We start from the raw sequence: 288,358 nt of genomic DNA on the forward strand, positions 1-288,358 counted from the left end.
TCCAGAGACTGAGCTGGGTGCAAAATGTGGTCATTGGTTGAAAAAATTGAGTCTTGGATTTCTGTAGTATCATTGGTAATTTTGGAAAAATAGGATAATCTTTCAGATTAGACTACAATAGCATATTTAATAATCTGTGTCTTCATTATTTCATAGAGGATTGTTAATTTCGTCTCTCTCAATTTATGCCTAGCTTTATGGCACTGTTTTATTGAATTTCCACACTGCTTGTGTTTCCAATAGTGTTATAGCTGTATTATTTATTTTCTGACAAGTTTTTCAAGGGTTGCTATGTTTACCATTTACATTCAATTATAGGCCTTACTATCTTCTTCACTGGACGTTAAAGAAAATGTAGTAATAATAACATATTCTGATATTCTGTTATTTAGTATCTAGGTCATGTACATGTTTAGCCCCTTCAAGATAACCAGGTCTAATGTGTGACCCCTTTATGTGTGTTCATCCATCCATCCATCCATTGTCCAACCCGCTATATCCTAACACAGGGTCACGGGGGTCTGTTGAAGCCAATCCCAGCCAGCAAAGGGTGCAAGGCAGGAACAAATCCCTGAGCAAGGGCCAGCCCATTGCAGGGCACACACACACCTACACACCAAGCACACACTAGGGATAATTTTAGGATCGCCAATGCACCTGTTGCATGTCTTTGGACTGAGGGAGGAAACCAGAGCACCCGGTGGAAACCCACGCAGACACAGGGAGAACATGCAAACTCCACGCAGGGAGGACCCGGGAAATGAACCCGGGTCTCCTAACTGTGAGGCAGCAGCGCTACCACTGCCTCACCGTGCTGCCCATGTGTGTTCATGCCATAGGCATATTAATATGTCAGTATCCAAACAAAATGGAAATTAAATATATTACTATGAGAACTAGCAGAATTATTAAGAGTACCACCCATTGTATCTAAACAAAGCCATCGTGTTTTGAAAACCGTACTTGATAATAGCACACATAGCTGTGTGTGCATCATTGTAAGCCGCTCATGAGGTGTTTGTGGTTGATCAGCAGAGTCATAAGGCATGGCTTTAGTAGGTAACCCCATTGACTTATAGATTAAAACAGTTTGACGGCTATATCATTAATAAATTCAATTGCTTTGACTAGCCTATAATTCTTTCTGTGAAGTTAGCTGTCTCTCACAATTCTAAATGCTAACATAACTGCTCTATAGCATTAAGTTCTGTCTTCCATTGTGCTCTGAGGACACCCTGATAAGCAATGAACACTTCTAATTACATGTTAGCTGCACATTGATAGAATAATATTTTTTTCTGTTTGTGAACAAATTAGATGGACCCTTGATGCATATGTGTGTGCAGTCTATAACACTGATCACATTGGGTGTGTAGTCAATCTCATTAAATCACTGCTTTTGTCTAACTTGCCATTGCCTTGCATAGAGGAACTGGTTTTAATCTGGCTGTGGTGTAATTGTGCAGTATTGTATGCTGCGTAACATGTGGTTCATAGAAAGCTGAGCTATTTCAGACCTGTCACCAGTCTATCACTGAAGTAGTCCCTAACTTATGTGACAAATAATGCCAAAAGACATGATAAAGGTTTGGGGCAGCCTCCCGTATATTGTATCCTGGGTGCTAAAATTGAAATGATAAATGATTGAACAGAAATGTTCACAAGACATACAAGAGTACCAAACAGAACTGATCAAAGACAAGAAAGATGGCCGCTTTAAAGGCCCAGTCAGGAAGTGACATCATCTTTAGGGCTGGAACCAGAAGTGATGTTGTTGGGACCGGAAGTGATGTCAACCCTAGAGGCCGGACCCAGAAGTGATGTAATCGAGGGTGCCAGAACCTGGTATGATTTCCCGGATACAGTTTGCAAGTAACTGAGAAAGACAGTCAGTACACTCTGCTATCCCCTGGTTGGTGGTGGTATTATAATTACTCAGACCCTTTAGCTGTATTAGCCTATTCGTACATTTGTGACACTAAAAAAAAAAACAAAGAAAAGTGCAGAGACACCACAGCTTCTGTTTTTAAGTCTTATCAGATTAGGTCTTAAACTGTTGCAATATTATAACAGATTTGGACTGGATAATCGAGAACATCCAATCGCCCATTCATCATTCTCAGCTAGCAGATCTGTAAGATTTCTGAAATGTTGCTGTGTCTGAAGTGCATGTGACACCAAGTCATGCAAAAATTGAAGACAAGCTGCTGCTATACTTGGTTAAGGCTGGAAGCCTTTTAATATAAATTTCAGTAATTAGAGAATGATTGCATGCGTTGACTGATTGATGAAATGGGTGATTAATTTTGTAGGTCACCTGTTTTCCAATAGACAACATATGGCCAGTATTTCTGCAAGTAGAAAATAAAGGCCAAAAATGTTTTTGTTATAGAACTCTTTATCTTTATTGACTAAACTACTCTTAAACTTAAAACTTAATTTGCAAATTATTTTTGAAAAAGGTGTTATATTTGTAATAATTTTATGTTTTAAAATTATGTTCCAAAAGAGTCTGCATAGTATTGTAAATATAACCAAGCACAATATAAATTAAAAGTGTAATTTATATAAATGACAAACAATATCTGGCTACATTTGTAATTTACACAAATACTTCAAACAGCTATGTGCAGCTGTAAAAGCCCATTTGTAGTTTTGAACATATCAGAACTGCATAAGTATTGATGAATATCAAAGCACATAAATTAAATAATCACATAAGTTTTCTTTTATAAACAGAAAGTTGCTCATGTTTCATGAATGAGACTTAATGTAATAACGTTTTCTCTGACAGGCAAAAGAAATTTGACTTTTTTCCCTTAACAATTTCTCCACAGCTTTGTCTTTATTTGCAAAACACAAAATAGCGAACAAGAATGATTACAAAAAGGAAATAAACATGTGTTTTGCTTAACACCATTTGCTTGATAGATAATGCCTAAAGATAATGTACAATGTTTTTCTGTCATTTTAACCTATTCCATCACTATATGACAAAACAACAGCAAATAGTTTAGATGAGCATTGTAACCTATGGATATACAATGTGTTAAAATGGTCCGGCTATTTTGTCATGCCATGTTTGCATTTCTTTAGTTATTCATTTAGATGTGCAGTTAGACTGTGGATATTGTGCAGCCTCATCTGTGCATCTGCTGGTGCTGTTAGGCAGATTTGTTGATTCGTGTGTTTTAATTTGTGAAATCTGCATCTCCTGTGGCTCTTTGTTATGAGCTGTCTTAGTCCTTTTGATGGGGTGTGATGCACCAGTTACTTCAAATGCATATTTTGCAGTTCATATTTTCATGAATATAGCTGCCAATTCTTTTAAGCTTACATCATCCCCTACTATATCATTGTAACGCTGAACAACATAAAGCACACACAGCACCTGTGACAATGTATCGTTCATGTTTACCATTTGTCCATTGATGCAGTTGAATTCCAATGTATAATCTGAAGCTACAGTAAAGAAAGTTTTTTCCCTTGTATCAGGATAAGTTTATTTTTAAAAAAGGCTATGTTTATTTTTTAAACATGCAATGTGCTCTGCACAAGTGCACCATATATATGTCTAGAAGGGTTTTTAGGAGAGTTTTCGACTGTAAACGGTTCATTGTAAACAGAAGCTTGCTCTGTGTTGGACCAGGCTAATGAGAGCACCTCCGAACTTTGAAGCTCAAAATCACCATTCCTAGTTTGAGTGCCACCTTCAGCAGGGATGGAAAAGTTTAGAAATATGACACTCAGTGAGCCTACTAATTATTCCGACCCAGTTTTAAGCAAAATTTACTCCTGGTTGTCTCCAGACATATATATTATACATCTGGTTTCAGTGAACTGTAGAATGCTATATTCATCTTATACTATGTGTTTCATATGATGGATGCTTTTATCATCTCTTTCTTAAATTCTTTCCTGTAAATTTCAGATTCACTCCAACACAAATCTCATTTTTTTATTATATTGTAATCTATATCATATTTTCAATTATTATTTTACATTTGATATTATTTGGCAAGGTTACTAAAACAGACACAACTTAAGTTACAAAATGATATATTTTTGAATTTTAATGAGTTAAAGTGGTTGAGGTTATGTATGCTGTACACTATAATGCAAAATGAATTTCTCTCTGTAGTCTTTGTTCAGCATAAAGAATTAAACATAGAATGGCTCCAAAGATCTCCAGCCATATCATATAATAATATTAATCATAGTAATAAAAAACATCTTTTTTCTTATAAGATCCACATTGTAACCCCAAAAGAGAGGTTGTACCTAATGAAAACAAGAGGTTGTTTTGATTTGAAGAATTTCTGAAAGAACACAGTTGTGTGGATTTTGTCTGCTCCATGTTCATGTGGCTTATTTCTGAGTATTTGTTTTAGTGTCATGTCAGAAAAAGGGCTAGTTTAACTGCTGACTACAGATTGACCAATTTGTAGGTGACAATGAGCATGTGAATATATCTGTTGTCTGATACATTGGTGTCCCGAGTTGTTGTACTAATTATTCAGGTCAGTTTCATATAAACTGTAAAAGTGTATTGTCTGTAGTTTGTGTTACAATGAAATGTCCTCAAGCTTGCTGTCCTGCTAAGTTTAAGCAAGTTAAAAATATGTGATAGTAATATCATTAACTTAGATGTCAAATAAACAAATTGTGAGAGACTTCTAAAAACCAAAATAAAAATATCTGAATTAGCTTAAGGCTCCCTAATTTGAGGTAATCATAAGAAATGAAATGATTTATTTCATGAGGTAGAAGTACATAATAAACAAGAATAGTTTATTTATTTATTTCAAAGGTTAAAATGTGTGCTACAGTTTAAAACGTTTAAAGTCTAAATATTCTTGATTGTAATAAAAATTTGTCATTTTCACCTCCTGATCGAGGTCCATTCAGGGCTAGATGCCTAGTAAAGGATCAAAGATCAAAATATTGCATTCTTGATCATCCATCCATCCATTATCCAAGCCGCTATATCCTATCTACAGGGTCACGGGGGTCTGCTGGAGCCAATCCCAGCCAACACAGGGCACAAGGCAGGAAACAAACCCCAGGCAGGGCGCCAGCCCACCGCAGAGCACGCACACACATACACACACACCACACACTAGGGACAATTTAGGATCGCCAGTGCACTTAACCTACATGTCTTTGGACTGTGGCAACCTTGAAATATCCTTAAACATTATTCCAAAAGCCTATATTACCACCCCCTTTATTTCCCAAAGATTGTTAAAAAGGAATAACTTTGATCGCTTGCATCCCATTAGGGGGTAAACCCCTGGCAGTGGTTGATGAGGCATACACAACTTCAAGTCCTTCTAATCCTTTTTGGCGGTCCAAAAATGGCCTAAATATTTGAGTTTTTAAGATCTAGAGGACTTTCTAATAACGGGGAGTCAAGGTTCAAGGTTAAGTTCAAATTGTTTATAAGTAATCCTTATGAAATGTATTACTGTATTTTTATTCTGAAATGTTTATCAGACAATCCACATTATTGGAAGTTAAAATTGTGCTGGTTAAATAAATAAGAGCATACTCTAAAGTTCAAAGTCTATGTGACGCTGCATCCAATATTTGTTAAATTCACTATGGAAACCAAAAGAGTATTTCATAATAATGTTAGCCTATAATTAATAATATTTAAGCTTTTTAAAAGATCAAAATGAATAACAAAGTAAAATCTTAATAGCAAGTGAGTTAAACGTCATACAGCAAACAGTAAGTTTTGCATCTTTGTATTTACGATATTCTGTGTGTTACTTGGATTAGGATGTTGTTATTGAATGTGGAAATAACATATACTATATTTTTATACTTATTTGCCAAAGTCTCTTAAAGCGGTAGTGATGCAAGCATCCTAAGAAAAATAATGTTGATACATTTTATAGGTCTTGTTAACTGTAATGACAATTTTAACAGGCCTTAATGCAGAAATCATCTAAAGTCATGCATTCATTTACAGGTTGTATGTTTCTTATGAAAGATATATTTTCTTAATGTAATAATGAGTTAAAATTGGCAAACAATCCTTAAAATAGATTTTGCATTTTTATACATTTATAATGAAAAAGAAAGATAAGAAAACTGAGAGAAACAGGGGGAAAAGGAGATGCACTGTAACATAAGAAAGCAATGGCCAGGCCACTGAGCCAGAAAATAGGCTGAAACTCCTTAACCGGTTGTACATCAAACTGTAATGTGGGTGGTGGCTCACTTACTGTATCTATTTGTGTTGGAGGGGTCAAGAAGGAGCAGCATATAGAATGAAGTTTCCTCAACATTATGAGAAAGAATTTAATATAATAAAAATATTATTATTGCTTAAAAGCAAAAACATTTGAAAAAATAAAATGAAAATGCTTTCATGTTGGCAAGCGGTATTTATTGTTTTTGGGGTAAATTTGTTTTTTGGATTTTGTCTTCTCACTTTTTTTATTTTTTGGTAATAATGCACTATGTTCAAGACATCATCAAATGTATGCCCTTTTATATATTGTAAAACTAGTTGGAGAACCCAGGGTTTTTGTCACATTGTTGCATTTGCATGTGTACGCCCTGTCTGTGTCAGTGGAGTATTTTCAAGTATGAAGAACTATCATAGAAGAACAAATAAATTAAAAAATCCAGCAATCACCAAGGGTAAAAAGAATTATTTTTTCTTGTCTTTTGCATTGTGACTTAAATGCTTAGTTTGGAAAGAATTATTTAGATTTCTGACTTTTTTGATGCAGAGTTGGTCCAGAGGATGGGGTGTTTAACATTTTCAATGTTTCACTAATTAGAGAACTAGTAGTCAAATGAAAACATTCTTTTTATTTTACATTGGTATTATAACAACCTTTTAAATAACCTTGCATGCAAGAACATGTACAGTATTTATTATTATGATTGGCTGTTCAGTAATCTTATGATCTGTGGATCGAAACTATTATGGAACTACTGGAGTGAGTGTGATTGGTCCTCTACCTTTTGCTTATGCCTTATTCAATAAAGCCTATCACTGCTTTGAGTCCAAGTCTCATGCCACTGTTAACAAAGAAATACAGAACAGCTGACCGGTTTACGGAAATTTTGCCCCTCACACTTCACCCTAGCACATTTCACCCCCAGCATATTTTACCCCCGGCACATTTCGCCCCCAACACATTTCTCCCCCGGTAATTTTCACCCCACTTCCTCCTCCCACATCAGAAAAGCACTCCTGGCTACTCGCCAGTAAATGAAGATTGTTAAGAGTGGAAAAAATAAGCATGCAACCTGGGAGCAGTTCGTCTTGAGAATCATACATCAAAAATAGTTGCACATTGCCATCGACAATAATTTCTTGATAATTTTTATGGAATTAATAAGTCTTGAACACTGTTTGGTAAAGCGGGAGCACCATTGTGGTTTCGAATATAACGAATGGTTCGTTTCAGAGTGTCTTTTCTAGGAAGCAATGGTGTGACATTGGCATGTGCCTCTGCAACAACGGATGCAACAATTTGTTGTGGTCATTCGTTTGTGTTTGTTGCATGTTGCCAGATTTGATCAACCAATCACAATGCTTCCAGTCTTGCAGCTTGAGCAACATGATTATGCTTAGTTACCACTTTTACAACTGGGCCTTCCAAACCAACTGTCCAAACACGTCCTTTGCAGATGGAACATTTTTCACAGACCCAGATTCCATGTTTTTTCATCGACTGTTTTCTTTGAAAACACGTAAATGTGGTGATCATCCACCCATCCATTATCCAACCTGCTATATTCTAACTACAGGGTCACAGGGGTCTGCTGGAGCCAATCCCAGCCAGCACAGGATGCAAGGCAGGAACAAATCCCTGAGTAAGGTGCCAGCCCAACGCAGGACAGACACACACACACACCCCAAGCACAATTTAGGATCGCCAATGCACCTAACCTGCATGTCTTTGAACTGTGGGAGGAAACCCGGGCAGACACGGGGAGAACATGCAAACTCCACGCAGGGAGGACCCGGGAAGCGAACCCAGGTCTCCTTACTGCGAGGCAACAGTGCTATCACTGCGCCACCGTGCCACCCAATGTGGTTATCATCATCTATCAATTTTCTTTTAGCTCTAATTGACGAAATTCTTTCTGCCATAGTGAAATATATAGGAATATTATATAAATATATAAAATTATAAAGTTGGTTTTTGGTTTAGTCACGATGCAAAAATAATGCTTCTAGTGAGAAAGTAATACACGATGCGGTGAGTGGTGACGCAACAGTTTTGATATTGCGCTGTCTGCGGGGTGTCGATGGTTCTTTGACACGGCCATGCACTACTGATAATCAGTCGGCGAAAACCGTAAATGCACATCTTGAAACGGCCATAGTGCTGGCAAAAAAAACATGCGAAAAAAGTACAATCGTACAATACTATATCGCATAACACTGATTCAATTTTAAGTACAATACTCACCTTTTATGGAGGCAATCATGCATACTATTTTCAGTGGAACACATTGATCTGTGAGTCGTATATATGAACATTACCTGAGTGAACTTTTTTTATTTTCAATGCTGGATAAGGTTTATTAAATTTTTCATTGCAGTTATAGATATGTACATAAATACCAGGGCAAAATATAGTGGGGGGGGTGGTAAAAATTGTTGGGGACAAAAGGTACTGGGGCGAAATGTGAGGGGCAAAATGTGGGGGGCGAAATTTATTACAAATTATTCTAAGTGACATTAGCAATGAGTTAAGTGAGCTTTACCAAGTTTTCTTACATGACAGTGGCACTGAAAAGTGCCTAGGAACATTATTCTGAAGGCTTTCACAACGTTATAAATAATAATATTACGTTACAGTTGTATTTTCAGATGACATACACTAGAAAAATGCATGCTTTTATGTTGCAGTTATAACATACATAAATGTACTTGCATATCCACACATACACACACATTCAAACATGCATGAAGAACAACCCACATGGACAATAACAAATAGTATTTAGCTTGTGTTTTAATTCTGGCTTAACATTTTGTAAAAAACTATGGTAAAGGCCCAACATAACAGGAGTCTCAGGTGCAGTTGTAATATGGAACATTTCTTATTTTTGGTGGAGCTGTTAGCACTTTAATTGTGCTCTGATGACATGTTTTGGGGAAATTGTTTAAAGGTTGACCTCCAACGAGACAGTGCTCCATACTAACTATTTCCATAGAAGACAATTAGAGAGAGTGCAAGCAGACAGGAGGGATTCCTTATGATCATCGTATTCAGATACTGTTTACAGGCATTAGACCAATAAATTATACAACTCTGTGCATACCCATCATTCTCTGTTTCTCTCTCTCTCTGATTGGAATATTCCTGCAAACTTTTGCCATATGAAAGGTTTAGTGCCTGGCCTTCTGTGCTAATCCTGTTCTGTAGTTTATCTCTAGATGCTTACATTTCAAAAGGACCCTGTTTCACAACTCTTCTATCTATGGATAAATGCTAAATATTACTATGTGCTAATATGTACAAAACATATAGCAAAAATTACAAATACGTCTGTATAAGCATTCATAGAACAAATCACAGTAATATACTAGTTATTGATTGAGGCACATGGTAGTAGGTTGCAGTTACTTTAATGCAGACATTTACAAAAGTTAATGAATTAATGAGTTTAGAGTTACTTGACATGTTTAATACCTGTGACAGCAGAAATGAGCACTGATTTCAAAATAGTGAATGAGATGCATTAAACTGCCTGTTTTGTACAATGGACAAACTGTTGTTTAGCTGGAAAAATACACACACACACACACAGAAAAGAGGTTATTTGATTTTTGAAATAATCTGATTGAGTTGTCTCTGCACTAAGCACAAACTGAATTAAAACAAGTAAATGTAACTCTGGTGGAAATAATGAATCTTACCCATATGCGAGATACACAATAATGTCACATCTGTGAGAGCTCCACTTTTAAAATGTATACATGTATTATGTTACCTTTTCACATGAAGTACTTCATTGCAAGAGTCTTGCGATCTAGTACTGAAGTGGCAGTTAGTAAAGTTCTGAAACCTATTTAAATGTAGGCCTTTGCCTTCTCTTATTTTGTATTATAATCCAAAGTGCAATATAATGATTTTTATAACACTGTCACTCACTCAAAAAAATTATTCTTTTTATAGTGCAGAGTACTGTTTCTAGACTATTCAAAAATAGCTTTTCTATGAGGACAGCTGGCTTTAAATAACTGAATACATCTACAGTATGTTTATGAATCAGGATTCCATTAGTACTGTAGGGCATGTCTCAAATTATGCTTAGCTAGACAATGCTTCACTAAGTTAGGGGAATCACTATAATGTTAGATATTCATTCCTTAATGTAACTAAATTTAAAGAGATTAATAGTTTTTTGCATGTCTTTTCTGTTTATCAGTGATGATACGCTGTGAAGATGACAATAGGCCCCCTATTGGTTTTGTGTAGCACTTAAAATCATTGATTATGTTAAATAATAACCTTGAGATGTTTGAAGTTTTGAAATATATTGCAACTTTAATATAGTTAAGAAAAACTCAGAGATGTATTTTCCATTTTCCAACAGCCTAATACTTTGTAGAGTGACTTCTTAGAAAGCATTTTAGCCTAATGAGTCTGAATGTCATATGAAACCACAAACCCCTTTTCAGCATTGTACCTAGGGACCTAGAAAATGACCAAGTGTGACCTAGATGTGTATTCCGCATCTCCCTGAGCTATCTCTGTGTATTCCTTATAACCAAACCCTGTGATGGCACTTGCCCAACTCATGTGTTTGAAAATACCTCAATGGTAAGTCATGTAAAATCAGAATACAGTGCATCCGGAAAGTATTCACAGCGCATCACTTTTTCCACATTTTCTTATGTTACAGCCTTATTCCAAAATGGATTAAATTCATTTTTTTCCTCAGAATTCTACACACAACAGCCCATAATGACAACATGAAAAAAGTTTACTTGAGCTTTTGCAATTAAAATTAAATTTTTTTTTTTTTTGCTATTTTTAATTGCTTTTAATTGATTACAATTGTATAGTTATATAATGTTAGTAATAAAAAATATTTACAAAGCATAAACAGGTATATTTTTACGGACATGATCAGTGTCTGACAATCTGTGATTCCTACAAAGACTAATTGTTAAAAAAAAAAAGATTTTTTTGTCTGGTGCATTTTGCTTGGGGAATGACTTAAACTGAACCAACTTTATTTATATAATACAGGATAGTTCCTTACTTGTTTTGACTTGGCTTAGCAGATATGGAAATAATAATGCAATAGAAGAACTGTGATGTTATGATATGCCTGTGCCTCTTGCTTTATTTTTATTTTTCCATTGTCTTTAAATTGTATCTGCATCAACATATGAAGATTTATGGGTGAAGCTTGTCAGAAGAACTAGGAATCTCAAAATATTTTTTCTGACTTACACTGTTTGTCTTTTATTCTTTTTTTGAGCATATACAGTTTGTAATTCCACTGTATTTTTGTAGATGCTGTTGGGTAAGCTCCTGTGGTACTGACTTAATACAGAAGGGATGAGGTTATAACTACAGTTTCACACAATTAGCTTCACATAAAGAGTGATGGAGGAAGTGAAGGCTAAAAGACATTGATTCCAAAGCATTTGTCTCATCCCTTTATAACTCTTCCGCTTTTGACTTTTAAATGGGGCAAGTTCTCACAGGTCTTTTCAGTGCTATTTCCTACTATTTTGTTCTAGTAGATGAATGATGCTGATTGAATTTTGTACCTGTTAAAATGATACAGATATTAAATTCATAATCTGTATGATAAAGATAACATGTACATGTTTGAGCTACATTGTAGAAAGAGAGAGACACTTAGTTTCAGGCCATGTATGCCTGACTACCATTGCTGCTGCACGAATCCAAGAGGGAACCAAAGTATTCTTCTGTTCTCTGTTCAGAGTGTTATTTTGTAATGCTTGTACATGAAGTCACAAGGGCTGCAACGTTTATGCTTTATTCTTTAAAATAATGTGTTGCTCTTTTTCATATCTTACAATATAGTATACAAGCTTTGTATTTCTGCTATAAAGCCAACAGATCTTAAATCTCTTTCAATCACACATGCATTAATAGTAATGGTAAGAGTCCTGAGCACAGACTGATCATGAATACAGTACTTTGCATTAGCACATATAAACACTCGCATAATCTCAGTTTGACCTCTGTAGCCGTTCTTGCAGATCAGCATTGAAGGCATATTAATATCAATATTGTTGTAGAAAACCGCTTCTTTTTTCAGCCTGTTTCTATCATTTTGATCTGATATTCATCACTAAGGAGAACTTTCTTTTGAAAATGAATATACTCTTTAACATGCTTGTTAGAGTGATATTCAGGTAACAGTTTCCAAAATACAGTTCCTTGATCATCCTCCTTAACTGGAAAAAGCGGATGGAACTCATTTAGCAGTTCAGGTGGTTGTTCCTTGATGACTGAGGAAACAATGTTTGTGAAGAGCAGTACAAAACTAAAATTGCTCATCGGTTTTTATGTGTAGCCTTTCTTTTGAATATGGGAATATGAGCATATTTTAATGCAGCTCAGAGCAGTCTTGCATACTAATGTAATGTAAGTACTTACAGTAACTTGAGAAGAAGGTGGTATTTTTCATGAGATCCGTTAACATGTCTGAAGCATGTCTGCTAAATTTATGATATGGTTTGTGAAATGCTATTGTGATACTTTTTTACAAAAACTCAGGTATTATTTTGTACAAGGCAAAATCTCCACAGACATACTTCTTGGCCCATCTTTCTAACATTCATATGCATCTGCAACATTTATAAGTGCAGTCTCATTATCCAAAAATAGACAGATTCTATCCTGTCAATAATATAGTCTCTCCCTATGTTAATATTGTTAACATTGTTATTACACTGCTACAGTCAATACCATTCACACAGGCAGTGTCTTTTTTTCTATGATACAGTAAAAAAGCTATGGTTAATTCCACTCTATTGTAGCACACCAACAAACCATAAATGCCCTTCCTGTATTGTATCTTATAAAAGTTCTTTTTACAATATCCAGAGGGAACTTATGATATTGTGAATTGCTCAGAAAGCCATGGGAGACAAATTGGCCTTGGTTATCAGAATTGTGACTTTGTCTATGTCTATGTCTATGTTTTTTGCTGTGCTTTTGCAATTGTCAACTAAAATTTAACTCCTCAGTTATCAATTAGCCATATCCTCATTATAATGTAAATAAACTTTGTACTGCAATCCCCTGTTTGGCTGTATGTTAAATTGTTTATGTGTTTATATTGTAACTGTTGTTTGGCATAGCAATTTGCCATTGATACATGTAGATGTATACATGGATTTGTGTCTATGTTTTGAGCCTATACTCTGTGAAGAGTGCTATATAAGTAACAATTAAAACTTAAATAATGATGGTTCTGCATTAGTTACAATAACTGAAGGTTTTTATAATTTGTAGTGGATGAATGCCGATCAAATCTACAGACCTCTGCAGCAAACCTTTTCACTACAGAAACAATGTTAACACCTTTGTCATTCCACATAGTGGGACTGGTTTCATATGTTTTTGTGCATATTAAATGTTCACTTCCTTGGATGTAGATCACTAACTTACTAGTGTCTTTTACATCCGGACTTTCATTCAAAGCTGAAGATAACATTTCACAATTATTTATTATATTGTTGAGGTTACTGTTGACAATGCTGATTTAGGTCATAAATTCTACATTTCAATGCAAGTCAAGAGAATGATGTATGATGAAAGGACTTTACTTTCTTCTTTACAGAGTAATTTCTTTAATTTTATCAGTTCAAATGTGACAAACTTAAATGATTAATACTGGACTTCTCCAAAGCTGTTCAACTTGTAAACTAAACATTTCTCTGTAGTTCTGAAAACATGTTATCTTTAGTACTGATTCAGATTATACTTAGTTATCTTTATGCTGACCATAGTGTCCTTTTTCAATTTAGGCATTACCTATAAGCAAACAAAACACTCTGGTTTACCCCTGAATTCCATAAAAAAATCTATATCCTTTACTGTTATAAATCTTTCAATTCTGTTTACTTTATTGATAAACTAGCAAAATACCCGCGCTTTGCAGCAGAGAAGTAGTGTGTTAAAGAAGTAATGAAAAAGAAAAGGAAACATTTTAATAATAACGTAACATGATTGACAATGTAATTGTGCTGTCATTGTCATGAGTGTTGCTGGCATATATACCTGTATATACACACACACATATAAACATATATATACACATATATATACATATATACATATATATATACACATATATAAAGACATATATATATACATACATATATATATACACATACATATTTACATATACATATATATACACATATACACACACACACACAGAGACATATATATACATATACATATCTACATATATACTGTATATACACATATATATATACAAATCTACATATATATATCTACATATATATATTAGGGGTGGGACTCGATTAAAAAACATTAATCTAATTAATTAGAGGCTGTGTAATAATTAATCTTGATTAATCGTATGTAATCACACATGAAAATTTGCCCCAAATTGCAAATGTTTTTTTTTAATTTAAAAGGGTTTTAGTGGGCGACAGAATCAAATAATAGACATGGACATGAATATTGTAAACTCAAGCTCTTTTAATTTCTGAAAAAAAATGCTTTTAAACTGCATTTCAATTCAAAACAGAAACAAAAATATCATCCCTGGCTAAAACTGGGCAGACTTAAAAATAAAGTGGTATTTTAAGTACTTTAAGTACATTTTCAGAATGGTATTGTCTTTAAATAATAATAACAGAACTTTCAACATAAAGTGCAGTTTTTCTTCTTAAAAAAATAAGGCAGAAACATAAAAGGTAATTTGACCAGCTTCACCTTTAAACTCTGAGTAACCTTAGCCAAAATTATTTTGTACATTAGGCTAAAACAGTATATAAACAAATGAATCGGAAAGCGCACGTACATACTCAGTGCACCCCCTCTCAGGAATCAAACCTCAGACGTCGGCGCATTGCGCCACGGTGTGTGGTTTGTGTATTTGAGAGTATGTAGATCGGGATATATATATATACATATATATATATACCCGCGCTTCGCAGCAGAGAAGTAGTGTGTTAAAGAAGTTATGAAAAAGAAAAGGGAACATTTTAAAAATAACGTAACATGATTGTCAATATACAGTAATTGTTTTGTGAGTGTTATGAGTGTTGCTGTCATGAAGGATTTGATTATCATTATTTCTTTCAATCAGGTTCGTATTTGTAGAATGTGTTGTGTTCAAGTTACATTCTGTGTTTGTCAATTGTTGTAAAGATAACAGGTTTCATTCAGCGATTCATTTCTTACTGCATCAATAAACAGCTCGTCTTCCTCTTTATCTGAGACTTGACACACTGCATGCACGGGTTTTTTTTTACACTGTCTTCCTTTAGCGGGACATTGACTTTTTCCACCGTGTGCTTTGTTTCCGCAGTAGCTGCACTTATGAATGTGCTTGTATGTATCACACGCTTCATATTTTTTTGCTGCCTTCTCAATTGTGTAATTCGGTTTTTGTTCAGCACTCTTTGAAACTGTTGCTTTTTGTCTGTGCACTGCGTCAGTTCACGTGAGCCGCTCGGTGTACATGCATCGAAGGTTCCCAGCTGTGCTGGTGCCATCTTGTGCGATGTCCACAGCTCTATTTAATGTTAGCTAAGACCCGGCACTTAAAAGTTTCTTACGCAGTTTCGCCGAGTTTGTGCCAAACACCACCCTGACCATCTCATCTTCCTCTGCATAAGCACAGTCCTTCACCCGTGAATGTATAGCGGCAGTGTTTCTATTGGATTGCCACTGACGGACGGCCTTATATGGGCAAGCACTAAATTATGTGGGAGGCGTAACTCCGCCTCCCACGGGCATCGAGCAGAAGTCTATTATAGTATATGGACAAAAAAATAGGTTCCAGTTATGACCATTACGTGTAGAATTTCAAAATGAAACCTGCCCAACTTTTGTAAGTAAGCTGTAAGCTGCCAAATTTCAGCCTTCTACCTACACGGGAAGTTGGAAAATTAGTGATGAGTGAGTGATTGAGTCAGTGAGTGAGTGAGTGAGTCAGTGAGGGCTTTGCCTTTTATTAGTATAGATTCTATACCAATGTTGGCAGACTGTCAAACACAGGTTACTGTTCTTTCAAATGGCTGCAGTGAAATATAAAAAATGCTTCTACGGATTTGATTGGAATTTGGTGACATTATATAAAAAAAAATTAGCCAACCCAAGTTTTTTATTTATTGATGATAATTCTGTAGCCAGTGGGTTATTCTTAGGTACTCTGTCATTTTTTTGCTGATTGCTGAGAAGTGGTCACACATAGAGGAGCACACACCTGTTCTTTTCTGTACAATGCTTAAAGCATTCTATTCTTTTCACGTGCAGCATGTACTGTAAATGGCAATGCTATATGTTATAAGTTGCTGTTGGACAGCATAGGCTTTGGACAATAGTAGCCAGGTATTTGTTATAAGTGATGAGGGCCATGCCGTTTATAGTTGATTTTTATCTTTTTTGCTTCTTCTTCTATAGGCATTGTCTTCATCTCACAAATAAATGGTTCACTGAAGAATGTAAACCAACTGGAATAAAAATTAGTTAATGTTCTACAGTAAGGAAATACGTGGAGCTGTTCCTTTTGAGAGGAACATTGCATTTTACACATCTGAGGAACACAATTCATAAATGATGGTAAGTAGAAGTGTGAGCTCAGTGGTTTAATGTACAATCTGTGATTTTATGCACAAAAAACTAATCTGTTGTATATTTAAGAGGGGTTTAGAGCTTTCACAAACTATCAGAGTTGGTCCAGATATATGTATATATTAAGATTGGCTGATTCACTACACTAAGCTGAGTAAATGTTCCTGAATGTGTATTCTTACTGTACGAAACAAACATAAATAGTTCATCTGTTGGAAACCCATCTCCACTGACAATAGTTTTTTTGATTATGATAAATAATTAAAAATAATTTTACAATTTATTTCATCCAGCCATCCATTTTCTAACCTGCTGAATCCGAATACAGGGTCACAGGGGTCTGCTGGAGCCAATCCCAGCCAACACAGGGCACAAGGCAGGAACCAATCCTGGGCAGGGTGCCAACCCACCGCAGACAATTTATTTAAATAATTAAAAATAATTTAGCTTCTCTCATTTATAATCTAATAACATAGCTGATATATTGAGCATTAGAAACATTGTTACTTGATGTTTAAAGCATGCACCATAATCAATTTGTTTGAACATTAGCTTAAATTAAACAATTTACAATGCTGCAATGTTTTCCATTGATACATCATTATTTCATGGAGGGTAAGTACTTCAGTTTTTATTGGTACTTGCATAACTAAATGAAATGCTTCTGCATTATCATAGGTAGTGTACCACTCTCAAACTGCATTTCTTCCACAACGCCATAGAAGGTTAAACCCTATTGTGAGTGATGCTGCAGAGCTTCTTATACACAATTCTCTTTCTGTACAGTATTTTAAATGCATATTTGGTTTTATTTTTGTTTTCAAATTGTGAAAAGAAAGAAAACATGCATTTGTAAATATTATTAGATTAAAATCTAGTACTCCAGCTCACCGCAAACTAGGACTGTCTCTCCTTTACGGATGACAGGTATATTTGATGGTTTGAATTCCTTTTCCTTTAGCCAAAAGATAACTAGCACAAAAAAATTGACATTTTGTGTACAAGAAACTTCAGCTAAAGCACCTGGTTAGTTTTAACAAAAGTTTACAAGCAAAAGGAAAAACATAATGGGGGTAGATACTGGCAATATGGGATTTTACTCATTGTTAATTAGAATAGTCCTTTTAAGTGTATTTGAGGACCAAACTGGATAAAGTATTTTTAGTTTGTTTGTAAAAATTTAAAAAATAAGTTATTGTGAAACAGCATGTTAATATAAGAACATACAGTAGCTGTGTATATCCCCAAGAGTTTTAAACACATATTCTTTAAGTATATATCTAATAATGAAACATTCATATCTCATTGTTGACTGAAAGCTATACTACAAACAACGAGGGCTCATCTTGTAAGGAATCACAATGGCCAAAGTCTGATCATGGACCAATATATTGGTTATGCACTTTAAATGAGTATTCCCATTTTTCCTACGAAGACTACTAAAATATTTGGAAACAGTATTCGTGTTAAGAAAATAAGTGGGATTGGTTGAGTAAAAATATTTCAAATTAACAGATTGGCCCATTCAGTTTTCAGGATTCCAATTCATTGCAGAACTGAATTTCAATGCTTAATATATTACAAAATATAAAATAATGACCATATTATCAAATTGTGACCAAAGTATCATGATAATATTGTATTGCTGGGTCCCTGCTGATTCATACCCCTATCTGTTTTTCTATTTCTGTACCATGAAGGTCAGAGCCAATCCTGGTAACATTAGGAGCAGAGTAGAAAAAAGCTGTGTGCAGATGTTTATGGATGTGGTGGGAAAAGTGGAGTACTCAGCAAAAAATTCCTCACAGATATATAGAGAACATATGGAGCACTTTTATTGAAAAAAAAAACTAAACTAAAATAAGATTCCAGTAAAATGATTTGGGTGTTTTTTTCATTCTAGCAGGTCAGGTACTGTTAATAATTCTTTGAAACATGAGTATATTTATGTCAGTTTAAAGTTTAAATGTAGAGGGGGATACCACCCTATATACTTGGCAATCAGGTAAATTGTTAGTAAGTCTTTATTGACACAAATTCAAAACAGAACTGAGCTGAAACAGAAAATATGACTGTTATATATCTAGTAGGCGGGTTCATAGAGACCAGAACCAGGAGTGATGTCTTAGTATGTGTGTTCATGTGGACCGGAACCGGATATTATGTTTTTAAGGGGCTGGTTCTTCTTATGGTCTTCAGAGGGAAGGAGGAGAAAGTATTAGAGTGCAATGCCATCCCCTGGTGAGGAACCACTTTACCACCTTTAGCTTTAAGAGTGAAAGGTGTGTTGTAGATACTTATGGGAACATAGTCACATTTCCTATTTTCTAAATCACACTATGTTTCAGAGCTACTGTATGTTTGTATAAATTATTTCTCTGCAATAAATATGAAGTGCCCTTTTTTGTTTGTATTTAGTGTAAAAGGAAGACAAATAAAAAAGTGAAATATATCTCATTTGCTGGCTGTGATTGTCTAGCATATGTTGTGCAGAGTTGATTAAAGGTATGAGCTTAGTTAGTATGGTGTATGAAGTTGTTAATGGCAGTTAACAAGGCAGAAATAGCATGTAAAGACTTCCCTGTGTAATAGATCGTGAGTCATGCTGTGTATGCTTTGCTCATCTTCAGCTCTTAACCATTCATTTGGAGGTATCCTGCAAGTTTCGCAATACATGGTGATGCTTATATTTTCCATTATAATGTATATTATTTTCCTGTGTCACCATCTGCACACAGTGGGCATAATTTTTAAAAGATGGGTAAAGGTTTACTAATTACTGCAATACAGACTAGTTTTATTCACATTCACAAATTAAATAGTTCATTTTACAAATTTTCTCACATATATGTTTATTTTTGTTGTAACTGTAGCTTAAATACTGATTGATAAGAAAATATTTTATTATTTGAAAAAATAATCCATTAAATTTTATCCATATCTGATTAATTATGTGTTAATTATTTTTAGTCATGACATTATATTTGCAGATTCACTAATTAATAGCAAAACTAAAAGTTTTAGGTTAGGTTGTATGTCTAATGCTCAGCTTTGGAGTCTTTGAGAGCAATATGGCAATGTGAACTAAATAAAAATTAAGAATACTAGCATTCATCTTTAGTGGATGGTTGATGTGAAGTGATGGATATCAGCTGATTTTGAACATTTTTCTTTGAAGCCATTTAAAAGTATTTCTAATTCTCTTGTCTTTTCTCTTTTATACTGAGTACTGTAATGGAAACAGTAAACCTATTCTAATAGTTTATTTTTTTCTGTTTAAGTAAATGTTGAATTAAAAAGGCAAATAATACATGCAGTGGAAAAATGGTGGTTTATATTTAAATATAAGCTATATTTAAAGAATCTGTAAAATTATATGTAAACTATGGTATATTCATTTTTGTCCATTCAGACATAAAATATACTGCTTTTACTTACTTACTTCTCCCATATAGTTATACGTGAGAAGTGTGGACTTTTCAAGTCTATTACCAATGTGTTTGAGTTGAAGCCTCACAGTACAAGCTGTATGTTTATAACAAAGTTTAGTAAAATGGGAATTGCAGACTGTTAAACAGAAAGTCTGTTGTTATTGGATGTTTTTTACATAGGATTTTCAAATTATCAAGGTCACATATGGCCTTTAAAATTGGCAAGGAATTTTTAATTATAGGCTTTAGCAGATATTTGGTCAAAAGTTTAAGCATTCTTTTGCCATGCTGAATTTGTCAAAGAATTGTGGTTTTCACTAGTGTCCACACTTTTTAAGTGACATATAGTACAGTATAAAAGTATGAGTAATATTCGCACAGGCCGTAATAAAATATTTATAAGTTACAGAACCAATGATAAGCCTCAACATGTCAAGATAGGAAATCAGTTAGGTAGTAATCCGGCATTTGATACTAGCTTTCTATTCGTCTGATCTTCATTTAAAAATTCAAACAGATCTGAATGGCCTAAGTAATGTTCTTAATTTAACTAAAAGTTAGGCTGATCCTACATTATCATGATTGAAAGCATGAAATCTACTGCAGCATAATGCTACAATATTTGAAATCCAATGGCCAAGAATGATTTTTTTCACTTTTTTCCCTAAAGAGAGTGATCTGTAATGATTTAGATCCTTTCTTGGAAGCTTTTGGACAGCAGTGTAATCCACATGAATGGCAATTGTTCATCGATTCTGCTCTGCTCCATAATGGAAATAAATACCCATTAGGACATGCTTACACAAGGTGGGATCATTGACAACATCATAGTACTACTGTGTATCCTTTTATCTAACCCTTCACCATTCTTTATTTGTTAGTAAAGTTCTTTGGTTTCTTATTTTTCATTTGTGACTGCTAAAAGAGCACTTCTTGATTCCATACAAGAGGTTCAGGGGCGTGGGATACCACAGCCTATCATGGCAGCACAAGGCTCAAGGCATAATGTCCTAACAAGCAGCTTTTAGGAGTGTTGTAGAACAGATTCTCTAACAATTCACATTCAGCCATGTATGGATGACTATGGATGATACGTCTGTTTTACTAAAGCACTGCACTGCAATACACACTGTCTTTTTCAATATATTCACAATATCTTAAATCAGTATCTTTAGTAGTTTCCAAGTTGTGGCTAATAGTTCCCAAATTGTTGCTGCAACAGGTATGCACATACACATACAGAAAGGCTCTTTTGCTTATAAGTTTTTTGAGTGGACTGCTTGTTTCACTGAATGTATGCAGTGATGGTGTTTGGGTGAATATTGACAGCCTCACTGAGATAAATGTGTTTCTTATAGCAAATATATTTGTGTAGTTAGGAAATACATACATTTACGTTAATATGTTTTTCAAAATTTTACCACAATTTTTAAAATTTTCTTTCAGATGTTACTTTTATTTTATTGTTTGAAAAGTAAAATTTTAGCTTTTATTAAGCAGTTATTTGTGCTTTACCACAGCTTCTACCAGAAACAAGCCCTGTGAAGTAACATTGTCATAAGTTTCTACATCTGTATTTGTCAGCTGTTCATAAACTGTGTTCTTAATAATTAACATTGCCATTAATTAACTTGCTTTATCTGAGCTTTTGTAACAGCATTAGACAGTTTTATTTGTTTTACTAAAGGACAATATACTTGCATAACATTAAAATTCTTTCAAAAATCTATATTTCTTGGCAAAACTTTTTGCAGTTTGTAAGAAACAAAAAAGATCTGAAAACTTCAGGTGATCTACTGCTTATATAGTAGACTTGCGTGAAATCCAATTCCATTTATTTCAGCTTTTTTTGTACAATATTGTGCTTTTCCATTTAGAAGATCTTATTTGCAGAGATATTATTTTTACAGGTATAGTATACTAAAATAACACAATAAACCCCAGAAGCACTATACTAAATATAACAGCAACATACATTGTAACATAACATTCTCAAACCACACAGTCCAGTTCAGGGTTACTGCTGGACATAAACCATCCCAACAGCACAAAGCAGGAAACATCACAGAATAGGTCACCATTTCATCACAGAGCCTACTCACAATTGTACTCACACTCACGCAAGGTTGATTTTGAAACCCCTAATAATCTGGTAAGCATGTCTTTGGGGACTTGGGCATGGGGAGAATGTTCAAACATATAGGTAATGACTTGGTACAGGATTTAAGTCAAGAATGGTATGCATATATTGTAAGTGCAAAGATAAAAGATATATAAAAAGTGGATAGTTTTGAGTAAATACAACAATAGTTTTTGTACATACTGTTATATTTACTTTTTGTTACAACCTCAAGATTTAAACAATTTCATTTTAAACTCTTTATGTAGAATTCTATCTATCTATCTATCTATCTATCTATCTATCTATCTGGGATTCATACATATACTTTTCTTAATATATTTTAGAGAACAAATGTTTTAAGGGATTACATTAACATATACTAAACATCCTCTCATTAGATTCAAGCAGTCAGATGAAATAGAGGTGTTCTGAATTGATATAACATTTCTTAACTGTGGTTTATTAAATTACTTTTGCTATAAATAACTGTCAGCCTGTGATTTTGAACTGGATAAGTGAGTTAGAAAACTGATGGATGGATATAAATATATTTACTCTCTACTTTTAGAAGATATTTCAAAAATTTAATTTTACTTAAATTTGAAAGTTGTTGCTCTGATTTGTAATGGTCATTTTAAGAAGTGCTTACAACTATCAAAAATAATTACAGGAAATAATTTCACGACTGAGTAGTAGAATGACTTTTTACTTACTGCTTAGTTCTAAATTTCCAACTGAAAATAACTCTTATCCACTGGTTAAACAGATTAAATCATTTTTTTTTCTTGGAGCATGTCTGAAAGTGTGCCTTGTCATGCATACAGTGATTGGAGACAAATTGGAACCTTAACATTGGCCCAAACTCCTTAACATCTCAGGCAATGTGAGACCCTTCCTTAGCTGTACCTCGTCTGAATGCATTTTAAAATATGTACATGTGTAGAAAAAAATGCTCAGTTTCTCTAAGGAAATTTAGATTCAGGCCAGGATGACTTTAAATAACCAAAATCACATCTAGTTCAGGGTTGTAAAGACCAACTGAATAATTACTTATGGCTTAGCTACAAAAACTGATGGACATTACACTTTGGTTTGGTTGTGTCTTTGGCAGAATAGACCTATGAGAATATTTGACTATAAGCTGAAGGTTGTAAAATTATTGCCACGGGGACAAGCAAAAACAATTACAATTTTCATTACATTCATACCTGCCATGATTTTTTTATTCATGAATTCTGAAGTGAATGTTTTCATATGGGTGGCATGGTGGCGCCATGGTAGCGGTGCTGCCTTGCAGTTAGGAGACCCGGGTTCGCTTCCTGGGTCCTCCCTGCATGGAGTTTGCATGTTCTCCCTGTTACTGCGTGGGTTTCCTCCCACAGTCCAAAGACATGTAGGTTAGGTCCATTGGCGATTCTAAATTCTCCCTAGTGTGTGATTGGTGTGTGTGTGTGTGCTCTGTTGTGAGCTGGTGCCCTGCCCGGGGTTTGTTTCCTGCCTTGTGACCCTGTAGTTAGGATATAGCGGGTTGGATAATGGATGGATGGATTCTGTTACTTATAAAATAATTCAGAACAGATGTATTTTGCCGAGTTTGATGTTGCTAATAACCATATGGGCAGAGTTTCAATACAAACGAGGCAGTTGAGGTCAGAAAATGTTAAAAGCCTTTTTCTTGTTGTGGTTAGTGAGGAGTCAGCACTGTGTCACTGTTCCAGGGAGCCAAAGTTTGATTCCTGATTTTGATTTGAGTCACATTCTCCTGGTGTCCAAGTAGGTTTTCTTCATGTATCTCATTTTCTTCTCACTTCTCAAAAATGTTAAGTGGTGATTCTAAATTGTACTGAATTGCCTGGTTTTGGTTTTGTGCCCCAGTAAGGGTTGGATTCAGCCTTCCACCCAATGATTCCATGAGAGTCCTTTTTTCTGAGTGACCTTGTAATAGAAAATATGATTTTGAAAATAGATGCATGAATGACTAGAATGCAGAAGAGCTAGAAGGTGAATGTACACATTTCTTTAGATGTAATGCTTTAATACAGGGAAAAAGAAAATCCTGGCTTCTACCAGTCTCTGTATTTTAGTGCAAAACTTCTTCTTCTTTCGCATGCACCTGTTAGGGGTCACCACAATAGATCATCTTTTTCCATATCTTCCTGTCCTGTGCATCTTGCTCTGTTACACCCACCACCTTCATGTCCTCTCTCACCTCATCCGTAAATCTTCTCTTAAGCTTTCCTCTTTTCCTCTTGCCTGGCAGCTCTATACTTAACATCCATCTCCCAGTATACCCAGCATCTCTCCTTTGCACATGCCCAAACCAATGCATTCACGCCTCTCTGACTTTGTCTCCAAACCGTCCAACCTGCGCTGACTCTCAAATGTACTCACTCAGTGCAAATCTTAACATCTTTAACTCTGTCACCTCCAGCTCTGTCTTCTGTTGTTTGTTCAGTGCCACCATCTCCAACTCATATAACATAGCTGGTGTCAGCACCATCTTGTAGACCTTCCCTTTCACTCTTGCAGTTACTGCTGACACTCCTCACCCATTCCACCCTGCTGCACTCTCTTCTTTGCCTCTCTTCCACACTTCCTGTTACTCTGTACTGTTGATCCCAAGTATTTGAACTCACTCACCTTCTTCAACTCTACTCTCTGCATCCTTACCATTCCTCTCACCTCTCTATCATTCACACACATATTCTGCCTTGTTCCTACTGACCTTCATTCTTCTCCTCTCTAGAGCGTATCTCCACCTTTCTAGGGTCTCCTCGACCTGCTCCCTACTCTCTCCACAGATCACAATGTCATCTGCACACATCATAGTCCATGGGGACTCCTGTCTAATCTCGTCTGTCAACCTGTCCTTCACCATTGCAAATAAGAAAGGGCTCAGAGCCGATCCCTGATGTAATCCCATCTCTACCTTGAATGCATACATCACTCCTACCGCAGACCTCACCATTGTCACACTCATACATATCCTGTACCACTCTTAAATACTTCTATGTCACTCCCGACTTCCACATGCAGTACTGCAACTCCTCTCTAGACACCCTGTCATATGCTTCCACTAAGTCCACAAAAACACAGTGCAACTCCTTCTGGCCTTCTCTATACTTCTCCATCATCACCCTCAGAGCAAACATCGCATCTGTAGTGCTCCTTCCCCGCATGAAACCATACTGCTGCTCATTAACCATCACCTCCCTTCTTAATCTATACTCTTTCCCCTAACTTCATGCTGTGGCTGATCAATTTTATCCCTCTGTAGTTACTACAGTTCTGCACATCTCTCTTATTCTTAAAAATCGGTACCAGTACACTTCTTCTCCACTCCTCAGGCATCCTTTCACTTTCCAAGATTGCACTAAACAATCTGGTTAAAAACTCCACTGCCGTCTCTATTAAACACCTCCATGTTTCCACAGGTATATAATTTGGACCAGCAGCCAGTTCATTCTCTTTTCTCTTCATAGCTGTCTTTCCTCCCTCTTCTTAAAATATGTATTCAGCACAGCCGTGTCAATCCCTTTGGCAAAATCCACTATCATCTGACCTTCTTCATTCCTCTCCTTGACACCATACTTACCCATCACCTCCTCATCTCCTATGTTCCCTTCACCAAGATGTCCATTGAAATCCACTCCAATCACCACTTTCTGTCCCCCACTTTCTGCACACCCAACTTGCAGGGCATATGCACTAACAACATTCATCATCACACCTCCAATTTCCAGCTTCATAATCATTACTCTTTCTGAGACTGTTTTCACCTCCAGAACACTCTTGACATACTGTTCCTTCAGAATAACTCCTACCCCATTTCTCCTCCCATCCACGCCATTATAGAACAATTTGAATCCACCTAAGATCCACCTGGCCTTACTCCCCTTCAATTTAGTCTCTTGCACGCACAATATATCAACCTTCCATCTGTCCATCATATCTGCTAACTCTCTCCCCTTACCAGCCATACTGCCAACATTCAAAGTTCTTACCCTCAGTTCTACTCTTTTTACCTTCCTCTTCTCCTTCTGCCTCCGGACACATTTCCTCCCTCTTCTTCTTCTTCTTCAGCCAACAGTAGCCTAATGTCCGCCAGTACTCTGTTGGCTAACAGTACTGGTGGCGGTTGTTGTTAACCCGGGGCTTGACTGATCTGGTATGGAAATTTGTATTGTTGTCCGCATATTGATTTGGCAAAATTTTACACCAGATGCCCTTCCCGATGTAACCCTCCCCAATTATCCAGGCTTGGGGCCGACATGAAGAAACACACTGGTTTGTGTATCCCCTGTGGCTGTTTTTTTGTTTTATTTTTTTGTTCCTACTTCGCTTGAAGTAAATACAGTTACTGAACAAGCTTCACTTTTGTTTGCATCTTTGGGTTTAACATGTTTTTATAGTTTAACAAATACGATTTTGGCTCAATTATAGTTAGACAGTGATTGAGAGTGCCTTTGTTTTAGGGAATAAATTAAAATTACATAGATTAATTTCAGTTATTGGGGAATGTACAGTAGCTGAATCCTATTGCAGGAAATGAATAAGTGTTTTCACTTACATTTTTTACAGAGATTTTAAATAAAGAAAACTGCAAGCAGTCCAAGTCTGTATCTGACACTATACATGAGCTAGCCCAATTATTGAAAATAAATGTATCTGTCCTAAATAATTTTGAAGGTACATCTTGTGAGTAGATCAAGACTGTGCCAGCTATTATTTATAGCATACTTCACATGAGTATGAATGTCCAACCACATAGTAGGACAGTGAAGAGAGATTTTGAAGAAGTGTTTATAAAGTGTTACTTTGAAGCACTTAAATTCTGCTTCCAGTTTTACTTCCACTAGCCATTTTTTCTAAAGGCTAACCACCAATTAAACGTCATAGTTTGCTTAGGACCCACACCAACAGGAATGCTTTAACCATTCACATGCAGATGATCAGACTATAGTAAAATCAGTATTGTTCTGTGTGTTGTGCTTAACATCTGCTTTAGTGTTTTTTTTTTTTGCCATACATGTGTATTGTGTGCATAACGAATCATAAGTGTAATAAAGCATAGTCTACATGTAAGCAGGACTCCAGATTGGACTGATGATAGTGTGCTTATTGCATTTTCAGCCCTTTGCTCCATAATGTGAAAATATTCAGGCAGATATTAAAAAAAACACTGAAGAACAGCATTTTATACAGCCTATTAAGGTGCTGAGAAAAAATTCTCCCTTCAGCTAAAGTATAAAAGTAGTAAAAATAACTACAAAGATTTAATTGTGAATGTGTTACACTGGTATTTGAAGATAACTTATTTTGCAACTGATGTATTTAATTAATTTATATTAGCATTCTAGATAGTATGCACGATTTATTTGCATGTCAGGTAGTAGAAATATTCCTTTGACTTAGAAGGCTAATGCAGAGGAGGTAAAAATCATTAAGATAACCAGGTATTTGTTTTTTGTTTTTTTTTTGCTAAGTGTATTAGTTCTTAACTTGAATTTTAGAAACATAGCAAATTCAGTAATGAATGTGTTGGTTTTATAAGGTATTGGTGGTCATACTACATGTGATATTCTTATACTTACTAGCTGGTAATGGTTTTAAAGCTGATGATCAAAGGACCAACCAACCAGTCCATTCTGTTTTCATCCAAACTACATTCACTTCTAAGTTAATGACTTACTGTTTATTAAATTTTCTCATCGTGTTGCTCTTAAATTCAACTTTATTCATGGTGAGCACCATTGATCTGGTAGGAATGGCTTTCTTACTGCCCCTTTGGAGTTTCTGCATTGTCAGTTCAGATTCTCAATAGTCCCTTTTTTTCTTCTTTAGAGTCAGAACAGTCTAATCAATAGCAATTACACTATGTCTCTTGCCAACATGTAGTTCTTAATGCACACATGTTTTATTGTATTTAATTACAGCATGTTCAGTTTTGTTTGATTACCTGTACAAGTTCCACTTTTTTATTTCCAGGTAGTCTGGACGTCTTAGTGAAATTTCTTTAGTAGTGCACATTATGAATGAACCATACTCTGTCTTCCCAGAACATCATTCTAGGATGCTTTCCTTGAATAGTACTCTATTTGAATACATTATACATACCCTAAAGATCATATATTTTTAAGAGTAGCATGTTGGGGAAGTGGTCAGCACTTGATTATCTCCTCTTTTCATTGTGTTAGTGGAGGTTATGTGTCTGCATTTGTTTTTCTGTAGTTTTCCTTCAACATACCAAATATGTGTTTGTAGTTAATTAGGAATTTTAAATTGGCATTGTGTGAGTGAGCAAAGGTGTGTGCTTTTGGGGCCTATGGTAGATTCATTAGCTATCTAGGATTGGTTCCTGTCTTGCACTTGATGCTTCTGATATAGGCTGTGTTCCACTGCAGCCATGATTAAGTGAGTTTGAAAAAGTTACATTGTGTTTATATTTTGTAGTGATTGTATTACAGTCTGGATAGTCTTGTTCCAAAGTTTATTTGCTGCAGCCTCAAAATTATGTACAGTATTACCATATACAGTCCCACAACGTGTAATTGTAAGTGTGCAGTTAGCATGATCTGTGTTTACTCAAGTTTCTTCTCTAATCATATACGTGCTAGGTTAATTAGCAACTTTAATTTGGCCAGAGATGGGAGAGTGTAGGTATTCTAATCAGAGTGGGTTACTGTGTTACATCCAGTGCCGCTACAATACTGTTCATCTCTCTGTGATCCTGTAATGGAAAGAACAGGTTCAATTAATGGATGAATTGACTTTTCAAAGGAAGATATTGTTGTTGTGTTATATAGTATGTTGTAAACAGTTTGATTCAAACAATTAATTCTATCAATTTTCAAAACACTAATTAGAGAAAAAAACAAGGGGCTAGAGACAATACCAGCACAAATGAGTCAGAAGCAAGAGCCAGCATTTGAGGAAACACCCATTTTTTAAAAGAGTACACACTGTCATACTCATCTATTGGCCAATTAAGAGTCATCTATTAATGTAGCAGACGTTTCTTTGTGATGTAGGAAGATAAAGGAGTAGGTAGTGAAAAAAGCAAAGCAAACACTATATAACACAAAGTTTTTGCAGGCAGTGACAAGATTTGAATGTGACCTTCTGGAGCTGCCAGGCAGTGATACTAACTACTGCGCCTACATGGTGCTTTTGTAAAAATGTGGCATACATTTGTTAGTTAATTGCTCCTTTCCTCTCTATGGAGATGATATAAGAAATGTCAAACCATTTCCCCAACCTGCTTAATCATCTCCAGGATTTGCAGAGCTTTCCTGACAGAAAATTACAACATTTCCTGACATACAAAATGGGACCAATAGTGGATGGGGTGGTAATCCAGGTCCGATCTATAGTCATCAGTCAGCCTAATGTGTTAAATACTGTATATACTTTAGCATGTACAGTAGAAAGTGACCAAAGAACCAGGAGAGAAAATTCACAGAAATGACAATAGATGGTATATGTATTTTTTGAGCAGTGACTAACAAGACAAACTCACTAATGATGGTACAGAGTCTCCTAAATCCAGCCCCCCATCTTCCTCAATTACTTTTTACATTGCAAAGCTGTATGGGCCATATCATCCTAAGATGGGCTGATTGTAAAATCTATTGTTAACAACTATAATCATTCCTGTTTACCTAAAAGACGCATTTTCAGCGACATGGAACTTTATGTTCATTTTCTTGACATATTCTACAACTGTAGATCATTGTTTAAATGAACAATTATTTAAAATACTGTAATTGCAGATGTTATATGCTCTGTTTTTTTATCTACTAAACTTTGGATAGTGATTACTAGAAAACAGTCCATGAATGCTTATGTGTATCCTTTTTCTGATTTTATTTCATAATTTATATTTGTTAAACACTAGAGAAGCTAAGACCCAGTAGAAATGGCAGATTGTCTGGCTTCCTTAGTTCCAGAGCACAGCAAAGGCTCAGTGAGTGTGGAGACAGAGCTAAGTGTACATTGTATTACTGTGGTCACAGAAAAATACTGAATAAAATCAGAATGGATGGATTAACCAGTGGGATTTAAAATTTGGAGCTAAAGCAGAAATTCATGCAGAGGAGACTATCTGAAGAAGATCAGGATTAAAAGGTTACTATACGATTGTTAATTCCTGGTTTATAATCTTTAGCTCTTCTGGTTTTGGAGTCAACACTGCACGGAGTGGGCATGAATGCTCTAGCAAATAAATTATGTGCAAGACATGTGCTGCATTATATTTAAAAATGGAATTTAACAGCACAACACTGTTTCTTGATAATACTTATTGTATTATGATAAGAAACACAGTTTAAATCAATCCTGTTACTAAATACAAATAAATTTTGCTGGACAAACGCTGGTTGCTATGGCTAAATAAAACCTGCTTGTTTTGATTATTACCATATGAGTTTAGTTTAAGGTCTTAAGAACCAAGAGCCAGAATTAATTGTCAGTGTCATACTGTATGTGCTTATGATGTTATTGCCCACCCTGATGAATATGACTAAATCGTGCAATATTAACTTCACTCTTTTTGTCACTTTCATTTTTTGTCCCCTTAGCTGAAATAGTTTATTGCCTGTAGAGCAAAACATGTAAAATACATTATCTATAGATAGATATATTGCAGTCTTATTAGAGAAGCAATTATGTATTAGTTTTTCACCTTTAAGCTTAACTCTGTCAAAGAAATATACCAATTTGCATCAACATGACTGATATCCGTAGTATTTGTCCATAAAAAATGGCCAGGATTAAAAATTAGTAATTGGGAGATAAAAACATATTGCCACTATTAATGGAAATTAGAAAGATTTTTTAAATTATGATACAAATTTAAATTCAATAGGCACCATCTAAGTTTGCTTTTATGCTTAGAAACCACTATCAGTGAAACAGCTCATCATCTGTTTATTGCTTAATTAACTATTTTAATAGGTCCTATCCTTTAGTTATGTTCAGAATATTAACAATAATTGATATATTTAGACTGGGATTTTTTTACCCCAAACAAAATCTTCACATCTGCTATTCTGAATATTTTAAAATATGCTTGTGTTAGTTACAAAATGTAAGAGTACTTGTATAAATATTTTTGTATGCATGTCAGAAAAATGAAGCCTAAGCAGCAACTCATTTTTTTATAAACTTTGCTTAACAGTTCTTTGAAAGATAAAATAAATTAAATAACTTTTGTTCACATGTTCTTAAATAGACATTTGTACTATTCTTGTTATTTTTTATTATTCTTCATGCATTTTTCCAACACATTAATTACAAGGAGTCAAGCTGCATTTTGAATTTTCAAAAATTAAAATGTATTCTTTCTCAATTTGTTTTGATTACCTGCAGATTTTTAAATTATTCGTTGCAAGATGTTTTAGTGTCACATTATAGATGTTTCACTACTTTGTAAGCAGGGTAAACAAATCCACACTTATTACAGCTGTACAGCTGAAAGATACTTTTTTTTTAATTACTCAATACATGACACTTTTGTATAAATGGTCTGTATGACATGTTAATTATCCTCACTATTTTAATGTCTGTTAATGTGCACTTATGAAATGGCAGCATGTTTGGAAATGCAAGGCCTGCATTCTTGTTCAAATGTTTTATTTTCTTCTTACAGTAAGTTTCCAGTGGGCCTATGTTTTAAGTGCCCCCTCATGTGGATGAGAAGTGCCTATAGCATGAGTTTAATACGCCTATAAAAATAGGCATCCTGATTGGCTGATTTGTAGAAGCACAGGAAGTTCAGGGTTTCTAATAACCACCCAGAGACACAGTTACCATAGAGACAAAGATAAGCCCCCCTTTCTCAAAAAACGTCTGCATGTCATCACAGATGCCTGCAGAAAGTGTTAGCTCCTGCCAGTTCTCCCATTAGCATCTGCTGAAACATTAGAACGCAGCTGTCTCATGAAGGTCAGTTTTTTCAGTGCATTTCCTACTTCTAGTTAGTTTCTTATTATTTTAACAACTTTTTGCTTGTGTGTATACATAAATACATATGTATACATATACATTCATTTCAGTATAAGTGTGCATATCTTTATATAGATTAACTATTTTTATTAAATTATTACTTTTATGGCAAAGAACAAGCTGCTTGCACTTTAAGTAAATGTGCATTTCTATAGCACGGGGGAATAGTCTGTTTTTACAAGTCTCAAAACCAAGGAGCTGGGAAGTCGGTTATCTGCTTCATATCAAACATTGTTTCATCTTACAGCATTGTTAAGAGTGATCAGAATATTTAATGAAGGAAGCATCAGAGACAATGTTTATTTCTGTATCCTTACATAAAGACTAAATCTGGCTTTTCCATTAGAGAAAACTGATACAGGCTATTCATAATTGATTTTTAGAGTATTAGCAGCCTTTTTAAATGCAGTTTATGCCCAATAACATTTGAAGGTCTCACTCAGCTGGGCTGATTATCAAAGCAGCTAAACTGTGAATTCACTAAAGATGTGTTTTAATTTGAGCTGGGGCACTCTTTTCTCTTTGATTATGATATATGTTAGAATACTTTTACTCCACATTGTACTGTTTATTATCAAGCTTGTACCAAGTACAGTGAAGTTTGAGGCAGTATTAAGTATAGCTGTGTTCTGAGTAAAGGATATCCTGTTGATGGGAGTGTTCAGTTATCTGAGGAAAGGTTCGTTGGCAGGAAATATGTCAGACTCTTGTTTTTGCTGAGCAAAAAGGAAGTATAGTGGATTAGTCTCTTTAACTATGTGGATAATTACAGACAATTGTGATCTACTTTTTGTATTTGTACACTTTATTATACTTACTGTGTTATTAAAATTTACAACAGTTCTTATTTCTGTTATCTAATGCTTCCTCTTCACACATAGGTTTGTTGTATATGCTCTATTTTAGATTCATCTGTAATACTAGAATACGTCTAAGATTTTAGAAATGGTTTATATTTTTAATTTACTATAGGATTTTATTTTCATTGTTTTTTAACACAATTTTATGTCTGGTGACTAATTTTAACAGTTCTAGGTAATCACAGCTTACACAAAAATAATAATTGCCAAATTTGGCTTGGATTGACCTGCTTGTAAGTTCTCAAGAAAACATTTTCTGCATAATGTTTGAGTAAAACATACATTTCAGACAAGCACACTATGTTTTATATAGCAACTTTCTGCAGGACTCCTTACCAGCATGCTCTGTCCTAATCATTTAAGCGATACTATATTCTGTTCTGTACTCTGAAAATTATGTTTAACTTCATTGCGCATGCTTGAATTGTTTAAACTAAGACAAATGTCAGTTACAACACTGGGAAAAGAAATGTTTCAATTTTGTCAAAACTGCTTTTTACAGTTGAGAAACTCCGGGTGGAAGAAGTAAAACAATTCTGGCTTTATTAGGTTGTTTTAAATGTAGACATATGTGTAAATATTTATTTATAATATTTCGTGCAACTAATTATATACTACATGGATTTAAAATCTGAGAATACTGTACTTAGTAGTTTTAATAAGAAAACTTCTGCATTTTCTGTTTATGTCTTAAGCAAATCTATTCATCCTTTTCTGACTGTTAGCAAGTCTTTCACTCAAATAAAGCATCAGCAGTTTAGTAAGAATGACAATATTTGAGGTAGGCCTAGGTCAATAGACTGGTGTAATTTAATTAGGTAGCTTCACAATAGGCACAAGTTTGTATATGTGTGCCTTTCTTTGAGTGCTTATGTGACACTGCCCTAAACAGCACTTGAAATATCTTTTGTAAATGCACAGCTGTGCCTGTAGGTAATTGTTTTAAACTACTTGTGAAAAGAGTGCATCACATGGTCCTGTCCTAACACATGCTATTGTGTGTAGATTTTCACATGGCAGAAACATTTAGCACCCACCATGCATTATTGCTAACATTTACAAGAAAGAGTTTTGTCTTGATTTCTCATGACGATGCTAAAATTCTTTTTGCTACCTGCTATCTGTGTGGCTGTAATATTAAATCATGCCAAAAAGCAAGTCACTGCATTTAAACAAAACATGAAATGCAGTATTGTAAAATGTAGCATTTTAATTACTTCATTTGGATTTGCAAGATTGTTATTTATTTTTGTAATTGACGACTGTAGAATGATGGACATTTACAATATACAACCCCTTTTGCTTTACAAATATCTGAGGGAAAAAAAAAACAGTAAGCATTTCTGTTTATAATGATTTCTTTAATACATTCAACTCACCTCCCCTATCTCAAAAATCATAAAAAAGTGAAAGTGTTACATCCTAAAAGTTTTATTCTGGAAATGTTGTCATAATTTATTTAATTTAAAATTTTAACCATTATAGACAATGTGTTTAGAAGGCTGATTAAGTATTTTAAACTTGAATACTTGGTAACGTGTTTGAAAATACTATTTTGGTCATTTATATGTATTTTTTATAATCTGGAATCAAGTCCTATAAATCTTCTATTTTAATTTTCTTTCAGTAGAAATGGGAAATTATATAGTTACTTTTGAAGTTTTCATTTAGAAACAGTAAAACGAAGCAACTTTCACAATGTGAGTCTTTTTTACATACTCACTAGACACAATACCAGAATTGAGCCTCTCCAGTTTGGTTTTACACACTCTTATTTAATTCTTTCTTCCCCTTTTAGTGGCACACATAATAGTTTTTTTCTTCAGTGTTCATTTAGCAGAGTGCCCTTGGTCCACTTGACCTGTATTCAGTCAATAACTGTTCATTTACCCCTGCAAAGAGACAATTTTCCAAAGCGACAGCCCGAATTTAGTTCCATGAATGAGCTAATCAGGGGCCAACAGTGGTTTTAGTGATCGAGTACTTTGCGTTCAACCAAAATGTTCATTAATCCAAGAAGGCAAAAGGTTTCATTTTCGAGAGCACCTTTAAAATGCTTTATTGTGGGAAAAAAAGAAATAGTTTTTTTTTCTTTAAACACACATATCGAGTTCCCATTGGCAATCTGAATAGAATAAAAATATTGTTTCTGTACTAAATACTGGAACTATAGTTCAAAATGTGAAAGTTAATTTTTCATAACTAATTTATAATAAATAATTAAGTAGAAGAGTAGCACAATGGTTTGTGCTTTTGCCTCAAAACTCCAAAGGACTAGGTTCAAGTGGCCTGGTCACTGTCTATGTGGAATTTGTACATTTTCCTACATGTCTGCATGGGTACTGTTGTTTGAATCACAAATATCAGAGAAGTACAAGTCAACTTGACTGGCTTGGTATTAGTGAACGTAATTGTGTGCCTGAGTGTATCCTGCAATGACCAAACTTGCTGCCCCAATTTGGGTTCTGTCTTACACCCAGTTGATTCAGATATAGTCTCTGTCTTCATATGACACTGAATCTGATGATTAAATTATAGTAATAGATAAATAAATTAATTATAAGTAATTACAATATATACAACCATCTAGGAACCTGGTTTCATTTCTTGGGTGGTCACTGTCTGTGCAGAGGTTTTGCTGTGTCTTTGTGTCATTTCTCCATATTCTCTGTTTGTCTCCCACATCCTAGAAATGTTTCTATTAGGTAAATTGTCAGCTTTAATGTGGCCAAGTGTGGTTGCTTGAATAACTTTTACCCCGCAGTCATTTTATTTCCCATTTACAACTCGTTCTTGCTCTATGCCCAGTGATGATAGGTTAGGCCATGGCCCCCTGTCACCCAGGATAGGATTGACCAGGTTTGAGAATGTTATGTTTTCTTTATAGTATTTATAATTTAGTAAAAATTTCAGTTATTAGGAATTCATAGGGCTATAATTCTAAAATATACTGTATTTTACATTATGCATTTTTAGAAGTAAATGTTTTAGAAATGTGTGATTTACTCTATAGCTGCAAAATCAAATTATGATCATTTAAGTTAGACAAGCAGTTAACTTCCTACTAGATACTCATTTTTATACCTATTGAAGGGGGATAATGAGTGCATTATAAGTTGTATAAGGAGTGGGACTTGCCCACAAAAATTGTTTAAACTTTGTTTGTATATTAGAGGAATATAAAGGTGGGAAGCATGAAGACATTGCAAACTTAGCAACTTCAATATCAGTTATTTTTATAAAAGAATGGCACCTTTTAAAAAGGTTAGAAACAATTATGCTTTTAAACTCATAATAGCTGAATTGAGGTCTTAAGTACAGCATGAAATATTTTTATAAAGCTGCAATGAAACTGAGTCTGTAAAAGACTGTATTGTAAATACAGTCATACTAAATTAAAAGAACAGTGTTTGTTAAAGAGCTGTGACATATAGTACATGGAGTAGAACTATACATTTTATTATAGCAAACCTCAATAAATCAGACACAGATTATTGGTGAGCTTAATTAAAATACAATGAAGTATATTAAAGTATAATTAAAGTTACATTAGCAATAAGTAAAAATGAGAAGGGATGGTCCACCTTTGTGTTTCTGAAAAGGTCAGTTATTACGTTTCCTATAGCACTTGGTTGTAGAACTGTCATTGATGAGTTTCCAAAACAAATGTAACATACAAGCATTTCATTATGTGGGCTTACAGTACTTAGTTTTCACATTTTGGATTTTTTTAGAATGAAACTAAAATAATAAATGTAAATAAAATGTAGAGAACATCTCCAAAAAATGTACATACTGCTGATTTTGTCTTTGTAAGTGGAATTATTGCAATTGCAACATGTTCACAGGTCACTGCTTATAAAAAGAAGTTTATGTTGTTAGCTCTGTTGCTATGGTATTATCAACAAGAGCAAACTTTGGGTTTTTGAGTCTACGCCACATTACTATTTGCAGAAGATAACTTTTAAGAGGAATACAGCTATAGGTAATCAGGAGTATAGGCTTTAATGGCACTTAGTCAGCATTTCTGAAGTAGATAAGCAGGAACAGAGAAACAGGATACATGAATTAGTATTTTCCCTTGCCTTTTTTAACAAATGATCAAACCATACATTTGTTAGAATAAAGCTGAATGTCATGTCATGGTAGATTTGTTTGTTAAATTGGACCTTGCTGCAAATCCCACTGATTGCGAATACAGTTCATTATCTGTGTGTTTATGTTCTTGGCAAGGAAGCATATTCAACTAAAATGAAATAAAGTGACTTCTAGGTCTGACTGAATATTTACTGTTCAATTAAAGTCTACATGTTTCTGTTTACCTTGTATTCCTTATATTTTAGTTGTCTTAATGTATCATCAACAACCTATGTTAGTTATGCCATACTAGAATAATTGCAATTTTTCTGAAAAAGGAGCACACTTGATACATTTAACTTGCATTTCTTATGCAGTAGCTATGTTCAATGTTGCATTACTCTTATATTTCCTATACTTAAATCAGTTTTCAGCTTTGTATATAGTATTTTGAAACATTGTCAGTAGGATAGCAAATTGTGTACAAGTTTTAAGTCTTGCAACCAGAAGTCAAATATTAATTACTATCATTTTTCTTTTAGTAATTTACATGTTTTATCATCTTCTCTCATTGGCCTCACAGATGTTTAAAGTTTAATGGAAATCAAGATGTGGACTGCAGGCCTCCAGAAGTATATTTGACACATCTGAGTGGTGCATGCCTTCCCATAACAGGGACATGTAAAATAATGTCAATTATGTATGTTTTGCTGAACTCTAAAATTATATTACAAATAATTATTGCCACATGTCTGATTGAATATGATTTCTCATGCTGTCTGGTATTAACTATTGAAAGATCGCATTGGGGGAGAGGACTGATGACTGGTTGTATGAACATGACAAATGGCAAGTGCTCATCAATACAAGACGTGAATCCCAACATTTAAACAGCAGTACTGTAATTTATTTTGTTGTGAAATTAAGTCAACATTAAAATACGTTTACCTACCACCCTCACTATTGGGTAGAAAAAGACTGGCATACCATCCTCAGAAGGGCTGTCAGCTGACATGAGTACAAACTGTGGGTAGGCTTCTCTAAAAACAGATTGCAACCATACAACTTCATTAGGCACCACTCACAGAGAGCCATTAATTTGCATGGTCTGTGAAAGACACTCCCATGCAAAAGCTCTTAACTCATGAGATTTCTTGTTGTTGTCTACTTTATATTGTTATTTATTGATTGGTATTTGAGATTTTAAATTTAGAGTATTCAGTTGTTCCTAAGATTTAAAATTCTTAACTAGAGATGTATCACAATTTTATTAGATAATTTCTGTAGCGTGACATTTTTTGTAATATAATTATTTACTAGGAGTTTTCTTATTTTTGTTAGGCGCATGGTTAGTCTTGGTCTTTATAATTGATATCTGTAATATATATAAGCTAACTAAGTGATAACTAAGTGCAAGGATCTTGGTTTAATAGATTATTGGTTTGTTAAAATCAGGTTTTTGTTGCCTTTCATTGTGATCTGTAATTTGGTTTGGTTTGTTTGTAATTACTAAATATATACTCAATGTAGGCAAGATATTTTTGGCTAGAGAATTCTCTCTTGATATGATCTTTAATACATATCAAAGGACTTTGTTTTTTGGTTGCATTCTGATTTACCACACTAAACCAACCTATTGTATTTGCAGTTCAGAGGGAGACCAAGCAAGACTGAAGATTTAAATGGGTCTTTAAATGTGATCTACTAGTGAGTGCCAGATGTGAAAGCATAAATATATTAGAAGCAGTGTCCCTGTTGGAGTTCCTACACATGAAAGTGTGTAAGTAATGTGCCACCTCCAAAATAACATCCAGCAAAGATTGTTCAGTGGCCAGAAGCACACTATGCCTTAAAGGGACAAAGTAAAAGATGTGTTAATGAAGGAGACTGTTTCAGTTTGCCATGTTACTCTGGTGAGATACCTATTGATGAGCTAGAGTATGCTGTTCTACTGTAGCTTTATTATTATTGAAAGCTGTTGTCTTTACTTTTTATTTTGAAATATATTCTTGTTGGCTTGATGGTAAGCTCCATGAATCGCACTAGATAAAATAAAGATTGATTGACTGATCCTTTCTCTCAAAAACAAAAAGATGAATTGTGTTGAGTTAAAGAAAAGCAAAAATAGACACCAGAGGACTGAAAAAAACTGGCTCAATTGATGTGTTCTGATTCCTCCTAATTGTGTGACCAGGATTTGACCCAATTGATCCATTCTTCTGGATGGCAACAATGCAGGCTTGTAGTTGCAGTGAAATGGTGTAATTGAGTATATTCATAGCACATATTGAGTCCATTGATACAAGATGAGCAGCCTTTGAATGTTGCAGTATGTCTGAACATCATTGCCAGTCATATGCATCTCAAGACTTCAGTGTACACCTCCATGAATGCCACAAGGATAACAGAATTCTGGAATGGTCCCAAAAATATGAAGTAAATTTACCTGAATATAGTGGCCATGTCAGTCTAGAGATCTCAATTCAATCAAGTACCTGTGGGATGAGGTTGAATAGGTAATTAAAAGTAGAGGTTGACTACCAGTTTATTTTTTATTAAGTATATTAAGTATGGGACACTTTAGAGTCAATATAAGCCATAGTTCTTGTGATGTGTAATCATCTCTAAATAACAGTGCTGCAATGAAACATGAAAGTATCTATCTATCTATCTATCTATCTATCTATCTATCTATCTATCTATCTATCTATCTATCTATCTATCTATCTATCTATCTATCTATCTATCTACAGTAATATATTTACTTTGGTCTTTTTATCTGTCTTTGCCCATCCTTGTTGAAATTAACAAGAAAACTATATTGTTCAGAAACAGGTGAGAAGTATGCAACAATGATTTGGGTTCTTCTAGCTTGGGCTTGATCTATCCACTTTCTCATTTCTGACAGATTTATTTTACTGGTCTATGGCCTGGGCTTCAGATTAAAAGTAAAAATAAAGTACACTACTTTTAAAGTGATGCAAGCCTATCGGACATAGCACTGTACCCATGAAATGCAAGCAGCAGAAAATTAAGATATAAGAACTGGCAAAAACATAAAGGATGGCAACAAATTACTGTGTACAATTTGAATTAGAGGTCCTCTTCCAGCTGATTTTTCAAATATTTAAGGAGGATTTTTGAGTCAGTATTTGCTAGCATTTCTGTGCTGTTTATTTATCTCAAAATTATAGGGTTGAAATGAAACACTAACCTCACAATAAAAAAGTACCTTGTTTTTGTGTACAAGATATGATATATCTTTGTTCATTGGTTTTGTGATTAACTGGGAAACCATTATTAATAAATGTACAGGAAAAATACACAACATAATTTTTCCCCCTAATTTAGAATCAGTTCTGCCTGTGATTTGCTAAAACAAAAAAACGAAAATATCCATCCTTTATCCAACCTGCTATATCCGAAATACAAGGTCACGGGGGTCTGCTGGAGCCAATCCTAGCCAACACAGGGCACAAGGCAAGAAACAAACTCCGGGTAGGGTGCCAGCCCATCGCAGGACACACACACACACACACCCCAAGCACACACTAGGGACAATTTTAGGATCGTCAATGCATCTAACTTGCATGTATTTGGACTGTCAAAGGAAACCCACACAGACACAGGGAGAACATGCAAACTCCATGCAGGGAGGACCAGGAAGTGAACCCAGGTCTCCTTACTGCGAGGCAGAAGTGCTACCCACCGTGCCACTGTGCTGCCCAAAAGAAAACAACTAAATTTAATATGAAGTAACTTAATCAACTGGTAGAAAAAAAGTTAAAAGAGAACAAAGACAGATTTATTTTTTGCTCCTTATCTCTGTCTGCTAGATTGGTTCAGTAGAAAGGTCCCAAATGTGGATTGTTTGATAAGAACATTAAACAACTTATTTGAATATTAATTACAAAAATTAGCGCAGTAAACAATGCAGCTGTCCGTAATGCCTTCTCTATTCTTTCTGTAAGCAGAACAATCTGACAATATATATAAAAAAATCTTCTAACTGACCTTCGGCAGCATTTTGTTTTGTAGTTTGTCTTTGAAAGTTTTAAGGAAACATTCACACAGCCTTATATATAAAAAAAATGCAATCAACATATGTGTAAATATGTAATTGTAGCAACAATAGAGCATACTGCATGTGTATAAATCCATATAAAGCCTATGTCATGGTGACTTCCTTATTATTGATTATACTTATTATAAAACAGTATGGACTCTGTATAAAAAATTACAAGTACATATACCCATATCATACCACTTCTAAGTAGTAGTAGCAGTAGTAGTCATATTAACTAACTGGCAGCCTTAATGGTCGGAATTTCCAAAATGAATATGGCTATCCTAGTAATGTTTAGCTATTATGAGGAGACAAAAGGAATCTTCACTATATATATATATATATATATATATATATATATATATATATATATATATATATATATATATATATATATATATATATATATATGTTTGTACAATATTTGTCCAAAATTGATTTTGCTTTATACTCTTTCCTGTTGCTGGTGTCAAAATGGACACTTAACTGGTTATTTTTTGTTGCATGTTAATCTGTCTAGATCAAATAAAAGTCCTAAGTAGTGATAAATCCAGCCTTTGCAGTTTGAAGGCATCAGCTACAGACTAGAAGCTTGTATGTTGCTAAGCAACTGTGTCAGAGGAGGATTGTCGGATTTTCTGCCACCAGTTACTCATAAAGCTGCAGAAGAAGGAATAAGCACTGGTAACATATAAACAACCCCAGAGGTGCCATCCAGACTTGGAAGATTATGGTTTCTTTCATAAGTATATCTCAGCCAAGATAAAGTGGTACTCGTTTCTTTGTATTGTGATCATAGGGTTACTGCAGAAAATACACACCTACAAAAAGATACATGTCATGTTTATATTTACTTGTTTTTAAAAATATACCTTCTTTCATTGCTTAATTCAGTAAAACTTGTTTTACAAAGTGATTGATTAAAACAATATTTTTTATCTTTTTCTTTTGGGTGGGCTGCATAATTTTTGATTTTTAAAAGCTGATTGACATTGTTCGAAGTTGATCAGTATAATCAAGAGTTAATTGGTCTTACAATTTAAAATGTTTGTCTTACTTTCTGTGTCATTATCTAGCTTGTTCAATTTAATGAAGAAGTAGCATATTATATGTATCAAAGAGGCTTTATAATTAACAGACATTTTGGCAGAGTTCTAGGTTTTTATTTGTAATTGTGACATAAATACCTTCCAATGTTAAACTTCATTAGCTAGTAATGAGTTTATTTATAGTTGTCCAGGCATTAATAATGAGATAAATCACTTTTCTCCATATTATATATAAAACTGGAATTGTTGATATATATATTATTTGCGCGCTCTTGTGCTTTATAAAAGAGGTAAAGGACACCAGGGTCCAACGTGAAAACAAAAGTATTTAAAGCTTACAAAATGTACTTGTTTTTCAAGTCAAGAGTGTTAATTCCTTGATCTACATCTTAAAAGTGAACACATATTTCAAAACAGTGTATCCATGTCATTTTAGGAAGAATAAAAAGCATAATGTTTTTGCAAGATTCATGTGCACCTCACTCCTCCACACCACCCTTTAGGGGTCTTGGTCTCATCTTGAAGAGTTGTCTCCAAGTACTGTTGTTGACATTATTGAACATTGATGCCCAGATGTGAACTTCTGTCTCTGTTCTATACAGACAGTAATCACTGGAAAATAGTTAAGTTTATACTCACTCACAGTCATCCACTTTATGGAAGCTAGTACTCACCACTTCTGAAAAAAATAATTGTGTTATTTTCAGGGCTGTGGAGTCGGTAGCTAAATTCTTTGACTCCGACTTCTTAGTTACCGGCACTTCTGACTCTGACTCCAATACCGACTCCCCGACTCCTGTGTATTTATTATCCATCCATCCATCCATCCATCCATTATCCAACCCGCTATATCCTAATTACAGGGTCGCGGGGGTCTGCTGGAGCCAATCCCAGCCAACACAGGGCACCAGGCAGGAACAAACCCTGGGCAGGGCGCCAGCCCACCACAGTGTATTTAATATGCTAATGTATTTTCCAGGTTAATTGAAGGAAGCAACATACACTTCATTTAACCACATAACTACTGGCCAGGAAGCTGACTCTCTACTGTATTGGCCAGTTAAGCAAAAAACAAAAAAGTAAAAACAATAAAGTTTTATTTTTTTTTTTTATCAAATGGCTATAAAGTAGTAGCATGCATAAAAATCAGGAAGAGGAACTTTACTAGTTCAAAAAATATAAACCACATTCTTCGTTAGTTTTAAAACAAAAACAAACCTTAACTAAATGAACACAAAACAGTTTATATATTAAACTTGGAATACAGTTGTAGAGTAGAATAACTGTTAAATACAATCCAAAATTACCTCAATTCAATGTTCTAATAAACAGAATTTCTTTTGCCAAATCCTCTTTCATAGAAGCTCTTAAATCTGACTTGATTATTTTTTAGAGCTGAAAATAGTCTTTCAACACTGACTTGGGTTGGTGGCATTGCTGTTACAGTTCCAGCCACATCACCAATAATAATCTCTGGATTAGCAATCATACTTTTCAACTTCTTTTAATTCTTTAAAAAACTCCTGCTGGAATCTCTTTATTTTAACATTTACTGGTCGTTTATCTTTCACACATAGGTGACGTCGGTTTGCTTTTGAAACTTCTATTTTGACCAACTAGGAATCAAAGTCTAATTCATCATTTGAAGAGGATGATCCTGAGTTACCAGTGCTTGTAGCTGAATCCGTGGTGGTGTTTCAGGTAGTAGTAATCCCTTCATGTGAACTGCTACACCATAGAATGCCTTTTTTCCATTAGCAATCTGGTCACTGCTCAACAAAATTTGGCTCATTGGATCAACATAAATAGCAGCTAACAAGATTTGATTATCCAGTAAGAAACTCTCTCTTTTCTTCATTGAAGATACAATGCCATCAGCTATTAACCCTCCACTTTTGTTCAGGCAATAAATACTGTATATCAAGCTCTTCCATTCTAAGAAAAATGTACAGGGTGTTAAATCTTCATATTGCAACCTCTTGGTGACAGTAAAGGGGTAAGAAAGTAGATTTTCCAGTTCTTTTACTTGTGCCTACTGGCTTTCAGTTAATAAAACATTCTCATTGTCCAGTTCTTCAGTAAAGTCTTTTAGTTCAAGCAAACGCTTTACCATCGAATAAGTGCTTCCGCAGCGTGTGGTTTGATCCAAAATGGCTCCTTTTTCTGCACATCTTTTCAAAATGGCATCTGTTTTAGGAGCCCTGGCTGCAACAGTTACTTGCCTCAATTTGCCGATTAGAGTAGCTGCATGACAATCTTTCAATCCCTCTCTTATTGCAAGTTGAAGAGTATGAACAGCACAGTGCATATGTTGAATAGTAGTAAGCTTAGATGCTTCTTCAGCAATGTTAACCAAAATTTCTCTATACTCTTCGGTTTCACTTTCTCCAATACTTGCAGAACTGTCTTCCTGTAATATCTGTTTGTCACTTTCTTCATCTACTTTATTCATTTTCTCAATTGTGTTTAACATATTGGAAACATTATCTGTCACAATACATAGAATCTGTTCCTTTTTAATTTCAAAATCCTCTAGAACAGGTGGTGTGCAAAGTTATGCTAAAGTTCAGCCCTGGGTGGGAGCATATATGGAGAGTGCAGACAGAATCCCTGAACACACATCAGGCCATAGCACACACCTACACCTACATCTACATCATTACACTTGTTTACACTCAAATGAACTTGTTAAACACATTGTATCTGAAATAAAATGAAAACACTTTTTATAATGTACCATAATCCAGATTACAATATGTGAATGTCTGGTTGTATAATAGCTCAGCAGAACTTCACACTAGTAGTAACAGAACTATGCACTGGGCTTTGTTCTTACATCAGAGAAGTGCTTAATTATAACTATTGTTTGTGAAATGGGACATTTGAACTTGCTGTATTTTTTTTTCATTACAATTTCAATTTATTAGGAGTTGGTACATTTTTGCCAACTCTGCCCCGGCTCCAGATACCCAAAATTGTCTCTGACTCCACGGCCCTGGTTATTTTTCAAACATATTGCCTACTGTTGCTGCATGTCATGCATGTGTGTGCTTTGGTGGTCTAGTGAGAGATAGATTAAGCATGTGCATAGTGTGCAATCAACTGATAAGCATACATTTAGTTTTAAACTCCTTTCACGGCAGTCACTGTCAGCAGACACGAGAGAAAGAGATGTATCCTTACCTCAAAAACTGAAATCTTCTTGTTCAAAATGGGTGTATTCAGTAAGTTTTAAAGGCTTTTGTTTCCATGCTGGATCCCAGTGTTTTTACTTCCATTATAAAGCTCAAGAGCAGGCTAAGTACTTTTTAAAAATTACAAAAAGCTTCACTTTAGGACACTGTTTCATGTGGTAAATTAATATATACTATGATAGTGTAGAAATAATTTTAACTTGGAAAAAGTACAGAGAGTTGCATGGCCCACTATTCATGTGATTTGTGAATTTTTACCTCTGAGATGAACTTATTGGTAGCTTATTGCACATAATTTTGCTGTACTCCATGTCTGATAAATCTGTCAGTCTAACTGGAATTTTACCACACAATAATAACAAAAACATGCTCATGTAATAAGAACTTAAAATTCAAATAAATACATTTTTCTTTACTTTGTACAGTTAAGCACACAGTGCATGGTTTTCTGGCATACTTCTTTGGGACTTTAATAATAATAACCTTTGTTTATATTCTTTGATAAAAATATACAAAAGCATACATCATATTATATAAAAGCCACCAGAAATGCACACACATATTTTTGTTACAAAAACAGTTGGTATACTTAGATACTTGATAAATATCCTTTTACGTTTACAGCATATTTTAAAAATTACTACATTTTGGTAGTCTTTTTTTTCATTAGACATAAAGTTATACAAGTGTTGTCCAAAACATGCAGATATATTGAGAATAGATGCTCAGGGGTTCTTTCTAAAATTTTGAGCAGGTCAGTTATAAGGTAAAGAAATGAAATGGGTCCCCTATTCTGCCAAGAGAACATTTAATACTAAAGATTATATGTTAACTATTTTACTGATACTAATTATATGTTAAACTTGTATTGCATGCCATAAAGAATATAACAAAAACTCTGTACATTTAAATATTTAAGGCTGCAGAGTGGCATAGAAGAGAATTTCAAACGGTGCATGTGCTGCATATGCATTTTCACCCCATGTGCTTAGAAACTACTTAAATTAAAATAGACAGTTTTTGCTGGAAATTATGTCCTTTCATTGGAGATATCACTAAGATTCAGCATTTACATGGGTGTTCATCTATTTATACAGCATCGGGGAGAACTAGCAAAAGGTGTAAAGCATTTCATGGCACAAGCAATATGAGGTTGTAATAATACATTTCACATTCATTAAACTTTTTAAAGATGTTGTACATTTGATGATGTGTAAGTTAATAAAACTGTACTGGCAGCTATATTTAACCAGTATTTGTTTCTGAATAGTGTCATCTAATGTGCTGTCTATCTTATGAACCAGCCTACACAACTTGGCATCATGGTGAATTGGTTTTAAATTTTTTTCTACATTAAATATAAATAAAGAATTAGCATTTCACGTAAAGTGTCCAATTTTTAGGCTTAAAGACCTTTTTTATTAACAGCACTATTTTTTTCATAAAATGGAACAATGCGGCAATCCTTGAAAAACAGAATCCTAATTATTTTTGTTATTTGAATTAACCCTTTAATGATGTCATTATCCATAAATGTAAGGTAGTTATCACAAAGAATATAGACAATTTTTTTTTTGCCAGACACATATCCTTTTGCCTGTATTACCTCAGAGTTGACTGAATTAGTAGATAAAGTAGCATAGTGATGGACTGTCTGCTGCATCTTACCATCCCTGCATTCCAGAGGTACAGGATTGCATTATCATTGGTGCGTGAATGAGCGCTTCTGATCCGGCTGCACTGATTAAAGATTAAGACTTTACAACCTCATCTAGAAGGATTTCTCCCTTTCAACAGTATTGGGAATTGAGTTACATATAGTGTGCTAGTTCAGTAATTCCTTCTGTGCTTCGAATTTTTTATATGTCCTTTAGTTGTGTTTTTTCAAGGTGTGCTTATCAGATATTTTCAGAGTTGGTTGGTTGCCACTGATTATAGATATCAGCTAGAGATATATGCGTAAAAATTTATGTTAGACTGATAGTAATCATAATTTAAAAGAACGCAGGCATGAGATTTTGGGAAAATCAGGATTTTTTTTTAACCGTTTTTATAGAATAGATAGTCAGCAACAAAAAAACTCACTTCTGTGCCGAATTTAAACCAAACTGATTAATTTACTAATTGTTAACTTAAAATTCAGTTATTATAACTTATAAAATTAATGTTTTCTTTTTATTCTTTTTCACATTTTCAGAGATACAGTTTTATCTTCTTTCCCTTCATAAAAGTGTGTATTGGGTTATATTTGTTATTGTAATCCAGCAGCAATTCACATACTGGCTCAAATAATGAAAAAACCTGTTCAAGAGAGCCATTGGCAATCAGCCTGTAACAATTAGAATCCTTTAAATGCTCTTGAGATAGCTATAATACTGTGATGTAACAGCCTTAATTGCATTATTTGCTGGTTTTATGTTGCAGAATCTCAGCATAATTTACCCAGGATATTGATTACAATGTACTGTAGTCAACTAGGATTAACTTAAAATTTTCTTATAAATCAAAAGATGAATTTTTAAACATGTTCTTTTAAATCTAAAACTATTAAATATACATCGACAGTGTAACCAGCCTTTTTCAAGAGATTTATATGTTGTCTGTCCATTGTACAAATGCATGGATGCTTTTTTATGACCACTTTAGTTTCTTTCCTCAGTGCAATACAAATTACTTAGGTAGCTAAAACTACATCTAAAGTTTCTTTTGATAGATGATATCCCATCCTGTGAGCCTTTAGATTAAATTACCAGGATGCCCATTTATTCCTGATTGGTGCTCACTTTTTTTGTTTGCAAAAAGTTGTCCACTTTGAGTTTTGAGCTCAGCACCTACAGCTTATGAGTGGGGAGTCCTAGCCCCTAGACTACCCGAGCTGCATGACAAAAGGTGTAGGTTTCTACTTTTACACTAATACAGTATTTATGTCTTAAATTAATAAAACCATAAGTAAATAAACAAATAAAATAAGCAAATAAGTAAAATAAACTAATTACAAACATTTGCATAGTCACAGATGAATTTATTAATGAAATAAATTAAATTTAGGTAAAAAATTCAACCTCATGTATGGTATATTATAGATACATAAAAAATTTTATTAATTTAAAAACAGATTTATCTTAAAAGTAGAGTAAATAATGAAAACAAACTTCATTGGTATAGTATCTTTAATATATTTTGGTAAATTCATAATATGTACTGTACTTATTTTATAAATAGAGAGTAATGTTTGTGCTACCCACATCAGATATTTCCCTTTGGAAACACTTCTGGGTCCATATGTATATTTATTTTAAAAAGTGCTATTCTTCTACAGTATTAAAAGATGATTTAGGCACAAAATGCCTAAAAATTTGGTCAATGTTGTAATGTCAAGATGAGTAATAATGAAAAGATGCATATGCTATAAATGAGTTCCAGACAATGTTTCTTTCAGAATGTCTCAGCGATGGTGTATGAGCTCCACAGTGACACTGAGTTTCTGTAGGAAATGCTTATCCTTTTTTCAATAAATTGTATATATACAGTATTTTAAAAAATGTACAGTACCACTGCATGAAAAAGATTTTAAACATATATTTCTACTTCCTTAGCCATGTGTCAAAAGTTTTATGAGTTCAATTTAAAGGGTAACTTTGGTATTGCTAAAATTATCTGTTGTTTTTAAAATTGTGGCATGCTTTCATTTTTCCTCAGACAATTGTTTTATTAAAATAAATTGTATTTAGTTATTTTAGAAAGAAAAGTACTTCTGCCTAATGAGCTGTCATCTATAGCCAATACAGCAGGACTCCAAACATGAAACCAAAGTGGATACATTCAGTGTTTTAAGACTTTAAAATGGCAAGGTTCCTGGTTTTATGAGACATGGGTGATGATGAATGTGAATTCATCACTCACACAAATCGTGATCTTACAGATGTAAGCATAAGTAAGCACATCACTATTGTAAAAATAATAATAATAATAATAACTCCAAAAATACCAAATATCTGAATTTAAACAAATTAAGACCACGTGCCTTAATCTTATTAGTATCTATTACTATATGATGAACAAAGTAACTTGAAAGAAAAAAAAAATCTCTATTTTAGCATTCATGGAAGGCAGTTACTTAGCCCTTGGACAGTGACTTCCACACCAAATGAAATCACACAAACGAGCAAGGCACAGGATACAAAAAAAAGAAAAAAAAGAAAACTGTACTTCTTTAAAGTAATGGTAATTGTAATCCAAATTAATGTGTTTGCTGCGATATAGTAACAAGCACACAAAATAATCACAATTTTTCCGGCTTCTTATGGCTTCCTTTTTAAATCCAGTGCATTATCTTCTTTCTCCCAGTAGCCCCAGAGTGAAACACCATGTTCTACTTGTGTATGGATAGAATCTGATTTCTTCCCATATTGTAAAGATATGCATATTAGTTTCACTGGTGACTACAAACTGGCCTAGTGGAAGTGTTATGCCTATCAATGGACTGGTGCTACATCTGGACTTGTTTCTCATCCTGACCCTAAAGCTTCTGTAATTAATTCCATCACCTCTTTTTGATATATGCGTGAGTCAATTTTTTCAAATTATTTATTTTTCTAAAATATTTAGACTGAAAACAAATATTCTGAAATGTCCAACACAGAAGCAAAATTAAGTTGTATTAACACATCACAAACATAGCTCTCTATGCTTACATTTCTTAGAAAAGCAATTACTTAGTAGGAATTTCATTGAACTGGGTATAGTTGCCAGTAAGCCTACACTGAGCTGAAACTGCTGGGGCCTTTTCAGCTACTCAGAATTGCACTTAGTAGCAAACAGGCTGTGTTTTAGGCCAGAAGTTGCATAAGATCAACTTTTGATTAAGATACAGAATACAATGTAACTCTGCAGACATTATTAACTCTCCATTATTTTAATGGGATATTCTGTGCTTCAAGCAACTAGCTAGAAAAGCAGTATGTTCAATCCACAACTTTCTTTCTATTCATCCTTTGTTTTTAAAACCTTTACAATGATATTTTCACTATGTTCATTCTGGTTGTGATTGCAACACTTTGAACCAGACTGGCCAGGCCACACTATACTTAGCAATTTCTTCTAATAATCCCTGGGGAGTTTCCAAATGCTCTCAGGCCAGTTCCCCCCAGCACATCCTGTATTTGGCCCTCAGTCTTCTTCGTTGCAAACATCTTCTTAGACCTCCCATAAGTGGCAGCAGGGGATATTTTAACAATGTGCCCCAACTGCCTCAATTGGCTTCTTTCAATGTGGAGAAGCAGAGGTTCTACTCTAAGCTCTTACTGTGGTAACAAGTTTCTCAACCCGTCACAAAGTGTGTTTACATGCACATACAAAACCAGGATAAGGTGAGTAACACAGTTAAGGCAGAACCTGGTTTCCATTTATAAACAAGTGAGTCCACTTATGAAGTTGTCATTTGGCAAAATGCTCCAATGTGATAAACATACACTAAAAGAAGATTAAAAATCTTCTACAGCCACCATTAATCCAAAACCAAACATGGAGCTTGTGTCCCCAGTGATTATGCTGCTGGGCTTAGCACTGTATGTTCAGCTCAACAACATAGATATGGTGATTTCTGAAATATTGAGACAGATTATTTCAACCAGGAGAAGGAAATTTTATATTTGCAGATGACTCCACCATTTTCTACCTGTGGCTGTTGGATGTGTTTCTTAAAAAAAGACATGTCCAGACTAACATAATGCAACTGACATGTGCAGATTATGAAATCCTTAACTGCAACCCTGTCAAGGGTTTGCATTGCCACCTAACTGCGTTACTCACTGAGAAATCTACGTGTATTAACCTGTTTTCTCAGAGACCAATCAAATTCTTGGCTTCTCTAACCAAAATAAAAGTATGTGTGGCAATTTTCGAACTGGGTTCTTGTGAATAACTGGCTTATTAAAGCACATGTACAGTAAACACATTTGCAGAGAGTGAAGCCAGCAAACTCTGAGCAGGAACTTCTTTTCCACCGGTTGCACATGTGATCTCATTCATTCCAACATTAACCACATTTTCTGTCCATAGGTGGGTAAGAATTAGCCCTAACTCTATGACAAATCCTTAGCATATTAGGAATACACTATTCTAATGAATAAAATCCTAAATAGAAGGAAATCCTTAAGATTTCATTGATTCAAATGAACAGTCAGTAGTTTTCTTCATGCATAGCACATACAGTATGTTGTCATAAGATTGCTAAATGTTACTAAACTTCAGTTAACAGCAGCTTGCTGTCAATGAAAAAGTATAATTTAATACTCTTAAAAAAACTAACAAGTGTCTGCTATAGCATAAATATTGTCTAACACAGTTTTTCTCTGATTTTTAGATATATTTTTCCGTTTGAATGGTTCATTTTCATGTTTTCCAGAGAAGTACCTTAGTGTCCTTTATGAATGAGCTGCCACTATTTCAGCCTTGTTTTAAATATTTGGTTTCAGCACCTAACTTATTTTTAGGTGTTTTGTGCTAGGATCAAAGAATTAAGTGTGTTTAAAATATTTAAAGCAATGTTTCTGTGTCCTAATCCTAGGGTACCATTTATACCTGCTAGTTTCATTTTCATGTTTAAGGTTTTATTTTAAGATTCAGTTATTTGTCTTTTAAGGAGATTGTTTCTGTATTGAGTCTGCAAAGCCAGAAATAGCAAATAGCTGTATGTGCTTTCCCTTTACTAGTCACTTCATTTTCTTTAATCCCTAGGAAGAATACAGATGAGTGCTAAATTTATTATAATTTTGAAATCTCATATTTAACATTGGGTGGCACGGTGGCGCAGTGGGCACCACTGCTGCCTCGCAGTTAGGAGACCCAGGTTTGCTTCCCGGGTCCTCCCTGCGTGGAGTTTGCATGTTCTCCCCGTGTCTCTTCGTGGGTTTCCTCCCACAGTCCAGGACATGCAGTCCAAGACATGCAGGTTAGGTGCATTGGCGATCCTAAATTGTCCCTTGTGTGCCCTGCGGTGGGCTGGGAGCCCTACCTGGGATTTGTTCCTGCCTTGCACCCTGTGTCGGCTGGGATTGGCTCCAGCAGACCCCCGTGACCCTGTACTTAGCATATAGCAGGTTGGATAATGGATGGATGGATATTTAGTATTTAAATGACATATTGACCTATAATTATTTACATTTATTATCACTCCTATCTTTTGCTGAAAACTTTCAATCATCTTGCTCTACTTATTTAGTAATAGTGATAGTTTATTTTACTTTTTAAAAAATGTACCTAAAACTGTAACAGACCTGGTTTATTATCTTACTCACTGTGTGACGTTGATCAATTAACTTCTTATACCTTGGCTCCAGGTGCATAAAAATGTTTATGATTGAAAAGATGTTCCAATCTTTATTTATTGTGATTTGGATAACAGTCATAGTGAAGGCTGTTTCAAAATGAAAATTGTCAAAGAAACTGTGTAGTAGTTAAACAGGTTAAAAAAAAAGTATAGAAAATGTTAAGTACCTTCAATGGCTGCATGCTGTAGACTAAGCCTACAGCATATAGGACTTGACACAATTATAAGAAAAATCTTATATTAGCAATACTGGCAGTAGGGCCCAGTCAGTGCCATGGAGGTGAGAGGAAGTTGAAGTACTCTATATAATGAAGTAATTAAACAGAATAACTGCTCTCCCTGAGAGTAATTGTTTAGTTACTTCAAGAGCAGGCAACTTTTTATTCCCTACTCTTCATGTAGTTCTAATTAGCCCCTATTCTTTAAATTAAAATAAAAGTAAATGAGGAAAAGTACCGGTTCTGACTTAAGTATAAAAGATGCAAGATGGTAGTTGAAGAGGGTACCTCAACAGAGGTTAAGCTATATACAGCCTGTCAGCAAAAAAGCCCCCATATTGATTGGACTTTGCTTGTTTATATGATGTTTGTTAATTAAATACTTTATGTTGAAAGAGCTGATCAGGAGCCTTTAAATACTATGTTTACTTTGAATTATTTATTTATTTATAAAGCACTTTAAAAACAACATCAAGGCTGACCAAAGTGCTGTACAAAAAAAAAAAAAGAAAACCCAACATATCAGACACACAAAACCAAAGGGTAAATGAAACAGAAACACAGAAACACCTAAGAATTAGGTTGATAATTGCTTTGTATATTAGTATACCATTTAGTATTTCTTTTAATTCTATATAGAAGGAACATAAGCCACAACAGTGGGGAAAAGTTATTCTGAATAACATTAATGAAAAAAAAATGTTGTGACTGGTTTATTTTATAGATGAATCAATCCTCTAAGCAAAAAAAAAAAAAACTCCAGATGTATGTAAAAAGGTAGCAAAGCAATTGTAGAAAAATAATCATTTTAATGCAGTGTTAGATAAAAATGGAAATGAAGATTAATGTTACTGTTCCCCTGGGGTTCATGGGTGAAGGAATTAACACAGCTTGTCACTCTACCCTAGCTGTGCTAGTTTCCAAGGTAACCAATGTGTACGTGATTCAGGCTATTCGTAGTGACATACTTGCAAAAAAAGCAGCCTGCTCTATGGAACTGTCCCATCAGTCGTTGCTATAGAATTGCATGAGTCAAAAGGTTAATCTGGCATCACCACTGCCATTACAAATGAAGTTTAAGCAGAGAAATGTTGATTGTTTTCCAGCACAGTATAACTGTTATCATTAAAAAGACAACATTGTAGAAAGTGTTTAATGATATTTATTATATTTTGCATTCAAAGAGAAATCTTATACTATGATTAGATGAGTAATTTAATCTTTAAGCTTTTTAACCTTGCTTGTTACATATTTAACTGATTGACAAATTCATATTTTTATGAATAATGTAATCCAGACTTAACAGTTTTGTCTTCTTTTTCTGGCTGCTTAAATATATAGATAATCCTTTGGGTGCCGCAGAAGGGAATAATATAACATAATGGGCTAATCAATTTTGATTTTTCAAGTTTAAAGACCAAGTTACTGAAAAACTTGCAAATGTATTTGAATGAATTCAGAATTTCCTTTTATTCTTGGGGAAGATGCTGTGTATTTTCCATTACTTACCTTTGTGTGTAAGATATTTGTCCCTTAATTCATCAAGACATTTCTTACAACTGATTGTCATCTAGAAAAAATAGGCAAATTGATATCTCTCTAGTTGTACCCAAGTGTCACTTACAAGTAGTTGAAACCACAGCAACAATATGTATTGTGATCTGCAGCTTTTTTAACTGAATTTTTCCGTTATTTATTATTAAAACAATTCCAAACATTAGTAATTCTTTGATTAAAAACTTTGAATGTGAAGATAAGTCCGATGTGTACTAGGGGACACAAAAATTCCCAGAATTGGTCAATAGCATTGAAGTAGGCTATTAACAATGCCACTAGGTATTATATGCTTACATTCTTATTAATTAGATCACCGGGTGACATTATGCTGATTTGATGGAGTATGTATTTCTGACATTTATTCTAGAATTGTTTGTATGACTTAAGGAGTTTTTTTTTTTCATCAAGCTGAAAAAAGCATGTTAGGTCATTTTGAACATCAAGACACCAATGATATTGTTTTTCAACACTAATGGACTTATTCATAAAGAATTTTTCCCTGTGAACAAACTGTTAATCAGCATCATTACATTGAACAGTTGTGGCATCTACAGGAAAGCATTAGAAGAAAATGACCAGAGCAGTGCCAAACACAAAACTGCATTTTCCACCATGACAGTATACCTGCACACATCACATTGTCCGTCAAAGAGTTTTTGACTAAAAGCAATGTGGTTGTAGCTTTACACCTACTGTATTTGCCAGATCTCTTTCCTTGTTACTTTTTTTTGTTCCATAAATTAAAATTGAGACAATTCACTACTGTGGAAGAAATCCAGGAAAAAATATCACGGGAGGCTCTAGAAATGATAACAAAAGATGAGCACAGCAAATGTTTTCAGTAATGGAAGAAGCAGTGACACAAGTTTATTGCATGTCAAGGGGAGCATTTTGAATAAATATAATAATGTTTTTTTAACCATTATGGGAATTTTTGGGTGCCCTCTCTTATATTTTTATATGCATCTTATATTTATTTCATCCATCTTTTATGCATTTGAGACCATCTTGTTTATTTAACTTAATTTTGGATTTTAATTTAGAGAAGAAAATGTATAGAATGCCACACAATTCAGTCAAAAATGCACAATGATACAGCCATTTTGTTGCAAAAAAAACCAACACACACAAATTCCATTAAGCTAAAAACAAACATAGTCTTCCTTCTTCATCCACACCTGAGAGCTATATCATAAACAAGGCCCAATATGATTCCTCATATATTAAAACAGAGGCAAAATCAAGTAACGACCCAGCAGTTTTTTTTTTCTTTTTTTTAACAATAATGAATTCTTGCCAAATTCTAGAAAATTCGTAACTTTTTCTTCAGAAAGAGAATTTCAGTTTTTACAGATTTTATGATAAAAAATATCACTTTCCCATTGAGGTATGAGAGGTGGAATTGGATTTTTCCAGTTAAGCAAGATGAGTCTTAATGCAAACAATATAGTATAGATGAAATATCTCAATAGAGTTTCCTTATAAAATGTAAAAGAAAGGAAAAAGAGAAGAATAGGAATTCCAGTACAAGAAATAGCAAAATCAGAATGAAGACCAAAACTAATAAAGAACAGAAAAACAAAAAAAATACATGGGATGTAGTGTACATCCCTAGCATCTCAGTCATAGCGGTGTATGACACATCATGACAAAAATCAAAATCAAAATCATGCATATGAGTTGGCTGTTTGTTTGTGAGAGCTAACAAACAAATAAGCTCTTATCTGGAGTTATGAAGGGAGACTTGTCTGTCTGATATCTCATATTTATTGTTCAACAACATAATGTAAAAAGGAAAAAGATAGGGCAAGATTGAGACTGAACTCATTATATCTGGAAAACATTTGTATAGCCCTCTTGTTAAATGGCTGCTTATACAGTTTGTTTGAAATAAAATTTGAAATCTGCTCTTTCATTTTGAATAGCCCTGTATAATGATTCAATGGTTTTTTAAGTCCCCCTGGGGGCTAGGGAAGCATCTGCCAACAACTGTATGTTGAACTGATTATTGTGGGCAGAAATGTGACCTTCTTTTTCATTTTGGGCACTGTGCGACTTTGTGAACTTGAACTTTCGAGTTTCTCTGACACTCAATCAACTTCCTTTTTTGATTATACCACTGTTTAAACCAACAAATAGTACGTTTTTCCTTGCCTCCACTTGGTATTCGCTGAAATTCTTGCATTTCCCCCATGATTTTCCCATTGTCTTTTCACAGAAGGCTGAGCTTAAGGGCTATTTATATTGATTTGCATATTCAAAGAGGCGTAATTCTGGGAAGACAGCAGGCACGTGCACGAGTGTTACTTTTCACGCTGATCGGGATTTATGTAGCGGAAGAACGTGGAAGTTTGCGTACGCACAGACTCCTGCATCTGGATTTTTCTGTGCGTATGCACATTCCCACTTTTGTGCTTACACCATGTTATAGTGTCAGTTCTATGCACAGCGTTATACATGAGGCCCCTGGTGACCTGGGAAGCCATAGACGATGAGCAATATCTTGTCCACTTCTTCCAATCCATTATCCTGGAATGGTGTCATTCAGATAACTCTGGACCTCCAAGTGGAAATGTTAATATATTTTAAACGAGAAACAGCACTCTGTGGCATTCACTGGTACTTTTAAGAGGGCTTTTAAACTTTGAACTTTCCTCTATCCAGTGATGTACGGAATGTGTTTCTGTCTTATACAGTTTATTTGAAATACATTTTTGAAATCTGCTCTTTCATTTTGAATAGCCCTGTAATCAACTCAAAACTAGTTCAGTTTGTCCTTCCCCATTGACTTCAATGCATTTCACCAACTTTCTTCAAATTCCTAAGCCTTTCCACGTTTTCACTGAACTAGAGGCAAAGCAAAGCTCATTACTAATAATCATGTATGATAGCTCTTACTGGTCCCTTAAATGCACTGTAACAAAAGCTGAGAATTTAAATCTAGATGGATTTTTAACCTAAGGACATTGCCTTCCACGCAATGTAGTACAGTCATAAGGTTCTTTGTTTGTTACGTTAAAGCTTTAAATACAGTAAAGTATAAGATTCACCATATTAATATGTAGAAACATACTGTATATTAAACCTGCTCCATTCACGGTCTTAGTACTGTGCTAATAGCATTCTTACAGTCTCCCTCATTAACCTGATGAAATCTTGAAAAAAAAAAATGTACACCACTCTATATGCAGTATCTGTTTCAAAGACTAATAAAGTGCATATTTAAAGGTAATAACATTATACTGGAACTCAAAAGTATTATCATGCCAGTACTCAGTGGCAATGTGGCCTGCTGAAGGATGCATTGTAGTATGAACTTCAATTTTACCAGTTCAGTCCACATCACTAACTTATTGTGTGATCCTGAACAAGTCACTTAAATATAATATTCCACAAACAGGAATACATACATAGAAATACATAAGTAATTGCACTTCATAGTGGTATTGTACTAATAAATTGCCTTGGATATGGTATTCATAACAGACATGTGGTGTTAAATGAAGTGGTTTTGTTTGCAATCATATTTTCTCTGTTGCTTGACTATTTGTCACAGTATACAGTATCACTGCTGTTTGCTTCTCATTGTACCTGTCATATCGAAACCTCTTGTCTCTTATTATTGAAGTGTTATTGAACTGATAACATTGGCTGTGAAAATCTTAGAATTAAATCTCACTAATAGGGCTCTGAGAATTCATTATGTGCCCCCTCTTTATTGAAAATGCACACCTTTAAGTACCGTAGTTAAGATCTTTAATTTAACTTTTAGGATTTTCTTTAATAACTAAAAGAAACTCATCTTTCTTTCAGAGTAAACTTTTGTTGTGACAACCTCAGATTACTAAATTTCCCCCTTCAATGTAAGTTGGTTTGTCTAATTTAAAGTCCTGCCCACCAAGACATGTATGAGCTCCACTGTGCAATTTTTTTTCTATGGAAACTGTGTAAATAGATCAGTTTAACATCTAATATACATGGTACAGTGGGGTAATGTTTAGCACTACTGTTTTATAACATTTGGCCACAGGTTTGATTCCTGGTTTATTATCTGTATGGAGATCTTTGTGTGTTTATGTGGAACTCATTGCCCAATTCAATGAGATTCTCTTAGTGGCATATCTAAATTGTCCTGATATGAAAGTCAGTGTGTGTGTGTGTCTTGTGAATGCCTGTAAGTGACTGATATGCCAAAATTGGGTGTGCTCTTAACACATAACTGAGTAAATGAATGAATAAGTTCTGACTCCCAGCAACCTTGAAAGGAATATGTTCTTTAAAAAAAAAAAAGAAAAATACATTTTAAACCTTATCATCACCAAAAAACTTATTTATTTTTATTTCAAAAGTAATATTAACACATTTACACAGAGAGATGCCCACATTTTCGGCTTCAGTATCATTTCAAAGAATTATGAAAAGCACTGTTCTTTACCATTATATTTTCCTAACAGTTCATCAGTATATAAAAATAAATCTATTTAGATGTAATTATATACAGTATGTATATACCAATATATTGCAAAGTATATTGCTAATATATTTACTTAATATATTGTTACTTCAGCGTGTGTTATATTAAAAGCAACCCCAGCTCCAGAAAAAAATGGTAAGATGAGCATCTAAAATACCAGGAGGGTGATAAACTCCCCAGAATCCACCAAGGGTGGAGCATTACCGACAATGGAGGGAGCTGAAGGTGTCAGTATGATACTTGGGCGAGCTAAACCTGCTAATCAACCACTTGGAGCTGGACCTAATCACACATATTTTGGACATGCTAGTTAGTGTTTAAGTTGCTTGCAAGTTTTCAGAGACACCAAGCCAGACCGTGCACCACAAGGGTATAAAAGCATCTCTTCTGTTTAATTATGCTCCCCCTTAGTTTTGTATAAAGGAATTTCTGAGCACTTTCACTTATGTAACTTTGACCTCTTGAACTCAAAGCAACATAAGCTCTTAACCGTCCTGCTCTCACTGACTCTATCCCATATTTCAGTGCTGCAGGATCACCCCCAGCCGCTTGCCACAAAATATATATATTGTAACAAGAAGAGACACGAGGCATGGCAAGATTTGGGGCAGCCACCCGTTTAATGTGGTTTCCTGGCTGCAAAAGCAAATGATTCATGAGAATCAAGTTTACACGACAGAGTCCAAAATAGAACTGCCTCCCAGAGAAAAGACGGGAGGCTTTATAGGACGTTGGGCAGAAGTGACATTGTCCTCGGGGCCGGGACCGGAAGTGATGACGTCCTCGGAGCCGGGACCGGAAGTGATGTGTCCCGATTCGAGGTGGTGGCTCCTGGTGGGATTTCCCGGGAAAGACCTGTAGGGAACTTAGAAAGTGTGTCAGCGTACCCCGCCTAGGCAGATGTATAATCAGTCCTCTCTAAGCCCTTCAGCTGCCTCCTATGCACACGTGTGTGACAATATATATATACTAGCAAAATACCCGCGCTTCGCAGCGGTGAAGTACTGCATTCCAATTTTTATTAAGAAGAAAATTAAACCTTTTTAAACTGTGGGACAATATGCCAATAATTATTTGTTAACGATCTCTTTGTATACCATGTTGTCAGTTCGGCCCTCCGGTTGTAACATGACCAAGCTGTGCGCTGAGCTTACTCTTGAGCATGTAACTTACAGTTGGCCATGTGAACAGTAATCTTGTCTCAAATCTCACAGCTTGGATTGCTGCTGTCATAATCGGTTTGAGTTTCATGGTTTGTTTCAATTACGACAGTATTTGCAGAATTTGTTGTGTTGAAGTGACATTTGGCATCTGTCAAGCGTTGTAAGCACACAACCGGTTTCATCGATAAAATCACATCCAGCTTTTGAGAGTTTAAACATTCATAAACATCAAAGTGTCCACTACTGAAATTGTCACTTGTGAATCTAAGATGTTTAAGAGGCATTGGCGGTTGTCGAAAGGTGTAAAATATTTGGCCATTTCGGTACACTTGAAAGCGACAACCGAACAATTCAGCGGCAGCCATCAACTCACATGCAGAACCATAGGTGAAGGGCTTAAGCATTTCACTCTTCTAGTGCTCCTGTGTAGTCTAATTATCTCCTGTACCGTCATCAGTCCACACCTTGAACCTGTCCCAGTCATTCAATACATAAGACAGAATGTTCCTCCGGATTTCAAGAGTGAGCCTGATATGGCCGTGCAATATGTAACAAAGAGAATGGAAAAGGTAGGTGCCATCTCCGGGCATGGAAACCACTCAGTAAATGACAGTTCTTTGAGCGATAGAATTTCTTGAAGATGGGCCCATAAGTAACAAAGACTGTTGAAAAGTTCAATATGGCGGCCGACAGTGGCATCATACTACCGAAATAAGTACGTACATTGGTTTCAGTTAGTGGAGGAAAGCCGCCTACCAAATTTCGAGAAGATGGAGCCATAAATAAGAAAGTTCAACATGGCGGACGTTGTTGACCGTTATGACCATTACGCGTAGAATTTCGAAATGAAACCTGCTTAACTTTTGTAAGTAAGCTGTAAGGAATGAGCCTTGTAAATTTTAGCCTTCTACCTATACGGGAAGTTGGAGAATTAGTGATGTTGGAAAATTCAATATGGCGGCTGACAGTGGCGTCATACCACCGAAATAAGCACGTACATTGGTTTCGGTTAGCTAAGGGAAGCCACCTACCAAATTTCGTGAAGATGGGGCCGTAAATAAGAAAGTTCAACATGGCGGACGTTGTTGACCGTTATGACCGTTACGGACAATTTCAAATGAAACCTGCTTAATTGTTGTAAGTAAGCTGTAAGGAATGAGCCTGCCAAATTTCAGCCTTCTACCTACAAGGGAACTTGGAGAATTAGTGATAAATGAGTCAGTGAGTAAGTGAGTGAGTCAGTCAGTGAGTCAGTGAGGTCTTTGCCTTTTATTAATATATATATATATATATATATATATATATATATATATATATATATATATATATATATATATATATATATATATATATACAGTGGTGTGAAAAACTATTCGCCCCCTTCCTGATTTCTTATTCTTTTGCATGTTTGTCACACACAATGTTTCTGATCATCAAACACATTTAACCATTAGTCAAATATAACACAAGTAAACACAAAATGCAGTTTTTAAATGATGGTTTTATTATTTAGGAGAAAAAATCCAAACCTACATGGCCCTGTGTGAAAAAGTAATTGCCCCCTTGTAAAAATAACCTAACTGTGGTGTATCACACCTGAGTTCAATTTCCGTAGCCACCCCCAGGCCTGATTACTGCCACACCTGTTTCAATCACAAAATCACTTAAATAGGAGCTGCCTGACACAGAGAAGTAGACCAAAAGCACCTCAAAAGCTAGACATCATGCCAAGATCCAAAGAAATTCAGGAACAAATGAGAACAGAAGTAATTGAGATCTGTCAGTCTGGTGAAGGTTATAAAGCCATTTCTAAAGCTTTGGGACTCCAGCGAACCACAGTGAGAGCCATTATCCACAAATGGCAAAAACATGGAACAGTGGTGAACCTTCCCAGGAGTGGCTGGCCGACCAAAATTACCCCAAGAGCGCAGAGACGACTCATCCGAGAGGTCACAAAGACCCCAGGACAACGTCTAAAGAACTGCAGGCCTCACTTGCCTCAATTACGGTCAGTGTTCACGACTCCACCATAAGAAAGAGACTGGGCAAAAACGGCCTGCATGGCAGATTTCCAAGACGCAAACCACTGTTAAGCAAAAGAACATTAGGGCTCGTCTCAATTTTGCTAAGAAACATCTCGATGATTGCCAAGACTTTTGGGAAAATACCTTGTGGACTGATAAGACAAAAGTTGAACTTTTTGGAAGGCAAATGTCCCGTTACATCTGGCGTAAAAGGAACACAGCATTTCAGAAAAAGAACATAATACCAACAGTAAAATATGGTGGTGGTAGTGTGATGGTCTGGGGTTGTTTTGCTGCTTCAGGACCTGGAAGGCTTGCTGTGATAGATGGAACCATGAATTCTACTGTCTACCAAAAATCCTGAAGGAGAATGTCCGGCCATCTGTTCGTCAACTCAAGCTGAAGCGATCTTGGGTGCTGCAACAGGACAATGACCCAAAACACACCAGCAAATCCACCTCTAAATGGCTGAAGAAAAACAAAATGAAGACTTTGGAGTGGCCTAGTCAAAGTCCTGATCTGAATCCAATTGAGATGCTATGGCATGACCTTAAAAAGGTGGTTCATGCTAGAAAACCCTCAAATAAAGCTGAATTACAACAATTCTGCAAAGATGAGTGGGCCAAAATTTCTCCAGAGCGCTGTAAAAGACTCATTGCAAGTTATCGCAAACGCTTGATTGCAGTTATTGCTGCTAAGTGTGGCCCAACCAGTTGTTAGGTTCAGGGGGCAATTACTTTTTCACACAGGGCCATGTAGGTTTGGATTTTTTTTTCTCCCTAAATAATAAAACCATCATTTAAAACTGCATTTTGTGTTTACTTGTGTTATATTTGACTAATGGTTAAATGTGTTTGATGATCAGAAACATTTTGTGTGACAAACATGCAAAAGAATAAGAAATCAGGAAGGGGGCAAATAGTTTTTCACACCACTGTATGTGTATTATTATTATTACTATTATAACTATATTTATATAGCACCTTATCATACATTTCCATGCAACTCAAGGTGCTTTCCACTGATTAATCAACAAAAACAAAGATATATCACTTTTACCTGGATTATTATCTTTATTTAATACTATAATAATGTATACTAATAAAAGGCAAAGCCCTCACTGACTCACTGATCACTAATTCTCCAACTTCCTGTGTAGGTAGAAGGCTGAAATTTGGCAGGCTCTTTCCTTACAGCTTACTTACAAAAGTTAAGCTGGTTTCATTTTGAAATTGTACGCATAACGGTCATAACTGAATCCTACTTACGTACGTCCATAGCCTGCAGCTCGGTCGCCGTGTGAAGTGGCTGGCTGCCTGCCTATATTGCGTCCCCCATCCCCACACCTCCCACGTGATTGGCTGCCTGCCCATATAAGGCCATCCGTCGCTCCGGTCTCTTCATTCCCTTCCTTGCTTCGCCTCGGTAATCATGTCTCCTTGCTGATAACTGCAGCCTTTTTATTTAATCCACGGCTTCTCCACTGTTTTATTGTGCTGATAACTGCAGCCTTTTTATTTAATTCATGGCTTCTCCGCTGTTTTATTGTTTGTTTATTACGCTTATAGTTATTGTGTAGGTATTTTAGAGTTAGTTTACATTGTTCAGGTACCCGTTACTGTTCCAACCGTACCCCCATTAACATGTCTATCGAGGTGCTCACCATCGATCAAAGAACTGTCACTTACCGAGTGGTTTCCATGCAAGGAGATGCCGCCTGCCTTTTCCATTCTCTGTTACATATTGCACAGCCATATCAGGCTCACTCTTGATATCCGGAGGAACATTGTGTCTTATGTATTGAATGACTGGGACAGGTTCAAGGTGTGGACTGATGACGGTACAGGAGATAATTTTACTATACAGGAGCACTAGAAGAGTGAAATGCTTAAGCCCTTCACCTATGGTTCTGCATGTGAGTTGATGGCTGCTGCTGAATTGTTCGGTTGTCGCTTTCAAGTGTACCGAAATGGCCAAATATTTTACACCTTTGGAGAGCCGCCAATGCCTCTTAAACATCTTAGAGTCACAGGTGACGATCTGAGTAGTGGACACTTTGATGTTTATGAATGTTTCAACTCTCAAAAGCTGGATGCGAAATTATCGATGAAACCGGTTGTATGCTTACAACGCTTGACAGATGCCGAATGTCACTTCAACACAATAAGTCCTGCAAATACTAACGTAATTGAAACAAACCATGAAACTCAAACCGATTATGACAGCAGCAATCCAAGCTGTGAGAAAACTGTAAAAAGGAGGTGTGTCAGACGTTGTGGTACATTTTCTGATGCAGCTAGACGGAAACAACTTTGAGATGCTGCCGCTAAATACTCGCAGGCAAATCCACAAGTTCATAGAGGCGCTGTCGCTAAATACTCGCAGGCATTTCCACAAGTTCATAGACACGCTGCCGCTAAATATTCGCAGGCAAATCCACAACTTAATACCGGGAATGCCTGTTAAACATCTTAGATTCACAAGTACCGATTTGGGTAGTGAACACATCGATGAATGAAACTTGTTATCTTTACTACGGTTGACAAACACGGAATGTAACTTGAACACAACACGTCCTCCAAATACGAACCTGATTGAAAGAAATAATTATAATCAAATCCTTGATGACAGCAACACTCATAACAGTGACAAAACAATTACATTGACAATCATGTTACGTTATTTTTAAGATGTTTCCTTTTCTTTTTCATAACTTCTTTAACACTTCTCCGCTGCGAAGCACGGATATTTTGCTAGTTTATATATATAAAAATAAATGTAGATATATACTGTATACATTTTAACTAGGCATATGTGCATGGCAACCCGCCAAGGAGAAACAGTGTGATGTTACTGAAGTTAATGAAAAGATACAAAAGTAGGTTTCTGAAAGTAATTGCTTCACAAGCTGACACCGAGGTAAGGAAAACAAAAAATTCCTACTATGGGCTATAGGAGAAAAATAAACCTCTGAAGGGCCATAGTTGGAAGATAGAAATGAGCAAATCAAATAATTAGGTCTGATGGTAATTAGTTTTTGCATCATGAAAGTCAGAATGACACAGGCCAGCTAGTTGCCCACCTTCCACTGGGCACAGTTGACACAGTTAGAACAGTTGATAAGGTTTCCAAGTCCTCCTTGTTTCCTCCAGTACCCCAGGTGACTGCAGAATAGAGTACTCTGAACAAGTGTTGGTGGTGCATAGTGCTACCACACAGGATGGAAGACAAAAAACATAAAAAGCATATATATGTATACCTTTCCCCATCTTTCTATAGTTATTTTACGTATTGTATAATACATAGGTGTAAATGGGACACTGCTGCCCCAAACGTTTAAAGTGTATGGACTGGAAAAAATTAGGGGCAGGTTTTTAAGTAGAAACTCTGTTGACTGATTTCACTGCTGTTAACTACAAACTTCTGAGAATCATGTGTGGCCCTTTGAGACTAGTCAGTAGGAAGTCCTCCTCTCTATAGCCAAATAATTATGGTATGCATTTTCAACAAATGGATGGATTCTTAATATAAAAAATGGCACGAAAATGAATGAATGAATGAATAATGCCACTGTTATAAAATTCAAAAACATGACGCAGCCTACAAAAGTGTTTTGTTGTGATCATGACGACAGCGAAATAGGCTAATGTGAATAGGAAATGTTGAAGTAACCTTCCCTCCAAGTAAGATACGATCAGTTAATGTTCTGTATTTCCTTTATAAAGTGATCTCCACCAACACATAAAATAAATGCTTAAAGTTGATGCTATATAAATCGATTTCCCTGTGAGTAATTATAAAAACAATGTATCTGACCTGATATTTATACTTAATTGTTCAAAGTTCTTTTATGCCAATTATAATATGTATGTATGTAAACAAACTGAATGATAAATCACAATGCCATATTTCTTAGTTGGTTTAAAGTAAAATAATTGGAACTTATGAGAAGAAAAAGTTAAAATAAGTAATCAGTGTTCATGTTAGCAGTTCCAAATAATGTTAGCTGAGAATATGAAAAAGTATAAAAGCACCTTGCTGCTCAGTGTAGGCCTAACTATATTATTTCGCAATATTTCTGCCTTCTTGCCCAGCCCTCCTGTCTGCCATTATTTTCTCTGTAAATTTGGTTGACTTTTTTCTCTGCCATAAAGTTATCTTTCTGTTTTCCACAATTTAGTTAGTATTTGCTTTTTTCAGTGGAATGCTTCACTTTAGAAAAATGGAAATTATTACACAGTACAGTATTTTGCTCTGTGCTTCAGTTATTACAGTATATGCTCTAATGACAAAATAAAAACATAAAAATAAATATTGAAGGGGTAGGAGTTGATTTGTTTTTTATCCTATTTTTGTAAAAATGTATCCATTTGTATGGAATGTTGTGTGATTACAATAAAATCAATAAAATAATAAATAAATAAATAAATAAATAAATGTTGGAGCAGTAATTAAGGTAATATATTTTATAAAGAAGCCTTTACTTCTAGCAACATTTTAAGTGACTACTGTATTTGGAAAAGTGTTTTTCTTACTACAGTAATAAGTTCAATTTAGCATAGTATGCTAAAGTTTGTTAATTAGCAATATATTTAATTAGTATTTTGTGAAATATTTTCTAAATGGCACCTGCTTATTTTCAGACGAATTGTTACAAAAACAATCTTAGTATGTCATTTTTTAATAACTGCTTACACACACACACATGCATACAGAGTGCTAGAATATGTTATCTTTTTCTCTGAAGATAAGAAGTAATCGCAGACTTTTGATCTTTACTTGACTAGTAAATGAAAATGTACTTTGACCTGGAACACAAGGTTAATTTTAGTCCACTTGTTGTTTGTGAGTTTTGTAGTTTTGTGAGGCACACTTTGCAACTTGCAAGCTTTTTTACATATTTATTTCTTTTTCTCCATTCAAATTTTGATTTTGATATATTTTAATACTATAACATTTAAAGTGGAAATGTCTTTGGAATTACACTAAGAGTAATTTCCTAGCATTGTTCAAAAGTATAATTTTCAGACTTATTTAAATAGAATATTTTCAATGCATAAATACTTAATGAAAATGTTGCATGTCTTTTCTGAATAACTAATGATCTCACATTCTTCCTTCAAAACCAAAATTGATAGATAGGTAACTTTATGGAAGTGAGATATTCAAGAATAATCTTAATATAGTTATTATGAAAAAATGATTAATACATATAAAACCAAGTAATTAAAAAGACAAGCCCAAAAGACAAAAAAAGCATGTATTTGCTTGGAAAAAAAGATAAAAACATATTTCTAAAAATGAAATTCCAACAGACAGTAAAAAAAGTTTTGCTTGAAGAGAACACAATTTAAAAAGATTTTAGGGCACTGTTTTGGAATACACTAATATAAAAGATGTGTTATTTAATAAAGTTGGACTTTCTACACACTGTCAGTTGTTGCAGATTGGTATTAAATGTTAAGAATCATCAGATATAGCTCTGGCTGTTTTTACATAAATTAAGATGTGATGTATAAAAAAAAAACACTACAGGAAGCAAAGCTGATTTCTACCAATTGGGATGCAAGACCATCTTACTTGTCAGACAGGTTATAGAGGCAAGACATATGACACCTATCCTAGAAAAGATTGTTGCAACACCCTTCTCAAGCAAGAGCACTGGAATTCTGTCAGGTAAACAGAAAGATGAGTCAAGACTTGCCATGTTTTGCACATACCTTGTTTTTTTTCCTCCCTATGTATTTAGAATAGTTATTTTATTGTTGTAAAGATGTACAGAATTAAGTGACTTTTTTGAAACCTACAGTTTGGCATGTAGTAAAATAGTACTGTGAGAATACTAGTAAGTGAGATTTTTGTTGGTGGTGTGCTTATGCTGTTGCTGAACTCTTTTTACTAATGTACAAAGTGGTTTAGGAGAGAATAATAAGATTGTCACAACACCTTAAGTGCATGAAAAACTGCCGTAAACAAAAACAAAGGATTTTGCATGTGAGTTTTAACATCTTAGCATAACTCACTGGTGGAAGAATGGTCTGCAGAAAGGTGCTAACTTTAACATATAGTAATTGCTACTCATATTATAAGATCTCTGGTTTGGTAGTTAGCTCCACGGACCTGGATTCAGTTCTCAGCCCAGCTACTTGTCTGTATAATGTTTACACATATTCCTTATATATCTGTGAGGGTTTTCTCTTTAGAATAATTAGTTTCATCATATGCTCAATGTTAGGTTATTATGGACCAATGTGAGTGATTGTGAATATCTACATTTAATTGTACCCTGCATTTAGTAGACTGGCATCCAGTCCAGACTTTTCTTACTGTCACTAGATCTGTTTACATTTGAGACAAAGGGAAAAAGTGGGTTCATAAAATGGAAGGATGTTTTCTTTCTGGCATTAGTAATATGTCATTTATGCAAGTCCATGAAAAATATATTGTACAGAAGATACATAACAAGCAACGGTTTTGAATTAAACTAAACAAATGTTTTTGTTTTCAAAATTAAGCAAGACAAAAAACACACTGAATTTAAAATATAATGTAGTAATATTTTAAAAAGGGTGCCATCTGCACATATGATACGTATTTTCTATTTTGAAAGAACTGTGCACTGTCCAGAGACAGGCTGTGTTGATCTCTGTGTTTAAAGTTTACTTTGTCAAGTCTCTTGAGTGGGATCACTGCTTTACTGAATAATTTATTGCCAGCATGAATGGGCTCATTAGTCGCCTTTTGAAAGTTTAAATGAGTTTTGTGGTTGACATTACACAAGTCTCCTGTTTGGCTGAACAGCAAAATGACAGTTTGGCAGTTGGCTGGCTTGTAACAGAGGACGGCTGCTTCTTTTCAGTGTTACATTCACTGTTGTGTTTTATTGAGGCCATCTATTAACACACTGTGTGGATCCAGTAACCCTGGGATTAAACAACTTCACAAAAGAGTAGTAGGGAGGAGATTTTCGACTCTATTGGTTTTTGTCTTTTATCTGTAGTGCATGCCAATTTAACACGTTCTCTGAGAGTTGTGCTCTCTTTCCCCCCAAAAAAGTATTTTCTCTGAGATACTTCAAAAAGGAAAAAAAGAGTACTACATATTTCTCTATTTTTTTTCAGATTTGCTTGTTATTATAACTGTTATGTGTCTTTAGCTTGGTTTAAAAGATTATTTCCACTGAAGTATTTCTATAAACTGCTTGATACATCTCAGTTAATTGTTTACTTACAGTAATAATTACAGCATCCAGGTACAATAACAAAATGGCAAAAAGCAGCAAAAGTGACCAGATTATCGTAAGATCTGTTTGGAATAAACTCCCTGCAGGGACATTAAAATGTAATGTGTATTTAGTTTATTTAATGTATTTCTTTTACTTTTTCTCTTAAGTTATTGTCTTGCTTTCTATTCAATTGTTTCTACTTTTCATTGCATCTTGAACTGGCTCTTACCAAACCTGCCTGAACAGGTCTCTTTGAGTGACTTAAGAATGTTGATAAGGGATGTCACAGTTTGAGAATAAATTAACCCCCTACTGATACACCAAGACTTGGGTTTTCATGAATTCTGTATCATAACAACAAAAGCTAGAAGTCTTTGATGCTTTGACAATTGCTAATGAAAAGTGGGTTTTTGTTTCTTCGTGACTAGTATGACAGTTAAAAAGTATGATAGTTTACATCACTTTAAATTTAGTATATCAATAATTTTCTTAATTATGTACATTTAATGAGAAGTCAAGCAAAATTACACATTTTACTGGCTAACTAAAAAGATCAGAATATGCAAGCTTTCGAGGTAACTCAGGCCCCTTCTTCCCTACAGCATTAGTGTATTGAATATTTTTTCTTTGTAATTTTTTCAACTGAAGCAAGACCCTATTATTAATAACTCCAACTAGAAGTACCAAGGATATACACTTTGAGAACCTTAATTTATGCTAGAGCAATAGGCTGTGGTGTGCTTATTAAAAATTTTTTTTTCAAAAATTGTTCTGCTCAGAAAGCTAGCTGTTAATTTTTATTTTACTGTATGTCTTGTATATCTCTCCATGAAAATGTCTTATAACTACATACCATACACAGAATTTTATTGACTTACAGGAAATTATGATCGAAGCTTGACACAAACATGTTTTCTTCCCATTTGTGAACAACTGCGACTTCCTTGGCTTTTGACAGACTGCAGTAGGCACACCTTTGTCCACATCACTCAGCTTTTCAAGTTATTAACCTAACCACTCTGTCACCTAATGATCTATTCTGAACGTACTCTGCGGTGTTTAACTTTTGAATGTAAAAGTATATAAGGCCAGCTGTACCAAACAAAACAGAGTCCATGCTATTAGGAAATGCACTACAATCCAGGCAATGGCACTTAGTTTGTCTGCTTCAGCAGGCAGCATTGGAATAATGATGTTTAACTTCCAGGTACTACATATAAGAAACAATAAAAATGAAACAAAGAAAAAACTTCAATGAAATAAATGCTACATATTGCCAACAGTAAGATGAAAGAAACAGGCAATGAACTGGAATGAATGAATCTTTCTGAAGCATCTATAACCAGATAGAAGGTCAATGACAATGCTATATATGAAACAAATCACATTAGTTTGAATCTACAGGAATTACAAAACATTGCAATGGAAGGCTTACTGCAATAAATCTTCCTTTTGACAAGATTAAAACTGTAATAATGGTAATATCACAGGTATATTTTTATGGGATATTATTAGGTAACAGGTAAAAAGCTTTTTAGATTTTGATTTTCTTTTTAATAATAAACATATGTAAATAATTGAATCAGTCACTGGTAATTTAATGACTTACTTAATTTTAATGCCTCTTATCTGAGGAGTAGGTTGTCCCTGAAGAGAATAACACTTATATAGGGTCTAATTATGCAATTTTCATTACACTATAAATTATTAAGTTTTTTTACATAGAAATTCACCCGAACAATCCCGGACCATCGACAAGTGTGCAAACTGACGACATGAAGAATTGTCTTTGCGTCGAACTGGAATTGTCCCCACATAAATCAAAGTCATCCAAATGATCTGGATCTGCATAATTAGATCTGGACCACCCTGTATATCACAGTGAGTGAGCCTCTAGGGTGCCACTTTTGTGTATGTGTATATTTATGCCCATATATTTATGTACAGTACAAGCCCGTACATATGAATTTCTGCAATGGACTGGTATCTCATTCAGAATGGTTTCTACCTTTGTGCCTATATTGCTGGGTTTACACACTTGCCCCTGTTATACACAAATGGAATGAGCAGATTCAGAACATTACTGGATATTTCTTTTTTGTTTCAAAAATAAAAAATAAATGGAGAGAAAAAAAACTTCATACACCCTTTAATATTCCTATTCACTACATCCTTGTGGCTCTTTTAAAAAAACATGCCATATTTTTGAGTGAATTTTTAAACAAAATTACTGGTCATGTTTGTTACTTCTTCTATATGTCAATATTCCTGTGTCCAACTAGTGTGTCTAGTCATTGTTATCAGTAAATCTAAATAGTGTAGACCTCTGGAGGTCAGCCTTTTGTAGGCTTCAGTCTTTTGAGTCTGTTGTTTGTATTTGGCTGAGGAACACTCAGTGGTATTGTTCCTACAGGATGACATTAATGGTGCCTTGTCCTTAATGAAGTCAAGTCCTTAAAAATAATTTACTGTTTTCAAGAACCCAAACTGACCTGCACAACACACATGCACACAATTTCTTTATTTTAAATGTTAAAAGACTTTTTAAATGACCTTAGGGTAATATATTTTCAGAAATTAGTGGTATTACAGACACACACTTTACATTTCCTGGTGATCACCAGAGTGTTCTAAAAGGATGGCAAATCACGTTTTTACAGAAGGGCATATTTATAGGCAGTTTAAGCATGGTCAGTTTAAATTCTAACTCTGGAAAATGAAGTAAATGAAGAGCGGAGTCTTAACCTAGAGCCTTGGAGGATTACTGGCCACATTTCAAGCCATTATGCCAAATGAATGACATTTATTATTTATTTTAAATCTACTGTAGCTGTTCTACCCGGCTTCACCCAAAATAAAATAAATAAAAGTAGGTCTTTCACTTATGAGTTCCTCATTACAGAAGAAAGATGTGAGTTTTTTCTTTTTTAGTATTATTTTAGCATTTACTGTTTCTGAGCTTATTAAGCCCTTGAAAAATGTGATTGTGAAATTCAGTGTAAGATTTAGAGAATTAGAAATAGTTTTGGAACAGAGAACAAATCTTAGCACAGTAATAATAATTATCTCAATAGTTCAGTAATACTATTGAAACATTATAGAACGTGAAAAATAAACCAAAGATGACACTTACAACTCAATTTCTGAGAAACAAATGAGGGTCGAGCAGCGCACATGCCCTCCTCCACACTCAGCAGCGCTCCTGTCAGATCCCCATGAAGTGTTCCAGTTCAAGCATAGATCTCACAACAAGTGCGTCATTTCCTTGCTTATTGTATGCACTAGACAAAAACTGAATATGACCTTTTTTGTTAGTCATAAAATGAGCTTTCAAAAAAGAGGGAACTATTTTTTGATAAGATCAAGTGTTAAAGAGTTATTGAGTAGCAAAAGTAAAAATCTTGTTGTTCTTTTTCAACACACTTAAATATTTTAAAATTCTTAATATTTATTATGGTCAACTTAACTTGTTACGTAATTGTTTCTAATTCTTTTGAAGTAAAAATAACATTGATATCCATCTTGTGCTCTAGTGATATTAAGATTAACAGGCGCAAAGGTCCAGCGAAAATAGAAACTTTTAATTAGGCTGTCTCAGTTTTTTTTCTAGATATTTATACATAGAAATAGTAAAATATTATTAGCCTATATTCTAAGTTAGACTATACTGGAAATAACTGCAAAGTTTTGTAGAAATAGGTGCAGTGTTTTTTACATGATACTCTAATATTCAGAAATTCAGTGTTATATATTTATAGAGATTTAGATTACATTTAGATGGAGGGATGAGGACCCTAATTTGGACAGTTTTTAAACTATATTTTTGTTATCACTTTATGCAACATAGGTTCACAGCCTATCCTTCCAGTGTTGGACACAAGTAGGAGCCCACCCTGGAGTAGGAGTCGATAATCCACTTAATCAGCAGGTTTTTGGAACGTGTTAGAAAATCAAGAGTACCAGAAGAAAACACACACAGGTTTGGGGATAATGGAAAACGCCAAGTAGACAATTACAGAACCAGAATTTAAACATAGTCCCTTAGAGCTGTGAGGAGGCAGCACTATGCCACCCTAAGTCCCAGCCCTGCATACAGCCTCACTAAAATAAAATAGGTAGAAACTAATAAGCATTAATAAACACACTGTAATGTGTGGCTTCAGAGAGCTTGTAATACTGCAAGGATTGCTGCTTCATAGCTGTAGGACCCAGAGTTCAATACTGAGCCACCGTCTCCCCTGCATTCATTTTGTTTTTTCCGTGTAGTTGCGCACCTTTTATCATACAGAGATGTGAATGTTAGGTTAATTGCTCAATTTAACCCTGTATGAATGAACAAGAGTGTATATAGTACCAGATGGGATATTTCCTGGACTAGAAGTGATGCTCCTGGCATTGTCTCCAGTATAGTTATAGCTGTATATAGTTATATAGTTATATAGTTATAGTTATAGTTGTGCTTACCCCTATAATGAAAGTCTTGGCTTTAGAAAATAGATGTATAGAAGGTGCAATTCAGCAGCCAGTAGACAATTATCAATCACAAGAGCTAATATTTTAAAATATAGTAGAAATGCCTGTGAAATATATCATGTAATATATCAGCTCCTTATTTTGCCAGAGTATTTTAGCACACACAATGTCTCTTCTTTGCTTTAACACCTAAATAAGCATCCAACATTCATAAAAGCCCAATACTGTCCCAGGACTGTGCAGTGGTTTATTGCAGGATTTGTATCTTCTCTTTCTTGTACATTAGTACTGTAATAACCATAGCTCTGTATCAAGTTTATTTTTTTATTTAGTATTACAATTTTTAATGTGCTACAGTATTTACAAACTAAGAATTGCCAGTTTAGCTTAACAGGCATGTGATATGGGGATGTGGAGGAAACTCTGAGTGCTTAGAGGCAAAAACCCACGTATGTATGAGAAGTACAGAAAAAGTCCATATGAACAATGACTATTCATGGAATTCAGATCAATGATTCGAGATCCACGAGGGAGCAAAGCTAACAACTGTGAAACTGTGCTGTGTGGTGTATAAAGTCGGAATAAAAGACTTATCAGCAATTGACGCCTCGTTTGAAACTACGATTAAATGGTTGTCTTTTTTAGATGTTTAATCGTCTATTTATTTTAAGTTTTTTTTTTAAAGTTCCACAAAGCACTTTCCTTTTAATCATTATTGCATGAAGTGAACACACTACAATATTCAGAAGACTAATAAGTTAAAGATACTTTTCACAGATTTCCTTATTACAGCTTAAGGGCAGGTAATACAGTAGTAGTATTGGTAGTAACCGTAGATCAAGTGGCGTGCTGGCATCAATAAATGACTAAATAAACGCGGTATTTTTATGGAGTGTGTGAACGTATTGCAGCGTTAAGAGCTGTACTCTAAACAGTGTATTTACTTGAAATAACTAATAATTCGAACTTTAAACACACGGCTTCTAGAAGAACATCCGAATTCTGGCCAGCAGCAGAACTTTGAGTGTGTAGTTCGCTCTTCTCCTTTAGAATGGTTTACGGCGCTATAAGTAACACAAGCCATGTTTCCACAAACAGCGGCGAGTCGTTTCCTGTCTCAGACTTTCTGACTTGAAGTACGCAAAACTGGATTTTTTTTTTTTTTGTGCCTCGCCCGATTCCAGCCTCCACCGTCGTACCCCCACCCTAAGGATTTTCCCAGCCGCGTTTTCACAGACGCTGTCGAGCGCCGATGTGTTTTGTAGCGTCGATGACGCCCTGCCCACGTTATTTTCCTCTTGGTCATGTGTTCGTTTTTTTTTTTTTTCCCTCTCTCTTTCTCAGTGGAGCAATTTCTCGTCTTGATAAGACTGAATTTGCACAGGCTTTCTGCATTACAGAAACTATACAGGGGAATATAACAATGTGTTGAAGATGTTTGGAAATGGCTGTACAGCGTCCTGCGCTTTTACTTTTGCTGCTTCGTTTCGGTTCGGGATAAGCTCCGTCATGGATTTTGAAAAGTGCGATTCGATTTCGAGTACAGCGAGAATGTCCGTTTAGTAGCCTGCGCTTGTGTTCTTTTCAGGTAAGATGGCAATAATCTCGGGGGGGATCGGCTAACTTGGAGACTTGGAAAAGTATCGACGTGGACTTCTTTCGCTATGCGTGAAACGAAAAAAGAAAGCGATTACAGAATAAAAGCTTTTATCTTAGTGTAAATGTAAACGTCTGTTGCACAAGCATATTTTGTACCGCGTGTTTCGACCTCTTGCTTCTCTTTTATTAAGCAAACAGTGGCAGCGCGACGCCAGGGGAGGTGCAGACGCGAGTGGACATTAAGGGCGGCGAGCCGTTTAAAGTGCGACTTTGTAACCCAGTGGCGGAATGAACACGTGGAATTAGATAAGAAGCCAAGGAACGCCGCGTTACTCCTACTGCTGGCACGCCGCTGAGCTCAGAAAGGAACCTCGATACATTTAGGCTCGTCCCTTCATTTTGCATCGTTTTTTGGTTTTCGCAGAATTGTTCTTTTTTTAGTTAAACATTGCATATTATAGAGTCTTTTGGCAACACCATTTAAAGCAAAAGCATTACTCTTTTGAATAAGGGAGATACAGTAGGGCGTACGAGAAAGAGAGGGGGACTCCCGAAACTTATAGAGGCTACCTGAACCTTTTTATGACTCATTTGGGTAAGTGCGCCCCTTTGGGATTTGTTAGAAAAAGTTTGTTTAGAAGACAAAAGAATAGGAAAGAATGGTGTATCAGATCCCTAGGGTATGCGACTGGCAGTTAAGCAAATTAGACACAAACAGAGCAGTTGGTTGCCATAGCAACAGTGCAATTAAATTACTTTACTGTCAGCCATAATATAATTTTCCTGCTCAGAGGCTCCTGGGACTTGAACTTCCATTTGGAGCCAAAGTTGAATTGGCTGAATTGTGGGAAAAGGTGTACAGAGCACATTGGCCCCACAACCTGAAGAAGATTGAAACTTGTGTAATTCCATCTTTTTGAAATAGCTGTGTTGTATTTCAGTGAAGAATTGGAGCTACAAGCCATTTGTAATTTATTTTCTTGAACCAGGATTACAGTGACTGCTAATTCCTTGTTGTAGCAATAAAATATGGCTTTATTGTTTTGAAGGCTCAATAAAAGGTGCTGTATAAAAAAAATAAAATAAGTGTAACCGCCTGATAACAACAGCTAAATACAAAAGATCGGTAGATTTTATTGCCCATTTGATTGTTAAAAAATACTTTGCACAATAGTATTTTTTGAAAACGCAGGAAAAGTTTAACATTGCCAGTCTGTTACAAAAGTACCCATTATATCCTGAAATTTCCAGAATTGTGCTAATCCTCACCTTGAGAATTTTTTTTTCTTGTGCATTTTATTTTCTTCTCATATCTCTAGGAACAAATCGCAGATGATTTCAGGTAATGCATGCATTCATTTCAGCATATCTTTAATGTTAGTAAGCCAGTCATTATCATATATTGCAATTTTTATAGTAAACATCATTGCAGGGAGGTTCTCTAGCCACATATCTGCTTGTCTACCTATGCAGATATGGGAAAAAAAAAAAACCTAGGCACATTAAATTGCACAAAGTGGACGGTGGAGCTTGTGGATTAGAATTCACCCCCTAAACCTCCAGGCCCCAACCTCTTAGACACTTTAGTAGTGTTGTTCCTTTATGAAAATCATTTTGCTTTTAAGTGGCATATGCTTTATATCTTGAACCTTTTGTGTGTGTGTGTGTGTGTTTTAAATTCAAGTATCTCTTAGCACTTTCATGTTTTTAGGAAAAAGTTAACCAATCCATTTAGATCCTCACCTTCAAAACCAACCAACTTGATACTTTTTGGTACTGTTCCCCCATAAATTTTCAGATACTCTGTCACCTGTTTCTAAGACTGTTAGAATCTTCACCAAAGTAGCAGTGATGCATGACACCAACATATAATTATTTCACACTTTAAACTTAATGTTTAATTTTCATGCTGTGAAGTATACCTTGTGATGTTCTATAGAATACTATTTTGCTGTTTGACTTTGCTGTGGTTTTATTTTGATGCAGGAGTCTTGGTCTAAATGGGTCCAGTCATGCCTCCCAGTAAGAAGCCGGAGAACTCCGGGATCAGTGTTTCCAGTGGATTAAGACCATGTTATCCAGGTAGCTCTCTAACTAAGACTCTTGAGGAAGTAGAGGAGCTGGACCTAACACTGCCTACTGTCAAATCAGAAAAGGGGGCCATGGAGGATGAAGAGTTAACAAACTTGAACTGGCTGCATGAGAGCAAAAATTTGCTCAATAGTTTTGGGGACCCAGTCTTGCGTAGTGTTAGCCCTGTTCAGGATATTGATGATGATACTCCACCCTCCCCTGCTCATTCTGATCTGCCCTATGATGCTAAGCAAAACCCAAACTGCAAACCACCATATTCTTTCAGCTGCCTAATCTTTATGGCAATTGAGGATTCTCCTTCCAAGAGACTGCCAGTAAAGGATATATATAATTGGATCCTGGAACATTTTCCCTACTTTGCTAATGCTCCGACAGGGTGGAAAAATTCTGTGAGGCATAATTTGTCATTAAACAAATGTTTTAAAAAGGTGGACAAAGACAGAAGTCAGGTAAGCTTTGAATTTTAATTATTTTTGTTAGTTTTTGAACTTTCCAAAGTAATTACTATTATGGAAATTGTAAACTCAAAAGAAAGCAGTTGTGTTGTTTTTTTTTTCCTTTGCTAGGGACCATTTTTAATTTTCCACACATTTTAAATTCTGTGATTCTAAATGACTTTATTGCATATGTTTCACTTCTGTCCTCTTCCCTGGCAAGAGTTTCAGTTCCTGCATCCCCCAAAAATCAAGTTACTACGCTTTCTTCCCATCTTATTTAATATTTTTACATCCTAAATATTGGAACTCGTTATATTTCCAACTTTTAATGAAGACTACTAATAAACCCTTAATTCATCTGAGTGATGGTAACTTTTGTGCCTTGGGTTTGGAGACATTTTAGAGCAGAACATACGTGACACAGGTTGGTCAACTGTAAAAGCAAATAACATACCATATTGTAAAACTCTCCCAGAATTTATGGGGTGAGTTGAATTCCCAAAAATGCCTTTATATACTTAGGATATAATTAACATTTAAATATCTTTATCCCCTAAAAAAAAGCCAAGCAAAATGCCTTGCTTGAAGAAGGAGCCTGAGTTTCCTCGAAAGCTTGCATATTGTAATCTTTTTAGTTAGCCAATAAAAGGGGTCATTTTTGCTTGGCTTTTCTCCACATTCATAATGGCTAACACGATACAACAACCTACTGCCCCTAAAAAAGAAAGCAACAAATCACTCTGGCTTCTGAAATCTTTCATATATAATGGGACAGAGCACACGCTTGGCTAAAAAAAAGTTTCATGTGTTGTTGTATTTTGTTCCCCTAAAATATATGCTAGTTTTAACTAATTGTAACTAGCTAATCAGTTGTTATACAGATAACCCGTTTCCCTCCACATTTCACTCCACTTAAGTCAACTTATCAGTTTTCATTTGAGTCTCAGTAAATATGAAATTCTACAACGAAATTGTTCATAGTTTAATAGATGAATCCCATTTTTCTTTTGAGCTTATATCATTGTTTAATGTTGACAATATGAGGTTTTCTTTGTGAGGAATTGTTTAGGAATGTGTGTTAGTTGAAGGAATAGCAATTTAAACCATACTATATTTCGATAGTGTTTGCATGTGTAATGTACTTAGATAATGGTAATCTTTATTCATTAATTAATTAGTTTGTGTAGACATTTAAAAGACATTAGAGATCAATTAATATTACAAGGGAAAAAAAAACAGTTTACATAAGAAGTATCTTTCACTTTAAGAGCAATAGCTGCAAAAAGGAGAGAAGGTGCATAATATGTGCAATTGTTTCCAGAAAGCTGCCACAGGGTGTTATTCTGTGTTAGGTTTAGTGTAGAAATGCTGTCTAAGGGTCTGATTTATGGCAGTTATGTGGTGAAATGTACCCTTCCTCAGTTTTAGCTTGAGTGGTACAGTTTTTCCATGTGACTTTTAGAGTTCATTGCCATCTGGTCCTTGGCTGCATAGAAGAAATTTCTTGTATATGTGTCTCCATGGAAACATGGTTGCAGTTGACATGGAAAGTAAGCAGCTGCTGGAGCAACAAAAAATGATGTTGCAGGCTTTCTAATTTTCTGGGAACAGGGACTGCTCATTTTCCAGTTGTTAATAGGTGTAAAAGGTTTTTCATTTTGTCCAACCATTCTACAGTATTTCATATTGATTGCAGTATTTTTATTTGATGGTTACATTTTGACTTCATATTTTATTTAAATAATGCCAACGTGATTGTGCTTGATTCTAAGGCAGCAGAGTCTAGTGGCTAAGACATTAGACTATTAATTACAATTTTATTAATTCAACCCTGCTCACTTAGCACATTTAATGTTGCAGTACTCGGTTTATAGAAATCTGCATAATAAAAGTTGGATGTACGTATTTTTTTCTTCCTTTAGAATGCAGTCTGGTAGTTTTTTTTTTCTTTTTTATACTTTGTACCAAAAAACCTTTTTTTTTTTTTGGGTAATGTTTTCTGAATGGAAAAGCTGTTTGAATCTCTATCCTTGCCCTAGTTTAACTATAGTGGAATGTATAGAGTTTCCTGTGCACAAGAATCCCATGTGAATGGTCATGTGGTTCAGAGAATGTGACTTAGTAACTGAAATAGCTGAAACAATTCTGTCTTTCTACAGTTGGAAGACTTTTAGCTACTTCCCCCATTTTACCAATCAAAGAAACAGTATTTTGACAAATGGTAAATTTATCTTAGTGTTCATACTAAGTTTTCAGTTTTTCATTCTTGCACAGTTTCTAATTCAGCAGAACTGTCATTGCAATAGGCATGCTTTTCTAATTGATGTCTGTATATTTTTTTATCTCATGATTCTAAGAATAATTTTCATATATTAACAGCTTATACTATTTTTTTTTCTTCATTGATAAAATTAATATTCATCAGATTTTATAATAAGACGTTAATTGATTATGATTATTAATTGGTTGTGTGTTTTGAAAGAAGCCTTTATCAGAGGTGGACCAGAAAATATAATGTGACAAGAACTCTCTGAACTCTGCCATTATGTTTCAGAAAGCTGAATATATATTTGGTTATATTTCCATAATAATTTTTAATTATTTACTCAATACGTGTATTGCATAAGCATAATCTCTTTGGAAACTTGAATACTTCCAAACCATCACTTTACCAATATGTTGTCTTAGGTTACTTCTTTAGTATCAAGAGAACCAGTTTTTGTTTTAAAAAACAAGTAGGTTTTTGACTCCTAATTATTTCGATTACACATTGGAAGTTTATATTGCAGCGAGAGAGAGAAAGAGAGACTCCATACCAAGCACACTCAAACCATCACGCTGTTTAAAAGTGAATGTAGTTAATTAAGGCTGAAAATGTTTTGGGATCAAATTCAATCCTATGACAAATCAGTCCTTTATCAATTTTAATTAGCACCATTGTTTACGCATATTTGAACTGTTGTATGTGTGTGTGTGTGTTTTTATTTTAAATTTGAAAATGCCTTTATTTTTTTGAAATACATTTTCAGAAAGCACAGTTTGCCTTTGGAGAAAACAGTTGTACCTGAGTGTCACCATAGTTTATAACATGCTTAAATATGATACAGTGAATCTAGTACTGTACTCTTATTTATTTCGAATGGCCACAACCAACAGACCATACCACAGTGGGTAAAATCATTTTAAAAATAATATTGTGATTAATTTTGAAACCCTAATTTTGTTATCAGTCAAGCAATCATTGTGGTTCCTGTCATAGCACAATATATAATAAGATGATTAATAAACTAAATAATACATTTTTAAAGCTGAAAAAACAAATAGGTTACAGTACATTACATCTTGAATGTACATAATAAAGTTGCACTTAAACGTAGACTAGAGTAGGTGAAATGGAGGTATCGTACAAACTGTCAGTTGAGTCTTTGCAGAAGAATCAATTTAGAGAATATTTACCGATAAAGGATAAAATGCAAGTGAGAAGAGTTGTATTGTTTGGCAGGATATAAATATGCTTACTTTAAGGGATTTACAGAGATAAACATACTTTTGACTACATTAGAGCTGCAACTAATGATTATTTTGATAGTCAATTTGTTGATTATTTTATTAATTAATTAATTAGTTGGATTGTTAAAGTTAATTTCAAATTTAAACCAAGGAGCATCAAAATGGAACTTTTCACCAAATAAAAAGATGGGAATAAAAATTTCTAACATGTATTTTTAAATGAAATTTTTGAAGGTATTTTAAACAATATATAGGTTTTTGTACAAAATGTATATAATACATTGAAAATAAATAGTAAATAGAAATAAAACACTTAGTTGCACTTCTGGCTGTAGAAGTGCAATTAAAAAGCTCACACAATATTTCCTTAAAAACAACAGTTTTCGATAAATTCACCAAACTCACAATTTGGCTTATTTATTCAGAATCGCACTAAACAGACACTTAATAACTTACATGTATAATTTTGATGTTACTTTTTTTCTTTCAGCTTCTGGCAAAGCATCATGTAAATATCTGACCACAACAAAATCCCATCACATCTGTTGCACCGTCATGATTTTTTTATTATTATTAATTTTTTTATGTAATGTTTGAAATTAGTTATGTTGAGGAAATGTCCAGACTATTTTTCTTTTGCAGCCAAGCAAGTGGTTTAATTTGTTTGAAACTCTGCCATTCTTTTACTATGTAATATGCCAAGTTTATTTTAATTTAAAGGTTGGTTGGGAGCATGGGAAAGGTCATACAATATCTTTTTGGATCATTATTTGTCTTTTTTGTTTCTGGAAACATTTTACCTTTGCAGATTCTTTGGTACATTTGCCTGCCGCATGTCATTTACTGTTAGAAGTGTACCGTTAGATTTTAACATTTTAAAAGTTTGATCCTGCCACAAAATCTGTTTTACCGGGTACACTAGGCTTGCTTCAGCAGTACTTGCACATTATAGCGTCTTACTCCAGATTGTATAAAAGCCAGTTAAAGTCCAACTGCCAGCTAGTCTGGAACTTATGCTTTTTCACCCTGTTCCTGCCTTTTGACACAGAATAAACGATATGCCTTTAGGTTGCAGTTGATGTGCTATGAGATTCACCTCTGCACTGTTAGTAAGATTTTGATTTCCTTTGCATACGAGACTGAAAAAAAATCTTCTGCTCAGACAGGGACTTATCGGTTCTTTGCAACCTTTTTTTGTAAAGAAACACATGCTAATGTTAGACGTGAATGCAAGCGTGTAGTTGAGCATTATAATTTGTCATTGTGGGCATGTTCAAAAATAAATAGGTAAAAAAAAAAAGGCAAGTAAAAATCTGAATGTTTAGTGTTTTATTCGCAATGTAGGGAGCTAGACTATGATTTGAATTATTTCTCACTTCAAGCCAAAAGTCATGTCATTATGCCTAGATTATCAAACATTCCGTTCATATATCTGTAATCACATAACACTGAAGCAACATTCGACTTACATCTATGATGGCGAGTCTTACTCCTCCACACAGTGTAAATGTTTGTGCATCTCTGTTGTGTTCTTGTGCCATACGAGGTCAGACCTACACATTCTGCAACTTGCAACCTTTTTTTTCCTGTGTTCAGAGTAAAGTTCTTACAAACTCTGGAAGTCTTAGGTCGCTCTGTCTTTTCTGGTGTTTCTGTATTGTGTGTCTTTTTACAAATGTGTTCACAACTGAATGAAGTAGTGACGCAATTGTGTGGCAGAACTACTCGGCTAATGACATAATTGACTAATCAATGAAAGTGATTGTTGCCAATGTTTTTAATAATTATTATCAATAATGATGATTATTTCTTGCAGCCCTAGACTACATAGTTTGCATTCTATTGTAAAATGATAAAGTACCATAAATGCAAACAAAGAAAAACTGTTTATTGAACTAAGCAATTAAAATGTATCCTTGCATTTGGTGAAATCAGGTTGATTATTTTTTTTTTAAATTTTGAATTGGTTTTATTTTTATCAGTTAATTTCATGAATTTGCATTTACAGTGGAAATACATTGGCAACAGGCATTTTGCATAATTTACAAAATTTGATCAAAGCAGTAGAGTACTTAATTAGCGTTTTAGTTATCTGTTCTATGCAAAACAGCATGTTTGTGTGTCTGATACTTAAGCCTATCTGATAACATTCCTTTGAAGTCATTTTAGCTACCTTAAAAACTGTTCATACACATATGCTGTTAGTCCTGGCAAGATACAAATATGAATTTACAGAAAAGCATACTCTATTTAACCTTTTATTCCGTAGAACCATATGTTAGATATGATTGCATCTTGATAAAGTTTAAGCAAAAATAAATGTTATTACACAAAGTTTAACTAAAGTAATTTTTCAGATTACCTTCTTTAGATTAGTTTGTCAGTCAGTCAGTCATCATCCAACCTACTATATGATATTCTATTAATTTTTACCTTGCTGATAAAATGTCTTAATTTTTCTGTTTAAAATCTAATATTACAGAAATAGCAGAAAAATGTGCTTGCTATTGGCATTTAATTTTCTGATTCACCTTTATAAAGTAAATGTGTAATGCGAGTAATACTGTTTGTTTGCATAATTAATCATATATATTCAGTGGTGCAAAAATACACTTGTTCATTAAGAAGCACTTTTGTACTGCCGTTGAGTAGATATAAATAGATTATTTAATTTTATGGTAAAACTTCAACATTTTAAATTACAATGTCAGATTTAAAATAATATGTAAATTTAAGGTTATCCCGATTTCAGTGGCATGATGTGGCAATCAGTTTCTTGACTTTCCGTAGATAATGCTTCTCTGTGCTTATTATTGTTGATTCTAATGAGTGCATACCTGTACCCATGTTTCAGTAATTCCAGGTTTTTGATAATACAATATATCCTTTAAATGTTAGTTTCTCCATAAACAAAGTTTGCTTTTCAGCAGTTTTTAAGCATGTGCATGGTAGAGAGTAATAAAAACAGCTCTAGTTACTTAGTTATAAGCTACTACTTATTCTTGTACTGAAATCCAGAAACATTTGGCAATTTCATGTTTGTTTTTTGTTGTTTTTATATAAAGAAAAAGGCTGATTTTGGTTTTGTAAATAGAATTAATGTAATGATTTCAAATATAAGAAGTGCTTCAAAATATTGATACATTCCGATTTTTTTTTTAATTTGAACATTTAGAGCATGTATGTGGTTCTTTTAGGACATTTAGGTAATTGAGTGAGTGAAAATTTTCTTTTACTTTTTTTTTAGGTCTAGTTAAAGTTATTTTTATGCAGTGACTATATAAACTGGTGCTGCTTTGCATTGTTCTTAAGGAATGAATGTATACATCTTTAAATTATGCACTAGTAAAAGTAATAAAGAACAATGTCATATTTTGTTGTTGGTGGTTGATTTTTTTTTTTTGAAAAGCATTAAAACATTCTGTTAGCAGTTTATTCATGCGGCTTTTAAGTATTTTGTATTATGCATCACTTCTAGTACAGAAATGGTAACTTCTTACATAAATCTTGATTTTCATATATATTTACAGTCTGAATTATCAGTTTTATGTTTTAGACATTTTTATTTTTTGGCAGTCTTGTTGAGCATGCTCATGTTTACTCAATTTAAACATGAAAAAATATGTAAATTTTGCAAACATTTGGCTGAAGCTGCAGTGTTTATAGTCTGGTAGCTGGGTTAATGCACACGTAATGGTCAAATACAAATGTATAAAATAAAGTTTGCAAACAAAACTCTGCATTCTGGGCATTGGTGGCCGCTAAAATTAAATCTTCAGGTAGCAGTAATATAATTTTTTATGCAATCGTTTGGCTTACTGGCTACTTGACCTTGCATTGTATCTGTTTTATATTTCACTGGTTGTTTGATGAAAACAACCAGCACCCTCACAATCCCAAACTTGGTTTAGAAAATGCACAAACACATTCATTCACATTGTAGCAATTATCACATGGATACTGCAGTCTGAACTTGTCCAGTAAGAAGTGAGCTGTATTGTGCATATAGTTTATTTTTGCTGTTAACTAGTTCTCTGTGTGTTTAACTGAAATGAACTGAAAAGGGCATTTTTAATTCTAAAAATTCCCTAATATCTTTGTAAATGTTTGTCTGTATACATTTTCTATTTATTCTGCCCCGTCATATCAATACTAACTCTAATCACTTCATGGAAAATGTGCTGCTTAGAAGGTACTGCATATAACTGCTTATTTTCATGTATAATGCTATTTACATAAAGTTTAAAGACTGTGTAAAATGTTTTTGCATTTCCTGAATTTGAAGTGGTTGGTGCTGATATGTATGTCTTATTATGCCCCTACATCCTTTAAGGAGTAAGATTAAAAACTAATTGATGTATTTGTGTGGAAAATCTATTAAATGCATCCAATACAGTATTCTCATATGTTGCTGTAGTTTTTTTTTTTTTTAATTATTTTGACGGAAGGTAATCAACATGTTATTGTGTGATGCAATCACAAGAGCGTGCCAAGCCCTTTAGCTTGAACAGATGTGTACATTTTGCTGTTGAAATATCTCTATAAATACATCTCTTACTACTCTGATCTCTCAAATAATACAATAAAAAAATGGGCACACACAGCAATGTGTGATGGTGAAAACTTGCACAAACATAAATTTCAGAGAATCAGCCCTCCATAAACCTTTGGAACTTCTTCCGTTAGTAGTTAGGCTCAGGTAAAGGGTAATGTTAAAATCAATGCCCAGAATTCGGTATAATTATTATAGTAATTCTTTTATATAGTGCCTTTCTCACTGCTCAAAGTGATTCAGTGAGTGGGGAGTCTCTTCAACCACCACTAATGTGTAGCATCCACCTGGATGATGCAACCTCAGTCATTTTTGTGCCAGTATGACACTCACCGCACATTAGCTTTTAGGTGGTGGTGAGAGAGAGAAAAAGAACAAGTTAGAGACAGGGAATGATTTAAGGGGTGAGAATTACTGGCCCATGGTGAGCAATGTTGCTTGGGTATGATGATAAACCTTACTCTTTAAAAAGGAGGGCCAAGGGATCTTTATGACCACAGAGAATCAGGACCTCGGTTTAATGTATCATGCGAAGGATTACGCCATTTTTACATGCAGTGTCCCCATCACTGCCCTGGGGCACTGTGAACCACAACCCAGACCAAAGGGTAAGTGCCTGCTGCACGCCTCACTGACAGCTCGTTCAACAGCAACCCAAGTTTTCCTAGGTGGTCTCCCATCTGGTTGGGCCCGACCATACTTAAGTTCATGTGGATGACCTATGTAGCTTATGTGGTTTGGCTGCTGGAATAAATGTAAGCATATCACTGAACCCTGCTTTAATTCATGTTATATGTCTCCTCTAACATCATACTGTATTTCTTAAATAGTTCCACCATATGCTTGTTTTTTCTTGTCTCTTATTCACACTTCCATTTTGTTTGCTTACATATAAGTATTAAAAAGATTTGAGTGCCATTTTGTGTTGTGATTGTCACATCAGCTCAGTATGCTTCTCAGTTTTTTTGTGGGCATGATATTTTCATACAGTATTTGTTGCCTTTGAAAAGATTTATGACTTCACATCATTTAGATGGTAACAGCCTGAATCCAGGATTTCAGTATTTAACCTCTCAAACTGATTAGACTTTGTATTCTTAAAAGTATTTCTGAAGTAAAAGTTAAGTTATGAAAGATTGCAGTAATAAAGCAACTGGTATACAGTATGATGACGCTTGCTTTCACAGCATTGCAGCTTCTTTGATGTCTATTTTCTGATTCAACTAGTTGAAATTGAATTTTTTTTTTTTTTTTTTGCCCAAACTCATTTATTTGTTTGGACCTGAATTAAAGCATTTTCTAAAAGAAATATAATGACTATCATTAGTTTGGTGAATGCTACAGCTTTCAGGAGCCATACTGGCTGCACTGTTTTTTTCTTTCTGTTATGTATGTTATGAATGACACTGTTAAAATCTAAAATTGTGAAGACCTGTGCAAAACTTGACTGAACTTTTTTTTTTTTTCCATTGTAAAAACAATAATACACAGAATAAAACAGAAAAACACAACCTTTTCTGAACTGTAAGAAGCTAAGCTTATAAATAAGATGATATATTCTTAAACTATATGCCCCTTGTTTTATAAACCCATCCCAAGTACATTTGGACATATCCTTGTAATGAGTTTAAAGCAGTGATAAATTACTCTGAACTGTCATTGAGTGCTTTGTCCTTTAGTTTATATCGGGCACCATGATAGGATTATTACAGTAAATTTGTCCATATTTAAAAGAAAAAAGTGGAAATCTTTTTTATTGTAAAAGCAATGGAGACGAACAGAATAAAAGAAAAACAATCTCATAAAAATGAAAAAAAGATTTTGTGATCCTGTGCTGCCCTTATTTACCGATATGTCTGCATGCAATCTATACTCACTTCATGTAGCACTGTCCCTTACTAATATAAAAACCATATCAAGGTTTATATAACATATAATATGTGTTTCTAACATCATACCACATAACAGCAAACACCATGTAGTGACCCCAGCTGAATGGTGATTTTCAGAAACTTGATGATTTATGAATATTGCCATTTCCCATGACCTATTCATTTGCCTCTAGGCAAGTCATCGCCTTCCATTAGAACTAGATAACTATTTTATCTCATTTCCTTGTTCCTAGGATGTTGTGTCCTTGATCAGACCTTACTTGACAAACTACACCACATATAGCAATGAAACCGTGGGGGCCATTGATAAAAGCTTGTGTTGTCATGTCATCCAGGCCTTACATATGAATGATGCAAGAATAGAAATAAAGACCTTGCCTTTTATTTACTTTAATACCTTATTTGGTAAAAATGGGCCACAACTATCCATTCCCCAATACGTGAATAGCGGTAATGGATCCACTCTCTTTGGAAATAAGTTGACCATTCTTCACTCCTCTGTGGTTCTCCTGTGCTTCCTATAGGTAATGCAGTGATGAACATGATGTGCTACTATTCAGCTAATGGATGGACTCCAGAATCCTTTTGATATAATGTAATTAATTGTGAGGCCTTTACCTTAATGCTTATTCTATTTATGACACTAAGAAATAATCAAATTTGTGACATGGTAATACTTGGGCAGAAATGTGAGATGTTTCAGTAAAAAGTAGAAGATCTACACTAAATATATACACAGACACACACACAGCATGAGAACACCATCATTGGCTATATTGGCACCAAGAGAAAACCCCCCATTATGGAATAGTATTTAACTCCATTAACTTATTTCTGTAGAGTTTTGGTTATAAAATGCTTTTGCATTTTCCATTTTTTACTGTGGTAGTACTATCAAATTAGATATTTTGGGTGGTTCTAAGAATATATGCAGCAGCTTGAATGTCATAAGACCAGAAGAAAAGTTGATCAGGCAGTCTTTAAGGCTCGATGCCTATTGTGGTTAACAGTTATGATGCTCTTACCTCAGGATCTCCAGTAGACAGCTCTGGAATCAAATTTGACGAAGAACACAATTCTCTTTCCCACAGAAACTGGGTCCTATCAACCATTGTGATGAAAGTAGTTCACTAAAACAGTAAGGCCTCTAGAAGCATGTATGGCAGGGTTTTCACAATTTGGTACACATCTGAAATGTTGAGAAATTGTACTGAGCTGAATCTTCTGCATTTTGTTTGCTACAAATATGTGTAATCTGTGGCCTTACTATTAACATATCCCAAAACTACAATTTAGTCAGTTCAGAAATACTCTTAAACATCAGTATGCTCAATTTGCTCTACAGAAGATTTTTGATCTCAAATGAGATCACTGCAGTCATTCACCATTACTTGGGAATAGTTGTAAATGTTGTAGGAGAGATATGTTCATTGCACCCTGTTCCTAGCTGGTCTTGTCACAAGCACTATTTATATACACAGATGCCAGCACCTGAAAAATGACTACTCCTAGTTTGCATAATTTTTCCAAAGCTGGCAGGTTCATAACCATGGGGTAGTTTTTTTTATTATCTGGATTGATTCAATCATTTTTGCAGTGCTCACATAGTGGCCAAAGCTCATCAGACAGAGAGTCATCTTAGCTTTTGTCCTGTCTTCACATATCCTTGAAAGCGATTTTGCTGTTAAACAGGAAAGGAGCTGCAAACCTTAAAGGATCCTACAAAGAGGGAATGGTAAATAGAATTTCCTGATGACTTGCTGGCTGACCTTTGTGGTTGATACTAAATTTACAACAGTCTGATTCAATATGCCACTAAATTCCTAAGGCTTTTTCCTTTGGCATATCATCAAATGCAAGATTATGATTTTTCATATCAATTGCCATTTCTTAGGGTGGCACTCTAGGACAGTTCTAGTGTTTGTTTCAATCTTGTGCAGCCAGAAAAACAAAGTTTCTAGTCTCTTTGCCATGCTTAATGCCCTTTTATTTAATGTTTACACTTGTATTTCTGTCATCTACATAAAAATCCCTCAAGATAAACTGGAAGTCTAGACAGGACACAAGTTTTGCTAAATGTCTGAGTTTATGGTTTGCCTATCCAGGATAATTAAGAAGCAGATCCAAACAATACTTTAATTTGAAACTTTTCAGGATTTGTTTGCATGTCATTTCTTCCCCAAAAGAAGCATAAATTATACCTGTCTGATGCGCATACATGAAATTGATTAAACGTTTTCTCTGTGTTACATGTAAGAGTGACAGAGTGCTAATGAATTTGGTAGGGGCTCTAAACAAGTTGTTCATTAGATCAGACTCCATGAGGAGATGGTCACTGAGACCAGTTCTTTTATATTTGGTTGGAGAAATCTAAGACAACACACAATTTGTCTGGCTTCTTAAGGAAATAAATGCCATAATGAGGAATATACCAAGTTTCTCCTTCATTGCCCTCTTCTGTAACATCCTTTAAATTACCATTTTCTATGACTTCTTCCATGAATTTCACATAGTGTTCCTTGTACTTGTCACTCTTTTGTAATTTCCCTTTAAGGTGATCAAGCTTGAGCAATTGCAAAAACTTGTTCTCTTCTTTGAATAGTAAGTTGCATTTCAGAAGTGGTTAAGGCTGTTTTTCCTAATACCCTCTCTGTTTTCCTTGAAAATAGATGTCATTTTGGGAGACTTCCTACTGTGTTTGAAATCTGACTCCAAAATGCAAATCACATCTGCAGGTGTCACCAGTTGGAGCTCTTTGACTGTCACACAACGAAACAGACTAATATTGTTCTGTGAATCCATCTGTAGTGATGAGGACTCTACAATACTGCACCCTAACTCAGTGCACACAGCACAAGGCTCTCAATTTTCCATCCACAATTACTTTGGTGAGCGTCAGTACTCTTAAGCAGTTGTAGTCTTTTCAGAGGCCCAATTCCTCAGTCTTGCAGTGGTGAAATCTTATTTGCAATTGCTAACAGATGATTCCACGTTTGTGCTGTTTAATGTGTAGGAATGGATTAGTGTTATGCAGTCTTCAGTATATGCAGGTTGAAGCTCAGTACTGACTTGGGAGTTATAACGTCTGATCAGTTCTATGGAGTTGGTACACAAACCTTCAACTTTGACTGCAACATCCCAATTTATGTTGCCACTGGCTGACTCCTAAATTTGTAATTAGACTAGTATGTTGCTTTGTTGATTGAAAACACACAACATACAAAATACAAGGCATTTCATCACTGACAACATGAATCATCAGGCTTCTTTTTAATACCACAGCCTATTAAATGTTTAGGTTTAAAGGCTGTAGAGATGCCATTTTTTATGTAGAAGAAAAGATAGCTTAATTAAATTAACAGTAGGGCTGTCAAATTGAACATCATTATTAGAATATATTTAGAATGTATTTGAAAAAAGTCTTATTTAGAGTCAAACTTACAGCCACACCACTTCACAGTGCAGTTTGAGACAGTTTTGTCTATCTCACTGCTCTGCTTTCTGATTAACAGACCAGTCTGTGAAATCACATCTGAACCCTGAAATTCGTATTTCTTATCCTGTCCTGATTCACTCCTAAACATGACTTGTTTAATGATAAGACATTTTATTTCACACAAATGAAAATTAATGGTCATGATTCTGATTTTCCTTTTATTATTATAAAGATTTAAAATCTTCACTATAATGTCTCAATGCATGATCAATAATCCAGGTAAGGAAATTCTAGAAAGTTGATTCTATTAATCTGGAGATGATTTTTTTTGGTAAGAGATAATGATAAGAGGCCTTGGGGAAAAATAAATCTATCTCCAGATTAACAGAATCAACTTTCTACAGTAGAATCTTCACAATAATGTTCCTCCTCAATGTCACTAATGCACATTTAGCTACCTCCACCAACAGGTGGCGTTTCCATTTGACATGGCTGCTGGCTTGACGTGCAATGCCAAATCATAATTAAGCGTTCAGGTTACCTTTATTACAGTTTTACTGCATCTGTAAAAGAGAAAGAAAGACCTCATCTAGTTTTATCTTGTCTGGTATTCATTGACCACTGGCTCCTACTTTCAGCATTCGCCTGGCATTCAGCATACAAATTTATCAATCTGCACACTGAATTATGCACCAAAAGAAAAAAATATATACAGTAATCCCTGCTCGATCGCGGGGGTTGCGTTCCAGACCTCCCCGCGATAGGTGAAAATCCGCAAAGTAGAAACCATATGTTTGTATGGTTATTTTTATATATTTTAAGCCCTTATAAACTCTCCCACACTCTTATAAACATTTCCTGCACAGTTATACAGCCTTTGTATTCTCTTAGATATTAGGTAAGATTAATTGAAATTATGTATGTAAACACAGTTTATATACAGTAAGACCTAAATATTATTTTAAAGATATCGAGTGTCTCCGATATCACATACGTTACAGCCATTACGATAGACAGGCTACCAGCAATAAATAAGTACAATGCAAGAAAAATAGTATACAGTAAATGTGTGTACAGTGACACTAAATGTACGTACACGTACTAAGTACTGTAAGTAGAAAATTAATTATGGTTACTCACCAACAATGACACAACGACTTGTCCGATAACGATGAGTTTAATTTTACTGCACAACAAAGGAGAGCGTTACAGCCCTTCTAAAGGAGCCTCTTCAGGCGACTGTGTAGCACCGCCGTTGTTCTTCTAACCGGCAGTCTTCAATCCAAATCTCTAAAGCAGATTCCATCCAGACTACTGCCTTATTACATCCATTTACAACTCGTTTTGCACCCTGGTTAAAAGGACACTGCGGCCTTAGATCTTATATTCCTTTCCTACTTTTTAAATAAAAAGAATCGTAGCCTTCAACAAATCCAAAACGTTTACCTTTTCGGCAATCGTTAACATCTTCCTTTTTAGGATTATGCTGTATAACTCTGCGGGGAATATTTATAAACAGTGTGGGAGAGTTTATAAGGGCTTAAAATATATAAAATAACCATAGAAACATATGGTTTCTACTTCGCGGATTTTCACCTATCGCGGGGGGGTCTGGAACGCAACCCCCGCGATCGAGGAGGGATTACTGTATTCCTTTTTTTTTGTGTTTTTTTGGGGGCGATATGACAGGCCTACTCAGTATATGTGAAACTGGAAATTTTAACACAACATATTACAATTTACATTTAGTTGGGAGCCAGTGCAATTTTACCTCCAAATCCAGTAACCCAGTAATAATTGCTAACAATTCTGACTTCACAGCCCTGCCTGTAAGATTCTTCAGCTCTTTACAACTTTTATGTCTTCCAATCATTGCAGTCAGTTTCATTTTTGCTGGATATTTATCCGGTTCCAGTCTATCACATATGCCTTTTTATATGAATGTATTGTCACTTTGTGTCTCAATATCGGAGCGACTTCATGATGACAGCCCATAGTGGAACAACCATGGAGGTAATTACAGAATGTCTTCCTTCTGCCTTATTGAATGCCTCTGCTGTTATTGTTTCATTTCTTTAACTTTGATAGAGGTTTCTGAGGTTGATGTTCTTGCCTTTTTCACATAGTTATCATAATGTTTTGGATGCCTTTTCTTAAAGAGGACACTGAAGTGGCAATGACAGTATTTGTTTATGTTATGGCCAGGTGTCAAACATCCATAACAGTTTCTTTCCCTGTACAAATTTCCATTACTCCTCCAAAAGCTTTTACATTTTTCCCCCCCACAGTCATTCCATATCTGAAGGCCCTCAATATGAGGCATCACATCCTGGCACACATTTAGAAAATTGGAATAACTTATTAGTCTAGTAGCATGTTTTGGTTGGTTCTTTGGCCAGTTTGCCCATTTTTCTTTAAATGCCCTCTGAATGACAAATGGAAGTTCATAACTGTGGTTTAGTTTGTTCCAAGCATCCTGGAGTGCCTCATCATCACTTCTGTAAAGGATCCCATCAAAGATCTTACATGCCAGACAAGCTGTATGTTTCTTAAGATAGTAAAACTTGTGAGCTGAAGAAATATCCTTCAAGTTAATGAGCGACACAAAGGAAGCTTTCCACTCAATAAAATTAAGTGGATCTCCACAGAAAACAGATGGCTCAAGCACTGGAAGTCTTTTCAGAGGTATGCTGTTTTGTAAGGCCTGGACAAATTTATGTTCTCCCGAGGAGCTGTCAATTCATTGGAGAACAAATTTCTAGCTGAAGAAGTCTGTGTTTCGGTATGCTGCAGTGAATCAGCAGGATGCTAGCCTTCCGTGCTGCCTCTTGGTTATAAACTTCCAGCCTAGCATGTCATGTTCTCAAACTTTTCTCTGCTTGCAGTTACTCCAGTTCACACTTGCAAGTCTTTGGACCCTTCTCTGTTGTTTTTCTAATTGCCATATTCTTTCTGTCTGTCTCTTTACTTCCAGCATAACCTCAAACTCGGCTTCCTTTATTGCCAACTCTGCTGCAGTATCTGCACATTTTGGCTGCCATTCATGAGGTAATGGAATTGTTATTAGAGTAGTTGATGAACATTTTACTTACTCATGAGACTGTAGATCCATAAATGGAACAAGCATATTTGTGACATAGTAGCTGACGAAGACAACTGTTTTCTCTTTCAGCATTAAACTCGCCAATGATGTGGGCCTGCCTCTTATATGCAATTTTGGCAATGTCATCTGTCACTGCTTCACATGCATCTACTGTGTATCAAATCCGAAGATGGTGTGATGTGATCTCAAATTACTACATTAACGGGTATCATATCATCCTTCCCTTTTTAAAGGGTATCAATCAGTGTAGACAATTGGCTTTGTGTAATATTTGTCTTGTGCTCTTCTCTTACCTCTGATAACTCAGAGTTTGGATCTTCCATTGATCATTCAAAAATATTAGCATTTTTGCTTTCCTTTGAGCTTCTTCTCTTTGAAATGTAATTTTTTTTTTTACTATGAGCGTTTTTTCAGGACCAGAGTAACAAGGACCTTGATGTTCTTTAAAAGTCTTTTGGAGGTCCTGTTTAGTGCTAGTCTGCATTTGTTCTATACCTTACATCACCTAGGCGATCTCTTCATTTTGATGCATGTCATCTGGCTCTAAAATCTTTAACTGGAGAATGTTGATCTGCTCTTGCAGTAGTCCTATACTTGAAGGAATTGGAATTAGGCCTGTCTTCTTGTGCTCAGTGTGAAAAGTAAAGCAAATAAACACATATAAACCTAATACAATAAAAATATGTACAAAATATCAATATGCTTTATATATATATATATATAATATATCTGTGTTTTTAACTTTATTAATAGTACTCCTCGTGTAATATGTGGGCAAAAGAGTGATGAGAATGAAAGGCCAGGGGAGGATGTTGTGAGAGAGGCTGCAGTGGAAGTAAATGGATAAATTAAAAGATTTGAAGGAAAGGGGTTTGACTGGTGATAAGGTGCAGGACCTAGCTGTATGGAGAAGGCTGATCAAGCATATTGATCCCACATAGAAGTGGGAAATAATTGAAGGTGACACAGAAGAAGAATAATTTGTGGTAATCCCAACTCACCCACCCAATTATTTGAAATTATTTTTAACTTTAATTGTGTGTCTTTGAAGAGGACCATTCCCTCACCCTTGCATCTTTGGACTTTGAAGAGGACAATTCCTTCACCGACAATACCCCTGCATTAGTTGAAGAAGCTGATAGCACAGAGAGCAGACATTTGCTCCACTTCAAACGCTGATGACAATTATAATAAAGTAGGCCTAGAATAACAATTAATCAAAAAAAAAAAAAACACACACATGCTTAGGGCACCAAAAGGAAAACCAAGAATAAAAAAAGGAACACCTTTTAGTGTATATATACACTTGCAAGTAGGCAACATTAAGCATTATTTTTACATCTTTTGATCCATGTTGAAATACTATATTTTTTCAAAGTTAGAAAGCAATGGAAAGGGATATGTTTTTTTTCATACAAATAATGTTACTTCATACAATATCTTTTTAAAATACTGTCCACCAATATTGACATCTATAGAAAGATGATTTTGAACATCAGCACTGTGTCACATATGAAAGCTTTCTTTAGTAGGCTTTATTGTAGAGCTTGGATTGACAACCTCTGCTGTGGCAGTATTCAGTGAACAGAGTTGGACATTTATTTTTGTTTCTCTTTACGTAATTTTTCTTCATATCCATAAAGATGTTTTGAAGTGTAATATTAAAATCTACTTAAGCTTGCTTGCTTTTGTTCAGTGAAGTATCAGTGAACCTTGGGAAGAGTAGCACTTTGAGTATTTTTATTGTCAATTGTGTTTTTGAAAAAAAAAAAGTGTATAGTATATACAATATACATTTTCAAAAATTCCATCTTTTTAATACTGTGTGCAGTAAATGTTTATTTCTTTTTCAATTCTTATTTTTTATTTTGCACTATAAAGATATTGTGAGTATAAATTGTTTAGATCAGCTTGATTCCTTCTTTTATTTGACTTAAAACATATTTGTTCAAAAAGACTTAACTACCCTTGTCAATGACATTCTGACACTTTCTTTTGGTTTACCTCTGTCCATGTGCTGAGGATAATTTGGATTTGTATTACAAAATTATCTTACCTGCTCAGGGTTTTCTTGCAGTATTTGTGTTTTTGTATTTTATTATTATCGTCTTATTTTAACTCAGAGCTTTGTGTTTCCTGTATTTATCTTTATTTATTGTTTTATGCTGATATTATTTTATATTCAGTGTTTTGTGTTGTGTCTTGCCTTGAGAGTTATTACTCTGTGGTCCCTGAGCTTCACAATTTTGTCTATCTGTATACTTGAATATGGTTGAGATGACAATAAAGTTCACTTTGAATTGACTTTGCTGTACACTTGCACTTGGTGAGACATGCTCTGCAAGAACAAAGTAGTTTCTACTGTTAATTTCTGAGGTGATAATGATAGATTGACTGTCTTGCTGTGTAAAGAGAGTTACTTTTGTTCTATTTTATGTATTGTATTTACCCAATTTTTTTAATACCCATTGCATGCTCAACCTGTGTCTCTGTCTAACTTGCCTTTTTCAAAAGTTCTTCTATTTTTATCCCTTCAAGTTGTGTTTTTGTTTGGAGTTTTGGTGCTGTAAAAAAAAAAAAAAAAACTGTTAAACCCTCCTGAGTTTTGGGCTATACAAGAAAATGTATTTTGTCGTTGATGTGTATTTGATCGTTTTTTATTTTCCTCTGTTGTTCATTCTGAAATACTGTGGAGTGCTTTGAAGATGGCAAAGGTGCTATATAAATAAAATGCATCATTGTTACTTTATGTGATTTAAAATAGTCCTTATGAAAACATCAATCTAGAATCACCACAGAATCACCACAAGGAAGGCAATGGGGATCAGTATGGTTCTTAGAGGGGCAAAACAGTTAAGTGTATTAGAACAGATAGCTACACTAACCAGTAATTTACATGCCACCAGAAGTGAAATATCCATGTAACGTAACCCCTCTTCTTTCCATTTTGTGTGGTCTCAACTACTGCAATGTTAAACACAGGAATTAAAGCCTCCTTAATGGCCTTCTTTTGTGTGAATTATTCAGTGTTTGTGTATGAGTAAATTGAACGACTGGCTGTCTAATTTTTTTAATTTTGAATTTGTATTTTTGCTTATCAGGTGAATTGAGCATCCTTACTACAGTAATGGATATTCAATGTTATTGCATTAGTTTTGCATTAACATTTATAAATACTAGCGGGCTTTGCCTCCTATTTGCTTCCCTTGCCAACTCCCCCTGTCTCTGCCACTCGCGTTGTGTACAGGGGTGCTGAACGCACCCCAAGGAGATACGGTCAGTCCTCCAAAACCCCCTCTTAAGCGGTGATACAATGGGGAAACAAGTGTGTGTGTGTGTGTGTGTGTGTGTGTGTGTATGTATATATATATATATATATATATGTGTATATATGTATATATATATATATATATATATATATATATATATATATATATATATTATATATTTATTTATTTTAACCTCCTCTTTGCTCTAACAGCTGCTGGCTTGCTGATGCTGGTGTGCCACGTGATCTGCATCTCGCACAGTGCACTTTTGTTATATCACCTATGTTCATATATTCAATCTCTTTTCGCTTTTACCTTTTCATTAATATCGCATTGAATTTTGGTTTTGTGCCAATGCAACGTATAACTGCCCGTGAGTGAATAGCGTTTTTTTCTCTCTACAAGAAATGTGTATGACAGTAGCATTCACACAAATAAGAAATTTCTTCATGGGGAAGAAACACCACTTTTTTTCCTGTGATGGCAACACGAATTGGACTATCTACAATTCTCCAACTTAAAGCTTAAATCCGAACAATATATTCAATCTCTTTTCGCTGTTCCGTTAATTTCACCGAGTAATTTCCATTTTTTTGCGCTAGTGCGATCTTTACTATCCTTTTTTTGATACTTGTGAATTTTCGTACTGCCATTATTTATAACCTGCTCTGCATTTGTACCGCGCCAGTATTTTTGAATTCTTTACGACATTCTACTTTGTCATCTACTCTTTGTTTATTTTCGGCCCCGGGCCTGGTTAAATCTCTTGGCACAAAGACTCGTCTCACGGGACGTGAAAGTATCTCTGTGAGAAAATCATGTCTCCTTGTCTTGGTAATCTTAACTTTTAGGATTATTCAAATTCAGATGTACAACCATATTACTTTGTGAGTAGAGGTTAGTCATAAGATAAAATCTGTGTGATGTTATAATGTCAGATTTTAATAGAGGTTACTTCACACTTAATGTAGATTGATAGTGAAAGTAAAGTTTTGTTTCATAGTTGAAATGGCTCTGTTTGCACCATATATCTCCACCCTCCTCAGAGTTGAAGCACCCTCTTGCAGATTGTTCCCTTTAAAGTACTAACCATGGAGTAGGAATGATTCAAGAATCGGTTAAAAACAAGAAAATATGAGTTGTCCAACCACAAACACAGTATTGCCTATGTTGGTGAATGTTATAAAATAAATACCCACACACATTTTACAGACTATTAAGGCAAGAAAAAAATGTATATTCAAACACATAATTTGGAGCAATTACAAAATATGTAAATTATAAAACAATATATGTATTATAAAACATACAAGCATGTTTTGTGATCTGTGATTAGTGCAGTAATGAATCGATCTTTGTCTTTCCTTGTGTAAAACAGTCAAATGGAGATAGAGATAGCAGTGTTTACTGACTATTTGAAGCAGAGTCCAGTAAAACTGGCACTGGAATCTTTAAAATAAGAGAAGATGTAAAACAATAATGATTGAAAAAATGTTTTTATGTTGTTTCTTTGAGGCACATCTATTCATGAAATATTTTTTTCCCTTTTCAAAATGTAACAATTTTCTTTTCTAATATTTCAGATCATTATTTTGAGAAAAAAAAACACCAGGTTTTGGGCTCTGTCCAGAAAATGTGTATAATATACATGTCAATATGGTGCTAATCTTCATTCTCTAATGTGTTTTGAGAACATATCAAGAAGTATGACATTTTGGAATAATTGCAGTATCAATTTAAGTCCATGTTTCCCAACTCTACATACAACTGATGCAAATGTAAGCTCTTCATTTAATTTGGACACAATTTTTGAAAAAAAAAATCTTTGAAATAGACTCTTGTACTCAAAGGATGTTACATCGGAGAAAGCAAACCATTAATTTTAAGTTGCTATGAAATATGGCTTCCAAGCCATTGCACATACCCTTTAGATGAAAATTGTATAAAGCAATATGCCTGAGGGTGACATAAAGTTTAAATGCATATAGTGCCCTGATTGTTGCCAAATCTTAAAAATAAGGAATAAGACAGGTTTTTCTTTTTTTCTGAATAAATTAGATCATGAAGGAATGACACCTTATTTTTAAGGGAGCATGAATGAAGTATGCAAGTCTGGCATGATTAGCAGCTACAGAATGCCCTGAGGTAGTAGTTTGCTAGAAGTGGACGAAGAAGATTGTAGTCAATTCCATAAGTTTTAGCGGGTACCTTAGGCACAACATTGAAGATAGAACTACAAATGTTCTGCATGCTGGTTCAAATTTAGGTAATGATTTTAGGTAAAGAGCGATTTACATAAAAGTAAGAGTTTATGGGTGAGTTGAATTCCCCAAAATGCCTTTACAGGCTTCAGATATAATTAAGATGAACATCATTGACAACAGTAACCTATCAAGAGAATTTTGCATAATCTCATTGAGCCTGAAGCAATAATGAACAATATCAAGCTGAAGGTGAACATTAATACTTTTCAATTGCAATAATTAATATTGCTGTATCAAAGATGTATCACACAGGAAGCTTAGCAGCTGCAATCACCTGACAGAATCACATCCCAGATATTTTCAGGAAACATCTGACACCAGCATCAACTTCAGGTTGCAACCCAGCCACAGCCCAGAATTAAGGTAAATAAACCAGCCTTGTCTCGCACTCTGCCTTACCCTGGGCCAAATAGCCCTACATTATGCAGTCAGTTGAGAAGAAGGATAACCTAACCAAACAAATTACTACCAAGCACAGACAGCTGAGAAAGTAAAGTCACACTCAAAATATCATGCCGAGAGATGTTGGGCACTGTGGCAGAGGGCTTATAACAATTTGGTATATGGATTAAATTGTCTGGCTGGTGAAACATCACAATTCGGACCTCCTCAATAGATGTATTTCATAAGTTATAGAACGCCTGTAAGTAGGCAGCAAGTTCAAAGCAGGCAGATAAAAACAACAGCAAACCACAAGTTCAGGTGATATATCTAAAAATAACATAATAGTGAGTTGGATCAGATGATCAGGTTTCAAACTGGGAAAAGAGAAAATGCTGACTGACACTGCCCAGACATGCTCTGTGTACTCTTGCCAGCAAGATAGTAAGAGACATACCAAAAAGGTGCCATTTTCACATGGGGCTGCTGAATGCACGTGAAATGTTGCACATCATTGAAATTTTAATTATCTTTATTTATAAAGTTGATAATAAACATGCTAGCAGGTAAATGTGGGCAGTCTCTTAAATAGAAATCACATTTGGAGCAGGGCCCACAGGCAAGCATCATATGTCTTTGGAAAATAGAAAATTGAAATACCTTGTTTCTTATAGCCAGTGTATATTGAATAAAGTCAAAATAAATGTTGTTTTGTAAAGCGATCCTTTGCCACTGGTATAGGGGTTATACTTTCTAATGGAGATTTCTCCACAGAGACATCCATCCATCCATCCATTTTCTAACCACATGGCATTTTCAAAAGTATGACATTGTTAGAAATAGTAGATTCTGTACCATTTACATGAAAATCAAAGTATTTTGATACAACAAACTGAGTATAATAAAAATAGTAGTTATTATAAGTAATTTAGTCAGTCATGTAACTGTAGTGAACACATTTTGCACAGCTAATTTGGTAAGACATTTTTAGAGTGTGACACAAAGAAGAATACACCTGTTTTCAACAACTCTGACTGTTAGGCAAAGTGGCTGCAGCCCTGCATCTAAAACACAAAATCTACATTTTGAATGCTGATAAAGCATGTCCAAAATTCTAATGCATGTAAGTCTGCAGGTAAAAAGGGAAAGTGCAGTGCCTGGATATGACAAAAGCAGTACATTCCTTTTGTATCCTTGAACCTTAAATATGATATGGCATTAGTCCATGATTTACTACATTAATAAGAAAAAAAGAAACAAAACACAAATTGCCTCTAGGATGCACTGCAATCACAGGACAGCAATGGAGAAAATCAGCCATCCCTTTTGAGTACATGCTCTGATAGCATATGACCACATTCAAAACAATCAAAAAAGCAGGATCAAAATGATCAGAAACAATCAAAGCACCATGCAGCAACAATGAGAATGTGTGGATCCCATAAACTGTCCCAGCCATGAATTTCAGCATTGACGCCTGCAGTGGTTAATGGCAGTGTTAATCACTGCACAGTAGTCTAGATCAGTGGCTCCCATCATTTTAGTACTCCGGGCTCCCTATGGCTAAAATTTTTGTCCCAACCCATTTCTTGTCTTAATTAGACTCCTACTTCAATAAAATATTTTTCAGTTTCAATGTTTTTTGCAACCATCTGGAAATCACAAAGTAGTTATGTTATATTTTTACTCTGGCTGTACGTTGATAAGAATCTGATTATACAGTATGTATTATGATGCAGGGTTTGCAATTCAGTATATTATGATATTCTAAGAAAGGTGCTGTATTGCAGTTTTTTAAAACTTTAGTTTTAGAACTGTAATAGTGTAAAGAGCACACCAAGGTTATTATAGTTTTGCCTTTTTATATTAGTTTTTATGTCTATATTATTTCTGAATTTACTTTGAAATTCAGTTTAGTTTTAGTTTTACTTCATTGTGCATTTTTATTTTTTATTTCACAAAGATATTTATATTGTATATATATATATATATATATATATATATATATATATATATATATATATATATAGTTTTAGTAATTGTGGTATGGTTAAAGAGCTACTATGAAACATTTAGCTTTTTAGCATAGACAGAACTGTACACTTAACAGGTTTGGATAGGAGTTTAATGTTAATGGAAACTTACTACACTACATAGTCTACTATCTAGTTTTGTTTTATCTGATTAAAAACAAGCATATTCAAAACCAGATACCGTATATGAACAATTTTATAATTTTTAAAATATTTTCTATGTCATTTGTGCTGAACAAATGTGTGCAGACTGTTGGCATGTTTCATCATTTCCTTTTCAGAATGGGCCAATTTGTGATGAAATATAGGTGAATTTTAAAGTTTTCCAGGAAAATCCCTGGACAGGGTGCCAGCTTATGGCAATAATACTATATGTATGTGTGTGTTTGTGTTGTGCCATTAAACATTACAACATATTCCCTGGTTACTGGGTGTGAAAGTAGTCACCTTTCAGTGCCCCTCATCATTCATAAGTACCACTGTCATTGTGTTACATTAAACATGATTAACAAGCTAATTTTTAAAATTTTCTGAGTTATATATTATTTTATTGCTTTGACTTTAAAAACATAATGTATATCTGACTTATGCCAAAGTTTGCATACAGGCTGTCATAGCAGTGTATTTTCCCCTTTGGATCAATAAAGTCTCTCTCTGTCTCTCTGTTTATCAGTCAATCTGTCCACAGATCCATACCTGTAATAAAACTGAAGTTAGTGTGTTTCCTTCATTGTATATTTATTACATAATAAGACATAACCATAGAAGAGTATTGCATTTCCATAAGCAACAGCAAAGGGAGTTGTACACTGTTGTCTGGCCATAGAGTGGCCTCCTCATTTCATTCTTCATATTTTTACACAGGTCTTTAATGCTAATATGACAAAGGGCACTTCACCATTTTTGTTTTTGACCTTTCCATTTTCCATGCTTATATAGGACGCGGCAGAGCTAAAATATGTTTAGTTGTAAGAGAAGTACTATGCTAAACGTATTTCAGAATATTTTGATGTTTCAAAGTTGTAGTTGTTTCTTTATACAAAACTCTTTCTACAGATTTGCAGATGGACCTAAAGTTCATTGAAATGTTTATAATATCAGTGTAGCTCCTTTAAGCCTAATCAGTATATTTAGTAATTGACATCATTAAAATGTTTTTAATGTTAGTGTAACAATTTTAAGCCTAATTAGTACAGGGTGGGGCATAAAGATCACCCACATTTGGGGTATAAAAAATGAATGAAGCTATCAAAAAAAAATTGTATATATTTCTGAAAAGTACATAAAAAACAGTTTTGTTTTAATGGGTTTTAAAAATATTTAGGCAAATGGCGGCCATCATTGGCAATACATTGCTGAAGACATTTCCGGAAATTCTCCATCACTCTCCAGTTCATGTCAGGCGGAATGGCATTGATTTCCTGTCTGATCCTTCAAATCCTCAAGAGATCAAGGACGCTATTTAAAAACCTTTTCCTTTAGGTATCCCCAAAGGAAAACGTCACATGGGCTTAAATCTTGTGACCGTGCCGGCCACCCCACATCTCCCCTTAAAGAGATTGAATGCCCAGGGAACATTTCCCTCAACACTCTGAGTGAATGTCAAGCTGTGGCCCCATCCTGTTGAAACTATACATGTTCTATCTTAGATCTGCTAGGTGATTTTCTTTTCAGTGTGGACCCAGTTGCCCAAAGGTTAGAGATCCATTATCGTTTTCCGATCTGGTACAGCTGCATTTCGACCAAGCGTGATGCATGTGTGGAACGCTCCCTGCATCGCTATAAACACAAACTGAAAAAAATCTTTGAGCTCCTTCCTTGGGTTGGTTTGGTATAATATAATTTAGCAATATTAATCAGTGCAGAAGTAGTCAGGAAAGATCTTTTTTTAATTTTTGCATACCGTTGTTATGTTAGCAATAGACAGTGCCCTCCACTATTATTGGTACCCCTTATAAAACTTAGTAAGAAGGGTTAGAAAAAAATCACTGTTAGCTACAGAAACATCATTTTGCACTGAAAAAATGAGAAAATCTGACTTAATTGAAAGAAGTTCAAAGAAAAACAAAACACTCATCAAGAATTAAACATTTTTAACAAAAACACTTTGCCACAATTGTTGGCACCCTTGTATTTAATAATCTGTACAACCTCCCTTTTCCAATATAACAGCACATATGTGTATATACGTACATACATTAGTGTACAAAGGTTTAGAATTATACAGAAATTTTCATGTTTTTGATAGAAAGTTGTACTTTTTTATGAAGGTACCATTACTTTGATTTACAAATATAAAGCTAAGTAACTTTTCAAAGGTCTGTTTTTTTAAAATTACTTATTTATAATTTTTAATCTTTATATGAGAGGAAAGACCCATTTTTAGAAGCCATTGCTTCATTGTCATAATAGTAAACTCTTAGCTCAAATTTAATTAATCATGTTTAAATGGTAATAGGTTATTAGAAAAAATATTGTTCATTTCAATGAGAAAAGTACATTTTAAATACAGTAGTGATACTCACGATCCTGAAGGGACGTTGTGGCTACAGGTTTTCACTTCAAACAAATTTATTAATTAGAACCCGTTTATTTACTGCTAAAGCAATATGCTTTTTTAACTTAATTGTAGTTAACTCACTTGTTGTAATGCAGTACAATTAATTGTCTATTTTATTTTTAAGCAGCTGCATTAGATTTTAATTGTTTGCTGTTTACTTAACTAATCACAGTTAATGACGAAATGCAAATAACAAAGAAACCACCAGCTCGCCAAAAAACGTGGTTCCATTTACCATGCATTATGAAAAATCTTAATAAAATGTTTAGAAGTAAATGAGAGGGAAAAGAGGAGTTTTGTAAAGTGCAAATCTGCTCTGGTCCACAAAGTATATGGATAATGTTCCCAGAAAAAGAAGCTCTTCAATCCAGTTAAAAATTTGTCTTGGATGAATAAAAGCACTAATAAGCAATATAGTTAAGTAACAAGATTCATTGTCAACAATGAGCATCTTCTAATTAGGAGGCTAGTTGGATCGAAAACCTGCAGCCCTCTAGAACTATGAGTGAAGATCCCTGCACTATGATTTTGAATTGTAGATGCTTGAATAAATGTTTGAATGCAGTGCTCAAGCAGTTTGTGTAGTATGCAGTTTTGATTAACATCATTGCTGTAGGAAGGAAAAAAATTACATATTGCAAACAATTCTTGATTCTTTAACATCTAAAAAGTGTTAGGTGATCTAAGTTCAACGTTAATTATACTTCTCATTTTTTTCTGGAGGCTGCTGCAAACATGATAGAAAAAAAATCACACTTTTTAAAACATATTGCCAGATCAGTGTCAAAAAAATGCATGTTCTAAAATGCAGTGCCACAAATAATCATACTTAGCAATTTTCCCTTTATAAATGGATTTACTTGAGAATAAAACTGTTGCTTGGTTTCTTTTTACAACAAACACAATTCCAAGTGAATCATATATAGATGGATGGATAGATTGCACTTTATTTGTCCCCAGGGAGAAATTGGCTATTTACAGAAGCACAATAAATAAATAAATATTATTATATTATGCAAAGCTGGTGTAGTCTTTTCCATTGAACATCCGGGCCTGTACATGTGCCTTGTTTTTCTGTTAGAGAAATTATGGAAAGTTTTATTTTTTATACTAAACCTTGTTTCAGATACATTACACAAAAAAAATAAACAGGGAGACCTTTCAATCCATTACGGCAGGGCAACGTTGGTTCTGGAGAGCCGCAGTGGCTGCAGATGTTTGTTCCAACCCAGTTGCTTAATTAGAAAGCAGTCCTTGCTAATAATTTTTTTTCATGGCTTGTTAGTGCTTTAACTCCGCTAAGTCAGGTAATTCTCATATCCTACATTTTTTCCCCCTTCTAAGGATATTCAATTGATTTGAAGGCTAAAATGGATGAGTAATTCTCAGTCCTTCATTTTTTTTCTTTTCTCTTTCCTTCTGAGTATTTAATTAAACCCAGTAGTGCATGATAAATACATACAGGTGTAAATGGTAACACGCTAAGTGGAGAAAAGCCGGTTTCTTTTGCTATTTACATGTTATTGCTAATAAGGAACAATTAAAAGAAAAATAAAGCCGAGAATACAGCTATAGACTAAAAAAAGCAATAAGGGTTCAAAATCTTTAAAGGTGAGGCAACTAAAGTGAAGCAGAAGTGTTACTTGAGCAATACCTGCTTCTTATTGAGCAATTGGGTTGGAGCAAAAACCTGGAGCCACTGCAGACCTCCAGGAACAACTTTGCCCACCCCTGCATTATGGCGTAGTGTGTTACCATTGGTGTTCCTTATGACTGTGGTCCCAACTGCCTTCAGATCTTTAACAGGTTCCTGCCGTGTAGTTTTGGGTCAATTCCTCACCTTTCTCATGATCATCCTCACCCCATGAGGCAATATCTTGCATGGAGCTCCAGACGAAGGGCGATTGATGGTCATTTTATATTTCTTCCATTTCTGAATAATCACACCAACAGTTGTCACTTTCTCATCAAGCTTCTTGCTGATGGTCTTGTGGCCCATTCCAGCCTTGTGCAGGTCTACAATATTGTCCCTATCATCCTTTGACAGCTCTTTGGTCTTGCCCATGGTGGTGGAGAGGTTGGAATGGATGAAATTGCTTCTGTGGACAGGTGTGCTTTATACATATAAGTTGAGATCAGAAGTATCTGTAATTGATTGATTGATTGTAATATGTGTGCCACATGGGTACACAGCCAATCTGTGGGAGCCAGAATTCCGGCTGGGTTGTAGGTTATCAAATACTTATTTCACTCAATGACATGCAAATCAATTTATAACTTTTGTGTAATGTGTTTGTTCTGGGTATTTGGCTGATATTCTCTCTTTAAAAATAAACTACCATAAAAATTAGTCTTTTTATTTCTGTGTGAGCAAACTTACAAATTCTGCAGGGGATCAAATACTTATTTCCCCCACTGTATGTGTGTGTGTGTGTATGTGTGTAAGTATGTATATATATATATATATATATATATATATATGTGTATATATATATATATATATATATATATATATATATATATATATATGTATATATATGTATATATATATATGTATATATATGTATATATATATATATATTTAAAAAGTAGGAAAGGAATATAAGATCTACAACTGCAGTGTCCTTTTAACCAGGGTGCAAAACGAGTTGTAAGTGGATGTAATAAGGCAGTAGTCTGGATGGAATCTGCTTTAGGGATTTGGATTGAAGACTGCCAGAAGAAGAACAACGGCAGTGCTACACAATCACCTGAATTTGCTCCTTTAGTAGAGCTGTAATATTCTCCTTTGTTGTGCAGTAAAATTAAACTCATTGTTATCGGACAAGTCATCGTGTCATTGTTGGTGAGTAACCATAATTAATTTTCTACTTACAGTACTTAGTACATGTACATACATTTAGTGTCACTGTACACACATTTACTGTATACTATTTTTCTTGCATTGTACGTATTTATTGCTGGTGGCCTGTCTATCTTAATGGCTGTAACATATGTGATATCTGAGACACTCGTTATCTTTAAAATAATATTTAGATTTTACTGTATATAAACAGTGTGTTTATATACATAATTTCAATAAATCTTACCGAATATCTAAGAGAATACAAAGGGATTATGCTGTATAACTGTGCGGGGAATATTTAATAAACAGTGTGGGAGAGTTTATAAGGGCTTAAAATATATAAAAATACAAACATATGGTTTCTCCTTTGCGGATTTTCACCTATCGTGGGGGGGGGGTCTGGAACGCATAACCCCTCGATCGAGGAGGGATTACTGTATATACACACACACATGTATATATATATATATATATATATATATATATATATATATATATATATATATATAAAATACACTGCTCAAAAAATTAAAGGAACACTTTAAAGAAACACATTAGATACATCAGATCTCAATATGAAGTTGGATATCTATACAAATAACGACAGGGCAATGTCTTAGGAACAAAAGGATGCCAAGTCTTTTAATGGAAATAAAAGTTTTCTGCCTACAGAGGGCTCAATTGTGTAGACACCCTAAAATCAGAGTGAAATGAAGATGTGGCAGGCTAGTCTTTTTTTCAAAAACTTAATTTCTGCTACTCAAAATGCTTTTCAGTATCTTGTGTGGCCCCACGAGCTTGTATGCATGCTTGACAACGTCGGGGCATGCTCCTAATGAGACGACGGATGGTGTCTTGTGGCATTTCCTCCCAGATCTGTATGAGGGCATCCCTGAGCTGTTGTACAGTCTGAGGAGCAACCTGGCGCCTAATGGACCAAAACATAATGTCCCACAGATGTTCTATTGGGTTTAAGTCAGGGGATCGTGAAGGCCATTCAGTTGTTTCAGTTCCTTCATCCTCCAGGTACTGCCTGCATACTCTTGCCACATGAGGCCGGGCATTGTGCTGCATTAGGAGGAAACTAGGACCTACTGCACCAGCGTAGGGTCTGACAATGGGTTCAAGGATTTCATCTCGATACCTTATGGCAGTCAGAGCACCATTTCCTACGCAGTAGATGTCTGTGCGTCCCTCCATGGATATGCCTCCCCAGACCATCACTGACCCACCACCAAACCTGTCATGTTGAATGACGTTGCAGGCAGCATATCATTCTCCTTGTCTTCTCCAGACTCTTTCACGTCTATCACAGCTGCTCAGGGTGAACCTGCTCTCGTCTGTAAAAAGTACAGGGCCAGTGGCGGACTTGCCAATTCTGGTGTTCTTGAGCAAATGCCAGTCGAGCTCCACGGTGCTGGGCAGTGAGCACAGGGCCCACTACAGGACGTCGGGCCCTCAGACAATCTTCATGAAGTCTGTTCCTGATTGTTTGGGTAGAGACATTCACACCAGTGGCCCTCTGGAGGTCATTCTGTAGGGCACGAGCAGTGCTCAGCCTGTTCCGCCTTGCACAAAGGAGCAGGTATCGGTCCTGCTGATGGGTTGAGGACCTTCTACGGCCCTGTCCAGCTCTCCGAGAATAACAGCCAGTCTCCTGAAATCTCCTCCATGTTCTGGAGATTGTGCTGGGAGACACATTAAACCTTCTTGCTGCAGCACGTGTGGATGTGCCATCCTGGAGAAGTTGGACAACCTGTGCAACTTCTGTAGGGTTAAGGAATCGCCTCATACTGCCAGTAGAGATGATTACTCAAGCCAAAACTAGCACGAGTGGAAAACCAGCCAAAAAAGATCAAGAGGGAGAAACTTGAAATGACCTCCACATGTAAAACCAGTCCTGTTTTGAGGGTTTTCTAATTGTTGCCACTTTAGTGCACCTGTCGTTAAGTCCATGAACACCAATACAGCTGAAAGTGATTAACAATGACCTCAGCTGCTTAACCAACCAGAAAATTATCAGACAGGTTTGATTGATTTCATGCCAGGCCCAATAAAAAAAGTGTTCCTTTAATTTTTGTGAGCAGTATAGTATGTGTGTATGTATATGAAGGATGATGCAGCATATCACACTTAGAGCCTAATTAGGCCATATAAAAAGAGCCTGCACAGCAAAGAAGGGAATTGGATCAGAAAAAGAAGTTGAGGAATAGTAGTCAACAAGATCAGAGAGAAGGGCAGGATTGGAATGGAAGCCAGTGCAATTGTGAAGGGAAAAAGGCAGATGGCAAAGTGAGCACAAGAGTAGCGCTTGGCCAGTACTAGAGGGTCAGAGGGGCCACTCCGGCTGAGCATTAATGTAATTTTAACGCCCTTGTGATTTTAACATTTTCTTAAAATTTCTGTGTCATTAGAGGAACTTACTATACTTTTTACTTTAAGTCGAGAGACTTGCTTTTTTGCTTTATATAAGCTCCTGTAATGAGAATAAGCATTACAGTGTAGACAACAGTCCTGTGTGGGATTTAAGCTACTTTCACAGTTTATTAGCTTATGTTTTGTTTAATTAAATTGTTATGCATTTTATTCCTGCCCTACTTTTAAATAGTTCAGGTTTTTTTTACGTGTTATTTCTCTCTTGTGAAGGGCCAAAGCGACACTCTGTCAGCTGTTGGAGGTGGTTTGTACTGTATATCATGTATGGACTGCAGCTACCAGGAGAAAGAAACCAGCATATTCCAGCTTGTTGAATGCTCAACTATGCACTTCAAACTCCACATCCCCACAAAACCTAATCCTTCATGGATTGACTAAATTAAGCTGGAGAATCCCACTATGCTTTTGAGGCAAAAAAGGCTTTCATTATTGTCTATTATATGCTATTATAGAATTAGAAAAAAAAAATAAAAGGTTAATGTATGGTTTGAGAGAGCAGTGTTGAGACTTATCAACTGTCAGTTGAGTGACTGGCAAGATTTTTGCTTTTCAATACAGCAGCATACACAGCCAAGAAGAGACGGGACACTTTGTATTTATTCTCAATTTGTTTTAAACATGGCTATTAGTTGTCCATACAGACATTACTTTTCAGATCATGGTATTCAGTTGAGAGTCACTGGGAGTCAGTATCTATCTAGGCTGCACTGGGCACAAGACAGGATCCAGCTTTGAACAAGCCCCAACCTTGCATATTTCCGATTACACATCTTTCACTATTTAGTTAGTTTTTTAAAAAATTTCACATTATCCAGAAATTTGTTAATATATTGAAACACAATCCCAATCTCTCCAACAATACAACACTCAGTAGGTTACAGAGATAGAGGTTAGGAGCATGCGCTGATAGAATGCATTCCTGCACCCACTACATTACAGACCAACTCAGGATCCCAGATTAAGACCTGAGTGCAGTGCAACGGATGACACCTCATGACACCTCAGCACCGCACTAGTTCAGATGGAATGGACCAGTGTGAGGTTTTTTATGGTAGCTGTAGTGCCAATTCTGCCACTGGTTGTCCCTGCAGGTTGGAGGGGCCTACATGCAGGGCTGGATGCAGATTAACGTCATACCCAGGACGGAGCAATTGCAGATTAAGGGTCTTGCTCATGGGCCCAACAGAGTAGAGTCTCTTTTGGCATTTACGGGATTCGAGCCGGCAACCTTCCGATTGCCAGTGCAAATCCCAAGCCTCAGAGCCACTTAAACTCAATGCTTAATTTCTGAAAGTAAATTGTCAAACAAGACATTTGTATTATTCATTGGATTTTATTTAATGTTAAATAATGTTTATTAGTAACAACTAAAATTTGACTAAAGCACATACAGCAGATGTTGTAGGGATGCTTCCTTCAGTCAGCTGCTAATCTAAGTTGGTAAATTTTCACAGTGGAGGCTCGCTTTAGCTGAGAGCTAAGCCTTTATATTAAAGAAAGTAAAGTAAAAAACTGAGAAAAAGGAATTGGAGAAAAACTACTTGAATTGAACTTTTTATTTTGTCCTTTAAGTTAAAACGGACGCCGTTTCAGTTTGGACATCAAGCTTGTTTTAAGTGTAGCAGGTCACAGTACATTTTTAATTGGAAAAAGAAAAATAGACAAATATGAAATTGCTGCTTAGTAAGTTATAAATTGAGTTGTTAGCTTAACAGCAAAATGTATTGTTTACTTATATACATGTTTAGCATGTTAGTCTTGTGTCTTCTTAATAAACAACATTTGAACACTTGATACATTTGCAGATTTTTAAAGATTTGTACTGTTTGTTTACTGCACAAGTTTGGTAAGAAACAAGTGCTACATAATTATAATGGTAATCCATATTAATAATTACACCTCAAGAAATTACAAATGTCCAGCTGATAAATTGAAGAATAAAAGACACCCTTTTATAAATATAGTAAATGTATATTTTAACAGCAAAAAAGCTGTAGTCCATCCTTCCATCCATTTTCCAACCCGCTGAATCCGAACACAGGGTCACGGGAGTCTGCTGGAGCCAATCCCAGCCAACACAGGGCACAAGGCAGGAACCAATCCCGGGCAGGGTGCCAACCCACCACAGGACACACACAAACACACCCCACACCAAGCACACACTAGGGCCAATTTAGAATCGCCAATCCACTTAACCTGCATGTTTTTGGAGTGTGGGAGGAAATTGGAGCGCCCGGAGGAAACCCACGCGGACACGGGGAGAACATACAAACTCCACGCAGGGAGGACCCAGGGGGCAATGCCAGGTCTCCTAACTGCGAGGTAGCAGTGCTGCAACAGTGCTACATCTGCGCCACCGTGCCGCCCAAAAAGCTGTAGTGCAATTATTAATTAAAGTGTATGTATTAAGTGTACAGTGGAACCTTGGGTTACGAACAAAAAGTTTGCCAAACTTTTGCATCTGTTCACGACCACACACTCGGGTGACATACAAGCCAGTGTCCCTTCCGGTTCATATGTGCTGATGATTTCCGCACGTGTTCAGTCTCTCCCTGTACTGTACATTGTTCTTGGTGCATCATGCATAGGGACTCTCCCTCAAAACTGTAACCTCCTCTCAACTCAGTTTCCTTTTGTGGTATAGCTCCCGTCAAAAAGGCCAGTTTTAGTAAATAACTAAATAAATAAAGCTGGTGCAGTAAAGAGAGCGCGCAGGCAAGCGAGCCTGCGCATGCAGTTGAGCAGGGAACCTAGGTGTTTGTCTCAGTTTTATTCAATATTTTTACATTTAGTTTACTATTACATTGTGCATTCTACAGTATAATTAACTATTTTTGTGCTTAAAAATCTTTAAAATTAAAATATATTTACATACAGCTTTGTACGGTCTGGAACGGATTAATTGTATTTACATACAATCCAGTGGGGGAAATTACTTCGGGTCATGACCAAATCGGGTTACGACCAGAGTTTTGGAACGAATTATGGTCATGAACCGAGGTTCCACTGTATATGTATATTTACATTTAAGCAGTGCTTAATCGCCAACATCAATTGATTGTGGTTATGTTTGTTTATTTATATATTTATAACAGTTTGTAATTATAATCATTTTTATGCCATGTATTATTGATACTTATTTTATTAAAGTATATATTTTAAGGAAAATTTATTTTAGTATTTTTATGGTCACCGAACAATAAGTCTACCAAATTTCATTTTGTTAATGAAAAATAAACAGTAAACACCTGTGGACTATAGTTTATAAAAATACCAAAGGCAACACATCTGGTTATCAAGGAAGTTCGTGTAAAACCTTTCTTTAAAGGAATAAATTTTAAAAAATCAGTATCAGAATTGGCTGATCAAGTAAAACAGCGATTGGTACTGGTCTTAAAAAAAAAAAAATCCTTATCGGATCATCCCTAAAATACTTGAATGGTACAGGACTAAATGGGATACTGTCACCAGGTACGTTTAATTTCTACACTTATAGTCTACGTTTCTCCCCGTGTCTGCGTGGGTTTCCTCCGGGCGCTCCGGTTTCCTCCCACAGTCCAAAGACATGCCGGTTAGGTGGATTGGTGATTCTAAATTGGCCCTAGTGTGTGCTTGGTGCGTGAGTGTGTTTGTGTGTGTCCTGCAGTGGGTTGGCACCCTGCCCAGGATTGGTTCCTGCCTTGTGCCCTGTGTTGGCTGGGATTGGCTCCAGCAGACCCCCATGACCCTGTGTTCGGATTTGACGGGTTGGAAAATGGATGGATAGTCTACGTTTCAGTTACTAATTCTGCATTAATGAATAAGCATAAGCAACTGTAAAGTGTGATCACTCATATGAGGGAAGTTGAAAACAACACAACAAAGGCTGTTTTATGGGAATTCTGAAGTAGTTGAAATTGTTTAGTTTTACAAAGGTAGCTTTAAAATTAGGACATATCTAAAAAAACAAAGAAGGAAAGCATCAGATGTTTATTACATTAAAAATTTTAATTATTTGGACTTGTCTATTAAATATTGCTGTTCAGTAATTGTTACTAACCAGCTAATGTCTCCTGTATACAGTACACTAATACAGTCTTACAACATGAGCTGACCTGAAAAGTCTGCAGTTATAAAAGCACCTTTAAAGAGTTTGTGTAAATGTAACCTGAACTATCACTGTACTCACTAATTTGCATGGCAATTGTATATTTTTTTATTTTTAATATTGGTTTTAGGCACACAATAAGATAAATTGGGTAGTCCACGTTGAGCCTATCATCTATTCTAATAAAAGGCAAAGCCCTCACTGACTGACTCACTAATTCTCCAAGTTCTCATGTAGGTAGAAGGCTGAAATTTGTCAGGCTCATTCCTTATAGCTTCCTTACAAAAGTTGGGCAGGTTTCATTTCAAAATTCTACGCGTAATGGTCATAACTTGAAGCTATTTTTCTCCATATACTGTAATGGAGTTGAGCTGGAAAGCCGTGAGGCGTGGAGTTTTGTGTGACATCATCACGCCTCTCACGTAATCTTGTGAACTGACTGTCAACGCAGTACGTAGAAAACCAGGAAGAGTTCCAAAAAGCGCTGAAGAAAACATGCATTATATAAATTGAGAAGGCAGCGAAACAATAAGAAGCGAGCGAGTGACATATACAACCATATTCATGAGTGCTGCTACTTCGGAAACAAAGCACGGTGTAAACCTAAAGTTTAAATTAAATTCACAGACAGGCTGCCGCTGGTGTTTCTCATGCCCACAGGTAATGCGGGATACAAGTTTAATGAGAGGCGCGGATATAAGCGAGTTTTGATCACTTTATAACTAAGTTAAAATTGCAGGTGAAGGGCTGTGCTTATGCAAATTCGAGACTGTGTTTGTGGGGATTGACAGTTAAAGGCGGGTGGGGAGTCACGTCATCATCTCCCTCCCATTCCGTCATTTGCTGTGAGGTGAGCTCCGCAGCTAACACAGTGTTACGGAAGCGACTTTGTGACGCTGCCACCAAATACTCACAGAAAAATCCACAAATTAATACACACGCTGTCTCTACAGTTTCTCCACACTGAATCCTCCAGGCACTACTTACAAAAGCTTACATTGACAATCGTGTTACGTTATTTTTAAAATGTTTCCTTTTCTTAGCACAAGCACAGCTGAGAAGCTTCGATGCATGTGCTCCATAACGCGTTAAAAAATAACGCATTTAATCACACTTTGCATTACAAACAAAGGGGATCTTCTGTCAATGCATGATTTCCTTGTACACCGATTACATTGATCAGCGCTTCCCGATTCATTTTACCCTCGCACCCCCTTGGTTTGAGAAGAAGTATGAAAAAATATGAGGTTAACACAGAAAAACAGATCACCAATTGAAGCTTTATGTATAATCAATACTTTATTCGCCATCAATAATTGTTTTGGTAAAGCCATACTCAGTGTAATCCTCCTTCCATTTTATAATTTTTCTGCCGCTAGCCATGATTAAATGAACGGTAAAAAAGTAAGAGCGAAGCGAGGGTGACTTATTCAGGCAGGCAGGTGACAGCTCAATAGCTCGAATTTGGGTATGAGTAGGTTCTATTTAGTCGCCAGAAATATCTTTGGTAGGAATGGAAGCTGAATTTAGTCTTTAAATTTCTATGGTAATGAAAAAGTTATGCAATGATGACTAAATTTAACTATATAAAGTCAAAACTTGTATATATAAAGTCATCCTCGAATATATAAAGTCAAAACTTGATTATATAAAGTCAGCATCGGTATATATAAAGTCAAAACTTGAATATATAAAGTCATTCCCAAATATCCATCCATCCATTTTCTAACCCGCTGAATCCAACCACAGGGTCACGGGGGTCTGCTGGAGCCAATCCCAGCCAACACTGGGTACAAGGCAGGAACCAATCCTGGGCAGGGCACATGCATCATTTTCATTGGATGTTACTGTTAACCAGCAAAAAGTATTTTCAGCATATTGTTAAGAACACTTTAAAGATTTATGTATAATTATGCTGTGTTTTATACAGTATGCAAGCAAGGTCAATCTCATGGCTTGGTATACTCAATCCGTATACTAGGAGTTGGTCTTCATGTCACTGCCTGAGCTTGATTAGTACTGTGTTTTATTAGTATTTGTTGGACTTGGTGATGTTATTTGTACTGGCACTTGAGTTATTTATGCGTGTCTCTCAATCTCAGACAGGAAGCAGCTGCCATAATTTCTAAGCATTTTAGTGAACTACAGGTTGGTATTGTCTGTCTGCTCCGGAAGAAGGTTTAGCTACTGGTACCAAGTACTTGTAGTTTTTCCTATACATTTAGTGCACATCTCTTTCACATTACTATTGCAATCTTCTCTATGTGGTGTGTATTTTCTTAATAACCTGCCTTGAGAAAGAGGTTTTATGTGTTACTGGATTTGATATAGCTCACATCTGTCTCTTTCAAAATCTGACCTCTTATTTGACTTATTTTAAACCAACCTTCAAATGAATGCAGCACTTAACATGTTTGTGGAGGACTGTGTTTATTGTCAGTGGGCACAAGATGACAAGATCAAAGAGAAAGCAAAGTCTGCACACACAAAAGGCTGAAAAATCACTTGTGACCGCTCAATGATGTTGAATACAATCAAACAAAAAATACACCTGTAGGGCAACAGACAAATTGTGTAGGATCCAAGCCATCCTACCATATGACGACAGTTGAGTGTTGCGGAGTGGAGCAGTCGAGTAATCAACGAGTAACAGAAAGGGACTTAAGTCAACTCCATTAAGAAACCATTTGGTGCGCCTCATGTATTTCTTTTTATTATCATTACACTATTTAATATTTCTACTTTTTCTCATCATTTGTTTATTGTGGATTAAGTGCTTACAATGTGTGTAGCACTGCTTAAAACACTCAGTGAATCTGATACTCCAAAATTATAGTCATTCACAAAAATTGTTTTTTTTCTTCATTTTGCACAAAGTATAAAAAAATAAGAGAAAAGGCACAGCCTCTGGGAGACTTCATCCTTCCAGTAAGGCACAAAAAAAGACAAAATCTATTGAAAAAGTTAATACTGTTTTTGCTTCTTTTTGTTCCTGCAGGTAGGAAAAAGAATTGTTACTACCCAGCTCTTTTTTATTAAATTTAGCCTAAAACTGCTGAATGTGTTTAAAGTTGTATCATAATGTTTTTTTAGTATTCATCTTTTTTTTGGGGAGATTGCTTTTGTAAAAATGAGTTTGGATGTTTATTATGAAACTGCTAAATTAACAAATAATATTTTAATGCAAATGTTATAGGTGTAGTTGGTAGATCCGGTATGCTGGATTTGGCATGACACTTTGTGGCATGTGTGAGTGATCAGTCAGGGGATGACAAATGGAAATAAACTCCTTTTTCCTCTTTAACATGTGTTTAAATGTGTTATCTGAATATTTTAATGTTCTATTATGACTCATAGTTTTTTTGATTTTTTTTTTTTGCAACTTGCATCAACTCATTAACCAATTCAGACTGTGCATTGAACCATGTGTTAGCGAAGAAAAATAAATGAGGTACGCTGACACAGGGATCTTTAAAATGGTGATATTAAAACTATCATAACAATAAAAGGAAAATCAGAAGTTTAGCAGTTAAATTCAGTCATCAGCAATATGTAGGAAAGCCAAGGTAAGATATAATTTAGAAGAAAAAAATTTTAGTATATATGTAATTTTTAAGAGTCAGGGTTAAAGGAGACTGGGACAACACATTATAGAGAGTTTATAAGGGGCAGGTTACAGTTGATGTGTAGAAAGTCTGTGTAATTGTGTGCCACCAGCCCAAAATACAACTACCCTATAAGGGGAAAAGAATACTGTGCCTATGTCTGTTGTTTTCCTTCATTATCGCAACATCTGCCCACAAGGTGGAATCAGAGTTGAAAGAAAAGTATTACGCTGCCAAATAAACCCAGTGAGTAGCTCCAATGTAAACTGCTATATTGAAGAAAAGTATGCTCTACAACTGTCATCAGTACCTTAAAGATAATGGTTTACACAAGCTTTTGCTTGGTGTAGTGGATGTTTAACAGTGTTAATATAAAGTAACAACAAGTCAGAGATTCATGGTTCGAAGAGTGAATGGAAAAGAATAAGCTGAAGAATATTTTAAAATCTGTTCTTAGTAAATTTATACTTTTTAAAGGGCAGATAGCAATGAAGTAGAAAAAAAATCTTTTACAAAATGTTCTGTAAAGGCGTGAGTTTAAGAAATTGTACTAACAAACTCCTGTAGTAAGCCTTTGGGGAATAATATTGTGGTGGTTCACATACCCCGATTTTATTTTAAAGCAGATTTGTATTTCATAAATTTATGAATATTGGCCAATGTATGACAGTAGTCAACAAATGGTGCAGCCGGATGTAATAAGCAGTTTCACCTGGCTTTTCTTGCTTTTTTGCTTTTGAGTTATAAACTTATTATAAATCTTCTTTTCAGCATTCTTTGTAGTTTGTTGTAAAGAGACCGCTCACATTTGTAATGTGTTGGAGTACTCCACATTAATATCATGATATTTGCCTCCATCTTTAAATTATCCTTTTTTTTAGGAAGCAGTTAGTTTAATTAACATAATCATATGGCACTGAACAGACCTCCAAGTAAGAACAAACAATTTTGTAAATTAAATGTTAATTATTCTGTTCAATGGATGGATTCTCCTTTTGCTTTACTGGCTAAACCAGCCCAGTGAGGACATCCCTGCAAAGAAAATCTGGTTACATTGGTATTATAGAGCCAATTTGCCAAGAAAAGGAAACACGAAAAACAAATCATCACAGAGGGCAGGTTTCCACAAGGGAATGACTAGCTGAAGTGTAAAGAGCATGCTACTGTTAAAACACATTTTGCACTCAAAATAACACTGGGTTTTTGATAATTTTATAATGCGCTTGTTACACTAATATGGTAACCTACTTGTTAAGACATCTAGTAAACTGACTTTCCATAAAGGGAAATGTTGCCAAAGAATATTGAAAATTTAATGATGGTTAATCTGATTTTTAAGCATGTATTGTCAACACTGGCCTTCTTTGTTTTTATATTTAATGTATGACAAAAAAATGTCAAACTGTAAGAAATTCGAATGTCAAGGAACAACTTCATATAAAGAAGTTGCACTGAAACAGTTGGCCTAAATGATGTTTCTATATGGCATGTTTTTTGTTTTTTTTTTTAAATCGATGTTTGTTATTGTCATTATGTTTCAGAAAGAAGCATGGAGCTATATTGAGTTAGTGGTGTCAAGATTAACAGTTACAGAAAAGTATACTACCTTAATTTTACTTAAGGTTTCCCATCCCTATCAATCTGGTTTCAGTTGGTATAATTTCTGCTTGACAAGCATAATCAAGCCGTTTTATGCACAGCATATATGAACAAGCATATATGTTCATCTCCGTTCAAGGTAGTTTTTTTAATGTATGTATAATGAGTCTTTGAATGAATTTACATACACATATATTTATGTGATCATATATATTCAAATTTGTCATATTTATGTTAAGATGGAGAATAATTTTATTGTTGATGCTTTGTACAAAATTCTATATATAACTTGCACATATCTTTCTACTGTAGGTTAAAAAAGGAAGGAAAAGCTGGTTGGATGACTGTTTTCTTGATATTCCATATTTAAAATTATTTAATAAAATTTCAAATAAAACAAACATTCATATACCTACTTAAATTATTTGGAAAAAAAGTAGTCGTTAGATTACTCAACAAAATAATTGAAAAGAATGACTCTTTGTAAAATAATTATTAGTGGCAGCTCTGCTTAGGTCTGATGTGAGCAACCTCATTGAAGACCTACAGAAAGCTGATCTACATGTTTATGGGGCTCATCTTTCGGAAACTGAATACTTACAACCAGCCCACTTTCAGTCATTTCATGTAAATTCATACCAGTAAGCCACAATGTACAGAGCTTGTTATTCCATGACAGCTTGAATAATTGCATTGGCCTATTGATCTACTTGTTAAAGCCATCTTGTAAGTGCACAAATATGAAACACACTTTCTACCTGATGAGGTTTTCATTCAATGGATTAAATGGTAATCTTTCTGTCTATCTCACAGACAATGCTCTGCAATGTTCATATCAGGAGAAGCGTCATGAATGAGGCATGAATTATTATTGGACAGAACACTTGACTAATGAGTAAAAGTAGCAAATTTGGGGGTTACGTCTTCAATTCAAAAGACTGATCATTTATGCTTGCTGGTCATGGAGAGTATATATATATATATATATATATATATATATATATATATATATATATATATATAATTCACTAAGGCAAGACACCCATGGAAAGTGGATTCACTAAGCCGCCGACAAGTAAGATACCTATGGCACACGCAGGGATGAGCCACGGCCACCAACTCCAAGACCATTGGATACGATGACAACTCGTAAAGCCACACCCACCAACTCGGGCGCGACGACACAGAAAGAACGGTGTCATTTATATTCGTCTGTCGTAGAGGCCTCATGTACCTCCGAGCCACCTTGACTGTTCATAGAGGCATGTTTCTCGCGGAGGTGAGTCGCCATATGCAGCGTGTAAAACATTTTGCGAGGGGTATCCCATGGGATCCTTAAAACAATCCTTTCCAACTGAAGTTAAAACACAATGAAGTAAGCAGTCTTTAAAAACTGAGTTTTCGGCTATGACGGTTACGACCGCGTGCACCATAGCAAACTGTTTTACACGCTACATACAGCAATTCGCATCCGCGACCACATGCATCTTCTTCACTCACGGACAATTATATGTTGCTCTCTCTAGAGTTCCATTTTTTCATTCACTTTCTGTTGTATCTTCAAACCCTCCCTTTTTAGACAACTGTGTCTTTCCAGAAGTGTTCAACCATCAATAAATAATTATGTGGCGTTTGTTATGCCGCGGGTTCACTATTGTGTTGTATTTTGCTCTCTCCAGAGTTCCATCTTTTCATTCACTTACTGTTGTATTCTCACACCAACCCGTTTTAGACAACCATGTCTTTCCAGAAGTGTTTAGCATTCAATAAATAATTATGCATGAGATTGAGCGTGTGTCTACCCGGCGCAGAGAGGCATGGGTAAGCCGTTGAACCCCATTCGGGCTGTAAACCGTGGAATTCCCACTGAGTGCGACTCATACACTCCCACTGGTTGCGTCCGTACCCTTTGTGCACACACACCCCCGCTACTACTTTGGTCGGGTGTCTAGGTGGATTATATATAGAGAAGCAGCCAACGACTCAAGTGACGAGTTGGAGGTGGGCACATGAGTGGGCAGTACATACTGAACGAGAATTCAGCAGACAAGCATGACGGAGGGTGCTGAATGGACGTCTTTCTCCTCTCCTCCCATTCCACACTCTGCGCCATGCACCCCCATCCCTCCGTCTGGCAAGAGAAGGCGCGATTTGCAGTCTGCCAGCTTTCAGTCACGGACGATTGTGTGTTGGTTCGTTCCATGCATTGTTACAATGTTGCTTTTCTTGCTGATTTATTACATTACCGATTTTTCAAATGTTATTTTCTCCCTGTGCTTAAAAATCATTGAAAAACCGGCCTGATTATGCGGTGTAGGGTTGGCTAGTTTTTTATAGAAATAATTTATTTAGTAATTAGTCATAAACATATAATTGTATAAGTCACATTTGGATTATATCATTGAAGAAATGTGAGTTTATTTATTTTTTGCCATTATTTTTGGACTCTGTTCAAGCCCATTACATTAAGAGTTTTGCTGTTTCTATTCTCCATGAATGCATGATATTAAGAATGTTTTGGACCATCACTTTAACAACACAGGGTGAGTAACAGATACAATTAGAATGTTTGGATGGTGTATTCCTTTAATTTTGTAGACCAATGAGATTTTATGTTTTTAATATATTCTAGTTGATGGTACCCCTGTTACTAATCACTGTGTCGTTCTCATTCATTTTTTTTTTTTTAATCTCTTGGATTATGAGTTTTCTTGAGTCCAAGCTGGCAGTAAACATTATCAAGTTTGGGAAGGTAATGACTTTCTAAGTTAGAAGCTGGTTTTAAAATTTAATTGTAAACTGCAAAGAGAGCTACAAACAATAATGCAATCATATCTTATGATTCTGTGTTATAAATTAATTGTAATGTGGCTAATAGAATAATTCGGACAACCTTATAATGAAGCTTTAGTGTAATCGGTTTTACTTAATATGAGTGATTTTTTTCTGTTAACTTTTTTGTCCACTTTACATTTAATGGATAGAAGTACCAGACTCTTGAATACAATTATTAAATATTGGCGAATCACCAAAAAGCAACTTGATCTTTCTATTGTGGAGTTGAGTTCTTTGGAGCAGTTGTAAAATTGGATTGTTTGTTACTGGCCAAGTCAGGGTTTTATTTTAATCTTGTATTATTTTTAGGAGCACTTGTGCCCTCAAGTTAATAATTTAGGGAAACGGCCAAGAAATTAGGGAAATTCCTTGATAATTACAGAAAAAAATGGCAATGTTGCATTAGACATCTCAGTTTATACATTTTCAGAGTTTAAAATTTAATGGCTCATGACAAGAAGCATAAAAGAGCAAAATTTTAAAATAATTTAAACACATGAAGAAAAAAATAACAGAATTCATTTGTTTCAACTTCTTGAACAGAGAAACCGTTAATAAGAAAACTTTTTACATGTTCATGCAATGTAACAGAAATATAGTAGCATTTGACTTGTCTCCTACATGAGTATTCTGAAGCACCTGTTGGCCTTCAACACTGGCCTGCCATCTTCCAAGATTGGAAATGCCTATATCTCCATCAACAAAAGCAGACCAGTAACAAGCAGCTTGAATGTTTTTAGCCAATTTGCCACTGACTTTTTCATCAGTCTTTCACAATTTACATCTTCATGTATATGGTTGATATTAACACAATTTTTTCTGTTAAGTGTAATAAGCTGTCCAAATTTAATAAAATTGTATCTCTCCTTTACTTGTTAGGTATGGAATGTTCAACCTGATTTTCATTATTTAATGTTGTACTTTGGTTGTTAGCTTTTTTGCCTTCTTGGCACTGACGGTATAGTCTGCGGATGATCAGGTTGTGATGTGTTGATAAATGCACACCTGTAACATAAATGCCATTCGGAGGGATTATGTATGTTGCCAGTAAATCTCTCTTCACATGCGGATTATCACTCAGAAGCAGTGCAGAGCCTTTTAGTTTTATTTGTAGAGCATTACACTTTTTTGTCATATTCTAGCCATGGGAAAAAGATTTGCCCCTCTCTTAACTGGTACTCCTTCATTTCCCAACATTGTATCAGGCTCAGCACTGTATTTCATAGCCTACAGTATATACCACATTCAGATGCTGAAATAGAAAAAGAATGTTTCTTCTTCCTGTGTCTAGCATCCGCTGTATATAGAATTGCAAAGAGCAGATATAAACAGTACATTCCAGAAACTTGTCTTATCTGTATTTGGTGCTTATTTTGTCAGATAAAAAATTACTTTTCACTTTCCTAGTACTATGCTAAAGTAATTTGTAGGGGAAAAGATGGCCTTCAGTTTGTAGTTATTTCTCCAAAAAAAACACCCTCTAATGGAATTAGTGATTGTCAAAAGGGGCACTAACAACAGATTCAGTAAATGCAGAAGTCACCAGGGGAGCAGTTGGTATTAATAAAGTGGCTTTCATGTTTGTGGCATTTTGATCTAAACGAAGAATTCTGTTTGAATTATGTTTTTTAAGTTAATTGTTTTCCTCTATTCAGTTGTCATTTATAATAATATGCTGTTAGAACTGAAAGTTAGCTGAATAGTGGGTGAGTAAACATTTGGTACAATACCATCTTTTTTTTGTCATTTTTAAATTAACTATTAATATTGTTTAACCAAATTACCACTTAGTGTGTAAAATATTCAAGATGCATCGAAAAAGTTTTTCAGATTATAAGTAAAGATTATTAGGAGTCAGAAGAGAAAAAAATGTGTGTTAAAGCTATTCATGAGATTGTAATATGATTTGTTAACAATAATAAAGAAAAGCATATGATGATGTTACTAAAGAAATGTAGTACCTTTCTCTGAACGTTGAAATTGAGAAACATTAAATATGCTTAAATACATTAATTAAATACAATGTATTTTCATATCTTTAAAAAACCTGCTTTAGCTTTTTAAGATATTTTTAAATAACCTTTTTTTCCATTTTAATGTTTTTTTTAATCTTGCATCCTTTGTGTACCGTATTTCCTGAATGTTAAGCAAACCAGTATTGTTGTGCCAGTTGTTTTTATAAACATATTTTAACTGGTGATGCCTTTGACTCTGGCCATTAAATAAGGTTTTATAGAAGCATCTAACTCTCATATATAACAGGAAAATAAGTCATTAAAAATTGACCTAATTGCAGTTATTTCTGAGAGGTAAAATAATAATTTTATGATTCTGCAGTGGAATGTTTGAAATTCAGTTCTCTCTTAATAATTTTAAGTAGTTCCCAGTTCCTCTGTACTACAGGTAAAGAAGTTCAGGGGATCATCCAGAGGATGAGGCCCTCGACGTGTTCTTTGGATCCCTTTCCTACTCCTCTGGTAAAGGCTAATGTATCAGACATAAGCCCTCTTATTGCTGATATCATTAATCATTCGCTCCAGAGCGGCTCAGTCCCACTGGCATTGAAAACTGCAAAAATTAGACCTCATTTAAAAAAATCTTCTTTGGATCCTGAAGTGATAGCATACTATCATCCGATTTCCAACTTTCCATTTTTGTCTAAGGTTTTGGAAAAGGTTGTTTTGGTCCAGCTTCAGGATCTCCTCAAAAATTTTAATCTCTTTGAAAAATTTCAATCTGGTTTCCGATCTTCTCACAGTACAGAGACAGCCCTGGTCCGGGTCACCAATGACCTCCTGATGGCTGCTGACCAGGGCTCTCCATCACTCCTTATCCTCCTGGATTTCACAGCTTCATTTGATACAGTAGACAATAATATTCTTCTCCATTGTCTTCACTATATAATTGGACTTTCTGGCACTGCTGTGAAGAGGTTTGAGTCCTATCTCACAGATAGGGCTGAGTATGTGACCCTGGGGAATGCTTTTTAACATCTATATGCTACCCCTGGGTCATACCATCGGTAGTCATGGAGTTTCATTCCATTATTATGCCGATGATACGCAGCTCTACGTGAGACTGGATTTGATTTCTGTTACACCTCCATCAACCCTTTCCTCCTGCTTGGATGAGATTGAGGCCTGGATGTCCAAGAACTTCCTTAAGCTGAACAGCACCAAAACTGAATCTCTTTTAATTGGTACCTCCCATCAACTTTGTTCCTCTGTAAATTGTATTTCATTTTCTGGTCATTATTACCCTCTCCCCCTCTGTTACAAATTTGAGTGTCAGATTAGACTCCCATCTGTCATTTGATACACATGTTCATCACCTCTGTAAAGTTGCATACTTTCATCTCCAGAACATAGCCAAACTCCGTCCTTGCCTCTCCCTTTGTGATGCTGAAAAGCTGGTTCATGCCTTTGTCTCCTCCAGGCTGGACTATTGTAATGCACTCCTCATCGGGATATCCAACAAGAGCCTTCAAAAACTCCAACAAATTCAAAATAGTGCTGCAGTGATCCTGATGAGGGTGCGGAAATATGAGCATATTTCACCAATCCTTAGGTCACTTCATTGACTCCTATTCACCTCCATATTGAATACAAACTCTGTTTGCTCACTCATCAGTGTATCATGGAAATGCTCCACATTATCTTAAGGAACTCCTTATATTACAATCTACTACAAGAAACCTTTGATTTGCAAATACCTACTGTCTTCACCCCCTATGAACAATGGGTGACCAAGCCTTTGCAGTCGCTGCTCCATGGATCTGGAATGCCCTGCCAGAGAACTTGAGAACACAGCAGATTGTGGGTTGTTTTAAAAAAACAGCTACTTTTTTTTAATTTAGGAAAGCATATTAACAAGAATGCCATTATGTATTGTTTTATCTCTGTTTTTATCTTGTTTTGTCTTTAAGTATTTTTATGTACCACGTTGAGATTTACTACTAATGTAAAGTGCCTTATAGATAAAATTAATAATAATAATTATTATTATTAGTCATACGTAGTGATCAGCTACAACATTAAAACCAGCTGCCTAATATTATATAGGTTCCCCTTGTGCCGCCAAAGCAGCTCTGACTTGACAAGGCAAGAAATCCACAACACTCCTGAATGTGTCCTGTGATATTTGGCATGTTAGCTGCAAATCCTTTAAGACCTGAAAGTTGCAAGGTGGGGCCTACATGAATTGGATTTCTTTTTCTAGTACATCCCACAGGTGCTTGACTGGATTGAGATCTGGGGAATTGAAGGCCAAGGCAGCCCCTTGAACTCTACCATTTTCCTGAAACTATTCCTGAACAATTTTTGCATCGTGGCAGGGCACATTAACAAACTGAAAGAGGCTACTGCCATGAAAAGGGTGTACATGGTCAGCAAAAATGTTAAGGTAGGAGGTACCTATCAAAGCAACATCCACGTGAATGCCAAAACCCAAGGTTTCCCAGCAGAACTTTTCTCAGAGCTTCCCACTGTCTCTGCCTGGCTTGCCATCTTCACATAGTGCATCCTTCTGCCTCCTTTTTCCCAGGTGGGCAATGCACATGCACACGGCCATCCACATGATCTCAAAAGAAAATGTGATTCATCACTCCAGCACAACATCTTCCATTGCTCCATGGTCCAGTTTTGATTGTTAATTGCACATTATAGGCGCTTTTTGGATGAACATGTGTAAGCATGGGTACTCTGACTGATCTGTGGCTACCCAGCCCCTTACACAGCAGGCTATGATGCACCGAGTGTTCTGACACCTTTCTCTCATTGCAAGCAAAGTTTTCAACAGTTTGTGCTACACTAGCTTTTCCTTGGAATTGGACCATTTGGATTAGCATTTGCTTCCTACAAGCATCAATGAACCTTAGGTGACCATAACTCTGTTGCCAGTTGACTGGTTGTCTTTTCTTGGGACACTTTTGGTAGGTATAAATCATGGCATACTGTGAACAGCCCACAAATCCTGCAGTTTTGGAGATGCTTTGTTCCAGCCATCGAGACATCACAATTTGACAGTAGTCAAAGTCACTCAGAATCTTACACTTGCTCATTTATCCTGCTTACAACACATCACTTTCAAGAACTTATTGTTCACCCACAGCCTAATATGTTTTAGTCCTTGACAGATGGCAGTGTAATAAGAATCAATGTTTTTCACTTCACCTATCAGTAATTTTAATGTTGTGGTTTGGAATATCATATAAGTAATTAATTACATTTTTAATAGCTGAAGTAGTGTAGATAACTTTCTAACTGGTCATCATGTTGTTTAACAACCATCTAAGAATTGTATTGCCCATGACCTTTTTAAATTTATCATGTTTTTTTTTTTTAATTAGCAGAGGCACCATCCACGTAGTAGTGAAACAGGACAAACTTTAAAAATCAATTAAAAAAAAAAATGTATTTCTGGCCAAGCGGAAGGTAGGTACGCTCAAATGCCAAATGTTGGCAGTGTATCTGATCGTGTTCAGCTCTGACGGGGGAGAAAAGCACATGGCTATGATATCTCTGTCAATCAGCAGCTACCCTCTAAAACACATGTAGCTCTGATACCTCTCTCAAAAACGTCAAACGTTACTCCTTAACAATCTGTAGATGATAATGTCTGCCGAACAAACAGGTATCACTAGCTAAGTGGAGGTAAGGTACGCTGCAAAACGTGGTGAGAGGTTGAATGTCTCGAACGGAGGCTGGCGCTTGAATGAGGTGGGGGGACATTTGTTACCGTCTCTTATAATGAAGGTTCCATGAGCACAATCGTCTAATTGTTAAATTGATGTTTATTAGATAATATAGTCTGTGCTGACTTAAATATGAAGAATAAACTTTACAAACAACAAAGTTGTTATATTATGCACTTATATCTGATTATTTTATGAAATCAGAAATTTTTTAGGGGATTAAAGAATGAAAAAATCAACCGGTGCATACATATATACATATGTATATACATGCATTAATAAAGTTAAATTAAAATGTATTTATCCATATATATCTGCATATAATGTATACTAAGTGTGCTTGTCATAGACCCATCCATCTCTATTTAACTTTTTTTTTGGTTGGTTTAAATGCTTTACAAGTTTGAGTTGCACAGATTATGACGGCTGAAAGAAAAAGTATCAGTCTGTTAGACTTAATAGTCAGTCATTTTCCAACCCGCTATATCCTAACACAGGGTCACAGGGGTCTTCTGGAGCCAATCCCAGCCAGCACAGGGTGCAAGGCAGGAATAAATCCCTGGCAGGGTGCCAGCCCACCACAGAGACTTGAAAGTCTACTTCAGAATTTAAATTTGTATATCTCCTAGACTACCACTTGCCATGAGATCAACACTAACCTCCCACATTAGCAGATTCTGAAAGCAAATGCAAAACAGCAGGGAGGAAAACAAGTTAAGACAGTAGGCCTAAAAATATTAGTGACCATTACAAAAAGTAGCATTTGAATGCATTTTAACAACTTCAATAATATAAAGACGCTAATCGTAAATTATAATATTGAAATGTTTTACTGACATTTAAAAACGGAGCGGACAGATCCAGGTTCTGCTCATTAGCTGAACAAATTACTTAATTCACTGAAAAAAAACATTGCATATTCACTTATTTAATTGTCTGCTTGTATAAAGTCTTTTAATAACAAACATTCAGCCAGAGAAGTTGCATAACTAGTTTGACATCTTTCACACACCTTATACACCGCCAGTAGTTATAACATTAGAACAATCTAGATGTGAACGGGCCTTTTAACCCAACAAAGTTTGCCAGTCTTACCCCTTAGTTCTTCCAAAATAACATCGTCTAGCTGTAAAGGTCCCTATAGCCCAATTGTCTTTAATGCTACTTGGTAGCTTCTCTCATGTGTGTGTTTCAATGTGCAAAGGAAAACTTCCTAAATGTTTGTGTGAAATTTACCCTTAACAAGTTTCCAACTGTGTCCATAATGAACTAATTTTAAAGTAACGGTCTCTATCTACTATAACAGTTCCCTTCACAATTTTAAACACTTTAGTCATGTCACCTCTTAATATCTTCCTTTGCTTAAACGGAATTGGCTCAGTTATTTTAATCTTTCCTCATAACACATCCCCTGTAGCCCTGGAATTAGCCTATTTGCTTTTCCCTGGTCTTTTTCTAGTATTGTTGTGTTGTTCTTGTACCCTGGGGACCAAAACGGCACACAGCCCTCCAATTCAGGCCTCACCAGTACATTATAAAGCCTGAGCAGAACTTCCTTTGACTTGTACTCCACACATCGTGCTATATAGCATGACATTCTGCTATCCTTCTTAATGGCTTCTGAACACTATCTGAAAGTTGATAGTGATGGCTCCATTACTACTCATAAATCCTTCTCATAATTTGTATTTTCAATTTTCAGACCAGTCATTGTGTATTCAAATGTAACATTTTTGCTTCCTACGTGTATGTTAAATTTCACTTGCCAAACATCTGCCCAAACCAATATGCTGTCCCGTTTCCTCTGTAATGATTCAAAGGATTTGAGATTATCTGCCAATCCACCTAACTTGGTATCTGTCATCTGCAAACTTAATCAAATCGCTATTTATATTCCTGTCCAAATTATTGTATATATTAAAAACACCACTGACCCCTGTTGGTTACTACATATCCTTAGGTTCCTCATACCATAGCCCTCTGCTTCTGTGTTTGATCAAATTTTGCCCACTTCTTTCAGATTGATGCCCAACCTCTCATATGGTACTCTTATAAGATGCTTTCTGAAAGTCAAGATAATATCATATGCATTATGTTGACTGTATCTTTTTGTTGTTTCCTTGTAGAATTACAGCATGTTAGCAAAACACAACCTCGCCCACCTGAATCCAAGCTGACTGTCCCGTAAAAACATCTGCTCTTGCCATATGTTTTTCAACCTTTCCTTAACACTAGAATTACCAGAGCCTATGAAAAAACTTGTAAATCCCATCTCATCTCTCCATCAGCATCTTTTGTCTTCTAAATGTGTCAATAAGCAGTGAGCTGCCTGCTATACCATCCCCCACCACCTCAGAACAGGCAAAAAGTTCTCCCAGTTCCTGCCTTGAGTGATTATCTGAGAATGAGCTACCCAGAATTGTAAGGGGAAATAATTTGATGTGTGTTTTGTGTCTACAACAATCTATGTAAACACATCGTTAAAACAGAAACATTTTTCATGTTTTAGTAGTAAATGACAAAATGGTAGACATGAACTGTGTAATGTGTGAAGGCTGATGGTCAAATATCAAATAAACACTTTCACAAAAGGTGCAAGTACAATACGAGAGCTTCTGTGGTGCTGTGGTTAGAACTGCCGATTTATAATCCAGAGGTCGTGAGTTTGAAACTAGCTCCCCGGCAAATTTACCATTTTGAGCAGTGAGCTGCTCTTGTTGTTAATATTATACAGTACAATAAAAACATACACTTGATTTGTGTCTGTAACAGCTGGTGTAAATTTATAATACTTGTAAAAAATTAGCGTTTTTTTTTTTTTTTTCCTTTCACTTTTATTCTCTCAGTCACGATCACGATACAACAAGCACCCCCCGCCCCAGATCTGACGTGGTTACTTTTTTATCTGAAACTGGGAATAACTGTAGATGTGAGTGGTGTTTTGAGACAATGAAACTAGAAATTCTCTGATCTGGAGGGATAAAAGCTGACACACAAACGCTGGTGAATCTGCCTTCTTTGTATCTCACCATCACTTAAATTTTTTTTTTTATTCAGTTTTATTGAGTGTTCCTGCTTATGCTGAATTAGTATGCACCTTATGGTTCATGATGTCAAAGCCACACTGACAAAAAAACTGAGACCTGTTGCAATGTACACACTTCTCTCTGTGCTGTGGTTACTATTACACCGAACAGGCTGGGGGAGCGGAGTTCTTGGAACAGAAGCTTGTCGATGTTGCATCCTCTTTTGCTTTATCCATTACCTTTTCTTGTAAGAAGCAATGAAGAAGTTCCTCTGCAAAGTGAGCAAAGAATGCTCTTCTTTTCTCAGTGGCCCCCGTGCATGTCTTGTACAGTACATGTGCGTTGATCAGTGCCAAGTCAAGCGTGTTATATCACAAGCAACCGGCCATTTGCATACTCCTGCTCGCACTGAATAATAATTTATCTGTGATTCATGTTAACGACTAGAGAGGGCATAATTCCAAAGTTTTTTTTTTTTTTTTTCTCTTTCTCAGTACCAATGAAATTTCATGAGACTGTGTACCTTTCAGTACCACACAAATACAGAAATCCCATTTAAATGGGGTACCTTCATGAAAGTGCACCTCCATTATCGAAGAAAACAATATTGTACCTTTTTTTGTAATAGAATATAAAATATGTAGATAGTAACAATAACAACTTTAAAATACTGATCTATCCATCAAGTGGTTACCCAGCTATCAGTAAAATAAATATCTTTATATATAATGTGCTACCGTGGCTGTCTGTTTGTCTGTCCAGGATTTTAAATCCCCTGCAGCTCGCAAATCGTTTGACCTATTGACCTGAAATTTGGTACACATATACTACGTGACATCTACTATCCACTTTCAGTGTGATTGACCTCCAAGGTTATTCCTGTTTTTATTTTATTTTATTGTAGAATCAACTCTCTGCAGTGGCCAGCAGCACTGCCGTGTGGCGCATGTGTACAGGTGCCATTCTCATCCCTAACACCTTCGACATTGCTTCCCCTACCTCTTCATATTTTTCATCATTCTTGAGGCAGATTGAAAACTTAAATGCCAGCTTAAGTGAAAAATTAAGGAAAACGTACTAAGTAATTGCAACACAAACACAGACTTTTCAGTTCAGTTTTAACGCGAAAAGATGCCGATGATAATAGAGAAACAGCGGTCCACTAGTGTGGAGACAAGAAGAGCTGCTCAGGAAGCAGCAAGAGCATCAACCTCTGAGCAAATGAATGGCAGACGTACAGAGAAAGAGGATGAAAACTAGTCAAGTGTATTCTCAACGCACATTATTATGCAGTGTGCGGTTATTGGTTGGTAAATAAGTATTGGAATTCAAAAATATCAAAATGCAATGCAGGGCTTGAATTTTAACATGTGGCCAAGATGGGGACTCCCCCTAGTGTAGCAATGAAAGGGGGGGAGGCGAGGTAGGGCTATTTTAGAATAGGGTTTATAAAGAATGATATATCATGAACTACTTGGTTTATCTTAGCATGTGCATAATTTATTCTGACATTTGGTGCCCATTAACTAAAAACTACTGCTTAAAAGTCATGCTAAATATGAAAATTCAAGTATTATTATAGCTGTACTGTTGAATTAGTGAATTCCATGATAATCATTATATTTCCATTTGAACAAATTCTCTAAAGCTGCTTGTGTAACAATGTGGTTTAAAGTGTGTTTTGTCTGATTAGGTTTGTAACACTTGTTTTTACCAATAAAATTGTACAGTTCTGTCCCTTTTTTGCATTTGTACCAACTTTAAAGCTTTCCTTGTGAAATGAAACTTGTCAGTTTTACATTAATCCTTTATTTTAGAACACTTGTTAAAATGGTCTTTGTTTTTCTGATTGCAAGGATTCTGACAGGAGTGACAAGACTTCAATACTTAATACTTTTATATAAATAAATCAAGAATTTGAAAATTACTTGGATTGTCAACTCTCAATAAATTTGTAACTGTGAGAAAGCATTATATTATTCAACATACTATTCAAATATATGATGTGTGCTTTTACTTATGAGTTATACGTCTAAATATTAGTTTGTCTTTAAAACCCAAATGAATGAGTAAATTTAGTATTTGTATATTTGTATTTAGTAATGAATTATGCCATTTCGCCTGTCCTGCGAACTGTGTGTATCAGTGATTATGATTTTATGTCAATATAGTCCATGTTGTATTAATAGCAAGATGTTAGTTGAAGTTTGAAGCATTGAACACTAATTATATTTTTTTTGGTATCATATGAACCAGCTGTTGTCATTACTTGTGCAGATGAGTCAGATAGACACTTTGTGTTAAACTTAGCTTGATGTTTATTTGTTGGAACTGTTTTTAGCACTGGAAGTCCTTCCACATCCCTCAATCCTATAAATTTTCGGCACTTGTTGCGGTCCACCACGATTCGTGAGAATGAACTGTATATGCAAGTTAGAAAATGGACAGATGCTTGAACTGACAGACATCTATATAAGTGCTTATTGCAATCCGAATGAATTCAAATCCTCCTGTCATTTTTTTGTGACAGTGCAGAATGCGCTAATAAAAACACTTTTTTTTTCATTACTTCTCTGTGTAAAAATAAACAGCTCTGCTTTATGAGGATGTGTAACACATGAAGATTATTTTTTCTTTTGATGCATAAAGAGAAACAACTGTTCATTTGGCAAGTCCAAGTAAATTCACATTTTGGGAAAGTTTCTTATTTGCATATATACCATTGTGGGCGCTTCTGGGGGCAAATGATATCCGCGTGTTTTCCAAAATTTAACTATTATGTTGATGACACACACAGCAGGTTGGAGTGTGTTTATTGACAAATATATTATCAAATAGTCGCTGTATGACCAAGGTAAGACTTTATGCCTTAGAAAACCAGAACTGCTCTGTTGAAATCTCACAGACTGGGCATTTCAAAAATCAACTGAAAAACAAGACACTAGAATAGTGGCAAATGGTTATCTGCAAACCCTTCACCGTTTAAGTGCTATATCAAGCAATTACTGTGGCATACATAGAAAAATGTATAACCATTTGAAAGAAAAAAGTCTGTTGTTTTTTACTGGATAAACATTTGACCTTTTAAAACAAAGACAATCATAGTGAAAACCGTGTGAACACAGTGGCTATTTTGGCAGAAGTGAAGACAGTGGGTGAATGTAGAAAACAAATAGGATAAAGCAATTTAACAGGTAAAAAGTAAGTACATTAATTTCTTAATGCATCCTCTGTAAAATGTATATACTGTACTGCCTTATTGTCAACCCTGGACAATAATTAATATGGGTAAAATTTACTGTTTGAAGCACATAGAATTGTTTAGCTTGTACATTGTTAATGCTCAGTTTATTACCATCATTGTGCACATCAATAAAATTAAGTGGTTTTTGAAACTTGAGATCTTGTACACTTGGAAAGTAACCTAATGGATTTGCTTTGCTTGGAAGAGTGCATCATAATATCTCTCATCACATAAAAAAGAGTCTAAATTCACCTGTGATTGAGTGGATAAAACCACATAGGGAGTTGGGAAGACACAAAAAGCAGCACCCTTTTGCTAACCTGATAAATCCAACTGACACTCGAACACCCTAATCTTAGTGTGCACCATAATGCGCACCAGTGAGGTATCCTATTTATTCAATCTCTCTCTCTCTGTGTTTCGGTGTTTCCATGTAGTTTTTGAAGTTTCTGTGCAAAAGTAAAATGTTAAATATTTTTTACAATTAATAAATGGTTTATAACTTGTCTCTCTCTCTCCCTCTCTTATTATACAGAGTATTGGAAAAGGATCTTTATGGTGCATAGATCCAGAGTACAGACAAAATCTTATTCAGGCTTTGAAAAAGACACCTTATCACCCATACTCCCAGGTGTTTAATACACCTCCCACATCACCTCAGGCATATCAGAGGTAAGAATGTATTTGGAAAAGTATTGACTATCATTTTTTGGTATTTGATAATTCAAAAGACCAACCTAATCCTCCCTTTGGGATTGTTATGAAAAATATTTAAAGATTTTGAAATTAAACACTGTTTTCTTTGCCTCAGATCAGTTTAATAGGTCATTTTTAAAAGGTTATAGCATCAGGTGAAGAAACTGAATAAGATCAGACTGATAGCCATATTATTATTTTAGTTAAGAATATGTTATAACTTGAATGCAGTATAAAGCTGTACTTTAAAAAAAAATGTTAGTCCACAGTAATATGTGATTTATAAGGATATACTGATTGTTTATATTCGGTTTATTACCAGCCCCTAAATAGTCATACTTGATATTGGCTCCATCTTCTGGCTTTTTCTAAATAACAATTGGGTTCTGGACTCCAAGTTGAGATTCAAGAAAAATTAAACAAGCTGTTTAATTTAAAATTTTTAAAAATGCAGAACTGCATTGTGGGTGAAAGTAAATTAATAAATGACTGGAATTTTTTTCCAATACAAAAAAGATTTACTGGTGGAAAAACCTTAGAGAATTGTTATTTTTTTTTCATTCATTTTGGCATTTTCGACCCCCAAAAATTAATCATTTTGAAAATGCTCTACAAAGTGTGTAAATTTGAAAATGCCAGATGTCAAAGTAGCACATAACACTGTGGATAGGGAAAGTGGAGCGTTTCCAAAAAAAACCCAAAAAACGCTATGATCTAATGTCATCAGATGCACTGTTCAGTTTTGTCTCCCTTGATCTCATCTTTACTGTGGGGGAATAGTCCTTTACTAACCTCCCTCTATCAGCTGACAGGAAATGCACCTGGAAACACTCAAATATTTTTGCTGTATTTATTGATTGTATTTATGGATGACTTACCTTTCATATTATCCAAAGCTTTGGATACCTTATGCTTATTTGTAACTTTTAAAATCATTTCAGCATCATTGTCTATCCATCAAAGAAGTCAGATTTTGTTTTTCCCCCTCATTCTTTTGATGTTGCAATTTGCATTGAGTTTAGTCTGTAAAAGAACAGTGTCCTTGGCAGATAAACTACACATACCCAATAAATTTTGGCCTTTCAGAGTGGATTATAAACATTCAGAAAATGATCTAAAAATGCTTCAGTGGAACAAAGATATTTATAACAAAGCAATGTTTTCAAATGTATTTGTGTTAGTGTGTGGACTATGGCTAAGAGGGCTGCAGCCACGCTTAAGATGCTAAATGTTCACTGTTTGTATGGTGTCATGTGGAGATTTCAGAAGCATCCACTGGATGCTTACCTTTGTTAATAATAAAAGAAAGTAAAATTTTTCATATAAAAATAGGTTGATTAATTTTCCACAATATCAACATGCCTCTATGATAATTCACATTGTGATGGGATTGACAATTATTTTAACTGACAGTGCACCACCTTTAATTCTCTGCCAGCTGGAATTCACACACACCATTCACACCACACCAAACAAATCTAAAATGCAAACAAAGTTTCTATCTCCTGTTTACAAAGTTTTCAGTAAAACAAAATGGAGCAGTCGGCATTGTAAAAACATCTGACTTGTTACTTCATGGTTAAGATTATTATTATTATTATTATTATTATTTTTGAATAGTTAGCATGTATAGTTAATAATAAAATGGTCAAGTTTCTGCTTCTTTAATACAGCTCTTTAAAATGCATTTTTGGAATGATTTACACCACTTTCTGAGCTTTTGGATCTTCATTTGTATAAGAACAGATTTTTAAATGCTGCTCTGCATCCTTAAGCATTGTTCTGCTACCAGTCCCAGTCAGATTACTTTTTCATTTATGATCGTGGAAAATGACTGGTATACTTCTGATTTATATTTTGTTATTTGAATGCATTTAAAGCCATCAAGTGTTTTTGTAGTGAAGCAATGCTTATTGTAGATACTATAGATAAGACATTCTGACTTACATGAAGTAGATGTTTACTTGAAAAATATTCTAATAGTCTAATAAACACAATAATTATTAAGATTGTACATATTACATTTTTGTTGCATCTGTATGGAAGAAAAAGAAATTCAGTTTAGTTTTTTATTTCATGAATTTCTATTATTCACTTTTTTCAGCTGCATCAAGTTATCTTTTAAAACTGCTGTTTATCTTGTAGTTTTTGTATAGCCTTCACTTCTTGTATTTTACTTTAAAATCTTGTTCAGTATTAACTTTTTAACCTGTTTGACATCTTTCTGTAGGTTGCTTTGAATCCGTATGCCTGCTAAATAAATACAGTAAGAAGTAAACACTTAAAGACCTTCACAATTCAGTGTTTTCATCTACTGTGCAAGCAAGCATAGTTCAAAAACTTTTCTTGGCTAGTTTAGTTTGAAAATGTCTGTATGCACCATCTACCTGTTTGGACAGTGAACAGTTTTAGCACACCTTCAAGAGTTATGTACTAGACCTGTGATACAGCTGAAATGTTATAGTTTTTTCCCTTCCTCTTGCACTTAAATGCATAGTTGAGCAAAATATTTATTTTCTTGAAAAGATTTCAGTTAGCCATGGCTTCTTTGTTGTTTGTTTCTGGGGTTGGCTAAATATTAAGGAAATTTAGAAGAGTTATTGCTATTGTAATAAATATATGCATTTTATTCCTTAAACAAAAAATAAGTTTTATTTAGTATTTGCTCAATATTGAGTAAAATAGTATTGTCTTTTAAGTATTTGTTGTTGAAAATGTAGCATCAATCTTTTCTTTCTAAAATACATATTCGTATACAGTAGGTACTTGATATTGGAGTACTATAATTTAATATTAGACAGTGAGCACTTTTTGTCTGGAGTTGATTATTATTATTATTTCATAGAATAACGTGGTGGTCGTATACAGTTTTGCAGTTATCTGGAAAAAATCAGCAGCACTAACATCTGGGCTTTTTCTTATATATTATTTGAGTCTACAGTAGAGCTCAGTAAGTGAACATCTGCACCCTTAAAAAACAGTTTTGTGTGTTTCTATAAACTTTCCTGATTTATGTTTGCAGTATAAGGGAAGTATACAAAGCATCATTCTCTTTTTCCTTAATACTGCTGCCTCCATTATTTGTATAGAAAGATGTTTGTTTTTTCTTTTATATCTATATATCAAAATATCATTTATAATATTTTATCAGTATTAACATAAATGTGTAATTTGTAAAATTCTTCCCAGCACTTACCTGTTTGAAGTTTTAGCCTGAGATTAGCATCACTTCATTAATGCATATCATAGCTCATGTTAAGCACACGATGAACAGATGGGCCTTCTCTGCATGTTGCCAGACAAGAAACGTGTTTATGTGGTTACTGTGGATTTTGATTCAACAAATCTCTGACCTCGCTGCTTTAAAAGCTAAGAATATGTTTGAAATTATTTTAACATGATGTTTTAATATCTTATCTTTGTTAATATTTGAAATTCAGTTATACATTTTCTGGCAATATATAGTACTGTGCTTTAGTAATAGTTTATTACAGTAATTGTGAAAGAAAGCCTGAGAATCATGAGCAAAGGTGATGTTGTGTAAACAGGTTTTTGCACATTCCTCTACATGCTTGCAGCATATCACCTTTGTGAGATCTAGAGGAACAGCTGGGCTTACGAATCAACTGCTATATGTCTGCCCTTGCTAGGCGATTAGCGTGATGGTAACCATAGCAACAAGCACGCCTCCATGGTAACACATAGCTAAGACAGGTGCAGTTGCATCACAAGGCTATTTGTTGCTTGGCAAAAGGACAGGCCATTAGCACAGAGAAATACGCTATTGCCCTGGCAACACATAACTCTCCATGGCAACAGCAGATGGCTTCTAGCCTATTTTAGGGTTGTTGTACCTGCTTTTGTCCATCTTCATAAAAATCCATGGATGCGTGAATCATCTGAGATGACAACTTGAGGTCCTGTAGCTTTAGGAGATTAATTTTAAAATGGAACTCCTTGAAGTGAAAGAACAAAAATTGTTTAGAAATCACAGCAAGAATTATGCTACTTCTATATGTATCTCTTTGTAACCTTTCTTTTTGAACATGCTCAGAATGTCAGAAACAGAACTAGTTTTAACAAGCCAACTGTAGGACTTTTTATTCTTAGCATTAAGCCTCTTGCCTGTGTGTGTTTTTTCTGTGTAAGCAGTTTACATTTACTTGTATACTCTGCTAGAAAACTACAGGCTTATTAAAAGAGTTAGGCACTCCTAATGAAACTGGAATTTGAAGTGAGTTTCCTGGGTCTCAGTTTTCTTTATTGCCTTGTCTGCCATTAAGCAGTGTTAGTTTTGAACTTTTTTATTTTGATGCTTAATAGTGGATCATTTGAAAGATTTTAATAGGAAGATTGACAACCTACTTCTTATAAACATGACCCAAATGCAGGCAGCAAATACTTTTGATTGCCTGATTGTGAATAGTCTGCATTGTGCATTAAGTATTTCTCGCCTATTAAGGTGCGCATTAGCAACGTTAAAAAGAAGTAATTCTTGTGACATCTTCATTGTTATGTGCTGTCTTGTATAAAATGAGCAGTGGCATTGGAAATTTTGATGTTTTCTTATTACATTCTTTTGGAAAGGTGGGCATGATTTAGTTTAATATAATGTGCATACCTTGTTGAACTCTACTTTAAATTATATACTTCCTTGACAATTAGACACTATAGCGATTAAATTTACCCTGGGAAATATATGTGTAAGAGCTTCACACCCTATTTTCTTTCGCTATTTTTAAATTATGTAGTATATTTCTCCTGTGAACCTTTTGTCATAATAAAGTGTTCTTTCTTTGTTTCTCTTTCTTTACCTTCTTTAAGGGTTGAGCTTGGAGAATTAGAGTATTGAGAATACATGGACTGACTGAATATTAGGTACTCTGTCAGTTTAGCAATTGAAAATAATGAACTTTTTGATTTTTGTAAGTTTTAATTTCATTAAAATTATAAAATATTTTCTTTGCAGTTAAAAAAATAAGCCTACATTATTTAAATGTCATGCAAGAGATTATGCTTGAATTAAATAATCTTGAAGTTATAACACGGGGCTCAATATTAATTGTTGCCAAGTGGCAATTGGCAACTATTTCTTGGTCTTTGGTTGCCATATGCTGCTGTTGTAGTGCAGCACATTTTTGGCAGTGGATCAGAACTGGGCGGATTTGCTCATTATGCATAATCAGCAGGTTGGTGTATAACTTGCTAATTGCTAGTCAGTTTTATGATTAAAATAAAATGTGAGCAGTGCATTTGCTTTCTGCCCTTCCTGGCTTTTCTTTATGTGAGTAAAGCAAGTAAAAAAAAAAAATAGTGAAACAACTTGCCAGTGACCATGCAAGTGTTGTGCATGTAACAGGATTATTTAAAGTATCCTTTAGCTCTGCGGTAATAAGCATTATAATTATGACCATGAGCACAAATACAACTGAAAAATGAACGTAAATGGCTGGAAAATTTAACAGAAACCTTGGGTTCTCAACTTGAGTAAACTTACAGGGGAGCCACAAGATGACTGAAAATAATTCTAAAATAGCAGCAAAATAATTGAATCGCTAAAAATAAACTAAAGCAGGGTGTCAAACTTAAGGCTCATAGGCTAGATGCAGCCCTGTGATCTTTTTAAATCGCTAAATCAGTATTCAAAACATGCTACATATGCTTCATAATAACTGTTGATTCCTCATAGACCATTTTAAAAGTCAGTTTCATATAGATTCTATCTGTGCATGGTTAATCTGGATTACATTTATACTGGGCCTTAAAATGTTTTGTCGGTGTCCATATCATATCCTGCATATGCACAGCAATTAAGAATTTAGTTGTTGCTTGTTTTTATCAGCGCAGAGCGGTGAATTGCAGCTGCTAGCTTGTAGTTAGAATTGGGAACAGGCTGCTCATAATGACCCAACAAGTCTAAAGAAAGAAAGTTGGAGTGTTTGATGATTAAATGTTGTCTACTATGAATGATTGCAAGTGTGTTAATAAATGAATGAATCCTAAGATTGAGAGCATCTTATCAGGTGTTGGTTGGCTTGAACTTTAACATAAAGATGACAAAGTAACGTATAAGTGTGTGTGGCCTGTGCTGGATAAAGCAGGTTCAAAAATTTGATTGATTGATGACTGATTAAACTACACACTGCGTAATGTGTAAGACATTCAAGTAAACACAGCACCAAGAGGAGCACTGTCATGAACCCATCATTAATAAGTGTAGTCCTGTAATGCAGTGTAGTCCTATTGAATCCTACATTGTTTTAGATCAGCTGTAAATAAATGTGTGACATTTCCATGAATCACTGCAACAGGTTTCAGATTTTGAATTATGTAGGGTTCACACACACAACATCACTTTGGGAAGTATTACCTCTCTCTACTGGTCCTCTTGATGCAGATTGCAATAAATGTATGTTCTGCTCTGGTTTTAACTATTAATGGGAGTTCTAGGCAGAGTAGTAATTTATGTTTCTGTGCTTTACATACACATTTTGCTAATTTGGAATTTACCTGAATTTGTCAGTCTAGATAGGCAACGGTTAGAAGGAGGCATGACTATACTTTTAATTCAAAATACATTGGTGACAGTCTGTACTCCTACATATCAGGATGTAATTGGAATATCTAAGGTGTTATCTTGTTGAATTTTGTTTTTCTCTATGTACCAAAGTGCATTGTACCTACAGTTTTGCTTTTTTTGTTTGTTGTGCTTCTTTCTTCATTTTAATTGTCTGGGTAGTGGTAAGGGTAATAATCCTGTTGTGAAACTTTTTGTGTTCTCTGTGTTACAACATTTGAGCCACAGTGCTTGAGTCACAATGCTGATGCTTGGTTTGTCACAACACTGATGTTTGATATGCTCTCTACAATGAGATCACATTAGTTAAAGAATGAGCCGTCAGTTTTGGGACACTTCACTTAGAACAGTAGTCATATAAATGTGTATAACAGAGTACAAATGAATTAATGCTGTTTTTCTTGTAGCACACAAAGATGAGAAGGTATAATGCTTGATTTGTGTAGTACAGCTGTGACTTGGCATGAGAAGTAACTGTGTTGGTTTTTCACTGGTACTGGTAAAACAGCAACTTGCATAAGTTATTGACAGCAAATTAAAGTGGACTAAGTGGACTGAAGCAGAATATATCAAATTAATTTACAGAAAGTATAAAAAGCCGATATTCTGTAAAATTGTTTTTAGTTTATCGTTAGGTACTTGCAGTTTATTTTAATATTTAGAATTTTATTGTATGCATATATGGAGTCAAGTATTGTCCCTTTTAATGAATATGCCCAGCCAGCATGTATAAGCTAATTGTCTAAAATGTACACTTCTATGTAGACAGCAAGTCAGAACACATGCCTGAAAATTTTTTTTTTCTTTTCCTGATTTGCGATAAGAGGAAGTGAAGGCTATTTTGGTAGTTTAAAGGTGTGTAATCATTAATAGCTTAATTAAATTCCAAAATATAAATCATTAATATCTACCATATAGAACATTACTTTAAACATTGTACATTGGGACAACATTTACACAGAGCAATAACCCTGCTTTAAAAATGCCCCTGCTGTTGTGGATGGAATGGCTGACTAGTGTCACTTCTTAAAAAGAATGACAAAAATATGTTACTAACTTAATAAATTACTTTCACAAATTGTGTCTTTAGTGGCACAAGCCAATATACATGCAATATAAGAGATTTTCTGGTTTCATATTTTTTAACATTTTTAAACAAGTCCAAATTTATCGTGTTCTCATATTTTCATTAAAGGAAAAATGCTTCATCATTTTTGAATGTGAATTTTTTGGAAATGGCTTAAATTTGAAAATGAAATTTACAGAAAATATATATTAAATAAAAGCAAATCATTTACGTTTTATATTCAAATATAAGTACTACATTTTGATTACAAGGTGTAAGATGCAGTACTTTATCTTTTGATTAGAGTGCTTATCAGACATTCTTTGTTCATTTTACTTACATTACTGGAATCTTTATGTTCCAGCTGTGAGATTTACTCACCTAATTATTTTGCATTAGTATTTATTGTAAAAAGAGATCCATTGTGAGCAGTTTAGTTCATTGGCAAGCAGCACTACAGTGTACAGGAACAAAGTAAATGGAGAAAAATTGCGCTGGTGATTCAGTGCTGGCACCAATTAGTCTCCAGATTACTGAAAGAGGATTGCAATTTCAAGGGTAAAAAGAGAAGGGAGTGGGCAAGAGGATTTGAAATGAGATTACAGAATCAAAAAAGAGCCAGGCTTTTGTTGGGAAATTAATTCAACAGTTGCTCTCAAGTTGGTGAGACAATCCAGTTTGAGAAGTGGAGAGCTGGCATTACAAAACCCACAGGACATCGAGATAAGTATAAAATCACAGGCATTAAAGAAGGAGGACTCTGATATTCACACATGTGTTCTGAGTAAATGAAATGATTATGAGTTACTGTATCATGTAATCTAGACAAAGTTTAACATTTTGTAAGGTATCCTGGCATTTTTAGGTTTTCTTTTCTTCCTATATAGTACATAAATAAATGTTGGGTTACGGTATCAACGTTTTGTTTTTCTGGATGTTTTCTGCTTTTTATCTATCTTATAAATGAGATATTGCAGCCACAAAAAAAAAAAAACCAATGGACTTTAGGTATCTCCACTTTTTTCTGACTTCACCCAACTAATGTTTGTTCTTGTATTTTTCGCACCATGCTGTGTAGCTCAGTGATCTGCTTCACTGTTATTTGGCTTATTTTACGCATGATTGCTAAGAACTTAGCAAGTGACATTGATTGAGAGGAGAGTGATCACAAATACAAATACAGCTCATTATATAATGCACTATTTCAAATGAACAAGTCAAGTGAAAGTGGTCTATATTAATTAATTGGTATATATCATAGAGTGCTTTTACATACACCACCCATAACTTCATTAAGGGTGAATAACTCAGTAGAAACCTGTCCCTGGAATTTACTTTCACTTTCAGCATGGTATTAGTCATGCAGTATAAAATGAATAAATAAAAAGATTTAAAATTTTTTAAAAATTATACAACAAAGATAAAACTTTGGCCCTGTCCACTTTATGACATTTGCATCTACACTACCTGGCATTTTCATCCCCTGAAAATGAAGACATTTTGAAGATGCGCTCTAGATCTGTATGCATCTAGAAACACAGCCACAGCATTGTAATGTGGACAGGTGAAAACACAGACTTAAATCACGCTCTTATTTGTTCAGGATTATTACATGACTGTTTGCTGACTAGATCCTGCTCATTACAGTGTCTTATTCCTAGATTGGTCACCCTTCATGGAAGAAAACCATATTCCAACAACAATATATTCCAACAAAATACCCTTGTTGTGTTGCTTACCTGTATGCATCTAAATTGTGTTTTGTACACTATGAATGCTACATACCTGCAAAGAAGGCACATTGTTTACCGGTTGCTACAGTTTTGTAGTAAATACTGTGGCAGCTGGCATTACTACCCCTTCAAGGATTTTTCTTTTTTTTATATTGATCTTATTAAAATCAAATAACATTCCATACAAATAACTCAAGTTTACCAAAAAAAAAAAAAGTTTTGGAACAAATCAACCCCCACCCCTGAGAAAGAGAGCTAGACAAGCAGTGTAAAAAAGTAAAAATAAGTAAATAGATTAATAAATGAATAAAGATAAATGGAGTAAAAGAGGGGAGAGAACCTGCTTCCTCAATTTAAATGCTTATTTTAAAATGTTATTGATTAGATCCTTCTAGGTTTTGAAAAAGTTTGTACAGATCCTTTAAGTGCAAATTAGATTTTTTCCAGTTTCAAATAGTATATAACATCACTTACACACTGACTTAGAATAGGTGAGTTAGGATTCTTCCAGTTGAGCAAGATACAGTAAGTCTACTGTATGTGCCAATAGTATAGTAAAGGCAATTACAGTTTGTTTGTCTTTCTCCACTTTAAGCCCATCTGGAAGTACACCAAATACAGCTGTTAGTGGATTAGGAGGGATTGTGATAGCAAGGCTGTCTGGAAGGCATTTAAAGGTTTTGGTCCAAAATGATGTTAATTTGGTGCATGCCCAAAACATGTGGTCCAGTGAGGCCAGAACTTGATTGCAGTGTTCACAGGTTGGATCTTGCCCTGGAAACATTTTGGACAATTTTAAACGAGAGAGATGTGCTTGAGATATAATTTTGAATTGAATAATTTTATGCTTTGCGCATATGCAGCTCGAGTGAATTCTGTGCATTTCTACTTTCCACTCCTTTTCTGAAATGTTGAGTAAGAGAGCCTTTTCCCACTGTTCTCTTGGATCTTTGAAAGGGAGGGACTGTAAAATAGTTTTAAATATTACGGAAATGCTATCCGAGTCCTCGAGACTGAGCCATATTTTTTCTGCCATAGAGGTAGGTGGGAGGTGAGGAAAATTGGGCAGATTCTGTTTAACAAAGTTTCAAATTTGAAGGTAGTGAAAGAAATGTTTTGCTGGAAAGTTAAATTTGGAGTGTATTTGTTCGTAGGATGCAAAGACGTTGTCTATGCACAGATCTCTAAGTGATTTAATCCCAAATGTTTTCTAGGCATTAAAAACTGCATATGTTTGAGAGAGTTGAAAAAGGTGGTTCTCGTGCAGAGGGTCCCACAGATAAAAGCTTCTCTATCTTAAAATACTTCCTACATTGGTTCCATATTCTGAGTGAGTGAAGCACAATTTGGTTGTTAGTATATTGACGATACCTGTAACTTGTATTTATTGGGGTGCAACGCAAGTGGTATAAAGAAGTACTGCAGGATTTTATTTCTATTGTGGACCAAGCCTGTGTATGTTCATCTGTTTGTGTCCATGTTTTTATAGTTTGTATGTTTGCTGCCCAGTAATAAAAATTGAAAGATAGGTAGAGACATGACACCTTCCACCTTTGGTCTTTGTATGATCGCCCTTTGGATACGTGAATGTTTTGAATTCCAATAAATGAGGTTATGGTTGAATCTAATTTCTTAAAAAAATGATCTATTCATGTATATTGAAATGTTTTAAAATACAAAGAGAATCTTAGGAAGGATATTCATCTTAAGAATGTTAATTCTTTCAGCTAATGTGAAGTGAAGGGTTGACCATCTATGCAAGTCTTGCTTCATTTTTCCCATACAGACAGTAAAATTTTGTTGCTAAAGAGCTTTATGTTTACTGGTGATGTTTACTTCTAGGTATCTAAACTGATCTGCAGTGATAAAAGGGAAGGTGTCCAATCTAATATTGCATGTTTGAGAATTCACTGGGAAGAGCACACTTTTATTCAAATTGATTCTGAGACCAGAAATCGTTAATGCTGTTAGGACTGCCTGCACAGTATTTTGTGGATCTGATATATGCTTTACTATATCATCTGCATATAGAGAAACTTTCTGTTCCAGTCCTTCTCTAATAATCCCCTTTATCTCAATAGCATTTCGACAATGAATTGTGAGTGGCTCAATGATGCAAAAGGCATTGGTGACAAGGGGCATCCTTGTCTGGTACCACACTTTAGTTTAAAATAGTCTGAGTTAATGTTAATACAAACTGAAGCTTTTTCTGCATCCAATGATAATATAATGTCCGGGTTGTTTGACTTTGTGGGTTAATATATTACATTAAACAGGCATCAAATATTTTAAGCTAAGTGTCTGCCTTTAATAAATCCAGTTTGGTCTTGTGATATTACTGAAGGCAGCACTTTCTCCATCCTTCTAAGGAGGACTTTTGAGAGTATTTTAACATCATTATTCAGTAGTGAAATTGGTCTGTATGATGTACAGTGGGTACGGAAAGTATTCAGACCCCCTTCAATTTTTTCAATATTGCAGCCATTTGCTAAAATCATTTAAATTAATTTTTTCCCTCATTAATGTACACACAGCACCCCATATTGACAGACAAAAAAAAGAATTTTTGAAATTGTTGCAGGTTTATTAAAAAAGAAAAACTGAAATATCACATGGTCCTAAGTATTCAGACCCTTTGCTCAGTATTTAGTAGTAGCGCCCTTTTGAGCTAATACAGCCATGAGTCCTCTTGGGAAAGATTCAACAAGTTTTTCACACCTGGATTTGGGGATCCTTTGCCATTCCTCCTTGCAGATCCTCCTCTCTTTCCCTCGATTGCAACCAGTCATCCTGTCCCTGCAGCTGAAAAACACCCCCACAGCATGATGCTGCCACTGCCATGCTTCACTGTGGGGACTGTATTGAACAAGTGATGAGCAGTGCCTGGTTGTCTCCACACATACCGCTTAGAATTAAGGCCAGAAAGTTCTATCTTGGAGTTTGCTAAAAGACACCTGAAGGACTCTGAGATGGTGAGAAATAAGATTCTCTGGTCTGATGTTATGATTATTCTACTATACAGTGTTATGGCCAATAGATGTATGTTTGTGATGATGGAATTGTCCGAAAAATGTAAATTATTAAACATTTTTGAAATGGTGAAAGTGTTTCAAGTATTGCTTCAATTTACAGAGTAAGAAGAACAGTGATGCCGTCAAAATTGAAAAATGTATTGAAACTGGAAACCACTGACTGTGATATTAGCCTGTATTAATGTTCTTCTGTATTGTAATTTTCTTTTTAAATTCTGTTATATTATGCTTTGTTAATATATTGTGATGTGCAGGCAGCTTTTGATGCACAGTACGGGAACAGAAAGGGTGGAATGAATGCTGTGATGGAACTGGGTGAAGGGCTTCTGTTCTGTAAGGGGCAGACACGCCTGTTAGGAGGAGATGGGTGACAAGAGAATTTAGCGATATAGAGAAAAAAAGAATGTAAGTGGCAGTAGATAAACTGGTTGGGAAAACTTATTTTGTTGCTTTTGAGGTTTGCTCCGTAACCCAGATAACGGTATATAAGACAGGGCACCATTTGTTATGGAACAAAGACTCCAAGTAAAACCTGGAAAACTCCAGTACCTCTGAGTTGTATTTGCTTATTATGCTGATTGTTACAACATTACATGAATTAGTTAATTATATGAAAACTTGTTATATTTTGTTAATATAGTTTTGTTTTGTAAATAAATATGACTGTTTGCAAAACTAACGTACTGCAATAGGAGTGAGGGAGTGTAATGTAATACAGTATATCATTTTTAAAGTAGCTGTTCTGTTATCCATTTTTTTCTCTTATTCGACATGGCCTTGGTCCTGACTCCTAACGGATAATCGAGGTTCTGCTGTAATTGGTGTCCACAAGAACACATACTGTTTTTGTAACATGATAGAAAACATATGTGCATGCCTAAGGCCAGGTTTACAGTATACTTCACACGACACATGCTGCAGCGGCCGCTCCTGCTGTGCAAGCACTTCACTATTTATACTTGTGCACGTACTTCACGTAAATTTGGAGGAATCCAGCAGGTGACAGTGCGAGATACTATCACGTTGGGAACAGGTTTGGCTTCTCGGTGTTGTGAATTGCCTGAAACACCCATTAAATTCTGATGACCCCTTACCGCAATATCTCTGAAAAGGATGTTTAATGATTAAATCCATCAATCCAAGGATGTGTCCATTCCAGCAAGCATTGAGCATGAGGCAGAAACAATCCCTAGACATGGCCTTAGCTCATCACAAGGTGAATACAAGCACACACATACACTGGAGTCATTTTAGTAGCACCAAATCTGCATATCCTTGGAAGGAAACCGGAGCACAGTGTGGAATCCAAGCAGGGAATACCAGCGACGTGACACCCTGCGAGACAGCAGTGCTACCGCTCCGCCACCGTGTTACCCCCATGTGTGTAATTATTAACAGTATTCTTTATTTAAATGAAACTAACGATGTAGCTGTAAAATGTAACATACATACTTTAATGCATTTCATCATGAAAGTGGTATCAGGTATAAATCTAAAGATTCTAAATGTGCAGAGAGTTGAAATATCATACATTTAATGTGTTCTGTTGCTGCTTGCCGCTGTTGTCAGGTTAGGAGGACGTCCAAGAAGCTCGTAGCGATTAAAAACTGGAATCACATTTATGACGGTCTGCTTTAATGATAAAGTAAACTTTGAGGTTAAAGTGGACATTTCGAGATTAAAGCCGAAATTTCCACTTTAATCACAAAATACACATTTTCACCATGTCCTTAATTTTTGTTTCTCTGTGGTTCAAATACAACACTGTACATTATGTTGCTGTTGTGAAGTTGCAAAAAAAAAAGCACAAAAGATGGTATGTGAGACTTTTAAAATGTATCGTGTCATTGCGATCAGGGAATATGTGACGCTTGAATATAAAAGCACCACAAATGCATTTGTATGTCGACATTTTGCTTCACCACATTGAACCATTCATCAAACATCGAAGCATGCACATCGATCCTGTAGGATCTGCATAGAGACTTTCTGTGTCATGTAGATAGTAAACAGAGACTCTGACATCATGTTCCGACTTTTATCACACTGCTCCTCCCGACTTTTTGCTGGTACTGCAACTCTCGCATGCGTCGCGTTAATTTCTGAGGACCTGCTCAGAGGATGCATCAAATGAACGCTGGGAACGTGTGGCAGCCATGATGCGTGCGCGTTCTGAGCGTAAAGTATAAACGAGCCCTAACAGAAATGGATGTGCCTTTTGTTCCAAGGTTTTCTTTGGAATTAAAGATTACTAAATCAGTTATTATAACACACAGTCAATTCCCATGTAATAGCTGCCATTTAATTGTAAATTGTGAAATTTTGATTAAATTATGTATTTTAACTAAAACAATAGGTCTAGGCTTATCCAGAAACTGTTGTTATAAAGCAAACATACCTTTGCACAATACATAATTCTTTCATGCTGGTAAAGAATGAGATTTTTTGTTGCTAGGCAACAGTGATTCTAATGAAGATATTACACTGTTCTACTTTATCCAGGAAGATTCTGTTATTTCTGTGCTTGCTCCTGCAAGACATGGAGTGTAATTTTAAAGAGAATATTATGCCGAGAAAATTCTGAGCCAGTTATGTATATTACGTTTGCAAATACAAAGAAAAGCACCTATATATGCATTCAGAATGGAAATAAGTAAAATAAAAGTCATACTGCTAGTTTGGACCTGTCTAAACAGGTGTTCAACCTCTGAAGCTCACTCATCTCTCAAGTACCATCATTTATTCCCTTTCTCGCTTTTCTCTCTCCTTTCCAGTCTCTCTCTTGTCTGTGTCCAATAAAAAAGGCAACCACAGTTTCTTTTTCCCATCATTTTTAATTTATTCCGTCTTTCCTTCAACTCTTAAACTTTATGTGCACTCTGCATTGAGGTGGGTTTAAACCCCTTTCACAGGATCGCTTCCTGCCACATCCTGTAGTCACTTTTGGGATCAGTTTCTGCCATAATGTATTCAATAAAGCTCTTCTCTGACCCCTGGTGTCATTTAACCCTTAGATACTCAGCTCTTTCTGAATTGAGAAAGCCTATCTAAAAGACAAAATATTATAATCATGGTACTTCTGGACCAACTACAATCTAAGTTACACCATATAAAATTCCTTTTTACTCTAATGGCTGAAAGATGAAAAGATTGCTACTGAATATTTACTGGTTGTAAGTGTTTCAAGTATAATATTAACAAACTGAAACATTCACATTTTTTATTTTGAATAAAGTCATTGACATTTTATTATATAATGAATAATTTCAGAAGCGTAAAATACTTTGGTATTGGTCTGTGGTTGATTGCCACGCAGCATCTCATGATTTCATAATAATTAATCATTTTCTTTTTGTGGTGTTATACATCAAGTATTATTTCGTGATCAACTGCTGAAAAGAATGCAACTATTTATGTTATATGTTTCACTATTTTATGAAACTTTATAAACTCTAAATTAGCTGTCCCATAATACACCATATATCCCATCAGTTTCATGCATAAAAATCACATATACTCATTCTGAAGATGTTGCAGTCTCCACTGTGCTTTTTAAGCTATGATAGATGTTTATGACTTCGGTTGTCAGGGCAGCTTAAATACAATACAATTTAGTTTTGTATAGCCCAAAATCACACAAGGAGTGCCGCAATGGGCTTTAACAGACAATGCCTCTTGACAGACAACCAGCCTTGACTCTCTAAGAAGACAAGGAACAATTCCCAAAAAAAACTCCAGTAGGGAAAAAATGGAAGAAACCTTGGGAAAGGCAGTTCAAAGAGAGACCCCTTTCCAGGTAGGTTGGGCGTGCAGTGGGTGTCAAAAAGAAGGAGGTCAATACAATACACAGAACAGAACAAATCCTCAATACAGTATAAAAATAAAAATTTTTAGAAGTACTTAGCAGAATTTTTCAGTGGATGACATCACATAATATGATTTGGATTTCTTTATATTCCTGGAGACCTCATCCATCAAGCTGCCTGCCCCATTTGGCCATTCAACAGCTGAAACAACACTAGGCCTGCCAATCCGATGAAAGGACCTCTCTTTCCCATGATTCCAGCGATCCTCCATCAGGAATGACTTTACCATAAGCACACAACAACTTGGCAGGTGGGCCATGGCACCAAGTGCCACATTTGAGTACCGAGAAGAGAAACAGAATAGGTGAGGGCTAGTATCAAATTATAACTATCATGTTACTTATGTTTTAGTGCTAATGACTAACAGCAGAGAAGCAGTCTGTACAGTTAATCAGCAGCTCTAGTCAGGATATGCTAAACTGAAGTAGTGAGTCTTCAGCTGTAAGTGTGCGCATAGATTGTCTAAGCCTGTCTTGAGTTAACGAGAAACACTTTGCATTCATGGAACTGACTGAGCCTTGACTGGAAAAAAGGCTTATTCAAGCGAGGCTTACTTAGCTAAGTCTAGATTTCATAAGTGTACTTTATGGAATACCACCTCACTTAATCCAATTCAGGATTTCCAGGACAGAGCCTATGCAGCAACACTGTAGGTATTGCAGAAAACTGGATAGAGCACCAGTCCCATCACAAAGTCTGCATTCACACATTTAAACTCACACTCTGTTGGAATCTCTCTGATTAAAGTAACTCGTGTTTCTTTGAGGATATGTGAAGGACATTAAAGTATGCTGAGTGAAATATACAAAAACATGAAAGAATGAGCAGCCTCTTTAGAGTCCTCGATCATTCAGGATTTGAACCCCAGATGCTGGATCTATTATAGTGCCCAGTTAACCACTGTACAACCTTGCCACCTATAAACAAAATAATGAAAAATTGTCTTTATGTCAAGAAAGAAAAGAACAATATAATTAAGTTTTCTAGATAAAAGAAACATCTTGAGATTTCTTTTACATTTGTAACTGACTGAACTTTAGCAGCCTCAACACATGCAAGCAGATGAGTCACATAACTCGTTTACCAGCTTTTCTCATAGGAACACGTCATGCAAAGATGGTGTAAAAACCTGTAATGCACGAATATCTTTTCATTGCTACAATATGTAAAAGTAAAGCCTTTCTGCTTTCTTAGAATATGTAAGGAGGTAAACGAAGAAACCCTCCTTTGTTTAACAACTACTCCTAAATTCACAGCGAGCATGGCCACTTTGTATATTTTTCTATCTTTCACCTCCAATAAAAGTCTACTGACTGCAAACAGATCCCCTAAAAAATTTCATGAAAAACCAGCAGATTACACATTCAGGTTAGGTAGTTGCTTCCTCTTGCTCCTTATGCGCATTTGACACTGCAATGTTCTTTTCGGTAAGTCCAACTTAGCTTGCATAGAAACTGCTGGATACATCTTCCTCCACCCAATGCTTTAATTAGTAACATGTAAGTTAAAGGATCTTACTAATAGTAGATGTATGACATACAAGCAAGAAAAATAAAGAGTTATCTATATGTGAATAAAGTACCCTGTGCCTTTGGTGTAAGAAATCTGTTCTATTTAACTTACACTAAACTAAGCCTAGAGTTCCCATTATCTACACATCATAATGATTCACTATTTCAAGCTCACTGTAATTTATTAGGATGGTCTGACATCCAGATGACAGGGTCAGTTCCTGTTTCAGGCTTTGCATTCTGATTAATAACTGAAGAATATCAAATTGTTTTAAAAGGCCTCCCACCTAATACAATATTGGTTTACTGAAACAAACATACTTATAATATATCTAGAACACCAGATGCAAAACTCTTAAGAAAGGGCCCCTCCATACGCCAGATCCCAGTTTGATATAGCATACATGTAATAGCACAGTTGAAACTCGAGAGGGAAAGCTCAATTAGAACTTGCGCTAAATTTGAACAGCACTGCCAAGACTACCAAGAAGAAGACAAAAACAAACATTACTGCCACATATTTGTTTCTAATTAAAGCTCTGTGTGGAATCTTGTGTTCATTTGTGAAAGTTTTTTGCCTATGCCCCAAATCTGGTACAAGCTCAACAATCTCTCCCTAAATGTGGACAAAACAAAAGAGGTGATTTGGAATGAAAGTGCAGAGCCCACCTTCACGTCACAGATTCTACAGTGCAGACAATCAGAATCATCAAATTTCTTGTTGTACATTAAACAGAGAATCTCACCTGGATTCTCAACACAACCTCGGTGATCCATAGGCCTAGTAGCATCTCAGCTCTTTGCAGCAACTATGAAGGTCTATGCTTTCCGCTCCTATTCCTCTCATCCTTACAGTCTTCCACAGAACCACCGCAGAGAGCGTTCCAACCAGCTGCATCTCTGTGTGGTACTGGAATTGTAATGTGTGAAAATGCAGAACCCTCAAGTGGATTGTGCACACTGCAAAGAAGATTCCTAGCTGCCCTCTATCCAGGATATTTTCCAAAAATGCTTTTCTTTGAGCCTCCAACATTGTGGATGACCCTTCCCAAAGACTGTTTGCTGTCCTGATGTCTGACAGAAGGTACAAGAGTATCTACCAGACTATAATAACTTCTTTACTTCAAATCAGACTTAAATCACTGCACAGCCTTTATTACTGCTGCTGTCTTCCCATATGAGAATTAAATAAGATCTTCATGTCTTAATCTTAATAAAATATGCTTTTCTTGTGAATTCTCCAGCATATCACACCATGCTCCACAACTTTCAAGATATCTTTTAAATATTGCTTTGGTAGCTACAATGAAAAACATCAAACACAATAATATTAGATGGTCCTCCCACCATCTTTATATTAGCCAGTTGTGATAACTGGTGCATGACATCAGGTGAGTTTTAAATAATTAATCAGGTGCGGGCATGTGCAAGCACATTTCACTCTGTGGTTTATTAGGGTGCTTGACCAATCGCACCTCGTATACGTGCAGAGACGGGCAGATTGGTCAGGCTCTTCATTTGCGCCTTGGAGGCAATGGCATATCACACCTGCACCCAGTTAAACAGGAGAGTGAAAAGGAGCCTGCACGAGACAGAGAGGGAACTGACACACGAGTCCGGAGACAGAGACGGAGCAGTAGAAAAATGGAGGTTGAAATGAGATGGAGTAATGATGGAGGCAACAGGTGGTGTGTAGGCCATTGCAAGAGGTTGGAAGAAGTTAGCAGGGAGGAAGAGCCCAAAAGGGAGTGAAGGACAGATGCTCAAGGGGGCTGAAGAGATTTGACTCTGCTGAACAATATAGGTAGCTGGAGCAACCAGATTCCTCACACCAGACTCCCGCGTAGGTCTGGGGAAAGGCAGCAGATCACAAAGGGAGGGAGTAGTGCTGGGCGGTTTGACCAAAATTCTATATCACAGTATTTTTCAAAATTATACCGGTTTCATGGTATTCAACAATATTTTTTTTTCCCATGCATGAGTGGATGTTAACGACATTTTCCACTGCAATTACTGCAGTAGACTGACAAAGAATTAACTATTTCACTGTCATGAGAATTGTACATTGTTCAAAAAACATTTTAATGTGCACACAAGTATTAATACAGTTTTGCACGGCCCCATAAAGTGATAGTTTTCAAGGGGGTGGCACTAATAAAGAGTTGCAGTCAAAATATAGAACCATTTTACTGAACAAATTATGCAAACAACTTAAACTAAAATTTTGACAACATATTTTCAACCATCCAAGGAGGAATTTAAACTTAGTAAAATATCCAGAGGTGCTTGTCAAAAGTTGTATTGCACTGAACATGCCTTAGAAAAGGAATAAATAGTAAATATTTTTTTCAAACCAATTATACTTTCTGTTAATGTTAACAATCTCTGTTCATTGACACGTTAAAGTTAATTTTTAAACAACTTTACCATCATTAAACTGCATAATATAAGCAATAAAATAAATAATATTGCAACTTCCAGTAATAATACTATTACTTCAGGACTTCAGGCCCAGGTGCATTACAGAGTATTCACCAAATAAAAATAAAATAAAACAAGTGCAACTTCGTGATGATATCTTTGCCAACTGAACCATCATTAAGGCAGATTGCATTAATACGGACCTTGCTTCAAGCTAAGCTATATACATAAATAATAAAACTGCAACTTGCATTTATAATGCTATTTGTGGTATAGCCCTACGGAAGCATATTAGGGCCACAGTGAAGAAAAAAAAATATGGACACAGTGAAGAAAAAAAACATGTTGACTTTATTTTCGACATTTCCACTATATTCTCACTGTTTATGTCAAGATTAAAGTCAACATTTCTACTTTCTTTTCGTAGTTTATTTTCTCATTAAAGTAGAATGTCATAAACTAAACTTAATCCTAAAATCAATGTTTAATTTACTAGATTTTCTGAAACCCCGTCATAAGTTAATGTAGCACATTGAATGCTTTGTGTTAAGTGTTCCCCAACCCAGTTGTTAATCACTACGCGCTTCTTAAACTGACTTCTTCTGCACTAAGAGGAAGTGCAGGCATCGATCACTGCACAGAATACATTTACTTCATGATATTCTTGCTCTCTGAAAATTTAGAATGCTAAGATAAATACTTGATATTATTTTCACGATGAAATGCATTAAAGCAGGTATTAAACATGCACAGTAGTGTAGTGGTAGTGCTGCACCCTCGCAGTAAGGTGTCCCCAGGTGTACGTTCAGTGTAGAGAACTTTATGGCAGGTTTGACAAGGCTTCAAAAAACTGGATGTATGAATGGGCATTACACAGGTTTAACTTAAATATTGTGTAAATGTTGGGTTCGTGATCTGGTGGTCGGAGACATGAACACAGAATTCAATGGATGTTCTTCTGAGCGAACTTTCTTTATTGCATGCATGGTCTCTCTGTCTGACGTACCAAACCCCCAGTTCCTATCCTTCCTTTTTCTTTCTCCACATAACCAATCGCTACATGATAAACGTCTTTATGAAATTAAAACTAGTTATAAAATTAGACCACAGAGTGTTCAGAACTTCTAACAAAAAATCTTCGTTATACGTGTTTAATTATGCCATCCATTCAGGGTTGCGCCTATCCCAGCAAGCATTGTGTGTGAGGCAGGAGCAAATCCTGAACGGGGTGCCAGCACATCGCAGGGTGAATACGAGTAATACATGCACTAAGGTCAATATACAATATAGCATAACAAAACTACATCCTACATGACTTTGAAAGGAAGCTGAAACACGCAGAGTAAACCCACCAGAAAAACGTGCAAATTCAAGACAGGGAACACCCAGGACCCCCTTGCTGCGAGGCAGCAGTGCAACCTCCACGCCACCATGCCCCCACATAATTAATACATGCGTTTCATCATGAAAATTATATCAAGTGTTTATCTTAGCATTCTAAATATTCAGGGAGTAGGAATGTCATGAAATTAATGTATTCTGTGTGGTGATCGCTACCTGCGCCTCCCCATAGTGCAAGAGGAAGTCAATTTAAGAAGCACATAGCGATTAACATGGCTCGGGGAACTCTTAACACAAAGCATTTAGTGTGCTTCATTAAGTTATGATGGGGTTTGAGAAAATCCAGTAAATTAAATAAACAGTTTAAGATGAAGTTTAGTTTACAATGTTCCAATTTAATGACAAATTACGAAAATAAAGTCAACATGTCGACTTTAATCTCGTCATAAGCGTCGAGAATAAAGTCAACATGTCGTCACACTATTACACAGTACCCAGGTACATTACACAGTATTTTAAAAAAAAATAAAACAACTACAACTTGGCTTGTTATATTATCCAGTAGTATAGAAACAGTATTCATACATTTGAACACAATGGTCCACATCCGACCTTTTAAAACCAAAGTATTTCCAGACAACAGACACAGCTCCCTTTTTCAGCAGAAGTTCTTCTGTGTCATCATGTTCAACTTTATTGTCTGCTGCAGCTTCAGTTTCGGAATGTTCTCTATCCATTTTCACCATTCAATACCTCCACTAACGATTGTACTCTGTTGCATGCATGTTTAGCAGTGCAGCAGTGAAAAAGGTCCCCCCTTAAACAGTTTCCCGCTGCACCACTTTCCCAACATTGTTTAGGCTATTTAAACCGGTGTTACGGTATAAGAAAAATCCATATCATAACAAAAATAAAAAACGTTTTTTGATATGAACTGGTATACCGCCCAGCACTAGGAGTGAAACAAAGCACTAAGTGGAAGCCCTGCTTAGTGCTTGCAGCCAGTAGGGACCTGAGCCTGGATTAAAGGGTGGCCGTGCCTGTTGGCGGGACATCTCCTTTTGCTGATTGATCTGCTGAGGGTAAGCTAGGGAGATGCCCGTGTGTAGAAGAAGGCACTAGGGCTTGCATGTCTGTGTGAAGAGTTTTTACCTGCCATTGGATTTTAACTTCGTCTTAACTGAACAGATTTATTATGTTTTTTTCAGCCTTCTGGTATTTGCTCTGGTTCCATTAATTATTTTATTGTATTTTTTATATAATGAAGATTTTACTCTGCACTATTGAACACTTTGTTTTGGCTTGTTTTTAATAAAAACGCTCACATTTTGCCCTACCCCTTGCTGCATGTGTGTGTCCTCATTTGCCCATGTCATCTCAGTTATGACTATTGACATTGGTGGGTTAAAAATGCTCCTGAAGGGAAGTGAGAGCATGGACTCAACCCACATTGTTCCACCAGCAGAATCGACATTGTCAAAATGAATATTCTTCTATAGCTCTTGTACCTCTTTCAGAGCATCCCTATATACATCAAGAGATAAATGTTTAAGAAGTTAAATCTGTTGTCTGGAACTCAGAGTAGCCACAAAATAAAAAGGTGACTCTACAGAGATCTAAAGCAAGACATGGCATGGCACTACTGAACCTGCAGTTATAATTTGTGCAGTATAATTTTGCAAAAGGGCAGATGTCCAACTTTACACTTGCATAGTTAGGAATGGAAAGAAAATCCTCTTCTGAATCTTCATTGTATGTCGTCCTATATGTCTCATTCAACTCTAGATAATAGTTGTTTTGCCAGCAACTTTCCATTAAAATGCCATTGTTTTAATTTGTTTTCTGTTAACGTTGTGTTTGCTATATTTTACTTCAAATGTCAAAAAAATTATGTAATTTGGCAAGGGTTGTCCAAACATTTGCATGGAACTGTACAGTATATCAAAGCACTAAGAACAAAAAATATTCTCTTCTTGACTCCTAGACAAGTTGTGGATCTAAGGACATGCCCACTCTACTCTGTTTTCATTGAAAAATAACATTTAAAAAAAAAACAATCCCAGTCGACACTAACGTTTTCATATTGTTTGCAAAAGAACCTCTGCCTACCAGCCAAAAACACTTATTGTTAGCTATTTGCTACACTGGGCATGCATGCAATTACAGAAACAGGAAGAGAAAGTGTCCTCTGTTCTAGATATTCATTTTCAGCTCGTATTAACACATGGAAAAAAGCAATGGTACATTCAAAATAATAAAACAATGGATTGTGTTGTTTGTTTTGATGGTGAGGTGGAATCATACCCAAGTATAAGATGAGCAAAGTGGCTGAGAAAATGTAATGAGCAGTATCCAGTCAGGCAAGGGCTGCATAATAAGCACAAGCAAATCAGAGTGGATGAGTCTGTATTTTCAAAACTCTACATTTTCACCCATTCACACTGCAGTGCTGAGCCAATGTTTTTAGAAATAAAAAGTTCTCAAGATCAGTTTTAAAAATCTATTTTTGGGAGTAAAGGGATAGTGTGGATAAAAAGAAGATTAATGTCTGCATTTTTAAATGAAAATATAGTAGTGTGAACTTAGCCTAAATGGCTTAAATGCTATTTTGAAAATAATTCTTGCACATTCTCAGATTTTGGCAGAATGAATGCTGTCCCATGGATATAACTGATTAAAATAAGGTTTTATATGAAAATAATGAATAATAGAATACACAGATTTTTTTTTCTGTATGATTACCATCTATATTCTATTGAAATATTTAAAGTCTACATCTTTTTACTGCTTTCAAACATCCAAAAGTTTCTTTGAGTAGATTCTTAAACTGTAAATATTTTTTTTTTAATCTTGAGGGCTAGCTTTCAAAATATGGTAGTGTGAAGTGGCAGAATGGTGGTAATTTTAAATTATTAAGTAAAATCTTATATATATGAATTTAAGAGCCTATGATATATTATGAAGACATAGCCAATGATTGTTTCTGTAGTTGGCTAAGATAAGGGAAGTTTGTTGGAGGAACGTCTCAATTGTGAAGTTGCTGCTATTAAGGTGCTGCAATTAAGAAATTGTTGATTGGAAACGCTGTTAGTTACTTACACAGTTTTAACATGACCGACAAAGCCGAAATTCAGAACAAAGTCACAGGAAGTGACTGTAGTACAAACTCAGAATTTGATCAGTTGAATATACTAATGGATCATAAAATGATTTTACCTACAGATTTTTAGATTTTACCCAAGCCCAGACATTTTTCCGTCAATTTCATTTAAAACTTTTAACTTGAATATAAACTATTGACTTTGTTTTTTCTTTATGCTATCTTTATTCAGTTAGAGTAATTCCTTTCCTGCAGTACTTCCAACTCCAATTGCCTATCATGGAAGTCCATTTTAAACAGCTTTGCTATCAGGATCGCTTTTAAGGCCGTTCATTTCAATCATAAGTCAGATGATTGCAACATCTTTTTGTTTAAAAGTGCATAATTTGTTAAGAAGGTATGAATATTGTGTTAGATTTGCCAACATTTTTGAGTCTGTTATTGGCAGTACCATTGCATGTTGAAGGAACTGCCTGTCACATGTGTGACTGCTGTTTACTATAAATCATTTTTATTTTTAAGAATGAATGCATATTGCTTTTATAAGTATTACTGATGCGATCAAAGTATTTTATAAATATTTTCACTGTTTTTGCCTATTTTTGAAACCTTTTTTATTCAGTTGAATTTGTGATATGCTGTTTCTATTTTTAAGTTCTTTTTGCAATTTTATATGTGACTGGTTTTATTGCAAGCATGTGAAACTGTATTTTTTTTTCCTTGTGTAGCTTGTCAAGTCCCCCAATTTGGCCAGGCAGTCCATTCTTTGGAAAAAATGGAGTTCTTCTACAAGGTAGATACGTGAATACTTGTCTTCATAGAAAAGAGATAAAAGTACAATAAAATGGAATTTCAATTGATCTGCTACAGGAACTGATTTAAGTTTTTCAGAGGAAATCTTTTTGCCTTAACTAGAGGGCATACTGATCTTTTTGGGCAATTGCCAATTCATAAAAACTGTGTTTAAAGCTTTGAGTGAATCTTGCTTTGGATAAAGATTTGAAAGAGCCAGTGTTGTTCCTTTGGAATTCCATGGCAGTCAGTCATGTCCTTTTTACATTGTTGTTTATTTGTTGTGATCATTTTCTAAGTAATTGGTAAAGGCCTAATTGAAATGTTATACAAGCTTAACTTTTTGTCTCTTGCATGCAGTTACGTAATGTATTTTGTTACACCTATTGCTGAGGTTGGCATCAAAATTGTATTTAATTTTTTTTAAGTCAGCTGGCAAAACCGTTAATTTGTAGGTTTATTTTGAGGAATTTTAACATGATATTGTTGCTGTACTGTGTAATGTAGCCTGGTGCATTCTATTTACCATCCTTCTAGGCAGAAAATTTTCCTGTACAAGCTGTCACTCACTTAAAGCTCCTCAAATAAAATGCTGCCTGAAACATGCTACCTGTATGACATTTGACCTTGAAACATGAACAAACTGGTTAACATCCTTTATAACTAATAATTTTCACCAAGATTCTCACAATAGATTATATTAAGTTTTCAGTTCAGTTTATTTTTGCATGTCTCTCTTCACTGAATGCATGCTTAAGAGTGCTGTAACATGTTTGCAGGTAATAAAACAGATACAATTAAACAGATTATATAATGCACACTCATAAAATACAGATTACTTTAAACTGATTAACATAAAATTATCCTTACAATATATTTCCACCAATATTGTCATTGAGATATGTAACCATGTTAAAACAGAGGAAAGGAAAACACAAGCTATACTCCGCTACATCCCTGTAGAAAATGAAACCTTGTAGCATCCATGGTCAGTTAGACATAGTCACAGTTTTGAAGACCTGACCAACTGACCACATATCCTCCTCCTGGGTATTCTACAATATTATATACTGTAAATTTGTGCTGGGCAGTCTAATAAGAAGACCAAAATCCCTTCAACCTTGGAATTCATGGCTCCCAATCTCTGTGATGCCTTTGCCATGTGCATAAAGTCACTTAAAAGTAGAACAGTGGTACTAAGTGCTACAGCAGGATACAGAGATGAGAAACAATAACAGTTTATCATTATAGTAATGCTTCTGTCTTTGTTTAAATAACAAACAGAGGCAATAAGAAAATCAATCAGTATGCTAGACGAAAGTAGTGAGTTATCAGGTAGGATTTAAATGCCAAGACTAAGGTTGCATCTCTTATACAAGCAGGCATATCATTCCACAGCTTTGAGGCACTATAGCTATAAGCTTGACCACCCAGCCAATCCATGGTGTCTACCTTCTCAGGAACTTCAGAAAAAAGGCAAATTTGAAATAGGTCTGTAATTATTAATCATATTTGAGTCTAGTTCTGTTTTCCTCAATGATGATCAGATTAGACATTTATTAAGAACTGTGCCAGTCAGTAATGATCTGTTGATAATGTTGAGATTTGTGCTGTCAGAACAACAAATGAGATTTTCACTAGCTTTGTTGGAACAGGGTCTAGGGGGCATGTACTGTAATTATTTATGTTTCATTCTAAAAAATTAAGACTTTTAAGATTTCCTGTTCTATTACCACTTTAAAGTTACTAAGATGTTGTATACAAGGCAAAAGAGGGTTTGGCATTAAAATATTTACTGTAGTTTGTGAAATGACATTGCAATCTGGGATCTTAGTGTGATTGTTATTAAAGAAGTTCATAAAATTTGTACTACTAATGTTTGTAGGTATTTTGTATTATTATTAGGATTATGTACGATTATTTCTGTTTGCATCTGTTAATCTGGAATAGTATTCAGGGTGGGTCAGAATGTTTTTTATTTAAATATACCTTTAACATTGTTAATCCATGCAGTTTGTAAGGCCTGTAACTTTGTTACAGTCAATCTAGGCTCATGCTCTAGTTTTTGGCATTCTAGTTTAAGTACTGTTGTTAAGCCAGTACAAGTTTGTACGCTCTAGTGACTTTTTTGTTATGAAGGGGTTATTGCATATAGGGCCTCTTAATAAGACAAGCCAAACATAATAAAGTAGTGATCAAATGTAATCTCATTTAATGGAGTAATACTTAGATTTTGAATCTCAACTCTGTTAGTAATAGATTTTGAGTCAGAAACCCTACCAGGTTTATCAGGTTAAATATGTATGTTTCCACATCTATGTTAATATTAAAACTACCCATCATCACTACATGGCCATAGTGTATTGCTAAGCCAGATAAAATTCTGCCTTATTCAGTCATGAACAATGAATATGTCCTAGGTGACTTGTAAATTATTACTACAGTTGGGCTGGATTCTTTTTTAATATCTGATATGAGTGCATCCATGGATGTAAATTCACCAATTTTTTTAAGAAGTAGGTTGCCGTTAATAACAAATAATTTTTTCAAGGACACCTCCTTGACCAGTATCACTTCACTTAATGCCTGGCATGTTTAATGGACGATTGCTGATAATCTACTGTGTCACTCACTCAGAATGTTATTTTTGGGGTACCAAAAGTGCACTTTGTCAGTGTTGTTTTGTTATACAAGTTTGCTGGTTTATGTTGTATGAACTAAAATATATTTGTAATATTTTTTCATTTGGAAATTGTACTGCAGATGTCAGAAGGATTTCCTCAACGATGTATAAGAGTTGTTATTCTTCTTAATACATATATCATATTTTCATTGTAGCAAATGACAGGTGTTTTCTGTTCTCATCAGGGATAATCTCAAATAACTGGCATAACCTTTTTTATTTTAATGGGTTTTTAATTGACATTTTAAAAGCTTTTTCAAAGCCAGTCACACCTTTTTCGGCCGCTTCTACCAACATACAGTTTCAAAAATCTTGGTATCCCATATGGTGTGGTGAATATCTTGCTTTGCTATCTAGATCCCCATTGGTTGCAGCTGTGTCATGTAAAGTAATTACAGTATAATTTATTAAGAGTGTTTTGGCTACAACACCTCCTAAGTGTTGCATAAAAGCCAGAGGACAGTACCTCTGGACTGGCAGACTGGGGTAGTGATCCCAGTTTTTAAAAAGGTGGACAAGATGTGTTGCAATTGCCAAAAGATCACACTGCACATCAAGACAGGGCACAATCTAGGTTTCAAGAATGTCAAGGTTTGCATATAATAATGTCATTTAAGTCTGACTTTATTGAACTGTTACACAGATTGTGTTGACGTTTTAATGCAGTAGATTGACTCACAAAGAGCCTATATGACAGTGACAGTGAAAGTAAGGACTGCTGCAATACTGGGACCTAAAATATTCAAGCAGCATTTTTCATTTTCAGTTGATGGTGTCCTCCAGGTCTTAAAAGTTCTTCAACATAGTTATTAAGTATGCAGATAGATAGTTTTCTTATTATGATGCATCTGTATTTCCATTTTACTCTGTCTTCTGGTCTGTGAGCCCCAGACTATTACATGTCAATTGAATCCTTGTTATGACTTAAGTGCCTAGTTTTGTTTGACCAGAACAGTTGAAGATAGGTGTATAGTAAAATTGGTATATAAAATTAGAGTTACAGGTGAGACTGTAAAAAAAAAAAAATGACTGTTAAGGTTAGACATAAACATTATATTTGGTGTGTATTTTCTGAGCCTGCCTTGAACTCTTAGAGAAGGTGCCTATGCCTTTATATCACATGCCAATAATGACCCTGTTAATTTTTATTTTTTTCCTTATGATGTTAGCTATATTTTCAGTTTTTTCTTTAGATAATTTAATAGTTGTGTCTGTAACACATTGAATGTATCAATAGTTGTAATACCAAATTCAGTAAAGTTAGTTTTCTACTGTAACCTAGATAAGCAATAAGCCTCTTTGCTTGTGCACTTTGCAGCATTTACTTTTCTCTGTAGCATATGTGTAATACTGAGCACTGATCAGTTTAAAAAAAATATAAACCAGATTTGACCAGCTTTACCCAAACACCACAAAAATATATCTGCAAAACACTGAATCAAAAAAGTGTATATATATATATATATATATATATATATATATATATATATATATAGTTTGATATTGCAGTGGAAATCCACAAAGGAAGAAAATGAATCAGGGTTAGGGTGATTCATTTTCTTCGTTTGTGGACTTCCAGCTGCAAATATATACACATACATACATACATACATACATACACACACAGGCAGTCCCCGGGTTACATGCCACATAGGGACTGTAGGTTTGTACTTAAGTTGAATTTGTATGTAAGTCAGAACAGGTACATTATTTTAATAAATGCTATTGTTGACCGACTGTAACCAAGTGCTCTGCCAATGAATGATGGAGTGTCACCTCTCTGACCTTTTATTATTTCTACTTTATTTTCAATGGTGATGGTTTTTCTCTTCTTTACTGTATCACCAGCACTTGCATCAGATTTGTGTTTCAGAGACATTCTTGAAGGGTGAAGACAAAAGGTTAAGATGAGCTCTTCACTGTACACGTTATCACTGCAGGAAGGCACCCGTCCTCAGCACGTCTGATGTATAGAGTGGGCCAGATATAATTATGCAATATTCTTTACACTATAACTTATTCAGTTTATTGCATTGAAAATCGCCTGAAAAATCCCAGACCATCGAGAAGTGTGCACACTGACGACACAAAGAATCATCTATGCACTGAACTGGAATCATCCCTGCATAAATCAAAGTCATCCAGATGATCTGGATCTGCATAATTAGATCTTGCCCACCCTGTATTGACAAGAGACAGCTTCCTGCTTTGTCTGTAACAGTACAAGCAGGCTTGCTATTGAGAATGAATGGGGGCAGCGACGAGCGGTTTTCTCACCAGCCCACCTCACAGTCACCTCCACTACAGTACACTGCCTGCAGCGTCTGCAACACCACTGCCCCCATTCCTGATTACATTCTTTACAGTTGAAACTGACAGTTTAAAGCTCTGAGATGGCTTTTTGTAGCCTTCCCCTAAACCAGGATACTGAACAATCTTTGTTTTCAGATCTTTTGAGAGTTGCTTTGAGGATCCCATGCTGTCTGTCACTCTTCAGAGGAGAGTCAAAGGGAAGCACAACTTGCAATTGACCACCTTAAGTACTTTTTCTCATGATTGGACACACCTGTCTATGAAGTTCAAGGCTTAACGAGCTAATCCAACCAATTTGATGTTGCAAGCATTCCGTATTGAGCAATTACATGCATTCAAATCAGCAAAATTGCAACGGGACCCACATTTTTGCATAGCCAGTTTTTCACATTTGATTTAATTTCATACAACTAAATACTGCTTCACTAAAAATCTTTATCCGGAAAATACCCCAGCACTCAGATGTTACTAGGAAATGAAAGACCACTCTTATATTTTTGTTGAAAGTAGAGTAAATTATTATGCAGGCTGAGAGACGTTCCCAAACATTTTCAATATTAGCCCCAGGTAAAACAGCAGATCTCACACAGAATAGTACTTGGTTAGTTATATATTATTTTTGATACATCCGGTTAACTGACAGCAGTATAGTCAAAGCACATTGTCTTAGGAAATACAGTTATTCAGTATGATTGGGGACACAATTGTGCAACTATGCTTAAAATTTAATTTCCTAACTATTTTTATATTGTATGCAAATGAAAATTAGATTAATTTAGAGATATTATGCACGATCCAAAACAGTTACATGCATTGATAACATCTGCCTCAGCATTTGAGAACATTGATTTATTATTGCTAAAAAGTAAATGAAACCAAACTGAAGTATTGTCTATGCTCAAATATTTAATAATTGATTTTTGACATTTAGTAAACACATGCTTTTAATACTTAGCTCTGGTTCTGCTTCCTGTAAGAATCGGTAGAAATCTTTCATGATGAAGCTGCACTGCAATTTAATAGGGCTGAGAATTATTAAAGGTTTTTGAATCATTTCGATATTTAAGAGAAATCATCATGCAAAAGCCAGTATTGAAGTGATCATCACTTTTGTTTGATATTCTACACCTGACCTTGTAAATGTTAAATAAAATCCACAAAATCCCCTGGGCTCTTTTTATGCGTGTCTTCATTGAATCCACCCAAGTTGTCTGGCAGTGAAAAGACTGAGAATAAAATTAAGCAAGTATGGTTACCTCTGCTGTTGCACATTGTTTGGTTTCAAGTTTTAGCAGTACAATATCTAAAGACAAAACATTTTACTGCATTTGAAAAGGCCTTCTGGGCACATGTACCTGCTACAATATATCATATGCGTGGACAAGCAGCAGGTGGAAGAAAATAATAGCTGCAGTGACATATTGCAAAGCACAATTAAGCCTGCTTAATGTGCACCCAGAAATGTTCATACTTTATCAGTGGTCAGATAACTGCACTAACCAGTAATTCACATTATACCAGAAGAGATACGTTTGCACAGCATAAAATTTTTTTTCAACCTTACTCTGTACATCTTGCCTGAAGAAGGGGCCTGAATTGCCTTGAAAGCTTGCATATTGTAATCTTTTTAGTTAGCCAATGAAAGGCGTAGTTTTCCTTGACTTCTCACTATATTCATAATGGCTAACACGGTACAACACCCTAGTGTACACTATTCTGTACTGAAATGCTAAAAGTGAGGATTAAAACTGTGGCCTTCATAGTTTTGTGTGAATTATATAATGTTTTATGTAGATTGTGCATAACTAGCCTTTTTTTTAATTTTATGTTTGTATTTTAGCAAGTAAAATGAGCAACCTTATTACAATGATTAATATTCAATGTATAGTGCAATTATTTTGAATTAACATTTCTAAATATGTTACTGTGGTGGTCTTTGAATCCATTAAGATTATTTAAGGAAGTCAAATCTACAACTATACAGTATTATGTTGTGAGCAGAAGTTAGTAATAGGATAATAATCAATTAAAGAAATAAAAAACTATGATTTTTATAATGCCAAATTTTAATATGTAGATGTTACTTCACTGTACAGTGCAATTGAAAGTGAAGATAAAGTTTCACTGGATTGATCAAATGGCTCCACTTCCCTCGAAACATCATGGCCTTCCTCAAAATTTTATTTGTCCCCTGACAGATTAATACCTGGCGCTGGTGGTAAAAAGTACTTATCCATACTGTAGAGAAATAAGGATTCAAGAAGTTGTAAGAAACACTTGATATACCAGTTGCCCAGCCGCAAATATAGTACTTACTATGCTGGTAATTGTTTAAAAATAATTACACACCATACAGATTGTTGCAGACAGGAAAAGGCACATACTGTATATGCAAACATATAACTTGAAACTATTACAAATCATGTAAATCATAAAATATATGTTTAAATACTGTAAATACTTTATATACATATGTTAAGTTATGTAATTAGTGTGGTAATGAATCTATAAAACAGTCAGATGGAGAGAGAATGACGCTCACTGAATGGCAGCTACAGATGCCAGCAAGGCAAATATGGTATTGAATGTCATACATGCAATGTAGTGTAGAAGACAGGGAAAAAAATGGTCAGAAAAACATGTTATTTGAGCTGCTTCTTGGAAGCACAACTATTCTTGACATTTTTACATTTTGAGAAAAAGAATTCCTTTAATAATTCATATTGTGAAAAAATATCCATGGTTTTGGACTGATATATTGGATATGTATATACTGTACATGTGTGCATGGTGCTGATGTTCAGTCTGAACATATCCAGATATATCATATATTGTATTTTGGGTTAAAATAATCTCAGTATCAATTTAAGTCCCTTTCATCCAGCTCTACAATTCATTATAACTGGTGTTTTAGATCTGTCCATTCTCCTTCTTACTAAATGCCTTTCCATTTTATTTCACAAAGTGTTTTTTACTGACTATGTAATGCAACAATGTAGTTTTAGTGTCTTAGATTTGCTGGAGAAATTTAAATATTTCAATAGTACACCTAATGGTTACAGTATTTAAAGACATGTATGGTTTCTGTATGGAGCATTTAAAGTAACTCCCAAGTGTAGTGTGTTTAATGCTTTATCTATTTAAGATATTTAGGGAAGTCAGTCTTCATGTGGAAATTAGTTATATCCACATACTTATGTTTATAAGTACTAATATAAACACTGTAGAAAAATAATATAATGGTTATTTTCTGAGATTCAGAATTATACACAGAATGGCATTTCCTGTTTTACTCTAGTGATGTATGATATACTACTCTGAGGTATGTAAAATGTGAGTGGTTGCTATGGAAATGGAAAGCCTGGCTGAACTGCGGAAGGAAACTGCAGCAGAGATGCCTTCAGAGAGAAATTGCATTAATCTAAACCATGACAAAAGATTTATTTTGCACGATATAATTAAAACTTGTTAACTTATTTAAAACTGGAAAAGTGAACAGTTACTTGGTAAGTTAGTTTTGTATAATCCGGTTCCTGTTTCTTTATACTCTCATAGTGCTTGTGTATGGTAGTATGGCTTTATACTTATTAGGAATGGCATTCTCACTGACAAGTCTGCTGTACTATTTATAAAATAGTATAAATAATTTCAAACATTATTGAACAGTTGATGAAAAATCTTAATGACTGTTGAGCCACATGGGCAGTCACTTTTTTTTTTAATCTTAGATGTTTAAAATGTTATAATATGTGTTTGTTATTCTGATATTTTTATTGACTTAGCAATAGTTGCATCTAAATTTCTGTCTCAGTGGTTGTAGAAGAATAAAAAACAAATTGTGAAACATGATGGTTTTTGTGACCTGCTATTGTGTGATCTTCAGTGCATTTTTATACTGAAAACAAAGGACTTCATCTAGGCTATTGTTTGTGAATGTAGGTTAGCTCAGTACATAATGAGGACCCTTACTCAGGAGAGGGAGAGAGAGAGAGAGAATAGCACCACGCCTGGGATGTCATTGTTCATCTGTTCAAACAAAGACCAATCAGCTCTGCATATCAATGCTAGCCAGTAAAGCTGGATGAAGATAAGATGATTTCCATTTTCATTTTAATGCAAGATTGATTTTCTTCCCCATAATTGTGTAAATTAGAAATAGTGGGATTTAAGCATTAGACCGGTCATTTACACAGTGTTTGGTTTTTCTGTGTCATATTGTGTTATTTCAAGGAAAAGGAAAAACAACAGTTAACATAACAATGATTCTTGCTTTGTTGCTAGTTCATTGTTTAATGCTCAAAGTAGCCAGTCTAGCAGGTCACAACTGCAGTGTCTTCCGTAAGGAGTGTTCCATCACAATGGAGAGACTGCGACTCTCAGAGGAACATATTCAGATATGTGTAATGCTTTGATTCCTTTGTAAGCAGCACGTGGGTCACTAGACTATAGATGGTGTGTCACTTGCTCACAGATTCCTCCAACAAACGCCTCCTTATCTGCCCTCAGAGCCCTCAAAGCCGTCCTTCTCAGTTCCTGGTGCAGACCAGAGTTGCCATCCGCTGCGACTCCTCTTGATGATGTCAAGAGTGCCAGCAAAATAGAACACTGGGACCACCAACACAACCCTCAGCAACCTTCAGAGCCTTGTCAAAGAAGGTCTCCCACATCACATTAGGATCAGCAGTCGCTCCCAAGTCCATAAATTTTCACAGAAACTGCATATAAACTTATTAGAAATGGCCTGATCTTGGAGTCTAGCCAGGTTCAGCCTCATTTTCCTAGTAGGTGGTAGCTTGCTGGACCTAAACTGGATCTTCAGAGTAGTTCACAAGTCTGTGGTCAGCATTCACAAACTGGATGCTTCTGTAGTGCCAGTGGTCGCATTGAAGTCACCCATGACCAGAGGAGTGTCACCTTGCAGGCACCCATCAACCACCGAGCAAAGATGCAAATAAAATGTCTCCTTCACAGAGACATCACTCCCCATGGTCAGAGAACACACTGAGAGAGTAGACAAGGCACCCAGAGAGTGCATTAATCTGAGTCTCATAATATGCCCGTTGAAAGGAGTGATATTCGACACCAATCTGCCACAGCAACAGCTATTCCTGAGTGTGACCGCCGTTAGAGTGACCAGACTAATAAAAGTTGTAGCTACCTACAGAGATCTGGCCTGTCCCAGGTCTGTGCACCTCAAGAGTGCCGCCACTGAAATGCGGAGTTTAAAAAGCTCCTTTAACAGCAGAGGAAGAGGATCATCATTTTGGAGAAACAAGATGTTCTATGCGCCTACCCAGATGGGCTGCCTCAAATTGGGACCCAAGTGTTGCCGTGCAGCAGGTGACACCTCAGCACCACACCAATTCTGATCCCCAACAGGCCTGACCTTATTGGCTTTCCGACAGTTTTGACTCTTATGGGAATGGGGCCCCCCACAACCCTTCATAATGCGAATTGCTCCCGCGGAGAGCAGAAGGGAGTCCTCTTTGTCGTCTCAATGCTGTGTGAAGTTTTTTTTTTTATGGTGGCTGGAGTGCCAATCCTGCCACCAACCCCCATGATTTCCCTGCAAGTTGGAAGACCGCTTGCAGGGTCGGATGCAGTTTAATATCATACCCAGGATAGCTGTTTAAAGTTGATACTCCGGCTAGGACGTTGGATATCTTTGCGTCCATGGTTCTTGAGGCTGATCCTCCAGTTAGCTGTGAACCACCCAATCTCACTGAGACTACACAGGTGATAAACCAGCTGAGGGTTAGGAAGCCTAAATCATCTGTGGTATCCGGGGTGAACTTCTCCAAGCTGGTTGTAAGGCTGTCCTCCTGGCATTGCAAGCAATCTTTGCTTCAATTTGGGAGATGGGCGTTATCCCAACTAACTGGAAAATGGGACTTGTCATGCCCTATGTGGAAAGGGAAAGGTTATCGTCTGGATTGCGGCAATTACAGGTGGATAACACTGCTCTCAGTGACGGGTAAGGTCCTTGCTAGGGTCATCCTTAACTGGATCCATGGTCAGTCTGGTTTTACGCCTACAAAGTCTACCATCGACCGCATCCTGGCACTGAAGGTTCTCAGCGCAAACGCGAATGTCAGCAAAGTTTCGTTTGTAGCCTTTCGTAAAGTGTTTGACTCAGTTGATCGAGCTGCCCTGTTGGACATCTTGGGACTTTGCGGAATCTCCTCCAAGTTGCTGGATATCATGGTCGGCCATATACTGGTACTGTGAGTGTTGTGCAGAGTGGAGGCAGAACCTCTGTTTTTCCCAGTTGATTCTAGGGTTCGTTAGGGGTGTGTTCTTTCTCCTGTTCAGTGCTTGCATGAATTCGGTGTTGGGCAAGGTCGTGGAGTCCTCCGGCTGTTGGGCATCTGTTGATGAATAAAGATTCAGTGATCTTTTCTGACAATGCTGTGATCTTCACAGAGTCAATGGAGGCTCTGATTGGGGCTTGCAAGAGACTGAGTGAGGAGTCTCAGTGCCTGGGCTTGCAAGTGTACTGATAAAAACCAAGATCCAAGCCTTTAATGACCTCTTAGGCACAGCCATCAGCAGTGTGTCTGTCTGCGGAAAAAGTGTCGCCTTTGTTGAGATGTTTATTTACCTCGGCAGTGACATTCCTGTCTTTGGTCGCTGGAAAAGGGGTGTGTGGCACTCCTGATATCTATGCAGAAGGATGAAGGTCCAGGTCTTTAGAGTCCTGATGCTTCCTGTTTTACTATATGGTTGGGAAACATGAATGTTATACAGTGACCTGAGGCAAAGACTGGACCCCTTTGGCACTGTGTCTCTTCAGAGGATCCTTGGGTTCCGCTAGAATGACTGTGTCGAATAAGTAGTTGCTCACAGTGCCCAAAATGAGGCACATTACCTGCATTGTGAGGGAGCATCAGTTATGGCTCTATGGCCATGTGCCTCTAGATCCTCATTGTTGAGAGTGGCTGGAACAGGCCAAGGACACAACCACATAACATCTGGCTACAGCAAGTAGATGGTCATTTCTCGAGAATAAGGCTGGACCGCATGTCTGCCTGGGGGATTGCCAACCAGGATCCCGAGCTGTTTCGTCGTCTGGTGGGTGCGGTAATGCGCCATACCAGTGCATTCTCCCCAACCTGACCTGATCTGACTGTTCAATTCTTTTTTTTATTTCTTTGTAATGTATATTCAAAGCATACTAATAAAGCAGCATATTTCTCTTTTATAGTAATTACTTGTGTACCTGTATTTAACTCTATATACAGAGAAGGTTTTTTTTTTTTTTAATTTCAAGAGTTTGAAACAAATTCAAAATATGTTACATTATCTAGTCATCAAATGTACAGTTTTATAAAATGGTGTGTTTCTACAGTGTGCGTTGTTCTAGATACTGTGCTGTGAATTAAAGAAAATCCAACTCTTAAACTATTTTTTTTTTCTTCATTTTTATTACTATTTAATTTAATATTGTTTCTTTGTATCAGTATACTGCTGCTGGATTATGTGAATTTCCCCTTGGGATTAATAAAGTATCTATCTATCTATCTATCTATCTATCTATCTATCTATCTATCTATCTATCTATCTATCTATCTATCTATCTATCTATCACATGTTCCTCACTTATAAATAAGAAAAAGTCATTTATTTGTCTTATCATTAGAACTACATTTGCACACCTTTACTGTATAGTTCTGTATATTCTTACTTTTACTCGCATCATTTTATACCCTGCTTTCTTTTTCCTCGATTGTCCCGTGTTAATTATTCTTATTTTACTCACTGTCAGATATGACTTCAGTATCTGTTTTAAAGTGTTTAATTTCTTGTTAATCACTGTGTTTTTTCTGTAAGTTATTGACATGTCCTTGGCCATTTTTAACAATGAGTTGTTGATGCAAGTCAGTTGTGGACCTATTAGGTGTACATTTTTGTTTGTGGCGCCAAAGATCTGTAATCTATAGTGAACATTCTTCACACTATGACTTGTTTCTTCTCATTCTTTAATGATAGAAATAGCAAAAATTGACATACTTAAATGATAAATAAATTCACAGACAGATAACCTCAGTCTTACCCACAGACATACTGATGGTTGTTTTAAAATTAAACTTATAATTCAACTGACTTTCCTTTTTTTGGATATCTCTCTTATCCTCCAAAAAAGTTCAGCCTTAAAGTGGGAAGACTGTATTTCTTACTGCTTTGCCAAACAAATGAAACTGAAAGTAGAAATCCAGAAAAATGTAACTGGAAGCAATGTGAAATTTGGTCAATCAATCACAAAATCTCTGCCATACATTTATTGATCTGCCAGGCTTCAACGAGTGTGTGCATTTTTGAAAACAGGCACTGTCCCAGCATCCTGACAATGATTGGATAACATATTGAAGCTCTCTGTGGTTTTACTTTATGCTGTACTGTATATGAGAGCCTGGTTTAAGGTTAGCTAGTAAAGTGAAATAAATCAACATGAATTTATTTAAAAATCGACACAGTTACGTATTTCTGAAAAAATTTCAGTCTCCACTTTTTTTTTTCATTTGATATACTAACAGGCAAAATTATTTTTATTGTACAAAGACTTTAAAATATATTCTTTTTATAAAGGATAATGCATGGATTCAATTAATTTATCCCAAATAAAGTAGCATAACATTTTAAAGCATAATTTCAAGCCTGTGGTGGTTGGGGCTTATCCTGGCATTACCAATCCTGAGTGCAAGGCAGGAAACAGCCCTGGACTGGGAGTCATGTCTGTGTCATGACCTACCCTGAGCTAATTTGGATTCACCAGTTAACCTAACAAGCACCTCTTTGGAAATGTGGGAGTAAAAACCCCAAACGTATGGCTTCAAGATTCAGTGCAAAGGTGCACACAACAGCGATGTAATTGTGTAAGCAAACAGCCACAATCATTGTTCGCTGCATCTCAGAGAAACATGAATTTTATAAATTAGCGAAGCTGTGTATACAAGATTGTGGTTAGAGTCATTTGTTGGTTCATATTTACAATCTTATTTTGCATCTGGCATCTGGAAAAAAATGTTTTTATTTATTTGTGCAGTATTTGTGTGTGTGTATATGCGTATGTATGTATATAAAATAAAATATTAAAAAAATGTGTTTGCTGCCTAAAGTCTTCTGATTCCTGTGATATTTTAGATCTCCTTACATCTTACTTTTCAAGGTTCAATAGTGCTAAGATGTACAGGCAGCCCTTTAAAGACCAGTAATAAAAATATTCCAACACAATATATGCGTGCTCTTCCATATTGAAATCCTTGAAAAGTCTTTAAGTCTTTAATTCTTACTGTGCTTTCTTAAAAGATTTCTAGTCAAAAGAATATATCAGTTTGTATAGCTGTCAAGCTGTGATATATATATATATATTTTTTTTTGCATATGTAGACAATGTGATAATGTTTTTTTCACTTGCAAATAAGTTGGAATAACAAAGTGTTACAAAATGAAGCAGCCAGCTATCTTAATGGAATTGCTAATTGGTAAAAGTGGTCACATGATTCAAATATGGGCAGCTCATTTTTATGCTGAAATAATTGAATCTTCTATCAATTTAAGACAAAAATAATTAAGTAGGTGCTGTGACATGTATGAAATCGAAAATAGTTTGATGTGTTATCTAGTTAAATCCTGGAAGTGATACAAATTCAAACTTAAATGTAGATAGTTTCAATAATAGATTTGTGTAGAATGTTTGTTTTTACTTTCAAAAAAAAAACATAACATTACTGAGGGGCTGAAATATTTAGCAGTGCTTTAAAAAGGTTATACTGAGAAATATTTTGCTTGCATTATTGTTTGTTTAGTTTTTAATGCTTAATCCTTCCTATAGAAAAATAAGCGAATAAAGCATGACCGGTAAGCAATCCGTGCAGCAGTTAAACAATCAGGTTAAGCATGAGCATGTGATGTAATTATGTCAATTGAGTATTTTTGTGTCTTTTTAAAATCCCTCATTTCAGATGTGTGTGTGTGTGTATATATATATATATATATATATATATATATATATATATATATATATATATATATAAATACACTAGGGGGTTCGCCCCTGCTCACTTCTCTCGCCAAAAACCCCACCCCCCGGCCTTTGCTACGCGCTAGCCACTTTGCGTCTCTGCTGCTGGTGTTGTGAAGGGGGGGAACAACTAAATGCACCCCAAGGAGACACGGTCATTCCTCCGAAACCCCCTCTTAAACGGTGATACAATGGGAAACAATTTTTTTTTTTTCTCTCCCTCTTTGCTCAATCAGCTGCTGGCTTGCTATGCTGCCATGCCACATTATCTCCATTTCACACGGCGCTTTGAACATTTAAAAGCCTGTACAGCAGCTGCTCTACTTGTTGTCTTTTATTTCTGTCCCCGGGCGTGGTTAAATCTCTTGGCACAAAGTCTCGTCTCGCAGGATGTGAGTTCTTGATATTTGTTACTTTATAATTTAAAAATGGAATAAGAATCTGAAAATCTAACAACATCACATTAAAGTTCGATAAATTCTGAAAAGAATGATACCAGACATATATATTTGGGTTTTAAAATAAACCTGTATATAATTTCTCAGTTATCAAACTTTTCATTTCATTCTCTTGTTGATATTTTGGAGACACACCTGTTCCTTTTGATTACAGTGCTGTCAGTAATATTGCAGTAGGGATTGAAATTTCACAGTTTCGTAATGTACCATAGTGTGCTGTGAAAAATTTAGTCTTTGTGTAGTATAATTAAATGTATTTGCCTGAAGCTGTAGTTTTGGGAAATACAATTATTGCGTTCAAGTGGCTTTAAAGATATACAGCATTGTGGCACCTCTTTTTCATGTTTTAAAAAGACTACCACATTTGAGGGGGAGGCTGTTTTTTCTAAACGTTTGATTGCTAAATACTTTATTATGGTGATCTCCACCCCCACAAGAAAAGCATTTCTTTTCTGCATACGGTAAAAAAAAATTAGCAGAGTGCAACACTCTTAACATTTGTGAAAACTGTTTGTTATAGAAATGTGGAGCTACCTTACATAAAGTGGCTACAGTGGAATATGGAAAAGTTAATTCCAAGCTAAAACGGAAATACTCAGCATTCTCCTGCACAGATTTTAATGTTATAGATTATCCAAGGTCATTTTCTATAATACTAACAATCCCTTCCACATTGAAACTGTAGCATTTTTATAGGTGTTAAAAAGGAGATTTAAGTTTTCAGTAACAGGAGTATTCCCCTAAAGGCGCATTTTATATGCCCTTCTTTATTTAAGAAAACCATTAGAAAAGGAAACAGTGCATTGATCTTTTGTTCATGAGGTAGATTTTCTTTGTTCACTTTATGAAATTAATTTATACTAAACAGTGCTCCATTATATAATTTACAGTACATACAGTATATCATATTCTGAAGCCCTTCTAGTTTAGCTGAATTTGTACAATAACACATAGTTTAATTGAGGCGACAAAACTCACAAGTTATGTATAACACTGTTTTGCAGAGGTCTAAGTCACATATAATAAATATAATTTTTATTAAAATTTTATTCCTTTAAGCAATAAGACAGTACATGAAAGCAAAAGAACTATATATGTATTTACTAGCAAAATACCTGCGCTTCGCAGCGGAGAAGTAGTGTGTTAAAGAAGTTATGAAAAATAACATAACCTGATTGTCAATGTAATTGTTTTGTGACTGTTATGAGTGTTGCTGTCATCAAGGATTTGATTATCATTATTTCTTTCAATCAGGTTCGTATTTGGAGGACGTGTTGTTATGAAGTTACATTCCGTGTTTGTCAACCGTTGTAAAGATAACCGGTTTCATTCATCGAAGTGTTCACCACGCAAATCGCTACTCGTGAATGTAAGATGTTTAACAGGCATTCCCGGTATTAACTTGTGCTAAACATACCATGGTGTGACGTAAGGGGAGCTGACTGAAAAAAAGCAAGGAAGCGCGTATTTTGAACAAAAAGGGAGAAGACATCGAAGGAGCTGAAAATTAAGAAGGAAAAGTGTTTAAATAAAGAGCTAGGAAGTTGAATGGAAAGAAGCAGCCAGCGGTAAAGCAAGGAAGACTTTGTAATAAGGACAGTTCGGTGCACATAGAATAATAAGATTATTAAGCCTTATGATAATGTTCTCACACAGAGGATTTAGAGAGACGCACTGGGAGAAGTATAATGTGAACCTCTCTACAGTTTTGTTTATTTTCAGGTTGTAATGTTTATGAAATTTACGTATCAGCTGGTCCATTGGCAGACTGTGCATCTCACACCTAGGCCTTCAGTAGTGCTCCGTCTGAATTGACCCGCCCTTAAAAACTAATTAATGGTTATAAAAACCATCTTAATATGCAGAAATACAGTATAAAGAGCCGCTGCATCGCAGATAGATAACTCCTGTAGCCACAATAAATGCCTTTATTGAATAGACAATCCAGAGGTGAGCAAGTTCCTTTCTACTGCAGCCACAGCCGCGACACACATAAAAAACATCAATAATAACTCATAAACTTGCAATATTATTGAGGAAAATCGCAACATTTTACTCACCAAAAATTCAGATTATTTGTAAACAAAATCCATCCTTTCCTCAAAATAAGTTTAGTTACTCTATCGTATGGATTATCCGTGTGCTTCAGTTCCATCAAAAGTCCCTTTCAATCGCCATCGAAGCTAATGCTGAAAGTCAAACTTGCTTTGTCGTATTACCGATGTGAACAGCTGCCCCATGCTCTCATTCAGATTTTTCTGATTAAGGAAGTCAAGGAGATCAGTGTGAGATTTTTCTGCAAAATCATCCATGGCATACATTACAGTCAGTTCTGTTTTTAGCCGAGACAGATCAAAAACTGCTCCGTGGCTCTTGTGTTAAACTGGAGAAGGCTGCATGCGGGAAATTTTTCTTGTATTCCCGAAACTTCTGGGGTTCGAGGAGTGTGACAAACATCAGGTTTTTGTGGTCTTGAAATGTGGTCTGTGTCTGGCAAATATATATCCAGAATCCTGCCATGGAGTTGGCCGTAGTGCACGCGAGGATCTTGCGCTCGGAGCGCTTGCAGTGCGTTCAGTGGCCTCGTAGAGTTCCTCATATCAGCTTCTATCCAATCAATGGGTCTGAATATGGTGACATTGCCGTACGCCTGCTAGAGGGCCCCACTGACACCAACTCAAAATCTGATTGGTTGAAGCAACAGGTTCATCGATATTTATTCGACATTTATTCTGTGTTAGAGTGCCTGCACAACAGATTGTGAAGGCCTCTCTGCCTGGCAATAAATGATGGCTGAAATGTGATTTGGTTAAATGCTTTAATACGAAAATACATGCCTGGGAGCAGCACAACCATCGGAAAAGCTATGAAAGGAAGCGGACAGACTATTTGGAATTATTTAATAAGTATTAATGGACAAAATATAATCAACATCAGTTTGTGATTCAGATATTTTTACTCATCAATATGCTAAGCACAGTCCTTCACCCGCGAATATTTATCTTATATGGACAGGCACTCAATTACGTGGGAGGCGTGATGATGCAACACGCAATTCCGCCTCCCACGGCCATCGAGCTGCAGTCTATTAGAGTATATGGACAAAAATAGGTTCCAGTTATGACCATTATGCGTAGAATTTTAAAATGAAACCTGCCCAACTTTTGTAAGTAATCTGTAAGGAATGAGCCTGCCGAATTTCAGCCTTCAAACTACACGAGTCAATGAGTCAGTCAGTCAATCAGTCAGTCAGTGAGGGCTTTGCCTTTTATTAGTATAGATATCAAAGGAAGAGTACACAAGTTATTAACCTTTCCAAGATCCTCTACAATTAATACTTGAAGTTGTTCTCCTGACCCTATTTTCAGGTGACAATTAATTTTAGGGAAAATGTCTGTGAATATATTAGCATATGTTTCTGTGTTTTTCGGTTAAGTAAGAAGCAGGCGGACGGAGAAAGGGAGATGACTGTCACAGGCTGTCATGGTTTTAATAATCTTTTATTTTCCCAGGTACCGGTACATTAAGTCCTTTCCCCCTCCCTCCTTTGCGCCATCATTGCCATCGAGGTCATCTGACTCCTACTCTTGGCGGACGCTATCCCATCTCCTTTTGTGTCATTTGACGCAGTGACGTGTCTGAGAGTGGTGGGCGGGCATTGCTTCAGCTCCTGTCCGTACGGCATCGCTGATTGAGCGACTGTGGCTATGAGGGGCGGGGAGGGCTAACATCACCTCCATCACCTGATTGGTTTGGTGTGTCCAAGAGTGGTGGGCGAGCATTCCCTCAGCGCCCGTCCGTATGGCATTGCTGATTGAGCGGCTGTGGCTATGAGGGACGGGGAGGGCTGACATCACCTCCAGCACCTGAACTGTAAATTGTAAGCGTCAGTAAGCGAACGCAGCAGCGGGCGACAGTGCATGGGACACCACAGGCAAACAAATATCCTTTTACAACAGCCTTGCTGGACAGCATTCGGAACATAAGACGCACCCTCATTTTCCCCCCACTTTTGAGGTTAAAAAAGTGCATCTTATGGTCCGAAAAATACGGTAGGTAATTATGTACATGTATTCCTATTACAGCATGACCCAGCTATTTGCCTTATCCTGATTGGGTATATTTGCTGAAAAAATTAGAATAAATATTTAAGCAATATAGATTCCAGAGAGAATGCATTAGGCTGAAAGAATCCTGAGAGAATGAGGTAGAATAACACGATGACTTGTAATGACTGTGTGGGTCATGGAAGCTACCAGTTATAGCAACTGATAGCGGCCCTTTACTTCCTCTGAAACATTCCATGCAAGCAACAGAGTCTGTGCAGAGCTAACTATATGTAATGTGAATACCATGACATACTAGCCTTGTTATTTCATCCTGCCTATTAGGTTAATTGGTAAATATATGCTGATCCCATTGTTGTTAAGTGATTTTCTGCCTGTGCGTGTCCTATAACAGATTTGCACTATGTGTAGGGTTATTTCCAGGTTTGTGCTCAATGTACCTAGCATAGCCTGCTATTCCCTATGATCCTCAACTGGTTCAAGTGGGGTTTTAGAATGTACAGTATGTGCATTTGTTTCAAAAAAAGATGTCCCTATAGGATATTTTACAGTACCATCTGCCTGTGTTCGGTAATCTGTATGAGCAAAATAGTAATTTAAAGTGAGTTACCACTAAATAAGTGATGCTCAGCCTTGACTGTCCTTTGTTTTGCCAACTATTGGTGACTTCCAGAAAACTTTTCAGAGTTCAGATTGCCCAGATATATAAAGATACCTTAAACATTCCAAGATACTGTATTGTTCACAAACTTTTTTTTTTTTTAATTAATTTTATTGTAATCATTCCATACAAATCGATCAATTTTTACAAAAAAAAGGATTGAGAACAAGTCGACCCCCACCCCTAAGAACTGTTCATGAACTCTTATCATGTAATATCCCTGCAGAAGTATTGTTAAGTGAGAAATGGCTGCACACATGGTCCACAGCAGGACCTTTCAAACACCTAACATCATGTGGTGACAGTAAAAGTAACTGTAGCTGCCACTTGTGATAGTAATTACCGCATAATGGGTGACTGTCTTTTGCAGTGTGTTGTAACAGCAAATGCATTGTGCTGTGTGCAACAATGGATAAACCTAACTGTATATGAAAATATCATACTGAGATCCCTGTGCTTCTTCCCACATAAATCACTTCCCTATCACAACATTATTAGAGAATAAATTATGCAAATTTTTAGTATTATCTAGAACCGTGGTTCTCAACCTGCAACATGTGTACCACAGGTGGTATGTGAAGAATTACTGGGTTGTACCTGATGTATGATTGCAGGTACCCTGTCTATTACTTAAAAATCTTGCATGGTTTTACTTAATAAAGTTGGAGAGTCCTGCTGCATTTTCAAAGCAGAAAAAATTACTTGCCTCTTTTATACCATTATAGAATTGGAAATTAAAGTACACAATGCATCCATGCTTTGAGAGCACAATGTTGAGGAGACCAGCTATCTGGTGAGTGAGTAACCCCATTATTTTTTTGGACATCAAGTGAAATGTTTATACTAAAGTCATTTTGTTTCTTGCTGCGTAATCCTCTGATCTGCAACTACAGTTCCTAGCAACGGATGTGTTATTGTCATGAAGTATCTTGTTTCTGAAGAATAGAAACCAGAGGGTCACTAGTAAAGGCAATTAGTCCAATGATACAGAAATGATTATTTGAGCTTATTAGGAGATTTTATAATAAATTATGCTGGAAGGAGCATATCATTTGAGCATAGAATTATTAAATAGATGGGGAATGAAAATAACAAAACATTTACATGTTGTCTGTGTTCAGTGATAAACGTTTACTTTTAAAGAGTGTAGTCCATATTGGAAAATATGAACTTAGACCTGCCTAAAATCTTAGGATACTAAAGGTGTGTTTTTTGCTTGTGGGCCACACAAAGGTGCATTTTTCTCATAGTTTACTGTATTTTAAACCATTGAAGAATACTTCTAAGTATTGGAAAGGAAATCTCTTTGCAGTAGCCACTCCTACTAGTGGATTCCAGCATCCCAATTCTTAGCGGCAGTCTCTTAATTTTGATTAGATCATTCATGAGATTCACTTATAGATTGTTCTTTATCTGACACCACCTTTTAGACCAATATTTTGTTGGTAACCCTAACCAAATGTACACTCGAAACTACAATTCATACAATGTAGCCACAAGGAATAAGGAATTTGTACCACAAAAATGGAAGAGAGGTTCATCTTTCTGATGTCTCATGTTTGTCATACCACAACAGATTGTAAAAAGAGGTGATTGTGGGTAAAATTACCATGCCTAGAAAGCATCCATACAGAGATTGGCACTGTCAGGGAGCACACTAATTGGTAGTCAGAATGCAGAGAGCCTGTGATACCTTTGAAATTTGAAACTGTACTGGAATGTCACAAGAGTCATGTAATTTGTCATCCCTGAGACACCTAGTCATGTAATCTGGCACCTCAAGACAACAAGATCTAGCAAATGCAGTTGTCAGGTATGACAGTTCTTCTGACTAAAAGTCATGTAATGTGCTGTCAGTTTTATATACAATGCTACTGTAATAAATTCCTGCCAATGCAACCATAAATTGGATTTAAAGGATAAGTCTAGTATTTTTTCCAAATCAATTATTTCTTCACGGTCATGGTATATATTTATTTACCACAAGAAATTGCATTCTAAAGTGAATCACTTTTAATAAATTAAAAAAAATACCTCGCATGGTGTTCTGCTTTATAATGGAGGTAAGGGACACTGGAGTCCAACATGAAAGCAAAAGTCTTTAAACTTACTTAAAATGTCCATTTTGAAGCTTCACATATTTCAGTGTAAGACAAATGTGCCTTCATATTTGTTTTGAGGCATGCTTGTGACCACAAAAGTAACCCGGAAACAATCCATTTTATCATCGATTCTTGGTACCCTTTTTTTGAGATAAGGATGCATTTCTTGCTTGCTTGACTACTTGGTTTTGAACCCCACTCACCAAATTTCAGAGTCTTCAGGCTATATATTAAGCTAGTTGAGTCTCTGCAATTCTGTTTGCTCATTGGTAATGTTCTGCTTTGACTTTTAACAGACAGACAGACATACACTCAAATCATATGATTAGTTTCCCTAAACAGTGACTATTTTTCACCTCTTACATTCTGTTTTGTTATTCTGTATAGCACATGAAGCAAGAGTCGTGCTGAATGACAGTGTGATGATTAAGAATGCACATACAGTATGAGTTTAACTGATCTTTGTACACATAACAATAAATCTTAAATGAACCGTTTGCACCACGTTGCTTTTTTTTTTTTTTTAAGAAAAGCCATAGGTTTTTCAAATAGCCAAACCACCTAGATATTGATGCAATCTCAGGCTAAGTTCACATGGCCAATCAAAACTCTACAGTAGCAAAATAAAAAAAATAAGTGAGAAAATTAAAAGGCCAGAGTGTACGTGTACGAGTCATTCCTAATGAGTATATGGTAATAAAAGAACTGAGGACAAAGTTTTTAAGTCTGTAGACTCGCAGACACTTGTACCAGTCAATCCGTAAGCACATGTGGAGAATGTGCAAACTGCATGTAGATCCAGGCACTGTGTGGCATAAATGATGGCTGTGCACTGCTATTTTGCATATTTTAAAGCAGCTGTACTAAACTTACCAAACCTCAACCTGATTAAAACTAAATATGTCTATCAGTTCTTGTCACTTGAGTGTACAATATATGCATGCTGTGCGTTTCTCTTGCTTTAATGCCGAAGCACATGTGTGTGATGATAACAGCAAGAGAAGACAATATGCTTGAAAATTTACACAATAAAACATTTTTGAGTGATGGAAGTAAGCTTCCAAATAGTGAAAGACTGTGAGTGAAGGTAAGTGTGTCTTTTTTCTGTTAATTGTACTAGTTCTCAATAGAAAATAGTTATTTTCATGGGAATTGTTACATATGCATTATTTTTACTTTTACTTTAAAACTTTTTCTAAAAACAATACTTGTCCTTTATTTCCGGCACTGGGCGTGGTTAAATCTTTCTTGTAGGACTTATAACGCTGCTCGTGTTGTGAAGGGGGGAGCGGCTAAACTCACGCTAAGGAGATGCCGTGATCATCTGCTGTATTTCTGCTGCTGCTGATGGAGAGCTGAATGTTGATCATTTAAAAGCCTGTACAGCAGCTGTACTTTTGCCATGTCGTGTCTCTGCCACTCGCGTTATGAAGGGGCGGCTGAACACATGCTGAGGAGTTGCTGTCGGATCGTCTGCTGGCTTGTTGGTTCTGGCGAGCTGCATTTTCTGCTTGTCATGCTCTGCATCGATTATTTCAAAGCCTGTACAGCAGCTGTCCTTTTTCCACTTCGCGTCTCTGCTGCTCGTGTTGTTTGGGGTGACGCAGCAGGACGAAGCAGTCGGATCATCTGCTGGCTTCCTGCTGCTGCTTGTTGCATGTCGTCATTTTAAGAGCTGGGAGCACATGATGTCAGTCTACCTAAAGAATGCCAACAAATGCTTAGTAAGATATCCGTGAACTTGTTTTAAATGTTGTCTCACTGCCTTATCTCGTGGGATGTTAAAGTATCTCTCACGGAACATCAAATTGTCTTCGTGTGACATTAAAGTCTCTCGCAGGGCATCAAATTGTATTCCGAGAAGATCGCATCTGGTCTCCCTAGTCTCCCTCCCAGAATTTTTTTTTTTTATAATAGAGAGATGTGTTAAAAAATGCTCTACTTTGAACAAAATTTAATTTGGCAAATTAATATATACCAAGATTATGAAGAAATAACTTTGACTTGAAAAATACTGAACTTATCCTTTAAGCAGGTTTATTAATGCAGCAGCAGACTACAAATTTCATTCAACTATATTAATTATTTCTGGAATTTATTTATAGGGAATTAATATTTTGAAGCCATTGTATTAGTACTTTTTGGTAAGGATTTGTATTTTTTGAGAATAAGTGGTTCACAATTGCTGTATGTCCAAATGAATAAATCCTACAGTCTCCCTCCCTCCCCTTGCCATTCCCATATCAAAAGAATACATTAAAAAAGTGTATATTAATACCTTGCTTAAGTTTGTTATAAGTAAGTACAGCTGGCACTTCACAGATGTCAATTTTCTAACTGGTGCAAACAGTTCAGAGTCATACTGGGTTGCATCTTACGAGCATCTACAGTTGGCCATATGGGACTATGGGATGTTGGGAGAGCTGCCTGTGCAAATAACAGTTGCAGCATATAAACATCGACACATGATTTAAAAGAAGCGACTATTTAGCAAGTCTACACCAGGGATGACCTCACTTGCTACATTTTTAAATACCAAAATAAAATTTTAGTGTTTCAGTGCTTCAAAGGACAAAGCACATCACCCTATTAATAAGACATTTACTGAGAAGTTCTCAATCTTATTTCTCTGTCTCACCTTTAACTATATTGGTCTGTGTCTCTTTTTGATTATTTTAGAGTAACAATGACTTTTCGAACATATGCATGCATTATTGTTAGTTGCTATGATAACGTTGTTATAATTACAAAAAAGGTCAGATATTACAAATTTAATATTGTTCTTTGGAAGTTTACGTCTGTGACTGTGCACTCAAATGGTGTTTGATTTTAACCAGATTATTCACTGGAGAATTAAGTAATACCCCCTACAATAAATAAGAATATAGAATAGGCCTGTTTATTACCTTGCTTTAAATTATTAAAAAAAATCTGTGCTATTAGAGTACATGGTTACTGAAAAAGGTGCCTTAAAACTTTATAGCATATATCTAAAAGATTGAAATTGTTAAACTTGTCTGGTAATAAGAATTAAGTGTAGAGATATACATAAATTAGTAACATATTCTGGCCTTGATGAATGTGATATCAGTCTACCTTTTATTATTGCTAGAATTTCATCATTAAAAGTCTTTCCAGGATCTGCCCTCTTCCATGTTTAGGAAAAGATTAAATTCCTTAGACAAGGCCTAAATTCAGGAAATTATGTGTACATCTCAAAGCCAAACTTGATAAAAAAATGAAATTTACAGTTAAACTTAGTAGTCAGATCTACGGATGTCTTGATACCAGACTTTGTACTTGATACCAATACCAGTGAAATTTTATGATAATTGATACCTTTTGATACCAGGTCAAAAACAGAAATTCCATTCAGTGGCTTTTTATTAAAGTACAATCATTTATTGAAGTGAATAATATTGTCCTTTTTCTGTAATACAATAGAAAACATATACATTCTAACACTTATCAAAAGCTTTAAAGTAATGTTATATCCATCAAGTAATTTCCCAACTATCTCTTAAACTAGTATTGGAATTCATAAATATCAAAATACAATGCAAGGCTTGAGTTTTATTGTGTAGCAGATATGGGGATCCCACAGTATAACAACAAATGGGTGTTATAATCTTGAGGCTATTTCAGCATAGGGTTTATAAAGAATGATGTATCTTGATCTTCCTGATTTATTTTCACTTGTGCACATTCTAAATTTATTCTTTGATATTTTCTGTCCAGCATCTGAAAAATTCTACTTTAAACTAATACTAAATATAAAAAATTCAAACATTATATCTGTACTGTTAATGAATATCAAACGAATTTAGGATAGTTCCATTTAAACAAACTCTTTAAAGCTGTGCATGGTGTGTGTGTGTGTGTGTGTGTGTGGTGTATGTATGACTCATCCATGTGACTGCCAAACAGAGAAGCTTGATTCGTCACTCCCACTGCTCCGCAGTCCAGTGGCGTTATGCTTTACACCACTCCATCTGACTCTTGGCATTGGACTCGGTGATGTGAGGCTTGCATGTAGCTGCTTGGCCATGGAAACCCATTCCATGAAGCTCCTGCCATACAGTTTTTGTGCTTACATTAATGCCAGTGGAAGTTTGGAATTCTTCAGCTATAGAATCAGCAGCATGCACCTTAGCAGTCGTTCACCCTGCTCTGTGATTTTACGTGGTCTTCCGTTGCATGGCTTAGTTGCTGTTGTTCCTAAACGCTTCTACTTTCCAATAATACCACTTATAGTTGACCGTGGAATATCCACCAGGGATGAAATTTCACAAACTGTCTTATTGCAAAGGTGGCGTCTTATCACAATACCACGCTTAGTCACAGAGCTCTTCAGAACGACCCTTTTTGTTTCACAAATGTTTGTAAATGGAGACTGCATGGCTAGCTGCTTGATTTTACACAACTGTAGCAATGGGTCATATTTGAAATACCTGAATTCAATAATAAAGAGGTGTGTCCCAATGCTTTTGTTCTTATTGTATATATTTTTGTTTGAGAATTGGTGAAAAGTTCTTCTTTTTTTTATTAAGCCTTATTTCACATAGGTACACTTTAATATAAAAAATAATGCTTCTGTTTGGCTGATCAAACGAGATTATTTTAAATGTTTTTTTATAGGGATAAAGAAAAAAAATCACAATTGGTATTGGCCGATCCAGTAACTTGAAATCGGTGATCAGTGTTAGTCTTAAAAAACCTGATTGGAGCATCCCTAGACACAGGTGCCGTTGTCTAAGGTGCCAATTATTCTAAAATAATCAATAAACATAATTATTAAATGAAACAATCAACACTACATTCATTTTTTTAAACTTTGTTTATTATAAACATGTATTATTTTGTTAGTCTAAGAATATATCCTATTACTGCACATTTGTTATTTGCTTAAAAAAAGCTTCCATATTAAAAGTACATTATACCAGTATCTAGTGAAACTGTCAGAAGTTTCTGTTATACTGTGATATGGATTTTAGGGCAACACTGCCCATTCCTAATGCATGTATAAGAATAATAACAAGTACATATGTGAACGAAATATGCAATATTTTGATACTTATTTTAGAAACAATAATGCTACAGCATATGCCTCTTGATAGTAGAGTTAAGGTGGTCTTTAACTCAAGCAGTTTTCTTACAGGGAGTTAAGGTCAGTTATGTATGTTGTTTCCCAAATAGTCTTGGCTGATTTGGCCAGGATTGGCACTATTATCTTACAAACTTGAGGTCTCATTTTATCAGTGTAATTCTTGCCTATCAGATTCTATAGTCATGTCACATGTCTGTGTGAGGCTCTTGGTCCACACTGAACTGTGCATGGAGGCAACGGTTTTGAAACCAAGATGACTTTGGACATAAGCAAATGTTCCTAAAAGTACCACAAGACCTGCGTCTCCCCTTCTATACAGTAGCTCTATCTAACCCATTTCTAAGTAATTCCATCATCAGCAAAAAGAGAAAAAAAATGTAAAAATAATCACAAAACAGGTTTCAGTAGTTTTCAGTAAAGTCCGATGGTCATCCTAAGTTTCCCAAAAAGGCTAGAGATTATCCTTGAGTGGCCAAAGGAAATGTGTAGGGTCAGTACATTGTTAACTGGCAAAAAACAAACACTGTATTCCACAGTAAGGTACTCCTTCCATCTTTGTGCATAGTATTGGTAGTGCCATGGTTTAGTAGATGCTTTGCTGTCTTAGGACCTAGATAGTTTGCCTTATTTGAAGGAGAAATTAAATATCCTTTCAATCATAGTTTTCCGGATGAACAATTGGCTGTTGAGCTAAATTTGAAGTGTAGTTTAAAAAGACAAGAAGACCATGGCCTAGTGAGCCTTAGTTTGTAACATGTAATTGCAAAATGAAACATTTAGACCTAAACCCAACATAAGTATTGTAACTGGGCCTGAATTAAATAAACAAATTATCCAAGACAAACCCTTTAATACAACAGAGCTGAAGTATTTTGCCACATAGGGAAATAAAATGTTATTTCTTCACACTCGTGGGAGACAGCCATTTACAGGTACAGTATTGTGTGGTTTTAGGTGGTAAGTAATACCAGTCAGTGAGATAAGTACATGTCATTGGTGTTATTTGGTCACTAAGGTATTCATTCGATTTTGGTAGGATTAAAGTAAATCTACCGTTCATTCTAAAGATGGAAAAATGAATGAAGTTGTCCAAAGCCTTTTCATCTAACTTTATTTTTCTATACATAAAATTTTATGAGAAAGGAATTTAGTTAAAGTGTTTGTAGGTACATTTTCAGAGGAAGTTACTGGTTTAAATTGTGGCCCACAGAAATGCTCGTTTAAAGTATTTGTGACTATTTGTATGCATGTTTCTGTATATCCTTCGGAACTTATCATTTCAGTATATGTCTCTCTATTATAATAACAAAATCTTGGGGAACAAGCCTTTTTATCCTACGACAAGACGTGATCTTGTGAAGAGAGACACTTCCCTGTCCTGTGAGATGAGACTTTGTGCCAAGAGATTTAACCACCCCCAAGGCCGGAAATAAAAGAAAAGGGGAGATGACAAAGTAGAACATCGTAAATAATTCAAAAATGTTGGCAAGATACACATGCAGAGCAGGTTAGAGATAATGGAAGTGCGAAAATTCGAAAGTCTCAAAAAAGTGATAGTAAAGATCGCATTAGCGATTATTATATTATTCAGATTTAAACTTTAAGTCGGAGTCTTGTAGATAGTCTAATCCATGTTTTCATCAGGGAAAAGTAGTATTTCATATCAATGAAGAGGCGTATCCGCGAGAATTAAAAGATTGCTTGTTTAGTGAAAGTGAAATTCCGCAAGAAAAAATGTCAAGCCCCACGAGACAAGACTTTATATAAGCAAAAAGATTTGGAAAGTCCTGCCCACATCTAAAACATTTACAACCACGCACACAGTTCAATCAGTTCTCATTTGTGTGAATGCTATTGTCAGACACAGTTTGTGTAGAGAGAGAGAATCGATATTCACTCATGGGCAGTTATACATTGTGTTGTCACGATGTTATTCCAAACACGGAATCAAAATTCAATGCGATATTGACAAAAAGGTAAAAGCAAAAAGATATCAAATATATGGACATAGGTGATATGACAGAAATATGTAGATATTGTTTGGCTTATACCGGGGATAGCGGTACAAGTCAGAGACCTGTAGATTGTCTAATTTGTGTTGCCATCAGGGAAAAGTAGCATTTCTTCTCAATTAAGAGGCCTATTCGCGAGACTTAAAAGTTTTTTTGTTTGCGAGCGGCAGAGACGTACCGCAGACTGGGGGACTGTTGAGCAAAGCCCCCTAGTAATAATAAAAAATTATTTTAGTTAGCATTGTTCCTTAAATCTTTGTTTAACTGGATGCAAAGTGGTCTAAAGTGTAAGCTTATCAAGGATTTTTTGGTTTAAGCTGATATTGTTTTTGAACATACATAGATTAGGTCTGAGGTGTTTTGTTTTTTTTTGTCTAGAGAAACATTTTTATTGACAGTGTGTTTTACATGTTTCTCTTTTTGAGCTCCTTTTGGACCATACAGTGTCAAACCTCCTGCTGTATTTTCCACTGTTTTAAAACTTGCAGTATTCTAAAACACACTTCTGTAGTCTTTCTCTTCCTATATTTGATTTCAAACATGTAGAATCAGAATTTAGTAACTAAAGTAGACTTTCAGCAACCTTATTTTAATTGGTAAGGATGTATTTTACTGTTTTAACTCTCACTAGAAGAAATTAGCCATGGAAAAGTGAAAGATTAAGATTTAAACCTTGAATTGGGCAAAGTTATTTTGCAATGATACTGTTACCAAATTCATCTGTCCCAGTCTATTAATACACTTGAGACGGTTATACAAAGAGACCATCATAAGCAGCAGAGAGCCTAACTCCCTGCAGAGATTTTATATTGGTTCTCCCATGTGCCATGAGAGGCTTTTTAGGCAAGTTGTGTACGGAATGATGACAGTCCATACTTGCTGTAAAATAAACATTATGCTCCCAATGAGGGAAAGATGATATTGAGCATTTGTACAACCACACAGTCCATACCTTTCTGGAATGAAGAATGCTTTTTTTAGCATGGTTTACTTAGAAAACGTGTAATGCTTAGCTGTGCTTTTATTTATATATACAAATGCATATACATTCTGTGTGTGTGTATATAAAATATAAAAAATATACATATTGATCATATATTTAAACTATATGTATACATTTATTCATAAGGCATAAAATATAAGTAAATATATAAAATTATAAATTAATGGTATTCTGAAAATATTACTTTAAATGCTGCTAACTGGTAAAAATGAACATGTTACAAAACAGTTACAGATTTACTTAGGCAATAAATGTTTATGGTGACATAATCTTTCATTCATTTCCTGTTTCCCAAATGAAAATAAAACTGTTACAAAACTGCCTCACGACTTTTAAGCACAGTTACAAATTTTCAATGTATCCCAAGCTCACCACACTTTGACAGGATTGCTGGTTTTTGTATGAATGTTTTAAAGGTATGGTAAGCTCAGCCGCATTCTTTGCCTGTCTTTTTCTTTTTCCCATTCTTTTGTGGTATGACAAGCACAACACATTGGACAGGTAAACCTCTGTTATGTTTACACGGCCAAGATCACCTGTTTTTCTTCTTTTCTTGCAGCAGAGTTTTATGCATTGTACTTCACATGAGTACTCGCTGGTTGTTCACTTTTGCACAGCCTGCCCTGCCAACTTAAAACAAAATCAAACATGTGCCAAACCACAGAGTAGTATGACTGAGTCACTGGGAACGGATTACGCAACTGATGATCACAGGTGTGGGTACTATTACTATCTGCGTTTAACATTATGTAGTTGAAGGCTATGATTAAAAACTGTTGAAAAGCTGTGTAGTGTGATAAGTTATTTAGACATTCACACAATAGAACTGAACTTCACGTACTTTACATAATAATACAAGCAGTGATGGGAAAAAGTAGTATTTCAGAATTTAACTGTTTAGATTTTTTTTATTAAATTACAATTAAAAACTCAAAAATTTTAAATATGATGTATTTCAAATAGAATTGTTTAACACAGAAAAAGTGTCTCAGTAGCTGAAAAGCTGCACACTGCTGTGCTGTGATCACAAATATTTTGTAGAGTTTGGGAGATTCATCAGTTCTAAAGGAATATTTAAGACCTTTGTGATAAATTTTAATTACTTACACAGTAGTGGTATTTTAAACTGATGTATTTTTTTCAAACATAATCTAAACACATGCTGAGGTTTATTCCATTCTTTTATATCCGTTGTTTTTCCACCCATAATATTTTCTGAGAAAAGTTTGTTTGTTTTGATTTTTATAAACCAGTTGAACTTTGTGAGTATTTTGCAGAATAATAAATACATTTTTCTTAGACATCAAATCAATAATTGATCATAGAGAAGTGTGTAATGATACAATACCTTTGTTTATATTGTGTACTTTGCTACCACTGACTACAAAAAAGTAATGTAATATTCTCAATATCTTTTAATCCAGTTCATGTCTTTATTTTTTTTAGTGATTTTGTCATCCTTTATTCGCCATATGCAATTTCTTGTATTAGGAATTTGTTGCATACCCCAGCTTACTCTCCAGACAGTATTGGGGTCTGAGCACGGGGTCAGCTATTTGTACAGTACCCTTGGAGCAATCGCAGGTTAAGGACCTTGCTCAAATGGAGTAGCATTCCTTCTGTCACTGCAGTGATTCGAATCAGCAACCTTCAAGTTACCAGCCCAGATCTTGGATTGAGAATAAGCAGTCTTCAACAGGGCATGAAATTCAAACCTAGAACTCTGGATCCTTGGAGCAACCACAGCAGTAGCAAGCCACCCACCAGGAGAACTTACTGCAGAAAAATCATAAAATTAACATGACAGATGATGCAGTTATACAAACATAGCAATACATTTATAACCGACACCACTTAATTCTATCATATTCCTTTCTTTGTTTTCCAGTGTTTATATTTTTACTTTTATTTTTAGTGATATTTCATGATATTTTTCAAAAATAAATAGATCAGAGATATTTTAAACAAGCTCTTTATATTTAAAAAATTGTAATTATTACTTGAGATTATATGGTTTAAATGAGCAGCTTTCCATGTGACATTAAAACATAACATTCTCAAACCTGCTTAACTCATTTCAGGATCATTGGGTGAGAAAATTTTAACTAATTTGAATGAAAATGTATGTAGTAAAATAAACTACTTTCAGTATATTTCTGAAAATGAATATTAACATTTCACACAAAAGAGCTGATACAGAATTGTTCTGTCAGATTGGATTGTACAAATTATTTCTTTAGTTAGGAAAAAGACAGCTTCCTCTATCATGCGCTGTCACTTCACCTTTAGAGAGTTTTGCCTTTGGGGTAGCAAGGCCATTGTCAGGACAGATGTTCTTTTCATTTTATTCACTGGATGTTACTGCCTTTGTATACTGTCACCATAGAAACAATGAGTTTCTATAATAATGACGTGTATGCCTCATGGCGCAAAAATTACAAAATGCAAATGATTATTTTTCCTTTTTGTAACCTTACAAGTGTTTTGATTGTTTTTTCCCTGGAAATAACAGTCCACAGTGTTAATAATAAAGTTTTGCAACAAACAGGACTTAATACTTGGCGTGCAAATATTAGAGGCACCTTCTCCCTAACCATGTGTGTCTGTGTTTGTGCATCGTTTCAACATTTGTAACTTACAATATTTTAAAGTATATTGTTTCAGTGAAAGGGTTACATAAATTTAAATGAGTATCACTGTAGTTTCTCATTTATACATTTCTGAACTATATAGGAGCTACCAACAAATACATTTAATTGGTTTATTGGTAAAGATTTAGTGACAATTATATTAAATAGCTACTTTTCTCTCTAAATAAAATCTGGACACGGAATCTGTACCAAACTGTACACTTACCTTTTCGGTAGCAAACAGATCATTCATACCTGGGCAAATGGAGGGTAATCAGCTTTTTCTTTTATTTCCAGTCACTGACTTTGAAATAGAAAAACTGACATATTCATGGAATATTAAAATATTTTACACGTTTTTTTCTTTTTGTTCTTTATTGAGACATGCTGATTTAAATTAAGTTCAGGCAAAAACATTTGTAATTGGAAACTTAAAATTATTCCAAGTATTTTTCATCTTGTCGGGTTTTGTAAAAAATAAATAAATAAGTAACAAGAAAAAACTTTTTATTCTAATTATAACAAATGTGTTCAACCATCTCACATTCATTGCAAATCTCAAAATATCAGATATGCACTTTTATTTTCACTCTATAATTCATATATTTTTGGAAGAGTAGTATCTAAACATAGAAAAAACAACAAAAATAAGCATGGAGCACATTTTGGCTAAACCGTTTATGTATTTGCATTACTTCTTAAAGATCAATATGAACCGACGGTCGACATCTACTCAAAAAAATCCGTAAGCTAAACATTTTTAATTATAACAGCATTTTTAAGTTGAATTTTCCTTTGCATTTCGTAGATCCTGACATTGATGCTGCCACTACCATGATGCTTTTGAATACTCCAGATCTACCAGCTACTTGTGAGTATCATAGTAAGGTATTAGTTTGGAGCGTGTAAAAATCTTACAGGTCTGGAAGAATCATCAAATAGTCTAATATAATTATTCAGTTAATAACCTTGATAAACAATAAGTCAGATATATTTTTTTTTTGGTCCTAATTTCTTATTTTTTGCATGTTTCTCACATTTAAATGTTTCAGATCATCAAACAAATTTAAATTTTAGACAAATATAACCCAGGTAAACACAAATTGTGTTTTTTTAAGTGATGATTTTATTTATTAAGAAAAAAAAACTATCCAAACCTACATGGCCCTATGTGAAAAGGAAATTGCCCCCCTTGTTAAATCATGAACTAACTGTGGTTAATCACATTTTTTGGAAAGCTGAGTTCAATTTTACTAGCCACACCCAGGCCTGATTACTGCCAGACCTGTTGAAACAGATCACTTAAACAGAACCTGTCAGACAAAGTGAAGTAGGCCAAAAGATCCCAAAAAGGAAGACATCACGCCGCGATCTAAAGAAATTCAGGAAAAGACGAGCAAAAAAGTAATTGAGATCTATCAGTCTGGAAAAGGTTACAAAGCCATTTCTAAAGGTGAGAGCCATTATCCACAAATGGAGAAAACATGGAACAGTGGTTAACCTTCCCAGGAGTGGCCAGCCTACAAAAATTACCCCAAGAGTGCAGCGACAACTCATCCAAGAGGTCCCAAAAGAACCCAGAACAACATCTAACAAACTGCAACTAACTGTTGCGTACACCCGTTTCCATGCTCACATCGTGATGTATAAAAACTAAACTTATCCTAAAGCCATGCTCATTTTCACGGCAGGTCAATTCCTTGCATATGCAAGCTCTCCACTCGGTTTTGCAAACTGGCGGCACCCTGTGTCAAAGCGGTGCTACTTTGTGGTTTCCCTTTATTTTTTAGATGCACAACTCTTTATCAAATACACTGAAATTAACCACATATCCTTTTTTAGTTCAAGTCATCTGATTGTAATCAACCTGTAACCATATAATGGTGCACCAAATGGCCAAACTATTCCAAATACCATAACCACGTTAGCATTGTTACTATCAGTGCACCATTCAGAGTATTTTAACCCAGTGTATCTGAGTGTGGAATCGCAGCTCTACAGCAGCTGATCTATGGCAGATTGTGTCAAGAACGAAGAAAAATATCGGGGTGCAGCATCCAGCACACACTGCCTCAGCCATGGGCACAGTCTATTTAAACTTCTCCCATTCGGCTAACGCTTCAGAGCCTTTCCTGTATGGACCTTGCAGTTCAGAAATAGTTTCATCCCAAGAGATATAAATGCACTCACAGTCCATCAAGTGCTCCCGGTAGAACTGTTTGTACTTGTAAGTATAATTGCCTCACTGTAAACTTGCATTACAGTTGTAATATTGCACAACTTGCGCCACTTATGCTTTCATATTGTATATTTTTCACAGTTTTTTTAATCCTATTGTCATTATTTTTATTGTTGTTATTTTACCATTTTATAGGAAAATAAGTTTATGGAGGATTTCCATATTGAATCTCAATGTACTATACAATAAAAATAAAGGAATTCAATTCAATTGAGATTGCGTATTTACAGATGATGATGACTGGCTTCTAAGTCGATTTAGATTTCCAGCTAGGGTTGTGCGATATGACCAAAATCTTATATCCCGATATTTCATTTCATATCACGATATAGTACATTTTCTTTGTATTCAGTGAATAGTTTATATAATCACCACTCCTTTTTTTCATTTAAATTAAAAATCAAAAATGAGAAGTACTCAACTTGTAATTATTTCTGTTTTTTATTTAGAACATTTGAGCAAATGTTTGACTTAGAATGTAAACATAAAATGTTAATGTATCAAATATAAAACACTTTTCAAAAACAAATTACTAAAGGCCCAATATAAAATACTGCTATATAAAATGCCTGACATAACCAAAATGTGAACTGTAGCAGCAATAACTCTCACAACATATATTAAATATAAAAGGATCAAAGCACTAACAACTAAACTATATAAGGCCAATAAACCCTTTAAACAAAATAAATACAAGTCTAACATTAACTGTCAAAACCAAATGTAAACATTGTACTTCAAACTGTAGCAGCAATAAGGCTTACGACAAAAATATATTAAATATATAATATTAAATATAATATTTTTTAGGCTACATTCTAGTAAAATGTTAATTTGCACATCGTAGTGTGGCAAATCTCCGTTAATGAGTTACAGCTGATCGCCCCGTGCGTGGGGGCGCTAACGTGTTGATGCCGTCCAGCCCCAAGCACGGGCGATCCGCGTAACTCGTTAACGGAGATTTGCCGTTAATGCAGTTGTGGCGTAAACGTAATTTTAACAAGATTAACGCTGACAGCAAACGCTGAAGGGAAAATTATGCCTTAAGCAAATTGTTTTGGTAGCAATTAATCTTCCAAGCTTTTAACATGCTCGTTTAAATAGTACCTTTACAACTGTAATATCCTACGTGGCCTGCCTCTCAGTTGTAAACTCTCTGCATGCTCGCTCACGTGCTTTTTGCGGAGGTGTAGAAGAGGTTTGTCATGTTGGAGTCTGTGGTAGCGATCGGTTTGCAGCATAATTTGCACAGTACCGTTTTCTGGTCCGTGTCAGACTTTTCAAATCCAAACCATCTCCATACTACAGAGGTAGCCCCTCGTTTAGGAACAAGGTCCTTCTGTGTGGAGCTACCTGGTGTTGCCTCGTCTTCATCAGCCATGCTAGTGTGTCTGCATCCACGTGGTGGCCATCAAAACAATGAAAAAAATATTGCCATAAACAGTTTATTTTGCGACACCACGAAATAAACGATAGCGTAATGTGCAGCGATAGACGTTTTCATATTGTCATCCGATATACAGTATATCGTTATATCGAACAGCCCTATTTCCAGCCAATACCTTCGTGGAGCTCTTGATATTTTAAAGATGAAATTCTTTAAAGTATATATATTATTATACAGATACATTTTTAACTTCATTTAAATAATTTATATTGTTAATTATTAAATATGCAAGGACTTGGTGTTGCAGCATCAGAGATGAGCTGGCTCCCTATTCTGGGATTCTTCCTGCTTCGCGCTGTATGCTTGCTGGGGTTGGCGTGACCCTGGATGGATAGATGGATGGAATAATTAAACGTACTACAATGATATTTCAATGTTCCTTAGAAGTTTTGAAGAGTCGCCATTCTATGCTTACAGATGGCTTGGCATTTATTAAAGAGCTGATTCAGTGGGAATTGGTTATTTGGAGAAAGAAAAGGAAGAACAGGTATTTGGGGATAGTACGTTTGAAAGAGACAGTACTGCTGCAATAAATTATTTTATTGAGGGTCGTGCATGGGGCAGCAAGCATCTTGTGGGAGACCAGAACAATCTCTGGAAGGGACGCCAGCTCGTCACTACCACTGTGCCAATTTGCCTTAATGGTTTATACATGCTTTAATTTCTATCATCATGAAAATTATTTCAAATATACATCTTAGTATTTAAATTGTTCAGAGAGCTGTAACATCATGAATGTAATGTATTCTCCATCCTGTCGGAGTAAGAAAAAATCAGTTTAAGAAGCACGTACTGATTCACACACATAAGAGTACTTAGAATACGAAGCATTTAACGTGCTACTTTAGTTCCGATTTTAAGATGAAGTTTATGACGCTCTACTTTAATGACAAAATAAACTATGTGATTAAAGTGGAAATTTTGACCTTTTTGCATGTTGTGTCCCAGTTTATTTTCTTTTCCCTGTACCGTAATACGCTTCCATATGACACTTGAATAGTGGGCTACAACTTGCCTTTTCACGGCAACTTCGATATCTGACCACTTCTTATTTATTTCGGGCACTTTGCAACTTTCTGAACTTGAACTTTCGAGTTTTCCTGCCACTCTGTTACTTAATCAACTTCCTTTTGTTGTTTATATCGCTGCTTAAACCAAAAAATAGTACATTTTTCCTTGTTTCTACTTGGTATTTGCTGAAATTCTTTTTTTTTTTCCCCACGCTTTTCCTATTGTCTTTTCATAGAACGCAACACATAAGGGGCCATTTATATTGATTGGCATATTCAAAGAGACGTAATTCTGGGAGGAGTCTGAGTCTAGCGACAGGCACGTGAACAAGCATTACTTTTCACGCTGACTGGGATTTATGGAGCAGAAGAACGTGGCAGTTGGCATACGCACAGATTTATGCATCTGCTTTTGTCCGTATGCCATGTTTTAGTGTGAATTTAATGCATGGCGTTATACATGATGCCCCTGATGATTTCATCACCAAGAGTGATTGAAAAGGAGCTCATGTTCCTAAACTGAACTTAAGAGCCAAATTGCATGACTACAGTTATGCTATAGTTTAATTTTTAAAAAGTTACAATTATTCTTCAGCTGTATGTTTTAACTTACATATTCTATTAAGTAAATACACATATTATTTACTGCATTTTCTGATCTCCAAAACCTTTTTTTTTTTTTTTTATCCGTTATTAATTAACTTGTCATAGAACAGTAGGGAAAAAGACTTAAAGGTTATTTCTATGCTGAAAAGGGAGGGAAGGTAAAAGACACAGCATTTTGTCTGTATAGCCTTCATCAGGTGTACACTAACTCCTTTATTTGTATTAGGGCTTTCAAAGTTAATACATTAACACATGCAATTAATTTTCCATGGTTTAATGAGCTATTTTTGCTTAATTGCGTTTATCGACACCCATTGCTGTCTAAACCAATGGAGCTGTAGCCTCAGCAAGTTTTTCATTATTATAAAAAATCAATTCTATTTTTCAAGATTGTTGTAAATTGCATAGTTTTTAAATAAACTTAGAGGTAACTGAAAATTTTCTTCAGTTGATACATATATATATCAGTGTATTAATGCATGAGTGCAATAGTCCTCAGCCACAAACAGCTGTCGGGGGTATGCTGGGGGGAAAAAGTGGGGATTAAAAGGACCATTGCTTACAAAGTGCCTGAACTTGAGTCTTGGTCAGCAGTGCTTGATTCTACCACTTCATCTCACAGTGCTCCTGCCGCAACACTCCTGTCTTTCCAAACTGGAGTCTTTTAAAGCTCACTATGACTTAGCGAACACAGCTTCTCTTTGCTTCCACCCCTTGCACTAAGACCGATGTGTTTCTGTGAAAGTGAGCGCCTTAGGTAAGTGGTCACTTTATCAGAAGCCCATCCCTAAAAGGGGTGTCCACATCACCTGCACCAGCAGTCTGCACAAGAGTGGAAAGCTATTATTTCAGAGAGATTTGCCAGTGTGTGGTAAGTTTCATCCTTTCTTCAAAAATAAACACAGGAGTTGGCTACTGTTACCAGTACTTCATCTGAACCTTGGTTTTAGCCTGGAATGTTTGAAAGTGCTTTCCATATGACCTGATGCAGAGGTAGATGCCCTCTCTAGAAGATCCGAAGGAATGCTTCAATAAAACTGAGAAGAAAATCCCAAACAGTATGGGGATGAAAATGAAACCTTGCTTTAATCTACTTTGTATGTTGAAGGCACCATATTTTGAACCATCAAAGACCCAGCGCATAGCTTGATTCTATTGTATATCCCGTTTATGATGATTTTGTCAGCTACAATCTGGATGTGGGAGCAGAGCAGGAGCAAGTAGTCATTGGCACATTGCTTGACACACACTTGAATCTTCTTGTGAGTTGTCCATAGAACTTGTAGATTTATTTTAGCTGGGGCAGGCATTATTTGTGCTTCAAACAAATCTGCTGGTTTTCATGCTAAAACAGGGCTTACATTATTGTGCACCATGCTCATCTTGTTGGGTTTATATTAGTGGGAGCTCTGGCCAGATTGTATAACATTGGGGAATGGGGGATTTGGATTAAATTTAGGAACCTCTGATCTAAGCTATTCCATTAAGAAAGGCTGACAAAGGTGAAATCTATAATGTTTGCTTTTCATTTAAAGCTCTCCCAGACAGTTCTAAGGACAAGTCTGTCGATACTTGTAAACTTAGTGTGGGCAAAATTTAAATATCACAGAAGTACAGTGTCCTTAGTATATCACTTAAAAATGCATGGTGCCACTGCTAAAAACTCTAATGTTAGGCAACAAATTTTGCAGCAGAGTGTAATCCATGAATGTACAATTCCAGTTATGTACATGAATGAAATAAAATCTAAAGCATTAATTACCACTATGTATTGCAAAATGGATCACATCATACTGCAGACCTCTATACAAAGTTTAAAATACAATACTGAGAAACATCATTCAGCAAGGTCTGATAATTCCTACATATTACTTTCACATGGGAAAATTGTGTCACTTATCTGGGATTTATGTGAAAAACACCAGCTACTAGACATAATTGAATCACCTTGGTTAAAAATGATTAATTAAATGAGTGACCTATTGTGATTGATATATGCACACACACTGTATACTTTCATATATAGGAAAAGTACAGTGACATAGTCAAAGGTCTGACTCGGTTTCAGTGAATTTACATGTTTTTGGTTGGATAAGAATTTACAATGTGTTTTGCTCTGCATGATTATTGACTACTCTTGTGATTCAAATCCAGGATACTGGAACAATAAGGTAGCATCTCTAACCAATTCTATTAAAAAACAAAAAAACTTTTTTTTTTTCTGCAAGCAAAAGCATCAGGTTCCAAGCAAGTTCCCTTTTTGTATTCTCAGTGTTTCTAATGAATTTGAATCTTGTGAATAGTTCCTGTTCATGACTATACTGTGAAGTAACTTTTATTAGCTTTAATATGGTATGTACTCAGCTAACTGGTCATGCAAAATGTAGAAAAAACCTGTTCCATATCTCCAGTTAAAGTTTATTGAAACATGCATACAGATAAAGGTTCTTTTTCCTCTTATTTTGCTTGAAATGAGAAAGACCTTGCTCAGTTTGTGTGGGTAAATAGTGGAGTATTCATGGTTACTAGAAATCATTTCACCAAAACTGTCTTTTGCCAATGACATGAATTTAATCTACAAGAAGAAGGTAATATGTTCTTGGCAATGTGTTGGATATTGGATTTCTCAAGATAAGTCAATCAGTCTGTCTTCATGGAATTTTAGTTTAGCAGTATATATTTATTTTTCTGTGATGATGAAATTGTTATAGCAATCATTGTGGAATAATGGCAACATTCAATTTTGTCGTTCCTACACTGTTTTAATTGTTACTCAATTCTTTTGTTGTGTGTAATCATTATTAAGAGTGTTTTAAACTTTTTGAGCAGTATTCCTGTTGCTTAACTAACAACACACCGTAAGTCTAATGCATATCTGCATGGTCTGGTAGTAACAATTTGTTTTTGCTTTTTTTTGTTTTGGTTGCTGTTACAGACCCCTCAAGTAAGTAATTTAGATCATCTCAATAATAAGGGCATATTTGGCAGCACACGCCTGAAAATATTTAAGGAGACTTATTTAGATTAAGATATTGTGTTTTTCTTCAGCACTTGCTTTTCAAATGAAGCAATTAAAATTCAAGGAAAAAAGCATTCAATTTTGCAACGTTCTGGAAAAAAGCATTAGCAACATAATTAACTAGATATAGATTAATTAGTTTCAAGGAAAAGCAATAATGGAGAGGCTGTTGTCCACTTTCATTGTAAAGTACTTCTTAAAATATATTGGGAACATTTTATAGGTAGTCTAAATGAATAAAATTGCATTTTGCCAAAATATTCTGCACTTTGACTTTAAGGCATTTTGCCATATTCATCCAAATTAAACTCAAGGTGATGGAAATTCAGCAGAGTTCACTCATCATTATTCACATCCTTAAACCAACAGTGAAGTGTGATTCTTCACTTAAAGACCTGAAAATTAGGTCTTTAGTGGGTCATAAAGCACATTTACAACAGTCAGTGACAAAAAAATGAGGCATATGCTCCAGGTGTGACTAATTTTTACAATAGTGAATGCACCAAAAATGCTTTCTTAAATATTTTTGAGAGCAGTCTTTAATATACAGGTCAAGTCCCATTATAGCGAATACTGAAGTAGCAAAATTTTCAGAACAACAAATAATTTTTGTTGGCCCAGACTGACGTTCATACAACATCATGCTTAATGGATTTTGTTTTAACAAAACGCACATTTCAGTATAACAAATGTTTTTTCAACCAAAAATGGCCAATGAAGATGATACTGCAATGCAAAAAATACTTAATGCCATGCCTGCATTTTCACCAAGTCTTGGGAAACCAGCAACAGGCTGTCTCTTTCTCATTAGACCAAAAGAAAGTGTCAGTCTGTTGTGAATTTTCCAGTCTCAGGCAGATTCGGTGAGGCTTGCTGAGAGTGTAGGTGAGACATATCATGTAACTGAATTCTGAGTCAATGCTCCACCAAGTGTCCATGTGAGTAGTTTTGTCGTGTGTGAATACTGTATTTTTCGAGTTTCTTGGCACTTGTCAAAGTTTTCTTTGTGATGAACAAAAAAAGTGAGAAACTGCAATAGTTGTATGCTAAAAGAAAAATTAACAACCCTTGAAAAAGTTGGTTCTGGAATGAAAAAAAAATGCATGGTGAAAAGCATTCTGAATCATGCCTTCAACACTGTCAACAATTTTGACAGATCAAAAAAATAGAAGACAGAGTTAAAGGTCAGATGTTAGGAACTAAATGAAAAAAAATTACAAATATGTTTATATTTCCATAAAAAAAAGTTACATCTAACATTGGTTTTCATTCTGTGTTCGTAGCCATATTTCTATAAACACAAAAAAGTTACATCTGACGTCTCATTTTCAAATAAAACTTTTTTGTGGTTTAAGAAGCGCTTTTTTATGCAGATATTGTCAGTCTTGGGTCACGAAAAACAGGAAAGTAAACCAAGATTTCCAAGGAAAATGCAGGTGCTTTATCACTGTATAGAGAAGCAAGGTACATTCTTAAGACTTCATTTAAAATAGGAGCTGTTACTATAGCACTCAGGCACACAAGATAGGAGTCATGACATCTGTTTTAGCTCCCATCTTCAGATAGATAGATACTTTATTAATCCCAAGGGGAAATTCACATACTCCAACAGCATCATACTGATAAAAAAATATATATATATTAAATTAAAGAGTGATATAAATGCAGATTATTAGATCACCAATGGCTCAGAATCATTGCTGTGGCAGACCACAAGATTGCTAGGCAGAGGTATGTATAATCTTTGCCTCCTTGAGCATGATACTATTTGCATATAGTAAATTAAAACATTTGTTGAAATGAAGGAATAGTGTTTGTTTTTTTTTTGTTTGTTTTTTTTACAACATTCTAAATTTTGAAATATATTTCCAGAAGATAATTTATTTTTAGGAGTTTTGTTCCACCCTAATCAGTTTATCTTTTCCTGTCCATGCATTTCACCTTAAACAACATTGATGTACCTGCTTATCCCTAAATATTTTGTTCCTTTATTTATTTATTTTTTGGTACTCTTGCTACTATGTGATTTAATATCCTTGCACTGCATACTATAGACAATTGCAACTTTTTTGTTTTGATTAGCCTTGTTTCTTGAAACCCTTCTGAAAATCTTTTGAGTTTAGGAAACCCTAAATTCCACTTCTGCAAGCAAACTAGAGACTGATTAAAATTTTTGTTTTATCCTTTTAATTATTTCTTTTTTCATGTGACATTCAAAGTTGTATTGAAGCCAGCAGCAGAGTTTATTTAACAGAATTTTTAACATTACATTAAGAAGAACCCTGAAATGATATCCATCTAAAATCTGATCAGGCATTTCTAATGGCAATGGCTGTGTGTTGCAATTGTGGCAAATATAAAAAAAAACACTACATCTGCACATTTGGATATTTTCTGGTAATGATCTGAATTTTGCTTAGTTTAACGCTTTCATTGTAGTTTTTAGTTTTAGTTAAATTTAATACAACAGGAATGACTGTTTTCACATGTGGTATGGTGCTGTGCAGTAACTTTTGAACCACTTTTCATGGCCCCTTTAAACTAAGGGTCATACCTTAAGAGTAAATATATATTTCAGGAACTTCACCTGGTCAGAATCATTGAGAGCTCATGCTTAAAGGTTTCCATGTCCTATTGACACTAACAATCAAACATTTTAACATAAAACACTGATCATTATATTTTGATGGTTTATTTCATACATTTCTTCAATTTGTGAAAAAAACACATACGCTGTTGTGCATTTTATATAAAAGTGAAATCAGAAGTCATAATACATGTTTTAACCACTGGAAGCATACATGGAAGAAGCAAAACTAGATGTTTAATAGGCTGTTCACTGATGTTTTAGTCACAAAAGATGCCACCTTAGTTTCTTTTGTGACAAGTTCTTATATCCCTCATGTACCAGTGACTTAGTGCATATATAAAATGGGCAGGAAAAACTAGATGGCCATTTGGTCATTGTTGACAACAATTTGTTTATTTGAACTTTTGAAAGCTGTGAACTTGCATTGCTTTATTTTCTCCAGGTGTTGCCATCCTAAAGCTTTTTGTTTTCCTCTCCTCTTTTGCCATATGCAAATACCTGTTCTTAAAATAAACTATGTGATTGTTATTTTCTGAAAAAAAAAATTATAATGGTTTTTAGAAACTTTACAGTTTTTTATATATTTGTTTGTAGTTTTTTTTTTCTCGTTGTTTCAGTAGCATCATAATGGTGTCTTTTATCCTTAATATTCTGTATATTAACAGTAATTGATACTGTGTTTTATTTTTGTGTAGAGCATATTGCAATGTATATAAATTCTTCTAATTATATGGAGTAGTAGAGCAGAGACCTTCAGCCCTTAAATAAAAGGGAATCAAAATAAACTTTAATATGACTCTTGAACACTTAGGCACCACATGGAAGATTTTCAATAGAGGCTTCAATAGATCTGAAAAATAAGAATCTCTGGGTACAGCGTATGTGTGTGTTTCATTCTCAAGTCAACAGGAATGGAAAGCAGAGAGATTGTGTAATGTAGAAGTCACAAACAAAGGAATTGTTATTGGGGGAAAAAAAGCATGGAAAACACAAAGATGAACCATTGGAAAAATGTGATGAAATGTTAAACCAAAAGCTTGAAGTATTGTGTGTTTTAATAGTGTTGGTCTTGCATGAATGAGAATACTTTTTAAGTTGTGGAAGCTGTATGACATATGTTTGTGGTGTTTGTTTGTATTCCTCTTTAAGTTGATTAGCACTGTCTTATTATAAAGTAGGTTTGAATAAATGTCTAATATTCAAAAAAATAAACAACAGTTAATTACTTTTACTCGTTGAGAAACAGTGTCTTCAGGTAGTCTCTTTTTATCACATTCTAAAAAAGCAACAGGGTTCATTCTTTACCATCGTAGCTTAACTCTGTCTCTTACTTTGCTTTTTTCCTTTTTTTTCCCGTCCATATTTACCATTTACCACCAGTCAACACTGTAATATTCAGGCGGACAACAGTGTTGGCCTTTTTAAAATGGAAGGCTGTGAGTTTCAGATTATATTTTCTCATTCAGTGTATACTGTAAAATGGAATCCATGCTTGACCAAGTGCATGGTGGTTGGCAAAATGTTGCTCCTTAGATTATGTGAAACGTGGGAACGTGCTCCAGATACTTTTTTCTTGTACTGTTTGTGGAGTTGGAGTAAGGAATATTTCCTTTTTGGCAACATAGTCTCCCCCACCTATAAAAATAATGTCCCAGTGTGAGGACATTGAGATCCAACTCTCTGAAGTTGTGCTTATCTAGCAAAAATTGAAATGGCTATAAAACCAATTTTCATTTGTTTTAGCAGTGGGTGGTAGAAAAGATCCTTTTGTATTCAAGAAGACATGAGCATGTTTGTTGGGATCTTAATCTGTATTGGGTGTTTATCATGGCGTGTTGATAGGACAGAGTGCTAGCACTTTGCTGAATGGCTATGTATTCCGGCCTGCATCTTGCTGTGGCATGTGTGTCAGTGTCTTTTTGTCTTCTGGTCTGTTGTTGGTCAGCAGTGAAACATCTCCTGTGTTTGGTTTGTCAGCACACAGTGTTAGCAGCCTTTTCTTTTCTTTGTGGCATTTCTTTTTTATACACACACACACACACACACACAATGATCTGAACACACAGTAGAATGACCAGAAAGAAAGAAAACTTATGACTTGGCAATTACAGTCACAGTGAGGCATTATGCAAGCAAGTAGCATTTCTGTATTTTTATTTTTTATATTCTATTAAAAATAATGGCTGCTGAGGATGTGTGCCTTGGCTGCAAAGAGTATAACTTAATGTTAATGCTGTTACAAAATGTAGACGTGGCTGGCAGCAAACCTGCTTTGTCATTCAAGGCCCTCATTTGTGTTAATTACACTGACAGTTTTCCAACTGTGATAATTTATGAAATTTTGAAGATATTTTTCCAGTATGTGAAGTAAAAATTGAAAGACGCCAGAAAAACCAACAGTCCACTTTTCATGGAATAAGTTAGTTAAAGTCATAGATGCATTTTCCATAAGCCTTCATTTAGATTGCTTATGCCACTATTACAGCTACTATTATCACCATATATTTTAAGTATCAGGGTTCCTGAAATAGGGTTGATAGTAACTATATAGACCCTTCATTTTTATTCTCCAGTCTGAGTATGTGCTTATCTTGTTCTTTATAGCAAAAATACACTGGGATATGTAACTATGGTCCAAGAGTGTTTTCCTTCAAAATTATATTTTACACTACAGCACTTCAATTATCTTTGAAGCATCTCTCACACACAATGTTTTTACATCAAAACTACCCAGTCTAGTAGTTCAGGGTGACTAAGAGAACACATGACCTATTCTTTCAAGAAAGGTTTTGCCAATAATCTCTGGTAAAAGTTATTTTTTAATTTGTTGCCGTAAACATACATGTATCAGAAATTCAGAGAGCATATTTTCAGAAACGGAATGCTTTACCAGTGTAAAGTGGACATGTTTTGTAAGTTGGAGAATATTTATTTCATATTTTGTTCTTATGCCCTATTGACTGCAGTTTTGGAAAACAGTGGAAAAAGCGATTTTTGTAAATAAAAATACATCTTCACTTAATTATACCAGAGCAAATAATTTTATTTCATGATTATGAAAAGTAACTTTATAATAGCTGAAGTTATACTTTAAGAAGCTGGCATAAGTGAATGTGTTTTATTTTTTAGTCTGAGATTAGTTTACGTTACTATAAAATTAAGCCTAACAATACAAATTATTTTTTGACTTGTTCATTATTTTTAGCTTGTTGTTACAACATTCACAGTTTAATTTCCACATGCTGTTTTAACTAAAAAAAACAAGCTTGATCTCTTTGGGTTTTGACATTGTTATATCTGTTTTTCAATGCTAGTGTTTATTAAATGAGTCCAGTAAATTGATTTTTTTTTGGGGGGAGGGTAATAATAAAGCTAGTTATGAAGTGAAAATAGATAGTGTATTTCTAATCATCAACAATGCTGAGTATGAAGTTGAAGATTCCTGCAGTTATCAAGCTTAAGATGAGCAACTGTTACTGCACTAGTTTATGGAATAAAATTTGCTATGAAATGCGTGTAGACATGAATTTTTTTCAAAATATGCTTTAAGAAAATACTTCTAGTTAACTGTATTTTTTTTTGTATGAGCTGTTCCAAGTGGGTAAATAATATAAACTGTGTAATTTAATCTTTAAAAAGAAACTACAAATAAAATTTGAGCTGTTTGGTGAAAACTTACAATAATAAATTGTTTGAATTTTCTATATAAAAAATCACTCATTTTGTCTTTCTACTTGTTACAAATTTTTGCTTTGTTTGATATTTTAGCACATACAGTGTAGATTGTACTAGTCAGTTTTTCAAAACCAGAATTTCTGTCTGCGAAAAATAACAGAAAATACAATGAAGGGCTCGCAGAGAAATGTTCTGGATAATGTAAAGCAGCATTTATACCATACTATGTCTCATTGCAGAGAATCTGAGCATTGTCCAGCATACGACATACACTATACAGTGCATTGTATGAAATACTAGAAATAGTAACAAATGTGCTTGGTTTTTCTTCAGATATTGTTTGGATTCTGAGTCTGCATTATTATTATTATTATTAATTGATCTTTGATCTTTTGAAAGAGCACTCTATCCAGATAAAGAGCTCAGATTATCTGAGATACTTTGCCATATTTGTTATTTTTATTTATTTATTGTTTGTTCCTTTTATTCTTTGTTTCAGCGTTGCTGATAACTATTGTTGGTGTTTCAACACAAGCATATTTTGCCTTTGCTGCACTGTACAGATTATTACTATTATATCAGTGGTACTAAGTTATTAAATTCTTAAAGTTTGAATTTTTCTTAAGTGAGTTCAAAGTTCTACAATTGTTCATGTGGTAAGAGTAATTAACTATAAGAAAGATGGAGAGCAAGAGCAACTGATGATACCTGTATACATGGATTGGATACCGTGGTTAGTAGACGACTGTAAAATATTTGTGAAATTGTGATACATAAATCAGTGATTGACAAAACAGCAGTTGTCGGAATACTAACACATTAATGAAATTTACAGTGAAAAGATTAACATTAGCTTTGCATATTTTCCTTTTTCTTCAGTCCCTCAGGGAGTAATTCAGAATGGAACTCGCATGCTAAGTCGAGGGATATTTGCCGACATCAGACCACTGCCAATCAACCCTATTGGAAGCCGAGCAGCTGCAGTAAGGTAAGCGCACCCATGTATTTTTATAATTTTTCTCATATTCAAGTGTGTGATTTGATTTTATTACTAGTAAAAATACTTGTGATAATATTTTGAATTCTTTCTCATTTTGGTGAATGCTACACTTCACTATAGATAGTATTTATTTGCCTTTGCATTTTGCAAAAGAATCAGATTTGTCAGTTTTTGCTCAACCACTTTATCTAATGTTGTGGTTTAAGGAGACAATGAGAGATCAAGATGTTTAATATTTGGATTTTTGCATTGTTGAGGAGCAAATCATTTTAGCTAAAAAGCTGCAATATAAAGATTTTGTGTGTATACACCTCCTTTGACATTACCAAATTGGCTATTTTTCAAAAAAATTTCTTTACTTGACATTTATTTGAATAGATATCCTCTGTGTGCTGTTTGGATTCTTGGTTAAAAAATTTTTTTCCAGGAATCCTAACAGCCTACCATTACTGATAGAAGTGGGGCCCTGGGGGCACGTCTTCATATCCAGAATAGTGCCAAAGAAAATTAAAATAAAAATAGTGCAAATAATCTACGTGAATAAGTATAAGAACTAAATAGACAAGCAAAACAAAAAACCTTTAGCCTTGCTGGGACTTGTACCAGTTTTGATGTCCTTGATAATCCATTAGGGTACAATGCCCAGTTGATAACCCTGGTACTGCGCATTGTGCATTAAGCTTTCTGTCCCTTCCATGTGTGTTTATATTATAATATAGTCTCTTATCTGTTGCCCCCCAGTACATGATAATCAACTATTTCACCCTTCTTTTTTTTTTTTTTTTTTATTAATTTTATTACAATCCATACAAAACAATCAAGTTTTTACAAAAAGAAGAATTGAGATAAGAACAGATCAATCCCCACCCCTGAGAGAGAGAGCAAGCCAAACGGCGTCAAATTTAAGGCTTGTAAAACATACCTAAATTAATAAATTCTCTGTGCTTTATAAACTTATTTTAAAATATTACTGATTAGATCCTGCCATGTTTTGAAAAAAGTCTGTACGGATCCTCTAACTGAGTATTTGATTTTTTCCAATTTCAAATAATATAACACATCGGTTTCCCACTGACTTAAAAGAGGAGAGTTTTGGTTCTTCCAGTTTATCAGAATAAGTCTGCGTGCCAACAGTGTAGTGAATGCAATCACAATTTGTTTGTCCTTCTCCACTTTAAGCCCCTCTGGAAGAACCCCAAACACAGCTGTTAATGGGTTAGGAGGGATTGTGAGACTGTCTGAAAGGTAATTAAATATTTTTGTCCAGAATAATGTTAATTTGGTGCAGGCCCAGAACATGTGACCTAGTGAGGCTGGGACTTGGCTGCAACGTTCGCAGGTTGGATCATGCCCTGGAAACATTTTGGAGAGTTTTAGTCGAGAAAGACGTGCTCGATATATAATTTTGAGTTGTATAATTGTATGCTTTGCGCATATGGAGCTCGACTGAATTCTCTGCATTGCTACTTTACACTCCTTTTCTGATATATTAATTGAGAGATCTTTTTCCCAGTGTCCTCTTGGATCTTTGAAAGGAAGGGATTGTAAAATGATTTTATATATTGTAGAGATGGAGTCTAATTCCTTGAGATTGAGCAATATTTTTTCCAGCGTTGATGAGGGTGAAAGATGAGGAAAATCTGGAAGGTTCTGTTTAACAAAATTCCTGATTTGAAGATAGTGAAAGAAATGTGTAGCTGGAATGTTAAATTTGGAATGTAATTGTTCATAGGATGCAAAGACGTTGTCTATATAAAGATCTCTAAGCAAGTTAATTCCAAATTTTTTCCAGATATTAAAAACTGCATATGTTTGTGAAGGTTGAAAGAGGTGGTTCTCTTGTTCTCTTCTTTAACCTATGCAGTATTCAGTCTATTAAATTTATTGAAATTATGATGTTTAGTGATCTATATATTGGTAATCTATTTGAGTTTTTTAACTTTCATATTCTATATTTAATCTTTCAGCAGCATATGTTTTTTTTTTTTTCTCATTTAAATACAGTGGATCCAATTCTGCAGGAATTACCTATCAACTTATTTCACTTGAGTTTGTAACTTGGCATATTATTTCCTTGGGGTGACATGAGTTGCCAGGAAGGTTAAACACAATAGAAACAAAATGCATATGTTAATGCTAAGGGCACAGCTGGGCATTGAAAAAGACTATTGATCTTTTGACTTGCCTTCTGCAGTTGACTTTTTTGACCTTTTCCTTAACCTTATAATATATATTATACGTATAATATATATCTGGAGACAGCTATGAGTGGATTTTGCTTAAAATTGTGTGAGAACATTGAGATGCATCACTGAGTGTCACATTTCTTAATCAGTCCAATACCTATTAAAAGTTGGTGGTCAAAGTATGATCAGTGATTTTGAACTACAAAGAGTGCTGTTTCTCTTGTTTAATTGGTCCAACAGAGAGCAAACTTCTGAATACGATGAACTATCTACAGCTAAAAAGTCTTCTACAAAGACCTCTATTAAACAAAAAGATGTGTGTAGCATTTACAGTGGTGCTTGAAAGTTTGTGAACCCTTTAGAATTTTCTATATTTCTGCATAAATATGACCTAAAACATCATCAGATTTTCACTCAAGTCCTAAAAGTAGATAAAGAGAAACCAGTTACACAAATGATACAAAAATATTATACTTGGTCATTTATTTATTAAGGAAAATGATAGAATATTACATATTTAGGAATGGCAAAAGTATGTGAACCTTTGGTTTCAGTATCTGGTGTGGATTCCACCCCCCCATCCCACCAAACCCTTCGCCTTTGCAGTAATAACTGCAACTAAACGTTTCCGGTAACTTTTGATCATTCCTGCACACCAGCTTGGAGGAATTTAGCCTATTACTCCATACAGAACAGCTTCAACTCTGGGATGTTGGTGGGTTTCCTCACATTAACTGCTCGCTTCAGGTCCTTCCACAACATTTCAATTGGATTAAGGTCAGGACTTTGACTTGGCCATTCCAAAACATTTATTCTTCTTTACCCATTCTTTGGCAGAGCGACTTGTGTGCTTAGAGTCGTTGTCTTGTTGCATGACCCACCTTCTCTTGAGATTCAGTTCATGGACAGATGTCCTGACATTTTCCTTTAGAATTCTCTGATATAATTCAGAATTCATTGTTCCATCAATGAAGGCAAGCTGTCCTGCCCCAGATGCAGCAAAACAGGCCCAAACCATGATACTACTACCACCATGTTTCACAGATGGGATAAGGTTCTTATGCTGGAATGCAGTGTTTTCCTTTCTCTAAACATAACGCTTTTCATTTAAACCAAAAAGTTCTATTTTGATCTCATCCATCCACAAAACATTCTTCCAATAGCCTTCTGGTTTGTCCACGTGATCTTTAGCAAACTGCAGACGAGCAGCAATGTTTTTTTTGGAGAGCAATGGCTTTCTCCTTGACACCCTGCCATTGTTCAGTGTTCTCCTGATGGTGGACTCATGAACATGAACATTAGCCAATGTGAGAGAGAGGCCTTCATTTGATTAGAAGTTACCCTGGGGTCCTTTATGACCTCGTCAACTATTACACGTGTGCCTTGCTCTTGGAGTGATCTTTGTTGGTCGACCATTCCTGGGGAGGGTAACAATGGTCTTGAATTTCCTCCGTTTGTGCACAATCTGTCTGACTGTGGATTGGTGGAATCCAAACTCTTTAGAGATGGTTTTGTAACCTTTTCCAGCCTGATGAGCATCAGCAACTCTTTTTGTGAGGTCCTCAGAAATCTCCTTTGTTCGTGCCATGATACACTTCCACAAACATGTGCTGTGAAGAGCAGACTTTGATAGATCCTGTTCTTTAAATAACACAGGGTGCCCACTCACACCTGATTGGCATCCCATTGATTCGAGTTTCACCTTCAAACTAACTGATCATCCATGAGGTTCACATACTTTTGCCACTCACAAATATGTAATATTCTATCATTTTACTCAATAAATAACCAAGTATAATATGTTTCACTCATTTGTTTAACTGGTTTCTCTGTATCTACTTTTAGGACTTGAGTGAAAATCTGATGATGTTTTAGGTCATATTTATGCAGAAATCTAGAAAATTCTAAAGGGTTCACAAACTTTCAAACACAACTGTATGGAGAGCACACTGCATATGTTAAAAATGAACACACCTTGTTGCAAGGGAAAAATTTATTTGTAAAATCAGATTATACATTAGTATTTGAAGATATCAATTGGCTATGGTAAAAGTTAACGAAACCTTGTATCAGTTGCTCACAGTTATGACAATAATGTTGGATATTCGATTGTGAAAATAGAAATTGCAAAATATTCTTTCATACTAAATAGGGTGTGATAACCCGTGAAAAGAACAGCCATAGAGACCTAATGATGAAGAGCCAGTCATGCAGATCATTAAATATGCCTAATGACACTAACACCACTCCAGCAGAACTACTGACAAGATTACACAACATCCATCTTTGGCAGGCATGTCTAACTGAATAAAGCAAGGTTGCATTAATGTCTAATTAGAAATGCAAACTTGCCATTCCAGATATATTTGCAACATTTTAACACAAAATATATACGTAGACTAGTGCTTTGGGCTGGCACACTGCTTGGGGATTTGTTCCTGCCTTGTGCCCTGTGTTGGCTGGGATTGACTCCAGCAGACGCCCATAACACTGTGTTAGGATATAGTGGGTTGGATAATGGCTGGATGGATGGATATACATAGACAACCATTCTTAGCTAAATTCTATTTCCTGCTGTTATGCCATATAGTGATGCAGTAGTTTTTATTTCTCTCTCCCTGTCTGTCCACACTTATTTTACATATTTTTCTAATAAATGAGTAGGAATGGGACACTGAAGGTTTAAGGTGTAGGATCTATAGAAAATTGGGAGGCAGGTGTTTAGTTAAAAAAAACCCTGGAAGTGTAGCCTTTTCAGAGGCAGATTTCTACGCTTTTCACTACATACTTTTCTGACAGGTTGCCCCTAGATGCATATTCTCATTTGAGAATCACGTCTGGCTTCACAAGGCTATATTTGTCTTGGATAAATTATCCATGATGTTATGTGAGCTGTATATTTACTGAGATAGGTACACATAATAACAACAAGAAGAGGGAGTCAACCGGATAAGCTGACATTAATTTACTTGCATTGCTTTAAGATAAGACACACTGTAAGACTTGTTTGTAGCTATGCCAGTTTATCCAGTATTACTATATAATGAGTCAGCTCTTCAGATGCCAAATGACAACTGTTGACTGACAAAGTGCTTGATATCACAGTTTATAAGGTTATTTTTGTCATAAACAATTAAATATACACCCCTTCACAAGTTCATTGTTAAATTCAGGATAAACTATAATGGGAATTTAGTTCGTAAGGTACAGTTTAGTTTTGTCAAAAACACTATTGCACTAACAATAAGATAGAAAAGAACATTACTTACCTACTGAATATTTGATATATCTGGAATTCATTTTAGCTATTGTTGATTCACTCTGCACTTTTAAAGAGCATTATTATAGATGGTGCAAGTAAACATTCAAACTGTTATCACTTTGTTTCATTCTGTGTTTCAGATTTCTTACACGTATCAAACTGTTAAAATTGATTTTTTTTTCAAGAGACAGTGAGCAGAGACATTAAAGCTTTGACTAAGCTTGTTAGGACAAGATCTGTATATACAGTAGATGTCCCATAGACCTTTAATGAACTCCATTGGCTCTGCCTGCTGCTTTAACATACGGTACATTGTAGTTTAACCTAAACTTGAGAATTTATGTTTTGTAAAACACATATTGTATTAAATTAAACAACCCTCTATCAGACAAATAGGCTTTTTGTAAAAATAAAATAATTATTTTTTTGTAGAATACAGTTATTAAACAGTGAGCTGTCCAAGGTTAGCAGCCTTTGTTAAAGGATCTTAACCACAGTCAGAACTTGATCAGAAAATCGCAAATGATTCTCATCCTGCATTCCCATATATTTGTAGAGTACAATATGACCAGTGAGTTCTCTGTTTATTTAGTGGGTCTGCTGTCTTGGAAAGTCTACTATAAAACCTTCTATTTTACTTTCTGCACATTTACTATGAGCAGTGCAATACAGCACCAAATTTGTTTACGTTAATAAAACTTGATGTTTCATTATTAGATAGATAGATACTTTATTAATCCCAAGGGGAAATTCACATAATCCAGCAATAGTATACTGATACAAAAAAACAATATTAAATTAAATAGTAAAAAAAAAAAAAATGATGTTTACTCCCCCAGGTGGAATTGAAGAGTCGCATAGTGTGGGGGAGGAACAATCTCCTCAGTCTGTCAGTGGAGCAAGACAGTGACAAAAGTCTGTCACTGAAGCTACTCCTCTGCCTGGAGATGATACTGTTCAGTGGATACAGTGGATTATTCATGATTGACAGGAGTTTGCTTAATGCCCGTCGCTCTGCCACAGATGTTAAACTGTCCAACTTTACTCCTACAATAGAGCCTGCCTTCTTAACAAGTTTGTCCAGGCGTGAGGCGTCTTTCATCTTTATTAAGCTATTCTGCAAATACTAGGGGCAAATCAAGACAAAATGAAAATCATGTGCAAGGTTGCTGGACTCACCTTCTGTGATAAGGTGAGGAGATTAGTAATACAGGAGAAGCCCCAGAAGAGAACCCCTGTCTCTCTGTAAGACTAGAGGAAGAGGCTGAAATAGATTAGGCATGTAGTTTGGATACTGACATGGGTACTTCCCATGGACAGTGTCACAGGCACAGCACATTGGCAGAACACCTGGGATAGACCTAAAACGTTTTCAAGTTTGTCTATGTTTTCTCCAGGTAATCTATTTTTCTACTATATCTCAAAAATATGGATGTTAAGACTAATGCATACACCTTCTTGTAACCAGAAACAAGTCTATTTTGTGTAATAAAAATCGAATTAATAAACCTTGGCTTAAACAAAGAGGTAGTTTTTTTTTGTTTTGTTTTTAACATTGTTTTTTAAAACAATCTTTTTTTTTAGGTATGTCATGGTTTCTTAGTATGTTCTTTTGAAATTAGATGGAATTCTTTATTGTCATTATGCATACACGTAACAAAATTTTTGTTGCTAGGACTCTGCTTCAAGGAAGAATACTTAAAATACACAATACACTATAAATAATAAAATAAACATAAGTATAAAAGACAGCAGCAATAAAACATCATCAAGTCCAGACTTTTGCTGAGGTAGTACGCCTGCAGAGACCAGTGATCTGTGTGTGTGGGTCTGCAGGGCAAGAATACGAGTGTGTGTGTGTTTAATTATGAGAGAAAGTGCATGTGTATGTTACAGGGGGCAGGTTAGGGGTAGATGTAGATGTGTGTGTATCAGCAGGGGCAGATGGACTTCACAGCTCTGGGGAAAAAGCTGTCTTTCAGTCTGCTGGTACGTATTTTTATGTTTCTGTACCGCTTTCCCAAAGGCAGTGGTACAAACAGTCCATTTTCCGGAATGGGTGAGATCCGCAGCTATACATTTGGCCTTCTTCTGCACTGTTCCAGCATATACAGAGTCCAGGTCTAGGAGAGAACTTCCCACGATCCCCTGTGCTGTTCTTACCATCCGTACCAAGTCCTTCCTGTCCTGTGCTATGCAGCTGCCGTACCACACTGTCAAACTGTGACAGAGAATGCTTTCTATAGCGGATCTGTAGAAGTTTGTGAGCAGCCGAGAGGAGAATCCAGCACATCTCATCTTCCTGAGAAAGAAGAGTCTTTGTTGGGTGGTCTTTACCAGGTGAGGTGTATTCAAAAACCAGGTTAGATCCAATGTGACGTGGATACCCAATAACTTGATATTGTCCACACACATTACAGCCTCCTCATGTATGAATATGAGTTCATATGAATTAATTCCTCATGTATCTGTTCTTCTGGACCTCCTATAGTCCATAATGACCTCCTTGGTTGAGCCTCAAGATGAGGTTGTTAGATGAGCACCGTAGTGCTAGGTGTTGTATCTAATCTCTGTAGTTAATCTCGTTATTGTCTGATATGAGACCCACCATGGTCATATCATCCGCAAACTTCACAACCATATTTGTGGCATGGATGGCAGAGTAATCGTGCGTAAGTAACGTGAAGAGTGCTGGGTTGAGCACACAACCCTGTGCCATGCCTGTGTTCAGAACCAGTGTGGCTGATGTACAATCTCCAATTCTAACCACCTGAGGCCTGTTGGTGAGAAAGTCCCTGATCCAGAGACACAACAATGTGGACAGACCCAGATTATGAAGCTTTTGTACCAGTTTGTCTGGGATTACAGTGTTGAACTAAAATTGACAAATAGCATCCCAAAATAAGTGTTAGGGTACTGCAGATGAGTCAGTGCTGTGTGAAGTGCTATTGAGACGGCGTCCTCTATAGATCTGTTCCTCCTGTAGGCTAACTGATGGTTGTCAAATCCAGCAGGGATGGCATCCTTGATGTACTTTACAAGGATTCTCTCAAAGCACTTCATTATTACTGGGGTCAGAGCCACAGGGCAGTAATCATTAAGGCAGGTGACCGCTGATATTTTAGGCATTAGCACAATAGTGGAGGATTTGAGGCAGACAGGGACCATTGCAAGTTGTAGAGAAAGGTTGAAAATGACCAAAAAGACTCCTGCCAATTGATCAGCACATAGTTTTGGTGTCTTACCTGACACCTTATCTGGTTCTGCAGCTCTGTTGGTGTTGATCCTCTCCAGGGTGAACCTCACTTGGTGTAGTTGCAGGACTAGAGGCTGATGCTGCTCCTCCAGCCAAGGGAGATGTATAGTCTCCCTGCTGTTATATGCATCAAAGTATACAAAGAAACTGTTAAAGGTGTCAGGGAGACTAGTGTTATAGTTGACCTGTTGATCGCTGCGCTTATAATCCATTATGGTCTTTAAGCCTCTCCACATGTTCCGTGAGTCATTGTTATCATAATAATCCTCAATACGCTATTTGTGTCTGTATTTTGCTAGGTTTATTCCTTTTTTATTTCTTTTCGGGCTTTGCTATATGCCAGCCTGTTGCCTGACCTATATACAGCGTTTCGGGCTTTAAGCAGGGACCTCACCGTACTTTCCAGCTACAGTTTCTGATTTGGAAACACCCTAAAGGTCTTCGTGGGCAGGACAGCATCAGTGCAGAACTGTGATGTATATCCCTCTAGATCTGAGCCCTCTTTGAACACTCCCCAGTCAGTATGCTCAAAACAGTCCTGTAATGCTAAAGATGCCTCCTCAGTCCATACCTGTACTGTTCTGGTAGTCGGGTTCATCTTGGGAGTATAGACTGGGATCAGCTCCACTGCGATGTGGTCCAACATACCCAGATGTGGGGCTGCTACAGCCTTGTATGCTCCTGGGATATTGCAATAAACTTGATCCAGAAAGCTGTTGTCCCTAGGTGGAAAGTTTATAAATTCTTGAAATTTGGAAAGCACTGCTTTTAGATGATTAAAGTCACCAGCCACAATCACAGCTGCGTCTGGATTGGCATTGATTTGTCTGCTTAACAGTCAGTACAGCTCTTCCAATGCTAATTTAGCGTTAGCTTGCGGTGGGATATAAACAGCCACTATCAGGATGGAGGAGAACTCTCTTGCCGTCTTAAATGGTCTGCATTTTACTGCCAGATATTTCAAGTCGGGGGAGCAGTATGTTCCAATAATGTTTGTAGCTGTACACCAGGATTTATTATTGTATAGCGCCAGCCCTCCACCTTTACACTAAGCGGAAGCTACAGTCCTGTCTGCCCGTAACAGAGCGCGCCCCTGTAACTCCACCACAGCATCTGGGATGTTATTATCCAGCCAGGTCTCAGTAATAATTGCCACACAGCTGTCCGCCCTATGTGAGGCGATCCTCAGCCAAATCTCGTCCATCTTATTGGCGAGAGACCTGCCGTTAGTGAGGAAGAGACTGGGAAGAGACGGTTTGTGTATGGGTTAGCATGTAGCCTAGCGCTTAGGTCGCTCCTTCTCCGTAGTGTAGCACGTTAAAACATCCTGTGCTCTGAAAGATCTCTATACTAAGAGTTTTCTGTATTAAATTGGAATAGTTTTCCCTTGTTGTAACTAGTGTTAAATCGGTACTAAAATGTTGACTTGGGCATTGATGTCAGCTATCATTAATGATACCAATATGGTACTGATGTAAATAACCGGTGACTCTCAGTAACTCCTTCATACTATCATCTCCCCTGACCTGGTCACACACTTACTAGCCTACCCGGTGCACATCACAAACGTGTGTTGCTCTACATATACACATGACTCCCTACTTTACTGCAAGCTACAGTTTCCATTTTAATCCTCCAATGCATTGAAATTTGCTTTCCCTGCAGAATCCACAGCATATTGAAGAAAAGAAGGGTGAGGGTATGGTGGTTTGTCCACAGCCAAGTCAAAAGCGCATTGAATGGGAGGAGATGGTTTACGGGGATTTCCCCACACTGAGGTTATATTGATACTGCTGCATTTTTGTTTAAAACTAACATGATCTCTTTCCACACTGGAGTTTCTGTGTAATTTTCAAAAGAGACACCCGAAAATGCATACGACATAGACTTTTTGCCTACATTAGACACACAAAATTGCCACAAACTCTGCAAAGGGACTGCTTAGTGAAAAATTCAGTCCTGTAAAAATCAGATTACCTTGTGCTTTTATCTGCTTTAATATCTATCAGCTCATGCAGGACTCTGACAGCATAGAAAAAGAAATAAATTCTTTAAGGAGCAGGATTGATTATAAGCAGTCTACAGCAATTTGAGCTCATCCTATACTAAATAACATATGCAAAACTATGTCAAAGTAGAAAAATGCAAAATTAAATACATAAATATGTCTGTGTGTGTCTATCATCACTTTACTGCACTGTGTAAAAGCCTTGTTATTAATTTTGCTTCGAAATGCGCTCCTCCTTATTGAACACATTAAGTAATTAAAGTTGATTAGTTATTCATAATCTGATTTTCACAGTGCTCTGAACTTTTCACTACAATGGAGACGTCGACAGCCACGGGATTTAACACAGAACTGTAGAGACCGGTAAATAATTTGCCTTTTATACATTAATACAGCATTCAGACTTGACGAAATGTATTTCAATGCGTACAGGTAAGCAGCACAGTAAGCACAATGGAAAGCAATTCTTCTATGCCCACTATGTTGGAAAATGTTTTTCCTTTTTGTCAATCTAGTGCCACAGTCTCTTCACCTCACAAGCTTGTCTGTCAGTTCCTTCTCTCTATCCCTTTTTTACACACCTTTTGCTGCCAGTCTTCTGCCAGGCTGAATGTTTAATAGCTGTGAGATGAAAGTTGATGAAAACCTTTATCGTTTTCTTGTGCCACAGTAACAAAAGCTGTCCTTGATTTATTAATGGCATTGTTTCACATACTGCTGCGATAAATAGAGGCAGGAATATCACCCGGCACAGAATTCACACTTGGATGAACTTTTGTAGTTTTACTACACAATCATGCGGTGGCCCATCACAAACATTTGCAATCTCTAGTTTAAGAAACACTGCTTTAGTGCGTTGAAAAGATTTGCACTGGAATTTAAATTTTGAAAGGCATGATGTTTAGTAAGATACTGTATTTTTTCCATCGTATGTATTATGCATTAGACTGCTATATTCATGAAATGTACACTGACCGGTCACTTTATTAGGTACACCTTGCTAGTATCAGGCTGAAACCGCTTATGCTTATTTTTACTTTCATGCTAAATATGATACAGGGATAATATCAATTTTAAAATCGTTTAACATCATTCCATGGCTGAAGTCATCCTCCTTTAGTTTTACTTTGTTTGTAATTTATGAAGAAATGCAGGATATAGGGAGTATACTAAATCAAACTTTTGACCACAAGAAAGAGAAAAGTAGTTCATGCCATACTCATACAGTTCAAATCAGTTATACAGTGCATTTGCCACAACCAGTTTGACAAAATACATTGTTGACTTAATGTAAGTGTATCAAAACTTCCTGCAGTCTTTATGTTCAGGTTTTATCAAACAGTTGTCATAAAACAATGCCTATATTTGTGGAACTCCAAAACACTGAATTTACTTGCCTACTGCATTATACAAAAGGTAAATCACTAGTTGTTTATTGAAGTGATAGCATTACATGTTATAAGCTTCTCCTTCTGTTGATTTTAGAAATGGACAGTACAGCAGGTTGAATCAATGAGAAAATGTATCAGTTAAGTGCACAGAGACCAACGCAGAATGCTGCTCCTTGATCTTAAATTAAACTGTTTGCTGAAGGTTCTGATCAAGTACCCTAACTTTTAACTGAAGTCCACCTTTGGCCAAACTTCCTTCTAGCAGTCTGAACATAGCTCTTTGAATCAAATTTTATTTAAAGCCAAATAATGTATTTTATGTGTAAGGCCTAATCAGAGCATCTTCTAGGTGTTCACTACTCATTCTGTTTTTGTGGATCTATCCAACAGGCATTCCATATTCTCTCAACTATCTCACCCCTAAAGCAATATCACATGAAAGCTCTGCACCAGTTAATCAAGTGTTCGGGGCGTAGGGCTGCTTATTAGATTACACAATTTTAAATCTGATCACTGACTTTAGACACAAGGCACTTAATAGAAACCTTATGTTGAAGTATGATGTGTGCTATGGACAATCCATAGTTTCTCAAGAAATTACAAGAGTATTTCACCATTTGTTAAGACAGGCCATTCTCACCAATCACACATCTCCACATCTCTGTCATGTCAGTTATGAGGTGTAATAGAATTACTCTGAATAGTTGTTTGAAGTATACAACAGTGGATGTATTTACATTTCTACAAATTGCAAATGTATGAGGTTTAGCAGTAACCCTATACCAACCTTGGGTGGCTTCTTCATCATGAATGCTATGCACAGAAGTGGAAAAATTAGTGTGATTGCATCTAGATGAAGGTTCTCAACCTGTTGCATCAGTGTATACATTTGACTCTTAACGTGGGGAGAGCATCCTGTTACCAACCTGCTGGAAATAATATTTTTAAGATGCTAGCAGTTTTATTTCTAAATATGAATTAATGAAATGTGAAGATTTGTTAAGTGGTGATACCATATGATAATAATGATTAATTCATCTCTCTCTCTATACTGTATATAAACTCCAACATCTGTCTATTTGTCTGTATGTCTGTCCGCTTTTCACTAGAGAATTACTTAACAGATTTAGATTAGGTTTTTTTCTTTAATTTTCTTGAACATTCCGGTTGATTTTGTAATTTCTTACAGTTTGCTTGTGGGAACTGATTTATTCACACGAATCCGAAAGACCGGCTGCGGGCCAAGAGGATGGAGAGGCGGGACCTCAGGAGTAGGATGTCAGGCGGGGCCATCCTCCCTCAACGTCCCTTTTTTTCGCCAGTGCTGCTTTGGCATCATGCACCAGAAGGCATGAGCTTTTTCATTGTGAGCAGGAATACACAGGTGGACGGACACTTGCTTGTACTATAACAAGCTTGACATGGTGGCGATCAATGCACATATACTATACAAGGCATGCACGGGGGCCACTGACAAAAGAAGAGTGTTCATGGCTCACCTTGCAGAGGAGCTTTGTCATCGCTTCTTACAAGAAAAGGCGATGGGAAAAGAAAAGGAGGATGCAACATCGACAGCCGCATCGCCCAGGAAAGCAAATTTAGTTAGTGTCAGTAATAGGAACGACAACATAGAGAGAAGTATGTACATTGCAACAGGTACACATGTTGTAAATGTAGGAAGGACGGTCCTTAGGTGTGTGGCAACTGTGCTAACATTTGAACCTGATGATTGCATATAGCACGGAACTGACCTCTCTGTACTATTCTTTCCTCTGCATGTCCTGGAGTACAAAAGAAACACCACCTAAATGTGGAGATTGGGCAAAATCGGAAAAAAAAAAAACACAGTCACTGATTACAACCGCAAGATGGTATGAGAATGAATATGAATAATGTTGCATCAGTGCCTCAATGTTTTCCGAAATGTACTTTTCAGGTCATAAAATGAATAATTCCAAATATCATATATACCTATGTCTCTGTTTTTTGTCAGTCCGGCTTTGACATCATGGACAACAGGCACATACTAATTTAGCGTAAGCAAGAACACTCAATAAAATTTAATAAAACAATCAAGTGACAATGAGATAGGAAGAAGGCAGATTCACCAGCGTTTGTGTGTCAGCTTTTATCCATCCAAACCAGAGAATGTCCAGTTCCATTGTCTCAAAAAACCACTCACATCTACAGTTATTCCCAGTTTCAAATAAAAACGGAAGGCGTCAGATCATTTTTGGGGGGGTGGAGGGAGGGGGATTGGGTGGGGGTAGTATTATGTATCGTCATTGTGAGTGAGAGAATAAAAGTGAAAAAAAAAAACTACTAACTTTTACAAGTACTATAAATTTACACCGGCTGTTTCAGACGCAAATCAAATGTATGTGTTTATTGTATAATATTAACAATAAGAGCAGCTCACTACTCAAAACAGTCAATATACGAGGCAGTCAGGATCGAACCAGGGGACTCTTGATTACAAATCAGTGATTATTACTATTGCGCCACGGAAGCTGTTGCATTATCCTTGAACCTTTTGTGAAAGTGATTATTTGATCTTTGGACCTCAGGCTTCACACATTAGTTTATGTCTACATTTTGTCATTTATTACTAAATATGAAAAATGTTTCTGTTTTAATAATGTGTTTACTCAGATTATTGTAGAAACGGAACACACATGAAATGCATGTGTTCCAAGTAACGTTCTATTTCCATTCTAAAACTCCAGCACTTCACTCCCAGATAATCAAAGCTGGAACTGGGAGAACTTTGTGCCCGTTTTGCCACGGTGGGGGAATGTAATAGTAGGCTGCTTGCTGCTTATCTTGATCGGCACATTTACAAGACAAAAGACGCTGACGGAGAGGTGCTTTGGTAATTCTAGTGTTAAAGAGTAACGTGTTGCGTTTTTTGAGAGAGATAGAGATCACAGCTACATATGTTTCAGAGGATACCTGCTCAATGGCAAAGATATCACATCCACATGCTCTTCTCCCCATGTGGGGACACTCTTCCATCAGTGCTGAACACAATCAGATAACGTGGCAATGTTTGAGGTTGGAGTGTACCTACTTTCCGCTTGGTCAGAGATACCTTGCCAACCTTTTATATTTTGGCAAAGGGATCACAGCTACATTCTCGCCCCTGACAGCAAAACCAAAACTATTGTATATCAGGAGGCCCTTGGATACGAAAGCTATCAATATACATTCTTCTCAGTACAAATGTAAAAAAAATGTTTATTATTTTTTTTTATTGATTTTTAAAGTTTGTCCTGTTTCACTACTACACAGGCAAAGTTGTGAGGAATAGCTAGTAGAATATATTTGTGGTATTGGAAACAATATTAAACATTTAATTTCCAAAATCAGTTTAAAAATTTAAGTGCAAAAATTCTGAGATAGTGAAAGCTGACCTAATTCGGGTTGTTCCCATAAAAGGTAATGTTTTACTTCGTGAATTGGAAATAAATAATATACAAGAATAATGGTGTCATATTTGAAATGTAAAATTTGTGCTTCAATTAAAATGTTTAAAGACTAAATATTCTCATTTATAATAGAAATTTATCATTTTTTTTCACCCTCTGAACAAGGTCCATAAAGAGCTAGACCCATAGTAAAGGGTCAAAAATAACATCATATTCGTAATCATTTACCATGAAATAGTCTTAAATGATTCCCCACAGGCTTATGTTTGAAATTTGTCATTTTTAACAGGACTAGGTAGGACCATTGGTAAAGAATTAAATATCAAAAATATTTTCATGATTACCAACTTCAAAATGGCCCAAAAAACCTCACTCTACATGCCTCTATAACGGATCCCCATTTTTGTTAAAAGAAGTATCTTTGACCCCTCATATTACATTAGGGTTTATCCCCTGGGGTTGGGTGATATGGCATGTGCAACTTCTGATTTACTCTTTATAGTATGAGTGTAATTTCCTGCACAAAATATGGTACAGAAATGCCCTGCAAATTATGGTTTGTCAGGTATAGAGGGCCAAAAATTGGGGAGGCTCCAAAAAGCTCATCATTTTGCATAGCTAGACATCAAGACGAGTTGAACGATATATAATAGGTGGGAGTTTTCTTATACCAGTGATTCGCAGAGCATCTGAAAAAAAATGAACTGAAGTGATTTTTAAAGCATTCGTAAGTAATTCTTATGAAGACGAAAAGATTCCTCCTTCTCTTTAGCACATGCTATTTGCTGTTTTCTAGACACATCCTTTCTTCTAGCAATTCTTCTGCTAAAATGAACTACAAAAATTAACTTAATAAAAAAAGTGATGTGCCCTGTAAGACTCAATTTTACACCAAAAGAACAGGCACTGTATTTTTTTTTTATTATTATAAATTATGCTTCACTTAAGAACTCAACTTTCTGTGCCAGATTAATGTACTTTATGCTATGGTACCCAATACCAATCCGATACCAGCACTCCTTTATCATCTTCACTTTAAAATCCGGTCACTGTATTCAACTGATTGGAGTCATTCTTTTGTGTATAAGGTGACGTAAAATTGTAACTATACATTACTTCTAAAAAGTACATTGATAAGATATTAAGTTAAAAGAAAATTATTTAAGTAGGTAAAATGGCACCAAATAAACAGCAATTGCCATTTCAGTGTAAACTTTTCAATTCAACAATTCATTTTTAAAATTTAAACGTTCAAAGATAACATGAATTTCAGTTGTTGAATAGTATTTTGAGTGTAAACCTTTTATTACAAACAGAAACTGGTTTAAAACCAAACAGAATAAAAATACTAGTCATTGCAGTTAGTGTTACAAGAGCTTAATGAACTTCTTAACCGATTAAGCTCAGCCGAATTTGTGGCCATATTTTTCAATATACTGTAGTTGTAAATGGCAGACATTTCAAAAGAGCTGAGCCTTTTCAGTTTAAGCGAAAGAAGATGGAGGACATGATTGACATGATTAAAATTATGAAGGGAATTAGTACTGAGGATCGAAACTGTTACTTTAAAATGAGTTCATCAAGAACACGGGGACAAAGTTGGAAACATGTTAAGGGTAAATTTCACATAAACATTAATAAGTTTTTCTTTACACAGAGAACCAAGACACACTGAATAAGCTACCAAGTAGTGTGTTAGACAGTAAGACTTCAGGGCAGGGGTCTCCAACACGTCGCTCGCTAGCTACCAGTAGCTCGCAACCTCTTTCCAAGTAGCTCGCTAAAGGGTTAATAAATTCTACATTAATTTGAAAACGTTAAGTCAAATTAGGGGTGCGATCTTTGCAAAAAATCATATCATTATCCTTTTAACACAAAACCACGATCCACAATCTGAATTGTAATCTATCTTTTCAATGTGGCATACATTTAAGAGAATATCCAGACTCAAACTCATCAAGACCTAAGTAACACTTTATTTTAAATATCAAAAAAAGTTGAATTAAATTGTTCTCTGTTCGCTAGCCAAACGGAGATGAGGATATGCCCCGAAGCTGGTGAGTGAGTGAGGAAAGCCCCTCCCCTTGGCCTGTTGCACGAATCTTGGATTCGAGCAAATAAATTGGTATTGCAAGCGAACTATGACACATAGCGAAATTAGAGAAGTCACAAAATCAACCAGAATGTTCAAGCAAATTATAGAAAAAAACCCGATCTTTATCTATTAAGTAGTTCTCTCATGAAAAGCGGACAGACAGAGAGACATTTTATTCTTTATATATTATATATTAGTAAACCTTCAAAATAATGTGCAGTTAAAGTCTCAACAGCATTCTAAGCATTTCTGGAGCTTAGCAGAACCTCTGCGAGTCTGCCTTCTCTGACATAAATGTCATGAAATCAAAGTTCAGAACAAGACAGATGAACACTTAAATGACACCATAAGAGTGAACCTAAGTGGCTACACTCCACCATACACCTCTCTTGTTGACTCCATGCAGTGCCAGTCATCTGACTAACTGAAAAACACATCACACATGCAACTGGACGTGGTAATACTCTTATGAAGTGAAACAGACACATGTAACAAAATGGCAAATGAGTAAGTCATATCTGTGTATTTGTAATTGCATTGTTTTGTTTTGACAGCATTCGTGTTTTAATTCAATAGTGTGAGATACACTAGAAAAGCCATACAGACATACAAAATGCACTTATATGTAATATTTTTTGTGATGTTTTAATGCAAAATGTAAGTTGTGAACACCAATATTTTGTAAATGTTTAGGCAAAACGAGCTTATTCAGTTTGTTTAATTTGAAATAAGCTATGAGAATAAGCGTTAGAAAACATGAGTGGCTCTCAGCGATTTTCATTTTGTTAAAGTAGCTCTCAGGGGAAAAAAGGTTGGAGACCCCTGTTTTAGGGACTTTCAGAACTTGATGGGTTTTTTTTTAAAGAAGAATTAAGTGGATAGGACTGGTGAGCATTGTTGGGCTAAATAGCCTGTTCTCGTCTAGATTGTTCAAATGTTCTAATGAGTAATTATTGCAATGTCTATCCAGGCTAATAAGAACCATAATGAGATTCTAATAATTTTGATTTGTTTGTCTGGACCCTCTCATTAGACCACTTTGTCAAGTGTAAGCCTACCCAAAGAAAAAGCTCACAAGGATAATCTCTAAAGGATTCTTAAGTCACACAAGTCATGCAGTGGTTCTAGGAAAATTACAGTGAACTCAGTTTTATACAGTTACTTTCCTAGTTGCCAAAATTTGGTCTGTTTAAGAATCTAAAGATTAGACAGAATAGGTGGTATAAAGTGGAGATCCACCACCAGATAATAAGTTAGGGATACATAGGAATGTGTATGGATCAACATTCTTGTACCACACTTTAGTAGTTTGTTGGGTTTATCCTTCCAGTGAATCTGAACCTCTTCTGAGGGCAGGAAGTCCAACTCAAAATTAGGTTTTTTTACCAAATGTAGTGGTCACATAGTGTACAGTATAAAACTGAGAAACAATTCATCAGCTCCATTGTAAAGGTCTTTTGGAAAATAAAGGGAAAATATAAAAAATAAAGGCCATTACCTATTGGACACAAGGAGTGGTGATGGACAAAGAGAATGAATGACAGAGGTAAAAGTATATTATTATTTTTCCTAAAACTTAGCTACAACTACAGATAATCACAAATGAACAATGTAGCATGTCTTTTTTGATAACGTGATGTGAAGTACAAGAAAAAAATAAAAAAACAGGAGCAGGTAGAATGTTGCAGCCACTTTTAACTGATACCCTTGCACGTTGAGAAAACATGCAAAATATTAACCATACAAAGCCGCTATGGGGTGTAAAAATAATGCATTTGAAAATGAATAACACAGAAGACGATCATTTTTGTAATATGTTTCTTATTGTACTAAAATAAAAATATCCGTTCCAAAAGTGAATTTTGAATATCATCTTTAGTTAACTTTCTTATCCTTTCATTACATAACTGGGTCTTGGAAATTAGTTAAGTGCATCTGGGGGGCAATAAGCTCTTCAGTTGTATTTTCTATGTAACCAAACACAACTGAATAAATAATAACATTTATCAAAATTAATATAAATTCAGTCTAATTCTCACTCAATAATCTTTTAATTAAACCATACAGTATGTTATTTGAGCCTTTTGAATTATGCAGTTATAATGATGAGCTGGAGGCTGAGCATCTAAAGACAGTAATTTTGACAAAGCAGGGTTGAATGTTTAGATGTCAGATGCAAATTAATATATTTTGGTTTTGGGTCTTTTTGTATGGTTCTGATGTTTCCTATGTACAACAAATTTTTACCACACTTCTTATACTTTATGTCTTGATTAACTATAAGGGAAACTTTTGTTTTCATTTATTAAATAGTAAGAAGCACATACTTAATGCATAAGTTACAGACATGAATGAGTTTCAGGTAACAAAGATTTAGATGGACAGTATAGATTTACCATCTTCAGTGTGTGTTCGGTTAAAGTTTTAACATTCACAGCCTTACAAACTGAGAAATATGAAATTGTGCTGCCCTGAGCTGCTCTTGTAGAAACCTCCTGCTAGTAGTTTGTGGTGTCTAAAAGTGTGTATTACTTGCCGCCTGTAATCTTGTACAGACTAGGTTTTTAATGCAATTCTACACTGTGACATTTTTCATGGCATTTAGGAGGTTCATGTACAATTAGTTGTGGAGCCCCCATTCAGTATGCAGAAATACAGTCATTAATGTACTTTAGATACCGTGTTGTACTTTGACTCTCTTCAGCTGCTGCCACAATGAATTTTCATCATTATCATGATTTCTTCATAATTTTCATTCTGTTTTTTTTTTGTTGTTGTTGTTGGGAGTCACTTGAGCAACTATAACCGGATCCAGCAGCATTCTCCAGCTCTTTTCGAAAGATGACAGGCACTCCCAGGACAGTCAAGAAGTACAATCCCTGCAGTGTATACTGGGTCTGTCGTTTATCAAGGGGCCATGCCTTGTAGAGCCTACCAAGAAAGCAGCTAACCCTTAGATTATCAAATAGAATACAATCTAAACATCTGCTACTCCTTGATACCTTTTACATAAAAGCCATGAACAGGAGTAAATAAAGACATTCTTTTGGCAAAATTCTAAGCCTATATTGAAAGTCTAATACCTAATACCACTTAGGCAAGCACAGCTCTTGCTTGTACTGCAAATACAGGGACCAAATTGCATGTAGTACCATCTCTGACACCCAATTGCAGAACATTCCACAAGCATCTTTTTGGGTGCTGAGTTCAGTAGTAGTAGAGTAGTTTTTTTAGACAGCGTTTGACTGGGCCTCCTGCGTCACCTGACCACCAGGTACTCCCCGACAAACATCTCTCCCTTTCCTGCCTGCAACCCCTCCAACATTTCTAAGTTCACAATTTTTTGGTATATATTTTTGGAGTAGTTACACTTGAGTACCCCATACTCTGAATGTGGAACATTTACTCTGTGATTCAAGCAGTGTCTATTGTGGCTAACCGAAGCTGCACAAAATAAGAATTTCTCCTTGGGATGTGTGGCGTCTCCTCCCCTTATTACAAACATTTCACATGCAGGTAGAACTTTCAGTGATGAAAAATGTGGTCATATTAAAATGAATGTAGATAAGTGACTGGAGGTGTCACACCTAAATGCTAGTTCGGTATAGCATTTTTATGTTATGCTAATATGTTAAACATTATGGGCTGAAACCTCAAAACATCTTTTGGATTATATTTGACCCATTTTTGTGTTTAAAATCGGTAAAGGCTTAAATTTAATTTGCTCCGGGTGTAATTCTGTGACTTTTCCTGCATTTACCCAGATGAATGAATTGTATAAAAAAAAAAATTCTTGCCACGTCTTTCGGGTCAGTTTGATCCACAATTGACTTCAATGGATTTTCCATTGCATTTAGGGTAGTTTGTTTCTTCACAATACATAAAAAAATCCCAAATGTCTACTGTTTAGCTCTGAATTGTTAGGGCAGTTAGTGAAGTGTCTTGGCATTACAAAAAAATAATAAGTTTCCAAATGTCACATTTTTGTACAGCTGCTGCTCATTTTGAACATAATACAGACGGTCCCCGGGTTACGTACGAGATAGGGACTGTAGGTTTGTACTTAAGTTAAATTTGTATGTAAGTCAGAACAGGTACATAAATTTAATAAATGCTATTGTTGACCAACTGTAACCAAGTGCTCTTCCAATGAATGATGGAGTTTCACGTCTCTCTGACCTTTTTATTATTTCTACTTTATTTTCAGTGGTGATGGTTTTTCTCTTCTTTACTGTGTCACCAGCACTTCCATCAGATTTGTGTTTCAGTGACATTGTTGAAGGGTGAAGGCAAAAGATTAAGATGAGCTCTTCTGTACAGCACTATACACTCTATCACGGCAGGAAGGCACCAGTCATCAACATGTTTGATGTACTGACATGAGACAACTTCCTGTTATGTACGCAACAATACAAACAGGCTTGCTATTGAGAATGAATTGGGGCATCGATGGGTGGTTCATCACCAGCCTACCTCACAGTCACCTCCACTACAGTATGCTGCCTGTAGTGAATTGCCCCCATTCAATAGGCAGCCATCCGATGGACCCTATGCTACACCCCGCCTCCCCGTTCAGGGTCACCGCTTGCAGCATTACCAGCCGCCCACCGAGAACGAACAGGGCAGCCATGTGTGGTGGGCGGGCAGTGAAACCACTTACCACCGGGAGCCGCCCGAGGGACGCTACACTGCGCGAGCAGCGAAATTGCCCCCCTCCAGCCTCCGTCCAGCCACCGCTTGCAGCATTACCAGCCGCCCACCGAGAACAAACAGGGCAGCCGTGTGTGGTGAGTTGGCATTGAAACCACTTGCTGCCGGGAGTCGCCTGAGGGACAATACACTGCGTGGGCAGCAAAATCGCCTCCATCCAGCCACCACTTGCAGCGTCCCCAGGCCGAAGATGACAGTGTGGCAGTTACTGAGGTTCATGCGTCTCAGCTGCGGCCCTGTTTGTAAGTCGTAGGTTGGATATCCATAACCTGGGGACTACCTGTAATGTCCTTCAGATCAACATTGTCTTTAATGGATTTTCCACTGCAATTAGGATAGTTTGTTCAGAACCCATTAAAAAAATACCTAAATGCCATTTTTCAGCATTGAGATGTCAAGACTTTTAATAAAGTGCTTTGACTTTACAAAAAGTATAAAAATTTTCAAATGTCCAATTTTTGTACAACTGTTATGAATTTTGAACACTGACATTACTTTCAGGTTTATTCTTCACATATCCTGTTTCTGTACTGTCTGTCTGTACTAGCACACTTTAGCAGGTTTTTAGTTCCTGTTTAGGGTACTGTTTTTGTACATCCCATGAAAGCATCCTAAATGCTGCCTTTTCTAAAACTGTGGTAACTACTACAAGTTAATAAGGTCAATCAGTATAAAATAGATTTGAGGAGAAAAATCTGACATCTGAAATGGGGTGAGAGAAATGTGTGAATAAAGATAGGAAGGCACAGCATTGAGTCAGCACTTGAAGACATTGTGAAGGTTAAGCAACATACTGAACCTTTTATATGGTGAAAGAAATGAAAAGGCAACATTTAAAAAAAAAAATAGTTATTCTGTTATGAAGCCAGGAATTTAAAAGTTCATGAAATAATTCAGTTTTCAGTTTCCTAAAAGTTGATTTATTTATGTTTTGGTTATTAATTTGTGCTCTAATTGTAAATTTGATGGCAAATTGTCAAAAGAAACACAATAAATATACCATTGTAACAGTGACCTGAAAACCTTGCTCATGGAAAATTATTATTTAGATTTATGAAGCTTTTCAGTATATTTAAAGGTTATGAGCTTTTGCATTTTTTATTTTTCATTTTCTGCCTCATTGCCTAGTTAAGCTTTTAGATATTGCTATTTTACTGTCCATGGGTTTAAAGTAATAGCACAGTGACAGAAGCTGACTTTGGAATTCATTTGTGATAATTGCTTGCAGAGAAGATGCATGAATGTAATTGTTTCGTGGCATAGAACACTTCTTAATAAACATTTTTATAAACATTTTAGACTGTTTCAAAATGCACACAAACCACTAGGACTGTTCTAGTGCATCTCTTTTAAGCTTTTTCATTTTGTGTACAGCTACAGGCTGTTTTCGTTTGACTCTGACTAATGCGATAGTATAGGCTTTTAGTTTAAATTCATCTAGATAGCTAGCTCAAGTAATGTAAAGGAACCACCTTTTATGCCATTTTAGTGCTCCAAATATTACATTTTCATGAGTTTCAAATAATTTATAACTGTTTCCAGCCAATTGGCTTTTCCAGCTAAGCATTTAAGTATGCTCTGATGGCAGCCCCTGCAGCAGTAAACCAACTCATAGAAAATGTGCCTTGTTCACGCAAAAGTGAACGACACTGCATTTAGATATGAATAATTGAATAAGATTGTCTTTGCATGCTGTGTGTTCAGTGTAATGTATGAGTTATGAGCGCAGAATACAGGCAGTATGTTTTTTTAATACAGTTTTTAGTAATAATTTTCTTTAAAAAATCCCCTTAACCTCTAACTTACAGTGTAATAAGCTAAATAATGTTTTCCAGTAGATTTAAAAAATAAAACTTAAAATCAAAACTCTATAGAAGCAAACACATTTTAAACAGTTATTAGTAATTGCAATGTGAAATATTACATTTGCATGTTCCAGGTGTCAGCCAAGCTGTTTTAATTAGAAGAATGTCCAAAGATTTCATATTAGCCTTCCTCTCAGTGTATCCAAGTACATAGTTTAAGCAAAATGTGCATTTTGAAAATTTCACTGCATGTTTTCGAAATGTTAAAAGGTTTACTGTAGATTGTAACTTTTTTTCCCTTTTTCTGCAGGAATGTATTTTCAAGTATACGCATGAGAAGTGATAGTGAGCCTTCCTGTGGTTCTCCAGTTGTAAGCAGCGACCCCAAGGAGGATCACAATTACATCAGCGCCAAATCTTCTAATTGTAGAAGTACCTCTCCCACCAGCAACTCAACTTCTTCCTCTGCAGACGACCATTATGAATTTGTTGGAAAAGGAAGTCGTGAAGGGAGTGAAATTAGTGAGGTTAGTTTCCAAAGCAATGAAAGTCACAGTGAAACTGAAGAAGAGGACAAAAAACAGATTAAAAAAGAGGCAAGGGATTCTTTAGCTGATAGTGTCTGTTTGACCCAGCATAAGAAAAGGCAACATTTGACAAAAGCAAAGCAGAAGATTTCCAGTGATACACTGCCTTTGAAAAAGAGGCGTACAGAAAAACCACCAGAGAGCGATGATGAGGAAATGAAAGAAGCAGCCGGCTCCCTCCTACACTTGGCAGGAATCAGGGCCTGTTTAAACAATATCACCAATCGGACGGCAAAGGGGCAAAAAGAGCAGAAGGACTCTATAAAAAATTAGGACTGTAACTTCGGTTTTAAAGGAATTTACAATTTATTTTTCAGGACATCAGGTGAATTATAATGATTTGTGGCAATATCAACAATCACTTTGTTTTCCTATCCTTTAGATTATTATTTTGTTTGATTTTTTTTTTCTTTTATTTCTTTTTTTAAAGGAGATTAAAGCCATAGCAGAACATTTACTGATGCTCAGCTAATTTAGAAACAGATTATACTGTCTGAAGAAGTTTAAAAACAAAATGATGAATCTGCCAAACTTGCTGCACATTTCTCTGATTGGCCCAGCTGCTATTGAAGCTCAAAATGAGCACAACAATTTTGTCTTATTAATTGGTTAAATGACAGCAAAAGAATCCTTGTAGCAATTCAAAATTTAGAATGCAGCCAAGAGTAATGGGTTAGGAACACAGGCTAAGGGAAGCTGAAGCTGCATCAGATTTTGTCGGAAGGAAACTGTGATACATGACGTGTTGTGTTGTAGATTTTTGTTTTCCAGTGCTTACTGAGGTTGGCAGCACTACATCCAGTGCCAGTTTGTGGCACCTGGACATAATAGTGCCAAAGTCTGCTCCCAGGTTAGCCAACAGTGACAACTGCACTTAATTTTACTACTGAGTTGTCTCTGTGTTTGGGGTCATAAAGACTAGTGATCTAGAAATAATGACCAAACTTGTGTGCCATGACAAAACACAGTTGAAAGACGGTTGTTTGACATTTTCTACCACAGAATTAAAGTCTTCTATAAATATATATAAGAAAAAAAATAATAATTTAAAAAGCCATAAGCCTGATCTTTTTTGAGCAGCGTGCAAAAAAAACAAAACTGTCTTCTAAACTGCCTATATGTATGTGTGTATAAATATATATATATATATATGTGTGTGTGTGTATACAGTACACATATATATATATATATATATATATATAAATAATATATGCACATATATAGAATATAAGCAATTGACTTTACTGATAAAAATCTTAAGTAATAAAATGAGAGCGGAATACAGTTCTTTGGATCAGTAATGAATAATCTTGGTGGAATGACAGATGCTACAAAACCTGCCATTAATCTTATAAAGACAAACAGAGAGATTCAGCTGACTGTGGAGGGGTGTTTCATTTGTTTCTGGTTCTACAGTAAGGTTTCATGTTTTTGTTAATGTCCTTTCAGAGTTGTATGAAATTTCATTCAGTCAGGATAACACTGTATAAAAGTTTTTTTTTTTTTTTTTTTTTTTTTGTTTTTTTGTCGTCCTTGCTTTCTTTTGAATTTAACCAATGTAGCCAGCAGGAATTTCCAAATGGTGTTGCATGGGTTCTATAACAAAGAAGAAAAAATTTTTTATTCAAAGTTCATGTAAGGTAAATAATGTATTTAGCATGGAGCATGAATTATTTTCATATAAATATAGAACATAGAGAAAAGGCAATGCCTCTAATTTTTTGAAGCCCTTGGGCCTAGATTTCTTTTTTTTTTTTTTTTTTTCCTTCTTCTTTTTCCCTTTTTTCCTTTTTTTATTGGAGCAGGCTATCAAAGGTAAACCTTCTTCAGGGACAAATACTGACTGTTGGGGAACTTACTCTGCAATATGAAAACTTCACATTTCGGGTAGGGCTTTGAATGGTTGAATATACTGCCTTGTCTGCACATGTAGCCCACTAATGATTTTCAAATGAATTATGTTACAGTGTCTTGTGTTTTGATTAGTATATGTCTTGGCTGACATTTTCAAGGAGAAGTTATTAGAGAATATAATACAAATGTATGTTTCTTCATCCTGAAAACCACTTCATTGTCTACAGATATGTTCCAGAATTTAAATTTCAATGTTATGTACATCTTGTTTTACATTGTTTTCCTTATGTTACTAGTGTGTTTGTTGCTAGTGAAAGGTCAGTCTAACACATTTTCAGATTAAGGTGTTCAAAACAGTGTTATGTACATCTGACTTATTGGAGCAACAAATCTTCTAGAATGCACACCATTTCACCCTTACATGCATGAAGCAGATTTAGCAAAACAGTGGTGCCAAACTCTTCAATGAAAATGTGTTACACAAAATGAGCCTTGGCCAATGCGCATAGTAGACTCTGCTTTATGCTGATATATAATAAATAAAACAAGAATTTCTTTTAAGTGGACTGGCATATATATATGTTAGCATTTTATGGTTGAAATAAATAATGCATAATGTACTTAAAAGTTGTTCTGCTGTAGACATAATGTTTTGACCATAACAGTGTTCTCTTTTTCGGTCAACTGCCCTGCATTTAAAGTTTGTTAGTGTTAAAAATGTGCTCAGAGCTTTTTTTTTTTCTCCTCCCCATATTTTCTTTACCAGGCATAGCAATAATTTTTGCACACTCAAAATTACACTTATTGAAACACAAACTATCCATTTGGCCATGGTAAACATTGTAGAGCTCAGTAGTGTAACAGCAGATCAACATGAGTAATTGTAAGAATAGTCAAAGTATCTGATTGTAATTACAACAACAGCTCTGTATTTGCAGGAAGGACAGCTATTAATACAGTGGTACTTATAATAAAGATTTCCGTTTTTGATGGGGAGAAACAAAAGAAAAAGTTCTGGGCATGTGTATTGAATATTTCACATGTTAAATCAACTGCCATAGTAACAGTAATGAAAAACTCGACTTGCCAGTCTGTTCTGTAGAGCCCTAGGATTACACAAGTGAATTGGTGAGTCAAATCTATCTGCCTTCCTCACAGGGGAAACTGTTCCATAACTTCCAGTCTCTGCATAACTTATCCTTTAAGTTTTATGTTTGCGCAGTGATTTGAAAAGTGGGAGAAAAGAGAAAGGTAGCAATTTAATTGCTAATAACTAGCCAAGCAAATAATAGTGATAAAATGTCCACTGGGATATAATTGTATATTTTGTTTTCAATTGTGTGCTTTTTTTTGTTTGTTTTTGTTTTTTTTGTCTTTTTTTATAACCTGTAAACTGCCATCTTGTTTTTTGTGTAGAAAATGGGCTTTAGAAAAGGAGTTAAAGCAAACAACTTATTGTTTTGTTCTGAAATGCGCAGTCTAAAGGCATGTGCACTCAGCCAATCTGTATGAAATAATGAAAAATGTTAATATGGAGGCATATTTGCATTCTATATTTCCTTGATGTGTAATCATATTGCCAAAGACAAACTATTACATCAGTTATTGTAAATATCACTTTGTCCATTACTACAACAAAACTTTTTTTTTTCTGAATCCTACCATACAGTTTCTGTGATGTATTGTCTTCCAGTTGCAATAAAAAAAATTAAACAGTTGCATCAGTTGAAAATCTGCTTTCTTGTTCTTTTTCTTTATAGTATTATAGGGTCCAGAGAAGCCATATACATTAATTTTGGCCAGTAGCTTTATGCATCTTCTGATATTTTTGCATGCTTTTAATTTGGAATTTAGTATTTGCAACAGTGTTGTCATGCTCAGTCTGTCTCCTGAGGAACTATCTTCCACTCAGCATGACCTTCTTGATAATCAGCAGTGCAGACACCAAGTCTCAAATCAAAGGCAAAGAGCAGAGTGATCTTCAACAGCAGCATGATCCAAACTAGTCATGGTGCACGTCTGGATGAGTGGGAGCAGAGGTAAGGATCCATGACAAAACCAGGTAAAATAAAAAAAATAAAAAAACCCTGAAAACTCTAAACAAAGGCAAAATCCTAAAGATAGGCAAGAGGTCAAAAAGAAAAAGTGTAAATACTAGACCAGGCCAATCACATTATCTAGCAGCATTGATCTAAACCCAAGTCTCTTTAATTTCTTTTAACACTGCCATTACATGAATGCTGGATGATTAGTGTTGCAGTACAAATAGACAAAGAGAGGTGAGTAGAACATGAAAGAATTGGCCATGGGCAGAGTTCAGGCATCTGGTGGACAGAATAATTCATGAAAAGCATGCCACTTTTAATGAATGTGGAAACTGCAAAGGCTCCTGAAAATTTGACTTGCATGCCTCACATACCACTATAAAGTATTGTCATTTACTGGTATTTTAGATTTTGCAAAATTAATAGGAACATAATATGTATTTTTCATTTTTTATGTCTATTAATTTACATAAACGTTATTTCTTTTTTAGCAACACAACTACCTTCTGGTCTTCGTTTCCTCTGCACATGTGACTTTTTGTGCCCATACTATTAACATTTTTCATTTTGGCTGTGAAAATAAGACTCTTGCTTATAGGATCGATAGCATTTAGAAAATATTTAAACATTTGGTTCTATAAATGAAATATTTTTGTTTTAGATGACCTAGAACCAGACCTTTTGCAGGCTAGGTCCAGAAAACCTACTCACATGTCTAGAGCTGATGGTGATACAAAGAACCTGAAGATAATATTGTGCTTCATATTTTCACTGTTTTGATATTTCAGTTTCATTCTTACAAAACGTGCTTACCCTTGCACAAAATTAAGACCCAGTTCACAAATGTTGTACATCTTAAAATGAAATGCAAAGCATGTTGTAATATATACATAAATATTTGTATCATTTTGAAATTCATAAAACATTGTGATTTTAGTACATTAATGCAATAAGTGAGTAACATAAGGGCAGTTAGCAACAGGCGAAGGGAAAGTGTAGTTACCATTTATAAAATACTGTGGAAAATAAGTGAGAGTCCACAGTCTTTGAGAGAAGATTAAGTTAACATTGAGCCTTCTGGTTGCTCAAGCCCTCCATGGGAATTCTACACCATACTACATACAGCCTATTGTTTTCCAGGGTGCCTAATGAGATTTTAGAGGGATCATGTGACCTAGTGAGCATGGATCTGTCATTGGCAATTTCATTGAAATATAAAAGAAATATAAACAACCCAAGTAAGGCATACTAACTGTCCTAAATTGAGACAAGTGCCAATCAAGACTAAGAAAAGGCAGTAGTACAGCAAGAGTAGCCATTAAATCCCATCTGCCCTTGCAGGATTACACTGTGAAACAATCTGGCTTCCAGCACAATATAGGAACTCGGTAGCAAGACACAGTCTCCTACACGTATTTCATGTCAATTTATTATTTTTATTTATTATTAAACCATTAATGTGTCTGCGTCTCATGACTGAAATGTAAACAAATGATGGAGCAAAGCCACGCCCATCTTTATACCAGAGAGAACTACTGTTTTTGAATGGAAGTTATTAACCTCCTTAACATTAGACCCAAAAATCCTTCAGGCTGTGGTATAAACGCATCTTACACAAGACCTGAGGATGACTCGGGCTGTAAAAGAGCCAACAGTGTTAGTGCCAAGTATTACTTGGGCAACAATATAGGCGTATCTTGTGTAAGCATCAGGCCCGAGTGTTACCCAGGCAACAGTGTAGACACGTCTTCTCCTAGCCTCATAAGAAGACACGCCTCTCATCAGCAGTGATGACAAAGTGATTCTGTCATCGGGCAGTGAAATTGAAACGGTAAGTGAAACCGAAAGTGATTCTGGGAATCTAAATGGTGACGCTTATGTCACTAGTGTGCAGTTCATATTATTATTTGTATAATTAAACTTTCTACACTTCTGACTTTGTACTTTTAGTGTTTTGCACATTTTACAGTAGAAAGATGAGATTTAATAAAAACAAAATGCCATTTTTCAAGCCAAAGAATGCAACGCTTTTTATATAATATTGTTGCAGTTTCTTTAAATAGTAAAAACTGTTTAATCAGGAAGTGATTTTTATTTGATGTATAGTAATTTTCCTGAACTGCTTTGCATAAGGATTGATTGCAGAATGTTTTCATTTGGACTAGGCTAAGCATGCTAGGTGTGGAGAAGATGTGTTGCTTACTTCAAGATATAATTTGACCCCAAGAGGAGTGAGACAGTCTAGAGCCGGTATATTCAAATGGCGGCCAGCGGGCCACATGCGCTCCTGAAGCAACATCTGAGTGGCCCAGCCTGTGGCCTTGCCATAAATGCAGAGAAAAACACATTTTGCGAGCCTTTAGAAATTGCAACATAAATTTCTGCAGTAGTACAGACCAGGAAAGCAACACTCTGCATAGCTTAGCAACTTTCAACGCACAATGCAGCGCACTGTTGTGTATCTAGAAGTGGTGGTGGTAGTCTCTGATACTGTGATTTGTTTTGTGACAGTATGCTCTGGTGGCATTGACAGCATATTAATCAATTCTATAATTTTTTCAGAAAATGAACTGTTACTCCACTAAGAGCCTCATTATTGACAAGTACTGTACTGTCTCCTCACTTCTCTTCGTAGGTTTGTTTGGCCCACCACTCATACGCTTCAGTCCTGCAGATTCATGGCTGTTACAAGGACGACAATCAGCCATCGACGCTCAAAGTAAAGAGTGAATTAAGAATCCTGCATTTGATGAAAACATGCATAAAGTTTGAAATGTCCTTTAAAACTCAATCAAATTAAGCACTGATTGCTTTATGGGACTACATAACACCTTTTTTGTAGAATGTAGAGCTCATTATTAGCCTGCAGTTGATATTCTTTGATTTTGGAAATTCTGTGTTTGTAATTTTAATCTGTCAAGCACAATATCATGCAGTACAGTACACCTATGCACGTGATGTAATAATAGCGCCACTGCCTCTCAAATAAGGAAATTGTGAGTTCACATACCAGGTTCTCCCTGCGTGGAGTTTTTAAAGCACTCTGAGTAGTGAGTAAAGCGCTCTATAAATGTAAAGAATTATTATTATAATTGAAGATTTGTCAATTACAAATTTTAAACATTTTTTTTTTAACCAAATAAAATATATAGCGCTTAGACTTTTGGACTCTATATACTGCACCTTAATAGTACCTCAGATACATTACAAGTGCAATGTATTTGTACTGCAACCTTTTAGTTCACAAAAAAGCACTGCTAATCACACACACGGTGATTTACGTAAGTGGACCCACTGTATGTTCTCTCAGTGTGCAGTAAATGTTATATTCATGTGTGTTCGTTCTCGTTATCGCCTGTTATGGGTTTGTGCACTGATAGCTTTGACAGCATTGATAGTTCTTTTTTATTCTGTTAAATGCACTTTGTCCCTGGGTCAAATATGACCAAAATATTGATTTTATTTCAAAAGGGAAAAAAAGTATTGCTAGTATCTAAGATTCTGTTCCGTTGTAGGTTTTAACTGTTTTATGCATTTTTTGATGTGACCAAATTTAAAAGGGCAACAATGAATGATCAGTACTTGTTTTTCAATACCTTCATGTGTGTTGGTTTATACTTTGTCAGAACATGTCGGCCCAGCTTAATTTCTTGGTTTGCAAATTTGGCCCAACTGAAACAGTCATTGAATCGCCCAGGCCTAGAGGTATGCGGAGCTCAGCAAACTGAGATTGACTTAAGTGCTTTGTAATATTCCAGAATCTAAAGTGGCACCAATGCCCTTTGACATGGATGGCACTGCAGATCTTGGAGCCAACATATAATTGGAGGTTTATCATCAGCGTAAAGTTGGTGGGGTTGAAAGAGTATCACCTGAAAGTCTAATAAGGTGGCTTCACACCATGTTTATGTGATTTGAAAGACTTAAGCTGGGCAGGCATCCACAAGGGAGATTCACAGCAACAACAACATTTATTTCTATAGCACATTTTCATACAAACAGTAGCTCAAAGTGCTTTACATAATAAAGAATAGAAAAATAAAAGACACAATAAGAAAAACAAAATAAATCAACAATAATTAACATCGAATAAGAGTAAGGCTCAATGGCCAGGGGGGACAGATCAAACCGATTTTCTGTGTGACATGTCAATATTTCTATTTAGGAACAGAGTCTTCCGGTTGAACCTCCTCCACAAAGTCTAGCAGTTGCAGCGTCTCCGAACGGTCCTGTTTCTGTTCAACAGTCAGAAGCACATCTGTCGAGGTGAGAAATAAAAAACACCCATAAATGTTAATTCCGTAGTTCACAATGCTAGAATAGTTAACTATAAGAACACAGTGCAAAAGTAAAATGCTTTTTGGGTGTCCAGGGTTCTGAAATTTCCTTAAAATGCCTTTAAGGAAGTTGCTACCTTGATGCTAAGATGTCACTACTAATGTCATTCTTTTTCATTAGTCCGAGGTGCTGGAGTCCTTCGTTGTCTGGCTTCTTACCGAGATTATATGGAGGAGACATAGTTCACAATGGGCCACGTTCACTCAAATGCCAGATAGAAGCCATCTACTGTATATAAGAATATATTGTTACTTTTTAAGAAAGCTGCTTTCCGTTCTCGGACTCATGTGCCACAGATCACCATCTTCTAATAAGATCAGAACAGCAGATAAACACAAGGAATCGAAACATTTCTCTCCAGATTTATACTGTTTGTATACAAAATTTGATCGACATACAGTATATGACTTGCATGTGACATTTGTTTGAACGCTTGACTCAGAGTTGCCTGTAAGTTTACAATACACAGCTAACTTTACATTGATGTTTATGAAACATTCCTCATATTTCTGCTTTGAAACTTTGATGGAACTGAGGTGGGGAACCTCAACACCTTAATAAGCATTCAGGGGGACTGTCACCAGCTAATACTGGTAAATTGCTGTTTGTAATAACATGCCTTTGTTCTGACTCAGACAGATATTATTGACAAAAGCTGTTTGATGTCAATAAATGATCAACAACCAATGTATAAGTTACGGTCAAAACCCGAAGTTCAGCCAGTAACCGAATTGACCGGCCATTTCGCATTTTGGCCGAGAGGTGTGCCGAAAGTCCAAATTACTAGAAATGAACAGCGTATATGCTTCTTTGGCCGGCCATTTTGCGAAGTGGTGAGAACTTCCTGGCCAAAATCCGATGCGCTGATGTAAGACTGTCCGCTCAAGGTGCGAAGATGCTTAAAAATTTCAGATGCAGATTCAGAAGTGAGTTTTGCATTCTGCACGAGAAACTGCTCAAGGCGGGTCTTGTTCAGAAAGCGGACCCCACCTGAGACGGCCATCCCCTCGTCCAAACACTGTCCTTAAGGTCAATAAAATAAGTCCCTGATGTTAAGTCACTATTTTAGGGCTAAAATGATAACAGAAATGTGAAACCTACTTGTATACCTAATCTTAGTTATTGTGAAACAGCCAAGTGGTGTCCGCTTTCTGAACAAGAGCCACCAAGGGTACACTCGATGCAATTGCACTACTAAGTGCGCAACAAATCGCTGCTCGTGCCTTTTTTCTTCCGACTTTGGCGCCAATTGTCCCGTGCCATTTCACAAACTGGCTGGCCAAATCCTGAAATCGAGAAAAAGATCGGACATTGGCTGGTCGATTTACAGTGACACTGGCCATTTCCCACTTTGGCCGATTTTACATAAAAGCAAAAACCTTGTGTAACATAAAACCAACAACTGTTTAGCACAAAGCAATAAGAATCAAGTCAATGACTCAAGTCCTCATCCACAGCCCCAAAGGAGTAGCGAATCCTCCGACGTAAAGCTTAACGTGCTGTAAAAGGCCGCAAGTGCACTTCACAAGGGGTTTCTGACAATACAAGTCCTCCTTCAGGGCTGTAAAAGGCTTTGTCATCCTGTTGGGGATCCAGCTATGAGTAACTGCAAGATACCGTATTGGAGTAGAGAAAGTAATAGTTACATTTTTAAACAGTTTCAAACTGCAGAAGTAATCGACCACGGTTGGGCTAATCAGGCTGCTTAATGTAGAGCTCAGCTTGAAAGCATTTTTAAATGAAAGTCAAACTGCAGGGCACATATGTTAAAGTGGGAAGTCTTCAATGCTATGGAGTAACTGACCTCCGTATCCAGGGTCTAACAAAATAATTTAACAGTAAACGGTGACAGAAAACAAGGAGAATTCCTACTCTAGCAGTGGACAATCAAAAGTGCTGGGTCTTATTGCACCTGTGCTCAGAGGTAAGACCTCCGTTCGAAGAGTTCATTGAGCCCACCTGGAGTGAGTCCAGTGAGCCTCTCTCTTCAATAGGAGGTCGTTGGAATCTCCGCTTCTGGGGTGTGGTTTGCCAGTTTTAATAACAGAGGACCACATCTTTGCTTCTGTATGCATTTTACTGTTAAAGTGTGTAACAAGGACGCAAGAGGCAAAAAAAAAAAAAAAAAGGTTTGGGGTCCCATCCCGTATATTCAGTTTCCTGGGAAAACAAGGTTAGCACACTAGAGAAACAGAGTACTCACTAAGGACTGGGTCTATAATAGGACAGACTGGCAAAGGTGAGGTGGCTGGGTTTTATAGTCACTCAACTATAGTGGTGTGGGGGTCCAAAGGGTGGAACTGGAAGTGACGTCAGGAATAGGGTGGGGTCTGGAACCGGAAGTAGAGACCCAGTACGAGAGAGAAGAGGCGTTAGTGCACTAGCCAACTTTTGGTCTGGTGCATTGACTGCCTTACACAGGGGGTTAGGGGACCTCAGCTCAGACCAAGAGGTCGTGAACGTGAGAAAGGGCATCAGCGACGGCCTGGAGAGAACCCCTGCATAAACGACAGTGAAGTGATGAGGCTTTCAGAACCATTCAGACTCCGTCCATGTGATTGTGCACTAAATTGGATGTTGTATTTGAAGGCATTGAAGTGTCATGGCCTCTACCAGAGTAGAATTACCAGCGCCACTGACACATGCTCTCTGGTCTCTGCTTTCACTTCCCTTCTTAACGTCCCTCCACCTCCTCCCTAACCTCCTTGTCTGCTGATGACTTTGTCACCTTTTTCCAGGAACGGGGGGCTGCCATCATCAGTCAGTTCTCACCCTCACTGCCACCCATTATGCCTCCTTCCAAGCAACACCCAACATCCTCCATATTCTTTCCACTGTCAGCCACTGATGTTTCCAATCTTCTCTCCAATCACCCCACTATCTGTCCACTCGATCCTATTCCCTCACATCTCCTCCTCACTCCTTCCTGCAATCACACACATCATTAACACCTCACTCAGCTCAGGAACATCTCTTAGCCCCTTCAGACATGTTCTGATAGCCCCACTTCTCAAAAAACAACACTCAATCCATCCCAAGTTAACAACTACAGGCCTGTCTCTCTCTTTGCCTTTCTTTCCAAAACATTTGAATGTGCTGTTTCTAACCAGATCTCTTCTGTTCTTGTACCAACCAGTCCGGCTTCAAGAGGAACCATTTGACTGAGACTCCTCTACCGAATGCGGTCAACCAGCTACACCATGCTAGAGCTACCACGATGTCATCAGTCCTGATTCTGCTAGATATCTCTTGTGCCTTTGACATGGACAGCCACAACAACATCATTCTTGTCACCCTCTCTGATCTTGCAATCACTGGGACTGCTCTCAGATGGTTTGGTTTACATCTTGGGCTGATCCTACAGTGTGTCCTGGTCAAGGGAGTTGTCAAAGGCACACCAGATTTGCACAGGTGTACCCCAAGGATTGCTGCTGGGTCCTCTAGTCTTCTCTCTGTACACCACCTTGCTGGGCTCCATCATCCAATCCCATTGCATCTCTCTGGGTGCTCCAGCTGTGATGCGTCTTGAAAGTCTCCACCGGCAAAGGCTTCGGCCAAACCTACGACAATCCTAAAAATCAGAGGGCATCGTTACCGCCTGTTTAAGACAAAATGAACTTTTATTGAAATATGCCAAAGCTTTATATCTCTTTCATGTTCTCAGGAAAAGTAATGTCACCGTCAATGTCACTTTAGCAGTGTGCCTGCCCGCATGAGCCTCTTTTCCATCAAAGAAGATGTTAGTAAGTGGAGGGCTGCTGTACTTCAGGACCTGGAGTGTCAAGCTTCATGTACAATAAATAAATAAATCAAACAAGAAAAGGAATCTGAAACTTTATAAGAAGAATTTAGACCTCTCAGACATTTGAGCTATCAGCCAAATTTATAGCAAGTGGATGAAATAAAATAGGGTAGTCATGGCGGGTGTGCGTCTTCAGGCCAGGAACTCACAGACACTGCAATACGAGGCAGAGGGGGACACGAAAGGCGCTTTAAAACTGTGCACATGGACAGAGATGGAACACCATTATCTATGTATCATATAGTGCCTTTCACATTATCTATCTATCTGTTATATTCAGTAGTACCTTTCATATCTATCTATCTATCATATAGTGCCTTTCTATCTGTCTATCTATCATATAGTGCCTTTCACATCATCTATTAGATAATGTGAAAGGCACTATATGATTGATAGATAGATAGAAAGGCACTATATGATAGATATTATATAGTGCCTTTCACATTATCTATCTATCATATAATGCCTTCCTATCTATCTATCTATCTATGCCTTTCACATCATCTATCTGTTATATAGTGCCTTTCTATGTATTAATCTGTTATATAGTGCCTTTCTCATTATCTATCATATAATGCCTATCTATCTATCATATAATGCCTTCCTATCTATCTATCTATCTATCTATCTATCTATCTATCTATCATACAGTGCCTTTCACATCATCTTCTATCTGTTATATAGTGCCTTTCTCATTATCTATCATATAGTGCCTTCGTATCTTTCTGTCTGTCTATCTATCTATCTGTTATATAGTGCCTTTCACATCATCCCTCCATATAACAGATAGACCGCGTGTTTTTTTTATTTGATCCCCAAAGCACATTTGTGTCTCAGCTGGGTAGGATCAGTGCGTCCGGACCCCCAAAGCTGTCACTTGACTGCCTCAGCTGCTGTTCTGGATTCCCTGAAGCTACAAAGCAAACACAAGTAAACGCAAACTTTTCCAAATCCGATTTGTTGAGAATCAGCCGAAGAACTGCCTTTGTGCCTCCTTTATGTCCCTGTGTCTCATTTTGTTGTTTCGTTACTTTGCCCTATCGTGCGTCTCTTCTTTATTCTGATTGGTGGTCTAAGTGGTGACCCCCACACCTTTAGGATGCCATGACACTTTAAAGTCGGAGCTGGCATTGTTCTGATTTGGCCCTTGCCAGACGGTGTGCACCTCTAAGCCATCGGAGAATCCCTGCAGATAGAAACGGAGGACGTCTGCGGTGCCAAACCCCCCGAGTCCGTAGATTCGCTCCTCCGCTGGGCGGCTCAAAAGTTAAACGGCAGTTGCGCTTTTCCGTCGTTGCGTTTCTCGTTATGGCCGCCGCCGCCGTCGCCGCCTCCTGGTGTCACTTACAGAGACAGAAATACATCAAAGGGATGAGAAGTTAAAGAATGCGCCGGTGTGTTTTGGAGGGGCTTTAAATTGCACTGTTGGACAATTCAGTTGCTAAGCAACCAGGGTGGCAGTGGAAGCGTGTTTGCGTGAACGCGCACCGGGTGACAGGGGGCTCGCTCGCATGTACGATGAGTGTCACCGGGCAGACGAGGGGGTTTCGGCTGGAGATGCACTCCCGGCCCGCGTGTTTCTTTGGCAGGTGGTGTTTTAGGGGGACTCGGAGCCCCCCGACGCGGTGTCAGTTACTGCATTGCATTTCATTTCTTTTCTCCGCTTTGCCACAATCGCACTCCATGGCTCACGACTGTCTTTTCCCAAACAGACGAGAGGAGATTTCAGAAGCGGCGCCTTTCTTTTGAAAACCGCACCGGAATGGAGGCGACGCTCGGAAAGGAGAGGCAAATATTAGCTTGACGTGCACTGAGGCCTCGTCAGACGGCGCTTTTATTTACCTACGGCGGGCGCACCACGGGGGTCCTTTGTCATATACTTTGCTGCTAAATGCTTTTCGAAGTGGCTTGCTGAATTGATCTAAAGACTGCTTACTGACGGCCACGTTTTTCAAACGTTTAGTAAATTTCACCTCGAATAAATGGATTTCATCAAAAATAAGTAAGAACTCATCTGGCGCCGAAGTCCTGGCTGTATTTTCTATGAAGGAGCCGTGGGGGTCCGCAGTCCCGGAGCAGCCCCTGCCAGGCCGCTGTGTAAGAGTATTATTCTGCAGTTCTTTGACACACAAAGGGACCCTCCAAAGAACTGAAGCTGTCTGCTGGCCCAACTGGACAGGTAGCCCCCCGTGTATCTCACTGGGGCAGCAGCAGCTTCGTTGTGTTCTTACCAGGGGTCACGTGAACCTCTCCCTTCGTGCGTCTGCTTCTTTTAGAAATATGCCATAGCACTGTCATCTTCTGCACTTTGTACTCCTTCAACTTGAAACAGAACTTTCTAGAGTCAAGGGATGAGCCCCTAATAGTCATCATGTCAAAGCCTTTGCCAAGTATCCCCCTTATCTCTCAAAGCTTCCTTCCTCGCCACTCCTGAGGGGCCCAACGACTCCAGCAGTCATGTGACGTGGCTTAGATCTCCAAATGGAACTTTCAGCGTGGAGTCAGCAGCTTGTCTGGTAACTCTTGGCTTTCGTGTACCTCCGGCCACATGCAGTAAGTGGTGGGCTCCCTCCGTTATGTCTGTTTTCACGTTTGGGAGTTTATCTTTCAAGGTGTTTGGCGTCATGCTATGCGTTATTGAAAGTAAACGGACTCCATTTTGAAGCTGCTGTACAGACGTACGCACATTTCAGCAGTCGGGAGGCTCACATCTGTTCGTTGTGAGGACAGTGTGGCGAGTCAGGATAGAAAGAGGCAAATGAGAAGGGCTTGAGGACCAGAAGTCAAAGTCAAAACTGAGGACGAGATCTGACGCTCGGGCCTACTTGGATTTGAAGTTAATTACGCTACAACTCACAAGGAAGAAGGTTTACCTACCGAGCAGTAAAGTATGACGTGACCGCTGGCCTCTCTCTGGCGTCGCATCCCGTGGCAAATTTGACGTGACAGTTGAGGTGACGTGACACACTGAGACGCGTTGAATTAACGAAGAGATGAAACGGGAATGAAATAAAATGTCTCTGATTCACTCGGGAATCGTCACATAATCTCATAAATGGATTCTACGAAGTAAGAAACGACCAAATAACCCAAAATACGCACATGATGTGTTAACTCGTACGTACGTACGTACATACATACGTACAATATAAAATGGCTGAATATCCGTAGAGTTGAAATGCTTCTGTATACAGAAGATTTAAAGTATGACAGGCTGAATTCCTGCAAGTGCTGGTTAGAGACCTGAACTAAAGGCAAACTGTGTGAACACCCTGGCTGTGGACTTTATGAAGAATTGAGACATTTAAGGGAAAGGGGGTCTGCAGCGGGCAGTGTGTGGAATCTGAGGGGGTCCGAGAAATTGTGGTTGGAAAGAAGCTGCTGCAGCTGCTCGGGTGAAACTTTACTTACAGACCCGATACCACAAAAATAAAAATGAATCCCAGTAAACATTGACATTACAGTACGTAATCTGATCCTTGAGTTAAGTGTGTCACACACGTGCACTTGGGGGGCAGCCAAAGGGACCAAGTGAACGTGAAAGAATAAAAGATAAGGGATTGGAACGGAGCACTAATGCCTTTCTTCAATTCTTTTCCGTCCCACTTCCATCTAATACCATCTCTTCTGGCTCCTCATAAAGACGCCACTTCTGACTCCCCTCTGATGATGTCACTTCCTCCCAGCCACAATGACATCACTTCTGGTCCAGCCATGATGACATCACTTCTGCTCCATCTTTGATGACATCACCTCCAGTCCACCTTTGATGACATCTCCTCCAGTCCACCCTTGACGATGTCACTTTTCCGGCCACCCATGAGGACATCACTTCCAGCCCATCACAATGACGTTTCCTCTAGTCCACCTTTGATGACATCACTTCTGGTCCACCTTTGATAACACCATTTCCCAGCCACCCACTATGACATCACTTTTGCCCCTTCATGATGACATCACCTCCAGTCCACCCTTTATGATGACATCACTTCTGGTCCATCTTTGATGATGTCACCTCCAGTCCACCCTTTATGAGGACATCACTTCCAGCCCATCACAATGACGTCACCTCTAGTCCGCCTTTGATGACATCACTTCTGGTCCATCTTTGATGATGTCACCTCCAGTCCACCCTTTATGAGGACATCACTTCCAGCCCATCATGATGACGTCACCTCTAGTCCACCTTTGATGACATCAGTTCTGGACCACCTTTGATAACACCATTTTCCAGCCACCCACTATGACATCACTTCTGCCCCATCATGATGACGTCACCTCCAGTCCACCCTTGATGATGTCACTTTTCCGGCCACCCCTGATGACGTCACTTCCAGCCCATCACAATGACGTGTCCTCTAGTCCAGCTTTGATGACATCACTTCCTGTCTGCCCTCAGCTTCCTTCCTGTCGCCATTACTTAAATCACCCTGTTTTCTCCGCCGTGCTGTTGAACGTTTTTCCATTTTTTGACTACTCGACCTGCCAGACATTTTACGGGGAAGCTTCCTCAAATCTTTTTCGGGGTTTTTGCCTGTTATTGTGTCACAACTGATACACTCTTTCTTCATGCTATTCACGACGCTTCCTCCAACGTTGACTGTTCTTAACCGATCTGTGAATGCTCTTAGCGTGAGATAAACGTGCTGCACTCGCAACATCCACGACTTTTGTAATTTGGAAAGTCGCTTCAGTTACACCAGACAAACATGGCAGGTGCCAAACAAACCTGATACACAACCAGTGAGACTTTCCTACTGCCAACGGTTGCTCAAAAAGCGTGACAGCCGCCGTTTTTATCTCGGGTCGTGTTTCAGTGCAGAACGGTTTCGCAGTCGGCGTGAAGTGGATTGATGAACACTCGCGTCGTGCTTTTAGGGTTGAAACTAAGCGGGTGAACGTGATCAAAAATCCACACGTCCAAAACCAAGCCGGTAAAAGTGCTCCGCTGAGGGCCGACGTCCGCTGAAAAAAAAGATGAATGATTTTATATTAAGCACAAAGTCGGATCTTATTTTGTGCCCCCAGACTTTGCTAGGAGATACGGACGCCGCTCATTTCTTCAAAGCCTTGTCTGCTGCTTTTAACTTTTCTGTAAGTCATCCACTGTAACAAGAAGAGATGAGATGAGATTTGTAACGATAGACTTTAAGAATCTCCCAGAAATGTTTTTGTAGTTTCAGATCCTAATAATAGACTCGCTGTCTGTATAATAATTTAAGGACCTGTGGGACGAGATTTCTAATTGTTAGTTGAGTTCAGCAACAATCGAAGTGAATTCTCCATCATTAATAATCAAAAATACAAGGAAACGGACCCTTTGAGCAAAGACGTTCTATTCAGGATGAATTCTGTGGGGTTTTGCTAATTGTGATCACTCATGGCATTCAAATCCGAGACCTAATTATCTTTCCTGATAAAGAACATTTCTTACATCATTATTTAGTTTTCACTTCTCCTGCCTTTCACACTTAACATGCAGAATTAAAAACGAGAAATATGAGGCAGCTTAGAAATCACAGAATTGACTTCTTATGAACCTCACGACTCCGATGCTGTTCTGAAGTGACCGCTTCTTCATTATTGACACATTTCCCTCCGCGCCCTTAAATCGGTTTTGGGTTTTCTTTGTCCAGGAATCCAATTCGGGTGTTAGAATTGTAAACTGTTGTTCATATTGGACGCCCTGCGGTGGGCTGGCGCCCTGCCCGGGGTTTGTTTCCTGCCTTGTGCCCGGTGTTGGCTCCAGCAGACCCCCGTGACCCTGTAGTTAGGATATAGCGGGTTGGATAATAGATGGATGTTCATATTGGGAATATTCATTTCTTTTGCATGTGAATTTTGAAGCATTTTGGTTTTTGTGGCTGTCACTATTTTGTCCACCCGTGGCTGGGTGACTTCAGCAGTCGCGACCCCGACGCTCAACATGCAACGGCTTCAAAGGTCAGCTTTTTGTATTCTTCCTCATCCGAGCTTACGGACAGCTTTTGACAATCGTTCTTTTGTTTCTAAAAACTCCGTCCTGCGATTGTGGCCTTGGGGTGATGGGATGCCCTTGTGCTTCGATGAAGCCTGATGGGTTTACTCTTCTCAGACTGGTGAGTGTGATAGCGGTAGTGTTTGAAAGGTGAAAAGAAAAAAAAGGGTCAAAACCAAGAGATCTGCTGTACAGCAACAAACCGAAAACGAAGCAAAACTCAAAGTCGAAACTTCACACAACAGTCAAAACCAAAAGATAGATATGAAAGGAACTATATAATAGATAGAGAGAGAGAGAGATACTTTATTAATCCCAAGGGGAAATTCCCATAATCCAGCAGCAGCTGATAAAGAACAATATTAAATTAAAGAGTGATAACAATGCAGGTAGAACAGACAATAACTTTGTATAGTGTTAACGTTTCCCCCCCGGGTGGAATTGAAGAGTCGCATAGTGTGGGGTCTCCTCAGTCTGTCAGTGGAGCAGGACGGTGACAGCAGTCTGTCACTGAAGCTGCTCCTCTATCTGGAGATGATCCTGCTCAGTGGATGCAGTGGATTCTCCATGATTGACAGGAGTCTGCTCAGCGCCCGTCGCTCTGCCACGGATGTCAAACTGCCCAGCTCCGTGCCTACAATAGAGCCTGCCTTCCTCACCAGTTTGTCCAGACGTGAGGCGTCCCTCTTCTTTATGCTGCCTCCCCAGCACACCACCGCTAGAAGAGGGCTCGCCACAACTGTCTGGTAGAACATCTGCAGCATCTTATTGCAGATGTTGAAGGACGCCAGCCTTCTAATGAAGTATATTCTGCTCTGTCCTCTCTTACACAGAGCATCAGTATTGGCAGTCCAGTCCAATTTGTCATCCAGCTGCACTCCCAGATATTTGAAGGTCTGCACCCTCTGCACACAGTCACCTCTGATGATCACGGGGTCCATGAGGGTCCTGGGTCTCCTAAAATCCACCACCAGCTCCTTGGTCTTGCTGGTGTTAAGGTGTAAGTGGTTTGAGTCGCACCATTTAACAAAGTCTTTGATTAACTTTCTGTACTCCTCCTCCTGCCCACTCCTGATGCAGCCCACGATAGCAGTGTCATCAGTGAACTTTTGCACGTGGCAGGACTCCGAGTTGTATTGGAAGTCCGATGTATGTTGGCTGAACAGGACCGGAGAAAGTCCAGTCCCCTGTGGCGCCCCTGTATTGCTGCACACAATGTCAGACCTGCAGTTCCCAAGACGCACATATTGAGGTCTGTCTGTAAGATAGTCCACGATCCATGCCACCAGGTGTGAGTCTACTCCCATCTCAGTCAGCTTGTCTCTAAGGAGCAGAGGTTGGATGGTGTTGAAGGTGCTAGAGAAGTCCAGAAACATAATTCTTACAGCACCACTGCCTCTGTCCAGGTGGGAGAGGGATCGGTGTAGCATGTAGATGATGGCATCCTCCTCTCCCACCTTCTCCTGGTATGCGAACTGCAGAGGGTCGAGGGCGTGGCGGACCTGTGGCCTCAGGTGGTGAAGCAGCAGCCGCTCCATGGTCTTCATCAGATGTGACATTAGAGCGATAGGCCGGAAGTCATTCAGCTCACTAGGACGTGATACCTTTGGGACTGGGGTGATACAAGATGTTTTCCAAAGTCTCGGGACTCTCTCCTGTTCCAGGCTCAGGTTGAAGATGCGCTGTAGAGGACTCCCCAGTTCTAACGCACAGGCCTTCAGCAGTCATGGCAATACTCCATCTGGACCCACTGCTTTGCTGGCACGAAGTCTCCTCAGCTCTCTGCTCACATGTGCTGCTGTAATTGTGGGTGGGGATGTCTCTCCTATGCTGGTATCAGCAGAAGGATCGTTGGAGGATGTAGTACTCCGAGGTGAGAGTGGGTTAGGGTGGTCAAACCTGTTAAAGAAGTTGTTGATTTGGTTTGCTCTCTCCACGTCTCTCTCGATGGTGGCACCCTGCTTCGAGCTGCAGCCAGTGATGATCTTCATCCCATCCCACACTTCCTTCATGCTGTTGTTCTGCAACTTCTGCTCCAGCTTTCTCCTGTACTGCTCCTTCGCCGCCCTGAGCTGGACTCAGAGTTCCTTTTGCACGCTTGAGCTCAAGCTGATCACCGCCTTTAAAAGCCTTTTTCTTCTGGTTCAAAAGGCCCTTGATGTCACTTGTAATCAATGGCTTGTTGTTAGCATAGCTGCGTACTGTTCTTACTGGAACTACAATGTCCATACAGAAGTTGATGTAGTCAGTAGTGCAGTCAACAACCTCCTCAAAGTTCTCACAATGTGACCCCTGAAGGATATCCCAGTCCGTAGTTCCAGTCTCTCAGAGCCTGCTCTGCCTCATGGGACCACTTTCTGAATGAGCGTGTGGTTGTAGGTAGCGCCTTCACTCTTGGTTTGTAGTGAGGCTGGAGCAGAACCAGGTTATGATCTGCATTCCCAAGCGCAGGCAGCGGGGTGGCGCTGTATGCGTCTTTAACGTTTGCATACAGTAGGTCGATAGTCCTGTTTACCAGGTGTTACAGTCCACATACTGGGAGAAGGCAGGTAATGTTTTGTACAGCGTCACATGCTTACAGTCTCCAACGATTAGCACAACAACAACACCAACATTTATTTCTATAGCACATTTTCATACACACAGTAGCTCAAAGTGCTTTACATAATAAAGAATAGAAAAATAAAAGACACAATAAGAAAACAAAATAAGTCAACATTAATTAACATCGAATAAGAGTAAGGTTCAATGGCCAGGGGGGACAGAAAAAACAAAAAAAAACTCCAGACGGCTGGAGAAAAAAATAAAATCTGCAGGGGGTCCGAGGCCATGAGACCACCCAGTCCCCTCAAGCGCCTCGGGGAAACGTAATAAAGACTATCAAACGGGGGTTTTTGGAATCCACAAAGGCGACCTTTTAGGCTGTTGTGTTGTGATTGGTGGGTCATGACCTCACAGGACACGCCCCTGATGATAGGAAAGCATATAATAAAACACTAAGGTCTGGGCGCCTAGTCCGACAGAGCAATCTGATTGGTCAGTTTGGCGTTGGAGATCCAATGAAAGAGGAAGTGCGAGTGGGAGACGCACAAGGAGGAGCGAAGACGTATGAGGCACACTGAGAGAGTCGCCTTCAACGACAGAAAGTATAAAACCACCAGGCAGGAGGGGAGAAAGACGCCTCAACAATAGCGACAGAGTCTGAGAAAAAGGCTTTAGGAAAACGCACTCGAGAGAGGGAGCGCCGGTCAGGAGGGCTTCAGACACACGTGGGGCAAGAGATATCAGAAATGTTCAAATTATTCTATTAGTCGTCTTTGACACATGCCATGCCTACTTAATTAATAGCCACAACAGTCATAACAGCAAAAACAAAATAAGCTTTTAATCAAAAACCTAATGTGACACTCGTATTCTAAGGCTAAAGAAACCACCTACACGAGCGCAAAAAATGAAAATGAAATAATAAACTACTTCATAGCAGGTAAAAGGGCAGGAGAGCCACCCAAAAGTAATACAAAAATTAGTCAACCATGAAGATTTGAAGTGCCGTATATACTCGTGTATAAGTCGGGTCTTGAAACCTGAAAAATCGATCATACAGTGGGATGCAAAAGTTTGGGCAACCTTCTTAATAGTCATTATTTTCCTGTCTAAATCGTTGGTTGTAACGATAAAAAATGTCAATTAAATAGATGATATAGGAGACACACACAGTGATATTTGAGAAGTGAAATGAAGTTTATTGGATTTACAGAAAGTGTGCAATAATTGTTCAAACAAAATCAGGCAGGTGCATAAATTTGGGCACCACAAAAAAGAAATGAAATCAATATTTAGTAGATCCGCCTTTTGCAGAAATTACAGCCTCTAAACGCTTCCTGTAGGTTCCAATGAGAGTCTGGATTGTGCTTGAAGGTATTTTGGACCATTCCTCTTTACAAAACATCTCGAGTTCATTCAGGTTTGATGGCTTCCGAGCATGGACAGCTCTCTTTAACTCACACCACAGATTTTCAATTATATTCAGGTCTGGGGACTGAGATGGCCATTCCAGAACGTTGTACTTGTTCCTCTGCATGAATGCCTTAGTGGATTTTGAGCAGTGTTTCGGGTCGTTGTCTTGTTGAAAGATCCAGCCCGGCGCAGCTTCAGCTTTGTCACTGATTCCTGGACATTGGTCTCCAGAATCTGCTGATACTGAGTGGAATCCATGCGTCCCTCAACTTTGACAAGATTCCCAGTCCCTGCACTGGCCACACAGCCCCACAGCATGATGGAACCACCACCATATTTGACTGTAGGTAGCAGGTGTTTTTCTTGGAATGCTGTGTTCTTTTTCCTCCATGCATAATGCCCCTTGTTATGCCCAAATAACTCCATTTTAGTTTCATCAGTCCACAGCACCTTATTCCAAAATGAAGCTGGCTTGTCCAAATGTGCTTGAGCAGACCTCAAGCGGCTCTGTTTGTGCTTCCTCTTCATCACTCTCGCATACAGCATCTCCTTGTGTAAAGTGCGCGAATGGTTGAACGATGCACAGTGACTCCATCTGCTGCAAGATGATGTTGTAGGTCTTTGGTGCTGGTCTGTGGGTTGACTCTGACTGTTCTCACCATTCGTCACTTCTGTGTATCTGAAATCTTTTTTGGTCTGCCACTTCGAGCCTTAACTTGAACTGAGCCTGTGGTCTTCCATTTCCTCAATATGTTCCTAACTGTGGAAACAGACAGCTTCAATCTCTGGGACAGCTTTCTGTATCCTTCCCTAAACCATGATGGTGAACAATCTTTGTCTTCAGGTCATTTGAGAGTTGTTTTGTGACCCCCATGTTGCTACTCTTCAGAGAAAATTAAAGGAGGAGGGAAACTTACAATGGACCCCCTTAAATACTCGGATTCACCTGTGTCTGTAGGTCAGGGGTCACTGAGCTTACCAAGCCAATTGGAGTTCCAATAATTAGTTCTAAAAGTTTGGGAATCAATAAAATGACAACGGTGCCCAAATTTATGCACCTGCCTGATTTTGTTTGAACAATTATTGCACACTTTCTGTAAATCCAATAAACTTCATTTCACTTCTCAAATATCACTGTGTGTGTCTCCTGTATGATATATTTAACTGACATTTTTTATCGTTACAACCAACGATTTATACAGGAAAATAATGACTATTAACAAGGTTTCCCAAACTTTTGCATCCCACTGTAAAATCGCACGCCGACTTATACACCCGTTCAAAAATACGACACTTAACATTTTTTTTTTTACATCTTCTTGCCTCCTCCAGTCTCGCATCAGTTTCTCAGAAGTATTGAATTTTATTGCAGCAGCACAGTTACCAATTTCGTTCGCTACCTCAGCAACGTTTCATTTCAAACCAGCTTCATATTTTCTTCTGATCGAATGCTCCATCGTACATAAGGGATGCTCTTACGATAAAGGTGTATGAGGGTGTCGGATATACAAAAAAACAAATTGGTGCAAATGTCGCTTCGGAATAGTTCGGGTATTTCCGTGTGGTCACGTAGACACAATGGAGAGACAGAGAGAGAGATTAGGAGCGCACGCTTATACAGTACAGTGCATTGCTGCACCCACATAGAATAAAAAGGCCGTGTGCTCCGTGGTTACGCCCTCAGGTGGGCGGGTGTTATAATCGCTTCGACCAATAGCGTGAGTTTTCCGCATTCGACTTTATAAAATACCAGAAATTATACAGTAAATTCAAGTCCCAATTTATCCGTAGGAGAACTTATCCGTGAGTATATATGGTAAGTCCAATCAATTCTCCTATAAAATAAGGATCCCAGGATGGTGGCTAGACCTGAAGATGGCGTCCTTTCATGAGGGGCAGGCCAGGAGCAGATATGGGAGGGACGAGTCCAGTCCACTCCTACCTGACCTCGGCAGCCTCTGGGGATGTGTAACTTTTTAGTGAGCTCTTGTGTGTGGCTCTCTAGTGTCATTAGTGTCACCTGAGCAGAGGGCTGCAATGTCCTGGCCAGACAGCAATGGTTCTGGACATTGACGTTTCGATGGAGAGGGTGTGCTCTTTCTTGCTTTGCAGTGTCCCCACAGCAGAAGCCGTGAGTGAGTGTGGGGTTAGTCACAAGCCCCCCAACCTGGAGTTTGTGACAGTAGATTTAAAGACCATCTCAATGTAACTAAGACTTGCAGAGAGCAAAACCATCCATCCATCCATTATCCAACCCGCTATATCCTATCTACAGGGTCAATCCCAGCCAACACAGGGCACAAGGCATGAAACAAGGAGAGCAAAACCATCTTCTACATTTTCAGAGCGTTCTTAAGAGGGGATGCTGAGCTCAAAAGTGGTGAATTGTCCCTAACAATGCCATGTTTGAACATGAGGGTGGGCCTCAGCTTACCTGCTACTTAAGAAGCACAGACCAAAGGACAAAGAGGCCGCATGTTATGGGCATTCGGGTAAAGAGAAAGGCCGAGCCAATCACCACTTTGGTTAGGAGGTGACTCGGGCAAACCCTGCATCTGCTGGACACACCAGGAGGACTCAGCCAGGCAGAGGAGTAGTGCTGGGGTTGACTACTAGACGAGGGTGGGTTGACCTCTCACCTCCACAAGAACTTCATCTTATATTAAAAGAGGTCAGGGACGTGGGATAAGGAGTCTGGAGACCTCACTAGGGGAAACACTTGCAAGGGGCTGTGACCAAATGTGGCTCCTGCTTATGATAGCGACAAGAACTGGAGCCACCAGCAGACACCGATCAGGTTTTGAAAAGGAGACCTTCCATGCAGTCGGGATTTCAGTTCGAGTTACTCGTGGACATTTGACAGCTCACGAGGGGTCAAGCTGAGGATGTTGCTAAGAACTAAAAGCAGTGCTGTGAGGAACACCTAAACCTGGTAGATACGGCCTCCTCGCAGTTAGTGGTCACACCAGTTTGAGTCTGGCCCATTCCACTGGCTGAGGTTACTGTGGCTTATTAAAAATTCGTAGCGGCAAACTGTGGAAGCGGAGCAACACCCGGCCCCCCAGCTCCGTTCAACGTGACCTTCATTTACAAGTAATCGCTTGCCTGCACGATGAACCTTTCAAAGTGTCCCAAGGCCATTTCCTCTCATTACCATTCATACCAGCCACAACAAGAAGTTAGAGAAAGTATGTGATGAAGACAGAACACAGTTAGGGCCTTGGGCTTCATTAGATGGAGATGTGGCTGACTCGTACGGCCTACTGCAAGTGCATAACTGCTTTACTTAACGGATTACACAGCAACGCAGTCAGTCATCGGAAGAGCACTGATGACATTCACACGGTGGACAAAGAAGCATATGTGTCGTCAGCCTCTTAGGGGAATTTATAGAAACCCATAGGACAGCCTGAAATGTCCAATATGAAAAGGCTGCCATGTCTCTGCCAGAAACAAAGTGAATGATGGCCTGGCACCTGCTGCCCTTTCTGCTGGCATTTTTGAAATGTGGAGTTCAGCTGGGCTCAGATTGGATTTTTACGCTGAGCCGATGCCAGCAGCACACTACAGAACTTTGAGTCAGACAGACACGGGCAGAGTGGTGGCTCTGAGGCTAAGGATCTGTGCTGGCATCAGGGAGGTCACCAGTTCAAATTCCGTTATTTCTAGAAGGGATCCTTGACGAAGGCCCTTATTCTGTACTCTGACCTCCAAAGGTCATGCGGAACGACAATTTCTCCTCACGGGGTTCATAAAGTACAAAAATAAAAAAGCCGAAATGTCAGAATGGCCGATCTTGATGGATCTTGTTCAGTCTCGTCACACTCTGTTGTGGTTGGCAGACATGCATGGGATGTGCTTCACGGGTTCACGCTGGACTAATCGCTGGAATACAAGACCACCGTTAACTTTGATTCTGTCCAGGAAGCAGACAAGAGGCCACCAGCAGACCGATGAGGACACTTCCAGCACCGCCGAAGCCACCATCCTCCCGGCCTCTGCCGTATTTAAATGACCGGAAGTCCGAGTCAGTCGCAGGTCTGTGGCTCTTTTTACTTTACTTACTTAAGGACGTCGGTGGCATTTTTAACACTAAACTAAACAGGGCTTCTTCTGTGATCCCAGCACCCAATTCTGTTTCTGTTTTCTCATTTCACGTGGCCTTCACAAGACGAGGTGTCCCAACAGACATTTGTCAGGCTGGTTGCGTGGCCCAGAACACCCATTTTCCGTCGTTGCCCTTCTTTCTTCATCTTGTACATTTTATTGGGCTCCTCTTTTTGTCAACGTGACTTGCTCTTTACTTTCAGCTGAGACTTCATTGGCTGTCCACTGTCACCCCTACAGCCTGTGACAGAGTTGTATGTTACGCAACTGGCACTCACTCGAGTGACCATCACGACTTACTAGGATTGTCTAAGTAAAGTGTCAGGGTCAGTCTGGTGCTCGGCTTCAAAGCACAAGTAAAGACCCTTTTAGTCAGAGACTTACTGAGACTTGAGGTCTCTGCACACTTTCAAGACATTCGACGCTGCGAAGACAGCAAGACCCCGGCACCCACAACGCGGTGTCCCCTCACAGCCACCTCCAGGCTGACCTCACATTTTTCACAAGAAATCCATATTCATATGGAGTCTGTTTGTTGAAGAGAAATATCTTTCGATGCTATAAATAAATTCCACTTGGGACACGAGCAGTGTGTTCAGCATGTTTACTTAGTCGCCATGGAAACCCCATGCTCCATGCTCTGTGATCACAATGTGAGGTGACAATGCGGTGGCTGAGGGCTGCTGCCGAGCTGCAGGAAGGGCACCGTTGGAGCCTGGTAGATGATCGAGCCCAGACAGATTGATTTGTGCTGGTAGGCACTAATTCTGGACGTTCATTCATCATTTGTGGGATGTGAGCTGATTGTTGAATTCCTTTCTTTCCATTTGCGTTTGACAGTTGGCTGGACTTAGTAATGCTGTTTACAGGCAGGCACTGACCTCCGGTCACACACGCAAAGGGGGGACGTCCAGACCGGCGATGGAGCTGGCGTGGAGCCATTTAGAGACACAACTTCTGTTGTCACGCTCACTGGACAAAACTTGTGCTACAGACACGGTTCCTCGAGTTTGTTTGTTTTAGTTTAATTTTTTGATTTATTACTTTTCATATTTTCATAAAATTTTGGTTGTCGTGTCATTTAACTTTAAGTGTGTGGCCATTCTGTGCACTTTCTGGGTGTGGCCACAGGAGGCGGAGCTGCCTGCTGGCTCCTCCTTTTCTCTTTATATTCAACAACAGCAACATTTACTTCTATAGCACATTTTCATCCAAGTAATGGAGCTCAAAGTGCTTTACATGATGAAGAAATAAGAATTAAAATAAGAGAACACTAATTAACAGAATAAAAGTAAGGTCTGATGGTCAGGGAGGACAGAAAAAACAAAAAAAAAAAACTCCAGACAGCGGAGAAAAAATAAAATCTGCAGGGGTCCCGATGCCATGAGACCACCCGGCCAGCCCCCTCTAGGCATTCTACCTAACATAAATGATCTCAATCAGTCCTCATTGTATTCAGGGTTCTCATGGAAGGACTTGATGATGACGGTCACGTGGACTTCTGGCCTTTAATCCATCGATGGAGGAACATCACAGTGCTGTGATCAGCTGGTGGTGGCGCAGGTCATCACCACAGAAAACCAGAAAAAGAAACAGAAGAGAGAGTAGGGGTTAGTGCGGATTTTAGAGCTACCATGAATAGTAATGATAATTAATTGAATATACAGTCGACCCTTGACATACGACCGGCCTGACATGCAAACAACTTGATTTACGACCAAAATTTTCATTTTGATTTACGACCAACATCTTGCGTTACGACCCGAATACGGTCACGTGTATCTGCTAGTTCGATTGTAAACAAACAGCCGAGAGCGTTCGTAAGCGTCAGTCGGAGTCCAGATACATGTGTTTGTGGACGTAATTTCGGTCAGTGCAGCGATTTATCTACATATATAATTCACCAAGACGCATCATTGCTAAGGAAGGAAGAGAAGGTAACGAAGGTAAAGAAAGCGATTGTTAAGGGATGTTAGCTAGCCGGCTGGCGCGGCACATGATGATGTCATCAGGATGAGTCAGCACCGGCTTGCTTTGGAGTGTATTATTACAGCAGTTCACAACACGGCCAGCTTTGAACTGAGTTGCTCGACTACTGTTATTATTAACTTGAGAAACAGCGATCACAATCGAAACGAAGAAGGAAATTGTGCGGAAATATGAGAGTGGCATTCGTGACCGATCTCGCTAATATGTCGAAATCCACCATCTCGACAATTTTACAAAGAAAAGATTTGCATAAGGAGGCTCCTTCTAAGCAATAACCACCTTCCGTTTCATTATCCTCCTCCTCCTCCCTTCCTGCAGCCCAAAAATGTCAAATTAAATGGTGAGTACAGTATGAAATTGTTGTTTCTGGTAGGCTAGGCACTTTTTATAACTTTTTGGTTAGTATATTAGAAAAATTATTGGTGTTTTGGTATATCATGTGCATTATACAACCCTTTTTTATTATGAAAAGGTTAAGTAAGTGTTGCTGTGGGAGGTTCGGAGCGCGTTATGGGTATTTCCATTATTTCTTATGGGAAAAATAGTCTTGACTTACAACCAACTTGAGTTACAACGAGCCCTCGCGAACGAATTGAGTTCGTAAGTCAAGGGTCCACTGTACAGAGTATCAGGATTAAACTAAAATGAAGTTATGAGAAAGCCATGTTAAAGTAATTCAGCCAGGAAAGAGAGACTGAGCATCATGTTGGAGTGGTAGGTACAGGTGGTCCCTGTGGTTCTGAACGGACTGCCTAAGTTCCACAAATCATCTTATATATAAACGACTATGCGTGGAAGTCTGTCTGTCTGTCTGGCCCGGAAGTGCGAGGCTACAGCGTGAAGCTCAAAGAGCCTGCAAGGTGGCCCCAAGTTATCGAGTCGGAAGAAGAAAGAAGGACAAGGCTACAGCAAGAAGATGAAAGAAAGTGACTCCGTCGCCAAAGTGAAACCACCGACAAACGAAAGAGGAACTCGCTGAGCCGCTGATAGACAAGGGGGCGAACACATCCACAAAACCAAACAGCCTACTCTGAATTAAATTTTTTTTTTCTGACGATTTCAATAGTTTCCAGGAGCCTGGGCTTTTTACAGCACGACCTTACACAGCTAGTCTTATAATAAATTCCAACTTGACAAACTTTAATAAATCCTGCCTTACAAATGTCATCTGTTAAAATTTTACAAGTCAGAATTGTTTGACAGCATAGTCTATTGATACGCATTTAACCAATGTGCCGTGTGACCGATCGACAGTTTTTGCGTGAATTCATCTGACTTCATCGTTTCTCGGTGCTAGGATTGCCCGTGTACTCATTTCTTCTGTTGATAACCCTTCGGGGTGAAATTCTTCAATAAGATTTGGACATAATACGTCTTCTTTTGTTGGGAACTTAAAGTGAGGAAAAATTTATAAGAGCTGAGAGTGCAAGAGCTGTGTCTGACAAAAGCATTCACACGAATGAGAGGTGAGAGGACCGTGGGCGTGTTTCAAAATGGTGGCGAGCAGGGCAGGACTTGAAAAAATCTCTTGGCAATAGTCTCGTCTCAAGATTTTCTCTTATAATAGAGAGACTTGTTTCTTAAGTGTTGTATTTGCACAGTAAAGTAAAATAAATACTAGACTTATGCAAACATTCGACTAAGTGACATTTATTAAGAACCGTATGCACATGTTTCCGACTTTCGTACAAATTCGATCAAGGAACAGATAGAAAAACGGATCTCGTGATTAATCTGGGGACTGCCGGTATTAAATTTCTTTGAACTTACTGTTTTTTGGTGATTTTCTTGCTTTGTTTTTTTGGATTCTTCCTCTGGATTGTGTACTGGGACTTCTTTCATATGGATTGCCATTTTAGACAAACCTCGGAGGGCTCACGTCAACATCAAATTGGGTCCGCTATTCTAGGAGTGGATGTCTGCCATATTGAAATTGTGTATTGCGTGACGGTAAGCATGGCTCTCTCACTGTTCCCTGTGTTTTTATAGGGTGTTCTCTGGCGAGTGCACCTTACTGATATGATGCCAAGTTGACTGGCACCTCTGAATGTTCCCGGGACAATGCAGTTCATTTGGATAGAAATGCATCTCCAGACAAGCTGCCCATTACACACCAGTGGCCATTATATGCCCATCTGAGAATACACCTCTGTCCATCTTTTCTCTGAGGTTATGTTGGTAGATTTGTCACACTTATGGGGGAAAATGTTTTCAGTGTATTTGCTGTTTTAGAGGCCAAGCCCTCACTTTGTGGATATGTGGGCAACTGAAAAAGCTCTTGTCTCTGCTATACTGTGGAGTCTCAAACATAACCAAATGGACGCGAGTCCTCCTAAAAGCAGATAGGTACTTCATCAACCTGCCCGAAAAGATTCACCCCAAAAGTAGCTACTCCTCCATGTCACTCCTGCGACGCGTGAGTCACTGTCCTGCACCCAAGAAAAGACGCGGAGTCCAAAGGCTTCAAGAAAACCAACTTTATACCAATCAAAACTGGAACAGTCCGGGTATTTATACAAACGGGAGCTGCCACTTCAATAGGCACAGACACAGCAAACGAGCAGGGACGGGGTCAGGTCCGTGGCCGGGTTAGAATGTTCACCCATCGGGTGACAGACGTGTTACACGGGGAGGCCGTGAACTTGCAGTTGCCCCTGATTGCCTTGGCGATGGACAATCAACCATCGACAGATGCATCAATTGCATTTCGGCATGCAACACCATCGGCGAGGGTCTCAAAAGAGTTAAAAAAATCTCACAACCCCCTCTTAGTTTTGTTCAAGCCTGTGTGGACAAAGCAACTGCCTAAGCCGGGCTTGGCCAGATGTGAGAGAATGTCAGCGTTGATGGGCGGAACAATGGCTCGGTGGCAGACATCGAACGCAAACGGCTGCACGCTAATCAACCATCGAGTGAGCGGGCATTTGTTTTGTGAGCTCATAAGTAGTAGCGGAGGGTCTCCACCACCCTCTTAATCGACAAACATTCCTTCTCAACGGTGGAGTCATTATGCTCCCTGAAGAGCCATATCCTGCTCAGAAACGTGATGGGGTGGTCCTCCCCATTGAAACACTGAGAGAATACTGCCCCCAAAGCACTGGCTAGCAGACCCCAAACAAAATAACTAGAAAGACCAGAAAATGAAGCAAAAAGCCCCACAAGGCCGAGGATGACCGTTGTCTTAAACTGGGAGTCCCAAACACTAAAGGGTTCCAAAGCAAGTAGTCCTAAACACTTCTAATAATGCCCACTAAAGGGGGATATCACCGTCAAACCCTGGCTAGTAACAAGGGCAAGTACTACATTTGTATAAACTAAAGGATTTATTCTTCATTAAACAAGTATTCCAATCACAGCACTAAGACTAAGACTTAATGGAATTGCCTGAAACAAGAAGGCAATCCAAATCTAACGAGTCCCAATACAGATTCCAATAAGCATGATGAAAACATGGAGAAGGAGGTCAGACAAATCACCTCGAATTTACAAAAAAACACGAGATCTCCCCACTACTAAGTGCATTCGAAATAAACCCTCTGGATATATCGGACGGAGGGCAGTCCCTGGCAGGTGACCCCCAAAACACAATTCACATAACAAAGGCGACGGTAATACAGCAAAATCGGAAAAACAAGAAACATTACAAATAATTAACCAAAGGAAAAATGAGCATAAAGGACAGGAAACAGGCCAGAAATATAACAACCGTAAACTCCCGGCTTGTGAACTAAAGGCCAATCAAATAATCTTTGTAAATAAAGGAATTATTTACAAAAGATAGAAAAAGGTAAACCTCAAAAGAGGAAAAAAAGGCAATCCGAGTGCAAACAAATCCGGTAATCTGTAAACAAAATGCAATGACAGAAGAGCAAACAAACAATTAAGACCCCATAAATAGCAACAGTCACCGGAATCTCCAGAAACACATAAACGCTCTCCTGCTTCCTGTGGGAGGGGTCAAGAGCGGTGATGTTGTGGTGGCCCCGCCTCCCAGGGCTTCACTTACAAAGCACGAGGAATGTCAGAACATTTAACGTTCCTATTTACCAACAATCTAAAAGCTGATACCAAACTGCCGTTGATACACAACACTCTCACTGGGCACCGGATTTCAAACCTTTTCTTCCTGATTCACGTATTCCCCGTCGCAGACCTCCTCTCAGAAAGTGCCAAACCACAGAAGGCGTTTAACAATCCTCTCCCTCCTCTGACGTCTGGAACGGTCTCTAGTCTTCTTGGACAAGTGTAGCCATTGTGATGAAGTCATGCTGTGCTGCTGTTGGTGGGATTACTCCAGCTGGGGAGCGGAGACGGAGAGAAACGCAGAGGCCTTGCCACAGATTTTCAATGGACCCTGATATTGCTCCATCTTTTCTGCACGTTCTGCCCATTTAATGTTTCTCATGACTGGAATGGCAGGCCAGTGTCTTCCTGCTACTTGATTGGCACGTGTTCTGCTATCTGCCACGGCAAGCCGGTTACTGAGCCGTAAAGCACGTGATAAACTTTAGCTCACTTTTTTTTTAATGAACGTCTTTATTAGCACTCGGTGGTTAACACATGTCGAGGCGTGAAATGGCGGTCGGAGTGGCAGCGTTAATTAAATCTGCCCTGCCCTTTTAATCAAAGTCAAGGGTCTCGAGCCCTGACTAAGTTTGTCTTGTGCAGCGGGCAGGATGGCGTGTGTAAGTCATGAAGAAAGATGGGGGGACGGATGGATGGACAGAGGGCCGCCTGACGCACCCACCATAGTCGCAGGTATTGTTGTTTATCTTAGTTTGTTTTTTTTTTTTTCTCCACACCAAGCGGTTTTATTACAAAACGCAGGCCCCTTATTGCTTGTTGTCAAGGTAACAAACAGAGGTAGCGGCCGCTTTAACATTGTTTTATATCTGATAATGAAAGCTCGAATTGACAATCCTCGAGTGATTTTTGTCTTGTTTGCCTTGGCGTTATGAGCTTAGACAAGCAATTTTGTGTCCTTGTTGTTGCCAAACAGCATGAAAGCCAGACCCCGATTCAATTGAATTTTTGTTTTGTTTAGTTTTGTTTTGTTCTTCATGTCCTGACTGCTGCAACGCCCTTAAGTATGGTCTGAATCTAAAGGGCAAGAAAAAAAGTAAATCACACACGGCTGCCCCATTGTTTTCGTGGGTTTCCAAGGCAGCAAGAATAAAAATACGGCGTGCCAAGCACATGAGACGAGCCCTGAGCCGAGCTGCTGAATGAAGCCTCGTCTCCTCTGCAGCAGGCTGGCTTAGAGGATAATGACAGTCAAATACTTCTCATATCAACTTCATTATCATGAATAAACAAAGCAGATCTGCACAAGAATCTGGAGTAGCAGCCAAGACATGTGCATGGGCATCCGGCCTGCTGACGAGTTTGGACTGCATTGCTGCCCGTCTCCCTCTATTGGCATTAAATATGCAATTGCCCACCCCCACTGCCATGTCAGAAGAGGGCACCCACTAATTCAGAAAGCACACTGGTCAGGCTCCTGGGAGAACTTTCAGTGTGGAGGTGACGCACGAATGAGTGGGCTTCAGAAACTCGGACTGTGAAGGTCTAAGGGTTTGGCAGAGGCACACCAGGACCTGAGGTCCAGACACTCATTTCATATACCCACTTCATTCGGACTGGCATTATGGTGGCACTTGGTGAAAGTCAGAAAAAAAACCCTGGATGGGGTGGCAGTCCATCACAGGGCACATGCAGCCACGCTGACACCGAGCCACCAATCACAATATCTGCACGATATCGAGCTGAAGGTGGAAATCAGAGAACATGGAGTCACCATGCAGACTGGAGATAAAAGGCAGGAACTGGACCGTGCGCCAGGGTTTGTACATTCATATCATTATTATATACATACTGTATACATACATAGAGTCATATGGAAAAGTATGGGATAGTCTTTGGATTTTTGTTTCTCATTGGCTGAGCTTTCAAAGTAGCAACTTCCTTTTAATATCTGACATGCCTTATGGAAACGGCAGTAGGATTTCAGCAGTGACATTAAGTTTATTAACAGAAAATATGCAATATGCACCATAACAAAATTAGACAGGCGCATAAATGTTGGCACCCGAACAGAGATATGACATCAATACTTAGTTGAGCCTCCTTTTGCTCCTTTGAGCCTCCAGACGCTGTCCTCCTGTAGCCTTTGATGCATGTCTGGACTCTGGATGGAGGTATTTCTGACCTTCTTCATACAAAATCTCTCCAGTTCAGTTCAATTTGATGGACAGCCTGCTTCAAATCATCCCATAGATTTTTGATGATATTCAAGTCGGGGGACTGTGACGGCCATTCCAGAACATTGTACTTCTCCCTCTGCACGAATGCCTTTGTAGATTTTGAACTCTGTTTTGGGTCATTGTGTTGTCTGAATATCCAACCCCTGCGTAACTTCAACTTTGCGACTGATGCTTGAACATTATCCTGAAGAATTTGTTGATATTAGGTTGAATTCATCTGACCCTCGACTTTAACAAGGGCCCCAGTCCCTGAACTAGCCACACAGCATGATGGGACCTCCACCACATTTGACAGGAGGTAGCTGGTGTTTTTCTTGGAATGCGCTGTTCTTCTTCCGCCATGCAAAGAGCTTTTTGTCTCAATTTGTGTCTCATCAGTCCAAAGCACTTTGTTCCAGAATGACTCTGGCTTGTCTAAATTAGCATTGGCATACAAGCGACTCTGTTTGTGGCGTGAGTGCAGAAAGGGCTTCTTTCTCATCACCCTGCCATACAGATTTTCTTTGTGCAAATTGTGCTGAATTGTAGAACGATGTACAGATACACCATCTGCAGCGAGATGTTCTTGTAGGTCTTTGGAGGTGATCTGTGGGTTGTCTGTCACCATTCTCGCAATCCTGCTCATATGCCACTCCTGTATTTTTCTTGGCCTGCCAGATTGGAACGGGCAGGAACCAATCCCGGGCAGGGTGCCAACCCACCACAGGGCACACACACACCCACACCCACACACCAAGCACACACCAGGGCCAATTTAGAATCACCAATGCACCTAACCTGCATGTCTTTGGACTGTGGGAGGAAACCCACGCAGACACGGGGACAACATGCAAACTCCACGTAGGGAGGACCCGGGAAGCAAACCACAGGTCTCCTTACTACAAGGCAGCAGCGCTACCCACTGCGCCATTGTGCTGTCCCACTAATGACAGACTTGGAGAAATACTCGGATAATGGCAGACTAGATACCGCTGTACGTTCTGTCAATTCTGTCCTGTTATGAGGAGCTCACTTGACTCATTAGATATCGAGATCTGTCTGAGTTGGGGGGCACAGATCCATCTCAGGCATTTACAGACTTACTAGACAGTGGACAGTTAAAGGACAAACTTTGATCCAAAAATTCCATACGGACCATGGAGAACGTGCTAAGTCCAGGAGTCACCTGAATCTGTGGGTCTGACCCTCCGCTGTCTGATAGGAGTTGACTCACTCCCGGGGGGGAGCCAAACATCAGTGCCCAAGTATCAGTGAGCGGCTGTGCTCCTCAACACAACATTCGGAGCTGCCATCCGGGGCTAATCCTGCCTCATCTGTTTGGCTTTCAGGATTGGCTCAGCCTCCTTACCTTTGAAACTATGAAAATGTCAGCCTGTCAAATGGACGGATGCTTGCTGACAAGCAGAACCTGTAATGCCTCACACACGAGCAATACTATACTCAGAGGCTGCAGAACTTGGACCAGCTTGATAAGAACTCCAAAGTGACTTCACCCTAATTAGAGGTGTAGGGCCTGCACTAACAGTCTCCATGATTGTCTGTCTGCTTTGGGCCTCACCAGACATCCCTATGGTCTTCAGCTCAGACTTAAGAGCTCTTTTCCACGTTAGAGTTGGTCTTCCTCTTTTCCTTTGTCCCTGGAGGACTCCAGTCTAAGTCATGGTGTGTGATGTTGGGCAGAGGTCTGCGTAAGGTGTGGCCAATGCACCTCCACTTCCGTTCAACGTCTTCTACAGCATCTCCGTTGATGGTGATGGGAACCTGCCGATTGCTGTTGACGTTGCCCACTTTTGGTCTCGGTGATGCTGATCTCGAGCCACAGGGTCTTGGTAACCTTGTTGAGCCTGTCCGCCTGTCATAGCAGGGTGACTGCAGAAGCCTCTAGGATTTATCCATGCTCATCTTCATCACCCAGTCAACTAGAATCGTGAAGATGGTAGGCAACAGAAGATACTCCTGCCTGGCTCCAGCGTCACCAAGGTCACCAAGTCCCACTGTCTCTGTCTTGTATTTTTCCACCTCGTTCATATGGTGTTCTCATGTTCTCAGCGCCAATCTGTGTAATGGTCTTGGGGGATAGAAGGTTGTTCAGTGAACCATATCCATATTATATGCTGTTGCTTTCCTTGATCTTGTGGCGAGTCGCTGGGGCTGCAACCCAGCTGGGACGCCTGGAAGGACCGGGAGGAGGCATATACGTCCTACGGGCCACGAGGGGGCAACCGCCCTGGATCAGAGGAGGACCACAGGAGAAGAGCAAGGAGGCCCAAGCCTATTGGGGCCCGTGGCCACCGCCAGGGGGTGCTTAGGGATGATTTACTTCCGCCACACCCAGGAAGATGGTGGAGGATCCATCCAGGGACGCCCGGAGTACTTCCTGAGGGAGCACCTGGAGCACATCCGGGTGAGAATAAAAGGGCCCGCCTTCCTCCAGTCTGGGAGTGAGAGTCGGGAGTGGGAGCGGGATAAGGCGCTCCAAGGACAGAGAGAGAAGCCCGGAGGAGTGGTGATTGGTGTGAGGAGCGCAGTGTGTTGTGCGGGACTGTGTATTTTGGAGACAAGAAAAACGTGCTTTTTTATAAAGACGCGGTGTCTGTCTGGCGGTGTTCGGGCATGTCTCACAATCTCTAAATGAAGTTCACTGCACGACCGGTGATCTTATGGAGTGGGGGTACTCCATATTGTCCAAGTGCCCTGACGTCCTGCTAGTATCCACCCAAGCGTCGAGCTTTCAGTGGTCGTGCTGTGGCTCACCAGAGGGGATGAAGTAAAAGCAAGGAGAGCCATTCAGAAATGAGCAAAGATGCCGGGGCCTAAAAATCGACACGTGTCCCACACCAACTGCTGAGACACCTACCTACTCCACTAAGTAAGGCCTAGTTTGGAGGGAGTGCTGCTAATCCCACACAGTGGATCCCATCCTAAAGAAAGGGGCTTTTTCTTTATTAAGACTCGAGTTTCTACCTTCATAAATACGTCTGCGAGGTGAGAGCGAGTCTCATTGTTATCTCCGCTCAAAGTTTACCATCTGCTGCAATATCCTTTGGCCAAGACGTTCTATTTTTGTATAGCGCTCTTCACAATGGGTGCCCTGCTGGTACTGACGACATCAACTCAGCAGAGCACTAAAATGACAAATTAAAATAAACACAGTATGTTCTCGCTCTCATTATCCTCATTTTCCTGGCTGGGAAACCCAAAAACCAAAAAAAAAAAAAGGGAGAAAGAGAGAGAAAGCTTTCATCCTCCAGTCACACGTCGTCCGCCGCCTCTCGTATCGTGCAGCTCTGCCGGGGCAGGTTGCCAGACGCAGACATGGCAGCAGCGAGGATCTGAGACAGATGATTATTAAACACATTTGGTCTGATCGAGTGGAATATGCTTTGTCAAGATGTTATGCTGAATTTGGACGAGGTATTAACTCGATGGCGCCCACATGGCGTCTCATTGAGTTGGGCTGCCATTTCCGCTTGTGCCAGGCTTTTGTTACACAAGGCGGCATTGACTTTTTACAGGTGGGCTTATTTTGGCGCGACAAATCACGAATGAGGGCATCACAGCAGGTGTGAAGGATGTCATCAAAAGGCTAAAGAGACCACCTTGCATTGTCAACACCTGCGCAAGGCCAATGGAAAAACAAACAGTGAGAGTACAATGCAAAAAAATGTAGAGAGTAAGTGATGACCACTGGTGGTGCTAAAAAGATGACAACAGTGGTGGTCCGGTCACTTGTGTGATGTAAACTTAACAACACCATGTGTGCCCAACGTCTCATGAAGGAGTGCCACTCTCAAAACTACTTTGTGCAGTTCCAGGTCATGAAAGACTAGAGGCTATCCCAGGAGCATCAGGCACACAGAAGGACACGTCCGGTCCAGGGACCACTCACACTCCCTCCCACAGGGTGGCCAATTCAGAGGAGACAACTGTAACGTAACCTGAGTATTTATTTGGAGAACCATCTATGGAGAACACCGTGTAATATTAAGGGGGCATATAGGGTGAAAGGATGGGGGCCTAACTTTGGAGACAGTAAGCTGCAAGCCATCGGGGAATTGTTGACCAGGCATAACTGACCCCTCACTACAGTGTCAACGAGGGGAACGGCAGCTCCACAAATAGACCATCAAAAAGTGGACTCTGCAAAGGCAGATCTGCTTACGGTACAGTAACGTCTCTGTTACAGTTCAGGGTTTGGAATGCTGGGATGTCTGGCAAGGCGTCGCAGTGTGGGCCAGCAGTCAGATGAGGGTATGTGCAGAACAAGAGAGAATCTACACTCACCTAAAGGATTATTAGGAACTCCTGTTCAATTTCTCATTAATGCAATTATCTAATCAACCAATCACATGGCAGTTGCTTCAATGCATTTAGGGGTGTGGTCCTGGTCAAGACAATCTCCTGAACTCCAAACTGAATGGCAGAATGGCAAAGAAAGGTGATTTCAGCAATTTTGAGCGTGGCATGGTTGTTGGTGCCAGACGGGCCGGTCTGAGTATTTCACAATCTGCTCAGTTACTGGGATTTTCACGCACAACCATTTCTAGGGTTTACAAAGAATGGTGTGAAAAGGGAAAAACATCCAGTATGCGGCAGTCCTGTGGGCGAAAATGCCTTGTTGATGGTAGAGGTCAGAGGAGAATGGGCCGACTGATTCAAGCTGATAGAAGAGCAACTTTGACTGAAATAACCACTCGTTACAACCGAGGTATGCAGCAAAGCATTTGTGAAGCCACAACACGCACAACCTTGAGGCGGATGGGCTACAACAGCAGAAGACCCCACCGGGTACCACTCATCTCCACTACAAATAGGAAAAAGAGGCTACAATTTGCACAAGCTCACCAAAATTGGACAGTTGAAGACTGGAAAAATGTTGCCTGGTCTGATGAGTCTCGATTTCTGTTGAGACATTCAAATGGTAGAGTCAGAATTTGGCGTAAACAGAATGAGAACATGGATCCATCATGCCTTGTTACCACTGTGCAGGCTGGTGGTGGTGGTGTAATGGTGTGGGGGATGTTTTCTTGGCACACTTCAGGCCCCTTAGTGCCAATTGGGCATCGTTTAAATGCCACGGGCTACCTGAGCATTGTTTCTGACCATGTCCATCCCTTCATGACCACCCTGTACCCATCCTCTGATGGCTACTTCCAGCAGGAGAATGCACCATGTCACAAAGCTCGAATCATTTCAAATTGGTTTCTTGAACATGACAATGAGTTCACTGTACTAAAATGGCCCCCACAGTCACCAGATCTCAACCCAATAGAGCATCTTTGGGATGTGGTGGAACGGGAGCTTCGTGCCCTGGATGTGCATCCCACAAATCTCCATCAACTGCAAGATGCTATCCTATCAATATGGGCCAACATTTCTAAAGAATGCTTTCAGCACCTTGTTGAATCAATGCCACGTAGAATTAAGGCAGTTCTGAAGGCGAAAGGGGGTCAAACACCGTATTAGTGTGGTGGTCCTAATAATCCTTTAGGTGAGTGTAAATTGTTAAGTGGTGCGCTCACCGAATGAAGGGGAGAAGGTGCACAGATTTGTGAAGGTGCGTCACGGTGGAATAGCCTGTGGTAAGCAGGGACCCAGCTGAGTGTGCTACCACCGGTGTGTGTGAGAGTGGGCGACACACAATGTGATTAAGAATTTGACACCGGTAAGAATTGCAATTATTGGTCGAATGCTGCCATGACGGCCTAAAAGGTGAAGGTTAAGGGCGTAACGAGACTGGATGTGGTTTTCCTCAAAGGCTCCTTTAAGTCTTAAATATTCATTGGAAAAGGAGGCAGCCTGCTGAGAGATGCCCGCTACGAGTCACTTGAACAGTCCGTCCGTCTGAGAGTTAGCTTGTGTGACGGATGGCCAGGGCCATCCAAGGGAGAGACCATGTTGGAGTCACTATCGTCCTCAAGACACTAGAGGGCAGTCTCCCTGGGTTGCTACAGTACCACAAGATTTCCACAGGGCATGCTGGGAGTTGTAGTTTACAGTCGCCCTATTGGACGCTGCCAAGAGTGCTGGAAGAGGGTCAAGAAACACCTGGAGCATTTCTGGGTGCACTGTAAAAGGAGCCGCCTCACCACCAGTCGAGGAGCCAGAGTCGGGAGGTGGAGGACAAAGCTTGCGAGGAGGAGTGAAGGAGACAGAGGAAGAGAGGGAGGGAGAAAGAAGGACAGTATTGTGTTGTGTTCGGTGTGTCCTGTACTGGTGGGGAGAAAAAGAAAAAACGCTTCCCCACCTAAATTTGGCAAGACTTGCGTCTCAGCCTGTCCGTGTCGGTGTTTGGGGAGCAGTAAGCCCCCCTGGTGGTCCACACTTGTTAGTTCATTGGAGTACAACAGGGTCATATCTGCTGAACAAACGATGAGAGCAGAGAAGACGGGGAAGCACAAACAGAACTCCGAATCGCTGTGAGGGATGGAGCTGGCGGGCGCGTAGATCTGATTAGCCCAGCGTTTCTCAACCTTCAAGTATTTCATAACAGTTTTAATCGTGCCCCCCTAACATTTCTTTGAAATGTAGATGCATATTTTATTGTACCTACTTAACTTAGATAAATGTTGATAAAACTCTATATTTATTGTTCTAGTATCAGAATGTATCCATCCATCCATTTTCCAACCCACTGAATCTGAACACAGGGTCACGGGGGTCTGCTGGAGCCAATCCCATCCAGCACAGGGCGCAAGGCAGGGAACAAACCCCAGGCAGGGAGCCAGCGCACCTCAGGGCACACACACACACACACCAAACACACACTAGGGGCAATTTAGGATCATCAATGCACCAAACCTGCATGTCTTTGGACTGTGGGAGGAAACCCACGCAGACACGGGGAGAACATGCAAACTCCATGCAGGGAGGACATGGGAAGCGAACCCTTAAGGGCCTCCTTACTGCGAGGCAGCAGCGCTACCCACTGCGCCACCATGCCGCCCTATCAGAATGTAGTTTAAGTGAATTTGTTTTGGTTTCAACAGATGTTTTCTTCATATTTTTGATTCTTGTTTTCTTTTATTCACATCTTCGCGCCCTCCTTTTTGTTACTTCGCACCCCCCTAGGGGGTCCGCCCACAGGTTGAGAACCACTGGATTTGCCTTAATGTCAAGAACTCGGGAAGAATCAGAGCCGACTAAGAGGTGAACGACTGCTTGCTGGATCATTGGATTGTTAAAGAGGATTTTTAACTTGCACTGTTACTTTAATCTTTTGTCTGGGAGCCATATTTTTTTTAGCATGCGTTCTTTTGACTTTTGAATGTGCTGCTTTTTGAGTTTGTTACGTGAAGAACATCACGATTTTACAACTGTTTGACACAGAAGAAAACGAAGAACGTATAGATCTACACTACTGCACAGCCCCAGACTCTCAAAGGCACTCAGAACATGAACTGCGAGATGTGAATCGTGCCAGGGTATGGAGGCACAAGGCATCACAGACTCTTAGTTTTTGTAATTACCAGTCAGTTCATTGTTATTTTTAGTCATTTTCATGCCACCTTTCTGTTTATTGTGGATGCCAACCTTTGGAGTATGTTTAATGTCTGCAGACATGTTGTTGTTCACAGTGGTGGTCCACTGACGGCGCGTGACAACGGCAACTTGATTTACGTGATGACATTGAGTATTGAATTATGGTAGAAGCAATGTTGCAAGCACCCTAAATCAGAATAAACCTGACAGTACTTACTGGAGCATCTCTCGTGTTACAGACTCACAGAACTCTTGCAAATTTGACGAAACAGATCCTTGGCATTTTAAATTATCTTCACTGGAATACTCAGCAAAGCAAACATCACAATCAAAGCCAATTTGGAGCCCTAGGCAGGGTTGGGGGGGGGACGGCGCCCTTTGGTGTCCTTAGCAAGTAGTCGGTATTTTACTTTGGTGACTAGTGGGGGGGTCCCCCTTGGTGTCCACAGCACACACTCCTTTAGTTACATAAAAGACACACCCCTTCATTTACATAGCACATGTCCCTTACCTTTCACATATGATGCCCCTCAGGTGACGGTGCGTAAACAGTATCACTAGACATTGGTGACCGGTGGGCCCTTTCAGTTGCATAATTGGCACCCCTCTGTGTACATAAAGAGAACTTTATGGAGCACACCACACTTGCTATCTGGAACACATGCCCTTTTGTTCCATAAATGACACCCCTCTATTTACGTAGCATGTGTTTCTTACATTTCATATACAGGACTACTATACATTGATGACTGGGGTGGCCCTTTCAGGAACATAACTGGCACCCCTCTGTGTACATAATGAGGACTTCACAGAGCGCGTGACACTTGCTATCCAGAACGAGCACCCTTTAGTTACATAGACGTCACCCCGCTATTTACGGGGAACATGTGTCCTTTACCTTTCATATACAGCCCCAAAGAGAATTGCTAGACACTGATGACCAGTGGACCCTTTCAGTCACACATTTGGCACCCCTCTGTGTACATAACAAGGACTTTATGGAGTGCCCGACACTTGGAGTCCAGAGTACGTAACCCTTTACAGTACACCCCCAGAATTCATGGGGGTTACGTTCCTAGAGCACCCGTGAATTGTGAAAAACTGCGATTTTTGGATGTGGTTAAAAAAAAATGCCTTTTAAATGCCTATTTTTATAGTTTAAACCCTAAATACAGTAAGCCCCCAAAGCACCTTAATTTCGTTGCAAACTCAGCTTAATACATTACCTAAAAACAGAATGTAAAGGTAAACCCGTAAACTGAACAGTACTGTACTGCTATGTCTCCCACGGTGCTAGAATATAAAATACCGATGTTACCGCTATACGTACTGTAATTCATGCAAGAGTGTTTTCTTTGTTATAAGTAGAGTAAATACATAATAATTTCATTTCATTAAAATACGGTAAAATATACGGATACTGACCAATGATGAATGATATTGATGATGATGATGAAGTAGCTGTGCAGTACGATGCAGAGGATTTAAAACTCCTCAGGTGGCGTCTCTTCTTCAGGCGCTTCAGGAGGAGTCGTATCTTTGGACGGGTCTTCTTCTGGTGGGGTTTCGTGCTGGCTTTTCTTTATAGGTTTCAGAAACAATGTAATGGGAAGCTGCTACATTGTCTCCTGTAGCGAACTGCTGGTACAATGTTTGTGCACCATCCTAGGGGATGTTCTTCTTCCTGCAGTCGGTGATCCACAATGCCAAGGCAGATTCCATCCTGGCGATATTTTTATTCCTTACGGTCGTTACCTTTCTGGCACTAATGCAGAAACTTACAGATACAGTACTCCAGATCGCTGCTTCGTTCTTCTTTATGTAGCGTGCAGTGCTTTCATTAATGCCATAGTGGCGCGCTACTGCAGCATAACTTTTTAGTTCAGTAGTTCAACCTTCTCCTGGAGTGTTTTAAACTTCTTCTGGCGCTTAGGCTAAGTGCGAGAAGCCTTAGAAGGTGCAGGACGATTCGGCGACATCTTGTGCATTTAAAAATAATAAAATGAATACAATAACAAAATGGAAAACATGAGGACACTCAGCTGGAGGTGTGTCACAGGGCAGCAATCAATCAGCAGCAAGGAGAAATGAATACCGCTCTCAGATTGGCTAATTTCACCATCCCAAACCGCTTTGTGGTGGTAAACCAACTCACCTGGAGACGCGTCACAGGGCAGCAATCAATCAGCTGCAAGAAGAGATGAGTAACGCTCTCAGATTGGCTAATTACACCATCCCAAACCGCGTTTCCTTCAACGGTTTCTTCCTGTTCTCTCTACAGCACAGTTTTGCCATGAAAAAAGCCATAAAAAATTGTGAAGGATATTTGCGCTTTCCGCTAACAATTAATAGTTAGATTCTAAGGAAAAATCCGCAAACGACTGAGCCCGCGAACCCTGAACCGCGACTTCACGGGGGTCTACTGCACTTTCATTTTCAATTTGAGAAATTAGTTCACGCGTTTGTTTTCAGTCGACTAGATTACTGTAACGCACTCCTCTCAGGACTACCCAAAAAAGATAGAAATCGTTTGCAACTAGTGCAGAATGCAGCTGCTAGAATCCTAACTAGGAAAAGAAAATCAGAACACATCTCTCCAGTTTTGATGTCACTACACTGGTTACCTGTGTCATTCAGAATTGACTTTAAAATTCTGCTTATGGTTTATAAAGCCTTAAATAATCTCGCCCCATCTTATATATCGGAATGTCTGACACCTTATATTCCAAATCGTAACCTCAGATCCTCAAATGAGTGTCTCCTTAGAATTCCAAGAACAAAACTTAAAAGAAGTGGTGAGGCGGGCGGCCTTCTGCTGTTATGCACCTAAAATCTGGAATAGCCTGCCAATAGGAATTCGCCAGGCTGATACAGTAGAGCACTTTAAAACACTGCTGAAAACACATTACTTTAACATGGCCTTTTATAACTTCATTTTAATCGTAATTTAACTTAATCCTGATACTCTGTATGTTCAATTCATCATAACAACTATTCATGGTGGCTCTAAAATCGGTACTGACCCCTACTCTCTTTTCTGTTTCTTTTTCCGGTTTCTTTGTGGTGGTGGCCTGCGCCACCTCCACCTACTCAAAGCTTCATGATGCTCCAACAATGATGGACGGATTAAAAGGAAGAAGTCTACATGACCATCATCTTCATCAAGCCCTTCCGTGAGAACCCTAAATCCAAAGAGGACTGTTTCATTTATGTTAGGTAGAATGCCCAGAGGGGACTGGGCGGTCTCATGGTCTGGAATCCCTACAGATTTTATTTTTCTCCAGCCGTCTGGAGTTTTTGTTTTTCTGTCCCCTGGCCATTGAACCTTACTCTTACTCGATGTTAATGTTGATTTATTTTTTATAATTATGTCTTTCATTTTTCTATTCTTTAATATGTAAAGCACTTTGAGCTACTGTTTGTATGAAAATGTGCTATATAAATAAATGTTGTTGTTGTTTCATAAACGGCACCCTAATGGATTCACCGGCTTACACTCTAATAGCCATTTTGAGTTTTTTGACGTGGGGGCCCCACGGCTGCCCATGCCGCCCATACCTAACTCCACCAATGCTCACAATTCCTTACGATTCAACATTTTTTTTACAATTACTGTAACTTGCGATTGATTTCAGTTTAAAAGTTAATGTTGATAGATATTCATCTGTAATTATTTGTTGAGTCTGATACTTTGCTAGCTAACAGCTCTGTAATATTTTTTTTTTCTCACTCAAACTGACAAAGTCCTATTTCCGACAGACAGGAGTTTTTATGTGCTTTTTTTACACTTTATTTGAATTAATTATTTTTGGTTGTTTGTCTGGCAATGCTTTTTCATTTTGTTTAGTTACTGCCGCGTTCTGGTGATTTGTACCTGGCCACAGCCATGCTGATAACATCTGATGACGTGTTTTGCCATCACATCCTGCCTATTTAAGATGGCAGCTCACAGCTTCTGAATTTCCTCCTCTCCTCAGTATGTCACTCACAAACTAAGGGGCAAGTGGAATGTGCTAATCGGGATTTATAAAATGAGTTTCCACACAACATTCTTTATCCTTCAGCACTTAAGATGCGTCTTTTAGAATTTTTACAGTTTTAAGCCTGCATTATTTAACGTCTCTTCCTCCAGTTCAATCAATCCCACTGTGGCAGAATACCTTTGTAGGCTTCACATGGGTTGGCAAGGGGTGCCTTGTAACTTGAGAAAGACAACACGGTTTACAAGCCGTGAAAGAAAAAGGAGCCCAGGGGTTAGTCAACAGGTTTGGCTCACTGCAGGAAACGCGTGACCTAGGAGCCCATGTGATAAAATTGGGTCTGAGATTCACTGGTGCCAGCTCCATACTCAAAAGGCTTGTGGCTGGCCCTGTATACGCTCGCCCACATGATGTCTAAATTAAAACCAGTTGCGAGACCTAGACGCTATCCAGCGACCTGAGACAAAGACTGGACTCCTTCACGTGTCTCTTCGGAAAATCTTTGGGTACCGTTGGTTTGACTTTGTGTTGCTCATGGAGTCCCGAATGAGGCACATTACCTGCATTGTGAGGGAGCGTCACTTAACAGCACTACGGCCATGTTGCGTGTTTCCCCGAGGGTGATCTGGCTCATAAGATCCTCGTTGTTGAGGGTGTCCTGGACCAGGCCAAGGGGTCGCCCACGTAACACCTGGCTGCGGCAGATAGAGGGTCATTTCCGGAGGGTGGGACTGGGGCTTGCCAACCAGAATCCCAAGCTGTTTCGTCGTGTGGTGGGTGCGGCAACACGCTGTACCAGTACATGCTCCCCAACTTGACTTGATCGCAGTCCTCTTCAACAAACAAGGGTCTCTTCGGCTCTCGTACAAGTGGACAAAGAGCTTGACATCGAGACACAAGACATTTTGGATTTTTGTCACAAGGGTTTTTGAGTCTAACAACTTTTTTGTTGGGCCCAAAAAAGGTCTTGGGTTCCATTTTAATAGTTAGGGCTACTACTTTGTTTGCGTATTTCACTGGAAATTTCTGAGAAAACTCGATGGGCACATTCAGGGCTTGCATCTGCTGGGTAGAGCTTTGTCATGAATTCAAACTGAATTGAATTTATTTTGAAAGAAATTCACTTTCCTCACATATTTTAAAGCTTCCTGTCTATATTTTGTTTACTTTGAAGAACAGTTTGGTATATTAAGGACTTTGTTAAGTCCATTTTGGGTCCTGATTGCTACGTGCAACTTTCGGTTGTCAGGATGGGTATAAAAAAGCGGCCATTTTGATTACTTCTTCATCCAACTTGAAGGATTCTAAAACGTTTCAATAGCGTTCTCATTGTGCTTATTTAGGTGTTGACCCTGTGTGTTTCTGACCACAAATTCATGATTTTCCCCTAACACCTTCTCCCATAGATTTTGTCTTTTGTTACTCTCTTGTACTGATCATATTGTCTTTCACATTCTACTCTTCTCTCCTCCAGTCTACCAGTAGCAGAACAGGTAAAAGCTTTCCTCAGTGCAGACGTCTTTAGCTAGATGGTCCATGTTGGCTCTCCTGCTTGTTAGTGGCTTCTCCTTCAGCTTAGCAGGTACTGGAAATTTGAAGAGTGCCACCTAGTGGTGACTGTTTCATAACACTTAGGATAACTGCCAGTTTCCTGTGCCTCTATTCAAATGCAGTCAAGCACATCCCTGACAAGCTGTAATCCGTGGACTGTTTAAAATCCATTAACGTTTTACTTGACAATAAAGGGGTATGGCATTGTGCTGGAGAAACAATAATAATAATTCTTTGCATTTATATAGCGCCTTTCTCACTACTCAAAGTGCTCAGCAATTGCAGGTTAAGGGCCTTGCTGAAAGGCCCAACAGAGTTGAGTCCCTTTTGGCGTTTACGGGATTTGAACCGCCAACCTTCCGATTGCCAGTGCAGATCCCTAGCCTCAGAGCCACCACTCTGCCGGTGCTTAGTGGTGCCACCTCAGAGCTCAAAGGAGACTTGGGTTTGACTCCAGGCCTGGTTGCTTCGTTTGCATGTGTGTATGTTTTCCTGGGGTCTTGTGTGTAATTTCCTGAGGGTACTCTGGTTCAGAATTACGTAGTGTGGCACGGTCTGCCCTGCTGTGGTCCGATGCCCCCTCCAACTTAAATTCTTATGTTCCTACACACGTGTCTGTGATTGCTGGGGCTGTTAAAGTGTCTGAATTGGAAGAAGTGGGATTAATAACAGAACTGATAATAATGATTAAGGAAGTAAACCTTGCTCTCCCATGTACGTCCAAACATCCGCAAGCAGGCAACATGTTTTCAATGGCGGTTGTCCTTGTCAGGCTGTAGAAGAATGCAGTCCGGTTTACTTAGCCATTACTTCTGGTATTGCTTTTGTAATAACAGTTTGTGGACATCTGAACGTTCAGGTGTCAGAAGTATCAGACAGCCGAATGGGTCTGACCGCCTCTCCGCGTTGACTTTCTAATAAATGTGCGAGCCACCCAGAAAACCGAGCCATGAAAGAAAAGCACAAAAGAAGATTCAGTTCCTCTTGGTCTAAAGCTGCAGAGATTAACTTCCAAGACTTTCAACAAAGTTTCTTTGTTTTCCAAGCAAGGAGAATGGGAGTCTTGTGGAGGTGGAATAGCTGCAGCCTTTGGAAGGCGGCACATCACTCGACTCGTTTCGCCAGCAGAATCAAAAGGCTCGCATTTTGAGAGGGAGATCTGAAAGATTCATGTGATGCCAGAATACTTCTCAAGGCAATTGAGGAGATTATTGTGGCTTACATTGTTGAAAGCACGGGGTCAGGTCAGCAAGAGCAGGCAGAGAGTGTGCGCCGTCACCATCATTTAACAGGGGATCCTGGAAAGTATGGATTAAAGGGCTTTTCTGCCCTCTGCGAAACTGAAACGCCTCCAGCAGTTCTGTTGAGTTAAATGTTTAATTTGCTGACTGGCAACAACTCTTTTAATAATATTAGACAGAGAAAGAAATATTCTGAAGGCTTCTACAAACGTATGCTGAGTGGGGGCAAAAAAAAAAGAATTGTGCTGGAAAAGGCTTTGGGCAGAATGGAGAGAAGGTCCTCAGAAACTCCTACATGGGTATGCCTGGCACTGAAGGGCACATCCCACTCTAGTGGATACGGGCAACTCAGGCTTTTGGCTCTAAACCACAGAAGAACTCCAGCCCATTTTGTTTTAGATGACTAAGGGATGAGCACTGGAGATGAACTGTTGAGCTGGGATGGAACAGAAATCTCACAGGGCGCACTCACTTGAAAAATCAAGAAATGGAAACGCTAACCTTCATGATGATAAACCAGCAAATGCACTCTTTTGGAGAAAAATAAATTTGTTCAAGAACTTCAGATAATAGAAAACTTGGTGCAAAGTCTTTTCAGGTGAAACAGCAAAACTGAGAGAAATCACTAATCTTCAAATAAAATGGCCATTATGTTAGGCCTCACTGTAGAAATATGGTCCGCATGAGTGCCTGCCTGTTCGACTAGCTCCTAGTGAGCACCGAAAGAAAAGCACCACAGTGCTTCAGAAAGTAACAAAAGCAAGCAGCCAGAGTTGGGGTAGCTTCTTAAAGAACGTAACTCATTAACATGAATAATTACTTCTCTAAAATTGTAATGGGATTCCTTATTACTTCCTGGAAATTACTATTTATGTTACTTTTACAGTGCTCTCTAAAGTCTTGCAAATATTACCAATTGGAAAGTGCAAAGATAACACCCATGTCTTTTTTCAGCATCTGAATTAGTAGGAAATAACCAATAACCGTGAATGTGACGTACGCTAGAACTCTGCCATTTTAATTATATGAACCAGCAAGTTCAAGGTCTTTAGTTCACAAAAATAAAGCCTTAGGATAAAACGGACTTGACCACTCAAAAGCTTGAAAACAAGGAGTTGGTAGACGGTAAAAATAATTGCAAGTGTATCGCCGTGCAGAGTGGATTGAATGGGTGAGGCCAACGGTGTAACACAATCAGTAGGCCATATTGGTCTGAACTTTACACTGTCAAAAAGTGTATCTGTCCTCCTTGTACCAAAATTAAATTCTTTTGGTTAATCGTGTTCCTTCAATATGTTTAAAAACTACAAAGGTCTCATCTATCACAGTCAACAAAGGGTACCATAACAAAAACAAAGTTGACCTCGATACATTGGCACTTGAAGGCGTTGATGTCTTAAAATTAACATTCACTGCGGTTTACGGTAAACATTACCTTACTTGAACACAGACATCTCACTTTACTGCAAGAACATTAAAGAATTATCACGAAATGCATGTCAAGATATGGTGCTACATTTTACTAGACTTGGTGTGTTTTCTGGAAATCTGTTATAGTTCAGAAGCACTGAAATAGCTTGGGTCTTGAAGGAAACTTTATTGTGTATCTGTTCTAATCTAATTAATCTAATCAAAACCCTGGCTAGTGACACAGACAAACAAACAAACTTAATAAAATAAAAATCACTAAAAGGAGATGCCAACAAAGGTAAACTAAGACAAATAAAGTCTCAATGCACAATCCAATCCAATTATGAGACAGGTTCAAAAATCGAATTAATCCCTAGGCACAGAAACATTACACTGAATGCTCACCAACTCCCAAGTGCATTCTAATCAAGCAGAAAGCACTGTGGGATACCCTCCACCTTTATACGAGGGACGTTCAACAAGTTTCCACACTTTTCTATTTTTGTTGGAAATGGTGAAGGCGGGAGGCGTAGTCACTGGGCATTAAAAAGTTGTTACGATGCTGGGAGAATTGCATGAGAGAAACAAAGGTGACTACGTAGAAAAGTGAGGTCTACATGTATATAGTGTATGTAGATTTTAAAGAGTGAGGACTCTTTACCTGTTGTACGTACAAAAGTGATTTGTTTTTGAAATTCTTAATAAACAGAGTTGCGCAAACTTTGTGAGCGTCCTTCGTAGGACCGGGGGCAGTACCTTGCGGTGACGGACAGGTGACCACGCCTCTCAGGAAAACACCCACAAAACACAAGGAACATAAAAGAATACATCTATCCATCCATCCATTAAACAACCCGCTCTATCCTAACTACAGGGTCACGGGGGTCTGCTGGAGCCAATCCCAGCCAACACAAGGCAGGAAACAAACCCTGGGCAGGGCGCCAGCCCACCGCAGTAAAAGAATACATAGTGACATAAAAAAGCCAAATAATCAACACTAGTAACAAAGACTATGGACGAAAAAAAAAACAAACACAAAAATAGCGGAGGAGAGTCCCAGCAGAGAAATAACAAAATCAAATTCCTTATGAGCTCTTTGACCAAAAGACTTTACATTCCAATCCACAAAATTATTAATACAGCTATCTTACGTTTCATTGTAAAAATCCTCGGACACACAGCACATCCTCGCAACTCTGTCCTCCTTGTACCAAAATTAAATTCTTTTGGTGAATCGTGTTTCTTCAATATGTTTAAAAACTACAAAGGTCTCATCTATCACAGTCAACATCTTTATTTCTTAATAAGGGTACCATAACAAGAACAAAGTCGACCTCGATACAATTCCTGAAGTAAGCCGGACTGGACTACCATATAATGTTATAAAAGAACAAACATCTCCGGTTGAAATTCAAGGTGCCCGTGTGCAAATCCAGCAGGGGACGCAGGGAGGCGGCCGCACTCGCCTCCGTGAATGTTACAAGACATGGAATGCCTGCCCTGCCAGACATTTCCAGATTATTTGCTTAGAAACGCATGTGTACCTCAAGTAACACAATTCTGTTTAAGTCGGTAAATGTAATGTGATTACAAGAATTTAAGGCTGTAAAGCGCTACACTTCCACGTTACAAGGAAATGCACAAGTAATAAGATTACAGAAACACACAACTCTACAAACAAAGAGCAGGAAATGTTGAAAAGGACAAAATGAGGAATGTGACGTAACAAATAACCAAAAGATAATGCTAAGCAAATGCCTGCCGTTTTCCCTGAGGGTCCAAGGAAATAAAAAAGGAGAGCTTGGATGGTGCTATTGTTCCAGCAAAGTGCTTTTGTAAAAGCTGCCATTGGGGCTTCCAGTATTGGATTCTTTAGCTTTTTGAAATCTTGTGCTCTTTGGATACCTTCAGGCTGATTACTTATTTGGTCAGATTATGGACTTTTTAATAACCAAACTTGTTTTACTGTCCCTCCATGCCTGTTTTCAAATCACCTCACCCCGAATCTGCACACCAGCTAACATAAGTGGCCAACATTCAGCCCTGAAACTTGCGCTTTTCTCCAGCAAATAACAACATATTTTTTTGAACATTAAGAAAAGCTAAACTGATAATAAATACAGGGGTCCAGTATGACACTAGCGGCTCAAAACACAAGTCTCATGACATGAAGCCTGGCAGAACAATGTCAGGATTGTATGCTTGATGTGCCAAGATCTCAGGAAGGTTTCAAACCTGTGTGTGGCAATTAGGGGACAAGCACCGTCAACTTTAGACAAGCCCGGTCATTACTTCAATGTGCACTGTGATGGCGCGTACAACAGGTAAAGAGTCCTCACTCTTCATAATCTACATACACTATATGCATGTAGACATAACTGAGTGATAAACTTTCTATCCCAGACGTCTTTTATAAAAACAAGCCACTGTGAACACATGCAATGTCACACACGTGTGCCATGAGGACAGGTTAAAGGCTCTGGTGGTGGGAATTCTTCGCCAATCCACAATCACGCTATTCCAGCGCCTCTTCTCTTCCTCATTCTGCAGACCGAATGATTGGCAACCTCACTACCTCTGACATCACTTCTGGTATCCGTCCACCTGGACCCACCTGGCCTGTATTTAACTTGAAATGTCACCATCTTGGATAGTCTAATTTGTAAGTCGTGTCCTCAGAGACATTCTTTTGCTGAAAAATCTTTATTATATTTTGCCTTTACGATATATGGGGTGGCAGTGTCACCCCAAATCTTTATCTTTGTACTCTTTTACAGTGGCGTAGTTGGCAGGATCAATGAACATTTGCGAAATGAACAAGTCCTGGGATGTCACAACAACTGTGCCAGCTATGGCAACAAAGTTACAGGCACTCTGAATCCAGGAGGGAGTGCAACAAACTCAGCCTTCCAGCAGGAACAACCTATGGGACCATCCCGGGTATTTTTGCCTTTACATCCTGATGATGACGTTGAGGCTTATTTTCTTATATTTGAGTGGATTATAACGAACTTAAAACTGAGGTGTTGCTGAAATATGGGATAAGTCTGGACCAGTGGGCAAGGGCTTACAGGGAGTGGAAGTTTCATCCAGAGTGGCCAACCCACTCTCAGGCTTTCAAAGTATGGGGCAATGTTGGGTGTTGGCTAAAGCTGGAGAAAAGGGAATTGAAGAAGGTCATCCTGAATACCCTCCCCAATTTCCTTGCCCGGCTGGTCTGGTGACTTGAAGTTAAAACCATGGACAGTCTCACTGCAGTTCTTGAATGACACAGAGTGGCCTTGCAAGTTGAGCACTTGGGAGCTGACCACCACAAACTGCAGATGGGATGCATTGGCATACCTAAGCCTCCCTGCCGCCAGATGAAACCATCAGTTGGACCCAAGGAGTTGCCTCTAACTCAGCTGTTATAAGTGCAGGGAGGTGGGCCATACAACACCAACCCAGCCGCTGGATTGTAGTTGGGCACAAAGAGGAGGTAGATCCAAAAGGACAGACACCAGAAGTGATGTCAGAGGTGTTGAGCTTGTCAGCATTCAGTATGCAGAGGTAGAAAATGAAAAGGCATTAGAATACAGCACCACCTTCTGGATTGGTGAGGAATTACCACCACCGGAGTCTTTAAGCTTTCCCCAAAGTTCATCTGTGTTACTACAGAGAATGGGCACAATAGTGGAAACACCATTATGACGTCACCTAACAAAGTATTTTGCCACCAGGAAAACATGTATGTGCTTCCACAGACTGTACCTGCATGTGAATTTTCAGTTGCCTTGACCTTCTGATGGAAGCCATTTCAGATGTCACCTCCAGATTTCCCATAAATGCCGAGTTGGGCTCAGATCTGTAAAATGAGAGCTTCATGGCACACACATAACTATGCTGCCATTCTCGTTATGCTTTGTGGATGTGGGCATAGCTATCCTGGTTAGACATCCCTCCAAGCTGAAATGCGGTCACTGAGAACAATAAAGTAATAACCAGAATTGATCAATCCTTGTATGCAGCATGTATGGATGCTCTCGCACTTGCTGGTTACCTCACCCTCTCGTGCGTTCATGTCATATCAAACCGCTCCACTGTTCAGTACGCAAATCCCAATGACCTTTTCTTCTCACAAGCATACGCTGCTAGGCTGCCTGACCACAGTAACTGATCTACTTGATGAAGGCCCGGCTAAAATTACAACTGCTCACCAGTTTGACCTTCTTCTCCAAATGAGTTTCCCGAATCAGTGGTGATCTGCTCTGACCCCACTTGTCTCTTCCGGTCAATGTT

The 288,358-nt window shown here is 37.1% G+C and overlaps 1 protein-coding gene across 6 annotated transcripts; it reads left to right on the top strand.

Annotated features, from left to right (window-relative positions):
• The first annotated feature begins 16,753 nt into the window (after positions 1–16,753).
• Positions 16,754–235,166, top strand: foxn3 (forkhead box N3). 6 transcript variants are annotated; one of them, XM_039742317.1, is made up of 8 exons: positions 75,405–75,667; positions 76,998–77,020; positions 77,665–78,221; positions 135,114–135,250; positions 160,650–160,714; positions 194,579–194,641; positions 209,236–209,344; positions 233,808–235,166. In XM_039742317.1, the coding sequence occupies exons 3-8, from the start codon at positions 77,679–77,681 to the stop codon at positions 234,355–234,357; spliced, it is 1,467 nt and encodes a 488-aa protein (XP_039598251.1). In that variant the 5' UTR covers positions 75,405–75,667; positions 76,998–77,020; positions 77,665–77,678; the 3' UTR covers positions 234,358–235,166. The 6 variants fall into 6 exon arrangements, with proteins under 6 accessions (XP_039598248.1, XP_039598250.1, XP_039598252.1 ...); XM_039742314.1 differs by lacking the exons at positions 75,405–75,667; positions 76,998–77,020 and adding an exon at positions 16,754–16,799; XM_039742316.1 differs by lacking the exons at positions 75,405–75,667; positions 76,998–77,020 and adding an exon at positions 30,345–30,491.
• The last annotated feature ends 53,192 nt before the right edge of the window (positions 235,167–288,358 follow it).

Source organism: Polypterus senegalus, chromosome 18 (genome assembly GCF_016835505.1).
Source record: "Polypterus senegalus isolate Bchr_013 chromosome 18, ASM1683550v1, whole genome shotgun sequence".
In the NCBI taxonomy this organism is placed as follows: Eukaryota; Metazoa; Chordata; class Cladistia; order Polypteriformes; family Polypteridae; genus Polypterus; species Polypterus senegalus.

Coding starts and splice junctions, on each gene's coding strand:
- foxn3 (XM_039742314.1), top strand. CDS start 77,679: ATGGGTCCAGTCATGCCTCCCAGTAAGAAGCCGGAGAACTCCGGGATC. Junction 160,715..194,578: donor AAATGGAGTTCTTCTACAAG/GTAGATACGTGA, acceptor TGCATTTCGTAG/ATCCTGACATTGATGCTGCC. Junction 209,345..233,807: donor AGCCGAGCAGCTGCAGTAAG/GTAAGCGCACCC, acceptor CTTTTTCTGCAG/GAATGTATTTTCAAGTATAC.